The sequence below is a fragment of the Theropithecus gelada genome, chromosome 1 (genome assembly GCF_003255815.1).
Source record: "Theropithecus gelada isolate Dixy chromosome 1, Tgel_1.0, whole genome shotgun sequence".
NCBI classification, from domain to species: Eukaryota; Metazoa; Chordata; class Mammalia; order Primates; family Cercopithecidae; genus Theropithecus; species Theropithecus gelada.
The window spans coordinates 33,246,620-33,534,977 of record NC_037668.1 but is presented as its reverse complement, the minus strand read 5'-3'; the positions used below and the strand labels follow the sequence as shown (position 1 = coordinate 33,534,977).

General features: G+C 49.7%; 1 protein-coding gene across 1 annotated transcript; it reads right to left on the bottom strand.

The window, feature by feature from the left end:
• Positions 1-50,583: 50,583 nt before the first annotated feature.
• Positions 50,584-178,838, bottom strand: AJAP1 (adherens junctions associated protein 1). The gene is made up of 6 exons (XM_025354496.1): positions 178,645-178,838; positions 121,567-122,363; positions 63,637-63,724; positions 61,072-61,317; positions 59,066-59,197; positions 50,584-51,169 (listed from the first exon to the last, which is right to left on the bottom strand). Exons 1-5 carry the CDS (start codon positions 178,671-178,673, stop codon positions 59,125-59,127), a joined length of 1,233 nt encoding a protein of 410 aa, XP_025210281.1. The 5' UTR covers positions 178,674-178,838; the 3' UTR covers positions 50,584-51,169; positions 59,066-59,124.
• Positions 178,839-288,358: the final 109,520 nt, after the last annotated feature.

Sequence of the window (288,358 nt, the reverse complement as noted above, 5' to 3'; positions counted from 1 at the left end):
AGACTCCGTCTCAAAAAATAAAATAAAATAAAAGCCCCAAAGAGTACCCTCACGCCTTCCGCCATGTGAGGACACTGTGACAGGACAGCCGTCTGTGAACCCAGAAATGGGCCCTCACCAGACACTGAATCTGCTGGTTTTCTAATCTTGGACTTTCCAGTCTCAGAACTGTGAGGAATAATTATCTGTTATTTATAAGCCACCAGTCCATGGTCTTCTGTTGTAGCAGCCCACATGGCCTGAGATGCAACTTTGGGACTGGGGAGATATCACTGAAATGTTTCTTTGTTCTTTAAGATTCCAGGAAAAAAATATACTCAGCTTACATGCAGTGTGTGTATGTTGCAAGGGTATATTATAGGACATATGTTGGTGTGGGGACAAAGGGCTGCATCATCACTCAGTGCCAATGCCTCTTAGGCTGGGCCACAGGGCAGCCTCGTGGAAAACTAAAGAACATCTCTGCATCTCTCCAGGCATCCAGCTGGAGTCAACGTCTTTCTTGGTTCACCTACTCACAACATTCAAATACACATTTATTGATAACCTACCAGGCACTGTTCTAGGTGCTGAGGAAATATTAAAATATTTCCCCATTAAAAGTAATGACAAAAACCACACTTACTTCTGCACCAACCTAGTAGCAGTGAACACAACAGACATACATTCCTGTCCTCATGAGCTTAAGAAAGAGTGAGATGCGGGGTATGTTCCAGAGTACCTGGCTGTGTCCTGCAGATTCTAGTGATTTGAGGGAAGGTGTGGATTCACTTTGAGTAGAAGGTTAGCAACTCCACCAACACCAGCACCCTCACTTTCCAGGAGCACCCCTGGCAGACATTAACAGACAATTGCAGCATGGCAGACATTAGCAGATGATTGCAACAATCTCTCGACTTCATGACTGCTGACATGGGAACAACTCAGGCAGCCCTCCCTTCCATTTGCTTTTCACCCTACAGCCACCCTAGAGTTACGGCCGTTATAGAGCAGAGCCATCACTCCGGATGCAAGGATTGCTAATATGCCAGGCAGAGCTCTGAAAGCGTTCCTTTGCCAACCCATCCAATCCTCTCTACAGCTCCATGAGGCATAATTTTCTCTGTTTTCCAGGTGGGGGAACTGAGGCCACCAGAGTCGCCAACTCAGTAGCAAGAAGGGATGTGCAGCCTGGATCTAGAGACTGTGCTCCTAACAACCAAGGCAGATCCAGGCCCTGGGGCTTGGCTGGATGACTGAGTGCTGGCCACTCTTCCTCCATAGCACAGCTTGGAGTTCTGCAAAAAATCCGACTCCCAATGTCTTAGGAGAGCAAGGATTTAGAGACACGTCCCCTGGGAAGCCTCTCAATTTTCCAAGCCCTCACATTTCCTTATCTATAAACTATGGATAAAAATACTTACCCCTTGGGATTCTTAAGAGAGTAAGAAGAAAATCAAGCCTAGAGAGGCTTGCCATGAGCAGGACGGGTGACACATGACAAGCACACCGTTTTCCCTGGTGATGACTTCACAGACATGCGACCCGAACATGGTCTCAGGACCCTGTGCTTAGAAAGGCTCATGCTAGGTTTAATATCTTACTATCATCGTTTTGAAATTCTTAATAATTTATGCATAGGGAGAACCGATGTTTTCCTTTTGCTTTGGACCCTGAAAATTGCGAACTCAGCCCTGTTTCCCCACCAGAAAATGGGCTTCTTCCCGGGAAGGAATGTCTTGGTGTGGTTGTCCTTGTCATCATCGCTGTTGTTTTCCATTTCTTTTCCTATGCAAGGCGAGCTGTGGGGATGGGAGGAAGGAAACACCCACGCACCCAGAGGATGCCCTGACCACGTGGGCCACCCGCTGGGAAAGGGAAAGGCGTGCTGACTTGGAGTAAGGGAGGCTGCTGGCCATGCAGCCGGAGAAGGGGGTGCTCTGTTTTCTTGCTGTTGCAGGAGAGCTTGTGCCCACCGCTGGCCGGGCTGCTGTCCATGCCTGGCTTTGCTTCGGGAGCTTTCTCTTCCGACCTCATTTACTCCTCAGGACAGCCCTGCGGGTTGGTGTTACACTCCCCAAGTTATAAACGAAGAAACTGAAACCCAGCAATTACTCCCCCACCCCCAAGGTCGAGCAGCTGGCAGCTGGATTGCAGCAACCTCCTGTTTTCTCAGGGCCAAGATGCCAATTTTCCTGAGACCTTAGCGAGCTGGTAAATAAGGCATTCATGAGAAAGAGGCCCAGCTCCACACCATGTGGAACAGAGCTGCTCTTAGAAGTCACTTAGCAGCATATTTTCAAGTAAATAAAATAAAGGAAAAAAATAGGAGAAGGAATGGGAGATTCAGGAGTTTTGCACGCTAAAAAAAGGGGACTCGAGAACCAATCCTGCTGGGCATTTGTACTTGCTTGTTTCCCCTCAACGAGATTTCCAAAAAGAGATGTTTAGACACAGTGGGGCCTGTCTGTCTGGACTCATAAAATGTTTGATAGCATCTTGTGGAATTTTTATTGGCAGAATTACTTAAATTGGCTGGGATCAGAACATTGTCACAAGAATGGAAGGCTGGATCATTGCTTGTAAATACAAGGTCACCATGAACAGCAAGGGGAGAGCACTGGAAGACTCTGGATCTGTGGAAGTCCCATATTTCAATTAACTTCCTTGTCAATAATTAAAATAAGTAAATGTGGTTATCTGGGAAAGGCGGGTGTCGTGGATGTACTTGGAAACACAGATACTGTCTAAACATGAACAGCAATGACAATGGTGATAATATTAACCAGTAAACCACCATAACAACCTCATAATGATGTCACCCACAGGAGTCCTGGTCAGCAAATCAGGAAGGAGCTGCTCAGACGTAGCCATGACTGTGGCATGTTATGTCTTTGAATCTGGCTCCAAAAGAATGGACTCCAGGCCATGACTGGTAAGCAGTGAAGAAGGTCTGGTTCAATGTAGTCCCACCTACTTCTGTGTTTACTTCCAAGACTAAAATACAAGTGTTAGGAAAACAGGGACCCGCCTCTCACCTCTATGACTCTGGAATCTGGCATTGAGCAGGCTGGAGACCTGCTTCTGAGTCCATGAACAATACAAAAATAACGAGGGAGTTTGACAATGGAAAAACCCCAACAGCTGACCCCTTGATGTCAAGGTCGTCCTCAGGGTTGATCTGTATTAACTGGAATGGGCTCTGCAAAGGCTGATCTCCACCTTTCTCCCCAAAGATGCCAGTATCAGCGACAGCTCAGTTTCCTAGAATATGGCATAATTCCCAGCTCGGTTCCCTAGAACATGGCATAATTCACCTTCGGCAATGTTCTGCGGTCTGATCTTCATGACAGCCAGAAAAGGTACACAGAGCTGACGTTCTTACTGCCTTGTTTTACTTGCCAGGAAACAGAGACAAAAGGAAGGAACTGACTTATCTGGGACTTGTGAGTGGGGACGACGTGGGACCCCAGCCAAAATCACACTGACTCCTCATACCGCCTCTGAGAGTCCGTGTCACCAGGACGTCAAGCCCCAAACCATCTTGACTGCTTCTCCAATATTTTCTAACCCTTCTAATATTCCTTCACTTAAATAATCACGAGTTCTATGATGATTGCATTGCAGTATGTTTTCATAACATCCACAGAGGATATTGTAACCGCAAGTGTTAAGCCACATCTTTTTCCAGTCCAAAGTAACGATCCTGAAGAATCTTTGTCCCCCAGATGAATGCATTTATCCAGTTCTGGTTCTGCTCTGGGGGAGGTGGGAGGAGCTCGCTGTTCACAGTCCGTGGCCTCTCGCTTCCCCCTCTTAGGGGTACCCCACTTTGTGTATCTGAGGGAGGTGTCGCAGCATGCCCTTCTTAAGAGCTAAAGTTTCGGGGAGACAGGGCTTTACTTCCAGACTCTTCACAGTCTAAGAATTTGCAGGTGAAGGTTGTATTCTACTTGTCAAATGAGTTCTCCCGAACTCTCACAGGTTTCCATTTTGTTTCAGGCCCACAGAATCATAAGCACAGGCCTCATTTTCACATGAGGCTTAAGCCTGAATCTCCTCTTTCATGTTTGGGCCTCTGTGCTGGGCTCATCCCCTCTTCGGAATGACAGCTTCTTTGAGACCTTCAGAAACCGTAGACATTGGTGGGGAGTTACAAGGCCCTCAATCTGCCCTTTTTCCTTTATCCTGGCGTTACAGTTGGACCAGGAAGTATTAATAGCGGATGCTTGCTCAAGGCCAAAGTGCCTGCTTTCTATCCCATTGTGTGTGGGTCACAAGGTGACACTCTCAAGCCAAGGCCTAGATTTCTGAACGCTCAGTCCACCCGGCAGGTGAGTAGCAGCAGAGAGGCCTTCCCTGAGCAGAGCTCTCCTTCGCTGTCTCTCCCGGCAGAGCAGTTGGCTCTTGTCTCTTGGACTTTGCTAAAATCAACAGGAAGCTGCCTACCCATTTTCTGACTCTTTCCACCCAATTCTTCCCCAGCCTGTGGCTGACTGTCGCTGGCGTTCCGGGAATCCTAAGACTGTATGGGGGATGCTCTGAAGCACCCCAGCCTCCAGCTTGCGAGGCCCGGGTCCTCACTGCCTGCTGCCTGACAGACAAGCCCTGCAACCTTTTGTTTCATGTATGGCAGTTCCATTTCTGGTACCCATTGCTGTACTAACTAGAGAAAAATCTGCACAGGGCCCAGACTAACCACAGTAGAACTTTCTCTCCCATGGTCTAGCTCAGATGTGTGCAGCCATGGCCCAAAGGGCAGCTGTGACTGCTCAGCTCACAACATCCTCCTGGGGTCACTGGGAAGCACCAGCCCTTGGTGTCACCCAGCCTGAGGAGGACAAAGGACCAGGGAGGGCACAGCTGCACCCTAAAGGGAAGACCCCTGGAACCAGCACACATCATTTTCATCTGCACCCCATGGCCTGGACTGAGCTCACATGACCTCAACACACAGGAGGACACATAGGAAACGCAGGCTTCATATGGGCAGCCACAGTCATCCGCCCAGCTGGCAAGGAAGATGCCAGGACTGAAAGAAGAGAAGACAGGACCAGCAGTCTTCCCCAAGTGACCCAGGGCAAGCTCTGTCACCAGAGCCCCAGCAAGGAAAATAGCATCCCTGCTAGTGTTGCCATGCAGAGTGAAAGGAGACCATCCACACGGAAGACGCAGTACGGTGCCTGTCACACTGACAGCACTCACAAATGACCACTGTCTTCACCACCAGCGCCATTTGCTGGTGACATTGGTTTGGGGAAAACGCTGATGAGGGCTGTTAGCACCTGAATCCCAGGACCAGAGCTAAGAGGAGGACAGCTCGCTCTCACAGACACCTGGCTGTCATCCTGGAAGCATGAAGTCCCAGAGAAGGTAGACGACGGAGGTTGCCTTTGCCTCCTGGTGGACTTTTCCCTGTGGGGTGGTAGAGCTTTGCTTTCCTGCATGTCTCAGAGTGTGCAAGGGTGTGTGTGTCTCTGTGTGTGTGTGTTTAGTTAAGACGTATTGTTCCCTCTCTCTGTTAGAACATGAAGCTTCCCAAGAGGTCAGGGAAGCTGGTCTGTAAGTGAAGGCATCCACACTGCCCAGCCCTTTGATCCTGCTTCGAGTCCCGCTTCTGGCTGGAAGAGGCTCCTACCCTCTCTGGCTGGGAATGACTTCAAGTTTAAGAAGGAACCTCTGGGTGGAAATGAAGAGACACCCTCAACCCTACATATCCACACCATTAATGACGGAGACACAGACATTCCACGGCCCCATGAACACCCTCGCCCAGGTGAACACCAACCCTCACGGGGCCACCCCTACATATCCACACCATTAGTGATGGAGACAGACATCCCACAGCCCCATGAACACCCTCGCCCAGGTAAACACCAACCCTCACAGGGCCACCCCTACATATCCACACCATTAGTGATGGAGACAGACATTCCGTGGCCCCAGTAACATGCTCACCAACACATGTCACCGACGGAAGTCCCGGCCACACTCCCCACATGTAGATCCGCACACACTCTCCCACTTCCATGACAGCGGCACAGGGACAGACGTACCCGCCCTGTGTACGCGGCTCACCCACGCACAGCCAGCACAAACGCTGGGCGCACCCTCTCAGCTCGGGGTCTGGGGATCAGTTTGGGGTCGGGGGGATACCCTTTTGCAACATCCCTTTGGTTTCGCTTGGAAATCACACTCCAAACCACAACTTCATCATCCTCAATCAATAGGAAGCAATCTCAGCCATCAACCTGTCTATGCATTGACATTTATTGCCAGTAGGTGTCAGGCAGATATTATCTGCTCCTGCCTGGCAAGCAGCCCCTTTGGAGTTGAGTCCCCTATAGGGGAAAGATGTATAAGGGAAGAAACAGAAACAGGAGGGAAAAGGCGAGGGCCTTAGGGCTCTTAGCTCAGAGGTGGAGCCAGGGCCTGTGTGGATCTGGGCATTTCAGGCCCTTGAGTTAATATGGAGCACGCCTGTGGGCAGGTGGCAGGGGCTACGCATGGGTGGGATGGGGAGTTGTGTGTTACCAGAAGTGCCCAGTAAGTGTGATGGATGTGGTGGGGGGAGGGCATCCCCGTGAACCTGCAAGGCCCTGTTGAGTGTGTCTGTGTCACAGAGCAAACCCCACAACTGGGGTTCAGCCTGGGAGGCCATGTGGGTTCTTGCTTTCCTACAAGAAGGAATTCAAGGGCCAGCCAACAGAGTAAAGTGAAAGCAAGTTTCTCAAGAAAGTAAAGGAATAAAAGGGTGCCAGAACAGCCCCGAGGGCTGCAGGGATTTTTATGGTTATTTCTTGATTGTAGGCTAAATAAAGGATGGATTATTCATGAGTTTTCTGGGACAGGGGTGGGGAATTCTCAGAACTGCAGGCTTCTCTCTTCTTTAGACCACGTAGGGTAGTTTCCCGATATTGCCTGACATTTGTAAACTGTCATGACCCAAGTAGGTGTGTCTTTTAACATGCTAATATATTATAATTAGCATATTATAATCAGCAAGGATGACCAGAGGTTGCTTTTGCAGCCGTCTTGGTTTTGGTGAGTTTTGGCAGTTTCTGGCTGGCTTCTTCACTGCATCAGGTTTTATCAGCAGGGTCTTTGTGACCTGTGCCTTGCAAACCAGGCCTGCGGATTTCTATCTCACCTGTTCTAGACAGAGTCACTCTGGTGCAAAGGCCTCTGACATCCATGTGTGCGTGGGCGTGGGTAATTTTATGACCACTTCCAGAGTGCGGGTGTGCAGACCCTTGTGGCCCCAGAGGTCAGATCATGTGGCAAGCAGCCTGCAGGTGGGCTGGGGTGAGGGTAAGGAGGGGGCTCTGTGTGAGCCTCTAGCTCACTCAGGCATGGCTTTGGGGCCTCAGCACACAGCTTGGTTTGGTGTTGTGCTTGCCACACAGAAGGGACTTGCATCTGGTCTGGGTCTGAATCAAGGGAAGTGGAGGCCCCAGAGCGGGGGCTGGAGGGCTGTTTACGAAAGATTTTGCTGTGTCTTGCTGGGGGCTGCGACTTGAGGCTTCTGAATTCTACTTTCCATTTCTCAAGATGATATGTTGGCTGCCGCTTAAAATAGCCCAGACATTCCTCCCTGCTTTAATAACAATCATTAGACTCAGATAATGGCTATTGATGAGGGTGTTTTGTTATTGTTTGTGGTTTCTTGCTTTTTACCTGGCTTTTACAGTAAACCAGGTTTCCTATAGCCCCCATGAATTGTGGCAAGGCCCCTTCCTGGTGGAAACCAAACAAAATTCCAAGCCCCCAACCAACTGAACACACACCCCCTCTTGGCCAAGAGGATCCCACAGAAACCTGAAAAAGTAGCTCAGGCTATGATAGGAAGGGAGTAGGGCATACTTCCTTATATCCCCTCCCTTTGGAGTTTAGGCACAACTGGCCAGAACTAATGTTAAAGTAGAGATCACAAGATGGACAAAACAGACTCTTGGTGACAATAAAATTCCAAATTCCAACCTGACTCTGGTATAGAATCACCTGATGGAGAGCAGACCCTGAAGGAAATCAAAGTATTCTACTCTAAAATATATTTCTTTGACATATTTTGAAATAGCCCTGCAAAGCTGTCTCTTGTGGGGAACATTTACATTCAATACAGAATTTCTTCCTTTTCTAGGTCTTTTCCTGATCTAGGAGAGATTTAACTACAGCCTAACACCTTTTAAGTTCCCCAAGGAGACATTTACCCTCCATTCTCTCTGAAACCTGCTACTTAGAGGCTTCATCTACGTAACAAGAACCTTGGCTTCCACAGCCCCCTTTATCTTAACTCAAGCATTTCTTTCTGCTGACTTCAGCTCTTAAGGCAAAGCTTAATTCTTTCAACCAATTGGCCATCAGAAAATCTTTGAAACCATCATGACCTATAAGCCTTCCCCACCCCCTACCCCTGCCCCACTTCAAGATGCCCCACCTTTCTAGGCTGAACAAATGTATACCTTACACATATTGATTTACGTCTTTGCCTGTAACTTCTGTATCCTTGAAATGTATTGGCTGGATGTGGTGGCTCATGCCTGTAATCCCAGCACTTTGGGAGGCCAAGGCAGGTGGATCACTTGAGGTCAGGAGTTTGAAACCAGCCTAACTGACGTGGCAAAACCCCATCTCTACTAAAAGTACAAAAATTATCTGGGCGTGGTGGCAGGCACCTATAATGCCAGCTACTGGGGAGGCTGAGCAGAGAGAATTGCTTGAGACTAGGAGGGGGAGGTTGCAGTAAGCCGAGATTGCATCACTGCACTCCAGCCTGGGCAACAAGAGTGAAACTCCATCTCAACAACAACAACAACAACAACAAAACAAAGAAAAATTATCCAGGTGTGGTGGTGCATGCCTGTAATCCAGCTACTCAGAGGCTGAGACAGGAGAATAGCTTGAACCTGGGAGGCGGAAGTTGCAGTGACTGATGATCACACCATTGTACTCCAGCCTGGGTGATAAGAGGGAACTCCATATCTCTCTCTCTCTCTCTCTCTCTCTCTTTCTCTCTCTCTCTGTGTGTGTGTGTGTGTGTGTGTGTGTGTATACATATATATGTATATGTAAGCTATAACCTGACCCCCTCAGGTACATGTACTCAGGACCTCTTGGGACTGTGCCCAGGCCATGGTCACTCATATTGGACTCAGAATAAACCTCTTTAAACATTGTTAATAGAAAAACATTAGACAAATTAAATTTAACAGAGTTTAATTGAACAAGGAAAAAAAGAGCAATTCTTGAATCGGGTAGCCTCCAGAATCACAGCAGATTCAGAGAGGCTCCAGGGATGCCTCTTGGTCAGAGTAAATTTATAGACAAAAAAGGAAAGTGATGGACAGACAATGGAAGTGAGATTCAGAAGCAGCCAGATTGGTTACAACTGGGCATTTGCTTTATTTGAACACAGTTTGAACAGTCAGCAGCCTATGAATGGTGAAAGTCTGGCTGCTGAGATTGGCCGAGACTCAGCTGTTGCCACCAAGGCAGCCTCCTAAATCAGGTTTCTAGTCTCGTGTGCTTACTAAGTTAGGTTACGATTCATCCACAAAGACTCAAGTATGGAAGTATGGAGGCTTTCTCAGGCAGTATTTAGTTCTATTTAACAATATTTTACAGAGTTTGGCCTTTCTCATCAACACTGGCCTGAGGACTGTGGGCACGTTATTGCCACAGTCTCTGCTCAGGGGAGCCCTCAGAGGCTTCTAACTGCAAACACCGAGTTGTGAGTCTTTTCCTGCAATGTACTTCAAGTAATACCCAGCTCCTAGTGAGCACCAAGGAAAGGTCAGCTGTTACTTGGTATTCTTGTTCAGCAGTGGCAAATCCACATGGGGGCTGGGAAGAGAGAAAGAGAAGGAGAGATTGAGAGAAAGATTCTCTCCTGTAATTCATTAATTCATTTATAATTCTCTCCTGCAATTCATTAATTCATTAATAATAATGTTACAGAAGGTAGCTGGTCAGACATGCACAGGGCAGGAGAGGCCCCACCCAACACCAACCAGAAATATCAGGCAATGATCACGTGATGGTTCAACCTGGGCGACAAGAGGGAAACTCCATCTCTGTCTCTGGGAGGAGAGATGTGTCACCTCTCCTCATGCTAAGGGGCATGAGGCAGAGGGAGACAGTGAGGCAAGTTTTAGAGCAGGAGTGAAAGTTTATTAAAAAGTTTTAGAGCAAGAATGAAAGGAAGCAAAGTACACTTGGAAGAGGGTCAAGCAGGTGAGAGCTTCAATGGCACAGTTCAAACTTTGACGTAGAGTTTTATATGTTGGCATACTTCCGGGGCCTTGTGTCCCTTCTCTCCTGATTCTTCCCTTGGGGTGGGCTGTCTGCATGCACAGTGGCTGCGAGCACTTGCAGGGAGAGGGGGCACCACATGTGCAGTGTGTTTACTGGAGTTGTGTACATACACACTTAAGGCATTCTTCTCTTACCAAATATCCCTAGGAAGGGTCATAGACCAGTTAAACTCCACCATTTTGCCTCTTAGTGTGCATGTTTGAACCCACTTGTCCAGCTCCTGAGATGTTATCAGGAAGCTGCTGATCACAAGTTCCAGATGTTTCTATCTATTGTGAAACTGCCTTTCCCTGGCACTGGCTGCAACCAATTATTATTTTAGAGAAACAGTTTAACCACTGTTTGACCGTCACATGATCATTCCCTGATATTTCTGGTTGGTGTTGGGTGGGGCCTCTCCTGCCCTGTGCATGTTTGACCAACTACTTTTTGTAACATTATTATTAATGAATTACAGAAGAGAATCTTTCTCTCAATCTCTCCTTCTCTTTCTCTCTTCCCAACCCCCATCAAATGATAAGGTGCCTTGTCACCACTGCACACAGTCATCAAGGCTAAAGCTGGGGTGGTGGGGAGGGGGGAAGAGTGGCTTCCCTCATGGTATTAGTCTGGGCCTCAGATGGGTTGGTAGGGTGGAGGAGGTCTGTGGTAAATCCCCTCAAAGAGTTCACAGTTTTGGGCTCACGTTACCTTCTCTGGGGAGGGAATCCATGACTTTTCTTAAATAAGCAAAAAGTACAAAAGTCTCCAAGAGTGGCCAATTCCTGCTCCACTGGCCCTCCCTGGGGCTTGAGTTTCCCCCATTAAGGCACTGAAGTTCCTATTATTATGCAAATATGTTAATAGAATAACATTTCTACCCATCAGGAATCATTAACATGAGTTAATCTACAAATTTAGAATAAGAAATGAAGAGGACAGGGATCCTAAGGGAACAGCCTGACTTTAATGTGAGAAGAACCTTGAAGGGCTTCCTTCAAGCCTGGGCATTAACTCTCTCTTGACCAAGAGGAGGCCACATGTGTCTCTGGGACTCCAGTTTTTACATCCACAAAAGAAGAGGGCTAGTACAGAAGACCGTCCTGTGGTTACATCTTCATTTTAGTGTCTTTTTTATGACAAAGCCTCTCATGTCCATTGTAAACCCTTTGCTGTCTCCCTGGGAGGGGCCCTGGAGCACTGACTACCTGTGGCTTTGATTGCAGCTGCATCTGGGAGTGTCCCGTGGGAAATCCAGGAGGTATGCTTGGGAGAGCTATGGGACCTGGCCAGGGACCACAGGGAGGAATGGTCGTTCTCTGGGAGCTACTTTTCAGGGTCTCTTGTGGGCTCTGCACTTCCCTGGTTGGCTGCCTGCCTTTGGAATCGTTGATGTCCATGGAAGTGATACCATTGGCATTGTGCACTGTGTGCCCCATGCCACTGTGCCCTGATGACCCTGTGTGTTTAAAACTTTCGATGACCACCCCTATTTTGCTGACATTGTTGAAATGTTAAAGTCATGAAATATAATATGTGTAGTGGAGCAAAAAATGACTTTACCCTTCTGCGTTCCCTGGCTGGGCTACAAATTAAATTGGCATAAGACAGATTAGCAGGAGAAAAATTATATTTAGTGGTGTATATACACACAGGAATCACAAAACATTAGACTTCAAGAAGGGTCAGATGATTAAAACTTATACAGCATACTGAGCTATGAAAAGAAAAAAAACAGGAGCTTGGAGTTCTGGGGGGTGATGGGGGACCACAGGTTATGGCAGGGCAAGAGGAGAAAATGTATGGTGAAGAAAGGCGGTCTTGTGCAGATAAAAGGTCGCTCAGGTAGTAATAGTCTGGGCATGGTGTCAACTTCCAGTTTTCTCCCCTGTGATCAGAGTTAATCTTCCCTGGTTGATAAAATTTCTGGGGAAATGATTCATTACAAGGGAGCTCCTTTTGGATAATCCAGTCTTTAGGCAGATCAAGGAAACAGAGAAAGCCGCTCCCTGCATTTGCTGCTTCCCAAGTGCCTTCAGTTTGAAGTAGTCAGCACACAAAGCGGCATGTTTGGGGTAATGTTTTCTGAATACTTTCATTTGCATAAAGAACAGTGCATGAAACATCACTGATCAAATTAATACATAGTTCTGAAGTACATGACCATGTAACCATCATTTGAACCAAGACATGGAATATTACTAGCACCTCAGAAGGACCTTAGGATTCCATCAATAGGGGTGGCCAATGTAAGAGAAAATAAAATTTCAGGACTCCTTAAATTGATTATGCCAAGGGGGAAGGTAAGCCCTGGAGACTGAGTCAGTAGCATATTTCCAATTCTGCTTCTTAGATTATAGCATGACTGTCTTCCTCATTGCTCTTGTTCTGTAAATGACCAGGAGAGACAGAGACCAGATCTCCCCTCTTTCAATCACTGATCTTTATTACAGATTAAGTGCCTCTTTGTTGTTCCGTACCTAACTCTGACCAGATGGTCACCAAGTCCCCATGACTCTTACGTCTTCGGTGTGGAAGGTTAATATACCTTCCCCGTAAGAAAAAGACCACCTTGACTAATAAGGTCGTTGTAACTATCCATTAAGGCTTACATAGAAAGATGCTGACATTCTGTTAAGCTTCCCCAAAATTTGTGTATATACACAGTCCCAAGGTTCAACACTTCACAAGACTGAATGGAAGTCAGTGGAAGACTGGCTTCCACTCTTTGGCATCTGTGCTTTCCTGAGCAGCCTGCCTTCAAACTTTGGGCTTGAATAAACCCTCTTTAAACTAGATTCTAACTCTTTTGATAATTTTAAGTTGACACCATCATCTTGACTTTCATTGTGACAGTTTTCTTGCTTTTGTTGTTGTTGCAATAGTTATGCTGCCTAGGTGTGTATCCCTAAATACCAGACATCAGCTTTGCCTGTTGTGGAACTTAACAGAATGTGTCTTAGTTGCACCTCACTTCTTTCATTCAAAATTACATTTGTGAGACTCATCCATGCGTGTAGATGTACTTCGTTCATTTTACTGCTGCTTAAGTATTTTTTCATAAGCATATACACAATTGATGTATCTATTCTACCAGTGATGGAAATCTGGCTTGTTTCAGTGTGGGCTGTGAAAGTAAATAATTCAAACATAAAGCTGTTGAAACTTTAAATTATTTTGAGCCTTGAGAGGAAAGTGGCTATGTGGCCTGAGTCACATAGCATGCAGCTACAACTTCTGCTTTTTCCTGTAAATGAATAGGAAAGGCCTTGTGGCACTAGAGATAAGACCCTCAGATCATCGCCCCTCTTCATGTAGTGCTAAAGTGATCTTCCATGGAATATAGTGAGGTGTAACCAACCAAATCACTATAACTATAACCAACTAAATCACTATAACATACATACTGAACTTGTATGGAAAATATTGCAACCCTGTCAACAGCCTGTATAAAGGAAACCTTAACCTCCCCACTTTGGAATGCTGAGCTATTCTTTTGGAGTCTGTATTTTCAGGCAGGCTGTTCTCAAGCTTTGTGCTCAAATAAATTCTTGGCTTCATCATATTTCCCAAAATTCGTTATTTAAGGCTAACAGGGCTATTACAATAAATGTTACTATGGACAATTTTTTATATATATATATACAGGTGCATTTTGGCACCAGGGTATATACCTGGGAGTGAAATCAATATGTCATAGGAAATGTGTATATTCAATTTTGGTAGATAACACTCCACTGTGTTGCAAAACAGTTGTAACAATCAACACGTGTTTCTGTTGCTCTGCATTCTCAACCAACATTTGATGATGTCAGACTATAACTTTTGCCAATCACACAGTACAAAGTGACATATTCTAGTGGATTTCATTTGCATTCCTCTGATCACTTTTTTAATGTGTTTATTGGCCATAGGTTGATACTAAGAAAGATTCTTTGCTTGATCAAACTTTAGTCAGGTTCCTGAACCTTCTCCTTGGCCCATCTGTGCACTTCCTTGCAAAATTATATTTTACCAAAAAACCCTGCAAAGCAGTTTAGCCAGAACACACCATGCTGGTCACACTCAGTGATATCTGATCAGTTTCCTCATCCTCCACCCTCCCCGAGGTGAGGTCTGATCACGTTGGCCTGCCTTCAGCAAGGATCCTATTAAGTGATGTTGTTAGCAGAATGCTCCTCACTTCCGGTGTTTCTTTTCTCTTAGTCATTTTCCATGCACTGACTTCTCCCTGTTACCTGGCTATAAATGCCCACTTCCTGTGTGTTTGGAGCTGAGCCCAATCTCTCTCTTCTACCACAAGACCCCTTTGCAGCGGTCCCTATGCCCATCACAATGGTCCTGAATAGAGACTTCCTTCCTGTGCTTAACAAATGTCATTGAATAATTTTTCTTTAATAAGACTCCTTCTGAGGTGTCCGCTCAACATGTTTGGCTCTTTTTAATGGGGCTATCTCACCTTAATTTCTTTTATTTGTACATTTGCTTGTTTAATGGTGTATTAGCCAGGATTCTCTGGAGGGACAGGACTAAAAGGATAAATGTATACATGAAAGGTAGTTTATTAAAGACAATTAACTCACACAATCACAAGGTGAAGTCCCATAATAGGCAGTCTGCAAGCTGAGGAGCAAGGAAGCCAGTCTGAGTCCCAAAACCTCCAAAGTAGGGAAGCTGACAGTGCAGCCTTCAGTCTGTGGCCAAAGGCCCCAGAACCCCTGGCAAACCACTGGTGTAAATCCAAGATTCCACAAGCTGAAGAACTTGGAGTCCAGTGTTCCAGAGCAGGAAGCATCCAGCATGGGAGAAAGATGGAGGCCAGAAGACTCAGCCAGCCTATTTCTTCCAGGATCTTCTATTTCTTCCAGGCTTTATTCTAGCTGCGCTGGCAGCTGATTAGACGGTGTCCACCCAGATTGAGGGTGGGTCTGCCTCTCACAGTCCACTGACTCAAATATAATCTCCTTTGGCAACACCCTCACAGACACACCCAGGAATAATTCTTTGCATCCTTCAATCAAGCGGACACTCAGTATTAACAATCACAAATGGCTTGTCTGCCCCTTACCCCTTGAGCAAATCAACCTCCAAATCCTTTCACTTTTTATCTCTAAATGCTTTTCCTCAGCTGTCCTCATTTTCCTCTGCTTTCTACGTATCTAACTTCATCCCTAAGTCTCCTGTCTGACCTTTTGCAACTGCCTAAGAGGTTCACCTTGCCCACTACCTAGACATAGACCATTCATCAAGACAGGGGAATTGCAAATAAGAAAGAGTAATTCATGCACAGCCGGCTGTGCAGGAGACCAGAGTTGTATTATTACTCAAATCAGCCTCCCTCAAGCATTCGGGAAGCAGAATTTTTAAGGACAACTTGGTGGGTGGGGGGAAGCCAGTGAGCCAGGCGTGCTGATTGGTCAGGAATGAAGTCATAGGGAGTCAAAGTGCTCCTCTTGTGCTGAGTCAGTTCCTGGGTGGGGCCACAAGATCAGATGAGGCAGTTAATAGATCTGGGTGGTGCCAGCTGATCTGTCAAGTGCAGGGTCTGCAAAATATCTCAAGCACCGATCTTAGGAGCAGTTCAGGGAGGGTCAGAATCTTGTAGCCTCCAGTTGCACGACTCCTAAACCATCATTTCTAATCTTGTGGCTAATGTTAGTCCTACAAAAGCAGTCTAGTCCCCAGGCAAGAAGGGGGTCTGCTTTGGGAAAGGGTTGTTATTGCCTTTTTAAACTATGAACTGTAGGCTAAGTTTCTCCCAAAGTCAGTTCATGAATGAACAAGGGCAGCTTGGAGGTTAGAAGCAGGATGGAGTTGATTAAGTTAGATCTCTTTCACTGTCTCGGTCATAATTTTGCAAAGGTGGTTTTAATCTTACAGCTTATTATCCACACGAGTGCCAGATGTGAGTATGGGAAACAAATCTCGATACCTTAGTTCCTGATTGAAACCCTTCATTAGTCAACATTCCCGAGATGCATCTAATTCTTAGTCGACCACGTGAGGGCCATAGGTGGAGACCTTGCTCCCCTGTCGGTGGGTTCTGCTGGGTCTTCCTTTTCATATTGTAGACTAATGCTAGACGGATTGCAGTTGCCCCTGCAGGTTTCTGTTATTCCATCTAGTTCTTCATGCTTGCCCCTGGAATACCGTTTGTACTTTAAAATGTCAGCTTTAGGCAGGGTATGGTGGCTCACATCTCTAATGCCAGCACTTTGGGAGGCCAAGGCGGGAGGATGGATCACTTAAGCCCAGCAGTTCGAGACCAGTCTGGGCAACATAGCAAGACCCTGCTCTAAAACAAAACAAAAAAAATTAGCCAAGAGTGGTGGCACAGGCCTGTAGTCCCAGCTACCCAGGTGGCTCAGGTGAGAGGATTGCTTGAGCCCAAGAACTCAAGGCTGCAGGGAGTTGTGATCGCACCATTGCACTCAGCCTGGGTGACAGAGCAAGACTCTGTTCCAAAAAAAATAAAATTAACTTTACAGATGTGTACATTAAAAGCCATAAAACTTATTCATTTTAAGTGTAGACTTTTGATGAGTTTTGGCAAATGTGTAGCCATCACTGACAAATATAAAATATTTTTACCACCCCCAAAAGTTGCCTTATGTTACTCAATGATCAACCTCCTCACCCCCAACCCTTGACCCCAGGCAAACTCTGATGTGCTTTGTGCCATCAAAGGCTAGTTTTGTCTATTTCAGAATTTCATATAAGTAACATCATACAGTGTGTGCTTCTGTTTTTGTTTGCCTTGCTTTACTCCTCCGTACCATCATATCTATCCGTATTCTGATCTCTTGTGTTGCTGACTAGTATTTCTGCGTGTGGATCTATCTTCTCTTTATTATTTCACCTGAGGATGAACATCTGGCTCTTTCTCAGTTTCTGCGAATAAAGTGGCATTGAGCACCTGTGAGCACATCTCTGTGGACATGCATTTTCATTTCTCTTAGGTAAACGTCTGGCAGTGCATTGCTGGATTGCATGGTAAGTGTATGTTTAACTGACAAGAAGTTATCAACACCATTTTCCATAGTGGTTGCTCATGACCAGCAAGGCATGCAGATTCCAGGTGATGCATCTCCTTGGAACACTTGGGATTCTCACTTCAATTTTAGCCATTTTAGAGGTACAAAGGGATATCTCTCTTTACACACTTTAATTTGTATGTTCTGATGACTGAGGATGCTGAGTGCCTTTTCTTTTTTTTTTTTTGAGATGGAGTCTCGCTCTGTCACCCAGGCTGGAGTGCAGTGGCACGATCTCGGCTCACTGCAAGCTCCGCCTCCTGGATTCACACCATTCTCCTGCCTCAGCTTCCCGAGTAGCTGGGACTATAGGCGCCCACTACCGCGCCCGGCTAATATTTTTTGTATTTTTAGTACAGACGGGGTTTCACTGTGTTAGCCAGGATGGTCTCGATCTCCTGACCTTGTGATCCACTCGCCTCAGCCTCCCAAAGTGCTGGGATTACAGGCTTGAGCCGCCACACCCAGTGCTGAGTGCCTTTTCATGTGTTTATTGGTACTCATCTTTGTGATGCATCCAATTGTTCTGCACATTTTAAAAATTGAGTTGTTCGTCTAATTTTATTGGGTTCTTTAAATAGTCTGGATACATGTTCTTTGTCAGGAATGTATATTGTGGATATTTTCTCCTAGTCAATGACTTGGCCTTATTTTCTTTTTCTTTTTATTTTTATTTTTGTGAGCAACATGGCTGTTTATTTCACCTGGGTGCAGGTGGACTGAGTCCAAAAAAGGAGTCAGCAAAGGGTGGTGGATTATCGTTAGTTCTTACAGGTTTTGGGATAGGTGGTGGAGTTCAGAGCAATGTTTTGGGGGTAGGGGGTGGATCTCACAAAGTACATTCTCAAGGGTGTGGAGAATTATAAAGAACCTTCTTGAGGGTGTGGGAGATTACAAAGTACATTGATCAGTTAGGGTGGGGCAGAAACAAATCACAATGGTGGAATGTCATCAGTTAAGGCTATTTTCACTTCTGTGGATCTTCAGTGGCTTCAGGCCATCTGGATGTACACATGCAGGTCACTGGGGATATGATGGCTTAGCTTGGTCTTATTTTCTTATTGATATGTTTTTTATTTTTTGAAAAGTCAAAGTTTTTAATGTTGAATGAAGTCCAATTCATAATTTTTTATTTTGTGCTTTGTTCTTTTTGTATCTCATAAAATCTTTGCTTCCCTCAAGGTCATGAAGATGTCTTCTATATTTTATTCCAAAAGTTTATAGTTTTAGCTTTTACATTTAAATCTAAGATCTATTTCAAGTTAATTTTTACATATGGTGTAAGATAAAAATGAAAGTTCTTTTTTTTTTTTTTGTATATGGGTGTTCACTGCCTCTGGACCATTTTTGGAAAGACTATCATTTCCCCATTAAATTACCTTGACACCTTTATTGAGCATTAATTGACCATTGAAATGTGAACTTACTTCTTAGATCTCTGTGCTGTTCCATTGACTTATACGTCTATCCTTATGCCCATACTACACTGTCGTGATTACTGTGGCTTTATAATTCATGTTGAAATCAAGAAGCAGTAAGTCTCTTTTGTTGCTATTCTATTTTCAAAAAATTATTTTGTCCATTCTAGGTTTTCTTTGCATTTCCAGTAAATTTTAGAATCAGTTTGTTATTTTTTTTTTTTTAATGTGCTGGGTTTTTAAGTGGGGTTATGTTGAATTTTTGGTCAATTTGGGATGAATTAACATCTTAATATTGAGTCTTTTAATCTTTGAACAAGATATTTCTCTCCATGTATGTAGATCTTTAATTTCTTTTAGCAATGTTCAGTAATTTTTTAGTGTATGCTTAATATACATATGTATGTAAACATATATCCCCAAATATTTACATATTTTATATATCTGATATAGCATGTTATACATTATATAATTATACAACTACATTGAATAGATATCCTTAAATATTTCACTTTTTTGATGTTATTGTAAATGATGCTGTTTTATGTCTCATTTTTCATTCTTTGCTGCCATTATATGGAGATAAATTTGATTTTTATATTTTGATTTTGTTTACAGAGAACTTGTTGAATTTAGATATTTATTCTAGTAATGTTTTTAGACATTCCTTAGCATTTTCTACATTCATGGTAGAAAATCTGTGAATAAAGACAATGTTACTGCTTCCTGTTCAATTTGTATGCCTTTCATATATTTTCTTTGTATTGTTACACTGGCTAGGATCTCCAATAACATAGCAAATAGAAATAATGAGAATAGGCATCTCCTTGTTATGTTTCTATAAACGATCAGGTTTTCATCATTCAGTGTGATTTTAGCAATACGCTTTTGTTCATGCTTTGAATGCCCTTAATCAATTCATAATGTTTTGTCTGACTTCTACCTTGATAAGAGTTTTCAACATTATAGGTGTTGAATTTTGCCAAATGCTTCTGAAATGATCTTATGGGCTTTTTTCTATTAATATGATGAAATATATTAATTGATTGAAATATTAGACCTACCTCATCCCTGAATAAACCCAGTTGGTATACCCTTTTTATGTATACCTGAATTTGGTATAGTAAGTTTGTATTAAAGATTTTTGCATCTATGTTAATAAGGGATATTGGTCTACAGGGTGTGTGTGTGTGTGTGTGTGTGTGTGTGTGTGTGTGTTTTCCTTGGTAAAGTCTCATTTGGCCCCAACACATAAATGAGGGGGGAAGTATATATTATTTTATTTCATGAAAAAGGTATGGAATTCGTATTAGTTCTTCAGAACTGGCATTATTATTATTTACCAGTGTGAAACCATCTGGACCTGGCCTTTTCACTGTAGAAGGTTTTTAGTTGTAAATTGACTTAATAGTTATAGAGTTATCCAAATTTTTTCTTATCGTATCAATTTTGGTCACTTGTATCTGTTAAGGAATTTGTCATTTCATCTACATTGTTCATCTTATTAGCCTAAAGTTGTCCCTAATACCCCCTTATTGCCTTTTTCATGTTTGGAGTATCTGTGTCCCATCTTTATTCTGATATGTTATTTTATCTGTTTTTATTCATGATTTGTTTAGCTAGAGTTGATGGTTTCTATAAATATTTTCAAAGAATTCATTTTTGTTTCATTGATTTGCATTGTTTATTAATATTTTTTCTTGATTTTCACTCTTGTTTTTATTATTTTTATATTACTTTTGGGTTAATTTTTTTTTCTAAATTCTTAAAGTGAAAAGTTAGATCATTGTTCTTAGAACTTGATTATTTTATAATATAAATATTCAAAGTTATAACTTTTCCTCTAAGCACTATTTTAGCTGCATCACTCAAATTTTCATATGCTGTATTTTTATCCTCATTCAGTTCCAAATGTGTTCTAATTCTCCTTTGTGATTCCTCTTTGTGTTTTCATTGTGGTCTGCTTAAAATATTTTCTAATGTCTCTTCTAATTTTTGAGAGTGTTAATTTCTAAATGTTTAGATACAATGCAAACATGTTATGGTTTTTCATTTTGAATAAAATCAAAATCAGAGTACATACTCTGTATGATTTAAAATATTTTAAATTTATTGAAACTTGTTTTATGGCCCAATACATGGTTTATATTGGTGAATGTTGCATGTGCACTTGATAAGTATACATATTATTTTGTTGTTTGATGTAATTTTTGAAAAATGTCAAAAAGGTCAAAGCTATTGAGAGTGTTGTTCAAATCTTCTGTATCCTCCCTGATTCCCTGTCAAATTGTCCTATCAATACTAAGGAGTGTTGAAACTATAATTTCAAGTATATCTATCTTTCAGTTCTGTCAGTTTTTCTTTAATGTCTTTTGAAGTTCTATCATTAGTTGCATAAATATTTAGAACCATAATGTCTTCTGGGTAAGTAGATCCCTTTATTAGCATAAAATACCCTTTTTATCAAAATTTTCTATGTCAGAAATTAATGTAACCACTCAAATTTTCTTATGCTTCTTAGTAACATTGTACATCTTTTACCATTTTTTACAGTTGCAACTTATCAGTGTCTTTATATTTATGGTGTATTTCTTGTAAACAGTATATAGATGGGTTTTTAACAGTGATGTGCTGGGGCCAGCACATACTGACTCACAAGAGCTAATTGTTACATCTTCAGGAATTTTGCAAGATGGTAGATGTCACCTTGTACCTTGACATTGATCATAGTAGAAGTCCCCAAAACCCACAATTGATACAAATTAGGACATTTATTCCTCTGGGGAGCTGGTTGTTGAACATTTAGCAGCAGACCACTAGTTTTTTCTTTTTTTTTTTTCTGTTCTATGATCTCTGCCTTTAAATAGAATATCACAACTATTTACATTTAATGTAATTACCAGCATGGTTAAGTTTAAGTGTATTATCCTTCGGTTTGTTTTCCATATGTGTCATTCTTTCTGTTTTAAAGAAACAGACCTTTTTTTTGGAGCACTTTTAGGTTTACAGAAAAACTGAGCAGAAAGTACAGAGATTTCCCAAATAGCCCCTGCCCCCACACATGCATAGCCTCCCCCATTATCAATATCATCCACCAGAATGGTACGTTTGTTAGAACGGATGAACCTACATTGAAACATCATTATCACACAATGTCCATAGTTTACATGGGGTTGATTTTTGGTAGGGTACATTATATGAATTTGGATACACTTATAATGATAGGTATCTACCATCGCAATATATACAGAATAGTTTCACTGCCCCCTAAATCCTTTGCCTATCTCTCTCTTTCTCCCCTCAACCCCTAGAAACCACTGATAATGGTACTGTCTCCATAGTTTTGCCTTTTGGAATGTCGCGTAGTTGGAATTATATAATATGTATGTAGCCTTTTGGTATTGGCTTCTTTCCCTTAGTAATATGTATTTAAAATTCATCTATGTCTTTTTGTGGCTTGATAGCTCATTTCTTTCTAGTGCTAATAATATTCCATTGTCTGAATGTACTACAGAGTATTTACACATTAGCCTACTAGAAGATTATCTTGCTTGCTTCCAAGTTATGGCAATTATGAATACAGCTGCTATAAATGTCTGTTTCCAGGTTTTTGTGTGAACATAAGCTTTCAACTTCTTTGGGTCAATACCAAGGAGCACAATTACTGACTCTGTTAAGAATGCGTTCAGCATGAAACCATGAAACTGTCTTTCAATGTTACTGTGCTATTTTACATTGTCACAACAGTCAATGGGAGTATCTGTTGCTTCACATCCTCATCAGCATCTGCTGTTGTCAGTGTTCTGGATTTCGGACATTCTAATAGATGTGTAATGGTATCTCACTGTTTTAGTTTACATTCCCTAATGACTTACAATGTGGAGAATATGTTCGTATTCTATTTGCCATCTGTATATCTTCATTGGTGAGGTGTTTGCTAAAGCCTTTGGCCCATTTTTAAATTGAGTTGTTTATTTTCTTATTGTTGAGTTTCAAGAGTTCTTTGTATATTTTGAATCACAGTCCTTTATCAGATGTGTCTTTTGCAAATATTTTCACCCAGTTTGCGGCTTATCTTTTTATTCTCTTGACAGTGTCTTTCACAGAGCAGAAATTTTTAATTTTGGTGGAGATCCAGGTTATGAGTTCTTTCATTTATGTATCATGCCTGTGGTATTATATCTAAAAAATCATTACCAAACTCTAGGTCATATAGATTTTCTTCTATGTTGTTTTCTAGGAATTTAGTTTTGCATCCTACATTTTGAGTTAATCTTTGTAAATGTGTAAAGTCTGTGTCTAGATTTATATCTTTGCCTATGAATGTCCAGTTGTTCCAGCATCATTTGTTAAAAAGGTTATCTTTTCTCCACTGTATTTTCTTTTGTGCCTCTGATAAAGATCAACCGACTATATTTATCTGAGTGTACTTCTGTGCTCTCTGGGTGTTCCATTGATCTTTTTGTCAATTCTTTCACCAATACCACATTGTCTTGATTATTGCAGTTTTATAGTAAGTCTTGAAGTTGGGTGATGTCATTCTCTCAATTTTGTTCTTCTTCAGTAATGTGGAGGCCCTTTGTGGCCTTTTGCCTTTCCATATAGACTTTAGAATCAGTTTGTCAATATCCTCAAAATAACTTCCTGGAATTTTGATCAGAATTGCATTGAATCTATAGATCAAGTTGGGAAGAACTGACATCTTGATGATATTGAGTCTTTCTATCCATGAACATGGACTAGTTCTCCATTATTTAGGTTATTAAATTTATTTTTTCAGAGTTCTGTCATTTTCTTCATATAGATTTTGTACATAATTTGTTAGGTTTCTATCTAAGTATTTATTTTGGGGGGTGCCAATGCAATTTATTTTACTTTTAATTTCAAATTGCAGGTGTTCATTGCTGGTATATAGGAAAATGATTAAATTTTGTATGTTAATCTTACATTCTATAACCCGGCTATAATCACTTATTATTTCCAACAGTGTTTGTGTGTGTGTGTGTGTGTGTGTCAATTCTTTTGGATTTCCTATGTGGATAAACACGTTATCTGTGAACAAAGATAGTTTTATTTACTCCTTCCCTTCCCAATCCGTGTACTTTTCTTTTCTTGCCTTATTGCCTTAGCTAAGACCTTCTTTACAGGAGCTGAAATTCAAAAAGTTTGGGGTCCCCAGTGAAAACCTTAGATTTTTTTTTTAAAATCTTTCATACTTGTCTACCATGAGGTCTCAGTGGTTAATCAGTTATTCTACCTTGGCCCTACTTTCTGCAGAGGTTTGTGCTCTCATGTGTTGTGATTTTCTGTATCTACATCTGTCTCTCCAATTTTGAGGGCAATGGTTTGCTTGTGATGTTACTTCTTTTATGGATCTAAGAAGAGTTGCTTATCTTTTCCATCTATTCAGCTTTTTACTTTTGTTAGGCTGAACTAGAAACTGTGTTTTAAATTTTTATTTTCCATCTTTTTCTGCCATACTTTGGATTAACTGAGTATCTTTTAGTATTCCATTTTATTTCCATCTCAGCTATACCTCTATTTTAATTTTTTAGTTATTTATGTAGGGCTTACCATACACGTTTCAACTAACTCTTGTCTGAATTCATCCTAATATCATACCATTTCATGTGTAACATGAAAATTTTACAAAAATGAACTTTTATTTCTCCCTAACATTCTTTGTGTTAATATTGTCATATATTTTACTTCAATATTTGTTTAGTCTCTGCAGAAAACTATGTTTTTTGCTTTAAACAGTAAGTTATCTTTTAAAAAGTCACAATAAAAATATTTTATACTTACTCACTGTATTACTCACTGTTCTCACACTGCTGTAAAGAAATACCTGAGACTGAGTAATTTACAAAGAAAATAGGTTTAAATTGGCTCACAGTTCTGCAGGCTGTACAGGAAGCACGATTCTTGGCTCCTGGGGTGGCCTCAGGAAACTTACGATTATGGCAGAAAGCAAAGGGGAAGCAGACTCATTTTACATGGGTAGAGCAGGAGTGAGGGGAGCGGGGGCGGAGGCACGGGGGGAGGCGCCATACACCTTTAAACAACCAGATCTTGTGAGAACTCACGCACCATACAGTACCAAGTGGGGATGGTGCTAAGCCATTCATGAGAACCCTGCCCGCAATCCAATCACTTCCCACTAGGCCTTACCTCCAACATTGGGGATTACAATTGAACACGATATTTGGGTGGGGACACAGATCAAAATCATATCACCCCCATATTTACCGTTTATGTTTTTCATTGTTTTGAGAAAATATGAGTTTCCTTTCAGTGTCATTTTCTTTCAACCACAAAAGTTCCAGTATTTCTTTGTGCAGGTCTGCAGATCATGAATTTTTTCAGCTTCTGTTGTCTCTAAAAGTTTTTATTGCTCCTTTATTTTGAAGAATATTTTTTCTGAGTATAGAATTTCAGGTTTAACGTTTTTCTTTTATTTAAATTCAGAATTTCAGAGATTTAATTTCCTTGACTTCTGTCTTGAATTGTTTTCAATGAGCTGTCTATAATAAGTATTATCTTTTTGCCCTATATGAAAGGTGTCTTCTTACCCTGAATATTTTAAAGATTTTCACTTTATCACTATTTTTTTTTTTAGCAATTTGGTGATAATGTGTCTTTGTGTGGTTTTCTTTATGTTAATCCTGATGAATTAGGCTCCTGATGGATCTATTTGACTTCTTAGATCTTTGGGTTATATTTTCATCAAACTGAAAAAGTTTTCAACCATTATTCATTCAAATATTTCTCTGATCCCTTTCCATCCTCTCTTTCTGGGCTTCCAATTACACATATGTGACACTGCTTGATTTCTCGATTTTGCCCTACAGATCACTAAGGCTTTGTCCGTTTTATTTTTTATTTTTTATTTTTTAGTCTTTTTCTATGTCTCAAATGGGTAATTTATACTTATGTATCTTCAAATTCAGCAATCTTTTCTTTTTACTGATTGAATCTGCTGTTAAGTTGATCTAGGGAATTTTTCATTTCAGACACTTTATATTTTAAGGTCTAGAAATTCCACTGGGTGCTTTTTAATATCTTCTATTTTTCTCGTTATTTTGGTATTTTTCTTTAAATACTTGAGCATGTCTATAGTTACTGTTTTAAAGACCATGTCAATTAATTCTATCATCTTTGTGGTTTCTGGGTCTGCTTCTGTTTAATAAGTTTTTTTTTTTGCGTAGTTGGTCAAATTATCTTTCTTCCTCTCATGTCTACTAATTTTTGATTTAATGGTAGGCATTTTGATTATTACATTTTTAAGTGTCTACATTTTTTTATCCTTCAGAGTACATTGAGTTTTGCTCTGGCCAAAGTTAGGTTACTTGTGGATCCTTTTGACATCTCGGGTTTTTTTTGTTTCATTTTGTTTTCCTTTTTGAGACAGTGTCTTGCTCTGTTGCACATGTTGGAGTGCAGTGGCATGAATACAGCTTAGAGCAGCCTCAACCTCCTGGGCTCAAGTGATTCTTCCACTTCAGCCTCCCAAGTAGCTGAGACTATAGGCTCATGCTATCACATTGAGCTAATTTTTGTATTTTTTGTAAAGACAAGGCCCCACTATGTTGCCCAGGCTGGACTCGAACTCCTGAGCTCAAGTGATCAACCCACCTTGGCCTCCCAAAGTGCTGGGATTATAGGTGTGAGCCACTGTGCACAGTCTCTGAGATCTACTTTTAACACCTTTTAATACAAGTCTATAGTAGCCTTTAATCTATAGCCCTATTAATAAGGCATAACTCTGTGGTCTCCCTTGAGTGGCACAAGTGTTAAACAAAGTGTCTCTATTCTGGTTGATCAGAACTCAGGATTCCAGGAATTATTCATTCTCAAGTTCCTTGGTAGTTCTTTCAAAGTCCTGTAGAGCTGTACACTATGTGTTTCTTGCTCAGCATTTGGCAGTTGACTCCTGAGAATCTCTATGCAGATTTCTGAAGCTCTTTATGTCAACATGATTCTCTTTTCTTCAGCATCTAATCCTAGAACTTCCAGTCTCATTTTTCCCAAACTCCTGACTCTGTCTCTTCACCTCATTGAGGCTGCTGTTGTCTACTTAGGTTCCCCTTCTGTATGCCACAGTATGAAAAATATGGCCAGGGAGAAAGGATTTGCCTTACTTGTTTCCCTTTTCTTAGGGACAACAGTCTTATCCTGCCAGTTGTCCAGTGTTTCATAGTTTTTAAAATCCAGCTTTCTAGTTGTTTATGATGGGAGTACAAATCTGATTCTATCTGGCATGATGGAAACATAGCTCTATCTTCCTACCCACTCTTGAGTCAGTAAATCAGACCAGTCTGTCACTCAGTGTCTGGCTTCTCATCTGTAATTACCTAGAGGACATTTCCTGCCCTGCCATTATCTCTGAGTCACCATTTTCTAAAGTGAATTCCTTATCTTTCATTTCTCATCAGCTCTTCTTTCCAGCTCCCCTGTGTCTGTCAAGCTGAAAATCTTGGTCATCTTTAAATATTCACTTAATTGCTCATCTCCTATTTTTAATCAATTCCCGTTTCAAGGCATGCCAATTTTTCCTTGAAGATCTTTTAAATCTACTCCCTTCTCTCCATTTCCATTGCAGGCTTACTAGGACAAGCCTCATCAATGCAATAATAACTTTCTAAATGGAAACTGTAGGGGGAAGCTGGATGAAAGCATGTATATCAAATGCACAAGAATACCTCTGAATAATCAACAGGGTGCTTCAGAGATGCCTTGCCCACTTCATATCCTGTGCCCTGAGCACATAAAGAACAATATTTATCCCCTCCACCATGCTTTTTCCCATCTCTGAATCATCCCATGTAGTATTCCCTCTTCTAGACTCACTCTTCTTTCCAACCTCTCGTCCCCACTCCCAACCACAGTTGGGAGGATAAGTTCTACTTATCCTTCAGTTCTCAAATTAAATACTATTGACCCTTGAACAACATAAGAGGTAGGGGCGACCCACCAGACACACAGTTGAAAATCTGCATAACTTTTGACTCCCCAAGAACTTAACTGCTAGTAACCTACTCTTGACCAGAAGTCTTACTGATAACGTAAGCAATCAATTAACACTATTTTGCATGTTATATGTATTACAAACTGTTTTTACAATAACATAAGCTAGAAAAAGGAAAATGTTATTCAGACAATCATATAGAAGAAAAAATATATTTACTATTCATTAGGTGAAAGCAGATCATCTTAACAGTCTTCATCCTTGTCATCTTCACATTGAGTAGGCTATGGAGGTGGAAGAGAAGAGGTTAGTCTTGCTATCTCAGAGGTGACAGTAGTGGAAGAAAATTTATGTATAAATGCACCTGCACAGTTCAAACCCAAGTTATTTAAGGATCAATTGTCTACCTTCTTTTAGAAATACTTCCCTTTCCTCCTTTTCACGGTTGGGGTTGGGAGGTCCCTGGGTTTCTTTCCCAGTGGACCATTTCTCTCATTGCGCAGTTTTGAAATTGTATCCTCCACCAGATTTTAGGATGAGGTTCCTGTAGCTTATATATTCATGGTGCTGCTACAATTACTACCCTACCAACAGTGCCTAACACAGGACCTGGCACAAGACGAATTATCACAAGATGATCAAGAAATATTTTTTGGGCTGGGTGCAGTGGCTCATACCTGTAATCCCAGCATTTTGGGAGGCTGAGGCAGGCGGATCATGAGGTCAAGAGATCGAGACCATCCTGGCTAACACGGTGAAACCCCGTCTCTACTAAAAAATACAAAAAAATTAGCCAGGCATGGTGGCGAATGCCTGTAGTCCCAGCTACTCAGGAGGCTGAGGCAGGAGAATGGCATCAACCCGGGAGGCAGAGCTTACAGTGAGTCGAGCTCGCATGACTGCACTCCAGCCTGGGCAACAGAGCAAGACTCCGTCTCAAAAAAAAAAAAAAGAAATATTTTTTGAATAAATGAATACCTGGATGAAGAAATAGAGTGATGTATACACTGTATGTTCTTGGTTCCATCAATACAATCAAACAGATTCAGAGATTTATAGGAAGTCAGAGTTAGAAAAGACCTACAGGTAACTTGGGCTAATCCTCCATTTAGAGTGGACACCCCCTTTGCCACTCCCTAAGCAATAGTCAGCCAGACTGTGTTGAATCCACTCAATAACTGGGAACTTATTTCGGGTCATGGCATCCTGTTCCATCTCGGAGCTATTTTATTGTTAGAGATTGCACCAGAATCTTCTTCCATATAACTTCTATCCACTGGTCTCAGTCCTCTCTGAAGGAGTGTAGACAAGTGTTGTTCTTTATGCCCATGATAGTTCTTAAGTATCTGAAGATTTTCTGCATCATCCAAGTCTTCCAGATAATGATAACAGCTGTCATTGTATCAGCTGATATTTTCAAGTGTTTACCTGCTCGCTTGAATTTTACAACAATCCCCCGAGATACTTCATATTTTCATTACTGTTTTAGAGATGAGAAAACTTAAGCTCACAAGAGGACCATGGAGAGATAGAGAGAGATGCCTAAGGAGCCCCAGCTCCTTGAGTCTCCCCAGCCCAGGCGCCACACATGAGTGTGGGAGTGGTCAGAGGATTCCAGCCTCAGCCACCATCCACTGCAACCATAGGAGAGACCTTGAGGGAGAACCAGCTAGCTGAAGCCAGTCAACTCTCAGAAAAGCTGGCCATAAAAAATAAAATGACTGTTTTTATTTTAAACGACAAAGTTGTGAGTGGCTTATCCCACACCAGACCACTCACATCTTGCACTGTCCGTTTAGGCGGACATTAGGACAGACTGTACATTAGGTGTGTGCAGGGTAAATGCTCAGTAGATGGTACTGTTGTTGCTGCTCCACTATCACCAATACTGCTGTTACAGCAATGGGCGCTGTGCGACGGGCATAGCCAAATATTGTGGGAGGATTGGGCAGGGATTGAGTAAACCCAAGTGATAGATAGGAGTGTTCTGGAAGAAGGAAAAGTGTCAGATGAATTGTATCCTGGAGAGTATGAAATACCTTTCCTGGGAGGATAATGTATGCTGTGCAAACAACTCAAGCATGGGCCCTGAAGAATAAGTTATATTGGGGACAATTGCTTTAGTCCCTGAATTAAAGGGTAAGATGGATGAGGAAGGAGGCTAAAAAGGCTAGAAAGGTGGGGAGGAGCCCATCTAATCTGATGTCTTTTGAGAAAAGGAAGCAACTTCTCATAGGCAGAAAAATAGGCAGGCTCTATAGTCTTAATGTTTTGGCTCTTCTCTGATGTCCCAGCCTGTGTGGGTTATCTTACTTGGGGTTCGAAAGCAAGAGTAATGGCCCTCCCACTTTATCTCAGGAGTGAACAGAGTGAACAGAGGATTTATCAGATGCTAACAGAAGGGCTACATCCATAAAAGATATGATCCTGATTTGGCCATTTCCCCACCATAGTTTTGGAAGTTGAGATTGTAAAGTTGAGATGGTGGCAAGTGCCTGTAGTCCCAGCTACTCAGGAGGCTGAGGCAGGAGAATGGCGTCAACCTGGGAGGCGGAGCTTACAGTGAGTCGAGCTCGCACGACTGCACTCCAGCCTGAGCAACAAAGCAAGACTCCATATCAAAAAAAAAAAAAAAAAAAAAAAAAAAAGAAATATTTTTTGAATAAATGAATACCTGGATGAAGAAATAGAGTGATGTATACACTGTATATTCTTGGTTCCATCAATGCAATCAAACAGAGTGCCTAGGCACTCTCCTTCTAGCTCCTTGTGTGCTCAGCCCAGCATCCCCAGCTGCAGGCAGGATACTGTGGAATGCTTGCCTACGCTTCCAGAACACAGTGGGAAAGGGCAGAGCAGAAGACAGATAGGCTGCCCCTCACGGGTGTCCAGCAAAGGGCCTCAAAATGCCTCCATGGGCTAGTGTGTGTGCTTTCTGTGATGTTTGATATTCTTATACCTGTCACCAGCCAGAGCCAAACTTTAATAAAAGGGAAATAAAGAAACCCCCTTCTGGTGGTGGGTTTCACCTTGGTCAGTTCCCAAAACTATGTACAGATGAGAGAAGACACCCAGAGAATAGCTTTGGGAGAAAACTGCTGCCTGACCATAACTAAAGTAGACCTAGAAAGCCTGGATAAGACAGAAGTGAGAATCCCCCATGAAGGAGAAAATGGAAATACTCTTAAAATAATTGGCTTTATCCTTGATAGAATAAAATACCCTCCCATCCCCAACAGTTGTCAGTTTCCAGGGGACTGCTCTTTTTTTGGCAAAAAAGTGATTTCAATGGCATCTATTTCCTGGGTGAGTGGATGAAATGAACCCCAGCCTTTCCTCGGGGCTGTCACAAAGACAGAAGATGAATGAGTTTAGAGTTCTGTTAAGGCATTTAGACCAATAGGGAGCCACTGGAAGTTTGTGCAGAGAATATTAAAGGTCATATTTGTGATGGCAGTGGGAAGAAGAGGAGAGAATCCCAATAAGGACGTGGTGTAGACAGACTGGGTGCAGGTTACTGAGACTTCATCAGAACAGCATGTGTGTTAGTCCATTTGTGTTGCTACAACAAAATACCATAGGCTAGGTAATTTATAAAAAACAGAAAATTTATTTCTCACAGTTCTGGAGGCAGGGAAGTCCAAGATCAAGGCACCAGCATCTGGTACTTGGTGAAGGTCTTCTTGCTGTGTCCCCTCATGGTCAGTGGGAGGGAAAGTGGGGATGAGTATTGTGCCCTCACATAGCAGAAGAGCAAGAAGAGTGAATTCCCCACCCACTCTGTAAGCCCTTTTTAGAGCAGCATTAATCCATTCACGAGGGAAGATTCCCCATGGCCCAAACCCTCCCAAAAGGCCATATCTCCCAACAGTGTTGCATTGGGGATTCAGTTTCAGCATAACTTTTTGGAGAGGACAATAGCATTCAAACCATAGCAATGTGGGAGAGACAGAGACAGGGGAGGGTTCAGAGCCATTTCTGATGGGGGATCCCTGACACGTGTGGAGAGCTGGCCTCCCCAGTGATGGCATCTTCATGCTTGGGTAGTCCTCGTTGGCTTCTTCGGGACTTGGAAGCTCCCACGTTCTGCTCTTGCTCCTCTGTCCTCACTCAGTAGCACATGCGTCTTCCTCCCATCTAGCTACCTTCCTGCCGGCTTGAGACAGAAACAACTGTTGTATCGAGTCCAGTGGGTAGTGGGCAAGAGGGCACCCTGGAGGAGAGTTTGGGGTAATGGGACTCTCATGACCTGGCCAGGATCCAGGTGTCCGTTTCCTCCCCAGATCACACCAAAAGACCTTCTGCCCCTGCCCAGCCCCATTGTCTTTGTTACTTGTACACATCACTGCCAGGCCCTGGCTTGGGTTCGGAGCAGCTGTGTGTGGACATTTTCCAGCACAGACATCTGGCTTCCTGGCGAGTACCCCAGTTGGCCATGGAAACAGCTCTGTGTTTTGCCCCTCCTGCAGGCCTGCCCCCTCGGCCACGGGTCTTCCTCAAGTGGCCCGTTGGTCTGGCTGCCTGTTCTCAAGGCTCCTCTCTGGACTGCTGGCTCTAGTTTAGCTTCCCACTCAACCCCCTGCCTGTATCTCTTTTTTCAAATTCAGTCCTGTTCACAGCACTTCTTTGCTCAAAAGCACAAAGGGCTCCTCTACTCCTGAAGATGTGATTCTGCCCAAGTGGGGCACATCTGAGCCACCTGGGACACCCTCTAACATGAGACCCATTTAATCCGAAAGTGAGCCTCTTGTCCAGGTGACCCAGTGTGTTCCCCACTGGTCTACAGAATGAAGTCAAAGTGTCTGAGCTCAGCATCAAAGCCTTCCATTCACAGCCTTGACCCACCCCAACAACCTGCTAGAAATTGTACCTGGACAAGCTTCTGTGGCAGACTGGTCTCCTTCATTTCCCAACTTTGCTACCATCTACAATTTCCCTGGATACCTTCCCATCCTAGCCTGAATATGAGGCCCTGCAGGACTTACGTGTTAATGCTTTATTGCAGGGAGTGTAATTCTGGGAGTGAAACTGTTTGGAGGAAAGGAAGAGAGTAGGGGTGGAGGAAAACAAATGCAAGGTGGTGCTGAGTTATTGTGCTGGCCACAGCCTCCCAATGACCTTTACTTCGTCAGGCTGGAATTCTCCAGAGAAACCATCTAGCAATGCCCTCTTTGGAGCAATCCATTAGGGAAAGGAAAGAGAAGAATTTATCCACACAGCTCCTTCTTTCTTTCCTTCTCTCAAAGTGTGTCACTCAGTTTAAATGACCTGGCATAGTGTGGCAGTCTCTGGGGAAGCTAAGCCCTGTGTTTTACAGAGGGAGCTTCCAGGAACAATGTGCAGGGTGAACCACAGGCATGGGCCATGCACTGTCTGCCCACAGCCTGCAGCTGCATCTCACAGCCTGACCTTGCAGACAGGCACGTGTGTAAGGGCCAAACAGGTCTTGGGGCATCTCACACAGCTAAGGCGACAAGGAGGGTGGAAGATGGGAGGTGGGGGAATCAGATGAAGCCTTGTCTGGATGCAAGGGGCAGACACAGTGGCTTGAGAAGCCCAGTGAGCAGCTTGTTCAGGGGCCCAACCTCCACCATGGAGGCTGTGCCTCTTCTCTGGACTTCATGGACAAGTCTGGTGCCTGAGGACCGTCCTGGAGCGGCATCAACTGCACCAGTAGAATGCCTGCACTGTGTGTCCTAGGGAGGCAAACATAATAGGGAAGGTGCAGCATCCTCCTCTCCCATGGGGCCCCTGGTCACTTGGCCTGTAGGCTCCATCCCCTCTCAGGGCTCCCAGGCCCTCTCCTCTGTAACTTTTACACGTACGAATCACATGCTGTCTTTCATTGTTTATGTATGTGACTCTGTTTCCCTCCCTCTCCCGATGATACTTCTTCCCAGAACTTGCAAGTTCTCAAAGAATGCTGCTGGGAGAAGACCTTCTTCTAGAGGGCTAGGCCAGAAGCCACTCAGCCCCCATCAGCGTCTGTCATTTAGTGTGGTCTTTGACTGGTAGTTTAGCAGGGAGGGGAAGCATGTGGGCACTGAGGTTCGACTATTTTGGCCGAAGTCAGGCTGTGTGATCCAGGGCAGGTTCCTCAACCTCTCTCTGACTCAGGTTCTTCATTCGTAGAGCTGGATGACACTAATGCCTGCTTCATAGCATGGTCATGAGGAATAAATAAGGCAATGCAAGCTGTGTGCTTGGTGCTAGGTCTGCAGTCTGGAAGGGCTCGAACCCTCCTGTGATGCTGCCATGGAGCAGGAGGATAAAACTCATGTCTCCCTGCAAAGCTGCAGGATCTCTGGCTTCAAGGCGTTCACTCTCCCCCTCCTCACCTCCAGCAGCTCCTCCAACAGGGTAGTTTTTGTTTTCTTAGCAAAGCCCGGAAGGGAAGGAGAAAGGTTCCACTCAAGGGGGTGTTGAAGCTCTCCTCCTTAAGCTCTAAAAGGCAGGCCCCATTCAAACCAGAGAAGCTGACATTCGGTAGGTGGGGGAGAGGGAGAAGGGAGGAGAGAAAGTAGAAAAAGGGTGGTATGTGGGAAGAGGGTGAGGAAAAGAGGAGACACACCATCCCCCGGGTTTTGGATACAAATGGTCCATGGAGGAGACCAGCCCTCATCTTCCTCCTGCCCCTCCCAATGGCCCTGCACGGGTAAAAGACCTGTGTTGCGTGTCTTAGGAAGGCACAGGTATTCTGAGCCTTCCAGCAGAAGAGGAGCCGCACTACCAGTTTTCATCACATGTGAGTTCAACCCAGTTATGTTGCTAATCAGTATTTATGTCCAGGCAAGTTGAATATGATCTTGGTAATTGGGTTGGAGGAAGTATCTCTCAGCCACTTCTCCAAAGATTCTGTGTGGAAGGCGCCAGGGTGGGCTCAGGGCTTAGAGACTATGCAAGATGAGTGATCAATGGTTGGTGCATGAATGTCTCTCAGCCCAGTCCTTAAAGGTGATAAAATTTTGCAGAGAACTACTGGAAGATGTTGTCACTACGGGAGCAATGCCCTTGAAGATGTTGCCAGAAACTTGACCGTACCAGTCAGAAAGAGCCCGCAATAGATAGGACGGTGTGTTAGTCTGTCTCACACTACTAATGAAGACATACTGGAGACTGGGTAATTTTTAAGGAAAAAGAGGTTTAATGGACTCACAGTTCCACACGGCTGGGGAGGCCTCACAATCATGTCGGAAGGTGAAAGGCACATCTTACATGGCAGCAGGCAAGAGAGAGTGTGTGCATGGGAACTTCCCTCTATAAAACCATCAGATCTCGATAGACTTATTCACTATCACGAGAACAGCATGGGCAAAACCAGCCCCTATGATTCAATTACTTCCCACTGGGTCCCTCTCATAACACATGTGGATTATAATTCAAGGTGAGATTTGGGTGGGGACCCAGAGCCAAACCATATCAAACTGAAACAACATCATCTTTTACCTCCTTTTTAGTAGAACTAGTGGAAGATTCTGATTTGTACAGTGGAGGTTCTGCCACCTGGGATTGGACAGGCAGTAAGAGAAGGGAAAGAGGTGATCAACATTGAGTATGGCCTGGGACCCACTTGGGGAAGGCCAGGGATTGAGTTGGCTAGTGTCTCCCACATTTCTCTGGGTGTCTCACCCTTGCTCCTCAGTCTCTGGCCACATTTCCGCCACACACTGACCACAGGAGACAAGTCTAATGCCCATTAACACTCAGAAGAAAAGCCCTAGGTTTCACTCTCACCCCACCAAGACCTGAGGGCCTCCCTCCTCCACATGTCCCTCCAGCCTGCCTTGAACTGGGGCTTAAATATAGAAGACATCATACAGAACCCAGCATCGCTTCCTGTCTCTCCCAGTACTAGATCCTCCAAAGACAGTTTCCTGTGTCATTGATTCCAGAATGAGATGTTCATTTGCTTTTGAAAATAACATTCAGAATCATTCAAATAACCCTCTTCGATTCCAATAAATCACAGACGATGGAATGGGAGCTCAGGATTGTATTTCATTTACAGGAGCCTTGCTCTCCTGGAGAGCACCCAGCATTTCCCAGTTGAAATACAGCTTCCTCCTTAATTTCATTCTACAAGCCCCCTGCCCACTGTCAGTTTGATTTAGGTGGTAACCCAATCCCAAAGTCAGCAACATCTTTGAATGGTTCTCATTATTTTCCTGCATAATGTTATCATATATGAGGTCTTGGACTGAGACACTCACTCCCCAACCATTACTCAGCCACGGGCCACAGTGTCCAAGCCAGCAAGGTTCTGGTTCAGGAAATTAGAAGGAAATAGTTCAGGAAATCTGCCTCATCTTTGGGGCGATTATGGTATGGCTTCCTTTCTCAAAGGAAGAACAAAGCTCAGCCAGATGCCTAAAATACGGCTTCATTATTGTTTTTCCTCCATGATCCAAAGCAATCCAGCATAACGGGAGGTCCCTTGCTGAATTGGAGAGGATATGAGATAATCCAGGTCTCAGGCGGAACTGTCTCGATGTGCAGCTTTAACAAAATCAAGGCCAAGTATTCTCAAGCCTGGGGAGGCTCTCCTCACTCAGCTGCCTTTGGTGACGACAGGCCCCACGAGGCCTGCTGGTGTTAATGGGATCCTTCAATAGGAGGTGGTATGTGGTCCCAGGAAGGTCTGGTCTGTGTCCACAGCTCATTCAGTGTCATTAGCAAAAGCTCATTATTTTGTAGCTTTGCAGAAGCAATGGTTTGCATAGAGTTGCTCTCAACAGCCACACTGTGGGTGATTGTCTATAAAACTATCAGCAGGAGGTCTACACGTTCCAAAGAGTTCCAAAGAGAACAAGTGAACTGAGCCAGCCATCTCCAGCAGCAAGGACACTCTGGGGACCTACAGCCTTCTGGACCCGTCTGTGGGCGGAGCTGCAGGCACCAGAGCAGGACAGCCACAGACTCTGACCCGCTGCTAAGGCCGACTCCTCTCCATCCCACCCTGCCTCCTGCTTTAGTGCCTACAGCCTCACTCCTAGGAAGGCTGCCAGTCTGGAGAACTACAGCCTCGGGGGGTCGAGATTTTGCTGCATCACTTCTGCCAAGTTCAAGGCTGAAGAGTTAGAAAACATGGGGAGGGCTTTGGAGAAGAGAGCACATAGAGAACAGAGTCTAGACAGATAACAGGATTCCTTTGCAAACCCAGACCATTTTGCTAAAGGTGAGCGGGAGAAGAAATGCTGGAAAGAGCCCACTGGGTCACAGGCAAGTGGCCAAATGTCTCTCCAGCAATGGAGGCCTCCTTCCCTCCTGCAGTGCAGCAGATCCTAACTGGGGGGCACTCTCCATGTGCCAAATGAAGTGTGCCAGAGCCAGAGAGGAAGCTCGGAAATTCAGGGAAGAAGTGAAACAGAAATAAGAAATCGCAGACGCAAATAAAGAAGGAAAAAAAAAGAGGCAAAGCTCTGCATTTGCAGCTGTTCTCTGTGCAAGGAGTTACGTATTCCGTATTCCGCTTCCCTCGCTCTCCTTTTTTTCTAAGTTTTATGACAGCATATGACCGTGGCAGCTGCTTCACCTTTATCTGGCAACCTGAAACCAAAACAAAAACACTATTCTGGGGACAGTCACTTTAAGAGGAAGCTGCTTCTCCTTTTGAAGCCCAGCTGAACCTCCAACTAGAAACCCAGCTGCCTTGGTTTTAAAAGGTGAGGCCACCACCATCCCCATTGTTTCCTGGATGAGCCCCACTAGCTTCAGTTGGGGGAGGAGAAGGAACTTGCACCTCCTTTCTGGGCATCCCCTACCCCTCGCTGCCTGAGGCCCTTCATGTTTTCTCAGGATAGATACAGAACAAAGGAAAGTGGGGCAGGTTCCGATACAAACGATGGCATCTCTGATTCCCCAGTGTCATGGGTTGAATTGTGTCAACCCCCCTGACCAAACGTATGTGCTGCAGTCCTAAGCCCCGGCAGCTCAGAACGTGATTATATCTGGAAATAGGCCCATTGCAGATGCAATTCATTAAGATGAGGTCCTACTGGAGAAAGGTGGGCCGCAATCCCACATGACTGGTATCCTTATTAAAAGGAAAACTGTAGACACAGACACACACACACAGGAAAGATGCCATGTGAAGGATGGAGGGAGGCTGCCACATGCCAAGTAACCACCAGAAGCAGGACAGAGGCCTGGAACAGACCTTTCCCTGGTGCCTTCAGAGGGTGCCTGGCTCTGTCCCTCTGGATCTCAACCTTCTGGCTTACAGAACTGTGATGCAGTACACTCCATGGTTTTAAGCCATCCAGTTTGTGCTATTTTGTTATAGGAGCCATAGCAAACCAAAACACCCAGGCTTTAAAAAAACCTGGGAAAGGAGAGCTCACCCTTTGCTTCCTGAGATAACCCTGATGTTCCCTAAGGAAGCTGCTGGCTTCGGGAAGACCCGACGAGCAGTGCCGATTCTTGATGACCCTCTGCATAAAGCAGGTCGACTTCAGCATTTCCCGGAACACTGCTGTCAATGTCAGCACTATTGACATTTGGGCCCAGATTGTTTTTGTCGTGGGGCTGTCCTGTGCATAGCAGGGTGTTTGATGGCATCCCTGGCTTCTAAATTCTAGATGTCAGTGCCTGCTGTACTACTTAGTTATGACAACCCAAACTGTCACCAGCCGGTGCTAAATCTCTCCGGGAAGAAAGTCATCCCCTGAGAACTGCTGTCCTAAAGGAACCTATCCTCACACCTTAGAACTTCATTTCTCAGCTCTGAAGTTAATGCCCATTAATAAAGCAGAGGAGATGCATCGATTTGAACAAGCACTTATTACGAGTCACAACAAACGCAGAGAGCATCTGCAGACTAACAGGATCCAGAGTCCTACAGTCTCTCCCAACTTGGCACCAGCCTGGGTTGTTGGTTCCAGCTGGTTTTTGGAGAAGACCGAATGTGTACCTTTGACTCTTAGCTCATCGAATGGTCTTCACTTGAGGGATGTGGGGAGCCCCTAGCTTCCCAAAACCATATTTCCTGCCTCCTGTGGCCCCATACATTTGGTAAGGACAGTTTCTAGGGAGAACCTGTAGTTGCACCAGCCCCTCCCGATGCCCAACCCGCCTTCGCTGCGCTGGAGGGAGTACCCACAATCTTGTTCAGTGCACAAGGTTTCTGTTGTGCTTGCGTGTTCAAAAGCCCATCACAGGCAACTCTGCCAAACTTAGTCAACCATATTGGGACCCCGTATTTATTGTCTTGGCTTCAGTTCAAAGGCAAGAGCTCTATGCACTAGCAAATGGATACTAGAATTCCAATTTCCCCCTCTCACTGGTGAGCAAATTGAGTTTACTTTAATGGTATCCAGGCTGTTGATTTGTCTAAATCAGTTAAATGACCAAAGTGGTATTGTTTTTTTTCTGCTTGTTAAAGACAGTTATGTATCCCATTCATCAGTGTGTCTGAGGACATTAGGCCCCTCATTGACTCAGACTCCGGAGAGGGTGTCCTGGGGAGCCAGTGGTCACCTCGGCCATCTGCCAGCCCCTGGCCTCACAGACAAACGGAAGCTCCCGGGGTAGGGATAAGGAGGAAGACAAAGGCACCGCGGGATGCTGAGGAGGCTGGAATGGAAGTGCTTTTGTCACGAGTGCCCTGCGCCCGGTGCTGGATGAGGCACTGGGTAAACTGTCCATTGATTCTGTGCCAGGTGAGGGATGGGGACTGGGGAGGAGCACCACCTGCTCTTCAGAGCTAATTAGGGGAAAATGCTGCTTTTACCAGGCTTGTAAAGAAGGCTTTTCACTCTGTGTTCAGGCCTCAGCACTCCTATGTCTTGGATATGCCTAAGGCTGAGCATCTCTAGCTTTGCAGGCCTTTGGTGTGCATCCTTTTCCTACGTGCAGATCAGATCAGCTCTTGGTGTTGACTGAAACTGCAACCGTGCCTCTGACTCACCTCTCCCCCTCATCTTTCTGTGACTGATCCTTGCCCTTGACAATGGCTTTGATTAAGAAAGAAGGGCCAGACCAGACGTGGTGGCTCATGCCAGTAATCCAGTGTTTTGGGAGGCCAAGGCAGGAGGACTGCTTCAGGCCAGGAGTTCAAGACTAGCCTGCGTAACAGAATGAGATCATGTTCCTACAAAAAATATTAAAAATTAGATGGGCATGGTGCGTACGCCTGTATTCCCAGCCACTCAGGAGGCTGAGGAAGGAGGAGCACTGGAGCCCAGGAGTTTGAGGCTGTAGTGAGCTATGACTGTGCCACTGCACTCCAGTCTGGGTGACAGAGCAAGACCCTGTCTGGAAAGAAAGAGAGGAAGGCAGGCCAGAAAACGTAGCAGCAGGATAACCATGCTCTGGAGATGTGTCTGGAGGTGAGAGAGGCTGTGGCTGGAGCCGAGGTGGGTTAGATGAGGTCTGGGTCCACTGGGACCCCCCCTCCTGGCCTAGGGACCCCTTACCAGCCATGCTCCTGTGCCGCTTGCTTGGTCTGCCCCATTTGGCAAATGGGGCAAAGTCATACGTGAGTGATGCATACGACCTTGGTGATATGTTCTGGTAATTTCAAACATGTGAAAAGACATTGACAGGTTAAAAGGTGCTTAGCAGGTGTAGAGCACACCTGGGGCTGAGCTGCAGGGTTCACTAGAACACAAGGTCGCCCCGCCAGCCTTGCTTTCTTACCCTGAGGCTTAGCTCCAGCTGGCCCAGGGACTTTTGACGTTGATGTGAGGGCTTCACCTTTAAGTCCACACCAGGGCGAAAAATCACCCCTGCCTCCCACGGGGAGCGAAGCTAAGTGCAGCATCCTACCCAGGTCTAACAGGGAGTTTCTCAACCTCAGCCTCCGGGGCTGGACCACTGTGTAGGGCGGCTGTTCTGTGCTGTGTGGGGTGCTTACCAGCCTGCTAGACTCTGCACACTAGATGCCGGTAGCACCCCATCCCCGTAGTAACAACCAGAAATGTCTCCAGACATTGTCAGATATTGTGGGGGTGAGGATCACCCCACATTGAGAACTGCTGGCCTAGAGGCAGGGGCCTTGCTCCCATATACTCTGCCTGATCCCAGCATGTCTGGAAGTGGGCAGAGCTCTTTTGCACCCCGCAAATACTGTGAGTGTGCGAGGTACCTCCTGGCTCTGATACTGGAGGCCCTTTGCAATGTTTTGCCTTGGCACCAGCACACAATTATAAGCCTTGGGCCGACCTTTTCCCCAGGGTACGGTTTCCTCTGCAGGGATCTTTGCAAGACATTCGCTGGCCTGCGACTGCCCATAAAGGAGCCACTGGAACCCCCCAACCCTGAGCTTGTGGGCATTTGTGGTCTCAGGTACAATGTGGTAGAACCTGACTGGTTCACTCAGACTCAGTTAATAACCAACCCCAGGGCCCAGACACTGCGACTTGAAAGTGTTTTCAGAGATGTTTAACTGAGCAAAGCATTGGTTTGGAGATAATGAAGATTCAGGGAGGAAATCTTAGACTTTGTGAACCACAGGCATAGAAACAGCGCCTATGTTCTTAGAGGAGGTCTCAGATAATATTGTTAAAAAATAAACAAAGAAGTAACATTAAAAAAAAAAAAGTCCTTATGAGGTCATGGCCTGAACTCATGGTAATTCTTTTTTCTCTTCTTTTTTTTTCATATTATGTTTTTTTTTTTTTAATAGCAACATCAGAGTACTAAATATACACAGGAAAGTTAATATAGGTGTTTCATTTACAATGTTTTCCAAATACATAGCTTTGAAATACAGAAACAACTTAAAAAAATCTGGAATAAAAGTTCACCTGTACGGAAATCACACCCAGCCACCTGCCCCCCGCCCCCACCCACATATATTGTGTCATTTTTGTTTATTAACATGATTATGATATGCATTTAAAGAAAAAAACACAACATTAAACTACAGGAGGTTAACTCTCTCGAGAAGATGATATATAAATATGTCTAGAGAGACAGCTGTGGTATAGATATACGGAGAACATGAAAACAGAGAGGCTTTTGTTTTCCTTTTGAAAAATAACAAGTGCTCCTTGTAAAAGTATAAATAAACAGTTAACAGTTTATTGTATCAGAAAATAATTTAGGAAAATGAAAATAAAACCAGTTTTGGTATACACGAGTAAGGGGGTGGGGGATTAAGTTCTAAAACATTCAATGCAAAACCTGTGAAAAAATAGGCCATGTGGCCGTTGCTGTTTAATTTCTTGTCCTGTGGTTCAGCTTCAGGTTTGTGAATTTCTAGTTCCATGGGTGAGCTGAGGAGGAGGAGGGGACAAAGGGCTCCATCTTTAAATAAATGCAGTGAGACCTGGTGAATTCAAGAGTTATTTGAACACACTAGGAGCATCAACATGGACCTGGCTCCTTCTATTTCTCAGATCTGTGACCCTGAGAGAGATGCCCCATAGGAAAAATTCAGTCAGTAATTTGGATGTTTCTCTGAGTATCCTGTTTATTCCATACCAATGCCCAGATGTGCCCAATGGCCAATGCTTGATGTTGTCAAAATCAAACATCCAAATGGTTGACTGTCTTTTCCACTTAATCGTAGACACTCTAATGATCAATGGGAAGTTCAGTGCATGACAAGTTCAGCTGGCAAAGATGCATTTGAAAGCTAATCAGACTTCATAAAACATACGTTGGAGCCAGACTTGTCCCTGGTGCTAACTCTGTGACTCGTCCCCACTCATTCAGCCTTCAGTGAACAGTTTCCACAGAATTAAACAATTGAAAGTTTTCAAACATTTCCCTTCTGTTTGGTTATTGGTATTTTCTAAATGGTTTGCAGTAAACATGTGTTCCTTTTGAAAAAATAATGTAAAAGACTCTAAAAATGTTATCAATGCATGGCCTCAAGCTTCCTTCAATGTCCAGTTCAATACTTTCTGGGTCTAACTCACATTTCCGGGGCTCCTGCTCTGCAAATGTGTGGAGCAAACTGATCCTGATCCTGGCTTTTAGTCCCACTCACCTCTCATCAATCCAGGTACCAGTGGTAAGTTAGTAAGGGTCATTGATAAGGTCATTTAAGTTCATGTGAGGCTTTGCTGTCATTCTCCTTTCCATTTAAATCATTTCAGCTGGAGAGTGACCCCACTCTGGGCTCCAGCACCTGCCATCCTGTTTCTCCAGGAAAGAAAGAGAAGAAATGATCCAAATGGGGCTGCCAGAAGAGGAAATTAAACAAAAACAAAAACAAAACAAAACAAAAACACCTCTAAGAAGACCGGTATTTGATGCTGCAAACTGGGCACATGTTTCTGCCAAATCTCAATGTTTTATATCAACACACTGTTTGAAGGAGCAGAAACTGATGTGGACTCTGTTCTTTCATCTTCACACCAAGCAACATGACATGTGACAGATCCTGAGACGTATGCTGAACCTCTGTGTGTCACCTCAGGCTGGGAATTCATCTTTAAGGATCACAGTTATCATCAGTTGACTGATAACTCACTTTGCCAGGACCTTTCATCCTCTGGCTTCAGAGGAAGCAACGCAAACACAACTGAAAACAAACTGGAAATAGAACAAAACACATCTGCGGATAGATTGTGGCAGTTAGATTCAAGGAGGGTGTGGCCAAACACCCCCTCTGGCATGCCAGCGGGCTTTTCAAAACCAGTTGCCCCGCTTGTCTTCCAGTCCCTTAACTGGGAGAATTGTGCTTGTATGTGGAAGTGACACCGGATCTAAGAGCACCTTAGAGAATCCTGCTCCCCACAGTTGCTAGGGTCCTGTTCATGCCGACTTGCTGCACACTCGAGAAAAAAACTCCCATGTTGTTTTGTAGGCCTTAGGTGATAGGCAGTCACATAACTCAATATTAGAAATCCACATGTATGTGAGAGAAATAATAGAGAATGGCGTTTCCACCCCAGAATAGACTGCGGAGGCACCAGAAGAGGATTCCCCTGGGAGCAGCAGTTGCCGCCCTATAGAAAACCTTGTCAAGAGCCATGCCATTGGCTTGCTGCTACGCCCGTACGTGGTTCTCGGCAGCCTGAGACTTCAGCAAAGCCCTTTCTCCCTCCTGCCCCAGGTGAGTCCTCCAAAGGTTGGAAATTAGGGTTGGGGTGTCACAGTGGGTTTTGAATTTTCCCTTTTGGCTTGGGATGACTGAAGAGTGAACAAGAACGGGATGATTCTGTTAGGAAATGAGACGTTGGCCCGGGCATTGGTACAACGGTATTCACCCCTGCAGTTCCCTGTACAATGATTTCAAACAATGATGCTGGGGCTCCTCAAAGTGTCCCCTATGCTATATTAGCAGAGGCTGTAAGTCTTCACGGTACATAATGGTGCCAAAAACAAAACAAAACAAAAAACAGAGCTTAGGACTGCATAGTGTTCTTGCTCCTTCCATGGCCAAAGCTATCCCCAGTTTTCTGGGGGCAAGAACTCGCCCAACCCAGTAAGACTAGAGTGAACTGCCAATTTGCCAACCCAGAAGCTATCAACATCAACACCAAGAAATTTTGTTGCAGAAATGGCGAAATCTGACAAAAGCTAACCAGTGTGAGCTGCTTATGCCCATGCAAGACCGACGTCTCTAAGGAGTTGTTATTTAATGTTGCAAATATTTGGATGTTGAATTACAACATGAAAACCCGGGTCTCCAGGGGATTCTGTTTTAAGAGTGGGCCACCAGAGACAAAACTAATTAACTTGTATAAAGGAGAATTTCCTACAGTCCAACGCTCCCTGCATCCTTTCCCACCACATGTTACTTAACAGATGTTTTACTATGGAATCCAAGACATCAACAAGAGTTAATCCAGTCCCATGTGCATGTCTTAAGAACTCTCTTGGCTTAGCACATTAACCCATTTAATTGACGGTTATCTATGGCATACGTAGGTTCTGATTCCAGCCTACATGAGAAGACAAGTAGGTCATTTATATGGCCATTTATACAGTCACTGTTCCCTTCCCCTGCTACTCACTAGTGTTTAATCTCTATAAACGTGTGTGTCCCAGATTGGCAAGCTTGGCCCAATTCATATTATGCCTCTTATATATGACTTAGATTTATGGCTCATTCAAAAATGCTCTCTCGATTCTATGCACAGTAACTCTTAGAACATTTAGCAGGGAATCCTTCAAGAGGAAAAGGCAATGGAGCTACAGGGAGGATTCATTTTATGCTTTTAGCTCCAAAACAGGCCCCTCACCATCGGGTTGACCATTCTCTTCAGTCACCTTTACAATGGGGCATAGGCTGTGCGTTTACAGGTGTGGAGTGTGGACTTGTGGCTGATATGTTTGGGAATCGATGGTGAGAAACTTCCTCCCCACGCCCTACTGCCTTAGGGACCCCAAGACTAGCATCGCTTGGGTCACTGGATATTCTGGGGACCATTGTGCACACCGCTGTCTTAGTCTGCTGTGGCCTATGTATTTAACTCCCTGCAACCAAAGTGAAATAAGACGGAAGATGGGATGTTCAAGTGCTTCTGCCCCAGGCGGGCAGTTCCAAAAGGAGCTGCTTTCTGTTTCAGGCAGAGAGCAGGGTGGGGCCACTCCTCCGACAAAGGGCAACTGCTCCCATGTTCCCATGGGCCCTTCGGAATAAAGGGAGGTTTTGCAAAGAGTTAAGTTTCCTAGCTAGGGATGGCTTGGTCACATGGAGGCCCGTATAAACTCTGGGGATTGCCTACTTTTGTGCTCACTAGCTGAGACCTTTCTAGAATGATCTGAGATCAGAAGAAGCTCATTCTTTCTGTTCCACCGAGGGCTGGGGTGGTTTAAAAGACAGCGGATCTCAGCCTAGACCTGTTTTTAGTCACTCCTTACATCCAAATACAAGCTGTAAACCCAGACACACAAAACCACACAGAGCCATGCTTCACGCTCTCTGGAAGGAAGGGATGGTAGCATGTTTCAAAACCCCAAACAATCATTTAAGACCTCCCTGGGACCCCCGGATAAGGCTGAGTGTAACTAACAGAGAGATCTGGGCTCACAGTGAGCAAAGAGGGAGTTTATCTTCCTAGCAGGCGGCACATCAATGTACAATAAGTGGGGAAGAATAATCAAAGATCCTCAGATGATGAGTTTGGCTCATTTATGTGGGCTGTGCTATTTACACTGGAAAACAAACAAACAATCAAAAAACAGTATGGCAGAGCAAATTGACAAACTGCACCAAAGTAACCACTCAAAAATTACATGAATCACGGCATGTTTTGGAATAGCTGCTTACTTAAAAGCAGATGCTGTTTAAGAAGGATGCCACTAAGTACGCTCAGTGCTGGGGGAGCTTCTGGAGAGGCAGCTGTCTTTTGGCACCAAGAGGAATGGCACCCCCATGGTGCCCGTGCCCTCTGGGCCAAGTCACTGACGTTGAACCCCCTTTTCCTCCTTGAGACCTGGTTGACCTGAGACCTGGTTGGCCTGGCAACCCGACAGGTGGGACCAACATGGGGAGGGGATGGGGCAGAGCCAGTGCCGAGGGATGGGGCAAGCTCATCACCAGGGCAGCAACCCTCATCCTGCCCCTGCCCCTCTGCTTCCACTCTTGCTGGAATGGCTGAGGAATTTGGTGAAGAACCAGGCATCGTAACAACTGCGATGTCTTATCTTCAGCTCTGCACTGAGTTTTTATCCAAGAGCTAAGACCAAGGCCTTCTTGCTCCATCCAACACCAGACCAACCCTCAAGCAGCAAGTGATAATTTCCCAGTAGGCGATGGGTGGCAGGAGGAGATGCAGACAACCCCTTTCTCTCTTTCTTCCCCCTCAATCCCTGCCATTCTCTCCCCCTTCCCCTCTCTCCTTCTCTGCACCCTGGCCCCATCACTCTGCTCTGTTCTCTTCCTGCCACTTCTCTCTCTGGAAATTATTTTGGTTTTCTTTCACATTAACCATCTACCTCCTTCTACTATAGAATATAAGACCCACAAGGGCATAACTGTGCTCATCTTGCCTCCGACTGTATGGCCAGTGTGGTAGAAGTGGAACAAGTATTTGTTGAAGAAGAGGATGAATGACTGATCAGCTCATTACGGTGATCCAGAATGGGTTGTTTCTCTCCAGTGGCATATGTGAGTAGTGTCTTAAAGAACTCACGTGCTGAAACAAGAATGGTCCAATAAATCAGGCATCTTGGTATCTTTTCCCACTGTGACTTGGGAAATGGCTTTGTGGAAGGGGGCAGGGGTAGGGGAGAAGACAGTCGAGTGGAGCATCACATCTCACGTACGCCCTGATGAAAGAGATCACCTTGATGAAAGAGGGTGATGGTATCAACAGGTGGTCAAAAGAAGGTGTGTCCTGGTGCCATCTTGAAATAAGTATGGGAAGACCAAGCCTGACCATGAAAAGGCTGAGTGAGAGTCCCACTGAGTGAGAATCCCAGCCTCACTCCTGGTTCCTGGTCTTGTCTTTCAAGATACAGGGTCAGTCCAGCTTCCTGAGCTACAGACAATCCTAGACCACCTGGGCAAAGAAGCAAATGGGTAAAATACCTCTCCATGGGCAACAGGGTCAAAACAGAGACCATCCAAGGTGACAGGGTCGATCCTTTGGTGTGTTCACCTTTTAACACAGTCTACACCTTAGGCATCGCACACAAAATGTTGACGACCAACCCCTGTAAGCATGGCTTTTCCTGAAGCTAAAATATGGCTGTGAAAGAGTCATGTATTTTCGAAAGAAAGGATTGATTTAAGATGGTAAGATCACATTCGTAGAAATGGGTTTCCTGGTGTCCCGATTCAAAGACTGGGTGGGGTTTGCTGATGAGTCCAGGTTTCTAATTTCACAATGTTCCAGGAAGGACTGGAGTGAATTTCTGGGAGCTGAGTGTAATAAGAGAAGTCCACTCAAATTCAAGATTGGGAAGGACTAGAAGTACTTTGGAGAAGACAAGTTCCCCTAAGTGGCCTCTCCCTTCTGTGTGCAAGGAGGGCAGTACATAGGAACAACAGCAGCCACCTCCACACACCCCAGGGTGTCACTACGCTTCCACGTTGCGTGAGAAGGCTTGGCTTTGTCTCGGTCATGGTTGGAATCTGAGCCCAATGAAAAATGGTGAGGAAGCTCCCCAACTATGCCTGGAGAACCCCACCTTTCTCACACCAAACTCGGAAACAAGAGCAATGACACGCATATTCCAATCAGAAAAAAGCGACACCAAGCACGGGAAGATTGGCAGCGACTTCGTCTGGAAATGGACTGGACTGTACAACAAAGAGTGCATCCCCAGCTGTTTGTAAAGCTTTAAGGGCAAATGCAGGTGCCAGGAGGCTGCCAGGGGGTTTGCGATTGCGGGATCTCCGAGGAATAAGATGGAAGTGGACAAAAACTGGGGAACCCTAACAAACCACATCACACTTCCTTGGAGTTCTTTTCTTGAGGAATGAAAGCTCAAGCAAAGGTAAGGACCAGGCCTCGGGTGGGGGAAGGGAGGTGTCTACTGTTAGACTCTGAATTCCAGGGGCCAAGCAGGAGAAAGAGGACAATAACTAGCTTGAGACACTACCCCAAGGTGCAGAAGGACTGATCAGGCCAACGCAGCAGCCACCGACACACAAAGTGCATGGGCATTACATATACCTAAGGCCCGAAGCAGGACAATACCGTGCCCTGGTGCAGACTTCACTGTGGGTGGGGCTGCGTCTCCAAGGCCCAGGCACTTTCACTCACTATCTCCTCTTACCTAGACGATGATCCCCGTTGAGGGGTCTGGGAGAGCAGGTAACCATTTAAAAAAGTAAAATAATACGTCTTTCCATACACTGCCTCAATCATCCAGAAATAGCGGCCTTCACCTGTGTGGATTTACCTTGACGGATGTCATGTCGGTACAGAAGCAGACTTTCAGGTGCGGAATGGGCACGCATTGGCTTGTCTGGTGGTTGTGCCTGTGTGGGTCTCACAGCCCTACCTTGAACCTGTAGCTCTGACAGGGGACAAGAGGGTTGTTGCTTTACGCTTCCTTCCAAGGCTCTATGTCTCATGGACCCAGAAAAGAGTTCAGGGCATCCAGGGTGCCACCCATGGTCGGAGAAGGGGGCTGAGCAGCTGGGAGATGACAGAGCAGATACCAGGAGTCCCTCGGGAATCCTGGGTTCTCATGGTCAGTGAACCAACGGGGCCCCCCTGCTGTCACCTCCTCCTCGGTTGGGCTCACTCTGGAGCTCAGAACATCAGAGACCAAAGCAGCAACCCCACTGCCTGCTGGACGCTGCCAGCCCTCACCACGCACTCGCACCACGCTGTGCTCACCTGGAGTCAGGAGGCCCACCTCAGCGGAAGGGAGTGATTGAAGGAGAATGGGATGGACGAGGCCGGATGGCGCACGGAGAGAGCTGCAGGCTGGAGCGCCGTGCAGGTGAGTGCCAGGAACCTGGAGATGGCCAAATGCCAGTGGCGGATGTTTGCATTGTCTCTGGATGTGCCAAAGCTTGGGGGTGGAAAACGACAGAACAAAAACTAAAGAACAACTTTTCCTAATTTGTGAGCAATACCATGGATACAGATCTCAACACTGCTGTGTCACAGAAATAGCCCTTTCCCCTCCAGAGGCATGACTCTAGGTTCACGTGTTTCAGGAGATACAAAAGTGAACTTTTGAAGCATATCTCAAGGTGTTTCAGAGGGAGACTGAACCCGAGGGAAGAATCAGGTCATCAGCCTGGCCAGTGAGGGCAGTAAGGTCAGCTGTCTGCCTCATCTTTAACCTTTTCGCCTGGCCTGTGACACTTCACTGAATTGCCTCATGCACTCTACTGCTGAAATTAAAGTTCCACCTGGGCCATGTGTGAGAAATAGAGTCTTTGGAGACAGGGACCCACCCACACCACATTAGGCATCTCCCATAGACAGGAAACACCCTCCAAGGAGGCACAGCGTGGGCCACGAGATGCATCCCTAGATCCCGACAGCACTCCCTGTTGACAGCAAGTCTGGGCCACCAGTGAGCCCGTCTCAGGTGAGGCTTGTGAGGAAGGCCCAGCGGCATGGCAGTATTTTTCATAAAGTGTGTGTGGTTGGGATTCTCTGTACTGAGGCTCGGGTCTGGGGCCCGTTTCCACCGGGTAGTTCTACAGTAGGATTCTCGATGACAAAACAGAAACATCCATTGGCCAGTGGAAGCTGACAGGAGAACGGCATCTCTGCCGAGGCTTCCCCCAAGATTCCAAGACACCGTTGGGGCCCTAGAAAAAGCGGGCAACACCTGCCCACCTGCGCAAGGGAAGGCAATGCAGCACAGGCCGGGCTGTGGGGCAGCCTGCGTGGTTCGCACACAGAATGACGATTTTTCGTTTTCAAACCAACTGGGGCCCTTCACGTATGTCTAAGTTCTGCCCTGACATTACACACACACATCGTAAGGATATATTCCTTTAATATTTGGAACTGGAAAACTTCTTAATCCAGTCTATGCTTGTATGACACACACGTCCAAGAATCCACCACCCACCCAACCCAGGGCTCAGGCCCGTTTGTAAGCAACCAGCTACATAAATGTGAGTGTGGCTGTTAGGCAGCATCTTCCAACATTTAAATGAAAAAAAACACATATGTATGCATGTGTGTGTGTGTATATATATATATATACAAAAACATATATATATACACACACATATATAAAACCACGGCTTTCTTAGTTCTGGCCCAAGATAGTAAGTCACACATTTGATGCCACTCACCAAACATCTAGCAAATGCAGGCTGTCATTTAAGGGCCTCCTTGTCTGGGTCGAGGCTGTCCCCTGGGGTAAACGGTGATGGAATACCAGGTCACCAGAAAGAACATGCTCACCTGTGGAACTGCATTTCCAATAGATGCGTCTATATGCATGTATGTGTATTGTGTGTGTATGCGCACATGTGTGTAATATGTGTGTGACGTGAGTTGCCAAAGTAGAAAACACTGGTTTATTCTGTTCATACTAAGCATGTTAAATAAATCAGATTTTGTAACCTATAACACAATTCTTTTTTTAAAAAGGAACAGTTAAGATCTTCAAAAATTGCTACAGTACAAAAAAAGTGTGTGCGTGTGTGTGTTTGTATTTATATATTTATATATGTATATTAACCAGAAATAGCGACTCTATCGGAAGAGATTCCCACCCCTGTTTTCTGTAAGATTTCTCCGCGTGATTCGCTGGGCCCCGGCTTTGCGGCCGAGCCTTTCGGGTCAGTACATGGCACATAATGGTATTATTGGCACAGGTTCAGAATCGTAGGACGAATCCTAGGTTTCGGATGCTTCCTCCCGTCCCTTTCGTTGGGTATCCTCGTCTCTCTGCCTCCGGTTTCTTTCTTTCGTTTCTTCTTTCTGTTCTCCAAAGAAAACTCGGGGAGAAGGCAGAGTCACCCATAGGCGTGAGCATTTTTACAAAAATAGATTTTGGCCTAGAGCGTCCTGCTCTGTGAGTTTCCCACCGGCAAACAGAAGTGGTAGGTGCGGGGACCCTCCCCCTTAGATAGCTTAGTTTTAGGTTTTGTCTTTTTTGTTTTGTTTTGTTTGTTTTGTTTTTACAGGTTCACCAACGGAATCCTGTGTGGAAAGAAAACAAGAAGAGATTAAATGGCAGCAGGCCGAGGGCGCGACAAGTCCGTGGGGCTCTCGGGCGACCAGGACCCCCCGACACAGGACCCCTGTGTGCAGAGCCCGGTCGCTCTCTTTATCGGTTCACTGACATGGAGGGGTCCTTGGAACGTGGACAAGACCTCACTAGAACTGGTCAGCAGGAACTGGAAGAAACACTGGGAATCCCAGGGGTGTGAAGTGGGGGCCTGAATCTTGTGTGAATTCTGGTCATCTACAGAGCTCTGAGCTTGCTACCAGGGGCTGGGACCACCTCGTCCACTAACTCATGGTGGGGGCGCCGGGGCATCTGGTCCGAGGCGTGCACGTCAGAGGGCCTGAGTGTGGCAGCCCTGCTCGCTCCCTGTCCAGACTCCTCCTGTGGGGGGTGGCATGGGGCCTGTTCCACTCCTTTGCTGCAGGAGGAAAGGGAGTCTGTGTCCGTCCACTGCTCAGCTGCAGGCTCCCCGAGGCCAGGACTCAGGAGAGAGAAATGGACTGCATCAGGAAATCCTCCTCCCGTATCTCCCCAGAGGTGATCTTGCTGGAGAGAGATCCCACCTGGCGAGTCCCACCTGGGCGCAGGTCGGGTGATCTGACTGCGATTGCCACCTTCAGCAGGCAGGCTGAGAAGGGCAGCTGCCACCCAGCCAGCCCGAGCCTCAGAAAACGGAAAATGCAGTCTCCCGGGCTGAGTGAGAACCCCCAGTAGGTCAGCATCCCTCAGAGAGTCACCCCGGGCACGGCCACGTGAGCTGGAACACATCACGGTCCCCCCCAGGGGACCTTCTGCCCAAAGCTGCGTCTCCGTCACAGGGATGGGGTGCTGTCTGGGTCCCTCTGCGGTCACTCAGAGCTCCTCTCAACTACAGGCAATGAGGACCCTCAATAATAGAAACAAAAGGCTACCGCATCCTCATCTGTGCAGATGACACGTATCAGAAAGTGGTAGGATGGGGCGGGTGTACCCGCTGATCCCAAAGTGAAGTCGGAAAAGCACTCAGTGGGAGCTCTAGAAGTTTTCCAGCAGCTGCAGGCACAGCATGCGGCCAGACCGGCTCCATCATCACCATCGTGGGAGCGCTGCAGAAATACAGATTCTCAGGCCCACCTCTGCAGACCTGGAATCAGGTTCTCAGGGTGGTGCCTGTGAACATGGGTTTTCAGAGTTCCCCAGGTGAGTTCAGTGACTGCCAGTCCTGGGTCCATTCCCTGGTCCTTCCCAAAGACAAGAGTGTGGCTTTCTCTCCCCTGAATCAACTGAGCCCACCGCAGTGATTCTAGTTGGGACTGGGGAGGAAGAGCCCCAGGTGAGACAGGCCTGCCTTCTGCAGGACACATCCTAGGAGTGGACAGGGAGGTTGGCAGGCCCCAGGACAGCTCCTCCTGCTCAGCACTGTGTCCCTGATCGTCAGCACGGTGTCCCTGTCATCTCCAGGAGCCTCAGTGTGCCAGAGTCTACTCATTTGAAGGTGAAGCTGAGAGGCTGGGTCTTTCCCTGGACCCCTCTGCGTCTGGACAAGAGGCTGGGCCCTGGGCGTCACCTTCCTGCTTGCTGCCTCCAAATGACACCCGTGTGGACAACTCCATGAGGCTATAGTAGAGTGTCTGCTCAGCTACTGTGGGAGGACCAGCTGCTGTGGGCACAGGGGTCACTGCATGTAAAGAAAGGAGACGTCCTGGCCAACATGGTGAAGCTCCATCTCTAGTGAAAATACAAAAATTAGACAGGCATGGGGGCGCGCACCTGTTATCCCAGCTACCTGGAAGGCTGAGGCATGAGAATCACTTGAACCTGGGAGGCAGAGGTTGCACTGAGCTGAGATAGCGCCACTACATTCCAGCCTGGGCAACAGAGTGAGGCTGTGTCACACACACACACAAACACACACACACACACACACACACACACACACACACACACGGGGGGCGGGGGACGTGCCTTTGGGTCAGTGCCGGATCACTCTTGGTAGCCTTACTCTAGCTGTGCCCCACCCCCGCCCACCTCTTCCACATTCCCTGGATCTGGGGAAGAGGGGCTTGAAAAATGAAGTAATTATTACAATACAGAGAGAAATATCCCTCTTATATCTTGGTAATTTTTTTGAAAGTTAAAAAATGTGGAGACAAATGCTGTATGATTCTACTTATAGAAAGTACCAGAGCCACCAAATTCACAGAGACAAAGAGTAGAATAGGGGGCCAGGGGATGGGGGGAGACGGGGAGTGAGTATTGAGTGGGTGCAGAGTTTTAATACAGGGTGATGGAGAGAGGTGAAGAGCTGGCTTGTGAAGATGCCTGCACAGCATGGTAAAGGCACTCACGCCATTGAACTAGACATGCATAAAGGGTTAAAATGATATATATATATATATATATATATATTTTGAGACAGATTCTTGCTCTGTCACCCAGGCTGGAGTGCAGTGGCACGATCTCAGCTCACTGCAACCTCTGCCTCCCGGGTTCAAGCGATTCTCCTGCCTCAGCCTCCTGAATAGCTGGGATTATAGGCACTCACCACAAGCCTGGCTAATTTTTATATTTTTAGTAGAGACGGGGTTTCACCATATTGGTCAGACTGGTCTCAAACTTCTGACTTCAGGTGGTCCACCTGCCTCAGCCTTCCAAAGTGCTGGGATTACAGGTGTTAGCCACCATGCCTGGCCTAAAATGATAAATTTTATGTTACATATATTTACTACAATTACAAGTTTTCTTAAAAGGGAGATAAAAATCCTGGGGCTTGGAGACCCTACATTGGGTCCTGGTGTCCCAGGACAGTCACCGGTTGTGAGCTGCTGTCCCTGTGTTCCCTGATCATTGATGATTCACAAGGCCAACCTTTCTCTCTGGAATGTGTTCAGGGTTGGACCATAAGTCATATGGCTGCCACCTTAATAAGAATGATTTCCTAAATGAACCTTGGCCCTGGTTGCTTTCCAGTCCTTGATCCTGACCTTAAACAGGAGAATAAAGCCTGGAGGAGCAGCTTCCAATCCTTACGTCTGTCTGGCCAGGCTCTGGAGGTGCTCCCAGGTAGACTTCATCCTCCCACTTTCCCACGTGAAAGTCTCCCGTGTGAATGCGGACGTGGAGGTTGCAGTGAGCCGAGATCGAGTGGCTGCACTCCAGCCTGGGCGACAGAGTGAAACTCTGTCTCAAAAAAAAGAAAAAAAAAAAGCCTCCTGTACTTCCCATGCTGGCTAATCAGATCCTTCTGCCCTGGGTCCTGGCCACCTTTCCACCTCGCGCTTCCTCTTCTTCTTCCTCTCAACGTTCCAGGTTCCTTGATTTCACGTTGCAAATCTCAAGCCTCCAATCCTTCAGGGTTTGGCTGGAAAGATCACCTCCCTGGGGAGGCCTTCTTGGATGCCTCCATTCCTTCCTACACACATCCCCTATTTTCCTTCTGTCTCCTGGAGCACTTGCTTGGTGACATCTCGGGCATGGGACCATCTGCATCCAGCTTATTTGGACAGATGTGCAAGGCATCCTCTGCTGGCACGACAGCACCCTGAGAACAGGGGTCTCCTGCCTGTTCACCACTGGTTCATGCAGGTTCCAGCTCTGTGCCTGGCCTGGAGCAGGGAATCAACACTGGATGAGGCTCAGAGACGCGGCAGGGGTGTGAAGCAGTTTTGTCCTCAGTCCCTGAGACCCATCCTTAATGGCAGGAAACCACCTCCGGGGACTGACTACAGGTAGATGCTGATGCCAGAAGCCACAGACACGACGTGGAAGATCAGTGAGTGGGTGGCAGCCTGTGCCCCGAGCGCCAGACATCCCCGGCTACGCAGGGAAGGGAGCCTCTTCCAAGACTACAGGCATCTCGCTCTGCTCTGTGTCTCAGGATGGAAAAGAGAAAGAGAGGTAGAGAGGGGGACAGAGAGAGAGAGATGGTGCCAATCCTGCACCTTGAACGACCATTTCCAGAGCCATGCTGGCTTTGCAGAGGGTGGAGAGGTTTCCTGCAAGACCAAGGTGTGGTCACAGCCTCTGGCCCAGGAGGAGGGTCTCACGCTGTCCATGTTCTGCCAAAACTCTGCTGCTCAAACTTCAGCTTCTTGGGTTTTTCTGTGCCACACTAGCACGTGAGCCTCTCATCTTGGCACTAAGCCCAGAGAAGGACTGAGGATCCTGGGCCAGCTGGGAAAGACAGATAAGGTGGGGCCTGGACCCCATGGCTGGAAAATAACGTGGCTGAAGGTGAACATCCACCCGAGGTTCCCTGGCCAAAAAGGGAAGCTGTGTGTATCTTGCAAAGCCATCTTCCAGATCGGGATCTGGGATAAATTCTGCCCTCTGCTGCCTGGAAGGAGATCCTCGGCTGGCCTGGCCCCGCTGGGCTGTATGCTTCACAGTGGGTCACTGGGTGTAATGACCAATGTCTGCTTTTGCGGGAAAAAAAAACAAAAGCAAACAGGCTACTGCCAGGTATCCCTGGGGCACAGCAGAATTTCTTGACAATCTGAAGTGGCCACTTTCTCCCAAAGTTTTCGTGGTACCGTTCTCAGCTCAGCAAGCACAGCTTCCAGAAACGTATGGATGTTGCTTTGAAAAATAGGCTCCTTTGAATAACAAAAGTTTGATATTCTATTAATGTACATTTCGGAAGAACAAAGTGGGAAGGCACAGGTGCACTTCTCATTTTTTATTAGTTATGTCTTCAATGTGTTTTTGAAAATAATAATAATGCATGATTTATTTCTCACTTGCTTTGGATTCAACAGCTTTTATGACTTTGCAGGCTCCGTTCAGAATGAAGCGGCCTTGGCAAAGGGAAAGAGATCAACATTAACGAGGTTTGCTGAAATTTACCTGCTGCATGAAAGATGACCGTGAATTAGTCCAAGAGCTAATGCAGGCCTGCTCTCGAGGTCCCCTTCCTTGGAGCATAAAGGCCAGCTTCACTTTGTCCAGAGCAATCTGGCCCCACCACGAAGGTGGTCTGAGGCAAGAATGTGTTGGAAGCTATCAAATCTAGGGTCCACATCTGCCCAGGAGCCACTGGCATTCCAGACAACCACTTACAGGAAAATGAACTTGGCTGCCTTTGGGTCCCAAACATGCACATGGATTAGACTTAGACGACAATGGTGTGGTAACAAATGACCGCATCATCATTAAAAATGCATTTGGAGAGGCTTCCCAGCCATACGAGAGAGAAGTAGCTCCACTGGCTCTTAAGCCTTAATTAAATGTTTTAGTATTAATTGCTATTTATTTAGGCACAATAAGTACCCCAGCAAATCTGAGAGATGTTTCTGGCTATTCTGCACCCGATGCTCATGTCCAGGCATTAATTGCAAGATTCAGGGGATACTTAGAATCCCAACGCTTTCATCCTAGTGAGTGATAAACGGTCTGTCCCGCAAGCGGCAACGGAATCTTATAAGCATTTATCAAGGACTAACGAGGCTGTGTGCGTAGCCCTCCTGGTACGCAGCTACTGAGGAAGCCACCAGGAGTGGGCTGTGGCTTCGTGTCGGCAGATTCCAAGGCTGAGTGCAGCTGCCTTCGGTAAGTCTCACAGGGTCTTCTGAACTCTGCGGACGACCTACCTGACCTGAGAGCCACAGGGAGGGGTCAGCTCTTTAGACGCAGAGATGTTTCCTTGTGTAAATGCCGGTGGTCCCGAAACAGCTCCTCAGGCACAGCTGGGAAGCGGGGTCCACCTGGGGCCCATCTGGGAGCACCCGTATCTCTTGCCTTTGCCTGGGGCTGCAGCACAGGGACAGCCCCCACCAACAGCGTTTCTAGGGGGTCTTCAGTGCCCCATGCTGCTGGAAGGGGAGGACCAGGCTGATGAGACACGAAGGTTTTCTGGGACAGATGAGTAAATAAAACACCTTTTTTCTGCCCTATTTTATCTTTTTTTTTTTTTTGAAAAGTCAGCGCTGCAGCTTCCTGTTCTAATGGAAAAGAAGGATCCCTGGGCTCAGGCCTTTGGAGTGGGCGGGGAAGTCCCGGAGCCAGGCAGCCAGCGGGTGATCCAGCCCCACCACTCACAACCTGACTGACCTCGGCCAAGTCATTTAACCGCCCACTGCCTCAGTTTCCCCACTTGTAAAAGGAATTGCTGGGAGGACTGGGTAAGTAAAATGTGTTCCACGAGCTGTCGTGCAAACATTAGAAAGCCGTCCCCTCTCCCCTAGGGAGCTGACCTCGGCCAAGTCATTTAACCGCCCCCTGCCTCAGTTTCCCCACTTGTAAACGAGATTGCTGGGAGGACTGAGCAAGTAAAAAGTGTTCCACGAGCTGCCGTGCAAGTATCTACATTAGGGAGCTGTCCGCTCGAGTTGACCTCTCCAGTTCTGTGGGCCTGTGGCTCTTGGCGAAAGGGACTGAGGGTCTTTGACCCTAAGGCCCTGCATCTCCCAGGTCAATGAATTACACATTAACAAATTTTAAAAATCATAACAGAGATGCTGGCAACCACCAGGACCCAGTCCCTACAGAGGCCTTACCAGGTGGGTCAAGGACTACACGGCTAGCAAGCTGGCTTGCTGTGGCTAGCCTGGTTGGCACTCCAAAGGGGGTTCCCTTCATGAGGGGAGCTGCGGTGAGGCAGACAAACGCACTGGCTTCTGACGGATGCTCTAGGCTGCACATCCCCCCATTGAATGGTGGGGACAACCTGCCTCTTACCTGCCGCAGCAGAGGCCCTTGCAGGGCAGCTCGGTTCCCATTCTAATCTAATTACATTTCTTTGCCAGTTGGCAGATCATGTTGGCTTCAGGATAAGGAGTGAGGGCCGGAGATTTGATTTGGAGCAAACACGCGGTCCATTAGTGCCAGGATGAGGAACTGACCGAGTCACTCCCCTCTCTGACTACAGCCGGTTCCCCGGCCACAGCTAGGTGCGGCCGGCTGAGTCCTCCAGACCTTCCCTGTCCCCGGGCCCCTGAGGACGTTGTCCATTCAGTCCTCCATATCAGAAGGTGGGCAAAAAGTAAGAAAAAGCTATTTTCAAATATTGGTGTTTCATCCTAGAAACAGGATGGGATCATGGAAGGGATCAGAGGTCACCTTTGGAAGGAAGCAAGATGAGGATGCAGAGAAAGCCCAGCATCGAAAAGAACCATGAAAACCACACGAAAACCTCAGGTCGCACCCATGGGCCGTGCTTATAGAATGCATGGGATGTGGGGCCATGAGAGCGAAATGCTGTCGCCCCTCAGCAGCGCGAGTGCTCCGAAGACTCAGCACAGAAGGAGGCAATTTAACGTTAGCATTGAAGTTAATATCACTGAAAGCAAACCAAATGTTCCCATCCAGCAGAGCGTGGAAAATTCATCCTGTTTTGGTGCCGGTTCCTGGCTTCAAATTAGTAGATGTCTCAACTCTTCCCTTTCTTTCTTTATCATTTTCTTTCTTATCTTTTATTTTTATATTTCAAAATTGTATTTTAATTCTGCCTTGCGCCCTCCCCCGATGTAAAGACATGTGACGGGGGCGCGATTCCTGCCTCCCTAGCCGCTGCCCTAATCTCTTCCTGTTGCGGGAAAAGAGAGCTATAATTGTCGCTTGTTTCGGGGAATGACTTTCCCTGCCATGTAGGCCACGCGCGTCGTGGCCTTCCTGAGGGAAGGAGTGGCACTGGTAAGAATAGTGAGGACGTGGAATCAGGGTGTGTGAGCGTCTGTTACTCTCCTCCCCCGGGATGGGGAAGGCACTTCTACCAAATCCAACATCAAGATCAAAAGGCCAGGTCCCCGGCTCATGTTCAGAGAAGTGATGCCATTGGAAATCCACCCACCATGTCTAAAATGGTTCCCAATTATCCCAAAGAGTACAGGGGAGGGCAGTGGGGAGGGGAGGAAAGGGAATGAAAACAGGAATGTCCAAAGAGAGGTACCTACCATGAAATAGACACATGGCGTCTGCCCTGCCCCCAGGAGGTAAAAAAGACTTCGGCCAGTCAGCAGGAGATTTCAAACCATTTCTCAGACACGAAGGCCACAGGAATGAGATGCCGATCAGAAGAGGAGGGTCTGCGGTGAACAGAAAAATGGGCTTTGGTACTTGACACATGACAGGCAAGCCGGGGCAGGCCTGCGGTGGAGACTGACTGGCTTCTTGAGAAAGGAAGCACTAATGTGGACTCCTGGCCTTGCCAGGAAGGGACCCCCGCCATTCCCTGTGGCTGGGAGAAGTCCTCACACACGAATGCTCTCTACCCTGGGAGGCTTTGGAGGACACAGACCGAGGGATCTGGGCACACGAGCACTTTGCTGTGCAGGCTGTGCCATCTCCAGATTTTCGTTTTTGAATTTGCAGGATTAGCCCAGAGCCTGGAGTCTCTGCCTCTGATGGCAGATTTGACCCACTTTATTGCACATGACAGAAAGGATGGAACCTGGCTCCCAAAATGTCTCCCTCATATTTTGTCACCTTTGAGACTAAGCTATTATTTCCCAAGGCCCGTGAAACTCAACAGAGCATGACCTTGGGCCAAAAGGCAAGAACTCGTTCCATCCGATGCTTCCGTGCCAGGGCCTGAGAGCACCAGTTATGCCAACTCCGCTCTTGGACATCCCCCCACCCCACCTCCCTGCACAACACAAGCACAGAAGGTGGGAAAAGTGAAGCACCAGAGGCCAGCCCACGGCCCTCTGCCCTCTACCCACACAGCCCAAGCAGTCGCTGGCCCAGATTCATATCCAAGCCAACATCCACATATTCAGTGAAATGGTTTGGAAATCTGTTAGCCAGTTATTTGTGAACTCAGCCTTCTGGAAGGCTGGAATGGCACCCATGAGCTCCCCAAATGTCTGAGTGTAAAACCACTGAGGTTTAGAACAACAGTTCTGAGGTTCTGAGTGCCACCATCCTCCCCTGCAAGGAAAGGGAACGTCTAAGACAGAGAATATCACAGATGGCAGAATGCAACGTGGACATGCAAGAAGAGGCGTGGCCAGAAGGTATTTCAGGAACATCTGCTCATTCTAGCCAACAGGACAAAGACACATTAACCATGGATGTGACAGCCCCAGCAGCCCTCGCTCTCCAAAGGCCCCTGAACAAATCAGCAAATAGAACGAAAGGGAGCATGCAGCCAGCCCCTTCTAAAACAACTCGAGTCCAGTCACCTCGCCCTGGGCTCCAGGGGAGCCCTTTCTGGGGGCCTGGGGCAGTGTTACCCTAGGTGCTAATTCTGTTGCTCATGCTGAACCCTTCGAGGCAGCCTCCCAGCCTCCTCCTTTCTTCAAGTTGTTGGAGATTGTTTTATTTTAATTTACAAAATGATGCATAAATGTATGCTCACTTAAAGGAAAGCTTATTGATATTTTAATTTAATTCTGGACAAACCTTTGAAAGCTGACTCAAGGGTTTCTTAAACATTCTCACGGGTGGTTGTGGGGTATATTTTCTTTGAGGGATTACACATGAATAATAAAAAAGGAGAAGCATTTAGTAACACACGTCCGGTCCGGCAGTCTGGTCGGTATCTGATAGTTTTGCTAAATTTGCCTCTGACGTTTTATTGACAGGGCTCAGAGACACTGACTCTGGTAGGAGGCTGTTGTCATCTGTTGATATTTAGGAGGCCGATCACCACCACGGGGCTGGCCTTTGAGCTCTGGGGCATGAAGAGTGACAGCTCAGAGCGAGAGCTGGGAGACTACACATTTCCCGCCACTGCCCACGGCCAGGGGTCTAGAAGGAAATTCCAGCCACTGTGTTCTCTGGGAGCAGCTGAACGCCTGTTTGCTGTCAACCCTGCCTCTCTCGTTTTGCCAAATTAGCAGTCCGCCTTGGCTCGGGCCCTCAAAACCACCTCAGGGAAGACCTAAACCAACCAACAGCTCTCAGCTCAGCCACCAAGAGCTTCTCGGCTGCAGGGTCTAGCAGAGCCCAAGCTTACCGGTTTCCATTAAAGGTGGATTTGTACTCCCCCGTCGTCGAGTGCAGCGTCTCGTCGGTGTACACGGGCACAGACGCCCTGACGCACTCGTGTGAACACTGCAGGGTCTCGTTATAGGCCGTGAATATGTCCAGGCTGCTGGGCACCCGGGCCGAGGTGAAGTCCGTCAGGTTCTGGCAGCTCTCTTCCTGCTGGTTGGTCTTCCGCTGGTGGCTGTTCCGACGAGTGTTCCCGCTTTGGGCACAGCTGGAAGAGAAAGAGGTTGGGGTGGGGGGACCGGCAGAGGCCAGAAACCCACAAGCACAACTGCAGACTTCCATTGTGGGTCTTTTGCTTGCAGGCATGAGCTACGCATCATTTCATATTAAACGGTAATTCCCAGCCTCTTCAGAAAGATCAACCACAATCAAGCAATCAACTCTTTTTTTTAAAAAAAAAATGAAATTTGAATTTTAAATATGGCTATTACAGCAGGGAAGATGAGGGGTAAGTGGTGAGCCATGTGATCGCAGAGCTAGGGACCTGCTTAACTAAAGAGCATCAGCCAGACCATGGTGCTGACTCATTGTCCCCATGAACGACTCAACGGGATTAAAGCCGTGGTGGGTCCTTCCTGCCAGAGGGGCCTAGAGCGTGTGGGAACCTTTGGGCACAGGTTGGGGTGGTCCATTCCTTCATCTCAGAATGGACAGTGGACCCGTCTTTGGGGAAAGCTGGTGCATGAGAAAGCCCCTTTCCTCAACCCCACCCAGGGGCACGTACACAAGCTGGAAATGACGAGCTGGCTTGTCCTCATCCCTGATGAAGTCTGCGGAGGGAAGTGTCCTGCACGCCCTGCCTGTTATGGTCTAGTTCCTGTGAACCACAGGGGCTCCCAGAGGCCACTTAGAGTGACCATGGGACTTCCACCCCTGACTCTCCAGCGATTTGAGAAAGCAAGAATCGGGGCCGCTGGATCCGCTTCTATGATGAGAGCACAGGACGGACAAGGGGGCTGGCTGGGAGGCCCCTCCCCTGCTGGATGGGGAGCCCACATTGGGGGCCATTTCCCCTGCCCACCCCTTCCCCTTCATGCTCAGGGCCTGTGCACAGGGAGGGGCTACGCGAAGGCAAGGGGCAGGGGGGATGGGCCTGTCTCCTAAGTCTTGGTTATTTCCTGCGTTGGTTTTCCCAATGAAAGGAATCCTGATTCAAGGAGTAGAAGCCCCCTACCCCATAAACCAAGGTCATAAGGTGAATGCCAAACCCAGGGGCAGCCCCCCCAGAAAAGTCTTCCTCAGAGGGAGGTCAGGTTCACCGAACTTGCTCATCCAGCCTCCCGGGCTGTTCTCCCAAAGGGCTCTTTGAAGGTCTGCTACAAGCTCGAGTGTGGGAAAAGCAAGATGAAGGCTTGTCATCAACCTGTCACAGAACAGGCTACAAAGTCCCCTGTCTCTGGGGAGATGAAGCCCTTCACTGAGATGGCCAGTGGGATTTGTCCTTCCATACGCCCACACAGTCCAGGGGTCCAAAGCCCCTCCTCTGGCCAGCCCCTGCCTAAGAAGCCCCGCTGTGAGCTCCGTGTTGTTCTCTCATCGCCTGTCTCCAGAAAATGCCCGGGGTCCCAGTTTGCTACCTATCAGGAGGTGGCTTTGAGCCCTCGCTAGCCGAGTGGGAGGTCTGTTGTGGGCTGTGCTACCTCCCACCCTCCTGTGGCCTGCCAAGGGGTCCCACCTCCTCTGATCCCAGAGCCTGGCTTTTTCTCTCTCACTTTCTTGTGTTCCCCTGTGATTCTGAGGCTCTGATGCAGTTTCCACCATCAGCCCTGTCTGATTCATATGGCTGTATGCAGGCAGCAAGGGGGCCATTTGGGTCTGTTCTTCTATGAGGGAGTTTTAAGCCTGGATGCCGAAAGGAGACACAGTTGCTGGAGGAGTGGCTGCAGGCAGGTGAGGTCCCCAAGGCGCTTTTGAGCAGCAGGGTCTCCCAGCAGTCCCCTGATTTCTCAGGGGCTTATCAGGTGTGTACACCCAGCAAGGCCAGCCTCAAAGTAGGCCAATTTCCAGGAGGAAATAGGCAAAGGCAGGCTGCCTGGAGCAAAGCGGTAACCTAGTTCAGCACACAGAGTGGCTTTGAGAGGAACGAAGAATACAAACAGGGCTGGTTCAGCAACCGGCCGCCAAGCTTGAGTGAGGGATGTGGGATCCCGCTGGGTGCTGGCAGAAGGGCCCCATCCCTACCTTTCCAGGGAAGGGGCAGAGGAGACAAGAAATAGGGACTGTGTGCTGGGTGGACAACATCCCAACGGACACTGGCATCGAGAAAAAGAATCTGGAACCCGGGACCACACACACCCTGAGAAGCTTTGTCATGAAGGCTGGGCTCGCTGGCCTTCTGCAGGGAAACCAGGATAGGGGCCGGGCCAAAGGGCAGCGCTGGACGGCGAGCAGCCTGTGGCAGCTAAACTGCCCGGGCAGAAGCCAGTAGAACAGGTTAGCTTTGAAAAGCGGGGGCCTTTCTGTGTTCACCACCCGGGGACCCCTGCAGTCCCCCATTTCTGGGCCAGAAGGGCCCAAGGAGCCTTACCAATTTTTTAAGACAAGAGTTGTGATGAGAGCAGCTATGACCATGATGAGGGAGACGGTGATGGTGATGATCTGATGGACAGCCAGACCTGGAAAGAAGGAAAGAGGGAAGAGGGCACCCGTGAAACCAGGTTCAGGAGGCGAGGGAGGGCCGGGAAAGGTGAAGGCACATCCCCCCAACCCAGCTGGGGATGCCAGGTCCCATCCACAGCGGGGAACTCGGGGCAGCATGACAGGTGCTCAGTTCTCTCCTCCTGGACTGCAGGTTCTGGGCATGAGGCTGCTCTCACCTGGGGTCCAGGAAGGGGGAGCTCCAGCTCTGGGCTCTCTCCTTCCACCACCCTCTCAGTCTCCAAGCCGTGACTTGGATCATGGGCAGCTGTGTTCTTTCCTGAACCTGCCAAACCCTTCACCTACCTCGTCTACCCGGCGGCAGGTCAGTTCTGGGTGAGATATTCCCCGTGACCCCTTTCTCCCCTCACGCCCTGGGCCAGTTCTGCTCTTCTATTCTGGAACTGTGAGCCCCAGGGCTGCTGGCCTATGAGTGGGAGCGGGGTTTGCCTGACCCAGGGGGAGCCAGGATGGGCCAGCACATATTGGGGAGGTAAAAAGAAGAGCACATGGGGTGACACCCTCACAGACATGGGTCACTGGGTGGCATCTTCCTCTTTCCAGAGTCCTCGCTAAGAAGTTCACTACTTCATGAGGTTCCAGGAATGAAAGTATCAGGCCAAGGGTGGATGCTTCCCACAGCCCCAAAGGAGAATCTATGGTCTAGCCTTGTTGCCCTGGCCCCAATCCCTGAATGGGGAGGTGAGAGGCACTGGAATCGGCAGGACAGGGACCAGCCACTTCAGAAGTGGGGCAGGTAGAGCTCTGGCCAAGAGCTGTTTACTGACACCCACAGGCAGGATGGCAGAAAGCAGGGATTCTCTCCCGTCCCCCACCTCTGTCCCAAAACCTTCTGCAACATTTGCCACTAACCACAGACCCAGGACTGGGGAGACGGGAAGGCAACAGCTCCTGCCTCTGGTCCCTACCCCAGACCACCTTCTTTTCTGACTGCACATCTGTCACATACTTCCTGGGACATACAGGACGCTGGGGACATTACTGGCCAGCCAGGGCTACCCCGAAGGTCCACTTCAGCACCTGAGAAGCTGGAAGATCAAGGCAGTGAGGGAGTCCGCCAAGCCCCCAGGTGGCAGCACCTCCTCCAACTCATCTCCCCGTGTCCTTCCGCCTGAGATCCAAGCAACGGTCCTGTCTCCACCTGGGGTTCCGTCTTGCTTTGCAGAGACCTGCCCCTCACACCTGACCAACCTCTTGGGCTGCTGGGGTGAGAACACTGCATGTGCGTGTTTCAGCATGGTGGGTTTCAGTGTCAAGATTTTTCTGGCGGCCTCCCAAGGACAGTCTCTTAAACAGATGTTACCTCTCTGCTGGATATGATCCTCATGGGGGAAATTATTCATAAATGATTACACGCTGGTGCAGCCAGAAAACACGCTTTGTCTTCCTGTTTCCCCCTCTCTCGAGGTAATTGTTGTTTTTCACGAGGGATTCCCCTCCAGGACCCACAGAATAACAACACCTGGTAAACAGTGGAGCAGACACATGAGTGTGGCGGGTCTCTCCCAAGCCCTCTTCTATCCATTGATTCAGGAACTGTTTGTTTTGCACCTATTGTGCCGCACTAGTAACGCTCACCCATAGGCAACAGCTGCTCTGATGCCCCCTGAATAAAGGTGCTGCAGTCACTGCTGTTCTGGCCAATGACCTCCCATAAACCTGTGCCCCAGCTGTGGCACCTGCTTTAAACCTCCAGGCAAGTCCTTTCTCTGGGACTGTCAAGTTGGTTTGCTAATGAGTTGAAAGCTAAGTTATGCCACAGGGACCACCCCTAATCCCACCAACAGTGGAGTGTCTACTAGCTCTGGTAATCCCTATGTGCCAAGTTTCATGAGACCCAACTCAGACCTCGTGTGCAGAGGAAGGACTGAAAAAGATGGACAGCTGCGGAGGGTAGGTTGCCTGTGCAGTCTCCTCTTGCTCTCTACCCACACACTCCCTCTGGCCCAGTCAAGAGAAAGCCATGATGTCACGAAGCGTATGTGCTCATCCTGTGTCTGTGCTTCTTGTGATGAGAAGGAGGTTGCTGCTGCTGCTGCTGCTGGCGATGGTGATGGTGGTGATGATGGTAATGATAATCATGGTGATGGTGATGATGATGGTGATAATGATGGTGATGATAATAGTGATGGTGATGGTGCTGTGGTGATGATGGTAATGATAATGATAGTGATGGTGATAATGGTGATGGTGGTGGTGATGGTGATGATGGTAATAATGATGGGAATGGTGATGATGGTGATGATAATGATGGTGATGATGATAACAGTGATGGCAATGAAGATGGTGGTGATAGTGATAATGATAGTGATGGTAATGATGATGGTGGTGATGTGATGATGGTAATAATGGTGATGGTGATAATGATGATAGTGATGGTAATGATGATGATGGTAATAATGACAGTGATAGTGATAGTGATGTGATGATGGTAATGATAATGATGGTGATGCTGCTGACAATGATAGTGATATGATAATGGTGATGGTGATGATGGTGAAGGTGACGCTGATGATAATGTGATCTTAGCTTCATGATGTATCATTAAACTTGTAACTAAGAGGTAAAAAATCAGAAACCAAGTTAACAGAAAGAAGGATAATGATCTACTTCTGATATTGGCCTCGCCCTGGAGGCCCTTCTCCTGCCTTTTGTGTAAATTTTCTTCATAGATTTCCCACATTAAAACATGAAGGGTGCATTTTGGGCTAATCACCAGCTAAGAGGGTCTGGGCAGACACACACCCGCAATACAACAGCTATGCTTTCTACAGGACCCCTAGATGCACCTAGCTAAGCCTTCACACCTGGTATCGATTTAACCCATCTCCACCCTGCATTTTTTTGTACCTGTCTGACAAACTGGGTGCCTGATGCTAAAGAAGAAAAATGACTTTCCCTGGTCAGCAAGCAGAGCCTGGACAAAGGTAATTCTCTGCTGTAGCGTCCCCAAGAAAACCAAACATCTAAATCAAAATCCCACACACCTGTGGCCACATTCTGTTGTTAAATAAGTTCAAGATCAACAGTTTACCGCCCCTGCACAGACTTTCCTTGCAAAGTAAACAGCCGTGTGCTTCAAAACCTGGAGCGTGGGTTTTAATGGGTTCCCAGGCTCCTGCTTAGGAAGTTACAACTATGAGAATAAACTACAGACCCTCATGATGGTTGGACAAAGACTGGGACTTCTGACATGTGGTCCCAATAATATTTCTAGGAAGCAGGCTGAAATACGGAAAATTCAGAAGGGCTCTTTATTATTTCCTCTCTTTGGAAGGCTGCTCACTTAGAAGAAAGCAAAATAACACAAGAGAAGTCATGCATGTGGTGTTTATAGCATGTGCCCCATTATTTAGTCTCCCCAAGAGCTAGGAGTAGTTTCCTCCATGTGGAAATCTTCATGTGGATCCCAGGTAGACAAACCTTTTCTTAAAGGACCAGACAGTAAATATTTTAGGCTTTACAGACAGTATGGCCTCAGTCACAACTACTCAACTCTGTCATTGTAGCAAAAACAAAAGCAGCCACAGGCAATGGGCAAAGAAGCAAATGGTGCTGTTTTCCAATAAAACCTGATTTACAAAAACAGGCAGTGGCCATGTTTGGCCCATGGACCACAGTTTACAGATACATGATTTAAGTGAGTAGCTCAAGGTGGCTCTGCTTATAGATTAAATACAAGCATATTCCTATTTTGGATGATTGGTTAATGCTTGGAATCAAACTGCAATTTTTTAGTTTGAAGGACTAGAACAATCCCCCTCCACCATCAAAGCTTTGCTGTGTGCCGGTCTCTTCACTGGTCACTGTTCAGCTGGTTTCAGAGAGACCCACAGCCTCTAGTTTATGGCTGGCTCTTAACACCCAGCAGCAGTGGCTGCACCCTGCTAGGTTTGTCCATACGAAGCCACTTGATGATAAATCACTTTGCATGAGGGTTTCCCTTGAGAAGTCAATTACACAGGATTTTTGATTTTGGGAAATCAAAACTCAGAAATTTACCAATTGATTCCTTCAATGGCTCTTAGAAATATTTCAGCCACGTCTATCTCAATATTCTCCATGTCAAAAAGAAATAGCATCTTGCCAAACACAAGAAAGTTCAGATTATGGAATCATTGTGTGGAGAGGGACCATCTCTTATTGGTCTGTGGAAAGGACTTTTCCCACACTATGCAAATGGCACCATTCTCAGGAGGCTTCGACTTTTCTCCGTCTTCACTCATGTCTCTCCTTCTTCACTCATGTCTCGCTCAATACTCTCACCTTAAATAACATTCCCTCTGGTCAAGTTTCTGGTGGCTATTAGCTACCTCGGGCAGGAACACCTGTCCCATAAACCCTGCTGCCCCTGAGCAATCCTGGAAAGGTTTCCATGTCAGTTGTCCAGGGGCTATGACTGGATTGACAATGATGTCATCTAAAGGGAGCACACACTCTATGCCCTCAAGGAAGGAACACACAAGCAAACTTTTCCCTCTCCACTTCCAAGGTCAACACTGAATCCCATCTTCAAACTCCTTGCAATTCAGACCTGGTCCCAGAGCTCAGAAGCATGCTGTGTAGGAATTCTTGCTTCCCCTTCCTGACAGGTGTTATTGTTCCTGCTAATGTGGGGGCTTTTTCTGCTTCTGGTAATTGCCACTGTATACTAATGCGTGAGCAATCAGCTGCCACCCAGATAATGAAAAATTATCTCCAGAATAATGGATGGGGACAGATGGATTACCAAGCTCTGCATCAATCAATAGGGCTTTTATGGTTATTTTTGTGGTGGTTTGTAATACGATCAGGCCCTGAAGATTGATGTGGAAGTTTGTAATCCATCTCTGGTCTGAACAAGGTCTTATTAAATGAAGCTGAATCAAATACAGGCCATTGTCCATGGCAAAAACAAACCCACCAAGGGCTTTCTTTCTAGGACGGGAGGCACGTTTGGCTGGTACACTTGGATGAGGGCAGGAGTGATGGTCCTGGAATTGGCCAAGGCAAACAGATTGCTGTGCGTATCATAGCTGATTTCACAACACAGGAGTCTGCAGCGTCTGAATTATGCAAACAAAGAGCCATGGCCACGGGACACAAAAATGTCTGTCATGCAACAAGGGTAAGTATGACGGGTGACAGGTGATATTGGGACCTAAAGTGCCAATTCCATCCCCAAAAAGCCATTCCTTTTCCACAGAGACCTGCAAAATGTCCATTTCACTGCAGTCTTTGAAAAAGAGTCTCTGAGAACACGTTGGCCTGACTAGGGAGAAGCTCACAGTACCCAATGGTGGACAGATGAGAGGCAGCTTGACTTGCTAGAGCTGGAGGAACCTCAGCCATTAGGCTTAGTCTGAGTCAGTTGCTCACCTCCTGGGAACAGGCCACTAAGAAAAAAATGCATCTTCTAAAACTGGGATGCTCACAGCAGAACAAGGCCACCAGCTTTTATGGCAGGGACACAAAGGAGTGTGCTGTTTTCTGAGTGACCCCGCAGAGTCTTCCAAGGGGTGAACGTATCCGTCAGGGTTCTCCAGAGAAACAAAACCAATAAAATATAGAGAGATCTATAAGAAGAGGTTTATCATGGGATTGGCTCATGTGATTATGAAGGCTAAGAAATCCCATGATCTTCTGTCTGCCAGCTGGAGAACCAGGAAAATTGGTGGTGTCACTCAGTCCAAGGCCAAAGGCAGGAGAGGATGGATGACCCAGCTCCATCTACACCACAGGGGGTTTGGGTCAGTGGGCAGGGACACTGGTGGAAGTACCAGAGTCTAAAGGCCCAAGAACCAGGAACTCTGATGTCCAAGTCCAAGGGCAGGAGAAGACAGATGTCCCAGCTCAGATCTCTCTCTCTCTCTCTCTCTATATATATATATATATATATATATATACACACACACACACACATATATATATATAGCTATGAGAATAAACTGCAGACCCTATGGTCATGACAGTTAGACAAGGACTGTGTGTTTTGACATGTAGTCCCAACAATATTTGTAGGAAACAGGCTGAAATATGGAAAATCCACAAGGGGTCCTCATTATTCCCTCTCTTTGGAAGGCGTGGGGGGAGGGAGAGAAGGAGAGGGAGAAAGCGGGGGAGAAAGAGGGAGGGAGGGGGAGGCGGGAGGAGAGGGAGAGAAGGGGGAGAGAGAGAGGGAGGGGGAGAGGGAGAAAGGCGGCGAGAGAGATGAGGGAGAGAGGGAGGAAGAGAGAGACAGAAGGAGAGGGAGAAAGAGGGGTAGAGAAGGAGGGACAGGAGAGAGGGAGAGGGAGAGAAGAGAATTTGCCCTTTCTTCGTCTTTTTGGTTCTATCTGGGCCCTCAACAGATGGGATCTGCCCACCCACGTGGCTGAATGGGGGTCTTCCATACTCAGTCCACTAATTCACGTGCCAATCTCTTCCACAAACACCTTCACAGACACCCCCGGAAACCATGCTTTATCAGCGCCCTGGGCATTCCTCAGCTCAGTCAGGTTGATGCATAAAATTCACCATCACAGCGGGTGATGGCCTGGCTCAGGGAAGTGCTTCAAGACGACACTATGTGGAGATAAAGTCTCTCCTCACCGGAAGTCCTTCCAGCTTGGGACAGGATCACACGCTACAGAAACAGAACTCCCGTAAGGAAATACCTTGCTGACATCTCACAGGCCTCGGCTTGGACACAACAACACAGTGAAGGGCAGCCCCCAGGGAATCGCCCCAAAGGGCCTAGGCAGGTGGAGCAGTGGTCCTTAGCCAGGGACATCTGGAATGTCTGGAGATACTTTGGGTTGTCATAGCTGTGGGTGGGGAGTGGTTCTACATCTAATGGGTAAGGGCCAAAGATGATGGTAGATGTCCTCCGAGGCACAAGACAAGCCCACAGGACAGATATCACTGCAGCTGAATCCTTGGGTTGGAGGGTTACTGACCCTCAGTGTGCCTCATAGGGTGAGGTGTGAGTCCATCCCCGGTTGTTTCCTCTTAACACCCCTTCTCCCTCCAATGCTTTCCTTATCAATAACAAAGCCAGGCAGGGAGAGAGGTCGTAGGGCTGACATCTTGGAGCCACCGTAGAGCCACCCCAAGTTTCTTGGTAGAAGGTGCTAAGCCTTGTGCCAAATAGTGCGTTCGCAGCTCACTACAGCACCGTGAGGTGAGTACAAATATGTTCCCCAAGTCCAGAAGGAGGGTAAGGGATTTTCCCAAGGTTGCACGGTGCCATTTGGGGTCCCCACAATCACCCTCAGGCTTAATAATTCAGTGGGAGACTCACAGAACTCAGAAAGCCATTATATTTTTGGTTATAGTTTATCACAGCAGAAGGAAGAGCACCAGGAAGAGAAGCATAGGACAGAGTCCAAGGGAGACCAGGCACGAGCTTCTGGATGTCACCTTGCAGTGGAGAAATGTGGACAGCACTGTCTCATCCCAGCAATGATGTGTGACAACACTCATGAAATATCAGAGAAGCTCCCTTGGGCCTTGATGCCCAGTGTTTGTGCTGGGCTCTGCCACAGGTGACCCTTGGCACGGGTGACCCCAGTCTCCAGCCCCTCTGAAGCTAATACCACAACACCCCACGACCCCAGTTCCCACCATAAGTTGTACCGTTGTATTATCTGGCCAGGCCCAAGGCCCCCAGGCAAAAAAGACACGCTTCTCAGGCAGGACATTCCAAGGGCTTAGGAACTGGGGGCGAGGACATTTGGGCAAAATTAACCCTGTGCTGCACACACAGCTAAGACACGGCAGACATGGAATTCAACAGGCTTGCTCCAGGCTTCAGCCCCTCACTGCTGTCCGGCACAGCCTTTTGGAGGGTTGTAGGAAGCATAGTTGCATTATGTTAGGCATAACTATGACCTTGTTATTGTCTTTATTTGAAGATTATGTATAATTTCAGGAGATGTGTATGGGTTCAAGTTGACAAGGGGTGGACTTGTGATGGTTAATATTGAGTGTCAACTTGATTTGATTGAAGGATGCAAAGTATTGTTTCTGATGGGTCTGTGAGGGTGTCACCAAAAGAGATTAACATTTGAGTCAGTGGACTGGGAGAGGCCGACCCATCCTCAATCTGGGTGGGCACAATCGAATCAGCTGCCAGCACGGCCAGAATAAAAGCAGGCAGAAGAATGTGAGAAGACCAGACGGGTTTAATCTTCTGGCCTCCAGCTTTCTCCCATGTTGGATGCTTCCTGCCCTCAAACATCGGACTCCAAGTTCTTCAGCTTTGGGACGCAGACTGGCTTCCCTGCTCCTCAGCTTGCAGATGGCCTATTGTGGGAATTGTGGGACCTCATCTTGTGAACGTGTGAGTCAATTCTCCTTAATAAACTCCCTTCATATATACATCAATCCTATTAGTTCTGTCCCTCTACAGAACCCTGACCAATGCAGATTTTCGTTGTTCTCTGCACAGGGATGGTCAATGGCCATGGCATCATGGTCTAGAGAGACTTGGAGATCTTCCTAAGTATCTGTCTGGCTGTGGGCTCCAGAAGGGACCTGAAGTTGTACTCATGTCCCTTGACCCTAGGACCAGCTACCAATGTCACCCATGGGTTTCTTTGTGTTTGAAGACTGCTCTGAGCTTAAGAACACAGAGTGCTACAGGGGGGACTCAGAGAGCCCAGGGGACAAGTCTTGGCTAGAAAGGCCCCATGCCACCCAGTTGCAAGCCTAAACCAAGGCATCAACCCACCTTCCCTTCTCAGGACCATTTTCTTGGCCAAAAATCAGCACTGCCCCTTTCAAACCTGGGATTTTCAGCAGGAACACTGGGAATGGGGTGAGGACGAGGTGGGTGGAGAGCTTGGGAAATGAATTCACTGGCAGTGAGGTTTACCCTCTGAGTTAAAAGGCTTTCCAAAGGCTCGGGCACCCTGGGGGCTCAGTTAGGGTCAAGGGGGCACAGAGCCCTCACCTCTTGCTTGCAAGATCATGAACCACCCAACAGCAGCCTTTGGAGCCATGATCTCCATGCACATTTCACATGGAGACTGCACAACCTGTAAACCTCAAATACGTACAACTGGTCCTTTAGGAAAAGTTTGTGACTCCTGGCCTACAGGATCTCAAGAATCCCAGAGTGGGCACTTTGTGTGTGGCATGACTGGGGGGGGCACAGATGGGCAGTCTCTGCTCACGCGCCCCCTCCATGGTGTGGCCACACGCCTTGGCGAAGGCCAAGCCTGCATATTCGCCCTTTATGGCAAACAGAAATGCTTAGACACACTGCTGAATTGAATATAATGACTGAAATGGGTTACAGGCAGAAGGAAGCCAGGCCCTGTCCATCTGCTCCTTCTGACCTGCATTCAGAGAACACGGCCCAGCAGATGGGAGGGGATCAGAAGGCTGCATCGTGGCCGGGAAACGTGGCTCCCCAGCCGTGGACCCTGGACCATCCCAGGGGAGTCAGATCTGCTCCGTGACAGGCAGCAGCATCTTCTCCAGAGCAGAAAGTCCAGTGCTGGGGGAACTGGAAACCCCCTCAGAGACAGCATTCAGTGCCTCCAGGGCAGCTTCCAAAGCATGCGCACACACATGCATGAGCACACTCACATATACACACACGTACATTCTCACACACACACAGACTCACACACGTTCACACACACATGTACACACACACGCGCTCACACACATGCCCCCCCCCACACACACCTACACAGACACACATGCTCAAACACACACTCTCACACACATGCTCACACACACTCACATATTCACACACACAGGCTCCCTCACACACAGAGACTCACACACATGGCCTGAATTTTTGGCTTGTGTAAGAACAGAAGCCACTGATACTCAACTTAGAGCTCAGTGGCCAACAGGGAAATGACCCGTTTCTTTCACTGAACTTCCACTGTCATTTGAGAAGTTCCATAAAGGATGGTGGCTCTGGAGGTCGGTGCTGGGGAAAAGGAAGTCAGCCTCGCTGCATGCTAAGGAGAGGTTCAGGGTTTGGGGAAGAGACACCCTATGACCAGGGAGGCTTTGAACCAGCCGAGGGGCCTTCTGCTGCCGAGATGCTCCATCCATAGCCAGAGCCTGGCGGGAGGGGCCAGGACCTTCGTGTTAGCTGCGGAGTCCCTTCTGACAACTCCCAGCGCCACTGCATCCATTGTCCTCAGAGCCTATGATTAGCTTATAAAATAGTCAGTGCATCAAATCTCTAAGCAAATGGCGAGGCTCCCCCTCCACAAAGCCCGCTTGCACCTCGCTCTCGGAAGCAGGGTGCTGTGACCTCGCAGTTTCCATTCAGCAGACATGTACCTCGTGTAGGTGGGAGAAGCCTTCCATGGCTTCTTCAGGGGCCCCCACACAGAAGGTCCTCAAAGAACAGTGGCCTCACCCTGGTTATGGTCACTGCAGAGTCTATGCAGAGGCTTGAGTCAGCTCCCTGGAGCAGAAGAGATGGGGCTGGGCACATCCAATGCAGTCAGTGGTCCAGGGCAAACATTCTGCAAACTGGGACTAACATCAGCCCATCCAGCTTCCGGCAGCCCCAGAGGCCAGATTCTTCCAATATTTTTATTTTGAACTGTCTTTCAAAATATGCTCCCTGTCTCCCAGACACCTAATGAAATTTAACCGACTATAAGACATTTGCCTCCCTGTGTTTCAAGCTCTCACCATGGCCTTATTTTCACTGATGTTTCAACACTGACCCTGGTTCAGGACTGATGTGCCATCTAGCAGCCCCATCTAAGAGGAGCAGGTCCATGCACACCTTTTAGAGTCAACACACGAGAAGGAGGAGCAAGGGATTCTCAGACACCAGCCGAGTACCACAGGGTGTGCCAAGCAGGCCAGAAAGAAGGCTCCTTACCTGCAGTGGCTGCAGACAGAAACAGTCACGGGGCCGTGAACAATATAATGAACTTGACCAAGTATGGAGCTGGTTCAACCTGCATCCTGACCTGAGCTCTGGTGCTGACCCTCTTCAGAAGTACTCTGGAGTTTGCAGAGTGCACAGAAAGCCTGTAACCCAGCATCCAGCTCTGGGCAGGTGAGTGATCTGCTCTGTCCTAGGATCTTGGGTCGAGGGAAGAGCAGTGCCTGGGACTCAGCCCTGAGAAGCTGTCTTCAACTCCTCTGCACTCCGGCTGTCCTGGGAGCCATGCTGTTAATCAAGCAGCAGCCTGACACGTGCACCACGCTCTCCAGCACAGGGTGGGGTGAGATCGTGGCTCCATGGTGTGCCCATAGGACCTCCTGAGATGGTTGCGTTTTGTGTCCCCACCCAAATCTCATCTTGAATTGTAAGCCCGATAATCCCCACTTGTCAAGGGAAAGAACAAGTGGAGGTAATTGAATAATGGGGGTGGTTTCCCCCATGCTGTTCTCATGATAGTGAGTTCTCACGAGATCTTACGGTTTTATAAGGGGCTCTTCCCCTGCTTCACTCAGCACTTCTTCCTGCCACCCTGTGAAGAAGGTGCCTTGCTTCCTCTTCACTTTCTGCCATGATTGTAAGTTTCCTGAGGCCACCCCAGCCATGCAGAACTGTGAGTTGATGAAACCTCTTTTCTTTATAAATTACCCAGTCTCGGGTATTTCTTTATAGCAGTGTGACAATGGACTAATGCACTTCCTATGCCAGCCCCTGATGTTTCTTTCTCATGCCCGTACAGGGTCTGACAGTCTCCCAAGGAGACATGATTGGGGAGTGACACACTATATTAGTCTGTTCTCACATTGCTAATAAAGACATACCTGAGACTGGGTAATTTATAAGGGAAACATGTCTAATTGACTCACAGTTACACATGGCTGGGGAGGCCTCAGGAAACTTACAATCAGGAAGGGGGGGCAAACATGTCCTTCTTCACATGGTGGCAGGAGAGACAAGTGCAGAGCAAAAGGGAGAAAACCTCTTAAAACCATCAGATCTCATGAGAATGAGAACTCACTCATTACCACAGAAACAGCATGAGGGTGATCACCTCCATGATTAAATTCTGCCTCCCACGGGTCCCTCCCACAACACGTAGGGATTACGGGAACTACAATTCAAGAGGAGATTTGGGTGGGGACACAGCCAAAGCATATCACACACCTTGCCTCGATGTATTATAGAAAAGCACTCTTCACTCATTCAACAGCTGCTTATTCAAGACCTACTGTGGGCAGGCACTGGGCTAGACCCAAAGGCAGTAGGGGAACAAAAGCAAGCAGTGTCCCCATCCGGAACAGACTACAATCCGGGGTAATGAGGACACCAAACAACCAATCACAAATACATATGCCAGTGCACCTGTGACAAGAGCTTCCACTACCGGAGGTACCATGAGTGCCTGTAACAGACCCACTCCCCAGGTACCTGTGAAGTGTTTCCACGGTGGTCCCAAATCTTCACCCCCTCTGGCCATGCTCATGCCAGGACGCTTTGCGGTTGCCTCTGGGCTGGGCCAGTGTTGGGAGCAAGGCAGTGCATGAGACTGGCCATTTTGTCTGTTTGCCATCATGGTGAGAACATGCCCAGCCCAGTCCACAGGAGGCTGAGAGACCCATGGGCCACAGCTGACAGCCCTAGCCCCCAGCTGAAGCCAGCCCAGATCAGCCAACAGCTGGCCACCCCGGGGCATGTGAGTGAACCCCAGCAATACACTGGTAGCACTGCATGCCCCTGGGCCTGGCACTGTTTGTGGCATTTCAAGGCATAGCTCACTGACAGGGGAGGTGGAAAGGGGAGGGATCTGTGCTGAAGGCAAAGGAAAGGATCTGCTGAGAGAAGGACCAGAAGTGGGGTGGCCCCCACTGACACAGAGAATCAGATGTCTCCAGGAACCACATGAAATCCTCCCAGCCTCGCTCGGGCTCCCTTATCACCTCCCCAAACAATGACTCATGTGTAAGCCTCTGTGTCAGGCTCTCATCTAACTCCAGCGAACCCCAGGCTCTGCCACAGGCATGGGGGAAAAGGGCTGGGGAACAGGCAGGTGTGGCTTTGTGACAGAAATGAGGCTAGGGAGGGCTGGGGGCAGCCTGAGGTTCCACACTTGGAGTGGGCATTGCGGGCTCCCTACCCTCCCCAAAGACCCTTCTCAGCGTTCTGAGAAAACCCACAAGGGTTCTCTGCTCAAATCAGGGTGGGAATTCTGTGTAGGAAGCTTAGTTCCCTCCTGGAGATTCACGAAACTCAGGTTTGAGAGGCCTCCAAAAAACAAACCTTTTCAGGTTTGCTTAACCCAGCATCTCACAAGTTTGGCATCTGCACCCTTGTTGCACACAGCCTAAGCATCTGAACCCCAGCAAAACAAATCCTCCATGAACTCAGCAGGACGTAGGCTCAGAGAGAGGAGCGAGCCTCCCTGCCTTGGGTTCCACTCACAGCAGGCCCTCCAAATCCAGCCATCTCTGTTCTGCCCTAGACCCTCCGTAAACATTTGTGAGACGGAAAGAAAGAGCTCAGCTCAGGAGACATTGACCCAGGAGAGCATTACTTGTTGCTGAATCTTGATCCAGACAAGCCCCTGCTGAGGAGTTTGGGTCAGAAAAGGGCAGGCCACGCCATGAGACCACCACACACCTGGCCCAGGCATCCTGAGCACTGGTCCTGGGCTCCCAGCCAGGGACTCCACGGTGCAGACACAGTCATTTCACTCCTTGAGCTGCTTTCGGCGGGGCCGAGCCCCTTACCTCCGTGGGCTTCTTCTGTTTTGGGGCCCGTGATGTGAAAAGGGACTACACTTCTATTTCTGTGCTGAGAGGTGCTTGCTCACTGATGCAGCTGCCAAACCCCACCAAACTCAGTGACAAAGATCCTCTGCCTGGCGAAACTCTCATCAGGCTCCTGCACCTTTTCCTAGGCTCATCTGGGCACTTCCTTCTAAAGTCTATGCTTAGCAAAGAATCTGCTAAGTGAGTTTAGCCAAAACCCCCACCCTCCATATCTGATCACCCTCCATTTCTGATCTGAGTGTCATCCTTCACCCTTCCCCAGGTGACGTCTGATCACCCTGGCCTGCCTTCAGCAAGAACCCTGTTAGGTGGGTTTAGCCAGAATCCCCCTTACCCCTGATGTTTCCTCCTAGTCATTTTTAATCCACCAACCACCCCGCCCTGCCCCTTGGCTGCAAATTCCCATTTGCCCAGGCTTTGTTCAAAGTTGAGTCCAATCTCTCTCCCCCATCACAAAATCCCATTGTGTGGTCCCTGTACTTGCTGTGATGGCCCCAAGTAAAGTTTTCCTTACTGCGCTCTAACAAGTGTCATTGAATAATTTTTCCTTTAACATCCAAGACATGCCTTCCAGCAAGGTCTGAGTCAAACCCCCAGCGTTAGACTGAGTCCATGGGCAGGCGCCACGGGTCGGGCGGCGGGGGTGGCGGGGGCAGCTTAATCTCCCTGGAGCAAGGTCGGAAGCTAGCAAACAGAGGCCCGTGGCCAGACAGGGTGCTCTGCCTACAAAACCCACTGGCAGTGTCAACAGAGCCAGCAGGAGGGAGATGGTTATCCCCTTGTTTCATTAAAACCTCTATGCAGCCAGCGAGTGGGGAAATTGCAACGCAATTTGAAGTGTGGGGGTGGTGTGAGAGAGCAGGGGGACATGTGAGAATCTCCTGCACCCACTTCCCACAGGGGTTCTCTGAGTGCTTTTTAAGGCTTCCTGCTGCAGAATATTGTTAAATTCAATGACAGCTGCTGCCTTTATGACACCAACAGCCATTTTATTAAAAACAATAAACAGATATACAGAGGCACTTGAAAGGCCCCCCAGTTACCCCCATACCTTCCCTGTTGCCTTGGACAGTCACCTGGTGCCCCTTCTCCCACCAGGACAGGAGTGGGCAGTGCCATCCAACCACGGCTCCATGCACTGCAGCGAGGGCACATGGTGAGAATCCCTGTGCTCGTACCACCTGGTTCCAAGGCAGAGACAGCTGGTGGGTCAGGAGGTTCCTGCCCAGGCATGGCTGGTCTCCCTGCATCTTGCCCACTGGGGCTGTTGCAAGTCAGGAGGTGAAAGGCCCAGGCAGTGTTGGCTGTGGGCACTGTCCCTACAAATGCCCCAGGTTGAGATGAGGGGACAGCAGGAAGGAAGGCACAAGAGGGGAAGCACAAGGCAGGGTCACTCGCTTGCAAGAAGGAAGCCTCAGGAAAACAGCCACTCCCTGCTTTGTTCTGGGGTCCCAGTCACATCTTAATCCATGTTTCCAAGAAGGCCTTTCAAAGCACAAGACTGAGGCCCCGTCACCAAAAACACACAGAAACAACAAATAGACAAATGTTCAGTTTCAGTCTGGAAAATCAGAAACTGGGAATTCCCTGTGAGTTTAGAAGATGCAAGATGTTGTCGTCTCATCCCCAAAGTGGCAGCTGCTTAAAGCCAGGAAGCCATTCATGGGCTGGGAAGCTTGGAATGGAGGTTGGAACTGTCAAGGAGGATGGGCTATCTGAGAGGCTGGAAACTCACTTTCTTTCCACATAGTCGCAACCTAGTGGCTAGCCAGAAGGGAAGGGCAGTCCTTGCTACAGGAGAAATTGCCTTGAGAGCAAGAACTGGCAAACTTTTCCTGCAAAGGGCCAGAGAGTCAATAATTTAGGTTTTACTGACCATACAGTTTTGGTAGTAACCACACACTCCTGCCTGTGTAGCTCAGAAGTAGCCACAGACAAATGTAAACAAATGAGTGTGCTATGTGCCAGGAAGACTTTAATTATGGACACTAGAATTAGAATTTCAAATAACTTTCGTGTGTTGCAAACTGTTATCCTTTTAATTTTTTTCAACCTTCTAAACATGACAAAACCATTCTTAGCTCCCAGGCTGTACAAATACAGCAACCAGGCAGGACTGGTCCATGGACTGTAGTTGGTCAATGTCTGATTTAGAGCCATGAGTCATCTCTATAACTTTTCATGCACAATGTCTAGCATTCAACACAAGATTACCAGGCATACCAGGGGACAGAACCAAGTGAACAAAAACCAAAGAGAAAAAATAAAAGACAAAAGACATAGTCTCATAGAATAAGTAAGTATTGGAGTTATCAGACACCAACCTTAAAACAGCAATTAGGCCAGGTGCAGTGGCCCATGCCTGTAATCCCAGCACTTTGGAGGGCAGAGGTGGGCAGATCACCTGAGGTCGGGAGTTTGAGACCAGCCTGACCAACATGGAGAAACCCTGTCTCTACTTAAACTACAAAATTAGCTGGGCATGGTGGTGCATGCCTGTAATCCCAGCTACTTTGGAGGCTGAGGCAGGAGAATCGCTTGAACCTAGCAAGTGGAGGTTGCGGTGAGCCGAGATCATGCCATTGCACTCCAGCCTGGGCAAAAGAACAGAACTCCATCTCAAAACAAAAACAAAAACAAAAACAAAAACCAAACAGCGATTAGTATATTAAAGAAAATAGATTACAAGATGGAGAATTTCAAGAGAGAACTGGGACACATATAAATACTACTACCTTATATATAAATAATATATATGAATAATTTACATACCTATATATGAATAATTCATAAGAATATTTTTTAAGAAAATGGAGTAAATTCCTGCTAATTCGTGTGCAATCAGCCTTGGGACATTTTCACTTCCTTTTTGGGTGTGAGTTTTCCCATCTGTGTAACAGGAAATTGGGCCTAGATCAGTAAGCCTCAAGGTGTTCTCTTGGGCCTTAATGTAGCTTCCAGGGGCTGGAGAAGAATCAGAGGAAGCTCCAGGGCACCCTCTCTCTCTATATACACTGCTCTCTCCCCTCAACCTATTTTCCATGTTGGAGATGAAAGATTTAGCTGAAAGAACTGTGGAAATCTCGGGACTGATTAGTGCACAGGGCTCTTCCAGCAGCAATGATATAAAACGCTGTAAAAGAAGAAGATTCGTGGTAGGCTCTCCGGCTGGCATCTTTAGAAGCAGGGATGGTACAGATGGAGAGAAGATCATAGAAGGGGACCCAATGGACAGTCCACAACAAAGGCATGTGGCCAAGGAGCACCCCAGGAAAGGCTGGCAGGAAGTCTGAAGAGAACATGAGGAGGTGTGAGCAAAACAGGTTGTGTCTTCGGGGGCACTGCAAGGCCTCCTTTTCCCTAGAGGACCCAGTCTTTGTCTCATGCCTTGAATGCTTCCGCTTGGATCCTGGTTCTATAGTTGTCTTTCAAGAAGCAAACTCTCCTTAGAAGAATAAATTATTCAAATGATAGTGCAACTGGAGCATGGGGGTGGGCTTGAGAGTCCATGATTGTTTCTTTGTGGCAGAAGAGATGCAGGAGAGCAAGACAGTCCCGGTCCCTGAAGCAAACAGTGGCATCAAAGTGAGGGAAGGAAGGAGGCCAACCCTCATCAGAGCTGCATGCTGGAAGCTGTGCTGGGCTCCCTCCTGCTGATTTAATTTAAACTCCATAATATGACACTACTACTTGTTCGGAGCCCGCTATGAGCCAGGTGGACCACTCGGTCCCCATAGCTCATAAGATGGGGAATGGGGCTCACAGAGAAGGTATGGGCATTCTTCCTGGGCAATCCCATCAGCCCTGGGCACTGCCATTATCATCTCTAGAGCAATTACTGGTCATGACGTCCTCTCTTGCCCCGATCCCTCACCTTTTGCATTCTCTTGTCTACTGGACATCTTTCCTGGGGAAATTCCCAGCTCCTCAACCACACAAACAACTGTTTATTTCCTTGTTCCTTCATCTCAGTGAAGCAAAGCCACCAGTGTCTTCTCATCCCCCTTTCCCTCCTCCTCTTCCTCTTCCATCTCTTCCACCTCCTCCTCCTTTTCTCCCTCCTCCCTCCTCCTCCTCCCCTCCCTCTGTTCCTCCTTTAATGACATGCTGTGACCTTACTGCTTCCCTTTCTCATGTGTCTGAGATGGCACTTCCTCCACCCACCTGAGTCCTATACTTTGCAGTCACTTGCCCAGCTCACTCACTCCTGTGGGCACCACTGTTACCATCTAGCCAGATGCCAGGTACCTGGCATAAGGAGGTCTGGTTGCATTAGGCTGTGGGGTGTGGGCAGGGACTCAGTGCCCCCTGTGTGACTCCTCAGCTGCTGCGTCCAGAGTCACCTGTGAACTCAGCTTCTGCTCCGGCCCTGCCTTGGCTGCTTCTGCGCCCGCGACTCAATCTTACTGTACACAAAGTAGAAACGCACCTTGCAGAGCCTGCGAGTGCTTCCTCCCTTGGCTTGTGTTTCAACTGCACTCTACTCCTGGACAAAATGCCATAATCGGTGTGGCCACCAGGCCTCTCCGCTCTTTGGATGCGCTGGCTGGGTTCTGGGTAAAGTTGTGAACAAGATGACTCCCAGACAGAACGTGCGCAGCCAGGAGGACGAGCTGCCAGACCGTGGGCTCCAGGCAGAGGCAGGTGTCTCTCTTGTTCATGACTGCGTCTCCAGAGCAGCAGCCACATCATAAATACTTGGCAAATGAATGACTGATTGAATGAGTGAGTGAAGACGGCATCTGACTCGGTTCCAGGTGCCTCCCTTTCTTTTCAGCCGTCTCCTTGCTGGGGCACACCTGGCTGTGGGCCGGGACCTCTCTGCTAGCTCCTATGCCCTGCTGAGTCAGGAAGCATCAGCTAATAGGTTCATTGCATCAGCTATGTTCTGGAACTGAGTGGAACTGGAATGTTTGTCAGTGGCCACCTCCACCAGGGAAGAGGCTGTGCTGGATGAAGGTGTCCAGCAACCAAGGCTGGATCCTTCCCAGGTCACCAAAGGCTCTGCCGGGTCCAGGCATGGTGCCATCATCTCCAGACAAAACAAAGGGGGAGAAATGGGTGGTCTGGAGGAGAAGCACCTGTCCAGGTAGGTTCCCAAGGCAGCCATGGGAGTGAGAAGCACTGGGGATTGTGCAGGAGGCTGCCTTGGGGTCACCCAGGTGGATCCCATCATGGCCTGGTCACTATCGGGTGGTGACCTGCTAAAAGGGATCATCTGACCACTCAGTCTTGGATTCTACACTGGGGATTGGGAGAGGCTGACCTTTCCACTGGCCCTCCCAGCCCAGGTCAGGGGATTGGAGGTCTTTTCCCTGCTTCCTGGCACTTCCATCTAGTACGCCACCGGCTCCCTGGGACAACAAACAGTGTTGCTGGAGATGAGAATAACCACCTCACTCCTCCTTCTCTGAAGGTCAGATCCCTTCTTCTCTGGTCCAATCAGACCAACTTGGACCCCTGGTCTTCTTCCAAGGTGACAGCAGCATCCTCTAACAGTGATGGAGGAGGAGGGTGTGTCACTGGAGATTTCTGAGGCTCACTGTGCCCATCCAGCACACCTCACCTCCAGCCCTGCTCCTAGAGAACCCACTAATCCCAGCCTGTCAGAGGGGACTGCTCTGTCGGCAACCGTGTCCATCCCAGCACACCTCACCTCCGGCTCTGCCCCTAGGGAACCCTCTCATCCCAGCCTGGCAGAGGGCACAGCTCTGTCTGCAAAGGCTGTGGCTGCTACATGCACTTTTCACTTCAGGCTCACAAGCCATTTTCAAAACAGTTATGAGGATGACAAGGTGGTCCAGCAGGGCTCTGTGTCACCTCTCGACTCATTCTATTTTTAGCACACAGGTCTCCAGGGCAGTGAACAGCCAGGCTCTTCCAGCATTGGCAGCGAGAAGTGTGTTCACACCTCCATTACCCGCTTAGGTGCATGTGTGTGTGTACACACACTGTCCTGCACATGCACACACAAATGCATAAACACACACAAATGCATACACACACACACACACAAACATGGGCATGCACACAGAGACACACATACACACAAACACATGGCCGGGGACAAATGCACATGCCCACACACACACATGCACACACAAACACATATGCACTAGCATATACTGACCCAAATACAACCACACACACTGGCATATATAGATGCAAACACACACACAAATACATGCACACACAGACACACAAACACATGGATATGAACACACACACATATGCTTACTAACACACAAACATACACACATGAACGGACACATGTGTACACAAAAACGCTAGCATACATGAGCACAAAACCCAACACACACACATTTGCAAACAGGGACACAAAAGCACAAATGCACGGGCACGAACGAACACACAGGCACGCATGCATGCACACACACACAAGAACTGCATGCATGCATGAACGAACACACAGGCATGCACAGGTGCACACACACAAGAACTGCATGCGTGCAAACACAGGCACACTCTTAAAGGCACAAGCACTGCCACACACACACCCACATACCCTTCATGGAACACCTGCCTGGATGCAAATCCTCTGGCACACAGAGCCACTGCCTCTAAGGAGCTGGCATCACTGTGTCCCTCCGTGCATAGCTCCCGGTGATGACAGAGATGCACCAAATACACTGGTTTGTTTTTTCCTGGTCCTCCCCACTCTCGCCTCCCCCCGGCCTCCACAGCGTGCCTCCCCACGTCCGTGGAGGGCTGGGTTGCCCACCCTCCGGAAGCCGGCAGTGGAGAAGACAGAGGCATATAAGTGCATGACAGGAGCTGCACTCATGCAGGGATCCCACACATCTGGGACCATAGCGTCTCGTGTCTCGCTTTTTACAGAAACCCCATGGGAGTCAGTGGAAGGAACGCTGTCTTCATTTTGCTGGTGTAAAGGCTGAGGCTCCAGGGACAAGCTGGCTTCTGCAAGGGGAGGTATTTGGCTTCGAGCAGAGCAAGACTTGGAGGCAGTGCCTGACTCCGTGTCTGTGGAAGGTGTGTCCACCTGACATGGTTTTGTCCTGAGAGCATCTGCAGGTCCCAAGGGACTTGAGTGGGTCACACCCTGCCTACTGTGTGAGCTCACGGAAGGCCCTTCACAACCCAGCAGAGAATATGACGTTGATGAGACTGGAAGGAGCTGGGCACTGTGAGCTGGACTGCAGGGCTCTGGCAGGCTGGGGGACAGTGTTGCTGGTTGAACTGTGTCCACCAGAAATGAGAGGCTGGAGTCCTGGCTCAGTCCACTCCTGCGGTTCTCACACCTTACCTTGGGTGACTTATAAACACAGACTTTTTTCTCACAGTTCTAGAGACTGGAAGGTCTGAGATGAAGGTGCCGGCAGGTTCGGGATCTGGCGAGGGCTGCTCTCCGCTTCTAAGATGGCGTCTTTTGCTGCATCCTCATGTGGCGGAAGGGCAAAAAGACTCCAGGGTGCCCTGTCATCCTCTTTGGTAAGAGCCCTGGTTCCATTTTTTTTTTTTTTTGAGACAGAGTCTCACTCTGTCACCCAGGCTGGGGTGCAGTGGCATGATCTCGGCTCACTGCAACCTCCGCCTCCCCAGTTCAAGCAATTCTCCTGCCTCAGCCTCCTGAGTCGCTGGGATTACAGGCACCCGCCACCACACCCGGCTAATTTTTGCATTTTTAGTAGAGACGGGGTTTCACCATATTGGCCAGGCTGGTCTCGAACTCCTGATCTCAGGTGATCTGGCCGCCTCAGCCTCCCAAAGTGCTGGGATTACAGAAAAGCATGAGCCACCATGCCCAGCTAATTTTTGTATTTTTAGTAGAGATGGGGTTTCACCATGTTGGCCAGGCTGCTCTCGTACTCCCGACCTCAGGTTATCTGCCCGCCTCAGCCTCCCAAAGTGCTGGGATTACAGGCATGAGCCACCACACCCGGCCAGAACACTGTTCCATTCTTGAGGACCACAACGCTGCGACTACCAGTCATTCCTATGCAGTGCCTGCCCCTTGCAGGTGCTGGCCAGAGATACACACAACAACTCAGCTCATGATGGCATCATGAGTAATAAGAGATCATGCATGTAACACACCCAGCACAGCACGGTGATCATGCACGTGAGGCACCCCACACAGCAGAAGCACTGAGATGGGACAGAGGCCACGGGAGGGTCTTCTAGGGTTAGAGTCAATGGGAGGGAGTGGCTGATGGATGGGGAGGGGAGGATGCAGGGGTGAAGATGAGGCCAGAGGCAGTGGCTGTGAAGGCCAGGTGAGGGGATGGCCAGGTTGGTACTGTGTAGGGCTGCACCCGGCAGCAAAATCTGGGTGCTGGGACACAGTGGGTGGGGTTTGGGTTGGAGAGTAAGGAAAGGAGTATTTTTTTGTTTTTTTTTTTTTTGAGACAGAGTCTGGCTCTGTCACCCAGGCTGGAGTGCAGTGGCATGATCTTGGCTCACTGAAACCTTGGCCTCCCGGGCTCAAGAGATTCTCGTGTCTCAGCCTCCCAAGTAGCTGGGATTACAGGTGTGCGCCACCACGCCCGGTGAATTTTTGTATTTTTAGTAGAGACAAGGTTTCGCCATGTTGACCAGGCTGGTCTCAAACTCTTGACCTCAGGTGATCTGCCTGCCCCAGCCTCCCAAAGTGCTGGGATTACAGGTGTGAGCCATCATGCCCAGCCCAGGAAGGAAGCTTCCATCTGAGGTCGGCGATAGTGGACTTAGACTCAGCCTGACTGTGAGCTATCTACTCCTTCCACGCATATGTGTGGATGGCAGGCAGCTGCTCTCACTCAAGGTGGAGGTTTTGCACGTCAGGTAGAATGGGGCCCAAGAGGGACAAGCGGGAGGATGGTTCAGTGCCTAGGAGGGGAGGGGGTGTCACACCCAGACCTCACATGGGCTGGAGGACGGGGGTTTTGAAAGAAGCCAAAAGGCCTGAAAGCCCAAGGAAGAGGAGGAGGCCCTGGCCAACCCTGTCTGCAAGATAGCAGTTAAGAGACAGAAGCTACATGAGGGCTCCCAGGAGAGGCAACGGAGGCCGGGCAAGGTGGAGAGGGGGACGGCATTTGGAGGAGTAGAGGCCAGCTCGGGAGCAGCTATGGGTGTGTCAGGGTATGGGCAAGTGGAGAGGGCCAGACTACAGGCCAAAGCAGGACATGCACAGAGCCATCCTGGAGGAAGTGAGGCTGACGACGGCACAGCAAATGCCTGCAAGGACAGACAGACCCCTCAGACCCCTCTGTGGGACATCTTCCTCTCCTTTTCTCCCCTTGATGCCACATCTGTCTCCTTTGGCTCTGGCTAACGTCTGGTTTTGTGTCAACACGGAGGCTGGGACAGTGGCGTTCTCCCCCAGGTGACCTCACATGAACACAGTCTTGTCCTGCCTGGACTACAGAGTGAATGAATCTCTTCTCTGCAGACTAATCAGGTGCTTTCACCTTGGTGTTCCTGTCAAGACCCACAGTCCCTGCAGCATGGGGTCACAAGGCTGGTGGTGAACACCTAGGAAATGTCGTACCACCAGCTGCCTTGTCAACGAAAGTCCCAATGGTGGGGAAGCAATTTCCCAGGCTGGGGAGCACACAGGCCAATCTATGACACCCAAATGCGCGGGCAAACCACGAAGCCTGGGGTTCACTCTGTGCCCCTCTGTCACCCCAGAGGCTGCCTGCTGAGCTGCAAGGAATAGAATTCAATAGCAGTCGTTTGTACTAAGTAGGACAATTTTTCATTGTAAGCCCTAAATCGTATTTTCAATCATGGTACAAAATTAGCCTTAGAAGGCACCTGGAGTGGTCGATTGTTGGAAGGTTGTGGTCCCCGGACAGATGCTTATAAGGGGTTACCGTGTGTTGCAGGCCTTGCTCTATGCCAGGTGCTCTGTTGGACCCGTCCCACGCGTTATTGCTCATGTTTACAGTAACCATCTCACAAGGTGGGCGATGTGGGTTGAACGGTGCTCCCTCCCCCAAAAGATATGGCCACATCCTGGCTCGGATACGGGTGCATGGGACTTTATTTGGAGATAGGGTTGTGCAGATGTGATTAGCTAAGGATCTCAATCGCCCTGGACTCAGGGTAGACCCTAAATCCAGTGACAGATGTCCTTATAAGGAAAGGAGATGGAGATTTGAGACATAGAGATACAGAGGAGGCAGCAACGTGATGATGGAGGCAGAGATTGGGGTGATGCAGCCACAGTCCAGGGAATGCCTGGAGTCCCCAGAAGCTGGAAGCAGCAAGGAAGGCTCCTCCCTGGGAGTCTCCAGAGGGAGCATGGTCCTAGGACACCTTCCTTTAGACTTCTGGCCCCCAGAATTATGGAAGAATAAACTGCTGTTGTTTTAAACCACCCATTTGCGAAACTTGGTTGCAGCAGCCACGGGAAACCAATACAATCGGCTTCACTGTTTTCATTTTGCCAAGAGGAAAGGGAGGCTGGGAGAGGCTGAGACACCAGTCCAGTTTACCTGAAGTCTGGTCAGTGGCAGAGCCTGATTCCAGAACCCACGCTACCGCCACATGTCCCCAAGTCCTAGCCAAGCACTGAAAGCCGTCAACTCACCCCAACAACAGAGGGACGTCAGGACGCTGGCCTTGGAGAGGAAGCGCTGCCCAGGACCCAGCAGCCTCCTTTGCTCAGACTCCACCCACCGTCCCCACGTGACCTGCTGACTCTGACTCAAAGCCAAATGCACAAGGTATGTTTCACACCTCTTGGAGGAGGCCTTTCATCTCCTATCCTCTGTGCTCTGGGAGCCCCAAGATGTGCATAATTCATTCCTAAGCACCAGCCAGTGTGAGAAGGGCACTGTGAACCGCAGAGCAGGGTAAGGCAGTCTGGATGGAAGGAGGAGAGGACATGGAGGCTGCCTCAAAACCCCAGGCCCCCTCCTTATGTGGGGCGGAGCTTGATCCTTTCCTCTCCAGAGCCTGGCAGAGCCCTGCCTGCCGTCCAGGATGGAGGACAGGGCACCATTCCCCACAAAGGTGTGGCCAGAAGCCAGGGCTGGTAACGGGGGAAAAAGGCAGAGCCCTGGAGACCCGTCCCCTCCCTCAGAGGATGGAACCCAGCGCACCTCGACACACACGCCCACAACAGCCTTCTCCGCGCTGGCAGAGGTGGGAGGGCCCGAAAACAACTCATTTAGGAAATTGTCGCCCTAGACTCTCCAGCAAACTGGGCCTTTGAGGGTGTCTCTGACGTCCATTTGTTATCATTGCACATTGTTATTTAGTATGATTGCATGTGATTATTTTGATTATTTCAATTCTAGCTGCGGAGGGGAAGAGCAGCTGGAGGTTCGGCTAGGATGGGCTCACTCAATCTTTCCAAGGACGCTCTGTTTGAGGGCTTCCTTCCTCGGTGTGGTGGCCTAACCACTGGCCCCAGGACAGGGAGGTACAGGAGGGGTCTGGACCCTGTGGCCCCTCAGGAGTCTCCCAGCCCCAAATCCGGGCCCTATTAGGTCTGCCTCTCTCCTGAAGCCCCGAGACCCAAGTGGGTATGTGTCCTCTGCTTGTCTGTCACACTTAACAGTGACACCAGCAGGGGTAAATCATGTCTGGCCTGGTATTTGTCTTTGTGTGTGCATGGTATGTGTGCCCGCACCTGTGTGCATGCAAGTGTGGGCCTGTGTTTTGTGTCTGCATGTGGGCATGTGTGCCAGGGTATATATGACTGTGTGTTATGTGCACATGGCCAGACGTGAGGGTGGGCGTGCTTAGGCATGCACGTGTGTGTATGTGCGTGTGTGTGTGCATATGCATGTGGGCATGTGTGCATGTGCATGGGTGCCCCTTCATGTTGTGTGCACACAGCTGGGAGTGACGGTGTGCATGCATGGGTGCACCGCTGTGTGTGTGCGTGAGCAGGTCTGCATCTGGATCCTGCCCTGTCTTTCTGGCTGGGCCCAGCCAGGCCCACATCCTCCCCCGAGGCCTCTCCCCACGGCACTCAGCAACACGCGCTCTAATACAGTTTAATAATTGCTCTGCTGATTGATTCATTGACCTTGGACAAATCACTTACGTTCTCAGCCCACTCATCTACCAGAGGAAAAAATACGTGAGAGTCCTTTAAAAATCACAGATCACAGAGCATTATACAAACGGAGGGTTCTGTGTGAGGCTTACGAACAGCAGGAACGGCCACACGTCAGACAAGACGCGCCTGCCATCAACACTCGGTGGCCAAGGCTCCTTCTGGGTCAACCCGCACACGCGTGGCTGCACCAGCTCAGGCCTGGCTTTGCTGCCCTTGACAAAATGACTCAGGCCCTCAAAGGCCCATTTGATCTACACACTTGGATGTCCCTGGAGGTCACGTCCCCGTCTCTTCCTATGACCCCTTTAACTATCCCCTCCAGCCCTGTTCATAGAGATCCCAGCTCTCTCCCAGATAAAAAAAAACCCCGCATCACTTCACCTCCCCATCCCAACCTGACGTCCGAGCCTGGAGAGCTCTCACCGTGATGATCCCGGGCGCCGTGGCCCCACCTTCTCCCATAATTATATCATCAAGACTGAATCAGCACACAAGCATCATTGAAGTCAGGAGGCCAATTATTCCCCAATCGATTCTGACCAGGTAAGTCAGGGATTGTTCTCGGCGAGACCTCCCATAGATGAGGTTGATCCAGTTTGACCTTCATTTTGCAAATCTGTCCCAGATGCACAGAGCACTTAAGGGTTCAGGTCAGAATGTAAAAGATAAATGCGTTGAAGGGTGCAGAGGGAAGAAATTAGAAAATCATTCTGGCCAACTGATTGCAAGCTCCTGGCAATGTCTCAGCATTTGTTTGCTGGCCCGCCATCAGACGGACGGATGGATGGATGAATGGATGGATGGATGGATGGATGGATGAATGAACGTGGATACACACGCATTAACACATGTCTGGATGAATGAGTATGCAGGGAGCAGGCGTGGGTGGCAGCTGCACTTCCTCTAAAGTGTGAGTTCTGTGTTTCTCCGTCCATCCTCAGCCCCTTCCCTTTTAGCTTTCCATAACCAGGTGCACTGTCTCGAGCCCCTTTTCTGCCCTCCTTCCCTGGCCCTGCCCTCCCGAACACACGCTGATCTCCAGCTAAGATGTGTACTCTTGTGCTCAGGTCTTTGCTTTTGTGACCTCTGTCTCTTGTTCTGTTTCCTCCTTGGGACCTGATGAAATTCCTATAACGTTGACAAGAAACAGCCAAAATGATTCTGCAGGGCCCCAGCAGACAACACATGTCCATTTCAACAAGAACCTTTCAGGGTAGCAGTTGGGAGGTGGATGTCACTGCAGCCACCAAGGGGCAATCTGCGGGTGCAGGACAAGTTCCAGGATCCCCAAGTCATTCCCCAGGGAGCTGTGGAATCTGTACAGGATCTGATGGGGACAGGGGACCTGAGGGGTATTTTCCAGAACATGCTAGCACACTTGCGTCTCTTGTCAGGCAACTTGACGTTAAAATCTGACCCAGTGGGTTGGTCAGTCGTCAACATCACCATCATGCCCACATTTTCCCCACCAGGAGGGGTCACCCAAAGAAAACAGCACGAAGACCATTCATGGTGCAGCAACCTCTGAATCAGTATCAGGGCTTCTGGGGAAAAGTAAAAGTACGACCCCTAAACTATTTTCTAAATGGGCTGGGGTGGGGAAAGGGTTGTGCTTCATGAAGCCAACGCACATTTTTCTTCCTGTATAGGTGTCTGACATTGCAGAGAGCGACTTAAGAGAGGAATTGAAAAGGCCGTCAGCTTTTATATTGCATCATTTGATTTACTTTACACTGTAGTTTAAAAAAATTCTAACTTACAGGAAAAACAGGACAAAGACACCCTCGGACCTTCCCCAGAGCCCCCCGACCCTGACACCCCAGGGGCCCCAAGCATGAAAGAGATCCAGTTGAGGCTCCCAACTCGTCTTTCAATTGCGATCCATTTCCCAGCCCTTCCTAGACTTTCACGACCTTGGCATTTTTGAAGATTACAGGCCAGTCATTTTGTAGAATGTCCCTCAATTTTGATTTGTCTGACATTTCCTCATGAACAGATCAGGTGATGAATTTGGGGAAAGAAAATCACGAAGCTGTACCGCGTTCTCAGTGACTCCGGTCAGGCAGCGCAGGGGCCAGTCTGTCCTTTTACTGGAGAGTGGGGTGACTCGGCTCACTAGGGGCAGAGGTGCCCGCAAAGGATCTTCAGGGTAAAGTCACTCCCTGGCTTTGCGTAGCCAGCATTTCGTGGGAGATAATTGGAGATGAATGTCCCATTCGCCATCCAACGTTCACCCACTCTTTAAAACCCACTGATGTCTCCTGCCTGAATTAATCATCGCTATGATGGTTTCGATGGTTCTCATTCCGTCATTCCTTCCACGTGCATCACCTGGCATTCTACCGTAAAGAATTTTCCTTTTCTGTGTCGTATTCACTCATGGATTCCACTTTATTCTGTGAGTCAGACCACCATCTTTGTATTTTCTACCAGAAATTGGCTCTGATTCGGCCAGTGGGAGCCTCTTTGGGCTGGCCTCTGGGTCTTTTAGACAGGTGCCCATCATTCTGTGAATATTTCCCTACTTTCTGGAACGAGATATTCCAGACTTAACTTGTGCGCTCCCTGCCCCAGTCCTGGAATCAGCCATTGACCCAATAAGCCCTGGTTCCAGGAAATTCTGCAGACTGAGTCCTGGGTGCTGGGTATGACCATATCTGCTGGAGCATCACTGCCTAATGCCTCTTAATCGGAGAGCCAGGAAATGTATGTATGAACACTCACATTTGAAATCCTGAGTTTATACTGACACACCTCTGTGTTGGAATGAAAAATGTGTCCCCAGGTTCATGTCTACCCAGAACCTCAGAATGTGACGTTTTTTGGAATAGGGACTACAAGAATGAATGAAGATGAGGTCCCACATGACTGGTATACTTGTAAGACAGAGAGGACCCACAGACATGCGCAGGGCCATAGGGAAAGAGAGGCAGAGATTGGAGCGGTGTGGCCACAAGTCAAGGGACACCACCAGCTTCCAGAAGCTAGAAGAGGCCGGGAAGGGTCCTCCCCTGGAGCCTCCAGAGGGAGCAAGACCCTACACACACTCTGACTTGGGCTTCCTGCTCCAGACCCGTGAGAGGCTGCCATTTTCTACTGGGTTAGGTCACCCGGTCTGTGGTCCTTCCTTACGGCAGCGCCAGAACACTCAGACGACCTCCAAATCTAGCCAAGACCATGGGCTCATTCTCATCCCTTCTCCCAGGGAGAAACCTGGCTCCCGTTTTGTGTTTGTTCATCCACCTGACCCCAGCGTGAGGCAGACCTCCCAGCCCTGCCAGCTACTCCCTGTTCTCACGTCCTCCTTGAGTGCCCGTGGCCCCCACGCTTTCAATGAGACTTCGCAGTTGCACAGTCGGACAGTAACTCTGCTGTGGAACCTCCAGGAAGCGTTCTTGGCCCCAAGTCTTCCTGAGGATGAAGGTGGGTGCCGAACGCAAGACACCCGGACCCCACCCTGCAGGAAGCTCTCTCTGGCAGATCCTTTTTTTTTTTTTAATTTTTAAATTGTGATAAAATGCACATAAGATAAAATTGACCATCTTAGCCAGTTTTTTTTTTTTTTTGGAGATGGAGCTCGCTCTGTCACCCAGGCTGGAGTGCAGTGGCGGGATCTCGGCTCACTGCAAGCTCTACCTCCCAGGTTCACGCCATTCTCCTGCCTCAGCCTCCCGAGTAGCTGGGAATGCAGGCACCCGCCACCTTGCCTGGCTAATTTTTTGTATTTTTTAGTAGAGACAGGGTTTCACCATGTTAGCCAGGATGGTCTCGATCTTCTGACCTTGTGATCCACCCGCCTTGGCCTTCCAAAGTGCTGGGATTACAGGCGTGAGCCACCGCACCAGGCCGGCCACTTTTTAAGTGTACAGTTCAGCAGCATTAAAGCACATTTACATTGTTGGGAAATCACCACCACCCTCCAACTACAAAACTTTTTCATTTTCCCAAAACTGAAACTCTGTCCCCATCACTCACTCACTCCCTATTCCCCTCCCCGACTCTGTCCCCATCAACACTCACTCCCCATTCCCTTCCCTCACTCTCTCCCCATTGACACTCACTCCCCATCCCCCTCCCCTACTCTGTCCCCATCACTCACTCCCCATCCCCCTCCCCCACTCGCTCCCTATTGACTCTCACTCCTCACCCCCTCCCCTACTCTGTGCCCATCACTCACTCACTCCCCATTCCTCTCCCCCAGGCCCTGGCACCTGCCATTTGACTTTCTATCTCTATGCATTTGGTGACTCTAGGGACCTTATATGAGTAGAATCTCACAGGGTTTGTCCTTTTGTGGCCGGTTTATTTCGCTTAGCAGAATGTCCTCAAGGTTCAGCCACACTGTATCATATGCTGGAATTTCCTTTGGTTTTAAGGCCGAAGGATATTTCACTGTGTGGATGGACCACATTTTGTTTATCTGCTCATCCACAGATGGACCCCTGGGAGGCGTGACTTTGAATATGGTGAATAACGCTGCCATGAACACGGGTATGCACACATCTCTCTGAGACTCCGCTTTAAATTCTTTTAGATATGCCCCCTGTCAGGTCCTTGCCCCTTCCAAGATGAGAGCTGGACGGGGAGTAGCCACCATGGTGGGGAGCCATCCCAGAAGCCCTCTCAGGAGATGATGGGTGAGGCCTGGGGTGGGCTCTGCCCCTTATCAGACACTCTGATGCCAGAGGCACAAGAAGGAACCTCAGACTTCAGGAGGGACGCAGAAGAACAAAACACAATTCAACGTCGAGGTGAGGGCTGCCACAACCATGCTGTGCTGTGAAGAACAGAAATCACAAGTACAAAAGAAAACAGAAGAAAAAAAAAAAAAAAACAACCAAAAACAGAACCTGCTGCCTCCTCCCCCTCTTCAGATGGTTTTTTTCTCCTTTTAAAAATACGCTCCAAGGGTCATTTCTGTGCAGCGAGAGAACACGAAAAATACCAACAGCTCGTGTGAAATACCAGCCAAGATGACTAAGTAAGAAAAGATGAAATGCAAATTGATCTCTGCCTCTTGGGAACTGATTTAAGAATCTGTTCAAAATTAAATTAACTTTTTGACTTATTTCCCCAGAAAGCTCAGAAGGTGGCAAGGAGACCTGGAGTCAACACGAGGGCAGGGGGCGGACTGCATTCCAAATGCATTGCCAACAATGGGCTTCCCGGGCCTGTTGCGTGGCTGTTGCTGCCGACAGACGGGAGATGTCTGTGCTTGGATGAACCCACTTTCCGAGGCTGGCAGACCCCAAAGCCTGCGGATACTTGCATTGGGCAAAGTGGGAATTATTACACGTTTGCAGCATTGCAAGCAAAGTGGGATGCAGTGTGTGAGATCGTCCCTTCCCTGCCGGCAGTTTACAGTGGGGTTGCGGAAGGACACCCCTGGGACGGGAAGGCTCTCCCGCATGTGTTTGAGTGGGACCTCCACCAGTTTTCTGTGTCATTTAGCTGCAGGTACCAGGAGTCACCAAGAATTCCGGTGCCCGTGGAAAATGCAATCTCCCGGGAGAGAGGAGAGGCAGTGGCCCTGCCTCCCCGACATCTCAACTCCCAACATGAACATGGTGTCCAAACTCCCAGATGTGCCCCCATGCCTTTCCCACCTCCTTCTCCACCCAAGTGGTCACCTTGCCCTGCTGCCAGGGTCCTAGGTCTTCCAGCGGTTCTCTCTTCTCTTCTTCTCCTGCTCCTACGGGGCCTCCCTTCATGGAAGAGCCAAGTCAAGTGATGGCCTCCACCCACATTTTGTCCATGCATGTCCTAGGCACTTTCACTTCCCCCTGGAGCGGGATCCCTAGCAGGGCTCCCTACTTGCCACAGCCTCTCCTAAATCCAACAGCACGGGGAACCCTCCCAGAACAGAGCTCAGATCTTGCTGCTTCCCGGCTCAAACCCTCCAGCAGCTTCTCTCAGTCTCTGCATAGCCCTGCAGTGCTGCCATGGCCTGGGGGGCCTGCTCTGGCCCCCATCCCCTCTCCTTTCTCTTCCCTTCTGCTCTGTGCTAATCCTGCCCACCACATCTGCCTGCCAGCAGCTCTCACCAACACCTGCACTCCTGCCCTAGGGCTGGCTTCCCTCTCACCTAGAGTGCTCTCTCTTAGCTCCAGACCAGCTACCCCCTAATCACCCTCCCCTTCTTCAGAGAGAGCACCCTCATGCACGCAAACTCCCCAGCCAATCCACACTCTTCTTGCAGAAACTCTTACGCTATCCTGTGTACTGACCCAGTTTGCTCTACATGGTTGACAATTATGCATTTATTTGAGTGAAATTCCAGACAATCACCCTTGCGGGCCTGCTAGCCCCAGGAGAGCAGGGTCCCCATTGTGTTGACCATGCCTGATCATGCATGCCATGGCCTGCCATGTGGCTGGGGGCTGCATGCTTGAAGGACGCCTGGGCTTTGGGTCCCATTACTCTTCTGATATATTAGCAAGAGAAGAAGTCGAACATTTGGAATGAGTACAATTTGTACTCAGTACCAGGTAAAATCAAGCCTGGGAAGCTGTCTCCCCCAGGCAGGTGCTCTGCACACCTTTGGAGTTTAACCCGCTCTTGTGAAACTGAGTTCTGGGCTTCTTCAAAATCCACATGGAACCATGGGTGCAAAAGGCAGCTGGTTTTGGTTTTGGTTTTGGTTTTTTTGAAACAGGGTCTCGCTCTGTCCCCCAGGCTGGAGTGCAGTAGTGCAATCATGGTTCACTGCAGCCTCAATCTTCTGGGCTCAAGCGATCCATCTGCCTCAGCCTCCCCAGTAACTGGGACCACAGGCGCATGCACCACTACATCCAGCTAATATTTTAAATAATTATTTTTGTAGAAAACGGAGTCTCACTCTGTTGCTTACGCTATTCTTGAATTCCTGGGCTAAAGTGATTCTCCCACCTAGGCCTCCTAAAGTGCTGGGTTTACAGCTGTGAACCACTGCACTTGACCCAAAATTTCTTTAAAACCCACAACAAGGGACTCAGGAGTCTGGGACCTGGGCACCCTGGCCCTGCCTATGCACAGGCCTAAGGAAAGGATGACCTCGCAGATCCTGGGGGGCTTCCGTCTCGGGGGGGGTCTTCCGTCTCTGCTTGCACTTGCCCTGCGTCCTGTTGCTGCACCATGAAATCCAACGTGAGCCCCAGAAAAAAGAAAAAAATTCCCACCCCACACGTCCCCATTCCTGCCGGGTAATCAGTGCTATGGCATTTCCCTGAGAGAGGTGAGGGGCCTAGGGGTGGGTGGTGACGGCAGCTTGTCCAGGGACTCGGCAGAGCCCAGGGGCAGGCTCAGACTCAGCCTTCGGGGCCTCGCTTTTCCCCGACCCTCTGCTCTGCTCCAAACTCCTCCCAGCCTGGCTTTGGTGAGAGCCTTCCCCTCCCAGGGGTGCCCATCCACAGCCCCACAGTGAACTGCAGTCAGGGAAAGGCCGTTCTCACACAGCATCCCACTTTGCTCGCGATGCTGCAAACAGGCATAATTCCCACTTTGCCCAATGCAAGTGTGCCAACTCTGGTACGTTCAGCGAGTTGCTCTAGTTCATTCAACCCTTTTGCTCTAGAGAACGGCTGGATTAAGCAGGGCCCTTGCTTGACCAGGACATGAAAATAAGCCCTCGCAGGGAAGAATTCTCAGGCCTCAATCCGCACCTGGTAGCCTGGAGACCCATATCTGAGTCCTAGGGCTGCAGGTCCATGTAGAAGCCCTCTTTCCAACCAGCCCATCCAAGCTGTGCACTCCAAGTTTACCAGTGGCCCCCGCACGGTCTCCCCAGATACCCTGGGATAACTAGGGGTTTGAGCTACAAGGCTTTTTCTTCATTCTTTAATTGTCATTTGCTTATTCAATAAATACCGATTGAACTCCCTACGTGTGCAAATTGTTCTGCCGTGTGCTATACAGAGGATAAAAAGAATCAAAGAGCACATCAAGGCTCTGGCCTGAAGGAGCTTGCAGGTTCATTGGGGAGTCAGGGCCTCACTTTTAATCCTATTTTGCAGTTATTTATACATATAAATACAACCAGGAAGGCAGCATGAACATCTGAGGAAGGAAGAGATTACTTCTGGAAGAGGATTAGAGGAAGATTGTGGGAGGGGAAGTACTTGTGGCTGGTGTTTTTGGAGCAGAGTGAGCTGGGAGGGGGTAAGATGTGACCAGCAGAGCCAAGACCGTGGGAAAGGAGGGCTGCCCACAGAGCAGCAGGCAAGAGGAGGCCAAGGCAGAAGGCGATCACAGCCTGGAAACCAGGTGAGAGAGCCTGAACTTTCTCGGGGTAGGCAGTGGGGAGCTATTGACAGGTCTTGAGCAGGCGAGGGGGAACATCAGAGTTGTGATTTAGAAGAATTGATGTAGCAACCGTGTGAAAACTATTCTTGTAAACTGTCTCAGGGACACCTTTGTAGCTCTTACCATGTGCCAGGGCACATTCCGAGCCCTTTACAAACATTAACTCTTCTTCTCCTGACAACCTTGGAAGGTTAGCGTTTTTCTTACCCCTGTTTTCCAAATGGCGAAAGTAAGGCGCAGGTAAGGCAGCCTGACACTGCAGCAAGTACGGAGCTGATCTGGGGCCTTAAGGAACCCGAGCGCCAACCCTCTTCCTCTAAGCTCTGCTCCCCTCAATCTGACTGGCAATGGCAAAGGCTGAAGATCACTGTGGGCACCCTCAGGAGGCAGGCCCCAGGGCTGAGCTGCGGTGACACAGGGAAGGGGAGCCAGCTCCGAGGCCAGAGGCAAAGGCAACAGGGGCTGTGCCCCATTCTCAGGAAGATGGGACCCCGGAGGAGGAGGCAGCTTCGGGAGGGGCTTACTGAGTCTCGGGTGCTGCATTGCGTGAGTCAAGCCGGGGCAGGGCTTCAGGGAGCAGAGGAATAGCGAGGAGCTCACACATCACACAGCAGGCAGAGGTGCCCACTGTGCGGCAGGCAGCGTGGGAGGAGAGACCCAAGCGTGCAGCCTCCCGAATGTGCCTGGTTATTCAGTGGGCTGTCTTATCTTTTTAAACCTTTCTGAGCTCTTAGGCCAGTGTTCCAGGCAGAATAAAGCTGCCTGCCCAGTGCAGTGGGTGCTGAGACTGCATACCAGGCTCCTTTCCTGCAAGATTGGATGGGCCACAGATTCAACCAGGAGAGTCCCAAACCTGGGGCCCAAGTTGGTCCCCTCTCCCAACAGGCGTTCTCACCCCCACTGACGCACATTGCACCCTCCCTCCCACACGCTCCAGGCTGGAATTCCAGGGATGACTTCTCTCCCCATCTCCCCTACATGAGTGTCACAGAAGAAAAGACCTGCCGTGACCAGCTTTTGAAGTGACTTGAGCCCAGAATGCTTTTCCTGTCTTCTTCTAGCAGCCAGGAGGCCTGGTTCCACCACGTTTTGCGTGCTGTGGCAGGCTTTTGTAAGGGTGTGCTCCTGATGCTGGTGCGGAGCTCACCTAGGTGTAGAAGAGAAGCCCCTGTACCTGCCCCGCCGTCACTCCCAAGGGTCGCCAAGTACACAGAGCTCCATACACGTAAGCAAAGCAGGACAGCTCCCAGGGAAGCTGAGGTGAAGACAGTTGCTGCAGGCTGAGCTCCATCACGCGGCTCAGCTTGCAGGCGATGGACGGAGGAGTCGAGAAACAACACTGCCATCTGTGCCGGTGGACAGAAAGCCAGATGGAGGCTGAGTGCTCGGGGAAGAGGAAACGCCACTGTCTCGGGCCTTGGAAGCAGAAGATGCTTCCCGGGCCTTAGAAGCCCTGTCTAGGGGAAGGTGAGAGCCTTGGCCCTGCCACCATCACCGACCCCTCTTAAGTGCTGCCCTTCTCCTTCCTTCCAAGACCACCCCAAAGACAGATCGTGCATCACATTCAGCATCGCCCACAGGTGCCACTCCAGCCCCATCCAGTGCAGTCCGAGCTCCTGCTGGGATGAGGACTGACATTCATTCATGGGCAGACCCGGACAGACTCCTTAATCCCTGTCTCCACTTCCTGCTTTGTAAAATACCATACACCCAAGGGATGGTGGAGAAGACTGAAGGAGATATAGTCAGATGAGTGCAGGGCGTCAAAACACCTTCCCTGGAGCCTAGGTTTGAATCCTGACTCCACCCCCGTTAGGCTGTGTAACCTCAGGCAAGTCACTTAACCTCTCAGGGCCTTTCCTTCTGCCTCTGCTGATTTAAGATCAGAGGAATGCCTTCTTCCCAGGACGTGGGTCCTGTGGGCCTTATGAGATTTAATTCGGGTTAGCTGTCAGAACCTGGCTCCCGATAGGGACACAGTGCTTGTTAATAGTGAGGCAGGAGGCGCAGCAGGGCGGGCCCTTCCCATTCCTGGGCTCAGCTGATGCACTCCCTTCATCTAAGAAGGAGCATCTGAGCGGGTGCCTCTCTTCCTCCACACAGAACAAGTGCCTGGGTTCAGGGCCCTTGCAGGTCTGTATTTGGATTTTAATTGTCATGATTGAAGGGGCCTTTTGCAAATCGCTCTCACTTTTCCTGGGCTGAGCCAAGTCAATACTCGGTACGTGATCGCTTACAAAAGCCGCTAATTGGAGCTCCGGCAAGGGCCCTGCTCGCGACGCACACACCTCGCGTGAACCGCTCCATTCAGTTCCCCCCGCCCCCACCTCCTTTGATCCACATCTCATAAGGGCATCTTGCCCTAGAATTATGAGCACAGAAATCAGAACAAGAATCTTCTGCGTTCTATTTCTGGCTCTGACACAGACGACGGCGTGTGGGCAGATCACAATGCCAGAATTTTCTCTGGTCTCTGGGAAATAGCACAAGTCACAGTGGCCTTCTCCAATCCCTGCCCACAAGGAGAACGAGGGGAGGGGTGGCCCGTCCTGGACCAGGTCAGAGAGGGGTCAGGACGAACCGAATCTTCCCAAGGCGGGCCCGCTGGGATTTCCCGTGCTCGGAGCAGGATCTGTGTTCCACATCCCATTCTTCCGGAACAAGGAGGGCGGGTCTCTGAGGACAGGAAGACAGCTGTGCAACTGGACTTGCTCCCCACTGGACTGCATGCTGTGTGAGGACAGGGGCTGAGTCTATGTGGCAGCCTGTGAAGGGTAGCCCTGGGCACGCGAGATACTTTGGTCAGCTGAATGAATGAATGAATGAATGAATGGTTGAACAGGTGAACAAGCGAATGAGGTTCTGTTGGGCAGCTTCTCGCTGTCCTGTGACCTGCATCTGTTGGGTTCTAAACCCAGGCTTTGGAACTGATGACTCCTGGGGCCATCCAGCCTCGGGGAAGCACAGACCCGCGGCTCCGCTGGGATGCTGACGTCCTGGGTGGGCAGATCTGAAGGCAGCATTGCATTTAAAAAATCACGCGAAAAACCTAAGCCAAGTCCTGGGGGTTCTGCTACCTTCCCAGCCCCAATTCTAAGAGTAGAAGGGGGTCTGCGGTGGGGGCTTCCCACTTCATTGGACGGGGGCATGAAATCCCGCAAAAGTTTCTTGAGGCAAAAATAAGCATTTTAACAGCTTCTTAATTTTTGTCAATGCAAACAGATTCTGAAATGTCCTGCTGGGCACAGAAGAGTCCAGAAATCCTACTTTCATTCATCTGTGGGGAATTTGGACCCCAAGAGGCCATAGCTAGAAGTCCAGGCTGAGATGTCTATCTGGGGACGCAGTTCCTCCAAGGATCTCCCGAGAACGTCAGGGGAAAGGGAGGAAACAGCTTCAATTTTCAAAGCAGACTTTAACTTACTAACCCTTCTCTCATTTCCCTGGTCTGGAGAACTGAGCAGGGCCTGGTGTGGAAGATCATCTCCATTGTATCAAGGAGCTCACTGAGGCTCCGGACTCTGTGACTCACCCCAGGTCTCGCAGAAGGGCCAGGGTTTCACCCTCACTCCCTCACTCCTGCGTTCCTGTGAAGCTGCTCTCACCTGTCTGCACAGGCACAGTGGGGCCTGGGACAAGGGACACTCTTGTTGACAGTAAGTTACAGCACTGAGAAGCTGTCTGTAGGCAGAGTGCAATTCTGGGGGGCCCTGTAGGAGCCCAGGTTGGGCCTCTGGGGCTCAGAGAACTGAGGGACAGCTGGCAGGCCATGTGAGGGAGAGGGCCTAAGGTGGGAGGGCAAAGCCACAGGGCAGGGCAGCTTGGAGGTCCACCCTCCAGCAGCCACGTACAATTTCTCCCTTTCCCTTTCCTATAGGCATGGCCTTGCCCAGGTGGGCCCATGTGACACCCTACCCATGCCAGGTCTTAGGAGGATGGCGGCAGGCATTAGGGCCTCGGGAACCTGCCTGGCCTCATCAGTACAGTAGACTGGAGGGAGGGTCCTAGCACCAGCCGCTCCCTTCTCAGTCTCTTCTGGGGAAGGGAGAGAAGGTGGCCATGCCCTATCCCCACATCATGGGGGCCTTGGGGCAAGAGGGGCTGGCTGGAAGGTGTTCCCTGTACGAACGTTCAGAGACCTAAGGAAACGTGTCCCCTGAACCTCTCTGTGCAGCCTCTCCCCAAGATCATATCCTGCTGGCCCTCAGAAAAGGGGCTCATGAGTGTGGGGCACAAGCTCCTGCCTCCCCACTCTGTCCCTAAGGCTGCTGCCTTTATCAGGAAGGGAGGCCTCCTGGCCACCCAGGGGGTGTCGGAGGGAAGGGCAGCATGGAGAAGAGGGCTGCAGGTGACGCCCGGCCCCGCTCCATGAGTGTGGTGAGGGCTCCCAGCCTCCCAGGACCCACCTGAGCTGAAGGACTAGGGTCAATTCTTCCAGGAGCTGAGTTTGGCTTGAACTTTTCTCCAAAAACAGCCAGAAAACAGCGGCGGCCTGTGAGCTTCTCTAGCCTTCGTCTCAGGCAGGCTGGAGCCCAGGTCCCGGGCCTTTCTGGACCTCTGTGTAGAGCATCCTGCTGTGGAATGAGCCAGCTCTGTTGGGGACCCTGTATGTTACCAGCTAAGCTTTTGGGTCACAGGCCCTAAACCACCTGCTTCTTCCTCCTTCTCAAGCTGTCCCCGTAACTCCTGCAAGCTGAGGAAGTCCCAAAGCCCCTGGCTTTCTTACCTGTCACACACACCTTTCTGAAGTCTCCGGGGGCCACTAGAAAGGCAAAGAGCTGAGGATCTGCCTGGATCTGCCCGGCAGCGACAACATCTTGAAGGAGTCTGAGCAAATGTCAGCTCTTCAGTTACTTCAAAAAACACAATCAGGCCCGGCGCGGTGGCTCACACCTGTAATCCCAGCACTTTGGGAGGCTGAGACAGGTGGATCACCTGAGGTCAAGAGTTCAAGACCAGCCTGGCCAACATGGTGAAACTCTGTCTCTACTAAAAATACAAAAATTAGCCGGGCATGGTGGTGCATGCCTGTAATCCCAGCTATTCAGGAGGCTGAGGTAGGAGAATAGCTTGAACCCGGGAGGTGGAGGTTGCAGTGAGCTGAGATCATGCCATTGCACTGTAGCCTGAGCGACAGAGAAAGACTCTGTCTCAAAAAACAAAACAAAACAAACAAAAGAACAAAAAATAAACAAACAAAAATTCCGCAAAACCTAAAATAAATAAAATTTTAAAAAATCAAAACATAAAACAAATGTTCTCATGGTGAAACATCTGCAATCTCCTTTTAAGTCAAGGAGTTGAGTTTATGAGTGAGACTAAGAGGACATACTCAAAAGGGGCAGGAACATACTTTGTGATCAGGGGAAAGAAGGGCTGCAGGCAGAGTTCGATCCAGCCAAGCAGGGGATAAGAACACTGGAGCACCAAGTGCAGGAAGGGCCAGGTCTGAGCATTGCTTGAGATGTCTGTTCTGAGTCCCTCCGGGTATCCAACTCCAGGCTGCACTCACAGGAGCTCAAGAAATGCTGGCCCAGGCATGGCCTAGGTGTGGCTCAACGCGGAAGGTCAGATATGGCTGGTGTTTTCCTCCTGGGGACATGGGTCCTTTCCCCAGGCTTCTGGCTTCTGAAAGGTGGCCTGGGGGTGGACAATGCCTTTGCTAGGTGCAGAGGGGCAGCCCCGCAGAGGTTCCTGATATCTGGGTTAACAGCAGACACTGTGTGCCTTCCAGGAATCAATCACCACGCAACAGCTTCAGCAGAGGCAGCGGCTTGTGTTGTTGCTTTTCTTGAAAATTTGTAAAAATGAGAAGGATCAAGAGGAAGGTAGGCGCTCTCCCAACACCCGCTTCTCTGGGCTCCAGGCTGGGTGAGCTGCGGATTCAGCCTGGCTCTGGAACAGCTGTGCCGAGCGGTTTCGGTGTCTGTGTGCTATTTTTCTCCCCAGGAGCCAAAGGTAACAATAAAATCTGAGTTTACAACACACCTTGGCTACAAACGCAGCAGCAAGCTTGTTTGCTCCCTGTCTCCTCCTCTAATAGGATGTTAAATAAATCACTAGCAGCCATGGAAATCTTCTGGAAACTTCCATTCTTGCAGGTGTGGAATCTGCCAGGTGCACAGGCGGTGCGGACATATCCCACAGAGTCCCCTGCCCTCTGCGGACCCTGCGGACCTCTTACTGAACGCCTGTTTCTTTAAGGCTTCCCTCTTCTGGGGTTGCGTGGGGGCCACTGCCCTAAGAACTATGTTTTGCTCACACGATGGGGAGGAGAAGGAAGGGAGGGTACTTTTGGGGCTGAACGTTTTTCCTCCCAAAGACGCTAACGTCCGAACGCACAGTGCCTTGAATGACACCTTATTTGGAAGAGGAGCTTTGCCGATGTGACTAAGGAGCTCATCCTGGGTGATGAGGGCGGCCCCTACATCCAAGGACAAGTGCTATGGGTTCAATTATGCACCCCCCAAATGAATATGCTGAAGTCCTAACCTCCACTACCCGTGAACTGTGACCTTATTTGGAGATAGGGCCCTGAAAGAGGGACTCAAGTTAAAATGAGGCAATCGGGGTGGGCCCTCATCCAATAGGACTGCTGTCCTTATCAAAAGGGGAGCTTTGGACACAGACACACACAGAGGAAAGACAACGGGAAGCTCCGCTGGAGATGGCATCTCGGGGCACCAGAGCCGGGAGAGAGGACAGATTCTCACAGACCCAGGAGCCAGTCCTGCTGCTCCTTCTGGCCTCCGATGCCTTCCTCTAGACTGGAAGACCCCACACTTCGATGATCAACTGTCAGCAGAATCCCACCCCGTGCAGCTCGAGGTCACCCTGTAGGCACAGCTCAGAGCCCAGGAGCCGAAAACCTAGCTCACCAGGAAGGGCCAGGGCACAGCTCCAAGTCTCACAGGGCAGCTCCACACCGGCCAGCTGGACCCCAGGCCCCAGGTCTGCACTTGTAGGAGGAGCGACGCCCTCGAGTCTCGGGCCCTGCCCAGTGCTTCCCTCACTCCAACCTGCACCCTTCTCATAAGAAAGGGAGACTCATTCGAATCCTGGGCTGCGAGGCTAGGCCCGCTTATCCATTCACCGTGGATGCTGTGTAGACTGTGGGAAGTTGAGATGGCTGAGTTTATTAATTAATGATCCGTCTCTTGGTGTTGATGTATAATTCATTTCAATGATTTTTTTTTTCCTCAGGATGTATCAGAAGACTCGACCCCGAGCTCACCAGGGCTGGAGTTGAGCAGCAAGGCAGTGGGCAGCATCCTTGGGGTCTGTGGGCCCCACAGAGCCTCAGGGGCTAATGGAAACATGGATGTGCAGTCTGGCGGCTGGGCCCAGGGCCGGTGGAGCCCTGGAGAGCTCACATGTCCCAGGTGACAGGACGCTGGTTTCAATAGGGAGGAATGACAGAGAGCCCATTGGCAGGGGAGCCAGACTGAGCGAGCCCCGGGCCCAGGGTGGAGGGAAAACCTGACCATCCAAAAAAGTCAGTGCAGTGTCCTCTGAGGAGCTGGGGTCCAGCTATCAGCAGCAAAAGACAGAAGTTTCCAGCACGTTGCAAAATGACCTTTTGCTGCAGAGGGACCCCTGGGCTCTGCAGTCGCGCCTGAGGGTCTATCCTGCTCTTTCTGCCTTTCCACAGAGCACAGGGCTATTCAGGAGCTGGTCCCATGGACACAGCCCACGCTGGAGCAGGTCAGGCCCCACGGTGACCGCAAGAGCAGGCTGTGACGGCCGTACACACCCCTACACATCATCGAGGCAGCCACTGGGAGCGGGAGTCACTCAGATGCAAACCTCAACCCCAGGACCGGGTGGGAACACGCAGGTGCATTTGGCTGTGGCAGTGTGAGCACATTCCTCATGCTTGGACTAAAAGGCAACCATGGGCCACGCAATGACTCCAGGGGAAAAAAGGGAGTTTGGAATAACCCTCCAGCATGCCATCGGAAGGGCCCCGTGCTCAGCCAGGGTCCGCGGGGGCCCAGGGCTCCTCTCCAAGCTGCCAAAGGCCATGCCTCATCGGCTTCCACACTCGGACCCCCTGCCCATGACCCTCATTTCCCTGCGCATTCACCCAGCACCCACAGACCCTCGCCTGGCTCCAGGCTCTACGAGTTGTCTTTGCCAAGTAGCAAATGACCACAAACGTAGCGGCTCGACCACCTGTTGGTGATCTCTGGTTCGGTGGGCAGGAGTCTGGCGACGGCTTTGTTGGGTCCTCTGCTCAAGGTCCCTCAGGGAACGCTGGGGCCAGGGCCCTGCTGTTCAGAGGCTCTGTGTACCACCCGGGGCTGGGCTGTGCTGTCACCTGCAAGCTCATCTAGAGAAGTTTCCACTTTCAAGCTTATTCCAGGCATTGGCAGGACCGGCCGAAGGACCGAGCGCTAGGCCTCCTGATGGCTGTGGATGGGGGCCGCCTTCACTTCCTGGACACCTGCGAGCCCCTGCCATTTGGGCCCCTCCAGGCCAACAGCAGGGAGCCTTCAATTACTAAGCAGGGGAGAGTCCCATCACTGCTGCTGTAGCCGTGGGTTAGGGGCAGGCCATGGCCCCATCCACACTGCAGGGGAAGCAATTCCACAGAGGTGCAAATGCCAGCAGGTGGGCACCCAGGTCCACCTCAGGGTCTTCCGGGCACCTGGGTCCTGTGTCAGGGACGTGGCCCCAGCAGCATGCCTCTCTGCTGCCCAGGGGTGAGAATATGGTTGTAGAGGCAGACACGCAGGTGGAGGACATCAGTGACCAAGCGCTGCAGATGCAGACGGGGTCAGGGCAGCATAACCAGAGAGGCCCTGGTCCATGTGGCTGTGCAGTCAACGCCATTTAAGGGAGACATTAGCTTTCTGCGCACCGTCCCCCACAGGAGAGGGCTGGAGGCAAATGCAATGGGCTGGGACCCCTGAAACACAGGGAGGGTGGGGCTGGGAGCGCTCCACACTCCCTGGGCTCCAAAGGGGACAGAGAGGGCCAGAGGCCACACTGTTCTGAGGCTGTGAGGGTCCTCCTGGCCTCTCCTGCTGCCCGCTGGGCTGCAAAGATGCAGCCTTCATCTGCTGCTCACCCGCCCGAGCCTGGGAACGGCCGCCTGGCACAGTGAGAGCTGTGTGCGCCCCAGCTCCGAGCCGATGACTCACGGCGGAACAGATGTAACCCAAACTGCGAAGCAACGGCAGCCTGCTGCCACAGGTGGCTCGCTGTGGCGGGTGGCCCACGCTGGGGGACTGGGCTCCCGGGGGCTCTCACACAGGGATCTGCATCCCCCAGAAGCCACAGTGAGGACACAGAGGGGACAAGCCTGGCCCTCAGCTTCCCTCTGGGCCAAGCCTCCGCCTCTTGGAAGCTCTTCCGTGCCTGTTTTCACCAGACACGAAGGCAGCCCCATCCCCCAGGGACCCTGAAGGAGACCAGGCCCGAGCTCAGCAGCTGGCCGTGCAGTGCAGGCCCCCGGCTCTCGGCTGCTGTTTCTCTGCCTCCCAGACCCACCTACTGAAGACAGGGCTTCTGAAGGCAGCTTCCTGGGCCCCTCCTGCCTGAATCAGGATTTCTGGAGAGTGGGGACCAGAAATGTGCATTGAAAACCAATTCCCCAGGTGACTCCCACCTTAACTAGAGCCACACAGTGGGCGCTGAGGGTTCAAAACTCACCTTCTTTGGGTGTTCAGAACCTGACCTCTTCCTCTGGCCCAGACACCCCCACCGGATCTCCTCTAGGCTCTCATACTTGCTGCCATCCCAGGAGCACCCACGCCCACCCCTCTCCGAGAAGCCTCCCGCTCCCGACAACTCCTGGAAGCAGACTCTGCTCACCCCACTGGGCTCTTGGGGTCCACTTCCCTGAATCACACCATTATTCAAGTGCTCTCCCCTAAACACAGGATGATGCTGGAATACCGCATGCACACAAACCCCGGCCGCTGTGAGTTTCCAGTACGGCCCCCCAGGGTGGTGCTCTCCACCACACCCTGGCACAAGCACTGCAGCCTTCGAGGATTCAGGGCCTGCCCCTGTGCCCAGCTCTCTGCAGGATTCAGGGCCTACCCCTGTGCCCAGCTCTCTCCATCTCTAGGCGGGGTTGCTGATGGAGCTCCATTTCCTCCTCCACCCCGCAAGGACTCTAGGTCTCCTGGGACCCTCTGCTTCCTCCCAGCGGAGGCACTCTTCCAGGGGGTCGTGATCCCTGGAGGTGGGAGGTGTTATGGGTTGAGGTGTGTTCTCTAAAAATTTGCATGTTGACGCTCCACCCCTTCATGTGACTGTATTTGGAGATAGAGCCTTTAAAGAAGTAATTAAAATTAAACGAGGTCATTAGGGTGGACTCTAATCCATGCTGACCGGTGTCCTCATAGAGGAGGAGATGAGGACACAGACACACAGAGGGATGACACAGGGGGAAGGACACGGGGAGGAGACGGTGTCTACAAGCCAAGGAGAGATGCCTCGGGAGGAGCCAGCCCTGACGACACCCTGACCTCAGACTTCTGGCCTCCAGGACGGTGGAGAACATATTTTGATTGTGCTGCTCAGGCTGGACTGCTTTGCTGCAGCTGCCCAGGACACCGGCACAGGAGGCCCCCGGTTCCGTTGACTGGGCAGGTCCCGCCACCAAGGAAGGAGCTGGTGGCCTCTAGGGTGACATCCTGGACATTCTGAGTTCTCTCCTAGCCTCAAGCCACCTTTGAAGGGAAGGCGGGTGTGAACAGGGGGTCTACCTATTCATTAAACGTGTACTCTGAGCATCGGTCTCAAGCAAGCCCTGGCCAGGCACGAGGAAGACCATGACCACAGACCTGCCCGTGAGCTCCACAGGGCATCCATGGGGCAGGAGAGGACAAGGGATTCTACACCAAGTATCCCAGATGGCCCACCCCACTCACATTCCTCCCCCACACACAGGAAGTGAGTGCCCACTGGAGCAACCACTTAACCTAATGCACATCTGCCTCTTCCAGGAAACTTGAAACCCTCTTTCTTGCCTGCTAAGGGCCAGAGATCCCTTTACTACTCCTCTGCCTGGGTTAGAGGTTCCTGCTGCAGGCCGCTGTCTGCACCCACTGCCCAGGGACCAGCAAGCCTTGGCTGAACTGACGCCCCAGGTGCTCCCAGCTCTCTGGACCCTGAGGGCTGACAGGCAGTTTCATTGCTTGCTCTGGGCACAAGCGTGGGCAGTCCAGAGCCGGGGAGAGAGTGCACCGGGGCAGGTTAGCCCTGGGTCGAACCAGCATATGCAGCTTTGCTTTGTGTCTGGAGTAGGAGGGGAGGGTGCTCATGGAGAACAGCATCCCCCTCCAGTGTTGGCATCAGTGACTTTTAAAAGCACGGCACATTATCACCCTGGGTTTTCATTTCCTCTTTCTCTTTCACCTAAAGATCGCAAGATCTGCCTGGCTTTCAGCACTTAGGAACCCGCTCCCTGCAGCTGTCTCTAAGCCCAGAAGTTGCATTTTAAAAAACGGTTCAGACAATGGCTATGGAGTTGGCTGTGAGCCAGGAAGGGTGCTGGGAGCCAGGGGCACAGCAGGTGCAGGATCTGGGGGCAGGAGGCTTGTTGTTGCCCCTCAAGGAGTCTTGGGCTAGGTGACAGCCTGTGGAAAGCACCGTGCAGGCAGATGACACTGGCGATTCTTGATATTGGCGAGGGGCTGGGGAGGGACGGGCAGGCCCACTTCTGGGCAAGTGCAGGTGGCCATAATGAGACAGACATCGTGGTAAATGCCAGTCAATGGAGACAAACCACCGGTGGGCGGGGGCATCTTCAGAGACAGGGGGGGGGGGGGGGGGAATGCAGGGTGGTGACCCCTTCTGTGACCAGATGAGGATGTCCAGCTCCTGACCAGGTGAGGGGCCACAGGTGGGATCAGGCATGCCGCCAAGGCCAGAGGAGACAGAAATCCTTCCCTGGCTAACTCCTCTTCTCCAGTCAGACCTTGCTCAGGTGCCCCCTCTCCATGAGCCTTCCTCAACCCAGCTGCCATCACCACTACCGCCTGTGGTTCTGCCTGTCCTCTGCAGGTGCCCGTGGCCACCACACGTGACCTCTGTGTGCACCTGCTCCTTGTCCACCCCAGCCTGGGGAGGCTGCCCAGCAACGGCGGGGGCCATGTCAGTGCAATTCCCATGGAATTTCATTCCTCCAACTACCACGGACTCTCACAAGGAAAAAGGTAAAAAGGTCGGCCCTCGGGGAGAAACACAGAATTCGGAAACCAGGCTTCTCTTGAACACCTCTTGAGGTCTCTACAGCAAGCTCAGCTCGTCACCACCACCTGTGCACGGGCGTCAGCCTCTCAACAACACACATCAGGCTTGTTCTCATCCCTTAAGGACTTGGCTTCTGTGTTGTCCCCGTTCCTCTGTCCCTGCCACATTGTCCATTTCCATTCTCTACTGGGTCATTTGCATTGGCAGACAGACGTGCCCGAATACTCCCACAATTAAAAAAAAAAAATCAAAATGAAACAGAAAACCAAAGCCCTCGTCCACCTCTATAGTCCTCCAATTACAGCTTCCCTTTCCTCAAACCCCTGCAGAGCAAAGCTCCTCAAAATACCCAGCTCCACCCACTGCATCTGCGGCTCACCTCCCACCTCCCTTCCATCGCCCTCGGACTCTTCCCTCACCCAGTGGCCTCCACCTCACAAAAGTGGCCTCTCTCGCGTCTCTGGGAGCTCTGCTACAAGGACCTCTCCATGCTCTGGGAACAGCTTTCTCCTGCGGCCTCCTGGCCTCATCCTCCCAGTCGGCTCTTCATCATCACTCCCGACTGCTCCTTCATTCTCCCCTCTTGCAGTCCTCACTCTGTCCAAGTGGTCCCCACCATCTCCATGGCCTTCCAGACCCTCCACACACCTGAGGCTCCTCTGAGCTTCTACTCCAAGCTGCACCAGCCCCCAAGTGGCAGACTCAGGAATCCAAGGAGTACCCACAGGTGCTCCCCCGGACGGCAGCCAGGGCGGCTGGATTTCACGTGAGTGAAGGTCCGGCCCCAAGGGCTCCTTTCAATCTGCTGCTCCCCAGCTTTTGCCTCTCAATTAAATGCACCCCTTTCAGCTGAAGAAAGGGTTGCTCAGACTAAAACCTCAGGGACCCTCTAGATGGTTCTCTCCCTTACTCCCCAGCCGATGCTCTCTTGGGGCCCGCGTCCCACCTCTCCACAAGTCATCATGTCCCATCTGGAATCATTGCCTCCTGTCTTCCCCCTGGGATGCACTTAGAGAGCAGCCAGTAATTCCAGCTCAGATCACACCTCTCTTCAGTGTATCCTGTGACCCCCAGCATACTCAGAATAAACCCCAAATCCTCATGACAGCCTCCAAGCCTCCTGGAACCTTATCCCAGCCCAATGCCCTGACCTGTCCCAACCCAACTCACTATGACCTGCCTTTCCCAGCACACTGGGCCTGGATGTGACCATTCTGGGCCATCCAGGTGGGCCCTAAATCCAATGACAAGTGTCCTTAGAAGACACGCAGGGAGACAGCCAGGTGGAGATACAGCCAGAGACCAGAGTGATGCCACCACAAGCCAAGAAGCACCTGGAGCCACCAGGAGCTGGAAGACGCTGGGAAGGGTCCTCACCCAGGGCCTCCAGAGGGACCACAGCCCTGCTCGTATCATGACTTCAGACTCCGGCCTCCAGAACAGCTGGAGAATAGGTTTCTGTTGTTTAAGCCACACAGACTGTGGCAATGCATTACAGTAGCCCCAGGACTCACACACAGACGAAGGCTGGGCCTCCCGTGCACAAGATGTGTGTGAACACAGAGGATGAGGCTCGTGCTGGGTGAACGTCTGCCTTCAGAATGTCTAGGACTACAGCAGGGATTCATAACAGAATGAGGCAGGGATGGATGCCACAGGCCCTGCCGTGCACAGGACAGGTGTGCAGACCACGGATCGCCTCTGTGCTGTGAACTTCCACCCTTCCCGCTGCTCAGTCCTGCTAACCAACACACTTGGAACCCACAGGGCCTCCTCTGTGCCACATATGAACCCGGGGGATTCTCCAGTGCATGGCTGGAACACGCTGAAGTTCCCTCGCATGCAACCACCGAGTAAATCAAAAGAAGACTGTGCATTTTTGTCCCAAACATCTCTGAGAGTCATTCATCATTTTGGAAAGTCATCTGCCCTCAATGTGATGCAACTGTCCCAGCTGTGGCAGACGTGTTCCCAGTGACCCTATGCAGAGGCCAGCCTTTGACCGCCTCAGCACACATACAGATAAAATGCTGTATATATGCACGTAAGTACCAGACCCCTCCAGTGAAGATGGGCTGGGGCACTTAAATGCACATATACAGTGTTTTACCCTGAATTACTCTCCTTTGCATGTTCTCCTCAGCACAGTTAGGACACTACATCAGGATTTTAAAACACAGATTATATTTTCTATGCAAGGTGCATTGGTAGTGTGTAAAGGGAGTGTTACAAAATCCATCACAAACTCGGGCACTGGCTCTTCAAGGGTTAGGATAGTCTGGCCTTTCTTTCTCCTCCCTTTAGCCATCTTTGCCCAACCCAAGATTCCCCAGCAGCCCCTATCCACACAGCCTCTCTTCTTCCTCCCTGCCATAGACAGCACCGACTTTCTCCTTGCAGAGGTGAGAATAAGTGACAAGGACCCAAGGGGGGTCTCAGCAGCTTGGCCTTGGTCTCAGGACACATCCATGAAGTCCTGGCCAGGGACGCACCAGAGGGTGTCTCTGAAACCACATGGTGGGGGACATCTGACTCTTCCATCTGCCTGTCATGGCTTTGTTGACATGATGGACAGGACCCCCCGGAGCTTCCAGAAGGGTCACGAAGACAGGAATCTTCTTTGATCGTGGCCTTTGGCTTTGCTGATGGGCAGGACCTCCTGGAGCTTCAGAAGAGTCAAAAAGACCAGGAATCTTCTTTGATCAGTGGCCTTTACACACAGACCAAGAACTTCCACTTGGATCTAGACCCCACACTCAGGGCATCCTGATGCTTCAGGCAGAAGAGGTATGCGGTGGGAGGGTCCCCAAGCCCCAAAGAGCACCCCTAGAATCACGGAAAGTGCCATGGTCCTGCAGTCAGGAGAGCTGGGTTCTGCCCCAGTCCCCACTCACAAATGCCTGGGCTTCTCTCAGCTGCAGACCCCCCTCCTTCCCCCTTTCCAGGGTGGTTTGGAGAACAACACATCCGCTGGGCAAACTGTGAAGTGCTATTCCAGGTACATAAAGGGAGGAGCTATGTAAAGGGGAGAGTCGGGCCCCTTGCCAAGGAAATGGTGCTGGCTCCAGCCCCCATCTCTGTCCCCCATCCTCTCCATGGGGCTCACACAAACTACGCCTCAGGTGTGTCGACCTGGCACATTAAGGGAGCCAGACTGAGGGCTTCCTAAGGTAGGTCTGACCACCACAGTGAGAACTGAGGCCTTCCAGGCAGGGAAAGATCATGATATGGACAGAACAGCACTGAGCAGGCAGCCATACCACCTAACTGACCTCAGAAGAGGATACTGAAGGTCACAGAAAGCAAATGGCATTTTCCCACCACAAACACCATTCGATTACCCCGGCACAGCCACCAGTGAGGTGGGCTTCGTGCATCTTTTAAGACCTGACTCAACTACGCATGCTCCCTACGGCACTCAGCTTCCCACATGAGCTGGCACGGTCCCGTCTCAGAACAACCTTGTCAGAGAGAATCTGCTTCCCCATTTTGCAGGCAAAGATTCAGAGGACCATGGGGTCACATGGTGGAGCCAAGGACACCTGCAGCCATGGCCTGGGTCCATCTCGGCCAAGGTGGGCGCTTTCTCTGCTGGCACCAGCTTTGTCCCTGACATGTCCCACCCATCGGTCACCTCTGGGGAGAGATTTTCAGTCTCTGTTCCTCCAACAAACTTGGTTTCCCCAGTGCTGAAAGAAACTTCTGGAAAGGGAAGCTTTTTCCCTTTATTTTGCATCATCGCACCCTTACAACAGACTGCAAGGCAGACAGTTGTGAGATTCACTGAACCATGTTGAACAACATTGAAAGTGGGGACCCGAAGCCTGTCTTCACGTCTAACCACGTGGCACATGGGTCCATGGGCAGGCGTTCGTCTGCCTCTGAATTTGGCTGAGTCTCTGGGACTGAGTGTCAGTGACCACCTGGGGAGCCCTCAAGCATCACTTGCAACTTATCTGCTGCAAAGATGAGGGTGATGCTTCTTCTACCAGCAGGGTTCACATGGCAGCCTTTCAAGCTAGACATCCACACACAGTCCACTCCTGGGCAGAGGTTGGGCAGAGGGTTGGACCAGGAGAAAGAGTGACTCGCCATCACAAAATAGAAGCTTAAAATTGAGCCCACAGCCATCGGTCCCACCTGGCCCCCAGCTTGCCTGTGTGCATAGACCACGGAGCTCACTGCTGGGTCCCCAAGGCAGCCGACTGTGGACGCTGGCAGGAGGGAAGGGGTGCACCTCTCCAGCATTCTTTCACTGATGTCAAGTCAAGGAAGGGGGTCCTCCAAAACCATCCTTCCTGCTCCTTGCAGAGGGAACACCAGGACTCACCCATTCTTAGGGCAATTCGGAGCTAGAGGAGGGACCTTGGAGTCGTCTCATTCAGCATCTGTTCCAGAGGCCAAGAAACTGAGCTGCAGGGAGGTGGAGGCCTGGCCGGGCTCCCTCCACAATCCAGGCCTGCAGGAGCTCTGCCTACTCTATCTCAGCCCCCTACACCCCTCCAAGATGGGCTCTTGTGCCTCCCCTACCCACCCCAGGGCTCGGCTCCAAGAAACCTGCAACGGCTTCTGTCTCCTTCCAATCTGTATTGCCAGAATAACAATTGGGCGATTGATGAAGCTGTGGCTTGGTGACATTTCCTCTACCGTCCTTACCTGTCATTTCTCTCCTGTGCAAGGATATGTCTTTATCCATCTTGCTTTCCCAACTGGATTTTTTTAACTCCTTGAAAAGAGGAGGAAGGGGCCACATTTTGCATCTCCTCACCCGCTCCGACCCCAAGTAAGTGTGGCATTTACTATCAACTAAGTACAGAGTTGATGGTTCATTGAATAATTGATTAAGAAGTCAGACATTCTAAAACTGGTCTTTGTAACACAGTAAAACAAAAAGTCTAAAAACGCTATTCTAACATTTAATCTCAACACTCAGAATCATTCCCCTGTGAGCGGATGGAAATCATGAATTCAATTCACTATATATCAAACAGATTTGTTATCAGTTCAGGGTTTTGTGACGTTCATGAGGTAAGGAAAGGCATATCCTACAAGGGTGTGTTTTGTGCAGCTGCCGGCTACCTGAGTAGTCAGTGACCCCCCCCCCTCCCCATTCCCTTAAAGGAGACTGGTTTCCAGGTAGAGGGGGGTGTGCATTAAGGCCTTCCTCTTCTTGCTGGAAACTCCTGAACAGGTCAACAAGTAAAGGCACCTCTCCGGGGCCTGGTGAAGGAAGATAGAGTTGAACCCAGCAGCTCTCCCACAGAAAGTGCCTTAGGAGGCCGGGAGTGGTGGCTCATGCCTGTAATCCCAGCACTTTGGGAGGCTGATGCGGACGGATCACGAGGTCAAGAAATCGAGACCATCCTGGCCAATGTAGTGAAACCCTGTCTCTACTAAAAACACAAAAATTAGCTGAGCTTGGTGGCACGTGCCTGCAGTCCCAGCTACTTGGGAGGCTGAGGCAGGAGAACTGCTTGAACCCGGGAGATGGAGGTTGCAGTGAGCCAAGATCATACCACTGCACTCCAGCCTGGTGACAAAATGAAACTCCATCTAAAAAAAAAAAAGGAAAGAAAGAAAGTACCTTAGGTGGGCATCTCAGTTCTTAAGGATTAAAGACCTTTCACATCCCTAGCATGCCCTTGGAAGGAGAACGAGGGCCTGAGGCAATGAAGAAGCTTAAGAAGGACTACATGCAATAAGTTGAAGCCGGGAACATTTGAAAGGGAAATGCAAGAAGACTTGCAACACAGTCGTGTCCACAAGAATCAGAGGCTGGACTTTCATGAGTTGGAGCACACTTATCCATTTGGTATGAACACAAGTTTGCTCAGCAAAAACACAGGGAGTGCTCTAAGAGGCTGACTGGATCCAGTGAGATGTCGGCCAACATAAAACCTCGACCACAGGCCACCACCAGAACCACGGCACTCAGGATTTGCCACGTTGCATCCATTCAGAAGATCCCAGTTAAGACCCTAAAGACCAGCCTCGCTGTCTACAAAGTTTAGGATCTTTTGTAGCGCTCCAAGCACTCATTTGTCCTTTGATTCTCTTATCCCAATTAAGCCACTCAAAACTTTTGAAGTTCATGAGTCATTTGCTTCATATATCTTTAAATTAAGGACAGATTCACTTCCCTGGTAGCAAACACCCAGCAGTTAATTAAAAGGGGCTCAGCATTAAAATGGCCATCGCAGCTTTAAACCAAAGGGGAAGAGGACGTCTCTCCCTGTGACATCTGCTTCTCATTTTCTTCCACTCCAATTCTAGTGTTTAGAAAATATTTCACCATCATGAGGCTTGCTCCTAAGGTTGGCTGTCTTACATTGATGCTTAGCTCAGCTGACCACTGGGGTGCAGAGAAAATGACACCAGCTTGTCACCTGTGCTTACAGAGGGACATACCTAAAGGACATGGAAGGCCCCCCCACCCGCTTCCACTCGGTGACAAGGACAAAGCAAACTTGGAAATCATCCTTAGAAATGCATGAGTGAATTCCAATGTAAAAATTTCCAGGCCAGACTTGGATGACATCTGAGCCATCTCATCCTTGAGCTGCTGGATGTCACGAGTACGTGACTGACTGAACAGAGGCAAACCCTGAATGACGATGGGAACCTAGAGGATTTCGGGGCCCCTCCTGGGTGGCGAGTTTTCTGAGAGACAGAACATGAGCTTGGGAAAGCGGCAGATTGGCCTGAGCAGGCGCGAAAGTCTTGGGGCCAGGTGCCAGCATGCAGGGTTTAGGAAACCTACATTGAGCACTAACTGTAGACCAAGTACTCCTTCCCCAGGCATTCCCACAGTGGGCATATTCAGAAACCCAAATCAGTTGGCTTGAATTCTCCACAAGTTTCCTTTACATGTTTTGAGATAAAAGCTCAGAAAATGACTTTCTGTTTTTCTCCCAGGAGACTCTGTGATTACAGATTCGAAAACTGATCAGCAAGAGAGCTGTCATAGAAGGCTGGGGCTGCACTGTGGGGAGCCTCCTCCCTGACCTCAAGCTAGCTTCTGACCCATCTGACGGTCACACTGTGCCAGTGCTCACATGAGGCTGGAGCTCAATGCCTTCGTGAACCTGCGCCAGGTGATTTTCCATCCCAAGAGGTTCCTGGCTAGTGCCATCTATACCTCTGCACAGAGCGCCAAGGTCAGGGACGTGGCTGCAGGAACTCATCAAATGACCCCTCAATAGAGCAGTAAAGGTAGTGGCAGCAAATTAGCACAATGATAACCATCATCATCATCACCACAATTATCATCATCATCATCACTATCATCAGCATCATCACTATCATCACCATCTCAATTATCATCATCTCCATCATCACCACCATCATCATCTGTCGTCACCATCATCATCACCATTTCCACCATTACCATCATTATCATCACCATCGTCATCAACACCATCATCATCACCATTTCCACCATTACCATCATTATCATCACCATCATCACATCACCATCATCACCACCATTTCCACCATTACCATCATCATCACCATCATCAACACCACCATCATCACCATTTCCACCATTACCATCATTATCATCACCATCGTCATCAACACCATCATCACCATTTCCACCATTACCATCATTATCATCACCATCATCAACACCACCATCATCACCATTTCCACCATTACCATCATTATCATCACCATCATCAACACCATCATCATCACCACCATTTCCACCATTACCATCATTATCATCACCATCATCACATCACCATCATCATCACCATTTCCACCATTACCATCATTATCATCACCATCATCATCAACACCATCATCATCGCCATTTCCACCATTACCATCATTATCATCACCATCATCATCAACACCATCATCATCGCCATTTCCACCATTACCATCATTATCATCACCATCATTATCATCACCATCATCACCACCATTTCCACCATTACCATCATCATCACCATCATCATCAACACCACCATTTCCACCATTACCATCATTATCATCACCATCATCTCCATCATTATCATCCTCATCATCACCATCATCATCACCATCACCATCCTTATATTAACAGCAGCAGGTACATACTGAGAACTGTTATGTGGCAGGCACTGAGTACTTGGCATGCTCTGTCTCACTGAATCTTTACAACAACATTATGAGATGGTTAACTTTATCATCCCCACTGGCACAGAGAGGACAAGCAAGTTGCCCAAATTTACACAGCGATCATGAGCTGAAGCCAGGAATTTGAAGACAGGCAGTGGGACTCTTAACCATTAACCTGAAACACAAAAAGATTTCCCAATTACTTCATAGGTAGGGTGAATCCTGACAGGGAACCCTTTAGTCATTCCAGCAGCTATCCCAAGTAATGTTACTTCCTGAGAAATTTCAGAGTGCCCCAAGTCACCAGCCACGTTTCCTCTCTGCTCCCAGCTATCCCAAGTAATGTCACTTCCTGAGAAATTTCAGAGTGCCCTCAAGTCACCAGCCACGTCTCCTCTCTGCGCCCAGCAGTACCTGTGCTATAGACAGACAGAAAAATATGATGTGTCCCTTCTAAATATTTCTCTGCAGAAACAAAAATAAAATTTATAAATCCCCAAATGTGATACCAAAGATCTCTTTTTGGACAGGTGAAATTCACTTAATGGATGTTTCATCCACCTCCTAAAACTCCAATTCCAAATTCTGGGGTGCCCCACAGTGAGTGGCAAAGCTTGCTGTGTCTGAGATGATAAGACTCCCAAGTCCCTGGTAGCCTGTTCTGCCTCTGACACTGGCAACTCTGTCCTCCTCAGGCCACTCTTGCTGGGTATAAAAACAACTGATGAGTATGGAGAATTGTTTGGTGCCAGGTGCCTTATTTTATGCTCCGTGTTCATCCATGAAACTCTCACAGCAACCGTTTAGGAAAAATATTTCTAAGCCTCAGTTTTGCAGGTGAAGAAAAGGAAATCAGGAGAGAAGAGACCTTTTCCAGGGTCACGTGGTGACATGCGACAGAGCCCAGATTCTCGCCCAGATCTTCAGCCTTGAGGCAGCTGCTAACTAACCTCAGCAATGCCTTGCCTCCCAGATTGCAGCTCTGGAATCCCCAAGACCACTCCTGCTGCCTTAGATGTCTGAGAAGTGTGAGTCGTGTTCACGTTCCACCAAATGCTGGGGGCCCAGATCTACATCTGATGACTGCCAAGCAAGGGGGTTCGAGGGAGTTCAGCCCTCTGTCCCACCACTCCTTCCATCCGGGGAAGCTTTAACCGTTGTTTTCCTCCCCCCTCCGCCATCCTCCTCTACTTGGGAGCTCCAGATAAGGAGAGTATGCAGCCTGTTCTCAGTAGCCTAAGCAAAGATCTCACCTCCTACATCACCAACCAGTACTTCCCAGTGTCTAACCTAAATTGTTCTTGCTCTGGTCTAATTCATTTACATGGTACCCGCTGGGCTACGAGGAATCCCGTTAGGGGAACCATCCCCGCATTTCCTCTCTTCCCTTTGCCTTGGCCGGGAAGCTCAGGACGGTGGCCCAGCCCTGATGAGCGCTGCTGTAAACCACCTGTTCCCTTCCCTGTGGCCCAGCGTCGCGTTCCAGAATTAAGATTTCTCTGCATTAGAAACAAACACACATATTTTCCTCTTTTTAGATTTGTTTTGCTAAACAAATTAATCTAGCACCAGATTATATTATGAAGAACCATAAATCGCTTCCAAGATAAGCATCTGTCGAGATGGATTAGCAACATCCAATGCACTGTGAATTAATTTGCTAAGCCTACAACGCTGTCCCGGGTGTTTAACTTTAGTAATAACAAATGTAATTTGGAAGAAATGGGAACTTGTTTCCTCATCCATGTCTATACAGTAAGTGACGTATACAGAGGAGGTGACAGTAAGGGAGAGGAGCACGAAATCCTATTATGAGGATGGCTGCTGAGTTTACTGAGGTGAAAACGAACGCTCTGTAAACTGCTAGCAGGCGCCTGACAGTGCAGGATGAACTGCAGACCCCGCGTGTCCGTGGATTCCCAAAAGAGGCTGCCTGGGAGGTAGCCGACGCAGGACCTCCAGAGTCTCTTCCTCCGGAGCCTCTTGCTCCAGAGCCTCTCCAGGCACGGCCCCCAGCATCCGCAGGGAGCCCAGGCTGTGCTTCCATAGAAACGCTGCTCTCTAGGGAACAGGAGCTCAGAATAAAAACCGCAGGTTCTCTTGTCCAGGTGAAGGAAGAAAGTAGGTCAGCGGCTGAAGGACAAAAGCCACCCACCCCACGAAAACCTGTCCAACGACTGCCCGGTGCCTGCCTGCCCAAGATGAGGAGGAACCAGGGCCAGGATGCAGTCTAGCGAGGATGCAGAGGGCCTGGATGCCGCGCCGGCCGCCTGCAGATGAGCTCTGGAGAGCAGTTGTCTTCCCTCCCCTTGATTCTGCAGAGGCCTGGAGGGAGCCTACCGAGCCCACAAGCTGGAGGTTGTGGAAAGCAAGCTGTGAGGAGGCCACAGGGCGCCCCCCGCCCATTTTGCACTGATGCCCTGAAATCTGCATCCGATTTTAAAGTTAGCAAATGTTGCTGCTTGTCTAGAATGTGCACACACAGATCTAGGTTGTGAACTTCTAAGCCAACCTGGCACATCGGGCTGTGCCTGTTAACAGAGGCAGAGAAAACTGGAGGGAGGTGAGGGTGTGCCCGGGGCTCTGCGCTCTCCCCCGCAGGCCTGCCGTGAAGCCTGGTGACATCACTGCTGGCTACCAGTTCAGGGACAAGCCCTGGCTTGGGGGATTTCCAAGGGCTACTCCCTTCAAAGCAAATGGAGGACAACGTATAGGAGGAAAATAAAAAACAACAAAACTGCGCGGAAGGAGATATTCCAAAGCCAGTGAACTGTGTGTGTCCACAGGCAGCTAGGATGACAGCAGCAGAAGAGCCAAAGCCCTTTGTTCTGATCTCCGTCCTCCAAACGCCCTCCTGACACATCCCCAGGGAGCCGAACGCTGCCACCTGAATCGCTGTCTGCGAAGCTTCTGTTAACACTGCTGGGAAGTTCTTCCTTTTAGCTGGCCTCGGCCTTTCTTGCTATTTAAGGCCATTCCTAATCCTTGACCAAAGTCAAGTTGGCAGGCACCTTGCCCCCGCCCATGGGTCCCACACCCTTGAAGACTTTGGAAGACTCCGGGGCAGGGGGATCCTTAACTGTATCACGAGACGAGCAAGCATCTTACTCAAGGGCCGGCCCCAGAGACAAAATTCTACGAATCTGGAATATGTGGCTGTGTGTGGTGGATTCCACCAGTCTGTAATAGGGGTGCAGCACCTGGTGGATTCAGCTGATAACTAACAGCGGCACAAGGGGTGCAGCGCCCACTTCTAGGTACATGCTAAAAAGGGAAACTCTCCCTTCTCACGCCCCCTTCCTCTAAGGCACAGCCTGTATTTGCCAGTCTACACGCATGTGCAAGCTCATGGACACATCACGCCTGCATCTCTTGGAGCCTCCACACGTAGCTTCACCCCAGGGACATCTAAGCTTCTCTCCCGAGTCACGCCCCCAGCCCTCAACCCCAAGCAAACCCAAACCAGAAGAGAGATGGCCGTACCTGAGGCCTCCCCCAGAATCCTTGGGGGCTGGGTGACTTCCCCATTGTTGCTGGGACTGGTGGAAGGCTCTGTTGTGCTAACCCCACCTGGGATCCTTCTCCGGGGATCCAGGGACTCGGTGAACCCCTTAGTCTGCAGCATCATGGGGGTGGCCGTGGTGGTGGTGGTGGTGGCGGCCACAGTTGTCTTCCGTGTTTGTAGGATGGAGACCGTGGTGGGGCCGTAAACGCCCGGAAATGTGTTGGACTCCAGGGCCTCCTCGTCCCCTGTGGGCCCCCAGGCGATGAACTCAGTCTCTGTGGTGGGTCGGCTGCCTCTGGAGTCGAAGCTGCTGAGACCGTCCCCCTGCAGGTGCCTCTTGCCCCTCCTCAGGAGGGTCTGCTGCTCGGGGGCCCCACCGGCCACCGCAGAGGACGAGGACGAGGATGAGGAGGCGAGAGAAGGGTTGGATTTGGCAGCAGCTGGGGGCTTGGCCAGTCCTGCCCTGGGCACGAGGGCGGCCGCCTGGTCCCGGGGCCTGTGAGCCCGTCTGGCTCGGGGCATCTGCATTTGCCCGTGGATCCGCTCCACGCGGGGCGGCCGGGGACTCCACACGGGGGCCGGGACCCGCGCTGGCTGTCCACTCCTAAAACTCCACAGCCGGGGCGGCCGGGGCGGCGACCGCGGCAGGAGCCAGAACTCGGGCCCCGGGCCCAGGGCCTCGCAGGCGGGCAGGTCCACGGCGAGCTGAAACATGGCTATCAGTATCCAGGCATGGCTTCCGAGGGGGCGGCCCGGCCAGCGGATGGACATGGAGCTGTGCGGAGGGGAGGAGAGAAGAGCGGTCAGTGGAAGCCTAGCGGGGGGCACGGGGCCCCGGGGCCCTCTCTCTCCACCCCCTACGGTGACAAGGACACTCTCTTCTTCTCGAAAGAGCTCCTCCTAACTTCAAAAGGGAAGCCGAACCCCTTCCTTCCTTCACTTCAAAGGCTGACTCACGTGCGGTTTATTCATCAGATCTGAAAAGAACAGTGCGGGCTGCAAGGGTGCGGGGAGCTGCTTCCCAGCACCGCGGGGCTGAGGCGCCTGCCAGGCACACAGCTGGCTGGGGGCCGAATCGTCCATTTCACCGGAGGGAAAACCGAGCCTCAGAAACCCCCAGCCTTCAGGTCAGTCTTGACAAGATGACCTGAAAAGACCTGAGTCCCTCCTTCCTTTGGCCCATCACACGACGAGAGGACGTAAGTGAGAGGATGGCAGAACAGGACACCGGCCTCCACCTGGGACCCCAGGGCCAGGCGCTTTCCTCTACACAGCCCAGGCCACCCCCTGCCCACTGGGGAAGCGCCTCTCCAGGTCTAGGAGGAGCAGAGGTTTCAAGCTCCTAGTGTGATCGCAGGCGCTTCCTAGCACTTTGCAAACACCACCCGCTCCCCCTGCCCCTCACCCAGAGCCCGGCATGCATATCATAAACAGGCATCGCTTTAAATGCTGTACATGGGAAGGCTTCTTACTTCTGGCCTCCTCTGGATCGTACTCAGGGAAATGAGATCTGCTCTGGATAAACTGAAAGTTTATTGACGCGAAGTGTTTGTTCTGTTGACATTTCTGCTCCCCCTGTTTATCTGCAGTGCCGGTGCCCTTTGAAACCCTGTTATCCACCTCCTCAGCTCCCCGGAGGGCTGCAGAAAGGGCAAACCCTGTGCAGCCTTGAGGAGGGAGGGGCTGCCTCCACACGCAGCGGGGCTGCAGGGGAGAAGTCAGGGCCGGCGGAGCCGCCCCTCCCCAGTTCACATGGAGCGGTTTTGTCACCAGGTCTGGGGTCGCCTCTGGACCAGTGGACTCTCCGGTGTCACGTGAAAACCAGGGCGCGGCAGAGAGCCACGTGGAAGGACTCAGAGGAGACAGGCCCACGCTCCCTCTTCCGCCGGCACAGATAATTGAGGACTGATTATAGGTGTCATTCAAAGTCATTTCTCGTCACCAGCCTCACATCTGAAAGTTAAAATGAATCCAAAAACCGTAATGACTGCAGCGGGTGGGGTGCGGGTGGGGGGGTCTGAGGGTGTTCAGGTGCCAAGCACCAGCCTGATGCCGCCCAAAGCCAGGCCTGGAAAGCAAGTTGGGTAGAGTTTTTCTTTATAAGGCAGTGAGTGACTTCACAAAGGAAGGAAGCTGTGTGTGTCATTGTAATGCGTGCACAGAAGTGTGTGTGTACGTGTGCATGACTGGGTGTGAGTGTGTGCGTGTGGGTCAAGCTGTGTCAGTGTGCCAGTGTGAGAGTGAACCAGCATACGAGAGTGTAAAGACGCATCTGGGGGTGTGTCCACGAGTGTGAAAGACTGTACGTGAGTGACGGCCAGGGCGTCCGTATTTGGCGCGTGTGAGTGTGAGAGTATACTGTTGTATGACTGTGTCCATGTGTGTCAGCACAGAAGTGTGTGAGTGCATCTATGCTCATACGTGTGTCAGCGTGTATGAGTGTATCTGTGTGTCCCTGAGTGTGCGAGTCTGTGTCTGAGAGTATTTGTGTGAGTGTGTGTGCAACTGTGTGAGTATGCGAGTGTGTCTGTGAGTGTCCGTGCGAGAGACTCTATGTGTGAGTGTGTCTGTGTGGGAGGGTGCAGCTGTAGCTGTGTGTGAACCTGTCCCTGTGGGCACGCCCTCTGTTCAGTACTGAAACCCTTGTGTCCAGGGCTGACTCTCCCTGATATCTGGGGAACAGATGGCCCCCCGGTCATCAGGATGGTGCTCATTACCAAAAAGGACTAATCCCCAAACAATAAGGCTTCAGTTTTTTAATCAGAATAGAAGTGCTTTGCTGCAGAAATGAAGACCTCCTCATTATGCTCATCTTTAGCACCGTGTTTCTGCTGGTGTGCAATTTCTCTGCACTAGCAGCCAAGCTCGGGCCAGGGACCAGGACCACTGTCACCACAAGGAAGAATTTAGGTTAGGGTAAAATTCCCCCGTATACACACTAAGCTAGCTCCTCTGTGGCTGCAGGTGACCCAGCAAGGATGGGAGCTGGTTTAGAATCTCTAGTTCTCCCATGACCTGCCGAGCTGGGTGGGAGTCTAGGCCCCAGGAAGATGAGCTGCTGCTCTGAGCAGGTGCAGGGCCTCACCAGGCCCTGCCAAGTCCCTTCAGGCTCCATCAGGCCTCACCAGACACCACCAGGCCTCACCAGACACCACCAGGCCTCACCAGACCCCACCACACTCCACCAAGCTCCACCAGGTCTTACCAGACTGCACCAGACTCCAACAGGCCCCACCATGCTCCACCAGGCCCCACTAGGGCTCACTAGACCCCACCAGGCCTCACCAAGCCCCACTCCACTCCACCAGGCCCCACCGGCCCCCACCAGACAGGCTGAATCAAAAGCCATGACAAGCAAACCTGCCTGTCATCAGCACTTAGAGAAATATTGCCCCAGGAAATTAAAACCACAGCACCTAAGCCTGTGCCTGCCTCCCTGGCATAACTTCACACACAGGATATTTCTGTGATTTTTCACCAATCATGGCCGTAATTGGTTACTATAGAAACCCCCTCATTTCCAAGACACCCAGCTGTTATGCAGAAAAACCAACCAATTGCAACAGTGGCAGGGAGAGGTCGATTTATTTTTCCTCTTCAAGTCTGGTTTCTTCCTTTTTAAAGTGATTGATTTGTTCAAAGAGGAGAAAAAAGAGGGCAGGTGGGCAACCAGGACGGAGGCCCCAGCCCACCCCCAGCAGCCAAGAAATGTGGCGGGCAGAGGGAGAGCCCCTCCCACAGGAAGATGTGTAGGGGCCACCGCTCCTTTCTGTGCAAGGCCAAGGGCCCCAGGCTCTGTGTTGCCACCAAGTCGGCTGAGCTTCGTGTGCTGCCTGGACCTGGTCCTGAGACTCTCAGGGACTCCTCAGTGAGAGGCTGCATCACTGCAGGAGGAGGATTTGGCTCTATCTCCAAGGAATGCTGAGCAGCACAAACAAGCTCTGCCCTCATCCCTTGGGGGGCTCTGAGATGAGGCAGAGTCTGGGAACGCTCTTCTCACTGATCCTGCTCAGCCTGGGGCTGGACCCTGAGCAGCTCTCATTTCATGATGAACAGGTTCTGAGAGGGCCTCTCCCCACAAGGCATCCATGGCACCGTCAGACATGCACCAAGATGGCAGGCGACCCCACACCTCCTTGGGAGGCAGGCCCTGCAGCATGGCTGCCAACCACAGTGCCAACCGTCAGGAGGCGAGGTTGTGGGGCAGGCAGAGGTGGCACCGGCTCCCCCAAAACTCAAGCATCCACAGGCCCCTTAAGAACATACCGCCCGGCCAGGCACCATGGCTCACGCCTGTAATCCCAGCACTTTGGGAGGCTGAGGTGGGAGGATCACGAGGTCAAGGGTTCGAGACCATCCTGCACAACATGATGAAACCCCATCTCTACTAAACATACAAAAATTAGCTGGGTGTGGTAGCACATGCCTGTAGTCCCAGCTGCTGGGGAGGCAGAGGCAGGAGAATCGCTTGAACCCAGGAGGCGGAGGATGCAGTGAGCCAAGATCGTGCCACTGCACTCCAGGCTGGAGATGGAGCAAGACTGCACCTCGAAAACAAAAACACAACAAAAAACATACCACCCGTGTCACACCCACAGAGAGAGCTACAAGCAGAAAGACTGAGAACATGAAGTGTTGGCGAAGACACGAGGAGACAAGAGACCTAGTATGCTGTTGGTGGGAATGAAAACCAGAATGCCTCTGAGCAAAACAGTTTGGCAATTCCTTGGAACCCTAAAGACAGCAGTGACCCTGCTGCCCCTCTCTTAGGCACAGACATCTGTCCACATGAAAACTTGCACAGGGAGGCCCAGGACCACACTCACAACTCACAATAGCCAAAGCTGACTCAGCCCACATGCCCATCAGCTGAGGAATGGATAAACGGGATCTGGCATTACGTTACAATGGAGTATCATTCAGCCTTTAAAAGGATGGAAGGATTACTTGATCTATGCTACGATGTGGATGCACCTTGAAAACCCTGAGAAATGAAAGAAGCAAGGCACTCAAGGCTACACGGTGCCGGGTTCCATTTATAGGAAATGCACACAGTGACCAAATCCATACAGACAGAAAGATGAGCAACTGCCCAAGGCTTGGGGAAGGGTTATGGGGTAGGGGGTTTCTTTTTGGGGTGACAAAATGTTCTGGAATTGTGTGTGGGGGTAGCTACACAACTCTATGCCTATATGAAACCCACTAAACTGTACATTGTAATAGGTGAGTTTTGTGCCATGTAATTATATCCCAATACAAATCAAAAGGAACATGCTAGAGAATGGGGTGTGTGCAAGGGTTCGGGGGGAAATGTGGAGTGTGTGGCATGGCATCCTGATCCTGGCCCTGGTGGATGGGTGGAAGGCAGAGCGGCCCCTGGAGCTGCAGGCACGTGGGCAGGAGGAAGCCATGCAGACTGAGTTCATCCACCCAGTCCTCGCTGGGACACCCTGAACGTGAGACAAGGTCCCTGCCTGAGCACCTGAGGACCACATCCACACCCTTTGAGAACAGGCGGGGGCACCTCCCTCTCAGCAGCCTCCAGCCTATGATTTTCAAAGAAAGAACAAACTCCTTAGCCACCCCCACCCAGCTGCTTCCAAATGGGGAACTACCGCTTCTAGTTTGTAGCTTTCTTGCTTCTCTTCCTTTTAAATTTTTATTGAAATCGTTTTTCCCCAAGAACAGTTTAATAAGACTTGGTGAATTGAGATTCAATTCAGTACCTTCTGTATATTTTCTTCACAGAAGAAAATCATTGTCAATTAAGGGGACAAAGACATCCCTTCCACTTAAAGTTGCACCTTTCCCCGAGCCAGGAGTGTGCAGGGTGAGCCTCCTGGGAGAAGCTAGTGTCTGCCTTGTGGGAGCACCGGCGCAGACAGAAGCAGGCCAGGCCCTGGAATTGTTCCACCAGGGAACAGCCCAGAATCTTCAGGGTGGGACAGGACGTGGGAGCTGTGCCCATGACCAGTCCACCCCAGTCCTTCCATGAAGACACCCACTTCCTGTGACTCCTCCAAGTCCTGTCGTTCACTGGCTCTGTGGCCTGGGAGAAGGATGCTGCATTTGATGGAGAAGTTAGCTTGGCATGGGCTTGTCGCTTCCCGCTCTGCAAGCCTCATTTTTTCACACCAGTGAGTTGGGGCAGGTGGGCTCTGAGGTCTCCTCCTCCCTGTTGAAGAAGACCTGTGCTTCTACGGTCAATAATTCACACGGCACCGTTAGAAATGATCTCCAGGAAGCAGAAGGAATAGACACAGACATATTTGTTGTATGACACAGCGGTCCCGTTGGCTTTTTGTGAGTTCCTGCTCTTTCGTGGAAGGCCCCACCCCAGAAGTGGACCTCCTTTCCCTGAGGGCCCAGGGTCTACCCCTCGGTCCCCAATGACCCGTGACCAGATGCTTCTTGACTCCCACCTTACTTCTATTGGTTTGCTTCAAAAAAGCTTTTTATTTTAAAATAGTTTAAGATATTCCAAAAAATTCCAAAAGAGCCCAGAGTGGTGCTGGGAACTCATCTCCAGTTACCCCTGAAGGGACACCTCAGATCACGATGCCACAGCATCAAGGTGCGTAACCAGGAACTACACACGTGGCTTGGACTTCTCCAGTTTTCACTTAGCGTCCTTTTTCAGTCCCAGGAACCCACCCAGAATCCCACGTGGCATCAAGTGGTCGCATCTCCTTGGGCTCCTCTTGGCTGTGATGGTTTCTCAGGCTCTCTCTGTGGCTGATGACCTTGACGGGTCTACGGAGGACTGGTCAGGGATTGCATACGATGCTCCTCTTCATTGGTTGATTGGTCTGAAGCGTGTCCTGTGATGAGACCGGCCTTCTGTGTTTTGGGGGATGCCCACAGAGGGGAAGTATCCTCCTCACACAGGCTACCCAGGGCACCTGCTCTCAACAAGACCCCTCCCTGCTGAAGCTGACCTTGAATAGTATTTGCCGGGATGTCTGCCTGGTGCTGTCACTGGGAAGGCAGTCCTGCTCCTTTCCGGAATCTTTGGAAGCAGGTCAATAAGCACAATACGCATTCTTGGAGGGGGAGGGGTTCTCATTAAAAAAAAAAAAAAAAACTCTTCAAAACTTCCCCGTTTGGCAGCTGGAGCAGGCAGGAGGGAGCAGGACTGGCTAGTGTACGCGGGTAATTCTCCACAATACAGTGGATGGGGAACAGGGCACTATTTTTCCTTTCCTTAACACCTACCTTCAATGTTCCAAACGTTTCTGGGCTTTGGAAACATACAGGGCGCTGTGGGGAGAAGCAGGGTGAAGGGCCCTAAGCTGCCCAGGCTCCATCTAGAGGGCAGAGAGCCTGTACGGCCAGGGATTCCCAGCCCAGGGAGCTCGGGAAGGCAGGAGCGGAGCCTTCTTGGAGATTTGTTCTCAGGGACATTCAGATGCATCTTCTCCTGAATATGGCAGCATATTCTGTTCTTTGCAAAGACAAGAGATCAAGGGGCCTGGGTTCGGGGTCCCCCGGAGCTGGTGTCAAGCCCTCTGTGACTGGGGTTCTGTGCTGACCCAACTCCTGACCTTTGGGTAGGATAAAACCTCCTACCTTGGGAAGGAAGTACTTTGGGCCTCTTTCTCACCATCCTAACCTCCCGCTCACTGATAAGATATGAGTTCCACCAGGAAGAGAAAAATGATGTTAGGTGGGATGCAAGATTTCACTTCAGATGTGAAAATGGCCTCGTTATCCCTAAATTCTCCTCTAATTCCAGGTTCCCTGGTGGTTCTGCCCTTGAGAGAAAGGGGAAGTGTCTCCCAAAGCAGATAGACTTCCATCCCTTTCCCCTTCACACAAGAACCTCTGACTCCCCCAACTCAAGAGCAGGCTCTCTCTGTGTCCCCCTGAGTCACCACCAGGATGGTGCAGATGGCTTCCCGCTGAATTTCAGAGCAGAAACCAACCCCCTCTACTCAGGGGACATGGCCGTCCCCCAGTCTCAGTCCCCAGCCCTGGCGCAGGAAGGAACACCCACTTTCTTCTGCAGTCCCTGGTTCAATTTCCCTAATGAAAACACATTAAGCCATGATTCACTTTCACGGCTTTCCCAGCCTGATGTCATTGTAATGTCCCGTCAGAGCCACTCTGCGCTCTACCTCTTGATTTAATATGATTAAAAACATCCCTCCTTTTTGGAAGGGAGCTCCAGGTTGCCTAGAGGCTTTCATCATCAGAGGCCCATTGGCATCCAGCGCGCACGCGATACTTGACTCATGGAGAAGCAGTAGCGTAGCGATGACTCACTTGGTTTGGACAGAAACCTCCAGAACCACAAGAAGGCTTTCTGAATCCCATCACGGAATCTCTGGCTACTGTCTTTCCCCAGAGCTTGGAAATCAGCCCTGGTTGTCTGGGGTCCTCCCAATGCCCCATCCCCAGGACAGCAGGTCTAACTCCTGCTCTGAGATCAAGGCCCACAAAGCTTCCCCAGACAGCTCTGGGAGGTGGCCCAGAACCTGGGGTGGTCCCAGGACAGTGTAGAGGAGAGCACCCAGTGGAGGCTCCTCTCAGGAGCCAAAATCGCCCCCTCCCTGCCCCGGCACAGCCAGGGGTCACACTTACAAGGGGGGGGGCACTCCCTGCAACTCACCCGCTGGCCTCATCGGGAGCCCCAGGACGCCCCAGCTGGAAGGGACCATGACGGTAGTCTGGCCCAGCAGTGAGCTAAGTAAGTGAAGCCAAACTCTAACTGACCTCCTTTCCACAGAACATCTTGGGAACCGGTGGATCGTTATTTTGCAGGCCATACATGACAAAGCACTAATCTTAATCCAAACCTGGTTAATGCCAGTGTGAGACCCCAAAATGGAGTGGCCTGACTCAGGTCACAGTGAGCTGGCCTCCAATATGGACTCAGAGTCTAGGCCTCGGGGAACCTGAGATCTCTGCTCAGGAATGAAGTCCCGACAACCCTGCAGCTGTAGGAGCAGGGACATGTTAGAACCCCGGGGACGTGTCAGAACCCCGGGCACACGTTAGAACCCCGGGGACGCGTTAGAACACTGAGGACATACTAGAAAACTAGGGCCAAATCAGTAACTCCTGTGACCTGTAACTTTGAGGACTACTTCCTGGGCAATCTATGAATGCCTGTGCACGGCGGGGTGCTGGGGGAGGAAGGGGAAGGGAGGTGAAGGTGGCTGTGCCCTGTGGGGAGGGACATGGGGCATGCCTTGTGCCTGGTAGGTGCCAACCTGCATCTACCCAGCATCACAGCCCAGCGGCACAGCGGGCCTCAGTGAACCGCATGGCCCCTTGCAGAAGATGGTAAAAACGGCATCCTGTGGTACCGCAGACCATTTAGACACATCACCAGTTCTTATCTAAGGGTGATTTTACCCCTCAGGGGACATTTGGCAATATCTGGAGACATATTTGGTTGTCACTATTCAGGTTTGCTACTGGCATTTAGTGATAGAAACCAGGGATGCTTCCACATATCCTGCAGTGTAGACAGACCCTGCCACAAAGATCAGAGGGCCGAGGCTGGGACACCTGATGGCACGGGCACCACTTGCTCCTCCCAGGCCCAGTAAGGGAGGAATGATGGTCTCATCTCCAAGAGGAAAGAGGCTTGCAGGCCCTGCAGCTCTCCATGGCTGACCTACAGCTGCTCCCAAAACAGCATGGCGTGGGGGTGACACGAGACGGCTTTGGCGCTTGGCACTGCAACCCGCCAGCTGCGTAAGCATGACTAATCTGTGTAACCACCCTGTGCTTCGGTTTTCCCACCTGTACACCTGCCACCGAGTGGCAGGGGTGTGCGGGAGACTAGACGGTGCATATTTTAAGTCTGGTTCTTTGTGAGTGCTCATGGGAGCACCCAGCATTCCTCCACTCCCATCCTCTTTCCCCAGGAGCTCTGGAGCACAGAGTCTGCAGCAACTTTGGGGCACGGGGGATGCAGCTCAACAGCCTTCGCAGGTGCTGGGAGGAGACTGAAGGATAGCAACGGCGCTGGCGTTCTGGTTGCCTGGGCAACATGCCCGCAAGCATTCCGGAGGAGTGAAGTGGTGACAAGCAGTGGGTGGGCAGGATGGTGGGTGGCAGTGTTCTCAGTCCCTGGGAGGGGAAACCTGGCTCTGTGTCTTAGCTGAGCCCCTGCTGCTGGGCCCCGGTCCCCTGTCCCTACTGCAGGGCAATTCCACAGGAGGACAGAGGGGCGGCCATTCCAGACCAGCTGCCTCATGAAGGGCCCCACAGATCCCCTTGGTTCAGCCTGCTCCTCTCTCACCCCACATCACATCTGTGCTCTCTGGGCAGCACTCAGGATGTGAGCAGTGCAGCCTCAGCTGCTGGGCAGCCTTGCCAAGTGCCCCAGGCCACCTCCTGTGCTTCCCCTGCATGTGTGGACAAAGTTCCCAGACTAGGCCCCCACACGAAATATCCCATCCCAGCGTCAAGCACTAGCTCTTCTCCATCTCCCCCTGAGCAAAGGGACAGACTGGCAAAAGACATGAATGGGGCAGGAACAGAACTCACTGGCTGGGAACCTCATCCCCTGGGGGTCAGCTCAAAGCGAGGCAGCTCAGAAGAGCTCTGGGAGGGCAAGGTCTATTGTGCAAAGCCAAGGAGAGGTTCTCAGCCTGGGCTTCACATGAGGATCCTCTGGGATCGGGGAGGAGGGAGTTCAGAAAATGCTGAGGCCCAGGCCTCAGGCAGATCCACTCACGGGCGCCTGCGGGGGCGAGGCCTAGCACTGGTATGTTATGGAAGCCCCCAGAGTACATCCCGGGTTAAGAGCTGAGGAGTGCCCCCAGGGCCTCCCTCAAACCTGGTTCCATCCTACTTTATGTCTATTTCAACAGGAGATACAGGATGTGGGCAGTGGGCAAGAAGGGTGCCACAGGCCAGCCCGGTGATGAGGATCCTTCAATATGAAAGAAGGAGGTGGATCAGGAGCACACAGCTGCCCTGGCACCACGTGACACGGCCCCTTCCGCAGCTCAGGGCCCCTCAGCCAGAGCTGCCAGGCCAGGAAGACGCTCAGGGGAGAGCTCTACGCAATCGTGCAAAGACACAAGCGCCATCACACAGATGCATATTTAACTAGAGAAAACTAAACTGAAGAGGATGGCGCGCAGAGAGAAAAGACGGCGTAGGATACTAAAATAATACCCCACAGGGATCCAGCCACAGCGACACGCCAGGCACTGAGCTAAGCATCTTACAGGAATTGTCTCATGCTGTTCTCACAGTAACCCTAGGGGAAGAGTTGGCATTGACTCTCTCTTGCAGAAGAAGGAAAAACACAGAAATAGTAGCTGTGTCTTTCTCTGGAATGAAGTCTCTTAAAAATACAACTGAAAGAAGGTGGGGCTCAGGGAGGGAAGCATTCGGCTGCAGGGAGATGCCGGTTCTAGGAAGGATGTGTCCCTCCAAAGGCTTCAGATTTTCAGGACGGCTCCATCATCTCTCCTACATTGGGCAAATGCATCCCTCACAGAGAGCATTCCGCAGATCGCCGTTTCCCAGTGACAGCGCTATAGCTCATTCTTGACGGTCTTGTCCCTGAAAAGGGAACTGAGAGGAATAAATGTCAGGTTATCGCCAGCTTCCAAAACACTCACTGCAGCCCCTCTGTCTTCATAGGAAATATCTATTTTGGTTTCGTTGCAATTGTTATGTTGGTATTTACGAAACTCGGTATGCATGCCAGGAGCTTTTGAAGCCAACCAAGAAGGATGGGAGGAGAACGGCAAAGGCTCTGCCTCCGGAAACAAGTGCGTGGCTGTTCCGTGGGTTTCTAGAATTTGAAGACAGGAAAAGAATGGCATTGGTGGAGGTGGGCAGGGTGCAGCGTGGGGCCAGGAGAGCAAGATGGTCAAGAAGCAGCTTGAGGTTAGGTGGGTTTGGGCAGAGCATCAGCTTCTCAGTGGGCTCACTCACCACGCACCCTGGGGTGAGCCCCTTCACCTCACCGGGCCCCAGGGTGGGTGTGACGATGATCACATGCTACCCTTGTTAGGAGTGAGAAGGAGGTTCTGGACTCTGGTCACAGGAGGCCATGCCCCCAGGGCAGCAGTGTGCCCTGTTACGGAGGGGGCACACAGCCGCAGGTGCACCGGGGAGCCAGGAGCAAGGCAGAGGCCGGGGTCTGGGACCCCTTAGCTGTCCGCAACCCTCCCAAGCCACTCCTCTGACCTGCAGAAACACCCTCGGACCATCCTTAGTACAAGCTGCAGCCAAGGGCTTCCGTTCCAGGGCACCACTGAGAGGGGCTCAGTGTGGCTAAGGCACCTTGGGTTCTGGCACATCAGAGGGCACACAGTGAGGAGGACAGAATCGGGAGTTTCAGAACTCAGAGCCATGGCCAGGGGTAGGCCTTATACAAGAGCTGAAATTACAGAAGGATCTAGAGCAGCTCAGAGTTTCCTGGGAGGCACCCACATGTGTGACCGTCATGCAGAGGAAGGATGACCACTCCTCAGGTGGCCAGGGGAGGAGGCCCTGTGGTTGACTGAGGGTGAGAGAGGGCCAGTGACATTGAAGGTTCCTCTGAGTCTGTGATCACTGGATTTCGGGGAAGGGGGAAGGCCGGCCTGGCCTCACACAACTGAAGGTGTACAGCAGCCCACCTAAGGTGTTGTGGAGACCTCAGAAGTCCTCAAACGGCCTTCTCCATATCCTGCTGTGAACACCACCATCCCCAGTCCCTTATACCTCAGTGCGAATGACGCCTTTGCAGGGGACCAAGGTCTATGACATGAAGGTTCATTTGGTGGCCTCCAGGGAACATGTGGCTCCTGAGAATAAGCACAGCCCCAGAGGCTCTCAGGGGGCAGGGACGTGGCAGCAACATGTCCTCCAGCTTCAGGCCCCTTGGCGGCCCATCTAGTATCCCACATCCATGGTGACGAGCAAAGAACGTAGTGATGGGGAAATATGCTGGCCTAGCCAGAGGACGTGAGATCATCTGCACAAATCACTCAATGGAGGCTGTGGTTCTGTCTCATCTTCAGCTACAGAAAGTTTCCATTTTCTCATCAGGAGAGGAAATGAAAAGAAGCGAGGCTCTGCTGCCTCAAAGGAGATGCCACGATGACTGCACAGCGGAATCTCCTCCCGGCTGCCCGCCACCACCCCACGCTGGTGCAGAGTGAAGCCGGCTGGAGGAAAAGAGCACGGAACGCGGACTCAACGGTCCCCTTGGCTCTTACTTCTCCTCCAGCCACTGGAACGCTGCCCTGAGGACAGGCCCAGGACCAGGCAGGTCCAGATCCAGCCCATCAGTGGCCACTGCGAGTCTTGGCCCTGCCTTTGCTGAGGTGGGTGCGCTCCATGGCTCAGCTCCTGTCCAGGTCTTCCTGGGACCATCCTGTTAGATGTGTGCACACCCTCAGGAACAGACACGCTACTCTCCCCATGTTACCCCTGAGGGGCTGGCGTTTTGGAGATGGTGGCACACGTGCCCAAGGTCACTAGCACAACACGGACCTGGCACCAGCCTGTGGGACTCGGGTGCCCATCTTGAAGCTGCACAGAGGAAGGGGAGCAAGTCCAGCCATGGTCACTCAGAAGTAGAAGAGGCCTGGAAAGAGTTGTCCTCAGGTGATGTCACTACAGTAACAGCCACCATCAGCATTTTCCCAGCCTCTGTTTGAACACAAACCATGACAGGGAACTCATTACCTACAGGGACCACTGAGCGAATGCTGGCCAGGGCCTCTGTTGGAAAAGCATTCTTTGTGTGAAGCCACAGATGGCTTCCTTTGATTTCTCCTGCATTCCCATTGCCAGCCCTGTGCCGTGGGCACCCAGGACTCGCATATACAGGTCACATGTGCATAATGCACACACACAGACACACATGCACAAATGCAGACATGCACAGAACATAGACGCACACATACAGCCACATACAAACTAATACAGTCAGGCACACACACACACACAGAATACAGGCACACATCTGTACATGCAACCTGAGCGATACATGCATATTCAGAAAACACAGGCACATAGACACACATGCACGCACAAACTAACATACACACACAGACACAGGTGCACACACAACACAGCACGTGTGCATACAGAGAAAGCATGCACACATACACACACGCACATGTGCACATGCAGAGACACACGTGCACACAGAATATGCATGCATGCACACACAGTCACATTCACACACAGAACGCAGGTGCATGCACACACAAACACACCATGCATGCACAGCCAGTACACAGATGCACATGCACACCCAACAGTCACTGGCTGCAGTTTCCAAGTCCTTGCAAGGTTCCCTCTGCAGCCTGGCTGTGAAATCCCACCACCCTGGCCACCCCCTGGGCATGAGCTTTCTCCCTGGGTTCCCAAGTGGAATGTCTAGAGCAGACACAGCCTGGCATACAGCTGCCCTGGCGGCTGCCCGTCAGCGTGGGGATGAAGCACTGTGGGTTGGGTAATTCTTTCCCAAAGGGACACAGCAGAGTCAGGGCAGCCAGGCAGTCCAGGGACAGGGCTCCCCTGGGGCTGGAACTTCCAACTCCCCCTAATGAGATCATCCCATCCGGAAGCTGTTCCTGAGAAGGTGTCAGGAGGACACTTGCTAAAATATCTGGGATGCGTAGCAGCCTTTCCAGGAAGCCCTGGCGTTTCGGAGCAGTGGCTATGACTTGAAGGGGGCAAAAAACACTGTTTCCTGGGAAAGTCTATGTTTCTGAATGACCAGGAGCCAGCACTGCCTGGGCCAGGAGCCTCCCTGCCCCCACCCTCATCCCAAAACCCCTGTGTCTCACGTTCTGGTTGGCTTTTGATAGGAGCCACTCCCTGACCACCTGCTGGCTGCTTCCAAGGAGAGATGGGTCTCAGACACACAGAATTCTCCACTCAAGATATGGCTTACTGTGATTATCTAGAAAGTTCTCCCCCCAGACACAAATGGCCATGGAGTTACTGATGAACCCCCCAGTACGAGAGGACTGAGAATGGGTGCAGCAATGTCATCCCACAGGATCGTGCTCCCATCTCCCTGAGGCTCTGCTAGGGGATGACTTGGGTCTCCTCAAGTTCATATGTGGGAGCTCTAGACCCCGGTGTGACTGCATTTGGAGACAGGGTCTTTACAGAGGTAATTAAGTGAATACAAGGGTATTAGGGTGGGCCCTAATCCAATATGGTCTTAAAAGAAGAGATGAGAACAGACACACAGAGCCCAGACCACGTAAAGGTACGGGGGAAAGACGGCATCTGCAAGCCCAGGAGAGGCTTCAGCACGAACCAGCCCTGCAGACACCTTGATTCTGGACTTCCACCTTCGAAACTACGAGGAAACACATTTCTCTTCTTTAAACCACCCAGTCTGTGGTACTTTCTCACAGTAGCCAGGCCAGCCTGAACCAGGCTCCTTCCTCCTCCCCGGTTCCCACTCTCCATCTCCACTCTCCCATGCAGCCTCATGGCTCGAGGTACTGTGTTTGCAGGGGACACGCACAAGCATGGGCCCACCTTGGTCTCACCTTACCTGGCCAGCTGCAGCCTCCTGACCCTCATGGGCAGCTCACAGCGGAAACTCAGCATGGGCCCCACAAAACCTTTACCCACTTCTACACAGTGTGCTCACCACGGTGCCCAAATGTCACCACGGCTCACCATGGAGTGCAGCAGGAAGCCCCCAGACATCAGAGCCCACCCTTTCCTCATGGTCCCAAAATACTTGCTCATAGGCTCTGCTCATCCTTCCTCCTGCAGGGGTCTTAGTCCCCACATGGCCACCCCCTGCAGGGAGGGTAGCATCCCTGCCTCCACCCACACAATGCCCACAGCACCCTCCCCCAGGTTGTGACAACCAAAAATGTTCCAGACATGGCCACAGGTCCCCCGGCGGCCAAAGTACCCCCAGTGTAGAGCCTTGGGTCCATGCACTCCTCTGGTCCCATCTGACTCCCAGCCATCTCCAACCCTCCTCTGGCTTCCATCCTGGCTCCCCACAATCCAGTGTCCACTCTGCTGCCAAAGCAATACGGAGGCTAACTCGACCATGACCTTCCCTCCTGCACAGCCTCCTCTGTTCGCTTCCACTGTGCTCACAACCTAAAGCTCCCAGGGCAGCCCCTACCCATGCTCGGCTCCCCGGGTACCTGCTGGCTGTGGGTCTCGCCTCCAGCTGCACTCCTGCTCCCTGCAGCCACGTGGGGCACTGGCACTTCTCCTCCTTCACCCTAGCTGAGCGTCGTCTCCCCACCTCCACCTGCCCACCTAGGGGAGACTCCTTGCGTGGCCCACGAGCTCATCTCCTTGTCGGTCTGGTCATTCCGTTTCTGACAGTTTAGTTTCTGATGTTCCATCTGCTGTGGGCCTGGACCACTCGGGAGTTTACGCTCCGGGAGAACAAGGATGGTGTCTGTCCCCATGACCAGGGCATCCCAAGGAGCAGAACAGGCCCAGGGGAGAGGAGACTCCCAAAGATGTTTGTTGAGAGACTGAATGAATGAATGGTGAGGTGACATGGCCACACCAAGCCTCATTTTCCTTCATGTGTCAGACTGAAAATAATACCTGCTGTGCAGGACTCAGGAGCCAAGAGCCAGGCCTCGGAAGCACCCACTCTGCTCAGTTACAAGTTTGTAGGTGGGGGCTGGGATTATGACAGCATCTGATCGTTTAGGGGCCATCCCCACCCTGGCAGAGGAGCTGAGGGCATGAAGCAGGTGCAGACTGGTACCATTGTGAACTTGTCACAATGGATTACGGGAGGCTCACCCCATCCCTCCCAGCTCTACAGGGCCCAGTGGCCACCAGGAGCAGCCCTGGGAGTGCACTGGGCAGGTGGAGGGGCAGCCCCAATGCAGGTCTACCCTCCTTCGCTTGTCCCACCCCGCCTGCCTTGTGAACGAGGTCGCACTTTTCCCGGCACTGCAGTGGGCTGGAGTGTCCCCGGACGCCTCTGTGGAAACGTAATCCCCGTGCCGCAGCACCGAGGTGGGACCTGGAAGAGGTGAGGGGCCCTGAAGGCTCTGTCCCCTTGAATGGCTGAATGCCATTATCTCCCCCGAGTGGGTTCCTGATCAAAGGACACGTTTGGCCCCTTCCTCCCCTCCATGTGTTCTCTTGCCCTCCCGCCTTCCACCACGGGACTACACAGCAGGAAGCCCCAGCGAGACCTTGGGTGCCCCAGCCTCCAGAACTGTGAGAAATAAATCTCTGCTTTTTATAAAATACCCAGTTTCACATATACTGTTAGAGCCGCATAAAACAGGCTAAGACAGGCACTAATCAAATCTGACATGAGCTGGCAACTCTTCCTCCCTCCCGCTCCCAGTTCCCTGATGCCCAACGCACAGGCTGCCAGCCCCGCATGGGGAGGAAGGGACATTCTGCAGCCACTGGGTTTGGGCTCTGGTGCCTCCAGGGAACGCTTGGAGGCTCAGTCTTAGCCCAGAAAACCTACCTGCTCCTGCTTGGGCCTCCTCCAATCCCTCTCCCCCACTCACTGCCTCCAGGAAGCCTCCAGGACTCCCAGTCCCCTATGGGGTTTTCCCCTCTGAAGCCCAGAGTCCCTCTCCATCAGCACATGCCCCTGACGTCCCTGACCACGGGCTGCCTCTCCCCTCAGTCGAGTGGCCTGGTGTCTGAAGTTCTCACAGGTGCCTCCCCACACAGGTAGGCCTTTGGATCCTGGGCAGCATGGGGCCTTCATGGGGGCTTCTCCAAGGTTTCCTCAGTTTTTCCCCATAAACTGGGAGAAAATCCGGCCCTGTCAACCTCCCTGGGCCATGGTGAGGGAAGGATGGCTTCCAGAAAACTGTAAAGCACAGCTGAGGTGGGCATTTAGGAAGCTTAATTCTTATTTAGTATTAATTACACCGTAATCAAAATATTAACTTTCCTTATTTTTTTTTATTATTATACTTTAAGTTCTAGGGTACATGTGCACAACGTGCAGGTTTGTTACATATGTATACATGTGCCATGTTGGTGTGCGGCACCCATTAACTCGTCATTTACATTAGGTATATCTCCTAATGCTAACCCTCCCCCCTACCCCCTCCCCACAATAGGACCTGGTGTGTGATGTTCCCTTTCCTGCAGCTGGAAACCATCACGCTCAGCAAACTATCGCAAGAACAGAAAACCAAATACCGCATGTTCTCACTCATAGGTGGGAATTGAACAATGAGATCACTTGGACACAGGAAGGGGAAACTTCCCTTATTTTTATATGGTTATTGGATAGCCACCTAAGGAAGCAGATGCAATCATGAGCGCTGGGTATTAGAATGGGGCACACCTCGTCCCTTCCCTGTCTAGTCCCAGCACAGAGCACAGGGCTGGGCTTGGAAAAATGTGCGCTTAATGCCCATTTGTGGGCCAACAGACGGAGGGACCCAGATGGGGAGTTCACAGTCCACTGGGGGAACAGGCATCTCAGCTGACGAGATCTGGAGGGAGGACAGCAGAGTGCCAGGGTGGCTTCACCTCTGCTTGGCTGAGCCTGGAAGGCTGCCTGGAGGAAGTGATGGGTCTCCAATGCCGGGTAGGAGTTGACCCGAGAGAGGAGGCAGGGAGAGAAGAAATGGTGAGGCTTGATTTGTGGGGTCCACTAGGGAAGGCCCTGTCATGGTCAGGAGGCCTGCGGAGGCCAGGCTGGGGTTGAGCTATTTTTCTCTTTTTCCAGGAAGCTCCTCCCAGCCCCCTGGGGTGGGGGATTTGGGGGCAGGTGCTTCCTTGGGATCCGGCCAGCAAACCAATTACAAGTCCTCCTAACGACGAGTCCCGCAGAGTCTACGTCCCTCTGCTGCACCCTCAGACCTGCCCCTCACCCTCTCCTGCAGGCTGAGAGGCCAGAAGGGAAAGGGCTGCATGAGGGGCCCAGAGACGGAGAGAGGAGAGCTGCCCAGGGCGCGGGGTGAGGAGCCAGAGAACCCTTGACAGCCCTGTCCTGGTGGTGGGAGGCAGCAGCAGGAGCCTGCCTGGCACAGTGAGTGTCTCTGTGCCTAAGTTTCCTCACCTACAAAGCCAGGCTGACTCCTAAGCCTTGAGAAGGCGGCGACGATGCAGAGATACCACATCCACGCAGGGCCGGCGCCACACTGCCTGCCAGTCCTGGGAGGAGCACGGGGCTGAGCGGAAGAGAAGCCCCAGGGCCACGGCCAGCCTCAGGGACACCCGGCCTGGGGCAAAGGCTGTTCTTGGCTCCCTCCAATCCCGCCCCCACCCCACGTCCCACCCACACCTTCTTCTGAGCCCTGGAGAGCCTTGTCCCTCCGCAGGTCCCCAACACTCCTGAGTCAGGAATAGGATGGAACGGATTTTCCTGCAGGCTCAGGACGGGAGGAGGCAGGACTCCCTGCCAGGTGGTCCTGGGTCTGCAGGTCATGGGCCCCCTCTGAGCGCTTGTCCCCCGCACGTTTTCACCACCGACCTCAAAGCCCTTGCTCTGTACCTTTCTCTCTGCCACTTGCGCCTGCCCTTCTCCTCCCTTTGGGTCCTGTCCCTCCTTCCCAAGCACCCCCTGACTCCTGGAGCCAGCTGATGGGTCACTTTTGCTATCCAATGGCAAGTGCCAGTGTCTGTCTGGGCGTCCCGTGAGCTGGGAGTTAGCTCCGACTCTCCTCCAGCACCAGGGATTTTGGTCAAGAGGCACACAGGACCCGGCGGACCAAGTTCCTCTCTGGAGCCACTCCCGGGCCTAGCACCATTCCTGAGCCCCACTGTGCACCAGCCCAAAGGGCCAGCCGGCGGCAGAGACACCTGTCACCTAAAGCACTGGCCCTGCTGACAACAGAAGCACAGGGCACCTTGTCCACAGACTCTATGGCCTGGAGAGGACAAAGGGGGGCAGTCAGTGTGCCCCGCCTGACCCTGGCTGCCCAGCTCCAGCCAACCTGGGAGAAGGTGGCCTGGTCCCAGGAAGGCCAGGAGGGAGGGAGGACACCCGAGGGTGGCGGGACATCCCAGCCCCAGAGGCTCTTTCCCAAGCAGGGGCAGAGTCTGTTTCGGGAGCCTGATGGGGACTCTGGGCTCCGGGCTTCTGGTCCCAGCTTAGTTGCCACCATAAGCACAATGAGCTCACGGCCATGAGTCACCCACAGTGCATCAGCCTGTGTTTCTGAACCTGGGGTTGGAATCTCGCTCGGTGGCCCTCCTCACCCCAGGCCTCAGCTTGGCACCCCTGGCTTCAGGCTTATCCGGTGACCAGGCAGACACGGCCTGCCCTTCTGTGAGGCCGAGTCCAGCACAGGGGATGGGAGTCAGACCCAGGCCAATGACCCAGCACACACTTGACCCCCAAGGTCCCTGCTCCCGGAATAAGAAGTCAGGTGGACTGAGGCAAAGACACCCCTTGCTCAGGCCCCCGTGGCCGCGTGGAGGTTTCCCTCCTGCCAGAAATGGTCCCAGGACCTGAGTGTGGACAGAACTCAGGGAAGTTCTCTCTCTGTGCACCGTGTGGCCTGAGACAGCTGTTTATGCTTCGTGTCCCCATCTGTAAAATGGACACTAAGATGCCTGTCTCCAGATGTGTGGAGGGGATCAGATGAAATAATGTCTGTCTGGATCCAGGACTCAGGCACAGTGACACCCAATAAAAGTGGGGGATGCCGTGTTTCTCCCAGACAGGGGCAGTGCTCTGCAACCACCAGCCAAGAGGCGCAGAAAGCAGCCACGATGTCCCCCTGTCCCATGCTGCAGCCACCTCCACGCGCCCCTGGTGACAGCTCCTGGTTGTGGCTCCATGACAAGGAGAGGGTGTAGCTGCAGTGGCCACTCCACAGGCTCCCATCCTTGAAACAAGAGGTCACACAAGTAGCTGAAGGTGGGGAAAGGCTGGATTTTGCAGACCCAGCTCAGCATCTAGGACCTCTCGGTGGCAGGAGGGTGGGCAGCGGCCCTGCCTCGGAAACAGGCCCTGGTGGCAGTGAAGGAGCCAGTGGGGCTGACTTCAGAGCCCACAAACCTCCTGGAGGGTCTGGATGTGCACAGCCCCTCCTCGGGCCTCCTGGTGGGTAAGGGGCATTTCCTGGCCCTGGGCAGTGGTGTCGCCCCATGCTCCACACTACCCCTCCAGGGCAGGCACTGAGTCTTGTCTTTGTCAGCGAGTGGGAAATGCATCCTTCACTGGCTAGGTATATACCAAGTTCCTACAGGGCCAGGAGGTAGGGGGACTGGGGGGTCTCAACTGGGGGCAGTGATGAAATGTGGATGCTGCCCCAGGTCAGGCAGCCTGGCCGAGGGACAGTCACCCCTTTTCTTGTTGGAAGGAAAGCCAGAGAACCAGCCTCTCCCCAGACCTGTCCCCTCCAGGCTCTTGTCCCCTCCGCTGCTGTGCACCCACGAGAGGGGGTGGCCTTGGTGGGGCTGTTTCCCAGCGGCCAGGATTTCTCTGCCTCTCCTGAATGTTTTCCCAGGCTCAGCTGTGCTGGGAGCTTGACAGCTTGAAAGTGGTTCATGCTCGTGCTCATGCCGGATGCTCATGACTCCTGGGAGCAACAGTCAATCCCGAAAGCTGTGTTTCAAGGTGGAGGAAACGGACGCTCCAAGTGCAGTATCTTTTCCTGGTGCTTCTCACCCAGGGAGCTGAAACCAAGCCCAGGCCTTCCAGGCGCCCCCATCCTGCACCTTGTCCGGCCTTCACCTGCCACCACTTCCAGCCAGGGCCCCCGGGGCCATCGGCTTAGAGGCTTCTGGCCCCTCTGCCATGTGCACGATCCTGCCAGGAATGCCCCCCCCTCCACCTTCCTGGGCCTTGTGTTTCTGCCCTCTGCCTGCCCATGGGTGGGCTGTGCGAGGCTCCACTCTCCTTGCCAATAAATCAGAAAATAGGTATTTTAGGTGCAACAAATTGCTTGTTCAGTTGTTAATCGGGCAACCCTTCGGCAAGGGAAAAACAATTGAACCACGTTAATCAGCTGAATTCATACCAGGCGCGTCGCTCTGATTTATCAGTAATTGTCTCTGAAACCTCTTTTGGGGCGAGGATGTCAGTGTGTTTCTCTCTCTCCCTACAGTCTGTCAGGGACCGTTCTGGACACCCACCGAAGCCGCAGGCCATGGTTCCCTAGGAACCCTCACCCTCCACAGGCGAGTGAGGGGGGCAGGTGGGGGTCTCAGACTCGCCCTGAGCACGTATGTGAGAGGCTTTCTTCCCACCGGTGGGTACTGGAGGGGCACCCGCTCTGAGTGAGCAGGGCTGGGTGGTTCACCAGATGCCTCCCTGCCTCAGTTTCCCCACCTGTAGAAGGGAGATAATGGGCTCGGCGTCCTCCTGTGAACTTCCCAAGTTAATACAATTTGAGTATGGGGTCATCGCCATGGCAAGGAAAATAAGAAGGGCATCAGGATCCTTTCTTTCTTTCTTTTTTTCTTTTTTGAGATGGAGTCTCACTCCGTCACCTAGGCTGGAGTGCAGTGGCACGATCTCAGCTCACTGCAACCTCTGCCTCCCGGGTTCAAGCAATTCTCCTGTCTCAACCTCCTGAGTAGCTGGGATTGCAAGTGCACGCCACCACGCTCAGCTAATTTTTTTAATTTTTAATAGAGATGGGGTTTCACCATATTGGCCAGGCTGGTCTCAAACTCCTGACCTTAGGTGATCTGCCTGCCTCGGCCTCCCAAAGTGCCAGGATTACAGGCATGAGCCACCGCGCCCGGCCCCATCAGGATCCTTTCTTTTCCAGAAGTCTATTTTCAAGTTAATCACTTGTTTGTTTTTAAGTGAGAAGCTACACCTTGAATGTTTTCACTACATAAGACCGTGTTTGAATGTCAACCAGAATAGTTACGTTTCTCACAGGTTGCATTTCATTCCTGAGGACTTCAGTCTCTCTCTCCCTCTCTCGCTGTCTCTCTTGGATGGCACCTGCCCCGCGTGTGGTCACAGTGAGTACATGTTCCCGCTCCCCACGCACACCAATGCCTTGGGCAACGTGCCACCAACCTCCTAAGTGTCACTTCCCTCCCAAGACTACCAGGCGCTCCAAGGGACCCCCACCTCACTGGGGCCACCTCTCCGGCCTAGTCCAGCACAGCCCAGCCTCAGCTGCCCCCTTCCCCATCCTGGCTCCCCACTGCTGCGTCCTCCAGCCTCAGCAGAAACGCCTCCTGCCCTGGAAGCCTTCCAGCTCACTGGGACAGGCTGGACCCCAGGGAAAGGTTCTGTGGGCCCTGCTCTTCACCAGTGGCCACTCAGAGCTGCAGCCCCTTCCTCAGCTGTGCAGAGTTTGTTCATCATTGGCCTCGTGTGTGGCCTGGTGTCTCAGTTCACCTCTGTGTCCCCAGCATCCCCACACAGAGGCCTGGTGGATGAAGGGGGCTGAATGAATGAATGAGTGAATGGATGGATGGATGAATGAATGGATGGAGCTGGTGCCCCTGCCCTTCCTTGACACCTCCCTGGGCTGGGCGTTCTGCCTGGGCTGACGCCCTAGCACAGAGCTCTCGTTCTTCTCAGAGTGACAGGGACGTTCACTCTATGATTCAGTTCAGCACTGAACAGCTGTGGCTCGAGTCATCACAATCCAGGTGCCAATGTCCTATTTTCCTAAAGCAGCCGTAACTACCAGAGGGCAGAACCTTCCACTGTCCTCCCCTGAAACTCCTTGTTCCTTCTCTGTCTTATCTGGTCACATTTGACCTTTGCCCTCCCCATTGGACAGCAGGGGTCGTGGCCCCAGCCCAGAGGCTGCCCTCAGGCTGCCCAGACCAAGGCTTGACCTCACGCTGGGCACGACCTGAATCAGTACTTTGAGGCTGATGGAGGGCGTGCCAGCATTTCTACACATTTTTATGCTCGGCTTCAGGGAAAGTTATCTCCAAATAACAGCTGAGGCACCAGTCATGGGAGATTGTGGAAACCCATCCACAGCTTCCCAGAATAAACTCTCCCAGGGTCTCACCACAGAGCGAGTGCCCATGGTGGCTTTCGAGAGGCGTTCAGGTCCTCAAGCCTGCATTCTGGCCGTGATCATGATTTCTAAAACTAAATTATTGTCCATGTCTATGGAATGGATTCTGTAAAGAGGAGGAAAGGAAAGAGAGAGGCAAAGGCAAAAATCTCCATAGAGGAAAAGGCCTACACAGAGGTTGGAAGCAGGGATGGGGCTCCAGGTTCCCATCTCCATCCACGGTGTTGAGGACATGGCCGTGCGGGGGTTGGTTGTGCTCTGCAGCTGGCAGAGGCAGCCCTGGTCAACTTGGGCAGGAAGTGGGCAGCCCAACCTCAGGGGCACTCCATCAGCTCTGACCCTTCTGCAGAAGTGGAGATTCCCTTTGCTTGGAGGTTGACATCCTAGAAGCAGGGCTCATAAAAGTGACTGCATCAGAGAACAGAGGCCACACTGAGAGACTGGAGGGCACGCAGCTTTTGCAGGCTAAAGGGGACACAGGGTCAACGGGGCTCAACTTGCCCCAGAGCCAAAGGCCAGGGCCACACTGGCCTCCTGACCTCAGCCGGGAAGAGCAAGCCTTTCTAGAAGAAGAGCTCCATGCACATGAGCATCTAAGTGACTCTTCCTTTTTATTTCATGGCATCAAGATCGGAACAGTAACAGTGAGAAATGAATTCCCATTGAAGGCCTCCTGCTCGGCAAAGCTCTGCGGAAGGCTGGCGTGGGTTTATGCACTCCCGCAGAATTGCTGTTACCCACAAAGACTCTGGAGTTTATAACTGTATTTACCTATTGAAGCCGAATAACTATGTATGGGGTGCTCCTTTTGGAGATGGGGTTATTCTGGGAGCCCAAAGAAACTGATGGACTTACCCACGCACTCAGGGAAGAAAGAGAACTTGAACCCAGCCGCAGCCAGGCAGAGGAAGGCAGGGCAGTCAAGGGTAGGAACGTGAACCTCGAACCCAGCTCATCCCACCATGACTTTGGACTTCTGGCTGCCAGACCGAGACAACAAATGTCTGCTGCTATAATCCACCCAATTCGTGGAATTTTTGTTTGTTTGTTTGTTTGTTTTGAGCTGGAGTCTCCCTCTGTCGCCCAGGCTGGAGTGCAGTGGCGTGATCTCAGCTCACTGCAAGTTCCACCTCCTGGGTTCACGCCATTCTCCTGCCTCAGCCTCCCGAGTAACTGGGACTACAGGTGCCCGCCACCATGCCCGATAATTTTTTATATTTTTAGTGGAGATGGGGTTTCACCGTGTTTGCCAGGATGGTCTGGATCTCCTGACTTCGTGATCCACCCGCCTCAGCCTCCCAAAGTGCTGGGATAACAGGAGTGAGCCACTGCGCCCGGCCCAATTCATAGTAATTTGTGATGACCACACCAGGAACCTAACACAGTTGTGATTATTTGCTAAGGAGTTGCTTAGTGGAGAAGACGCTACTGGCTTCAAGGAGGAAGTGAGGATGAGGCCACATCATTTTGTCAGCAACACAGAGGTTGGAAGGAGGGATAGGGCTCCAGGTTCCCATCTCCATCCACGGTGTTGAGGACATGGCCATGCGGGGGTTGGTTGTGCTCTGCAGCTGGCAGAGGCAGCCCTGGTCAACTTGGGCAGGCAGCTGTCTCGTGCCTGGCATGTGCCAGATACCTGGGCAAAACCTCCAAGGAAAAGAAACCTCTCTGCCCTCAAGCCTGCAGTTTGGATTTACCTGCAGAAAACAGGAGGTGATCCCTAAAGGAAGGGGTCCTTTCAAATTTGGGGTGCATTTGATGGCCACCCAGGTCCCTCTGTCCTCTGACACTTCCTGCCATCCCCAATCCTGATAATGGGCTACAATGACCTTGCAGAGCCCAGCCCCGCAGCCTCTGGATGACCAGATGGCACCTGACCCCACCAAGGAGGCAGAGGGGAGGCCCCCACGGTGCACCCTAACATGGCGCCAAGGAGCCTTTTCTGTGGAGCTTGCCTCTCCTTCGCCTGGGGTGGGGTCTTGGTCTCGGGCCCCGGCAATGAGCTCCTCCAGCAGCAGCTGGAAAACAAGATACTGTGCTGGGCGATCTGTCGATGCCATTGGATGGGGTTATGGCTGCCGCCAGGCTCCAACAAATTGTGAAATACAGATTGTTAGCAGCTTGCAGACCATTTGCAAATAAACCGTCACAGTCCGGCATTAAAAGACCCCCTAAATAAGCATCCTCGGGAAGGTAGTGACATGGGAGCTTGTTTATATCCTTTCTATTTGACACTTGTTCCATCAAAGGGAGGCTGTGCTCAGCGCCGTGGAGAGGCTATGCAGGCGGCATTTAAAATGCAAAGATCTGCTGATTTTTCATACGGAATTATACAAATGGAACCGCTCTTCCATTTTATGAGTGAATTAGGTAATGTATTGATGGTGCAGAAAGAACCAAGGTTATGTCCTTGTTTTCCATGATTTATGGACTTGGAGCATTTCACAGCTCCTGGTTCTGGACACAGCCATGCACCATCACTGTGTTTCTGGTGCCGAGAGAGCTGGCTTTCACACAGACGCTGGACGCTGGACAGATCAGAGGGGGTTCGGGGCCATGACTGCATCCTCCAGAGAAGCCCTGCTGGGAGAGGAAACTCCAGCATCAGCAGAGTGCCTTTGTTGTTGGGCTTTTTTCCCTCCTGCCGTAATGACTTATGACAAAAGGCAGAAGACAATGGCTTGGGATCAGGTCTGACTCCATCCTCTGAGGCTGCCAATGGGCCTGGCTTCTCAAGAAGGAGATCTGCTGGCTCGTTGTGGCACCTTTGACAGTTCTGGTGGAGGAGGCTGGCACAGCCAAGGGCCTGGGGGGGGTGAGGCGAGTTCAATGGAATCAACGGCGTTCCCATTGCATGGAGATGGAGGGTTTTAGATCTGCTCTGCATTTACCAGCAGCCCCTAGACAGTGATACCTTTGTGCCTCAGGGTTCCCACCTGTGAAATGGATAGATGTCTGTCTGTCTTGAATGATTAAGATGTAGGTCCATTTGGAGGCACGTGAGAAGCTGGAAGTGCTTGCAAAACCCTTCTCAACCCAGGATTCTACCCAGAAAAGGCCATGGCTTGAGAATGTCTAAGAAGTGGTGAGAAATAGCTCCTGGAAAGAAGGTCCCCCTGGGAATGTGCTCAAGGTACTCCCTTCCCCTCCCCCAGGTGGCCAGGCTGGCCATGAGGCCGCCCTAGACCTTGCTCCCTGGTCCTGCAGTCCATGACGGTGATGACTCAGAAAGCAGGCACTCAGAACACTCATAAAGGCGGATGTGCAGCTTCCTAGACCCAGGCGGGAGGTGAGCCTCATGGCCTCCTCCTCCCACCTGCCCCGTGAACTCTTAAACCTGGAGATGTGCTGAGCCAGGAGCGGATGGAATGAACATGGTTTCCACCGAGTAAAATTATCAGCGTGTTAACAGCTGCCCCCCAAGCAGCTGGGGATGCATTCCCAGCCCTGCACATGCAGACAGCAGCAACATTAGCTCAGCCTGGGGGCTTCAGAGACAGGCATGACACTAAATCTTCCCAAATCCATTGAGGTGAGTCCAGATGCACCAACTCAGAGGATCTAAAGGCTCGGCCTTTTCCAGACCATTCCTGGGGCCCTCCGCTCACTCCCCTCCTTCCTCCATCTCCTTCCTCCCCATTCTTCATGCCTCCCTCTCACCCTGCCCTGTGTGTCTGTGTCTCATGAATGCCTGTGCATCTGATACTCCCTGGAAAGCCCCTTACCATGCATACTCCTCCTCAGTACCCCCTGTCCTATGCATCAGGCTTTCCTGACCTTCTCACGCTGCATCTGTGCAAGTCCCACCCTGGCCTCTCTGGGGATAGTGATGTTCTTTCCTTGCCCCCTGAGCCCCATCCCCACTCGGGAGCTGGCACACAGGGAGTGCCCTCAAATGGCTGTGGGACAGGTGAGAGGAAGGTGGTGTGACAGCTTGTTTTCAGCCAGGTGAGTCCCATGGAGATTTGAGTCAAGTATATTTGCAAGAGTCCCCAGGGGGAAATGCTATGGGTACCCAGTGCAGGATGAAACATTTTCCTAAAACCCGTAGAAATTCCTTCCTACATTTCTTTGCTTTCCTGGATGTCTGAAGTCACATTTGCCTTTCCCATAGATTAATGTCCCAGTGGACCCACTGAAATGGATGGACAGGTTCAAGGGTCCTCAAGAGTTGGGTCCCCAGGCCAGTGGCACCAGTGGCACCTGGAACTGGTAAGAAATGCTTACACTCAGACCCAGCCCAGACCACTGAATTGGAAATACCGAGGTCAGGCCGAGGAAGCTGTATTTTAACAAGGCTTCCAAGGATGCTGATTCTGAGCTCGGCGGGTTAAGTGAGACTATCAGCTGATCTTCTCTGGGCACTCTGGGCAGGCCCAGTGCCAGGCACATTATCCCATGAATCATTTTACTCTTCCCGTGCCCCTGAAGGAGAGATGCTGCTATTAACCCCATTCTACAGATGAGAGAGTGAGGCACAGAGAAAGGGAGTACTACAGCCAAGATTACACAGCAGGTAAGAGTCCAAATTTGAACCCCCACCATCTGACTCTTGCCATTAAGAGTGCTGGATCTCCAGCAAACAGGGCACTTGGAGCCTACACAGTATGTGGCTGGACTCCAAGGGGCCAAGGGCCAACTGGGGCCTGAACTGACACAGCTGGAAAACGATGCAGCCTTGCTCCTTTTGGAATAATCACAATCATTCTCATTATCATCACGATCACCATCATCGCCATCTCCAACATCATCACCATTACCATCATCATCATCGCCATCTCCAACATCATCACCATCACCACCACCATCATTACCATCACCACCATCACCATCACTATCATCGCCATCACCAACATCATCACCATCACCACCACCATCATTACCATCACCACCATCACCATCACCATCATCACCATCTCCAACATCATCACCATCACCACCACCATCATTACCATCACTACCATCACCATCATCACCATCACCAACATCATCACCATCACCATCGCCATCATTACCATCACCACCATCATCGCCATCACCAACATCATCACCATCACCATCACCATCATTATCATCACCAACATCACCATCATCACCATCGCCATCATTACCATCACCACCATCACCATCATTGCCATCACCAACATCATTGCCATCACCATCACCATCATTACCATCACCAACATCATCACCATCGCCATCGCCATCATTACCATCACCACCATCACCATCATCGCCATCACCATCATCACCATCACCATCGCCATCATTACCATCACCACCATCACCATCATCGTCATCACCAGCATCATCACCATCATCACCACCATCACCATCACCATCATCACCATCACCACCATCACCATCACCACCATCATCACCACTATCATCATTATCATTACCACTGTCCTCATCACCAACATCATCATCACCATCATCACACTCATGTCTGAAACCCTACAAAGGGCTCAGCATAGCTCTGGTTGGCTTTAGGGGTTGGAGGGAGGATACAGGAACCACACAATGCAGTGTTGGGTAGAGATCACCACTCATGAAAGAGCACAAACCAGGCAGACTCCATGCAGAAGCCACAGAGCACAGATGGGGCCATGAAAACTCAGGGCTGGTGGAGACTTCAGCTGCCAGAAAGGGCTGATAGGGCCTCATGGCTGGGCTCAGAGAAAAGGCATTCCAGGCATAGTCTTGGGTGGAAGTGGGGCCCAAGCATGGTTGTGGGGAGGGAGATGCATGGGGAAAGGTGGTCAAGCTCCACTTGGGAATGAACAAAGCATCTCTGAGACTTGAGAACGGGAAGCTACTATTTTAGCAACTACAACAGCAATGATCAGGCACCATATGAAGACCATCGATGAGCAGCGCAGCCTGCCACGTCCACACCTCCATATTTCATGGGTTCTAACATGCATGCAGCCTGCATGTTTACCAGCTCTGAAGTTGGGAAATTGGATGTGTGGCCAATTCAAGGCCTGTCGGCATCATCAATGGACCATAGTATCGTTGGTGGAGTCTGCATCAGACTCCCTGGAGCGATCCCAGCCCTGGCACTTCCTGGATATGTGGCCTTACTATGTTCCTCGCCCTCTCTGTGCTTCAGTTTCCTCATCTGTAAAGTGAAGATCATTACAGGATTGCTATGAGGATTGACCAGACCTCAGAGCAGCATCTGGAACTGATTGGCAGGCTCCAGAGAAGCTTTTCCGGTGGCTGCTGTCATCCCCTTCATTTTGCAGGTGGGGAGACAGAGGCAGAGATCATGAGTGAATCATCCAAGTTCATACAGCTCACCACTGTGCCCCATCAGGTGTGTCTGACCCCAAACGTGCGGCCTTCCTGCACGTGGTCTGCCTCTCCTTTAGAGCAGAGCGGGACAAATCCAGGGTGCACTATTCTGGAAAGACCTTGATTTGTCCAGTGCCTCTGATGGGAGTGAGGCTTGGTCAGAATGAGAAGGCAAAATATTCTGCCCCAGGCAAGGCCTCTGTCTCAGCCTGTGCTCTCTGCCCCAGCTGTACCTGTCTGAACAAGGTAAGCAGAAATGTCCAGAATATGGCCACAACCTGGCCCTTCTGCAGGCCAGAAGACAGAGCCCGAGGCACAAAAATTACTCCCTATGGGCCCTTTCCTAGAACCCTGGCTGCCTCATGGGTCTTCCCAGAGGCCTGCGCCCGGGGTGGGTGTGGCTGGCGGCCCCTGCCTCGCTCTGGCAGGCACCCAGCCTCCTTTCCTTGGCCTGGGGCTGGCAGAGGGGGACGCCAACAGTGTGGCCCAGTTGACACTCCTCTCCCTTGCAGTCTGTGGCAATTTTGCACACTGTCCGTGCTGCTGAAAACATGGGCTTCCAAAGGGCTTTACCAAACACTGCGGGCATTTAGCGGGCTGCGGGTTAACAGTGGGGCATTTCATCAAACTGTCTGAAATAACACTTGATGTTTGTCCAGTCTAGACAAAGGGATTTTGTATGAGTTTGGCTGTTTAATCTAAAAACTGCACCTGTCTCTTTGATTTATTTAACTCTTCCCCCCAGGATTTTAAACCAATAACGGGTGCTAGAGAACACTCCATTTCAAACAGAACTTGCTCAGAAGTTTATCTTTGCTATATTTCCAAATCCACCTGAATTCGAATGCCAAAGCCCTATTATTTAGCTCATATATTGTACAGGTTATAAGACACTAAAATGTAATCTTGCACAGAAATAGTCCATTTCTACTCTACTTCAGCCAAAAGTCCATATAAAAAACACCACTAGAAAGATGTTTGGGATGGAATCAAAGATCATAAGTAGCAATGCTACACTGAACTTCACCATTCTTACTGGAATGGAAACAAATTTTATACATTTATATATAAAAACTCCAGTGCACCTGAAAACACAGCTTTAATTCCCTTTTTCTGGGAAGTCATTTATGCCCAGCATATGTGCCAGACTCAAGGGTGGCTTTACATGAGAGATAAGTGGACATCAGTGGCCTGGATGGTGGCCAGCTTTGTAATGGTCATTCATTCAGAAACATCTGTGGGGCAAGGCTCTGGGCACTATAGGATAGAAAAGAAAGAAAGCCGGCTGACCCACAACCCAACTCCTACCCAGCCTCTGTTTCCCATAGGAAGGTGTAACTGGGTAGAATAGTGCCTCCTGTCCACTTTGAACCTCAGATTGTGACCTTAGTTTGAAATAGGGACTTTGAAGATTTAAGATGAGGTCATATTGGATCACCATGGACCCTAAATCCAATGATAAGAGGGTTAATTTTACTTGTCAACTTGACTGGGCTACAGGGTGCCCAGATGTGTGGTCAAAGATTACTCTGGGTGTGTGGGTGAGGGTGTTGCTGGATAAAATTAACATTTGAATCAGTGGACTGAGTAAAGCTGATTGCTCTTTGTAATGTGGGTGGGTGTCATCCAATCAGATGAAGGCCTGGATAGAAAAGACTGACAAAGAGGGTACTCTCTCTGTCTGACTGCTTTGAGCTGGGACATTGGTCTTTTCCTGCCTTCAGACTCAAACTGAAACATCAGCTCTTCTTGAGTCTCAAGCGTGCCAGCTTCTGAACTGGAACTACAACATTAGCTCTTCTGGTTCTCAGTTCTACAGTCTCAAATGAGAACTTACACCATCAGCTCTCCTGGGTCTCCAGCTGGCTGGCTGCAGATCTTGGGGCTTCTCAGACTCCCTGATCATGTGAGCCAACTCCTTGTAAGTCTCTCTCTACACCTACACACACACACACAAACACACACACACACACACACCCTATTGGTTCTGTTTCTCAGCAGAACCCTGATAAATACAACTGATGCCTTTATAAGAAGAGGCAAGGACACACGTGGATGGAGGAAGGCCATGTGAAGTGGAGGCAAAGATTTGAGTGATGCATCTATAAGCCAAGAAACACCAAGGACTGCCAGCAACCACCAGAAGCTGGAAGAGGCAAGGAAGGATTCTATCCTACAGATTTCAGAGGGAGTATGGCCCTGCCAACACCTTGATTTTGGACATCTAATCTTCAGAACTACAAGAAAATATATTTCTCTCATTTTAAGCCACCCAGTTGGTAGTACTTTATGGCAGCCACATGAATCATAATGCAGACAGCCTGAAGTCCTCATGTCACTTATGATCTGAGGCCCCTAATAAAGATTCCACAATATAAATAACATTCATTCATTCATTCATTCATTCATTCATTCCTCAGATATTTCTTGTGTGCCTGCTATTTGTGCGTCTTTGCTCTAGTAGCTGGGGACATGGGACAAAACTCACTGCCCTCCTGGAGTTCAGGTCCCAGGAGAGGAGACAAGCAGGAGAGAAGCCAATGTGTAAAGTGTACAGTGGACCCCATGGTGATGAGTACTGTAGAGAGAAATTACTACAGCAGGTTGCCAAGTGTTAGGCTGCTGTTTGAAATCGGATGGTTCTCTTCCAAACCTGAGGAAGTTGGCAAATGCACGGCCCTGAGCTGTCTCCCAGAGTCCAGGTCTTGGTCAGCAGCTTGCCCTTGGCCTTCCAGGATGAAGCAGTTAAGGGCATGTGCACCTGACTGTGCAGTTCGAATGCATGCTGTGTAGCCTTGTGCAAGTTACTGAACCTCTCTATGAACTGGCTTTCTGAGCTGTGCAATGGGGTTTAGGATAGGAGCATACCTACTGGATTGTTATGAGGATTACATAAGATGGTTCAAATGAGATGCATCTGGCTCACGGTCCTGTTGAGTCAATAAATCTTAGTGATTATTTGGAACTGCCCGAATAGAGCAACTGACCGCAGCGGTGAACATGCTCTAAGGAGGCAAGCAGGGTCCCTACCTCCTGGTGTTCAGTCTTAGATGGCGCATTCCCTCGAGTGTGGGTGGGAGGACCTATGACTCACTTCTAGCCAACAGGATACAGCAAAGGTGATGATGTTACTCCTGTGATAATGGTACATGAGATTGTAACACCCATCTCGCTAGGGGACTCTCTCCCTTGCTGGCTTGTTGTGAGTTATCATTTGGAGAGGGCTGTAGGATGAGGCACTGACAGCCAGCGGAAAACAGAGGCCCTCTGTCAGGCAGCCTTCAAGGAAATGCATGCTGCTAACAACCACAAGAGCTTGGCAGTAAATCCTTCCCCAGTTGAGCCTCTGATGAGATCACAGACCCAGCCAACATCTTGGTTTCAGCCTTGCACAGGGCCCAGCTAAGCTGTGCCCAGACTCCTGACCCAGGGAACATGTGAGATAATATGTATGAGTTGTGGTCATTTGTGAATGAGCAGTAGGTAACCAATAGATAGCAGTGCACACTCCTGGACCAGATTCACTCATATTTGCGATACAATTGCAAGTGCTCATTTCTACCCAACACCATTCTAACTGCTTCACAAGGATTCATTCTTCTTCAACTGCACCCAAAGGAATGCTGTGAATTTCAGGCCACAGGAAATATTCATAAGGGAGATGGTAATTCAACATAGCCCCTAGCACTGGCGAAAGGGACACCCTGCTCCAGTCTTGTGGACGTGGCTTTCTCTGCTGTGTGTGGGAAATGCATCAACCCACCCCACTGGGAACTGCTGTACCCACCATCTGAGAGCACCAGGGCTATCGACATGCTTCACAAGCCACCAGGAAATGTGCTACTCATGAACATAACAAGTACTCCTCCTCACCTGATATTTATGTTTTACGAAAATGAGTGAGTTGGCATTCCAACTGGAAGCAATAGTTGGCTCCAGCACTATGGACAGAGAAACGAACCGTGTCATTTTCATCACTTATGAGATATATTTAGCTACTGGTTTCTAATGACCTCAACACACAAGCACACGAGTTTTTGTTTTTGTTTTTGTTTTTTTTTTGAATGCCATGTCATTTTCATTCAGAGCATTACCTGGAATATCTTCTGCCCCGTATGAATACCCGCTGGCTGACTTTTTAAAAGAGTTTCTCCTGCACACCCTGGCTTTATGCCCACTGAATGGCAAGCCTTGGTTTCAGATGTTAAATTTTTTTTAATCCTTCCTTCCTTCCTTAATCCCTTCTCTGTCATCTGCTTGGCGTCACAGAGTGGGCCGAGAGAGGTGGAATCCCCTCAGGAAAGAGAAGAGAAAAGCCGCTGACCAGCTCCTGTGGAAGCCTTCCTGCATTTGAAGAGTTTATTTACTACAAATAAAAGCAATTAATCAGCCGGACAGCTGTACATACAGGGCAGCCTCTCGACTCATGGCATCAGGGACGTGTGAGGTCAGAATCCTCAACCTTTAGGAGCCCTACAAAGCGAGAACCTGCAGACAACTGCAGCTTACCCTGACCGTCTGCTGGCAGGTCTCCTCAGCAGCATCCCAGCCACATGTCACTCACTCAGACTCACCAACCTCTGCTCATGTGAAATTCATAGCATCACATTAGAGACATTTTGGTTAATTGCTTTTCTTTTATTTTTTTGAGATAGACTCTCACTTTTGTCGCCCAGGCTGAAGTGCAGTGGCACGATCTCAGCTCACTGCAACCTCTGCCTCCCAGGTTCAAGCGATTCTCCTGCCTCAGCCTCCCGAGTACCTGAGATTATAGGCACCCACCACCACACCCAGCTAACTTTTGTAATTTTAGTAGAGACAGGGTTTCACCATGTTGACCAGGCTGGTCTCGAACTCCAGACCTCAGGTAATCCATCCGCCTTGGCCCCCTCAAAGTGCTGGGATTACAGGCGTGAGCCACCACGCCCGGCCATTTTATTTTCTTTTTGAAACTCTGTAGCCAACAGCATTGCACATGTTCTTCCCACTCTTGGCAAATTTGAGAATGCAATACCCCTTTTGGCATCTACAGGCTAAAAACTTCAAGTGGCTAACTGTGTGCTGCCTGTCCCCCTTGGTGCAAATACTGAGAGCAAAGATTTGTTTGAGAGTATGTTGTCCCCAAAGGCCGGATGACAGATGAGCTGGGCACCCGACAATCCTGTCTTCCTCACTCCCATCCCCCCATCATCTCCTGATTACTTTGTGGACTGGATTTCCCAAGGAACGGCCCTTCTCTCAGTCTCACATGATTTCGAAGCTGACTTCCCAGAGTCCCTGAGGCAGCACTGGTTTCACTGTTTCTGAGAAGGGGTGGTGCAGGCGGCTTCAGACCCCCAGGAAGGCGAGAGCTAGGGTCAGGGTCTAACCAAGCCAGCTGGACCGGAAGCTTCATGTTCTGGGATGCAACCAGATGCATTTCAGAAGCGGGTGGCCTCTTCTGGATTTCTTTGCCAAAGTTTGGATTCTACTGATTTGTCGTAAATAAACTCAATTTTCACTCCCTTCACACAAATCATCTTTTTTTGGAACTGGTTAAAAAAAAAAATAAAGAATGCGCAAGTGCATGGAAGATGAGGAAATCGGAGGAGCGTGACTAAGACACTAGCCCCAAAAATGACACGAGGCGGCAAGGCCGGTGCACACTGGCCTCTGCAGCAGTGGGCATCATGAACTCGCCAGGGAACCTCACCCAAACGCACAGAGCGTCCAGGAACCAGGAAAGAGGAGGAGATGCACAAAACGAGCAGCGCGCAACCTAGAGGGAGGCGGTCCCTGCACGCGGACACAGAGCTGGGAGCAGCCCACAAGATGGGCTTCCTCCTAAACGTGGGCGTCCCAGCCCCTGCAGGAAGGCGAGCAGACTCCACGCGGCTTCTTTGCAGCAACTCCACCATACCCTCCAGAATGTCTTCCTTAGGGGGAGAGAAACCACTCACCATCTTCTCTCCTAAAATGTCCACCCACACCATCTTCGGGGCAGGTTTAACTGGCCTGGGCTACACCATTATCAACTGTAGAATAATGTGAGGCACTTGGTCGCTGGTGTAAACCAGATTGTTTAGTAAAGAACTTTGCCCGGCCGGGCGCGGTGGCTCAAGCCTGTAATCCCAGCACTTTGGGAGGCCGAGACGGGCGGATCACGAGGTCAGGAGATCGAGACCATCCTGGCTAACACGGTGAAACCCCGTCTCTATTAAGAAATACAAAAAACTAGCCGGGCGAGGTGGCGGGCGCCTGTAGTCCCAGCTACTCGGGAGGCTGAGGCCGGAGAATGGCGTGAACCCGGGAGGCGGAGCTTGCAGTGAGCTGAGATCCGGCCACTGCAGTCCAGCCTGGGTGACAGAGCGAGACTCCGTCTCAAAAAATAAAAAATAAAAAAATAAAAAAAATAAATAAAAAAAAAATAAAAGAACTTTGCCCAAGAGAGGTCAGACCTTTGCCCTGGGCTCCTGGAAGGCATCTCTAGGCCCCTGGCATGTCCTGCCTGATAAGAATTTCTGTCTTTGCCTGGGGGCCTTGGCCACCAGATGGTGGAGCAATGTGATTTAGGCTAGAGGCTTTGGGTCAGATGGTATCTGCTCCACCTCCCAAGGGGCAGGACACTGAGGTGGGCCGTGTGGTCATTCAACCAGGTCTATGTTAAGAGGCCCCAATAATAAACGCTCGGGACACCAAGGCCAGGCGCTTCCCTGGCTGGCAATGCTCCCTGGGCACTGTCACTCACTGTTGCCCAGAAAGCAATGTATCCTGACCTCAACGGGAGAGGATGGCCGGAAGCTCCACGTGTGGGTCCCTCCTGGCCTCTGCCCTACGCGTGTCTTCCCTCGGCTGGCTCTCATCTGTCTTTTCCTTTTAATAAACCATTACTGTGAGTATGACAGCTTTCAGAGAGTTCTTCAAGTCCTTCTAGTGAAATATTGCAGCTGAAGGTGGCCCTGGGGACCCCCAAACACTGCAGTTGGTGTCAAAAGTGGGAGTTGTCCTGGGACCCCCAAATGCTATAGCTGGCCTCAGACATGGGGGTGGTCCTGAGGACTACTCCCTCTATCCTCACACAGGTTCACTCCCGTTGCTGGCCTGAGGACGAGAGGAGGGCACGGGTTTTGCTCTGTTTCTCCCTGACCGCCCTCCAGCCCTGATGGCTCTGACCGCTGCCCTCCTGGGATCCACGGCAGAGGGACAGCAGCATTCTCAAGCCTGCAGGACGACGGTTCAGCCAGCGCCTGAGACGACTCCTCCACGGCCACATGGCAACGTGACTCACGCCCTGTGCAGAATCTCTGTTTGAAAACGCTGAATGTCAAAAAGGAAGAGCAGAGGCAGGCAACAAGACAGAAATAGGCGCGTGCAGATGAAGCAAGGCTTTCGTTTGCATGGAACTTTCTGCCAGAGATCCAAAACACGAGACAAGGAGGCAGAGCAGAACGCTGCCTGCTCACTCTACCCTGGGCCCTGATCGATCCGTCAGAGAACTGGAGCTCTGAGAGCTTCCCACTGAACCAGAGCCCAGCAGAGGGAGGCCCCAAGACCAGCAGCTGAGAGCCGCTGCACCAGCCACTCCTGAAGGCCTGGCCAGCCCCCTGGTGCCTACCCAGCTGCTGGGGCTCAGGGGCCTCCTCATATGAAAGTCCCTCATATCTGCCTTTATATTTCACTCCACCCTCTGTCCTTCTGCTTCTGCACTGACCTCTGAACCCAAAGCAGGGGTCATTGACCTTTGTCTGAAAAGGCCCAGACAGAAAATGTTATAGGTTTTGCAGGCCATTTTCTGTCACAACCACTCAACTCTGTCCTTATGAAAATCAATGGGCATGCCCCGGTGCCAATAAAACTTTATTTGCGAAGTCAGGAAGCCAAGGGCCATGGCGCCAATAAAACTTTGTTTACAAAGTCAGGCAGCCATAGGCCATGGTGCCAGTAAAACTTTACAAAGTCAGGCAGCCATGGGCTGTGATGCCAATAAAACTTTATTTACAAAGCCAGGCAGCCACAGACCACGATGTGCCAACCCCTGACCTAGAGAACAGCTACTAAAGCTTAACTAGAGCTCAGCGAGGCCTCCTCTCCAGGGCCCTCTTCTGCCCACTGCCCTGCCCTCTTGGCCGATTTGCAGTCTCTGGAAATCGGGTGACTAGATTTAACCAAAATACAGAATGCCCAGTAACATTTGTATTTGAAAGAAACAATCCTTTTTGTTCTTTTTTTTTTTTTTTTTTTTGGGTGGGGGGATAAGCCTATCTCATGCAAAACCTGGAACATACTTAACTAAAATACATTTGTTTGTCTGAAATTGAAACAGAACCAAGCATCCTGTTTTCTTTTATGTGGCAGCCCTATTTAGGAGTAATGAAGTTCAATTCATTTCATGGAGACCCTGACTTCTCGCTCCTGGCTCAGGAGTAAGACCTCTCCAGAGCCCATGATTCGTATAAAGCCTCGATCAGAGGACAAGAAGAGTCACATCTAAAATGCTGATAATGAATTCATTTATTCATTGACCAAGCCAGAGCCAGAGCCAGGACTCGCCCTCATCTGGCCAATTCCAGAGACACAAAGCCAGGACATGCCCTGGGAAGGCTGCCTGGCGGCATCTGTGTCCACAGCCCCAGCACACAAGCAGCCTCATGATCCCTGCCCCTCCACACCTCCAAATACAAAGTGCAGGAAGGAGTGAGTGAGTGGAGGCTCCCGAGCTGGAGCAGAGCTGCAGGGGGCACCACACCGGGTCAGGTGTCCCCAGAGTTTCAGTGGGACTGGGTTGAAGGCCTGTCCACACCTCACCAGTTTACAATTGTCCCGCCACTAATTTTGGAAACAGGCACGAGCTCTTGTTAGAAGACAGACAGAAAGAGAACAGAGAAAGAGGGATGAAGGGCAGGGGAGGGGACGGGAAGGAGAGAGGAAATGAGAAAGCATGAGAAGACTGGGCCGTCAGGGGCACCTCACTCATGCATCCTGTATACTTAGGTAGTTATCTATTGAATTAGTTAGCTATTGCTGGGTAACAAACTACCCCAAACACAGTGGTGTAAACACCCCCTACCCCCAGCAACCCCACCTATGAGCTCGCAGTTCCATTGATGCGAAGACTGGCTAGATTCTCCGCTCAGGGTCATCTCGCTGGGCTGACATCAAGGCATTGGTGGGGCTGTGTCTCCTTCTGGAGATCCTGGGGAAGAATCTGTCTCCAAGCTCATTCAGGTTGTCAGCAGAATCCAGTTCCTTGTGGCTGTAGGACAGAAGTCCCACCTCCTTGACTGGAAGCCCTCCTTCAACTTCAAGCCAGCCACAATACTGTGTCGATCCTTTTTAAGTTTCAGATCTCTCAGGCCACCACCCTCACCCTCCTGACCATGTCTCTATCTCCTCTTCCACCTCTGTACCCAAGGACGCCTGTGATGATACTGGACCCACTGGGAATAACAGGACGATCTCCCTATCGAAGGGTCAATGGATTAGAAATCTTTCCTACCTCTGCCAAGTCCCCTTTGCTGTCTGGGGTTATGTACTAAGGGGTGTGGTTTCACATCCCACTCACAGCTCTGGGGACAGGGGTGGAATCTGCCTGGGATCCCACCTTCTCACTCACACAGCCTGGATGCACACACTGGAAGGGCAGTGGAGCACCAGGCGAACCCAGCCCCATTCCCTGGAAGTGACTTTGCAGACAGCTCAGGTGAGCAATGGAAGGGCCTCTACCCCGGGTTCTGGTCCACAGGAAACAGCTGCCTGGGAGCCTCCTGAGGACGTTATGCCAGATAGTGTGGTCCTGGGATCCCCAGGCTGATAATTTTCCCATCTATCTAGAAGCAAAACACAGGGTCTTGAAAAGAAATAGGAAATATTCCCACGTTGTGTGGGGAAAGCAGATGCAAAACCAGTCTTCCATCACTGTAATGCACCCAGGATGAAAGTACCTGGCTGTGTCTGGCTCCGTATTCTTGACTGTGGCCCTTCAGGGCTCCTGGCGGAATGATTGTTTCATTGTTGTCTGATACGCTTGGCGCTCCTGCATGGTGCAGTGATTTGGGACCCAGTAAGTTCAGTGACATTTGGTGGCAATAAAGTCCAGCTCTACAGGGCCCAAGTGACCCCCAACCACTCCCTCCTCCTAGTCCAACATTGAGCACTTCACAACAATCCCAGATAATAACACACACCCCGGGGAGATGCCAGGCTCCTTACTTTACAAGTGTGTGTGTTACAACATGATTCTCAAGCAGCTCTGCCAGTCTCAAGCATGACTGCGCCCAGGCTGATAGGAGCCCCGGGATGGTGGGTGAGGGTCTGTCTGCAGGGCCCTGAGAGATGAGGAGAACAGCGTGCCTCACAGCTCTCCTTTTTGAAAGTCTACTCCTACGGCAGCACCTGAGAGCAGTGGGGACGCCTGCACACCAGGTCCCTGGCTAAACCATGACAATAAAAGCAGGCTCTGACCAGCTTCCTCGTGAAGCGCCTTGTTTCCATTAACTACACTTTCTGGTTACCCAGGGATTCCATTTTGCTCAGTCTCTGGATTTACAAAAGCAGGAAAAATAATGGGCTTATACCTTTCAGATTAAAGGCAGGGCTAACAAGGTTTCCAGGTCAATATGTTCACATTGTTTGATGAATGGGGATACGGCAGTCACAGTACTGGAAGAGGTGTGAGGGGAAGAATTGCCAGAGCTGGTGGGTGCATTTGCTCCTGGTGGTGCATTTCCTCCTGGTGGTACTCAGGAAAACAGAGCTGCCTGTGGCCTGTAGCTCCATACCTTTGAGATGGAAAGATCACAGTGCCCTGGGCTCCAAGTGGGCTGGGGATGAAGGGAGATAACGGATGCAGTACACATGCCACAGCATCACGTCCTCCTGACAACGTGACAGTCAGCTGCCATTCTTTTATTATTATTATTATTTTATTTTATTTACTTTTTTGAGACAGAGTCTTGCTTTGTTGCCCAGGCTGGAGTGCAGTGGCGTGATCTCAGTTCACTGTAACCTCTGCCTCCCAGGTTTAAGCGATTCTCCTGCCTCGGCCTCCCTAGTAGCTGGGTTTACAGGCAAGCACCACCACACCCAGCTAATTTTTGTATTTTTATTAGAGACGAGGTTTCTCCATGTTGGTCAGGCTGGTTTCAAACTCCTGACCTCAGGTGATCCACCCACCTCGGCCTCCCAAAGTACTGGGATTACAGGCGTGAGCCACTGCACCCAGCTTGCCATTCTTACTGTTACAAAGAATGGCAGCTGACTGTCACGTTGGGTCAGTATTATGACCATATTTACACTTTTGCTGTACTTTAGATATCAGTTTCTTCTATAAAATAAACAAAATCATCCAACACGATCCAATGTTATAAAGGACAATGGAAACAAATGCAGCCAAAAGTGTGATGTGGACTTATTTTTTTTTATTTTTTTTTTTGAGACGGAGTCTCGCTCTGTTGCCCAAGCTGGAGTGCAGTGGCGCAATCTCAGTTCATTGCAACTTCCGCCTCCTGGGTCCAAACAATTCTCCTGCCTCAGCCTCCCTGGTAGCTCGGATTGCAGGCGCCTGCCACCATGCCCGGCTATTGTTTGCATTTTTAGTAGAGACGGGGTTTTACCATGTTAGCCAAGCTGGTCTCGAACTTCTGACCTCAAGTGATCTTCCCACCTCAGCCTCCCAAAGAACTGAGACTACAGGCATGAGCTACCGCACCTGGCCTGTGATGCAGACTCTAAAAGACCAACACGTGTGCCTATTACCATCACCTCTGTGGAGAAATGATGAGATGACACAGGATCTCAGCTCAAATGACTTGCATGACAGCACATCCCTTAGAAGGGCCTTGAAGGGCCACAGTCATGAATATGGAGCCGTTACAGTCATCTTGGGTCCGTTACAGTGATGGAAGACTTTGTTTTTGCATGCTTTCCAAAAACAGAAATGTATGTTGTCATTTGCTCTGTTCCCTCTCCTCCGGAAGGGAAAGGGAAGAACATTCTGGAACACTCTGGAAAACTGTGTTGCAGTTAATTTGCTTACTTTCACACATTTTCCTGAGTAGGCTGCCCAGTGGGCTCTTGGGATAGGAAACTGGAGACCAATGAGGCTGGGCGATGAGACCTGCACTTGTCACGGCTTGACAACCCAACCTGGGCACTGGAGTGGGGCAACAAGGCAGTTTCCAGGGAGCCAGCAGCAGCCTAGGCAGCATGCTTCCATGCCAGCAAGAATGCTGCTTCCAATGAAAAGTGACAGGCTCACAAGCCAGGTCACCGCCAGGGAAGCTCCCAGTTCACTGTACATGGGTGGGTCACAAGTTCCTTGTCACTGTGGGTCGGGGCTGGTGTCATACTAAAAGGATCAATGTCAGCCTGGGTATTTTTCAGTAGATCACACGGCTCAGCTCTGAGGTCCAGGAAGAGGGGAAAGGAAAAGGCACCAAGAATAAGATTCAGCCCAGGGCAATTGCTTTAATCCACTCCCAAAATGGTTCATAATCCCTCTTTAGCACAGAGCTGATAAAAAGTGCTGCTTCTCACTGAGCCTCCTCCCTGGGGATGTGTGAGGAGTAAAGACAGACCGGCTGCCTCAGGCCCAGTGCTGTGGACAAGGTGCACAGGCATAGCGAGGCCTGTCTGCAATCTAGGATGAGGTGGGGAAGGAGCCTGCATTGGCTCTGTTGCTGGGCAGCCACCCGTAAATTTGCAAGGGGTCACCATCCTTCCAGCCCTGTGCAGGGCTGAGTGACATCCCCGTCCTTCAGATGAGAAAACTGAGGCTCAGAAAAATCATGGGAACTTCCAAAGATCACACAAGTGCTGCAGCAGTGCCCTAACCAGGCAACTGTGGATAAAGTCCAAGTCCAAGAAGGATACCTAGGATGCCTAGGTATGTCCCTCAAAGGATCAAAAACAGGGACCAAAACAGACACCTGTACATGTATGTTTACAGCAGCCAAAAGGTGGAAACAGCCCAAATGTCCATCAGTGGACGAACAGGCAAACAGCATGTAGCCTATTCATAGTGTGGCACAGAATTCATCACAAAAAGGAGTGAAGTACTGATGCACGCTACAATGTGGGTGAACTAACAAACATCATGCTAAGTGAAAGAAGCCAAGCACAAAAGGTTACATACTGTATGATGTGGTTTGGCTGTGCCCCCACCCAAATCTCACCCTGAATTGCAATAATCCCCACAATCAAGGGCGGGACCAGGTGGAAGTGATTGGATCATGGGAGCGGTTTCCCCCATGCTGTTATTGTGATAGTGAGTTCTCATGAGATCTGATGGTTTTATAAGGGTCTGGAATTTCCCCTGCTTGCACTCACTTCATCCTGCCACCCTGTGAAGAAGGTGCCTGCTTTTCCTTTGCCTTCAGCCACGATTGTAAGTTTGCTGAGGCCTCCCCAGCCATGCAGAACAGAGAGCCAATTAAACCTCTTTCCTTTATAAATTACCCAGCCTCAGGCATTTCTTCAAAGCAGTATAAGAATGTATTAATTGTATGATCTCATTTATTTAAAATGTCCAAAACAGGCCAAACTGAAGACACAGGAAGTAGGTAAATGGTTTCCAGGGGATGGGGAGTGACTGCTAAAAGATATGGAATTTCCTTTTAGGGTGATGAAAAGGTCTTGGAACTAAAGAATGGTGATGGCTGCACAACATTGTGAATACACTAAATGTCACTAAAGTTTACACTTTAAAATAGCTAATTTTATGTTATGTGAATTTCACTTCAATTTTAAAAGCAAGCTAAAAAAATGTTGGCTGAGTCTGAGTCCCTCCTGCTGGCTGAGTCTAGGTCCCTCTCATCGACTTACTCTGACTACCTCCTATAAAATTCAAATATGTCCTGTGGCAACTGACATAAATCCTACCTACTTGTGACTCACTGGGAACACCAGAATTCCTACATAAGAAATTGTCATGGAATTCAGTCTCTCACTGAAAATAAGGGAGGGAAAATAAAAGGCAGGCAGAGCACAGCAAGAAAGCCTGGCCTGTGAAGGCTCCACCCTGTGGACATTAACCCTGGATGTGCCCCGTCTCCCAGGCAGGGGACCCCGGCTCCAGGACATGCATAACCTGCGAAACTAGAGATGGATGAGCCTCCACACTCCCCAGGAATCCCCATCCCAGGACTGAGCCACCAGAGCCTGAGTTAGGGGCACGCTCCTCTTGGAGTCCTCAGGTACCACTCTGCTGACTTTGTATGACCTTAGGAAAGTTGCTTACTCCTCTTTTGCCTCAGTTTACCCAACTGTGAAATAAGGCTAATAATATTTCCTGATCTTGAAGGTCTGCTGAGAGATTTTGTTAATTACATTTTTAAACAGCTTTTCAGTTGATGAAGGAAAAGTGCAGACATGTATTACTTGGGCATTTTAAAGTCAACTAATGCCTCACCCCTATACCCTCACAACACACAGACACACACACACGCATGCACACACAGCACTGCTCTCTAAGCTACTTTAAGAAGAGGGCTTTTAGCTTTCAAATACACAGGATTGGCCCCACACAAGGAGGAAGAAAACTGCCACCCTAATGGCATTCTATTTTTTTTTTTTTTTGAAATAGAGTCTCACTCTATCACCCAGGTTGGAGTGCAGTGGTGCGATCTCAGCTCACTGCAACCTCCGCCTCCCGGGTTCAAGTAATTCTCCCGCCTCAACCTCCGACTAGCTGGGACTAAGGCACCTGCCACCATGTCTGGCTAATTTTTGTATTTTTAGTAGAGATGGGGTTTCACCATGTTGGCCAGGCTGATCTTGAACTCCTGACCTCACGTGATACTCCTGCCTCCAACTCCCAAAGTGATAGGATTACAGGCATGAGCCACTGCACCTGGACTCACCCTAAGGGCATTCTTTAGGGAGGAATCCAACTCCCCCGAACGTCTTCCCCTTCCCACTTGAAACCTCCACGTTCACTCAGTGCTGTGGGCTCATCGCCTTGTGTCTCAGGGGTTCTTCACAAAATTCAGACCCACAGCTTGGGTGGGATGACGACTCCACCCCAAGCAGCACCTGAGTGGGGGTCCAGTTCTCTAAGGAAGGGGTCCCCAACCCTGGGTCATGGACCAGTACCAGCATCTGTTAGGAACTGACCTCACAGCAGGAGGTGAGCAGTGGGTGAGCCAGCATTGCCATCTGAGTTCCGCCTCCTGTCAGATCAGCAGTGGAATTAGATTCTTCAAGGAGCACTAACCCTACTGTGAACTGAGTATGTGAGGGATCTAGGTTGTGCACTCCTTATGAGAATCTAATGCCTGATGATCTGTGGTGGAACAGTTTTATCTAGAAACCATCCACCCTGTCTTCCATGAAACTGGTCCCTGGTGCCAAAAAGGTTGGGGACTGCTGTTGTAAGGTGAGGAGGTCCCCACAGAGTGGGCAGGGGCAGGCGGCAGGTTGGGGCTGGAAGGGTGGAGATAGGGGCCCCTCTCCGCACCCTCCCGTGATTCACAGGTCCCTCTCCACACCCTCCCGTGATTCACGGGTCCTCTCTCCGCACCCTCCCGGGATTCACAGGTCCCTCTCCGCACCCTCCCGTGATTCACAGGTCCCTCTCCGCACCCTCTCGTGATTCACAGGTCCCTCTCCGCACCCTCCCGGGATTCACAGGCCTCTCTCCGCACCCTCCCATGATTCACAGGTCCCTCTCCACAACCCTCCCGTGATTCACGGGTCCTCTCTCCACACCCTCCCGTGATTCACGGGCCTCTCTCCGCACCCTCCCATGATACAAGGGCCCCTCTCTGCACCCTCCTGGGATTCATGGGCCCCTCTCCAGACCCTCCCGTGATTCACAGGCCCCTCTCCGCACCCTCCCATGATTCAGGGGCCCCTCTCTGCACCCCTCCTGTGATTCACGGCCCCTCTTTGTGCCCTCCTATGATTCATGGACCCCTCTCCACAACCCTCCGTGATTCACAGGCCCCTCTCTGCACCCCTCCTGTGAGTCGCGGGCCCCTCTCTGCATCCCTCACTCCCCCAGGGTCTGTCATTCCCTTTCCACTTGAACGCACACGGGCAGAGAGCATGACACTTTCCCTGGGACGCTGGATGGCTCCCAGCCCCCAGGACAGAAGCGGGAGTCCTGGGGCCCACTGGTCGTTCCAGTCTCCTCCAAGCATCACCCCCCTAAACATGCGTCTTCCTCTCCAGCTTCACGGAGCCAACTCCTAAGGGCTGACCCAAATACACCTGCCCCACCTTCCCCTGGGTGGGCCGGAGGAGCCTCAGTGGGCTATTTCACCGTGGTGTGCCTCCACATCCCCATCTGTGCAGCACACCCACCACCAGTGCTCAGCAAATGGCAGCCACCCCATTCCCTCTCCCTGGCTGTCCCTTCCTCCTCGGGCCCAATGGGCTTCCTTCCTCTCATCCTCTGAGAAAGGGGTCAAATGCTGCTACCTCCAGGAAATCTTCCCCATCTCCTTTTTCCTCTTGGCTCCTGCAATTCCATTTGCTCCTCTGTCCTCTCCTCCTTGGAGTTCCTGTAGGACCAGGAGAAGGGTCTTTTCATCCCTGTGCCCAGCACAGCACCCAGCATGCGGTGGCCACTCATCCGTGTCTGCTGCATGAAAGTGTCTGGATGTCAGGCCCATAGGCAGCCTGTGCCAGGACAAACCTCAGTGGCTGTCATACCTGTCACGCTGCCCGGCTCTCACCCAGGGCCAGCAGACCCTCGGGGGACCACTTGCATGGCTGGTGCCACAAAACCCCAGTCCCGCACTCCCCAGGGACCATCGGGGTGACAGCCTGAGAAACAGACGGCGTTGGAGTGAGTGCAGCGGCTCAGGTCTTCCCAGAGCATCAGGCTTCTGTGCAGAGAATCAAATTAGCCCGAAAAATGCTGAAGGAAGAAGGAACCTGGAGCTGTGGGTGCTCAAAGAGACCGTCCAGGGTAGTAATGGCCAGTAAATTAGCCCAGTACCAGGCCTTAATCAAGAGTCCCCAAAATGCCCCTGGAAGCCTGCGCAGTGTAATGCCACAGCATCCAGGAGACCCGGACGCCTAATGGGGCCATTCCGTCAACATTTTCTGGGATTTTGAAATGCAGTGTCATAAAAATAAACATGCTTACTCTTGTCTCGCATAATTGGCTCCCTAAAGAATCCTTGCCTTCTGAAAGCCACCGTGTCCCTCAGCAGGAAGCACAGCTTTTTTCAGCATCTGGGTACGGTCTTGAATTTTCTCTTGACAAAAAAGAGGGGGGTGGGGGCGTCAACTGAAAACCGACTCTCGTGGGGCTTTTTTTTTCACATTTTACCACATTCCTTTCCAAGCCAGAGAGCACGGTCCTCAGCCGGTCCTGGGGCGGAGGCTTCTGCCGCAAAGGCTGGCATCGTGGTTCAGAGAGGTTCCTTGCTAACACACAAAATACAATGATCCTGCCTAGTAACTGAATCTTTTCAAAAAAAATATATACATACACACACACACACACACACACACACACACACACATCGTAGCTGCATGCCTAGGAAGTCTACCGGCACCATCCGTGGGTGATTTCTTCACCCTTGCCTAAGATGGCTCTTTGCAACCATTCGGGAAATTGAATCCACAGCGGGATGCTGACTTCTCTCTGATCAGGGCTGTAGTCAGCCTGGGAGGGTGGTTACACGACTCTGTCATCGAGTCATTCAGATGCTCTGAGTAGAGGCGCTGAGTTATTCAGATGCTCCAAGTAGAGGCAAATCAGAGCCAGGCAGATGCCACCAAAGGGCAGCCCAGGAAATGAGCAAAATCGCCAGCTCTCTCCTGGGGCCATTTTTTCTTCACCTGGGTAAAGATGACACTCTGGATGCACCCCCAGCAGAAGGGCATGACCTGGGCCCCCCAGCTGATGGTGGGGATCAGCTGGTGGGAGGCAGTCCCTGCTGCAGCCTAAGCAGGGCTGACTCTTGGGCCCAACTGCATGGACAGGCTGCTGCTGTCACCTGGGAACTGCACCACCATTGTCCCTTCTACCAGGCTCAGAACCCATGAAGTTCCAGGCATGTCCTTTTCACCTCTGTACCATGGACATCCATGTGTGTTCTGTGTGGTGCCAGGCAGCAAGGAAATTGGCCCTGGATGCTGGGCTCAAATCCCATACTTGGCTGCCTGCCCCAGCCTGGTGGATGCTGTATTCCTTAAATACATCCAATCCAATGTGTTCTTCTAGACTAGGAAGAACAGGATGTAACGGTTCAGAGGCCAGATGCTGGAGCTGAGTGCCTGGGTTTGAGTGCGGGCTCTGCTATTTACTTGCTGTGTCGCCTGGGGAAATTCATTCAGGTTCTCTGTGCCTTCTCTACAAACAGGAGATCCTCAAAGTGCTCCTACCATAGCAATGTAGGAAACAGTTAAGATACGGCACGGGCATAGAACAGCACCTGCTACACAGTGAGTGTCATGCAACTGTTCACGGATATTTTGTCCACACAGGCCTCAGTGAAGGTGTTTATGAACAGGAACCTGTGGCTATGAGCAAGCCCCGCACTCAGGCCTCCCAAAAACGGCAGTTCTACAGCACTAGAGCCACCCTTCTTCCATCCCATGTCCCACGCAGACAAGGCCAACAGTCTATAGGCACTTTTCTCCCTCCAAATCCCCAGAAGGACTCAGAATCCTTCTCTACACGGAGCTCGAAGAAGCAACTACCAAAGAGGCCACACCGGTTGCCAGAGTTCAGATCTTTTCCCCACCCCTAGGTCTGGGGAGTCTCTGCCCCCGACACCAGCTAACAACTTAGCAGCTGACTACAAAGACCCTCTGGGGCCAGTTGGGCCGAGACCCTCATCCACACTCACGGGGCTAGCACAAGAGGGATACCAGGAGCTCCTCCAGGGGCCACCCTCCTCCCACCTGCAGCCTGAATTTGAGCTGCCTGGACGCCATGGGTTTGTTGTCATTTACCCCAGGATGGGAAATGTTCCCTTCACTTCTCCCTCTTCTGCATTCGGGTTCTTCCAAGTCTGTGGCTGGTGCCGAACAATCCCCATCATGGGATTCCTGGAATCCATGGCCTGCTTGAGGGCTGCCCCTTCTGTGAGTGGCAGCATCCAGCACCCAAGACCCGTGCTTTCTGGGGTGCTTCCCACAGCTCTGTCCTGTGCCTACGACCCCTGGCACTGCCTTGTCCATCAAAAATGATGCCTGGCTGGATGCAGAGGCTCATGCCTGGAATCCCAGCACTCTGGGAGGCTGAGGCGGGATGATCACTTGAGCTCAGGCATTCGAGACCAGCCTGGGTAACATAGCAAGACCCAATCTATTTAAAGCATAAAAAAATAAATAAAATAAAAACAAAATGATGCCCTTCAGCCCTCACTCCATGAGGATGGTTTCCCCAAACTGGCCCCACTGCCCCCCTGGGAAGGAGGAAGCACAGCTGCCTCCCTTACATTCCCTGGAAGGCCCCTGAAGCCCACACTTTCCACGTGCAGGGGAGTAGGCACGGTCTGGGTCCTTTGAGAGACCACTGACCCTCTTCCCTCCACCTCCAGGCATCTGGCCAGAGAGGAGTCCTTCTAATGAGTCAAAATGTTCCCCCTTATACCAGGGCAGAGTGGAAAAACCTGTTCTCCTCTATCGAACCAAAACACATCCCCGTGGCAGAATGCACTCGACGCTCAATAAATGCTTGTTGAATGAGAAATGTTCGAATCAACAATGGCTTATGTGTAGGGAGTTCTCTTTAGAACAAAAGGAAGGAGGCAATCCCACCCCAGAGCTGGACTGCGGGCGCCTAGCCCAGCACCCATCTAACAACACATAAGGGGTTTCTCGTGGCCCCACTGAGCACTGACGTTTGTGGTTATAAAGTGGAGGCAAGAGAAATGAAAACAACATCCACCAAGACACGTGCACACGAAGTTCATGGCAGCGCTGTTCCCCCAGCCCCAAGATGCCAGCAACGCAACCCTGCATCAACAGATGAATGGGCAAGCAAACGGTGGGATGTCCAAACATCGGGATACCATTCAGGAACAAAAAGGGAACGAAGTGGCAAGCTACGGCATAGACACACCTCGGAACATGACACTAAAGAAGTCAGACAAAAATGACCACACGCCGGATGATTCCATTTACAGGAATAGCAATGATGGGCAAATCCATCAGAGCCCAGAGGAGTGGTCATCAAAGGCTGGAGGCAGGAACAGGGATTGCTACAAACAGCAAAAGGGATCTCATCAGGGGCGAGGCCACTGTGCTGAAACTGGACCACGGCAATAGTTGTGCAACTCAGCCAATATCCTAAAAATCAATGAACCAGACACTTTAAATGGGTAAATTTCATTGCATGTGAATTGTACTTCCAAAAAAATGCACGCACACACACACGTGCACGCACACACACACACAAATATATACATAAAGGGTAATTCCTTTTACCCAGGCTTCTTAAGCTAAACCCAACTTTCTCAATGTGATCATTCATTGATTTCCACAGCTTTTAATTTCAAGAAAGCTCTCAATAGAGGTCTCCAACGATTTGGTGACATATTTATTTTTAATTATTAAACAGATTGAAGAGCAGGATCTGTGTCACAGATAGGTTTTCATCTCCCCATGGCGTTTCATTAATTCTTTGCTGCAAAATAATTTGTTATTTGACCATAAACCTTTTACTTAAAATCATGGGTGCCAGAAAGACTTGTGATTTCAGAGTCAGCTGAACACACGGCTAAATCCATAAAGTGCTGACTTGGCATCGCAGCAGCTGGGTCCTTCTTGCTTTATTTTTTATTGTTGTTGTTTTAAAATTTTGTTTTGTGTTTCCCAAAAGGGCAATCTGTAACTTAATAAAGGGAGTAAGAAGTAGATTTTGTATAAGACAAGAAAGCCACAGAGGTCAGCATAAGGAGCATGAATGGACTTTCGAGTCCTGGAAACCTGGGTTCAAATCCCACCTCTCCCATGAGCTAGCTGTGTGACCTTGAGCAAATTACCTAACCTCTCTGTGCTCCAGTTTTCTCCTGTGTGAATGGGAGCAATAATACCTGCCTTGCAGGGCCACCATGAGGATTATGAGGGTGGAGTGGGACAATGCAGAATGGCTGGACAGTTTAGCACAGTTGGATCACTTAGCACAAAGTCTGGGTTAGGAAAAGGGCTAGCAGTATTATAGTATTAGTTCCAGCACCTCCCATCTTGATGTGAAAGGAGAGAGAAAGAGTATCGGGTGTAGGTCGTGAGATCTCAGAAGTTCACAGCCAAATCTGAGACAGAGCTTCCCATTGTATCTCCCAGTTTCATTCAATAAGCCCTGAGAGAGCACCCCCCACACCCCAGTTCTTTTATCATAAAGCCCCAAATGAGGTGATAACAGCAAAGCCACAAACCAATGTCTGCCTTCTCAAACTTGAGGCTCATGTTTCCCTGATCTAGAAACAGGAAACCAGTTGTTTTTGTGTTTGACTTAAAACCCTCAGAGTATGGTCTTGAAGCCTATAAGCCAGGGTAGAAAAGTGAGGCTGACCCCCAAAAGCTGCTCTGTTTTCAGAGCTGACCTAATTGATGTAAAGATGTGGACAGATCTTCTTATCCAATAATTATGCACGAAGTCATTTATTACTGTCACCGATGATGGATCTCATAACATTAGCAACACCATACGTTCATATGCTGCTGAATTTTTTGTTCTAAAATGTGTGGCAGAGACACGACCGAGCAAGTTTTGTAAAGCAATCTTTTTCACCCATTTCCCCATTTCCACATCACCTTTGACTGCTGTTAAATAGAAATATATGACCCCTAAAAAAGCGAAATACTCACATACACACACGTGTGCGCACGCTCACCAGTCGGATCAGTTAGGCACTAATCTCTGACAGATTAGTAGAGAATATTAGTTTGTTTCTTTTAATTAAACCTTTTATTTTAACTGTGGAATTACGGCATTGTAAGACACAATACAGAGAGATCCTGTGTACCCCTCACCAAGATTCCCCCAGTGGTAACATTTGCAAAATGACAGTACAGTAATATAACAGGATTATGACATGGCTATCGTCAAGATAGACAACGTTTCCATCACAACAAGGAGGCCTGATGTTACCCGTTTGTAACCACACCCTCTTCGCTTCTGTTCCCCACCCCTTCTTTGACCCCTGACAACTACCACGAGTATTGTACCATGTCTATAATTTTGTCATTTTGATGCAGGGCAGGCATGCCCCAAAGTGGGGCTTAGACCATGAGGGTTTTTGGCTTTGCCTAGAAAAGAATTCAAGAGCAAGCCAGTGATAGAAGAAAAACAGCTTTACTGAGGAGGTGTTCCAGCTCTGGTGGTGTTACCAGGCCGGCAATGTGACAGCTCGGGGACTGCCCCTGCAGAGCAAGGCTGCCCCATAGGCAGTGTGCTGAGAGTGGCAGCTCAGGGCAGCTTTGCAGTTGTATTTATACCTACTTTTAATTCCATGGAGATTAAGGGGCGGCTTATGTCGAAATTTCTAGGGAATGGGTAGTGATTTTGGGTCATCAGGTCATCGCCATGGAAAGGGCAGTAACTCCTGGGTGTTGCACTGGCAGTGGTAAACTGACATGGCACACTGATGGGCATGTCTTACGGAATGGTGCTTCCATCCTGTCCCTGCTTTAGTTAGTCCTCAATTTGGTCCACAGTCTGAGTCCCACCTCCAGAGTCGAGTCCCACCTCCCACCTCAATTTCAATGCTATGAAATCATCATATAGTAAGTAACCTTTTGGGATGGACCCAGGAGTAGCCAGTCCCCCTCTCTCCTCCTGGTGCCTGATCTTATCCCAGCTCCGAGGTGGATGTACTTGGGGACACCCCCTAAGGGCTACCGGAGATCTGACGTGGACACCCTCCAGCCTGACTCTCTATTCAAGGCAGATTAACTAAGAGTTAATCTGAGTTATGTAACCAGCACCACTCCCTACTCCAAGGCCTCATGACTCACCAGCCCCTTTCAATTCCTGGAAGGGGTCTCAGAGGAAGAAAGAACGGAGTCGACCGTCCACGTTTGCCTGTTCTAGCCCCAGAAAGCCCCTGCCCTGTGTCCTCCTTGTGTCTGATTGGCACCAGGCAGGAGAAACCCTCTCAAGCCAGACTTCAAACATAAAATCTAGATCAAGGATATATTTGGCTTTCCAAGTTAATCTTTACATCAATTTGGTCTCTACTGACTTGTAACCCTTTGAAGAAAACTTGGCAACTACGTATTTAAAACAGATGACTCTTACATAACCCCAGAGAGGAGCCCCTGGGCTCTTGAAGGCTCAGCTGTTTGCATTCCAGTCAGGGTTTTATGTTTACCTACTTCATTGTAACCCAGGGTCACGCTCCAGGCACCCTGTGGCTTTCCCACAAAAAGCTCAGGGAAATGCAGAACCTAGGAACGCACAGGGCCCCACCTGCCAGACACCCTGTTTGTGTGCGGGTCAGAGGGACTGGGGCTGTGGAAGTGGAGACACGGTTGGGGTCCAGAAGCACCTCCAGCAACCCCCCTCCCCCCGACCCCCACCGCTAGAAAGACACAGATGCATGCCTTGGGGAAGCTGGCGCTGCTCTGCCTCCAGGGACCCAGAGACAGCTGTCTCCGGCAGGCATGGGGCTGTCTCCATTCCTGAGCTGTGTTGCCCTGCTCCCCTCTCCAATGCATGGAAGGAAAGGAAGCAGGTGATCAAAGTAAATAAACAACAGGGACAGACTGGGAGGAGTCTGCCATCAGCTCCTCCACTTGGACAGTGGATCCCCAAGTTAGGGGTGAGCGTGAAAGGGGGGTATGTACCAATGTTGCCCAAAGATTTGAGCTGCCTGCTAAATTTGCAATTTAGTCAAACATGATCGTCCCCGAGGAGTAGCACAGCCACTGACACTAGATGGATTCCAGTTGCAATCAATTCAGTAGCAGCAGCTGGAAATCGGCGCGAGCCAGGATTCACCGGGAGCGCAATGTTTGTGGACGGCACATTTGACTTCATCCGCCAAAGCTGGGCTGCACAGTCCCAGCTGCCGAGGGACTCTACAGCGAGGACGGTGACAGCCAAGCCAATGGATCCCTGCCATGAGGCCCAGACATGGTACAGCGCGCACTGAGAGGGCTTGGGGAACTGTGAATTATGTCATCACACACACCCAGGGCCTCCCAAACAAAAGGGGCCCCAGAACCTTAGGGCGGGGGAACAGATGGGATGGCCGCAGGGACATGAGCTGGGAATGAGCTCGTGGCACTCTGCTACGGATCACAGTCCTCAGCACAACCCAGCAAACGTATTCGGTGAACGCTCAGAGCTCCTGAGGAAGCCACAGCATCTGAGGTCTGCAGCCTGGGAAGCGACTCACAACCAGGAAGCCAACTCTAAACTCTGGGCTGCTTGCTGAGTACGCACCCCCTTCACCGGTGAGCTCTGGCAGGGCTTGTCAAGCCACTGGGTCTCCTTCCATGGCTCCCTCTCTCTGAGCTGATGGAAAGTATCTTTGGAGCTTTGCTACAACTACTAAACACCACTGCAAAAGACACAAAAGCAGTTCAATAAGTCTCAATCTGCTTCTCCCTCTTGGGGGGGGGGGGGAAGAGCTCCACATACAGCTCAGTTCCAACGCAGAAGTAAATAACCAAGCCCAGACTTCGCCTCAGGGGCCAGAGCTAAGAAAGCCCACCCAACCCCCACCCCCCGCCCAGCAAGTTAGACTGCATCTCTCCCATGGTGCAGGCCAGGCCTTCTGCCACCCCAGCTGGAGGCTCAGTGTATACCTGTCCTAACCAGGCTCCAAGCTTGGCAGCAAGACACCCAGTGCTCACCTGGGGAGCCATGGAGTGGCTTGCAAGCAAAGATGAAGGGCTGTCTTGAAAGAAAAAGTCCATTTCCAGACCTTGAACTTGCAACCCTTTGGCTCTGAGTCCCCAGGTGCCCATTGTGATGCGAAACCACCCAGACCCTCTGGGCACAGGCCTCCTTCTCTGGCCAGGAGACAGCAGTAACAAGACAGCTCTCCCATCAGGATCCCAAATAGGTGACAGCTCATCCTTAAAGGCACACTTACAGAAAATCTCCTGTGCTAACATCGAGGGGGGAAAAACAAAAGGTCAAACTTCAAAAGAACCAACAGAACTGTTTCCTAAAGCAAAATCCCAAGATCCGGCTGGAGGATGCTTGATAGGAACTGTTTTAGTAAATTTCAAACCAAAAGAGAGGTTTCTTTCCAAGATATTTACTCTCCTCTCCCTTTATCAAAATGTACTCATCTTTTAATCTAGCAACTTAGCAATAAAAAAAAAAAAATGTCTGTTCAAATAAGTTGCCATCAGGAATCAAGTGGCAGATGGCAGCTCAGGAAGCAGGTCAGAGCTGAAGACCAGCCACTGGCCAGGGTGGGGACCCGTCTGGTCATTCACAAGGCCTCGGAGGTCTTGCTGAGACCTGGGACAGTCCGGGGCAGAGCAGGGGATGGCAGGCCTGCAGGGCACCTGGATCAGGGTCATTCCTGCAAAGCTGTCCTCGCTCCATTTTGCCGACATCCCAAAACAAACAGTCCAAGCCTAAACCTTATCTAGCCCAAGCACACTTATCGATTCAGGCCAGGCCAATATCCAACACCCAACACAATCGGTTCCATGATTAACCTTTGAAGCCCACAGCAAGATCGGCCACTGCGAGAAGGGAAGCTAATAATAACATCTAACAATGTTCACTAGATGTGTTACACAGGATTCACCTCTGGGTGCAGAATCGGCTCATAAATCAAGGGTCGCTAGAAAACACTTGTCGTCCCCGTCCCCTTCCGATTTCTCAAAATCAGGACACGCACTAGATCCTCCCTCCCTTCGCCTCACTCCCCGCGCAGCTTTATCCAGGAGTGGGGGCGGCTCAAGCAGCCGGCTAACAACTACTGGCCTTTTCGTCCCCAACGCGGGAGCGCAGTGCATCCCAGTGGACAAACTCGAGAACCGCACGTTGCTCTCCGCCTCCACCTCTGTCCTCCCCGCTCGCGGTTCCAACCCGGGACCCAAAGACACGAGCTCCGTGAATGCCCGGCAGGAGGGCGAGGGCTCAGAGGCAGCCTGCCCAGCAAAAAGGACAGCTGTGCTCTGGTGGGCCCTGGGCCACCCCAGGCTGAAGCCGGAGAAGCCCAAGAACCCCGGCGGGCTGGCAAAGTTTGCCGAGAAGGGTCTTTCTGGACACCCCCACCGCGGGCTCTAGGCTCGAACCCCCTGTTCCACCTGGCCCTGGAGTCCCAGACACAGACAAGCCCCGGGAGCGCCGGCGGGCGTGTGTGCGTGTGTGTTTACAGGGGGGTGGCCGCCGGCGCTCCCCAAGAGCCCCAGCTCTCCCGCCCCAGCTGCCAGCCAGCTGTGGGCGTCCGTCGGGCCCGGAGGTCACCCGCAAACAGCTGGGTCGGCAGCTGGAAGCCTAAGAGGCCCCTGCTCAGCCCCGGGGCCCCGAGAAAGAAGGGCGGGCGGAGTGGCTGTTCGCCTCTGGTTTCCTCCAACTCCGCCTGCGAAGCTCTCGCTGGGAGCCCGGAGCTTTAGCTTTCCCCAGCAGCCCCGGCCCCCGCGCCCGCCGCGCCCAGCAGCCCGCGCCTCGCCCCGGGCCCCGGGGAGGAGGCGCGCCGGGGCAGCCGGCCAGGACACTGCGCTGCTGGCGCCTGGAGCTGCGGGCGCGCCCGGCCGGCCCCACTGCCAGGGTTGCTGGGGCGGGCGCCGCTGCCGGGACCCCGGACGCGCGGAGCCCTGGAGACCCGGCCGCTCCCCGCCGGGGCCGCGGCGCTCCAGGCTCCGGGATCAGGGCGGGCGCCCCTATCCGGTTCCCGGTGCACCCCGTTGCCCGCTTGCGGGAAGCAAAGAGGGGTCCCTTGATTTGCAACGGAGAGGAAAGCGCCGCTTCCGCCCAGCCCGGCACCCACGCGCCCAAACGCACCCGGCGCCGGCCGGGTCGCTCACCTGAGTCCTAAAAGCTGTTGAATCCACATGGTCACGTTTCGGGGAGCGGGGCCTCAGACCTGGCTCGCCCGGGCCATCTGCGCGGCGCCCGCGCCCGCTCGCTTCCGTCCCGCGGCGCCGGTCTCCGGCTCTCGGTCCGCCGCCTCCCGCCGCCCGCCGGCCGCGGGGCGCACAGCGAGTCAGAGCGCGGCCGCGCGGGACTCCATGCCGGCCGGCGCGCCGCCGCCGTTGGGGCGCATGGCTCAGGCGGGGCGGCCCGCGGGGGCGCACATCCTTCGGCCGGGGCGCGGGGCTCGCGGCCCCCTCCGCGGGCGGCACAGCGAAGGCGGCGGAGAGGCGGGGCGTGTTCCGGCGCTGTCGCCGCGCAGTCAGGGGGCTGGGGAGCTGCGGCTTCGCCCTCCGGGGCGGTGAAGAGGGAGGCCGGCGGCGCTGCCGCTCACGGTGCGTGTCTCCCGGCGCGCGGCTCTTGCCTCCAGTCGGAGCTCCACGCCGATGGGGCGGCGCTGATTAGGGTTTGGGGCGACGCGACGCGGGCGGACGCGGGTCCCCCCCGCGTTGCCGGGTCGGGGGGCTCTGCCAGAGGCTCCGCCGCCGATCGGCGCCACTCAAGTTGCCCGGGGGCTCCGTCTGAGCGCTCGCTCTGCAGACGGTCGCGGCCCGGAGGCTGGCAGGAGGCGGGCACGGGAGGCGCGCGGGGCGAGGGCGCCGTGGAGCGCGGGGCGTGGGGACGCGCGGCGGCGGCGCCGCGCGGAGGAGGCGCGCGGGGATCCCGGGGCCCCGCCGCCCGCGCCCACCGCGCCCGCCGCAGAGCCGCCCGCGCTGCTCGGCCGCCTCGCTCTTCGCGTCTGCCTCTCAGCGCGCTCGCCCCCGCCTCCCGGAGCCGGTCCCAACTCCGCCCGCCCGGCCCGGCTCACGTCACCCGCCTTCCCCGCCCCTCGAACGGGAGCTCGAGTCCCCGACCCGGCCCCGGCTCCTGCTCGCCGTCCCACCTTGCGGGGGCCGGGGTCGCCGCGGGGTGGGGGGGTCGGAGGGCTGTGCCCAGCGAGGGCGACAGCGCAGGCGGGGGCTTCTTCAGCCCCCTTCCCCATTCCCGGTCGCGTCCCGGTCCCCACCTTGCGAAAGGCTCGAGAGAGGCCGCAGGCTCCGATTGGACCGCCGGGCGCCGCCGGATGGTGTTGCCAGGGTAACCGGATGGCATGCGAAGCCGTTCGAGGTTCCGACCCGGTTACGGGGACGCCCAGTGGACCCGGAGAGCTACTTTGGGGAGGGGGCGGCCCCGAGGAAGAACTGGGTGGGGGCGCATGGAGCAGGGGCTGTGCGAAAAGTTTCCTGGGGCGGAGCTGCGCCACGCGGGCCGCGCAGGAGCGTCTGTCCGAGGGTCCCCTGCGAGGGACTCCTCTGCTCGGCTGCGCGGGCTTCTGCGTTGATGAAGTCACCGCGTTCCGGGTCGGAGCTTCAGCGCTTCTCTCCGGAACCCAGCGAAGCCCAGTCCTATGCCCCTTATTACCCAACGGTCTCTCATCGCCCAGCGCAGCTGCTGCCTGGCCAGGCCCTTGCTCCGGAGGAGTCACTGGAAAGTTCCAGGGAATCTGGGCCTCCCAGACTCCCCACCGGCGTTTCACTGCTCCTTCCCCATGCCAGGACTCCTCTGTGCCTACCTGGTTAGTCTGTATTTGCAAAAAAACAAAAACAAAAACAAATACACACACACACACAAAAGGGGGGGCACTTAAAGGAGGACAGACACTGGGTGGGGACCTTTCCCTGAGAGAAGTGACATGGGGCGGAATCCTCCACAGACCCTCTGACGCTTTGAGAAACCACGACAAAGCCCTGCTTTTAATCCTCCATAGGCTGAGGGCAGTGCGGAATCCGGACCTTGGAAAGGACGCTGGTGCCACCCTTCATCTGGGAAAGGTGCAAGGGGCGGGGGATACCAAACCGAGTCTTCGCTCTGCGCTCTGTGCAGGTGCTTGACCCAGGCCAGCTCTGGAATCGCTCCAGGCCATGCGAGAGCCGTGGGAGGGAGATGGGGGGCGGGGGCGGGAAGCACTTCACAGGTGAGGCCTACCTGGGAGGGGCAACCAGTGAGGGGCTGGAGGGGCAGAGCCTGGAGGACCATGGCTTGGGGCTCAGTCTCCCAGGAGGACCATGACTTGGGGCTTAGTCTCCCAGGAGAACCACAGCTTGGGGCTTAAGTCCCCCAAGCAGCCCTTTCACCCCCAGGCCTCCAGGATCTTTGCCAAGGGTCTTGAGGAGCCAGGCACAGGCAGGAGGACGAAGACAGTGACTTCCCCACAAAGACTCCCAGGAGAGGGCCAGAGGCAGGGAGGTGTGGTGGCAGGAGTGCCAGCCTTGCGGTGGGTAGAGCAGGGGCCAGCGCTTGCTGAGTCGCGGTCCTGGCCGAGTTGTCTGGCCTCTCGGACCCTCGGTCTCCTCTTCTGTAAGATGTGGGGCCCACAGCCCTTGCCCGGGGAGGTGTTGGCAGGGCCCCATGAGGCCTCACGCACGGTGTGGCTGCGGTCATCTGTGAGCCGGCCAGAGGATCAGAGAGGCAGCAGGGTGACTCAGCAGTTTCCCTGCCGGGCCGCCCCTGGGTCATCGTCCCCTAGAACCTCTCCCTGAGGGGTGTGAGGGAGCGGATCCCATTACGAGTCGGAGGAGACAGGGAGGTCCTGGAACCAGCGGGGCCCATGGCGGCGGGCGGGGAAGGAGGCGCCCGCAGTGCTGCCACCTAGCGGGATGAGGTGGCGGTGCTGCACCAGGGAGGCCCTTCCTGCAACCCGACTGGACCGGGAGGAGGCCGGCTTCGTAGACGAGGAGCCAGGAGGGCAGGGAGGGACTCCGGACCGGACCGTGTCGGCTCCAGGAACCCCTTGGGCAGCCTTGTGGACACCTGCTAACCTCTCTCAGAATGCCTTCTAAATGCATAGTTGAAAAAGCCCAGGATTATTAGGAAACCAATTATATGCAAATGCATTATCAAAAGACTAATAAAAACAAATTTCTGACATAGCCGTACATATTTTTTATTAATACACTTAGTAAGCAATTGACTGATCTTAAATTACCTTCCTTTTGAAGTCCAGATATGCAGCAATAATATTCTGAGGTATCTGCAGCCACGGCAATGTGATATGAAAATGCCTGTGGTTTCTATGTTTGACGGTCACAGGCACCGTGCTCTGCCACCTCCATTTATAATGAAAGGAAATGCCAGGTTTCAGTTAGGGTTAAATAAAGATGCCAATTTTCCCCATCTGAGTTGAAAGACCCTTTGAATTCTATCCAAGTACCCTGGGAATCTCTGGGCAAAGAGAATAATAGAAGGAAGTGTTTCCTGAAAACCGAGATGGGAACAAGCCCTGCAGAAGTCTCCAGGTGAAGTCAGAACCTAAAGACCACAGCTGCTGCCCCCAGTGAGTGAGGGCCTCTTCAGTCTATGGGGAGGGAGGATGCCCTCTGCCCCCACCCAGGCTCAAAATCATGATTTGGGACCAGGGTACACTGATTTCCTTTTTCTCTAGCATAACTCAGGTAACTCAGGTCCACCTCTCTCCAAAAAGAGCAATCCGCCTATTATTCTTATTTATTATTATTATTTTATTTTATTTTTTTTTTTGAGATGGAGTCTCGCTCTGTCACCTGGGCTGGAGTGCAATGACGTGATCTCAGCTCACTGTAACCTCTGCCTCCCAGGTTCAAGCGATTCTCCTGTCTCAGCCTCCTGAGTAGCTGGGATTACAGGCATGCACCACCACGCCCGGCTAATTTTTGCATTTTTAATAGAAACGGGGTTTCACCATGTTGGTCAGCCAGGTCTCAAACTCCTGACCTCAGGTGATCCACCCACCTTGGCCTCCCAAAGTGCTGGGATTATAGGACTGAGCCACCGCGACTGGCCTATTATTATTCCGATGACAACATCATTGTCTTTTTTACAGACTGTAAAACAAAAAAACCTTAACTTGTATTTCAGCATTTCTAGAACTGGTTTTCTATACTTTGATGGCTCTCATATTTCTGACTGGTTCAGTTTTCTTCCCTTGGGGTTTGGGAAGCTGTGTGTATGTCACTCCCACTCAACACACACACACACAGACACACACACACACACACACACACACACACACACGCCTCCCAGCTTCGGCAGATACAAAAGGGAACTGTTCAGATGTCCATGCTGTTGAAAGTTCTTCTGGTCACCCTGCTAATTCTGGCCCCTTCTCCTTGCTGGGGGAAGTCCACAGCCTGGAACCGTGGGGAACCCCTGCGGTCTCCTCACCTAGTCCCCTCCCCTATTTTCCCAACAAAGGAGCCAGCAGGCCCCCGCAGGAGGTCCTCTTTGAAGCTCTCTGAGGCCATTTATCTAATGGCCTTCACAGACATGACTATTTTTAAAACCCATCCAAAGCCAAATTGAGCTGCCATTGTTCATTTTTCTCCCAAGGAGGTAAATGTGTCTTAACCATGACATTTGATTAAGTAGCTAAGTTTGTGATTTTAAATGGAAGGGAAAATGCTGATTAAAATTATTATAAGTTTCTTGAAAGCATTCACAGGAGTATCTTCCCTGACTCTCCTATCTTCCTTGCTACCGTCTCCCAATAAAACTTGCAGGAAGCTCATGGTTGTCGGGGCAGGGGGAATGACGCAAAGTTGCTTTTCCTTCTCAGGGAGGTTATATGCTGAAGATTTGGGGTTTCCTCCCCCTGGCACCTGAGTTGTTTCCTGGGTGAGGCTGCACACAGCTGCACTACATGTACCAGCTGAGTGCAAGGCAGAGACCAAGCCTTGGGGCAGAGGTGGGAGCCAAGGAGTTGTACTCCCACCAACAAAACGACTCACAGGACAATCATCCTGCAGCCCAGCAGCGGCCGGGCAAGAGAGAATGCCAGACCTGAACTGTCTGTTAAAGTGTACTGTGCATCAGAGAGAGGAAGAGGGGATTCCTGGGCTTGCTCTGAGCAAGTGATAGCCTCCTGGTGCAGAAGGAAAGAAGGCCATCTAAGAATTTGATCTGGCCCAGGATGGAGAAAAACTCTCTTCTCAAGGCTTTTATGGATCTTCTGTGTCGACAGGTTTGCCTCTTCTCTTTAGATGGAAAGGGATGAAGAGAAAGAAGGTTAATCTAAATTGCAAAGTAAAGTGACAGGATTTGAAAGCAGTTCCCTGGCATTGCTGGGATTGGAAGGTCTGGAGTGGCAAATTAGAGAGAAGAGGGGAGTCCAAGAGTGGGGTCCACACCAGGGAAGCCCCAAAGGGGAGGGCCAGGGGGCTAAGGTGACCAGTGAAGCCCTTATGCTTTCTCATAACTGTGACTGGGACAAGAATCTCAGGTTTCAATGTTGCAGCTCTGTCTCCTTTCAGAAAACCTCCACGGAGCTCAGGCTTGTGCTGCAGGTGTATGGAGGAGTGATGGAAGGGGTGTCTCTACTGTGGGGCAGCCAGAGGGGGAGGCCATAGTGGCCAGAGGAGCAAGAGGAAGAACTGGGACCCTCTGACTAACTTAGAAAGAGACTTAGGAAATAGGACCTTCCTTCCTCATATTATAGAGGATTCTGGGCCTTGCATGGGGGACAAGAGGAGTAAATGCAGAAATTCACACAGTCCTCAGGATGGGACTTGAGATAGATAGTTTGGATTTAAGGGAAGGGGGAATTGGGGACATGAGAGAGTCAGGCACTTGGTTTCACGTAACATTGAGAGATAACATCGCTGGCCCTGAAGGTCTGGTTCCACTAGTAGGAGAGGTGTGTGTACGCACTCATCTCGTTGACTGAGCCTTGAGTAAAGGAGATGGGAGTATGTACTCATCTTGTTGACTGAGTCCTGAGGAGAGGAGGTGAGAGTGTGTACTCGTCTTGTCGACTGAGCCCTGAGTATCGGAGGTGAGAGCTGCACTCATCTTGTTGACTGAGCCCTGAGTAGAGGAGGTGACAGTATGTACTCACCTTGTTGACTGAGCCCTGAGTAAAGGGGGTGAGAGCTGCACTCATCTTGTTGACTGAGCCCTGAGTATGGGAGGTGAGAGCTGCACTCATCTTGTTGACTGAGCCCTGAGTAGAGGAGGTGGGAGTATGTACTCATCTTGTTGACTGAGTCCTGAGTAGAGGGGGTGAGAGTATGTACTCATCTTGTTGACTGAGTCTTAAGTAGGGGAAGTGAGAGTATATACTCATCTTGCTGACTGAGCCCTGAGTACAGGAGGTAAGAACATGCACTCATCGTGTTGACTGAGCCTTAAGAGGGTAAAGAAAGTGCTAGTGAGTGAGGGTCATTGGGAACAATCAGGGCCTGGGAAGAGGAGCTCCCAAAATGGATGATATGCAAGCAGGTAGAGCTGGAGGTCTGACCTGGGAGCAGCCGACCAGGATCTGGAGACCATCAGCTCCACGCAGAAGTGGCAAAGCTGGACACCAGCTTTGAGCCTGGGCTACTGATGCCTCTTCCAAGTCAATTCATAAGCCACATCAGCCAGCTCACACTAGATTATATTGCAACAACAAACAACCCCAAGAGTTGGCTTAACTCAACAAAGGTTGATTTCTTGTTCATGCTCACAAATTCCAACAGCTGGCATTTGCCCTGCTCCATACTGTCTTCATCCTGTGACCCAACCTGAAGGAGCTGCTCTTACCAGGGACATCCCAGTCACATAGCACAGGGCAAGGAATCATGGCAGATTCATGCCATAGCCCTTGCGGCTTCTCCTGGGAAGGGGCATATGTCACCTCCACTCACATTTCATTGGCAAAGCAAGTCACAGGGCCAGGCTGATGTCAGGTGGGGAGTAAGGAAGCATAGACCTCACACAAGGAGGACAGGGGACACTGCACATACAAGTCATACAATCTTCTACACTCATGGGCACCAACAACTCAAGAAGATAATTTGTATCTTGTTTTTCTCAGGCCCCTAAACTTGATAATGTCAGAATTTGTGAGAAAGAAAAATGCATGTTTCCCATGAAGGATGCTGAGTTTGCATCCCTTTCTCTGCCTCCAAAGCTCTGATCCATGAGGTAGACACCAGAGGCGGGGGCTTGTAAATCACACTGGGCTGTGGGAGTGATGGGTTCACCTCTAATTCTAAGATGGCTAGATAACGCATCTTTCAGGGTTGTGCTTCTGTCTAGAGGGGAGAACTGTGATCATTCCATAAAAGTCCTCAAGAGATTGGTTAATAGACATGTTTAATAGTAGAATAGGGTGACTATAATCAACAATAATTTACTGTACATTTTTAAATAGCTAAAAGAAAAGCACTGGAAAGTTTCCAACATGAAGAAAAGATAAATGGTCAAGCAAATGGATATTCCAATTACCCTGATTTGATCATTATGCATTATATACATGAATCAAAATATCACACATACCTTCAAAATATGTACAAATATTATGTGCCAATAAAAAGTCATCGCCATCATTACCATCACCATCATCATTATCTCCATTATCATCACCCTCCTCATCACCACCATCATCACCATCACTACCAGCATCACCACCACCATCACCACCATGATCAACACCACCGCCATCATCACCACCACCATCACCACCACCACCACCACAATCACCATCACCACCATCATCACCACCACCACCATTATCATTGTCACCACCACCATGACCATCACCATCACAACCTCATCACCATCACAACCACCATTATCATCACTATCACTATCACCACCATCACCATCATTATGACCACCATCACTACAACCATGACCATCACCACCATCACCACCACCATCGCTACCATCACCACCACCACCATCATCACCACCACCACCATTATCATTGTCACCACCACCACCATCATTATCACCACCACCATGACCATCACCATCACAACCTCCTCACCATCACAACCACCAGCATCATCACTATCACTGTCACCACCATCACCATCATTACGACCACCATTACTACAACCATGACCACCACCACCATCACAACCATCACCATGAGAGCCACCATCGTCACCACCACCACCATCACCATCACACCATCAGCATTATTATTTTTTTAGAGTTTTGTTGGAATTCAGTATCTGCCAAGATACCCATTCTTAAAACATGAAAAAGCAGCTGACCCTCCTGTGGCCCCCTTTTTGGCCAGTCATTGCAGGACTTCATCTTCCCCAAGCAGCAGATCTGGTGGCATACAGGCCACTCACCACCAACGTTGAGGGTTACTGAGCAGAAAAGTCACTTCCTCTAGCAGTGCCCTGTCTGAGCTGCTGTCCTTGGACTGGAAGAAGCTTCTGGAACATGCTGGGAAAGGAGGAAAACATTTCACTTATTGAGTGGCCTGATGCAGAACAGATACACACCTGGTTCACTCTAGTTCAGCCTAAAACTCACCCTCGTCTATAAGCATCAGCCTCGGCAGGATGCATTTCACATTTGTGATCTCATTTAACCTCCACAAAGACCCAGAAGGGTTGGTAACATTAGCATACCCGGGCCTACTATTTTAAAAATTTAACACCCATGCAGCCCAGGCACTGAAGTGGAGGCCGGCCACAGACAGAGCCAGGCAATCACTGGCTTTTCCTTAGACAGAGAGATGGTTCCTAGGAGAGGAAGCTCCAGGCTGGGGTCCAGGCTATGACCCAACCGGTGTTCAGGTATTCAGTTTTGCAACATCCACCATGGCTACCTGATCAAGTGAGCATATGTCAGAGGAGCCTTCAGCTGGGAAGGGCTGACAAGTGACCCAGACTTGACTTGCCCAATGCCGAGGCTTCCTTTAGTACCTCCCATGGAGGACACTTGAGACAAAGTCACGGCTCAGTCCATTTATTTCCCACACTCTGACTATGCCGTGCAGGGGAGCCCCTGGCAGGCAGCACGTGTTCAAGGCAGTGGTAGCCAAATGCTACAAATTGCTGTCCTGATGGTTATTTTCCTACATACAGTAGAGCTGATCCCTGCACAATGCTGGTCCTGAGTTTCACCTTTGATATTGCGCTGATGTGCAAATGTCCACTTTTGTTTTATTTGATGGAACATGGCTAATTGCTAAGAATGTGACATGCTGCTGCTGACCATCCAATGTTCATTCTCCTCTTCTTCCTTACTGACAAAACTGCGGTGGTGGTGGTGAGGGGTGGGAGAGGGTATAACAAATGTGCCAACTCAAGAGTTTATGTTTGCAAACCTCTCTTATACCTAGGGTGGATCGTAACACGGTTGTGGCCAATGATGTGTAAGCAGAAGTTGTTTGATGTGACTTCTGGCAAAGCTCTTAAGGAGAGGACTGACCCGTTACCACGTATCTTTTGCCTTCCTTGTCCTTAGTCCTGGCTGGGACGCAGATGAGATGCAAAAGGTGGAGAAGCTGTGTTGTCATCATGTAGTAACAGATTTGAGGGTAGAAGCTGCACTCTGATAATACCAGGGAAAAATAATACCAGTAGTCCAGGGCCCTGAGACATCACAGATGTCCATTTGAACCCCAAATTACCTGTCTCCAGATTCGCTATCAGGCAATAAAAGGAAATCTTTCATTAGTTTAAGCTGTAGTTTGCTCCAGTTTTCTATAACTTTTGGCCAGCTATAATCCTAAATTGACAGAGGGAGCAAGTGCTTATCTGCAAAGCAGTTAAAAGCCAAACACAGGCCTTCATTTCTTCAGGGTTCTAATTTTTCTAGGGAACAATCTTACCTACTACTACTAAAAGTTATAATCGGCCAGGGACGGTGACTCACGCCTGTAATCTCAGCACTTTGGAAGGTCCAGGCAGGTGGGTCACCTGAGGTCAGGGGTTCAAGACCAGCCTGGCCAACGTGGTGAAACCCCATCTCTATTAAAAATACAAAAATTAGCCAGGCATGATGGTGCATGCCTGCAGTCCCAGCTACTCGGGAGGCTGAGGCAGGAGAATAGCTTGATCCAGGAGGCAGAGGTTGCAGTAAGCCAAGATTGCACCACTCCACTCCAGCTTGGGCGACAGAGTGAAAAAAAAAAAAAAAAAAAAAAAAAAAAAAAAAGTCGTAATCAAAGAGGAAGACTAAGATAAATGTAGAATCAAAGGGCTACATAGAAACATAAATATAACATGTGAGTTTTAAGCTAAACCTTCACATTATCCCTTATACATTTTTATCTACACCTATTTCACCAAAGCTCAAAGTCATATTATTGGCTGAGATTTGCATTGGGATGGGGTGGTGAAGCTAAGAAATTCGTCATCCCTTTGTTCCAGTGCTGCTGGACTTTTCACTGAGTGAAGAAGTAAATGCTGAGTCTCCCAGGAGGCTGACTCCTCCTGGCTCTGGGTGTGCATTCTGATGAAGATTCTTAATTGTAGGCACCAACAGAAGGCTCGTGAGAGGGCAACATGGATCTCCGTGTCTGAGCAGATGTTTAGATGCTGAATCAGGCCCAAGGCTTCCCAAATGAATTCAAGGAGTTTCTTTTTCCCAAGCTACAGAAAGTGGCAATAGCAATCCAGGGTCTGCACTGGGGAGGAGCACTGCCAGGACACGTCCCTCCCTGCCATTCCCCCTACCCCCAGGACACGTCCCTCCCTGCCATCCCATCCCCCTTCCCAGGACACATCCCTCCCTGACATCCCATCCCCCCCAACAAGTCTCTCCCTGCCACTCCCCCACCCCCATCAGGACACGTCCCTCCCTGCCATCCCACCTCACTCCCCCAGGACACGTCCCTCCCTGCCATCCCACCCCCTTCCCAGGACACATCCCTCCCTGACATCCCGCCTCCTTCCCAGGACACACAGTTCCATGAAATCAGCATAGACACTTGTATCAAGCAAGAGGAAGCATGTTACTCAGAAGAACACAATTTTTTGCTTTGTTTTTGTTTCTGGGTTTTGTTTTTGTTTTAGGAATTAAACAAATAATTTCAAGTTCTACCTCCACCTCCTACCAGCTGCATGATCTTAGACCAGTGACATCACCTCCCTGGCCGTGATTTTCACATCCAGAGAATGCGGGGGGAAAAGGACCATGCCTCAGGGACCAGGCTGAGGATGAACTATGAAAACCTGTCCTATTGGGCACTCTCAAACAGTCACCATTGTTGGTATGAGGCCCACTATCAGTGAAACTGATTGAAATTGATGTACACCTGAGGACAGCCATCAAGTGTCTATTAACTTAAGTTTTATGCAGCAAGCATTTATTGCACATGCTCCTGAGTCCCAGGTATGCTTTGGTAAATTAAACACCCTTCGTCCCTGCCCTCACAGGGTTTTCACAATATAGACAGACACGTAAGATATAAATGCACAATTGTTCATTGAAAATCTCTGAAGGCACTGGCTGACTGTTTTCTGTGGTTCTCAGCGCCATCACCACTCTTCCAAATTCTCTCCTGTTCTCAGGGGTTAGAAACCTGCAAACTACATTCCCTAGACTTCCTTGCCTGTAAGAGCAAAAAGATCCCATGTATGCTTGTGAAATGATAGTGTCTGGATCCCAGAAGACAGTTAGTAGAATCAGAATGCAGGAAAGCCTGTGCCACAGCCACACATGTTCATAAGAATCATAACTTATTCAGTAGGAATTTAGTGAAGACTGACTGTACACAAGGTATTGCTAAATGCTGTGCAGGATACAGAGATGCCTGCGCCTCTAAGAAACTTGGTAGAAAAATAATGGCCCACACCCATTTGGGTTAACTTCTCTTTGAATAAAGCAGTCGGCAGTTTAGACCCACTCATTCTTCAATTCATTTATTCATTCATTTATCCAAAATTGATTGTGTGATGGCTGAATCCAACAAATGAGGTATCTACTCTCACATTATTTTCTATTGTGTTCCAGTGAATTTCAGCAAACATAGACCAGACTAACATCCCTTTGAAACCTGAACTTGGGGTGAGGGTCTGCTGAGATTGGGTTTTCTCCATGCCCAGATGCCTCTGATCAAATATCAAGTCCCAAAGATGCAGGTGAGAAAGTTATTAAGTGTTCTGGGACTGGGATACTGGAGATATTCATTAACCCTGGCTTGACATGGGAAGAGGGGGCAGGTAGGTTTCTTTGCATAGTGTTTAGGAAGGCGATTGTCAATCTAGGAGAAGTGAGTTCCCCAGAGGGAAGGGGGCTCTTGGTCAGCAGGTTGACCCATATGTGTGGTCTGCCTGGAGCTGTGGTCCTTGGGTTCTTGGTAGCCTCCTTGCACTCAAAGCACTCTAGCTTGAACAATAAATTCTACAGTCCATTCTGCAGTGAGGATTTTCGTTTCCTAGGGCTGCTGTAAGAGAAGATCACAGACTGGAGGTGTTACATGACAGAAACTCATCTTATCCCAGTTCCGGAGCCTGAAAATCCAAATCAAGGTGCTGGCAGGGTTGGATTCTCCTTGGGCTTCTCTCCTTGACTTGCAGGTGGTTGTCTTCTGGCTGTGTCCTCATGTGTCCCCAACTTCCCCGTGTGTGTGTAGCATCCCTTATGTCTCTTCCTCTGCTCGTAAGAAACTAGCCCTATAGGACTAGGGCCACACTCCTATTACCTCATTTAACCTTAATTACCTCCTTCAGGGCCCTGTCTCCAAATATATTCAGTGGAGGTTTGGGGCTTCAGCACAGTAGTCTTTGGAGGCCACAGTTCTGTCCAGAACACACTGACTCTATCCACCAGGTACCGCCACACCGATGGCTTTCAGCATTAGCCAGAGCCCCTCCCTGGGGATGTAAACCCACCTGGGGTGTTAAGAATGAGGAATGAAAGTCCACACATGTACACACATGTTAATAGCAGCATTATTTACAACAGTCAAACAGTGGACACACCCAAATGCCCGTCAGTGGATGATGGATCCATGCAAGCTGATTTTATCCAGACAGTGGCATCATGTTCTGTGGCCGGAAACAGGAGGGGAACGCTGGCATTTGCCACAACACGGAAGACCTTTGAAAACATATTGCAACAGATTGAATGAAAAAACAGAAGAATTCAGCCACTTCATATAATTTCTTTTTAACTTGGAAATGTTATTTTTAATCAAAATGTTATTTACATGGCGCTGAGTGTACGGACAACCTTTGAAAACATGGCGCTGAGTGTAAGAACCAAACAGAAAAGGCCACGTGTTGTTCATTTATAGGAAATGTCCAGACTAGGACGTTCTAAAGAGACTGAGAATGGATCAGTGGCTGCTTAAGGCGGGAGTGGTAGAAGGAGGATAGAAGAGTGATAGCTAAAGGGCACGGTTTCTTTTTGGGGTAGCGGAATGTTCCAAAATTGACTTTGGTGATGGTTGCACATGCTGCAGATACACCAAAATTCACCAAGTTAAATTGAAATGCACACTTTACACTATTGAATTATACACTTTAAATGGCTGAATTGTATAGCATATGAATTACATCTCAATAAAGCTGTTTAAAGAAATCACACATGGGTAAAATGTCCACACAAAGTAAGATAAACCAGTGGATTGTAATGTAATAGAGCCCAAAAAACATGGGTACGGAATTCCCCTTACAACCCATCATTAATCAACCACCACTTATCAAAAAACGCCCACTTGTCAAATTTCAGGGTGATGTCAAACAAGATCCCCAGTGTTACCTGAGAAGGCTGGTAAGACACTCATCTCTTTTCTAACTAATTGGAAGTTTGAGGCCAGGTTCTTTTCCTATTCTTCAACCAAAACAACATATTGCAACAGATTGAATGAAAAAACAGATAGAAGAATCCAGCTGCCCCACGTAATTTCTTTTTAATTTGGAAATGTTATTTTTAATCAAAATGCTATTTACATTAGCAATAAGAATTAAAAAAAAAAATGAGGCTTGAGACGGAGACTCAGTGACTGAGTCTACTGGCCTCAGTTGTAAAACAAGCACTGTTATTCCCAAGCCAGCCTAGCTGCTCATTCAATCATTCAAAAAGAATCTTTGAACGCCCACTCTGTGCTGAGATGATGATGATGAGGATGAGGATGATGGTATCAGTACTAGCTAACATGATAAACTAGCTGCTATGTGCCAAATGCTTTCCCAATCTGAGCCATTTAACCCCACAGCAGTCCTGGAAAGTAAGAATCATTAGCTCCAGGAGGCAGCCGCAGGGATAGGTCTGTGGTGTGTGTTCCAGAGTCGGAGTCCTGGCCAAGGTCTGCTCTGGCCTTTTGCTCACTGGGTGACCCACACAAGGGGCAGGAGGCTAGCTGTCTACTGCTACATCTAACACACAGGCTCTCCTCTTGGAGCTTGGGGAGGTAGATAAGTTACTGTTCCTAACATTCTTAGCCTGACTGAAGTGCTGGCCACTCAGTCACTCATTTGTCCCTCCCTTCCTTCCTTCCTTCCTTCCTTCCTTCCTTCCTTCCTTCCTTCCTTCCTTCCTTCCTTCCTTCCATCCTTCCTTCCTTCCTTCCTTCCTTCGGTGATATATATCAAGTGTCCACCATGAACCAGAGTGAGACGCTTTCCTGAGGTCCCAAGATTTCTTAAACAAAATACACAAAGCACTTACGTAAAAGATGGATACACTGACTACATTTAAATTAAGAACTTCTGTTTATTAAAAATTCCTTCAAGAAAATGAAGACAAGCTACAAACTAGGAGAAGATATTTCTGACATATATAATGAAAAAGCGTTAGTATTAATTATATATATATGTGTATGTATATAATGTGTGTATATGTGTATTGTGTGTGTATATATATTTAAAACCAGACATTATTAATGCAAAGATAAACGCACCAATGAGAAAGTGAACAAAAATATAGAAACAGACATTTCACAAAAGAGAAAATAGAGCTGACCAATAAACATTTGAAGAAAAATCCAACTTAATTAGTAATTGGGTTGAGTGAAAAAAAGCAGGTACCGAAACACTACATATAGCATGATATTCTTTATCAAAATAAAGGCCAGAAAATCAGATAAAATAAATAATCTGCTCTTAGGCATCCACGTAGATATGACACAGCTATTTTCAGAGAAGAAGTGGTCAGCACTAATCCTGAGAAGTCTATAGGCACATGCAAGTCATTTGCTAGTTATTTTGCTAGTTCCTAGGTGGCATGGTAGATTCATGGGAGTGCCTTGTGTTGTTAAAAATAAAGAAACTAGGCCTGGTTTGGTGGCTCATGCCTGTAATACCAACATTTTGGGAGGCTGAGGCAGGAGGATTGCTTGAGCCCAGCAGTTCAAGACCAGCCTGGACAACATGGTGAAACCTTCCTCGACAAAAATACGAAAATTAGCTGGGTGTGGTGGTGCATACCTGTGGTCCCAGCTACTTGGGAGGCTGAGCGGGGAGGAACACTTGAGCCCAGGAGGTCAAAGCTGCAATGAGCCGAGATGACACCACTGTACTACAGTCTGGGTGATAGAGTGAGACCCTGTCTCAAAAAATAAATAAATAAAATAAAGAAACTAAAAATAATAACAATGATGATGATAATAATAATAATAGAGTAGGCACAGTGGATCACGCCTGTAATCCCAGCACTTTGGGAGGCCAAGGCAGGAGGATCACTTGAGGTTGAGGGTTCAAGATCAGCCTGGCCAACATGGTGAAACCTTGTCTCTACTAAAAATACAAAATTAGGCCGGGTGCGGTGGCTCACACCTGCAATCCCTGTACTTTGGGAGGCCGAGGCAGGTAGATCCCCTGAGGTCAGGAGTTCGAGACCAGCCTGGCCAATGTGATGAAACCCTGTCTCTAATAAAAAAAAAGATAAAAAACATTAGCCAGACATGGTGGCAGGTGCCACCAAGTAATCCCAGCTACTTGGGAGGCTGAAGCAGGAGAATCGCTTAACCCTGGGAGGCAGAGGTTGCAGTGAGCTGAGAGCTGAGATCACACCACTGCACTCCAGCCTGGGTGAAACTCCATCTCAAAATAAATAAATAAATAAATAAATAAATAAATAAATAAGCCAGGAATGGTGGCAGACTCCTGTAATCCCAGCTACTTAGGAGGCTGAGGCAGGATAATCACTTGAACCCGGGAGGCAGAAGCTGCAGTGTGCCGACAGAGTGCTACTGCACTCCAGCCTGGGCGACAGAGCTAGACTCTGTCTCAAAAAGTAACAATAATACTAGCGAAAGTGGGCCAGGCATGGCTGGCGAGTCATGAAACCAGGCATGGCATTCATCAAATTACGTGCACCTAAAGTCTGCAAAGGGAAACAAACAAGAATTGAAAAAGCAAAGCATCCCGGCGGTTCTCCGTCCTTCCTTCCCTGCACTCTGTCTGTGTCCTGAACAGCAACAGTGCTGACCCCATGAGCCTTGCCCAGCAGGTAAGGGTCACCTTCTCTTCCCTGCACTGAGGTTCCCAATGGAGACCAGGAGGCCAGGTGTTTCTTAAGCGTTTCCTGTGAGGTTGTGAACCAAGATGGAATCATTGCCTCATCCTCTGTTTACCAGAAAATTCTCTAAGCCAAACCCTCCCATAGCCTCTGGTCACTTCACTCACCCGAGGGCTCCTTTGTATTTAGAGGGCAAAGTGGGCTCTGTTTCCTCTGTGTCCTCTCACTGGGGTGGAGAAGTCGGAAAACTCACCTTCCCCCGTTTGCCCCTGACAGTACCCTGTTAACAAGAGTTGCCCAACTTCCTTAAATCATCCTGTCACTTCCTCCTCATTTCGACACCTCTGATGCTTGAACGCCTGGGAAACCCCGAGTCGTTTGCTGTAGGGCCTGCAGGAGGACTGTCCCCACCCCGACACTGCACGGGACAGGGGAAGGGAGAACACCCGGGGAACTGAATCTTGAAACGCACGAAGGGGACACCGTCCTGCCATCTTTTCAAGGCCATTTCCCACAGAGAGCCTGCAAAAATAAGTGTCGTGGCTGGAGAGCACATTCCAGCTCCAAAGGCTCTGTTCCTTTCACTTTCTCCCGCGATTTCTCTTATTTTTCTGCAGCTCAACAAGGCCGGTCCGCTGATGTGAGCATCTTGTGATCTCTCCCCCAGCGCAGTCTGCCTGGCAGCTTCCTGTGCTCCCAGCAAGAAGTGGAGGATGACCTTCAGCCAGACGAGGGAGCGCAGCGCGGATTAGAAGGACGTGGCGCGGGGACTGGCCTGCTTGTTGGGGCGGGGACAGAAATCCATTTCCCTCATTTTCCTCCACTCCAGTGTGGGCCACTTCCTGAGTCTCCGCACACACCACTGTCTGAGGCGCTCACTGACCTGCTCCAAGGTGAGGGATTCCCTGTATTTGGGGCAGAACAGACATTCCCACCCCGCAAGGCTGCAGTGCGGGACAGACACGTGGCCTGGCCCCGAGATGCTGCGGAATGTTTGTCCTGGATTTTAACACGTTTTCGTCCCCGGTGGTCCCAGCGGCTGCTGCCAGGGACTAAAACACCTTTGTCAGATTTTCAAAAGTCCCAGGGAAGGGAGGGGAGAGCCCAAGGTGAGCGCACTGCTTTACCCGAGGCCCTATTTCTGCACCAGAAACTTTTCTCAGCCTGATCGCATCCCTGCTTCTAGGAAGGGCCTGTTCAGGCTTTCAGCCAGAAGCCAGAGAGCACAAATGAGCCCTCCCCTGAGTTCAAAAATAAAATCCTGGTACAGTATGATGATCATGATTATTGTTACCATTATTACCAGCACTGCAATCATTTGTGCTCTGGCCCTTTCATCCCAGAATTTCAAAGCAGAATGCTTTATAAGGAGATGGCTATTCATTTGTTCAGTGAGAGGCACCCTTTGAAAATGGAGCTTTCAGACTCTTGACGAAAAAAAAAAAAAAAGAAAAAACCCTCTGATTTCTACTCAGCATGATTAACCAGACGAGGGCTTTCCTGAGAATGAATGTGTCTGTTGAGTGGGGTCCAGACACTGAGGTCAGAGGCGAGGTCCCGAAACACTCCAGGAAGCAGCACCTCGGGTGTCCAAGCTTCTGAGACTCTCTGCAGCCCCCTCCCATGGTCACCCTCTTCTCAAGAGCTGCAGGATCAAAGGTCACAGGCACACTGGCTGCTCTGTGCTGCCGCAGGGCAAAATGGCTAAGCCACAGGTTCTGCCCGGTGGCTTGGGCTCAAACCCGAGCTGTATCCGAAATTCCAGCTGCACGTCCTCAGGCAAGTTACTTAACTGCTCTGTGCTTCAATTTCCGCTTCCATAAAATGGGTTTAATGGTAATTTCCACCTCTCATGGTTCTGTTAGCTGAGTCGTCACAGGCCCTGCCCTGGAAGCAGCATCGGGCACAGAACAAGTTTTCAGTAAGTGACAGTGACGGTGGTTCCCGCCGTGGGGATGCCACTCCCTGGCTTGAAATACAGCAAGGGCTCCCTGTTGCTCTGATAGGACACAGATCCTCCGCACAGCACTGGAGGCTCTCCAGGGCCTGGCCCCTCTTTCCTCTGTGCGTGCTCCTTGGTACTCACCATTGCTCTGCCCACTCCTCCCTCAGCCCTGCCATTGCCTCGTGTGCTCGTCCCCGCAGCCCTCTGTCCACCTCACTCACCAGTAGGCCCCTGCATCGGCCAGTGCTTCGTCTTGGAGAGCTCCTCCTTGCACTCATGTCCCTTGGTCAATCTGCCCTAGTCCTTTAGGACTCCTGTGAGTGTCACCTCTCCTGAGAAGTTTCCCAACTTCCCTGTTTCGATCAGCTGGATCCCCCTCCAGTGCCACAGCCCGTGGCAGGGTCTCCTCCTCCCCCTCCGCCGTCATCCTTCTTTTTCTCCTCCTCTTTCTTTTTCTGTTTCTCCCACTGGACCCTCGTTCCGGCAGGGCAGGCCTTGCCTCTGGCCATCTCAGTGCCTGGTCCTTGCAGACGCCCAGGGGCTGCCTGGGAAGCCTCTCCCACCTCCACGAGGGGTGCTGCAGCCTCAGCATATACTTCGGTGTTTGAGAACAAGGCAATGTCCACACTCGTCAAGGAAGCTCTTTCCCTTCTATTGGGTGTTTCTGGGGTCAGAGCAGAGATGACAGGGGAGTCACACGCTGCCTGGCTCACCAAAGGTGCTGAGTCCTTAGTATGGAGCAGATGGACGGGTGTGTGAGAAGGTGAATGGATGGGTGCATGCACAGGTGGGCTGCACAGTTCATTCCAGCTGAGGCTGAAGTCCCTCTTTGTCCTTCAGGTGAGGCTCCCAGTTCACCTGGTAAACTCATTCATCTGTGTCATCATAAAACCCTCTGACAAATTAATGGAAAACGTAGAGTGACTTCTAGGGAGACCCCCAATGAGTAGACAGCTTTTTTCATTGTAGTTAAATATCGTAAGTGGCAAGTTCATTCTGGATACATATTACATACAAGAATTGTATAGTGGTTCACGCCTGTAATCCCAGCACTTTGGGAGGCTGAAGCCAGTGGATCACTTGAGGTCAGGAATTCGAGACCAGCCTGGCCAACATGTCTCTGCTAAAAATACAAAATTTAGCGGAGCATGGTGGTGCTCACCTGTAGTCCTAGCTACTCGGGAGGCTGAGGCAGGAGAATCAATTGAACCTGGGAGGTGGAGGGTGCAGTGAGCCAAGATCGAGACACTGCACTCCAGCCTGGGCAACAGAGTGAGACTCTGTCTCCAAAAAAGAAAAAAAAAAGAAAGAAAAAGAAAAGAAAAGAAAGGAATTTTACTCAAGAGCAGGCCCTTGACTGCGTTTGAGGTTACCTGGCTGAGAACAAGAAGGTGGTTAAACCAAGGGAAGATGTTGGATAAGGACTGTGCACGGGTGTCACCTTCAAACGTCAAGAAGCAGCAGGTGTCTTTGTTCTTCACATTATTTATTTATTAGCTGACATATTAATTCATTTATTTCATAAAAACTGTTGAGCCTCAGCTCTGCTGTGGGGTCACCCAGTCATATGAAAACATGAACTACGTAAGAGGAAAGATGTAGACATACTGAAAAGACATACGTAAAAGAATCACGGTTTGCGATTACACATGTCCTCTGGAGACTGCCTGGTCCCACTGCTGTTTTCAGTTAGTGAATACTAGGTTGAGGCATGAGGGCACAGAGAAGCCTAGACACTAGCCTGAGGTCACACAGCATCCGCACGTGATCACTGTGCTGTGCTGCAACCCAGTCCTGCAAACTCATTTCCCCAGTGAGCAAACCTAAGGCACTCGCCAGGCTGGGAAGACAGCCTGCAATATGCCAACTGTCAGGTCACTGGCCCTCCTGGCATCCAGTCTTGTGCAAATGACCAGTTAACCCCTATAAAGTCTGTCTAACTCCACCCAGTGCAGAAGCCCCAGTGTGCTGTTCAGTATTTGTGAGCAAGAGGACGCATTCCGCTTCTTGGGAAAGGGCTTCCTTTCGTCTTGAACGTTGGGGATTGACAGCAGTGGCTCTGTTGCGGGTCCGAACACGGAGGAGTGGCCCAGGCTTGCAGACAGGATCTCACGAGGTTTAGCCTTTCTGAAGTCAGTACTGTAGAGATAGGCAGGTTCCCATAAATTGCCTTTATGTGCCTGAAGAAGATTATGCTATTTTGGGCTCTGGAGACTTTTAAAAACAAATTAAAGGCAAAACACAATAGCTCAGGATGTCTGACTCACTCAGAAGCAAAGCAGGCCCACCTTCCACGCAAGAAGAGATCAAGGATGCAGAGAGACGGGGTTTCCCGGTGGGAGGACTCGGCCACAGGAAGCAGACGGCAACAGTTGTTTATTTTGAGCTAACACGAGCTCATCCACTGATGTCCACGGTTCCTCCCAGCACAGGTCATGTGGGTGAGTGATGAGCAATGAAGCCACACCTTCTGGAACTGAAGGGAGGCTGGTGGGATTGGAGGGGGTGGCACCCCCAAACCTCCAATGCTGCCTGAATGTAGCAGCACTCAAGTCCTGCTGTGAGGAAGCAGCCAGGGGCTGGGTGTCCCCAAGGCCTGAGCATCTCCCAGGGTCCTGGGTACCCGTGGCTGGCATCGGAAGTTGCTGGTGGTTGTTCTTTGTGGTTCACAGGATCTTGGCTGGGACAGCATCCATGTTGGAGGAGAGCTAGGGAGAAGACAGAGCTCTGCGGGGACAGAGGTGGGGAACCAGCTCCATGGCTGCGCTGCTGGCTTCCTACAGCCTCCCACTCCGAACAGGACTTCGACATGACAGAGATTCCTCACTTGTGCAAACTTGAGGCAGGCTCCTGACTCCCGCCTCCAGCAAGGCCCATGCCCGCACGCACTTCTCTATAAAATCCAGTTTTACCAAGAGCCCTGCTAAGTCATTTTGGCCTGAAACCCCCACCTCCAATATCTAATTAGGTTCCTCATACCCCACCATCCCCCAGGGAAGTCTGACCACCCCAGCCTACCTTCATCAAGAATTCTGTTAGGTGGCTCAAGCCTGAACCCCCCGGCCCCCGATGTTTCCTCCTGGTCACTTTCCATCAGTGGACCCCGCCCTGCTCCTTGGCTGCGAATCCTCACTGCCCGTGGTGTGTTTGGAGTTGATCCTGGTTCTATACCCAGGTCTCTTTCTATTGTAATCGTTCCTGAATAACATCTGTTCTTATCGCTTCAGCTACCATCCACCACGGGTTTCTTTGACAGATGGGACTCCTTGGCCTGCACTGCTCAGCACTGAGGTTGGCGGGTCCAGCCTCCGACAAGCGAAGTGCTGGCCCCCAACGTGGGCTCCTATGTGGATGCTTCTGTACCCGCTGCTGCACTGGGCACCCGGGGCCTGAGCCCACCTGCCCTCTGAACCATTCTCCAGGTCAGGCAGGCAGCACGCACCCTGTGAACTCCCTCTGCTGAATTAATCCACTACTTCACTGCATGCATCAGGATGAACCCCCTGCTGTGTGCTGTGTGCTGTGTGCTGTGTGCTGTGGGCTGTGGGCTCTGGGCTGTGGGCCATGTGCTGTGGGCCGTGGGCCGTGTGCTGTGGGCCGTGGGCCGTGGGCTGCATGCCGGGCACTTAGGAACCAAGGCACAGCATGAGCGAGTCCCTGCCTTCAGGAAACGTCTGGTCTGGTGTGAGAACAGGCATGTAGACACTCAGTTGTAGTGCAGGCACTGTAGGGTTTGGCATAGCTACGGATCATACAGAGATCATCTCCTCCTGTGGCAGCATAAAAATGTCCCCCAAAGATGTCCTCGTCCTCATCCCAGAACCTCACAGGGGGCCTTTTTGGGTGGGATTAGTGTAAGGATTTTGAGGTGGGAATTTATCCTGGAGTAGTCAGCATTGTGGGGAGTGGTGCCATCACAGAGGTCTTTGTAAGAGGCAGACGGGAGGGCCAGAGTCAGAGGGGGAGATGGAAGGAGGAAGCAGAGGTAAGAGAGAGATGGAAAGATGCTGTGCTGTTGGCTTTGAAGACGGAGGAGGCGGCCACAGGCCAAGGATTGCAGGCGGCCTCCGGCAGCTGGGAAAGGTAAAGAGAAGGAGGCTGCCCTGGAGCCTCCAGGAGCTAGTGCTGCCGACACCCTGATTCTGGGACTTCTGGCCTCTAAAAATGTAAGATAATACATTTGTGTCACGTTGAGTCTCTAAGTTTATGGAGACACCAATTTGGCACAGCAGTCATCGGACACAAATACTTCATCCCCTGACCGCCCCCCCCCCAATAAATCTGTGGATGAAAGAAAACAGGGTCATGAGCTGGAGAGCAAGCAGAAGAGGAGGGTGCATATGGACACTTTAAAATCTTTACTGGGTTGGAGGGGGTGACCTCTGAGCAGAGGCTTGATGGGTGAGGAGGGGCCAGCCCAGGGCCGTGGACGTCTGAAAAGTCAGCGAGAGCCAAGGCCAGTGTGCAGTCAGCAGCACAGTCTGAGGCTATGCCCAGCGCAACTGGCTCCACCTCCTGTCCTGGTTCAGGAGTTTTTGTTCTTCTCGTGGTCCAGCACCGGTTGTGAGCCCAGAGCCCCACCCCAACCGCACAAAGCTCTTTCTTGGATTGCCCCAACCGCCTCCTAGCCTGGGTGGTGAGAGACAGCTCCAAAGATATGGTCTGGCCTTGGGAGTGGGGGGTCCAGTGGAGCACCCCGTGTAGTAAAGAATGTGGCCTGGCCTGCAGAGAGGTCTGCCCTTGTCGTCGGCTTCTGGGAGGAGCTTTGTTGAGACTGTGACTGTGCCGGATCTTCAGGTGGGGTTGACCATGCCAGAAAGACTAACCCTGTGGCTCAATCAATCAATTGTGCACAGGGAATGGAGCCCCGACAAAGCCCCGGACACTGGGGCTCAGGGGAGCTCACCGGCTTGGCGGTGCACCGTGCCTCTTGTCACGCCTCGATGCCAAGAACGTGACACATCCTGACTCCACAGGGAGAAGACACCAGCAGCCTCAGGTCTGGAGTCCCCGGCCCCGGCTCCTCCTTGGGTTGACTGGATCTGTGTCCTTTCCTGTGATAAACCATGGCTATGAGTAGAACAGCTTTCAGTGGACACCGAGTCTTTCTAGCAAGTTAGGAAACCTCAGGAGTTTGGGGAAATCCCCCCAAGCTTGCAGTCCGTGTCAGAAGTGCAGGTAATGGTCACCTGCATGAGACCAGGTCCCCTAAACTTTGCCGTTTGCCTAGCTCTGAGTAGACCCTTCCATCCTGGAGGGGTAACCCTGGGGTCCTGCAGGCCCAGCATCCACTGCAGACCCCAAGTGCTGACCTGCTTGGCTGGGTCTGACTGTGCTGGCTGTCCTCCACTCTCCCACCCCAAGAAGGGCTCGAGAACCGAGGGTAGCTGAGCAACCGCTTTCATGTTCCGGGTCCTTTGCTGTTAATTGTTATGGCTTTGAGTTTCCTATCAAATGTGAGTTAGAAAGTCAGCCTCACTGGTTGACCACCTCAAAAATGCAAATCGGTGTAATTTCAGTCAATACATGCGCACTGAGCATTAAAAATGCAAATTTTCTGCTGTGCAGAGAGCAAGAAAGAGCAGCACCTTGTTTAGGAGCAAAACTCAGGACGGCAGGAGAACTTTTCCACTTCCCCAGATGGACACTGGGTCCTTCTCTGGGACAGAGGATGAGGGTGTGGCCACAGCTCTAGGTAAGGGACCTCAGAGGCATCTCATGGCCCCAGCTCAGTCTGCAGTGTTGTTAAAAAACAACCAAACACCCTGGCACTGCGGCCAGCCAAGCAAGCCAGCCCTGTAGCCCCTTTAAATCAGAAGGAAAGATAATCGCTTCCACACCCTAATTTGCTTTCTTGATTCTCTTCCACTTTCCTTTCCTTTCTCATCTGAGCCCACAGTGAGAAGAACCACCGTACTGGGTGGGGCCTCCAACTCCCACATGGGAGCAGAAGTGAGAGAAGACCTTTGGGAAGGCTCTGGAAGCCACACCACCAAGGGTGCACCTGGTCCAGGCTGGGGGAGAGCTTGGAAGTCCGGGCCCAGGCCTGGCCACACCTGGGTTGTGCTGAGGGCAGGTGCACGTCTGTGCCTGCCAAGCCACACACCAAACCTAGGTCCTGAGTTTGATCTGTGTGGGTTACAAAGCTTACGAGGACCCAGAGGTAACACTGATGTTTCGGAACCAGTTTGTGTTTCCAGAAAGGTGCCCTCCACTTTCCTGGCCCGGTCTAAACCCCGCCCCCAACACCACCACCAAGTGATCTCCCTGCACCAAAAGCTCAGTTTGGCAGCATAGTCCGGCTGACGCATGTCAACACGTGAATGTCTGACCTTGTCCACCTGCGTCTCAGCTCCTGTGGGCAGGTGCCAACCCTGCTTTTGCTTCAACATATGCCTTGCAGAAAATGTGTTGCAATGAATGAATGAATGATACCCATCTCCTAATCTGTTCAGAAACTCAGAATACTGAGTTATAGATTCCAAGGTCTATTCTGACCTTTTACCTAGACAGGATGTCCCTGCACAGCACACCCGTGGGATGGGCCCCCCGAGCTCCTGCAGGGACAGGGCACTGGGTGTCTGAGCCAGCTGTCTGTGGTGTGAAGGAAATCACTACAGATTTAGAGGCTTAAGCCACACCATTCATTATCTGTCAGTTGCTGGGGGTCAGGAGCCAGGCTGGGTCCTTCGAGTGAGTCTCACAGAGTCCATCAAGGTGTCAGCAGGGGCTGAGGTCTCATCTGAGCTCAGGGTCCTCTTCCAAGCTCCAAGGGTTGCTGGCAGAATCAAGTTCCTTGCAGCTGTGGAGCTCATGGTGGCTCCCTTCCTCAAGGCCAGCAGAAGAGAGAGTCTGGGACTCTGGCTCAGAAGGGTCCTCACCTGATTAGAGCAGGCCCACCCAGGGGAACAGCCTTTTGGAGGACCTCAACATCGGCTGATTAGGGACTTTAATGATGTTTACAAAAGTCCTGCACCTTTGCCATAGGCTATTGGCTTGGAGCAAATCACAGATCCAACCTTATGTGAGGGTGGACACGCCCACAGGGCCATCTGAGAACTCTGCCAGCTGCAGCATCCACAAGGCAGCCCATCCCCAGCCTCCTGTGACTCGAGGATGACTCCTTCCCATGGGCTGAACCCCACATCATTCTTGGCCAGGCAGCCTGGCCTGGCCCCTCCTCCACCCTTAACACTAGCTGCCCCGGGACTCCCCGACACAGTTCTCTGCATTCAGCTCTGTGCAGCTCCCCAACGGCACCCACTCAACCCAGGCTGCCTTTCTGCCTGGAAGGCCCCTCCTCCTCCCCCAGGCCCTTGCTTTCCTCATTTCCTCCCCACTCCACATCCCAAAGCAAATCCATCCCAAATGTAGCTCCCTTCCTCCACTTCCATCCTGGCCATGAGCAGCTTTTTCTTCTCCAGACTCAGACTTTAGACTGTTCCTTGACCCCTTTCTTTCAGAACCTGTATTTTTGCTGCATGGCTCACATCTAGCCCTTCTCCTTCTTCCCAAAGCAGCGTCCTGGTCAGCCTGCCCCATGGCCTGAGCAAACAGACACCACCCATCGCTATCCTGCACCTGGCCCTGGGCAGCGCTGTCTGGCAGGACTTTCTGGTTGGTTCCTGTGTATCTGGGGAGGCCGGGAAGGACAAGCAACCCTAGCTCACCTCAAAAGGAGGAAGGTCTGTGCTGGGCCGTGTGCTCGTGTTGCTTATCCAGAATCATCTTGCCTCCCAGAGTGGATATTGTTCCTCATTTTAAGGATGAGCAAACTCAGGCTGTGAGAAGTTAAGACCTGCCTGGGGTCTCAGTGCTGCAAGATGAAATACAGGATGCCCCGTGTCATTTAAATTTCAGATGAATGGTACCCGTCTCCTAATCTGTCCAGAAACTCAGAATAATGGGTTCTAGATTCCAAGGTCTAGTCTGCCCTTTTTACCTAGACAGGAAGTCTAGAACCTATCTAGTACCCATCATTCCAGCCTGGGGTAAGTGAGTGACCTGGAGGAGCTGCATGGATCTGAGAGCAGAGGACTGTGGCGGGGGAGTCCTGGAGAGCAAGTGTCAGGGGTGGCAGAGGGGAATAAATATAAACTTAAGCTTAAGTGTACCTCAAATATAGCAAGGGCTATACTTACACTAACACATGCTCATTGATCTGCGATTCAGATGGAACTGGGTATCTGTCTCTTTATCTGCTAAATCCAGCCACTCTACCTGGGTCACACAGCTAGTAACTAACACAGGAAAAGGAAGCAGAGTCTACATCTGATGCCGGACATCAGGCTCCCATCCTCTGGTTTGCTATCTGCCTGGGGATAGGGACTTGTCACCACCTCTCATTCTGCCTCGCTCCACTGGTGAGCAGGGCCTCCAGCAGCAGCCCTGGGCAGCCTGGTGGCAAACTCCGAATGCCCATGCATGAGTCGGAGGAGACAGCGGGTCCTTGCTGTTACAGGGATGTTGTCCACACTGGCTCTCACTCTGTAGTGCAGGCTCAGCTCCCTGCAGAGGCTGCCGCCACTGGTCCCTTTTGGAAGGCCTCACCCCCACGCCTGCGGCCCTTGTTCTCTGCCTTTGCTATTTATCAATGCAGAGCAGGCCTGGTACATGAAACCCTCAAATTAAAAGTTATGCGGGGTAGTGATTCCAGTGATCCGTCTGCGCTGGAAGTGGGGCGACTTTTCCTCCTTTGCACGTCACCGCCCGTATTAAAGTGTCATATGTAAATGATTAAGCCGATGAACAGTTGTATTTCCTCCGGCAGCTGACAGTTCCACAAGATGGAGAGATTTTAATTCAAAGGGGCACAATAAAGAAAACCCTTCCGGATGCTGGGAATCTCAGGAAGGAGGCTCTGAGGGATCCCCGGGAGCCTGTTGCTCAGAAGATGAGGAAGCCTCTGCCCTTGGCTGGGGACTGATTCTGGCCATGAGTAACTTGTTTCTGTAGCGTTCATGCCAAGAGTCTCCTGGCTTGGGACAGCCGGCCAGTCCCCTGCACTGGAACATCTCAAACTCTGTGCTTAGAGGTTGGAGACAAAGAGCTGCTCTGTTTATCTGTTTTTTCGGTCAGTTTTGGACTGTTTTTACGTCTTTGTGGATGGTGAGAAGGTCTGGGCTTTACATTTGTAGTTGAGACACCTGTCAGAGCTCAGCTGTCCCCCCAGCACAGCCCTGGGCTCCTCCGTGGGCTCCCTCGCCCTCTGTTCCCACAGAGGAAGCCACAGATGGAGCTGCTCCCGGCAGCATCCTGGCCAAATGGGCTGCTGCTGCACCCCCAGCAGCCTGCAGTTTGGCTGTACCTGGGTCCCTGCAGCCCTGCACCTGGGGCTGCTGGCAAAGGTGAGGTGGAGGCTGCTGCTCCCCCAGGAGCTGTCCAGGCCAGCCTTTCCATGTCCTGTGCCCTGTTCATCCCCTGCCCTCACCCTGAGACTTGTTGAGCAAACTGTGTCTGGCTGCTGCACTCCACACCTGGCCTGCCCTTCCTTGTCTTGTGCACTGCAAGCTTACTCACAGAAAAGAAAAAATTCTGATAGAGAGTCTCTGCCAATCTTCATGGTGTAAATGCTCCCAGCTGGGCCAATTTAAGCCACTATCTGTGTAACAACCTGTTCACAAAATTCCTGAACACCCAACAATCAGCTCTAGTGTGCCTGCCCACACTGGCTCCTGACCACAACGGCACGTACCACAAGTTGCCCACATCAAGGAGCTGGGTTGCTGTGCTTATGTCTGTTTTGTCTCTTCTGGACACTTCCTTCCATAGGGCAGGGCAGGACCCACATGCTGCATCGTCCTTGCATCTACAGGACCGGGGTCTTCACACTCAGCAAACATTGCCCACCTTGGTGATGCATGCTGGGACTGCCATCCCCAGGCCCCAGGGCTCACCTCACCCACCTGCCCCCTTCCACCTTCCACCTCCTCCTCTGTGCCCCAGCAGCATAGAACCTGTAGCTTCCACTTGCCTGCACCCAGCCCTCCGCCTGGCCCCAGCTCCCAGCTGCCTCAGCACAGGTGTGCCGTCTCTTCCTCCAGGAATCTCTCCCTGGTCAGTCACCTCTTGGCCAGGTTAAGGAACCCCCAAGCCCTGCACAGGTCTCAGCATGTTCTCTGCACTTCATGTAATAATTATCTGTCGTGTTCCCTCTGCATGAGTGGCAAGTCTGAGGTCTCATTTAGACTTCAAGACATTCACCAAGAAGCACAGTGCCTAGAATACAAGGGTCGAGGGAACCTTGACCGAATGAAAGAATGGAATCTGCCCAGGCTGCAAACACGGCTTCAGGGCAGCAGGGGCCCATTGGTGGAAAACCCCAGAAGCTGCTTGATCCCAGCTCCTTGGGGTCAGGTCCTGTCCTTCTGTTCCCTCTTGGATCCACCTGGGCAGGCCCAGGAGACACTGACCGCGTGCTCAGCCCCATAGGCCACAGTAGGTGCTCCATGAAAGTATAATTGGGGAATAGATACAGGTGGCTCTCGAAAGACAGTGTCATTCATTAGCTCATTACAGACCCAATCACCGTTGAGCGGAGGGAGACGCAGGTTTGCTCCGGGTTTGCAGCTCCTCCTGTCAGAGAACCTTTGGAATTAAGGCATCGGCATTAATTGCGATAGATCCTCTGAAAAGCCTTCCTGTTTATAATTTGGACAAATTGCCCCGCATCCTCTTGCCGCGTGTCTGTGTGTGATGTGCCTCAGGGAGGTATTGATTTATTTTTGGTTGTAAGTGAGAGTTAATACCGCGTTGGCGGCTGCTCCCTGTAGATGTGGGGACATGGCCTTCCCTGGAGGCCACAGAGATATTTCAAGCACAGAGCCTTCCTCTCCAGGGGGACTGGGTGCTCTGCGAGAGCAGGAGAGAGCCTGGATGGAGCTGCCCAGACTTGTCTATCACTCCTTGGGAGGCATGAGACAGGCTGTGGAGATGCCACTCACTGCAGAGGACCAAGGGCTGTAAAGCTTTAAAGATACCCCAGTCCCCAGTCTCTGCTGCCCAGTGCAGGCCTGGAGCCACCTCAGAGTGAGCCACGTGAAGGCAAATGCAGGTGGCACCCGATGTTCACCCGGACGTGGGTTCTGGAGTCAGACACATCCAGGTTCCAGCCTCTACTCTGAACACAGCAGCTGAGCGGCCTGGGCTGTTAGTGATGGGTTTCAATTTGCAAGAAACGGCGTGGGAGTCGGGGGTTAGGAGTGGGGGGATGTTACCTGCCCGGGTAAGCATGGTGTTTGTACAGCGTCCCTCCCTGCGAGAGCCATGGCCTCCCACTCTGTGGGTTCCTGCGAGTGTCCATTAGCTGCCCCATTTCACCCTGGCAGCTGCAGGCTGGCTCACAGGGAAGCCTCTCCAATTTCTCACTTGTAGTTCTCTCCTGTAGAATGTGCCAGAAAGTAACACCCTGAATTAGGGAGGAACTGGCCAGAATAGCCCAGGCTCTATTCCAGCCCCACCGCCCCACAGAAACAGATGTCCTTTAGCTCAGTGGGGCCTGTGGCCCCAAGGTATGAAACCCAGGACGGGCTACTTTCCAGGGTCCTTCAGCTGAGGTGCAGGTGGGGCCAGAGCAGCAAGGCTCCTGCCAGGCTGGGCAGCTTTCCTGAGCCTTGGGGAACCAGCTTGCCATGAACTCTCAGCTCTGCTGCCTCTTGCTGCCCATATATGAGGCGTTGAGCTGCTTCATGTAGTCTGTGCGAATGTCTGTCTCACCACACTCAGACAGGTCGGTAACCGGTGCACAGGGAATCTCCTTCACAGCCGCCCCTCCCCTGCAGCAGGGAGGAGGTGTCACCAAAGCAGGGCCTGTCGGAGTCCCTCTCTGGCTGTGATACCGACCTTGGGGATGAGAACTGTGGGGGATGCTTCTAAGGGTGCGGTGACCCTCGTCCCATTCCTCCTGATTTCCTGCTCCCCCTTCCCATAAGCCGTGGCCATGCATCTGCCGGCGGCTGGACACTGGGCAGAAGCAATGGATTCCACCTCCAGGCCTGGCCAACCAAACCCTCTCAGAGGATGCCCCCATGGGCTTTCCTGTTTCGGTGGCAGGGATGGAGATGGCCCTCTGGGTGACCTTGGGAAGAGCCACACATGGAAAGAGTGTGGGCCCAAGGATCAATGTCTTGGAAAACCCTGGAACAGTAACTCCTAGACAGGACCAGACACAAGCAGAAAACAAACTCTGTTCTGTCGAGTCCCTGTGATTTGGGGTTAAACGGAGGAAAGCTGGCACAGGGAGCAGATGGCAATCCTGGCCCGCCTATGTCAATCTCGCCAGCCCACGCAGCGGATGAGAAGAGGGAAGATCCCACAGAGAGAAGGCAAGTGAGAGGGAGAGCCGCGGCTGTGGGGTTTGGGTTCAAGGAGGTTTGGCCCCTATCAGGGACTGGCTGCACCCCAGACCACCAGGCACTCTGGCAGGTGGATTTTCTCTGTCTTTTTTTTTTTTTTTTTAAAGGGAGATTGGCTTGGTTTTCTGCCTTGTGGGTGCACCTTGTCGCAGGGATGTGGTGAGAATTTGCTGTGATGCTGGACATGAAACTCGCAGCACTCTGAGTAATTGGTTCTCATGGACATTCACTCCCTTTCCCTGTCTTTTCCCACCACCCAGCATTCATGCAAGTGAGAGTGACAGAAGGATGCTCACTCATGGCGTCCAGCCCGGCTCCCTGGGCAAAGGCACCGCGGGAGGGCATCTCTGCCAGGACCAGGCTGAAAGGCTCTCCTGCAGGATGCATGGGCCAGGGCCACTCACAGAATCTGGAGGAGCCATTACAGCTATGGTCTCTGTAGAAATAGGGGGTGTGGGGGCAAAGCTGGGGAGAGGGGGTGGGGAGGAAAGCAAACCAGGTGACCACATATGTGTGTCCCTTGGAACAGGGCCGGTGGAAGCAGAGTCCGCTTTGGAGTCAGGAAACACTGGTTTGCTGCTCACCTGCCTGGGACTCACCTGGAAATCTTGTTGGAATGCATACTGATGAGTTCCTGCCACGACAGATTCTAACTCAGTGGGTCTGGTAAGGGTTCAGACGTGTCTGTTGAGGCCCAGGCTGAAGATCGCTTGTAAGAGCAGTTGTGGCAGCCCCCAGGTGGTGCTGGGTCAGCTACGCCACCTGGAGCAGCTGGATGAAGTGGGGGTGTCAGCTCTTTGTTCCTGGGGCTCATGGAAGTTGGGACACCCCCGGGCAGTGTTAGTCAGTCATCCCTGTAGGGTGACCATCATCTGGTGATGTGTTGCTCCGGCACCTGGTCAGTTTGGCATGTGTGTCAGATTTTTCATTTTCTAAACAAGTTTATTTTGTGAATACTCATATTAATTTAAGCAGGACATGGTCTGGTAGACTCCACCTTGATCCCCGGCTTCGGCAATGATCTTGCCCACTAGTGAGTGAGACATGTACAGCGAGCGGTTTTTAATTTAACCTGTGGTTCGAGACCACTGGCAAGGACCAGTTAAGCTTGTTTTCAGCTCTTTCCAGACCCAACAGCCACCCCTCCCTATCCAGTACTATACCTGGGCACCACAGAGGAAGCTGCTCAGGCATCAATCCCGGGGGAACTACCTCCTTCTGGCCCCAAGCAAGAGGGCAGAAATGTCCCACGTTACTGCTCCCGCCCACCGTGGCCAACATTTGGTGGACAACTGTGCTGTGGCCCATGCCACACCCGAAAGATGTCAAAGCCACCAGATGCCAGTCGTGGGATCCGTGGGACATTACAGGGCAAACGTGTGAAATGCAATGAAGAAATAGAGGCTGGGTGACCCTAAACACAGACAGGGAGCTGCCACGCACTCTGGCTACAGGTGATCATCGCTGTTTTGTGGGATGAACATACAGTAAATTATTTATTTTCTCGCTTGCTAATGCCTTTACAATTTTGTAATAAACCCGTTTAATAGCAATGAGCTAAAATAATGGAAGTACATGTTTAATGAAAAAGCACAGAATTTCCATTGGCCATTCATATTGATGATGAAGCTGCAGCTTACACAAAATACGTATTGGCATTGTTCTGACCTCGGAAAAGCCAAAGGATCATCATCTGCTAAAGAAATGGCCGCATCTACTTCCAAAGACGGTGGTCGAAGGCTTTGTTGAAGACAAGGGCATGCAACCTGTGGCACCAGAAGGTCAGAGCATGGGTTTTCATTGAGATCAAACGCTGCTCTTCTACACTCAGCTCACACTTGGCAGCCAAGTTTCCCTGTGCAGGTCTGTAAAGTCAAGCAGTTAACTGTTCATGTGCCAGCACCACCAGCAGAAGAAAAACTCAGCAAACGGTCACTGAAGCCAGTTTCAAATGACACCATCTGATACTTCATGTAGGAAGTCACTGAATTCCAGCAATAGGCCCATGCTTTTCAATCCCATTTGTGAACTAAAAAAGCAACTTTCAGAATTTCATTCTGGCCTGCAATTCCAGCATTTTGGGAGGCTGAGGAAGGCAGATCACCCGAGGAAGCAGATCACCCCAGGTCAGGAGTTCAAGACCAGCCTGGCCAACATGGTGAAACCCCGTCTCTACTAAAAATGCAAACGTTAGCTGGGTGTGGTGGTGCACGCCTGTAGTCCCAGCTACTTGGGAGGCTGAGGCACGAGAATTACTTGAACCTGGGAGGCAGAGTTTGCAGTGAGCTGAGATTAGGCCATTGCACTCCAGGCTGGGCAATAGAGTGAGAATCTGTCTCAAAAAAAAAAAAAAAAAAAAAGAATTTCATTCTAAGGGGAGACATTTGAGACTCTAATGAGGACTATTGCAAATTCAGTGAAAAGGTTCCACACTGAGGCCAGGAGAAGTGGCTCATGCCTGTAATCCCAGCACTTTGGGAGGCTGAGGCAGGCAGAATCACCTGAAGTCAGGAATTTGAGACCAGCCTGACCAACATGGTGAAACCCCGTCTCTACTGAAAATACAAAAATTAGCTGGGCATGGTGGTGGGCACCTGTAATCCCAGCTACTCGGGAGGCTGAGGCAGGAGAATTGCTTGGATGTGGGAGGCGGAGGTTGCAGTGAGCCAAGATCACGCCATTGCACTCCAGCCTGGGTGACAAGAGCAAAACTCCATCTCAAACAAACAACAAAAGGCTCCACACTGAATACAAAATTCCTTGTTTCATTGTGGTGGTCACATGTGGACATACTGGATAACAGTTTCTGGGTAGAAGTGATATTCTTATCATATGAAGATACCTATGGAGCAAATAGGAACCACGAATGGATTGCAGGACACCTTCATTCAAACCTGTGTCCAACCAGTTGAGATAATCTAACAATCAAACAATATAAGTTGTAGTTGCACAAACTTACAAATATTTATATGCATACAGTTGGAGTAGCTGAATTACAATACTTTGTGACAAAGCTGATTTTGTCTTTTTTTTTTTTTTTTTTTGAAACAGAGTTTTACTCTTGTCCCCTAGGCTGGAGTGCAGTGGCGCAATCTCATCTCACTGCAACCTCCGCCTCCTGGGTTCAAGTGATTCTCCTGTGTCAGCTTCCCAAGTAGCTGGGATTACAGGCGTGCACTACACCTGGCTAATTTTTGTATTTTTAGTAGAGACAGAGTTTCACCATGTTGGCCAGGCTGGTGTCGAACTCCTGACCTCAGGGGATCTGCCCGCCTTGGCCTCCCAAAGTGCTGGGATTATAGGTGTGAACCGCCGCACCTGGCCACAAAGTTGATTTTTAATTTTAAAAAGATCTCAGTGTGCGGCTATGCCCTCTCCCTGTGCCCATGATGAGGGAGATTGTACAAACCAAGCCCGTAGAAAGCTGCCTTGTAAGTTAGGGTCCTACACTGCAGTGAGGCTTTTCGTAAACGAATCCTCTAAATTTTGGTTGCACCAAATAGTTTAATGAATTCAATGATAGAGCAATGACAACAATAAACTTCAGTTTCTTTCTTTTTTTTTTTTTTTTTAGACAGGGTCTTTTTCTGCCACTCAGGGTGGAGTGCAGTGGCACAGTCACGGTTCGCTGCAGCCTCAACCTCCTGGGTCCAATCAAACCTTCCACTTCAGCCTCCTACGTAGCTGGAACTACAGGTATGTTCCAATTAATTTTTGTATTTTTTGTAGAGACAGAGTCGTAGTCTGTTGCCCAGGCTGATCTCAAACTCCTGGGCTCAAATGATCCTCCTGCTTTGCCTCCCAAAGTGCTAGGAGTACAGGCATGAGCCATCTTGCCTGGCCTCAAACTTCAGTTTTTAAAGCTTCTAGAAAATAGCAATTGTTGAAGACAAAGCTTGCAAACAGGAAGACATTAAATATACCCCTTACAAGTGAGGGAGGGATGAGATAAATTAAACAATGAGTGTCCTGACAGCATATAAGATTAAATTTTGAAATTATGTAATTTTGCTTCAGAATATCTCAACGTGTGGAAGGCATCTTTTAATGAAGCCCTAGTTTTAATTAAACTCATTTATAAACTGTACCAAAATGAGACAAAATTAAAAGATATACAAGTTTGCTGTAATCTAAAATTTGAGAAATATTGAAGAGAAACTTACAGAGAAACAACTCCAAAACAGACAACTTATTTAATGAATTTTCTCTTGTAAAGGTATCTGAATGGAGCCAAAAAGCCAACATCTGGAAATACATTTGAGTGAAATATTTTCACTTTTCAGTGTGAGGAAAAAAAAAAAAAAAACAGTGAGCGGAATTTACTTTGAGCTCACCAGGTACCTCTGCACCTGCAGAGAGAAAATTGTCTTAATTAAAATGGTTACGGTCTAACAGAGAGGAGTCAGTTTAAGGTGTCAACAATTTCTAGTGTACCAACCAAAAAAAAAGAAAATAAAAAGCAACTTTGAAGAAGGGCATAGAAATTTTAAGAAAATATTTTTAAAATGTTAGAACTCTATTGAAAAGAAACTCCTTTAGAAAAATTTCAATTGGGGCCGGGTGCGGTGGCTCAAGCCTGTAATCCCAGCACTTTGGGAGGCCGAGATGGGCGGATCACGAGGTCAGGAGATCGAGACCATCCTGGCGAACACAGTGAAACCCCGTCTCTACTAAGAAATACAAAAAATAGCCGGGCGAGATGGCAGGCACCTGTAGTCCCAGCTACTCGGGAGGCTGAGGCAGGAGAATGGCGTGAACCCGGGAGGCGGAGCTTGCAGTGAGCTGAGATCTGGCCACTGCACTCCAGCCTGGGCTACAGAGCGAGACTCCGTCTCAAAAAAAAAAAAAAAAAAAAAATTTCAATTGGATTCACCAATACATTGAAACGAATTTACCAGTCTCTCTCTATATTTATATATAATATATGTTATATGTTATATATGAATTAAATATATATCTAATTAAATAATAAATTAATTAAATATATAAAATAGTTTTATTTATTAAATATAATAAATAAATATATATCTAATTGAATAATAAATATATTACATTTGTACAAGAGTAATTATGGCAGGCCAGGCATGGTAACTCATGCTTGTAATCCCAACACTTTGGGAGGCCAAGGCAGGTGGATCACCTAAGGTCAGGAGTTCAAGACCAGCCTGGCCAAAATGGTGAAAACCCATCTCCACTAAAAATATAAAAAATTAGCTGGATGGGGTGGCAAGAGCCTGTAATCCCAGCTACTTGGGAGGCTGAGGCAGGAGAATCACTTCAACACAGGAGATGGAGGTTGCAGTGAGCTGAGATTGCACCATCACACTCCAGCCTGGGCAACAAGAGTGACTCTCCACCTAAAAACAAAGCAAACAAACAAAAAATAGAGTAATAATGGCAAAACCATGATTACTTTTGTACCAATTTAATATATATTTTTATAAATTTATACAATAGTATATATTCTGTTTATATTATATAATACATATATGTTACATATTTAATTATAGTATATATAAAATATGCATTTTATATATAAATAAATATATATAATATATATTTATTATATAATATATAATATGTATATTATATATAATACGTATTTTATATATAAATAAATATATATTCATTTATTTTCAGTAGCTCCTTCCCTCTATAAAGTGTCCTCATTTGGACAACACTTGGACACAGGGTGGGGAACATCACACACTGGGGCCTGTTGTGGGGTGGGGGGAAGGGGGAGGGATAGTGTTAGGAGAAATATCTAATATGATAATAAAAAAATAAAAATATCATAAAAATAAAAAAAAATAAAGTGTCCTCATTTAGATGGCAGATTGAATAACTATCCTATGGATTATCTAAGTGTGTCTAGAACAGAGGTTTTCAAATTTTAGGTTTTCCAGGATGGTTTATTTCATTCTGACGCATGTGGTTTGAGACCTTTTTTAAAAACCGAGGTATAATTGAGAACACAGTAAGTGTACCCTCCAGTAAGTTCTGATCTATGTATACATCCAGGTGACCAGCACCCACTCAAGATAAGGAAAGTTCCCATCACTACTCTAAAAAGTGGTTTTGCGCCCCTTTTGCAGCTAGCCCTGCCTCCAGAGGTCACCACCTTTCTGATTTCTGTGGCCGTAGACTATGTTTGCCCGTTGAGAGCTACACTCTGAGAAGTTCGGGTCTCTGGTCTTTGCAGGCCCTGGGGTAGAAAGTACATGTTGTCTTGGACAGGCCCTGATTCTGCCCTATTTATTGCAGGGTTCTGTGGGTATAGCGGAGTCTGGGGGCCCCTTAACAGAGACCCCAGAGGCCTGGAGGGCCACCTTTGGATAGCACAGCAGAAAGCGTGCTACTCCAGAGTGAGGAGATCACAGGCAGGGGCGTCACAGGGGCTGGCCTCCCAGGGACTCAGCCTCCCTGGCCTGACACTGACCTGAGACCCAGCCCTGCCCCTGCCCCTGCCCTTCCCAAGTCAGACCTCAGCACCCCCAGCCCCTCCACCCGAGGCTGACCTGGCTGTTCTTGCTCCTCAAGACTCTGTGTGACTCATTCCACCTCACAGGTATGGCTTCTGCTGTGGGCACGTGGCAAGACTTGGCGGGATGAGGAAAGATGCTCAGTGTTGGTCCTTCCCTTTAGAGACTGAGAAGTCTGAGGGTCCTTTCAAGAGAGGAAGGTTTGGGTATCAGAGCACCGAAGGTGCCCAAGTCTCCACCCTGGGCCAGGGAGGACCAGGTAGCACTTTGGCCAGACCGGCAGAGCCCAGCCCCTGCCCAGCCCCTGCGAGAATGCATTAGTGTCCACCTTCCTACCCCACAGGCTCGGTTCCCGCAAGGTAGAGGTTGAGATCCAGGTAAGGACAGCAGCACCGATGCTCAAGCTGGTACAGACCAAGGCTGGGGCGAGAACAACACACACTGAGCTGTGATGGGAGTACCAGGAAAGAAATCAGGCCTTGTGGGGGGCCTTCTAGCCTCAGCAGGGCCTGTCACAAGTTCAAGGGCAGCAGTCAGTGTGTCTGCAATGGGGGGGGGGCCTCTAGCCTCAGTGGGGCCTGTCACGAGTTCAAGGGCAGCGGTCAGTGTGCCTGCAATGAGGGGGGCCTCTAGCCTCAGTGGGGCCTGTCACGAGTTCAAGGGTGGTTGGCGCGTCCACTGTGAGTGCTAACCATGAGCAGGACCCCAGTCAGGGCAAGCGCCAACTCTGGGGGAGCAGCAAGTTGGAGGCGAGGGAAGGGATCATGAACCCACCAGATACTAAGGTGTGGAGGAAACAGCTGCAGGTGACACCCCACAGTGGGAACTCAGGAGGATGTGGGTCCGAGCCGTGACTCACCACAGACGAGCTGTGAGCATCCTCTGGGCAAGCCGCTCACACTCTCTGAATGACAGCCCAGCCCAGGGCCACCGAAAGACACCAGGAGTGGATAAGGTGGTTGGCACAGGGTTGAGGATACAGTGAGCACTCAGTCAACGAGAGTGAGGGTGGAAATGATAAAGAATAGGGTCCCACTAGTGTGGGATTCTGTCTCCATGGAGGAACCGAGATGATGCGACCTCATAGTCTGATCTGACAAGGCGTCCTTCTCTCCCCTTCCAGTCTACCAGGTAACCTACCTGCCTATCAGGTGCCCTAGCTGTATCAGAGGTATCCCACCTGCCTACCAGGTGCCTTAGCTGTATCAGAGGTATCCCACCTGCCTACCAGGTGCCTTAGCTGTATAAAAGATTTCCTACATGTCTACTAGGTGTCCTAGCTGTACTTGTCTACCAGGTGTCCCACCTGTCTGCTCAAGCTCCCTGCAATCTTCCTTCTTTAGACTGTGTGCACCCCATTGTCTGGAATTCTGTCTTCTCCCTGAAAACTCTTCTCCCTTCCTACTCCAGGAGGGCTCCATGCATTCCCCAAAGACATGCCACACGTGTCCCACCCATCTGGAGCCCTCAGCTCAGGTCTACCCGCTCGATGACACACCAGCGTCCCTATTGTGTGCAGCGGTCTTAACACCCAACACAACCCAAAACCTGCACAGGAGGCGAGCCTCAGAGCCTGGCAGCTGACAGCTATGTGAGTCGGCAGCTCTCCTTCACCGTAATTAGTTACTAATGACAGGACGATTACAAGTGCCTGGGAAACGTCGTTTCACACACGGAATGTTAGACACCCTGCGTGGTAAGCCTCACTCTACCCACTGGATAGGTGATATAGCTGAGGCTTGGATAAGTTAGGCCACTTGTACCTGTAAGAAAGCGCTGGGTCCTGACTCCGAGGCTGGCTGCCCCGTTGCTCCACCCTGCCTCCCCGCTGGAGGGGTGGGTGTGCCCAACCTGCCTGTGCCCCCTCCTTGACTAGACCTCAAGGCCACCTGTGCCCACTTCCAGAGGCCCCTATGCAGCAGGCCTGGCCTATTAGGAAGTTCCCAAGAGGCTCTGACACGAGGCCTACAGGGCCCCCCAGACAGTGGGGCCAGTGTTCTCTACAGCCTCTGCACCCTCAGGGTGCACCCCCAGGGTTGACACTCTGTTACCCTGAGGGGGACAGGAGGCCTCTGAGACCCTCCTCTGGACCTGGCAGCGCCACTCCTACCCCTGCCCCTGCGCATAGAGAGAGATAAGGAGCCCAGTGTGTCTTGCCAGAAATCAGCCTGGCTTGCATCTGCGCTCCACACTGCCAGCACTGCGGGGATTATTTTTACCTGCGATCGCTTGTTGAACGTGTCTGATAATGTATTTATAACGGCCCGAGTAACTCAGCTAATAGCAACCGCCCTGAGTGACAAGGAAAATGGTTAGAAATTGTTCCCTGTAAAAATAATGAGCTCCGCTGAAATGAGCCAATCAAAACAGCCTCTGAGTGGCTCCCGCACAGCCAGGTGTGGGGTGTGGAGGGGGCGGGTGCCAGCTGGCAGAGCCGCCTGGTCTGCTCTTGGTACGATTTATGGGGCAGGATCTGGGTGGCCAGGGGGTCCCTGTCCGTTCCTCGGGCCCTGCCAGCAGTCTGTCCCCAGGCACCGCACTGGGGAAGCCCAGCTATGATGGGGTGGCCCAGAGGATGATGCAAGCAGTTTGCACCGTCCCCTGAGGAATGACCCAAGCCCGTGTCTACACAGCTGCAGGAGCCTGAGTCCCAAGGCCAGCCCACGTGAGGGTCCCCCAGCCACCTGCCCACAGGCCCAGAGCTCTCAGTTCCTTCCAACCCACGCAGTGTGACCTGTCCCCTTCAGCCCTCATCCACCACTCTGGAATGTCCCCCTCCTGCCCTCCCCATTGCTCCCTCTGCCAGGAACCTTCCAGCATCTCCCTCTCCCAGCTCACCTTGTCTCTTCCCCCAGACTCCTTTCAAACAGCACCCGCCTCCACAGGGACCCTCACTGCCCGGCTAGGAACAGGCCTTTGCTCTGAGTCCTGCAGAGCCACAGGAGGCTGCCGCCTGAACTCTGGGCTGGTCTGGGTCTCTGGACACCCGTCTGCTTGTCTGTTTGCTCTGCTGGAATGGGACCTCCTGGGGCCTGAGGCCGCTCCTTCCTTTCCCAGGTAACTGAATTGCGTGAGGTTGAGAACAGAAGCCTGAACCTGAGCATCAGAGGAATCAACAGCAGAAGAGCGGGAGTTTGCACAATTGCCTAATAGAATCTAGGGACACTTCGTTCCAAATCACAGATGGCCTGTTCTCCAGCACAGATCCTTATCTGCCTCATCCTGTCTCCTCCTCACCCTGGTTCTCGGTGGCCAGCTCTGCAGATTTGCCCTCTAACTTTATCTTCGTGTCTTCCTCGTCCCCACGTCCACCTCCTTGATGAGCTCAGGGCTCATCAGCTCTTGCATTGGCCCAGTCTGTGGGTGGCCAACTGGTCTCCCTGCCTCTCTTCAAAGCTTTCTTCCTTGGGGTCCAGTCTGACTGTGCTGCTGCTCTATATCTCACTCCTCCATGGCTCCCTAATGCCTGGACAGTGGAGGCTGAGCTCAGTCCCCGTGGTCAGGCTGCTTCTCTCCTGTAGCCTACGAAGTCCTCAGTCCCAGCTGCAGACCTGACACACTCCTACAACGAGTCACTCAGTTTCTCACTCAGGAGGCTTCGCTCACATTGTCCCTTTCCCCCCATGCCTGCCCTCCCCAGCCGCCCTCAGGGCCCTCCGTCCTGCCTAAAGCCTGGTCACTCCTGGAGACCCTGCCCCTCTGCCACACCCGAGCCAGGCAGACACTCTTGTCTGCATGCCTGGAGGGGCGTGCGTTTTAAACGCAGGAATGCATGTCGCTGTCTTTGCACCTCCTGTGTCGCACCTGGATCCTCTCTTCATGGGGCTTGCCTGTGAGCTTATGGAGTGGGGCAGAGGACCATGTTCCCTCTCTTCTGAACCCACACTTACAGGGGCCCTGCATTCCACAGGCCAGGGCTGAGCTCACACTGGAAGTAAAAATTGGTCCTGCAGAGTCAAAGTCAGAATGGCAAGGGCTTGTTTAAGCCTTGTTAAGTGATTGCGGGCACCTGCCCCCCATGTGCACATGGCCTGACCTCATCCCCAGGATGGCTTTGTGGGGTTTGGTGGTTACTCTCATTCTGCAGACAGGGAGCATGGTGGGGACAGTGTCAGGCTCAGGTGCAACCAGGCACAAATATTTCCAGGCCCCACCGTGCCTCTGCCACACCCAAAAGCCCCCGCGAGAGTCCCATGGTGGAACTGTTGCAGAAGGGAACTGAGGCAGATGGTCTAGAAACAGAGCCCCTGTTGAAAACTAGGAAGGATGTGGTGTTGCAAAACCTGCCAATAAAATGTCTGGGGGCTTTTCTCCTGGGTCCAGGTAATTTGGTGTCTCTGTCAGGGCCCAACCAGTGTAAAGGAAACACATGGTATATGAACAAGGAAAGACTAATTCAAAGCAAGGCTCATGATAACAGGGGACGGGACCAAGCAGGGCTCAGCCTGAGGACAGAGTCCCTGAGCAGAGAGGTCTTCTGAGGCTACAGACTCTGCCCCAGAAGAAGATCAGATGGGCCCAGTGCCAAGGGCTGGATGTGAATTCTGAGAGTCCCAGGCTGACTTCAGAATCTAACTATCCTACTGTTTAAGTGGATCCCAAACTTAGTGGAATAAAAGCCTTTTCTCTGCTGCTGCCAAATGGTGAGTGTAAAAGTGACGGTGTCTGTGTCAGCACTCGGTTCAAACCGAGTCGCGGATGAGGCAAATTGGATCGTTATTCATTTTATCGGTTACTTATTTTTAGAGCAATTTAACAATTACATGTAAAGTGCAAAGCACAGACCCGATTTACAGCGAAACTGTGAATTTACTGCCTCCACTTAGGCACCTGACTATTTATGTGCTTCCGTTTAGCATCTTTTTCCCTTCCCTTGGGTGCCTGGGTTTAACATCATCTTCCTATCAATTTATAGGAGAATCCTTCAGGAGGACGAAGGTGTAAAGAAGTTGGAATGAAAGCCACTAACACGTGGGCTAGTCCATGTTCTAGAGTCCTGTGGATAACCAGGGCCTGTGTGGATGCCACGGAGCCCCACAGTCCTTTGTGGGGCAAGTGGGGCAGGAGGCAGAGGGAGAGACCCTCCTAAGAGAGACCCCAACCTCATCCCTGGACTCTGCAGGCTTCTCATGGTGATGGTGTGTCTAGGGGATGGGATCATCGTACAAATGCTTTGAACCCTCAGAAAAGAAAGAGACATCAGTCCAGTAACCCTTGCATCCTCAGGGGAAGCCTTCCTGGTGTGGACTTCGGGACGGGGGTGTGCTCCTGACTGTTTCTGCAAAGCATACCCACCCTGGCAGCCCAGGAACACCCAGGAATGCCAGGCTCTGCTGAGAGAAGATTCTGACCTTGGTTGTCAAGGCGGCTGTCATGGTGTACCGATCCTACAGAGAGATTAACAGAGAAGGGGAGAGGAGGCGGGATGGCAAGGAGGGGAGGGAGAGGAGGCAGGAGAGGCACGGGGAGGGGCAGCCTCCTACCTGAACTCAGGCCGCAGGCCGCCTGGACTCCATGTCTGTCTTATCATGGACCCCATCGGGTCTGTGCCTGGGTGACCCTGGGGACTGTCTCTGTGTCCTTGCTGGAGGGCCACTGTGGCTGGCTGCAGGGAGCCAGGACACATTTGTGTGGAGGAGCGGCAGGGAGACTGCCCACCTCCCACCACCACCACTTTCCCTGCTAATTGAATGCCGGGGAGATGACAGGTCATTGCCTCCAGTTTTATTTGTTGGGAAAACGCAGGAAAGTGCTACAGATCGTGATCGGGAACAAAGCCGAGGAGATAACAGGAGACCCATCTTGGGCCTGTAGAAAGACAAAACCCTGTCCCTGATTAGACACTGCGGGCAAAGCTGGGAGGGGGCTGTGGGTGGGATGTGGAGTGTCATTTGATTGTCTCTGCCGGCAGCACTCCCCGGAATTGCCATTTAAATTAATCAGCGTGTTTAAGCACCATTGAACTTGGGGTATTGTCAGCTGCAGCAGGGAGGCCGAGTGTGGGGCCGCCTCAGCCCTGGCAGCTGGATGACGCATATTCTCCTATCACGGTATTTCTAATGGTGACTCTCTCCCTCTCTGTAGCGGGCACCATCCTCACTCCTCCTTTAGGAAAAGGGCACCCACATCTCCTTTGGGGACCCCCACTTCATTCTGTCTCAAGGAGCCTGGGGGCCTTCCTGGTTTCAACTGATCAGCAATTCCCATGGCCCTGGCCCCAGGGATCCATGCACAGGTGGGCACGTGGCTTATGTTGGCCCCACTCAAGGGACCTCCCACCACCTTCTGGGAGGGGTGAGACAGACCAGAGCTCAGGCTCTCCCACAGGATGGGCAGGGGAAGAGAACAGCCCTGGCCCAAGGGGTTGATAGTCATTAGCACTGGTGAAAGGAGAGTCAGCCTCAGAATGAGACCTGAAAGCAGGAAGAGGCAATCAAGCGCAATCAGGTGGAGTGGGGCATGGGTCAAACTGTGGGGCCCAAAATCCATGCCTACCTGGAACCTAGAATGTGAGGTCTTTGCAGAGGTCATTAGTTAAGACAAGGTCAGCCAGGGGCAGTGGCTCACACCTGTAATCACAGCACTTTGGGAGGCCAAGGCAAAATAATTGCTTGAGCTCAGGAGATTGAGACCAGCTTGGGCAACATAGTGAGACCTCATCTCTACAAACAATAATAATTTAAAAAAATAGCTATGGTGGCACACACCTGTAGTCCTAGTTACATGGGAGGCTGAGGTGGGAGGATTGCTTGAGCTTAGGGGGTTGAAGCTGCAGTGAACCAAGACCTTGCCACTGCACTACGGCCTGGGTAACACAGTAAGACCCTGTCTCCAAAAAAAAAAAATGAGGTCATACTGGAATAGGGTGGCTGGGTGGCTATACAGGCAATATGACTGGAGTCCTTATGAGAAGAAAAGGAACCTCACAGAGACTCATTGTAAAGATGGCTGTGTGAAGAATGAGGCAGAGATGGGAGCAATACAACCACAAGCCAAGGAACAAGAAGGATTGCCAGGAGCCACAAGAAGCTATGAGAGAGACTCAGATGGAGCCATCCCCAGGGCTTTTGGAAGAGGGATGGGCCTGCCCACAATTTGACTTCACATCTCAGGCTTCCAGAACAGTGAGACAACACCTGTTGTTTCAAGCCAACCAATTGAGTTATGTTGTTACTGTATTTAGGGAACTCATCAAGAAGTACAACTGGGCTTTGGGTGTTGAGGCTTTCCCACCCCTGGACAAGACAGTGGGGTTAGCTGGGCTTCCAAATGCCCTGCCTTGCTTCAGCCAGTTTGAAGTGGGTCATGGTGATTTGTGACCAGTGGATTCCTAATGAACACAGCCTCTGCAACAAGCAAGGGAACACATCTGGCTGGGCAGGAGTAGGAAATGTGCATGTCAGTGCAGAAAAATCTGTACCTTAACCACTCAGTGAACACATTCCAGACCCCTCCCCAGGCTCCCTCACAGCCCAAATAATCAAATACTTAGCCCACTTTTGAAGAGCTCACTGTGCTGCTGGAAAAAGAGAGATGCAAGCTACTTAACTACAATGCAGCTTACTACAGAAAAGTCACCACAGGAATTCACAGATGGCTTGATCCTGCCTTGCCATTTTGATCATCAAAGGCTGCATTTAGTGGGCAACATTTAAAATTAGACATTTCAAAAGTAGGCATTTAAAATTAGACATCTTAATGGATTGGGGAACATAAATTATTTCTGAGTAACATTTTAATGTACTACATATCCCTTTAATCCAAATTACCAAAGTTTATAAACACTGAGTTCCTACTGATGAAGAAGGAAATATTTAGCTCCTTACTGCTATGACCATGAGATCACTTTTCAAAGGGTGGAGCTGAACTTGACCTACTTTACTCACTTCTGTTGTTTAGTTCTTGGTCCCAGTCAGGAAAGGAGGAGAGAGAGCACTGTTTTTGAGTGCTTATGTGCCAGGGTTTGGACTATGCATTTTCAGGTGTCTTTTCCAAATTTTCATAACAACCCAATGAGGAACATAGTATCTGTCTATTTCAGCTCAGGAACTAGGTTTAGAGTAGTTAAAAAAGCTTTCCCAAGATCACACAACTGAGTAGTGTTTCAATGTGATTCTGTCTGATTCTAAAACTCATGCTTTTTTCATTTCTACCAAACCATGCTTCATCTCTACAGGTTTAAAAGGAAAACAGGCCCAAAGTGGTTACAGCCTAGCCTAAGGTCACAAAGAGGGTCAGGGGCAGAACTGAAGATGGAGTTAAGACTCGCCTGGTTGGTTCTCAGCTCACCCTCTGTGCATCCCTTGCTCTTCCCTGTGTGTGCTAAAATGTTACATAAGCCTCTTAATACGCAGAAGTAATCCTCAGAAAACTCATTTGCATTTTGTTTTCCTAACAAGGAAAATGGAGCAAGCTTCACTTTGTCTGTCCTTCAGGGGAGCAAATATTCCAGAAGGAAGTAGTTTTGGATTGTTGAAATCTGGTCCTTCTTACCCCTGGGTGGGGTAAACTGACTCCTTTTAAAATGTCTCTAATCTGGGCTTTTTTTTCCTATGGGCAGCCCATGCACATGCCAACTGGACCAGAAAGGAGGATGGGAGGAGGGAAAGTGGTACTCTGGGCCCTGAGATTTGGCTACCTGAGCCTCATTCTGACAACATGTGCCCAGGGACAGCAGAGGGAGCAGCGAGAGGGCTGGCTCAGGGAGGCCCAAGGCAGGGGCAGCTGTCACCTGTGTCTTCCCCTAGGCACCCACAGGTTAATTATGAGCTCAGTAAGGAACTGGAGAGCATGTGCATGTGTGCTGGTGAGGTGCAACAGGCAGGTCGGTTCACCCCACTCTGGAGATAGGGAGAAGAGGACCCCGTTTGGTTTCTCTCTGGGGTTTCACCTCTCCTGGTTTCTATTCAAAGGCTGGGCCCCCAAAGTCCTCTCCTTCATGCTCTGCTTTTTTTTTTTTTTTTTTTTTTTTGTGGATCCTGATCTCACCCTCATCTGGGGAAGTCTCACCACCCAGAAGCAGAGCCTCTGTAGTACAACCACTACCTCCCCTCCTCAAGCACAGAGGGCCGCTCTGTGCCACTCCTGCTCTGAAAGACAGAAGCATTATTTTCCCCACCTACGTCAAGGTCTTATCTTTTCATATTGAGAATATTCCTGCAACAAGCCGAAAAGCCACCTCAAATGTCATGCTGCTATTATGGGTGGTTCTGCCCAGCCTGTGAGACAGGCAGAGGCTCTTCCCTTGATCTACACAGGAGATGGCACCTGTTTATTTAAGAAACTCATAAAACAGTGTGGTGGGCTGACAGGTGGCCCCAGAGAGAGAGGTTGCATCCTAATCCCCAGAACACGGGAATGCCACCTTATGTGACAGAAGAGAGAATGTTCCCTTTTATGGCAAAAAATGTGATTAGGCTAAGGATCTTGAAAAGAAGAGCTTATCCTAGATTATCTGGGCAGGCCCCAAATGCAATCATGTGTATCTTTATAAGAGAGAGGCAGAGGGAGTTTGGGGACAAACACATACAGAGGACAAGGCAATGTGAAGACAGAGGCAGAGATTGGAGCGACGTGGCCATCCGTGAGGAACATCAGGAGTCCCTAGAACTTGGATGAAGTGGGGAAGGACCCTTTCCCAGAACCTTCAGAGGGAGTATGGCCCTGCTGATGCCTTGACTCTGGACTTCCTACCTCCAGAACTGTGGGAGAATAAATTTCTGCTATTTAACGCTATCAAGTAGGTGGTATTTTGAGACAGCAGACAAAGGAGACTCATTCACAGAGTAAACTTCTGCACTGAACTGGCCGGAGAGGATGCAGACAGCACAATTCCATTTTTGGATCTGCTCCCTCTGGGGCTCCAGGGACCCAGTGCCTCTAGGTCCTAATCCAGTTCTCTGGGTTCTGGACACTCTCAGGGTCTTCTCGCCCTCCTGGCTTTCTGAGGCAGCAGCCCGCTTTCCGTGTCCTGGACTAGGAGCCACCAGGGCTGGGCAGGTGGCCTTGTAAGAGTCTCACTCACGTCTGTTCTGCACAGAGGGTGGCCAGGGATTTTTCTGCTCTGGCCCACAGCTTGAGAAGCAGCAATGCCCACTCCTATAGGCAGGGGCAGAGCGGGAGAAAGTGATGAGCTTTGGGTTTAGAATGACCCACATCTGGGCATCTCAGCGACGTCTGGCCCCTGAGCCCTCCCCATCTTTTCCATGGGACTAATCATAACCAGAGCAGTTCCTCCTGCTGTTCATCCTCTCCACTGAACCCTCCTCTCCTCTGGAGCTTTCCCAAGTATTTGTAGAAGATGTCATCACAGCCTCCATGGTATGGACGATGAGGACTTGGCAGTGAACAAGCAGAAAAGCCTCATAAAATGTCTATCCCAGCTGGACATAGTGGCTTATGCCTGTAATCCCAGCACTTTGGGAGGCTGAGGTGGGTGGATCACCTGAGGTCAGGAGTTTGAGACCAGCCAGCGTGACCAACATGGGGAAACCCCATCTCTATTAAAAATACAAAATTTTTAGCTGGGCATGGTGGCACATGCCTGTAATCCCAGCTACTTGGGAGGCTGAGGCAGGAGAATCACTTGAACCTCCAAGGCGGAGGTTGCAGTGAGCTGAGATCATGCCATTGCGCTCCAGCCTGGGCAACAAGAGAGAAACTCTGTCTCAAAACAAACAAACAAATAAACAAACAAAATATCCATCCTAGGAGAAAACCAACAAAAAAGGTGAAAAAATAAAAAGAGAGGGAGGTCATTCCAAAACATAGTGACTACTCGAGAGAAAGAAGCAGAGAGATGAGATGTGGAGGGTCAGGACAATGTGGTCTGGGCTGTGTCCCTCCAAATGTACCTGTTGGTGTCCTTGCCCCCAGGAGCTCAGAAAGTGGCATATTTGCAGACAGGGTCTGTAAAGAAGCCATTAAGTTAAAATGAGGTCGTTAGAGTAGGTCCTGATCCAATCTGACTGGTGTCGTTATAAAAAGAGGACATGAGGACACAGACACAGAGGGATGGCCATGTGAGGACACGGAAAGGTGACGGCATCTAAAAGCCAAGGAGAGAAGTCTCGGGAGAAACCAGCCCTGCCAACCTTGGTCTCAGGTTCCAGCCTCCAGGGCAGTGGGAAAATAAGTTCTGTCGTTGAAGCCCTTTGGCCTAAGGTGCTTTGTTATTGCATCCTAAGGAAACGAATGAGCAGGCGCAGGTGCAAAACATGACTTTAGAGAGGTGGGCGGAAGGGGTGCCTGGGGGCTGGTTGGTGAGACATTATGTGCTAAGGGAGGGGAAGAACCTGCCAGCTAGAGGAGATGAAAATGAAAATGCCCCAGCAGAGACCCGTCCACATGACGTCTTGTGGACCGTACTAAGGGGCTTAGGTTTTGCTCTAAGGACTCAGAAAATTATGGAAAGATTTTAAGCAATGGATTTGGTTTACATTAAAAACAAAGAAGCCAAAGAGAAGCCACTCTGGCTGCTTGTGGAGAGCAGGCTCTGAGGCATGAAAAGCCGTGGGAAGATGGGTGGGAGCTACTGCAGGAATCCAGGACACTGATGGGCCCACGATGGGGGCAGTGCAGCAGATACAGCAGGTACAGGGATCTTGAGCCTTGCAATGACCCAGCCAGACAGCCGCAGAGCCGAGTGAGGATTTGAGTGTGGGAGGAGGAGAAAGCACAATATCTGGAACGCCTTTCGAGTTTTGGGGCGGTCAGATTCATTGAAAGGCGGAAGACCAGTGAGGGACAATGCCAGGGCAGGCAGGAGACCAGGCTGCCCCTGGGACATGTTGAGCTTGAGACGCATGGTGCATTTTCAAGTGGAGAAGTCAAGCAAGCAGCTGGATGTGTGAGAAGACCAGAGCCATGGGGAGGAGACCGATGTTTGTGAATCATCAGCCCACAGGGTGATTTAAAGCCATGGGATTGGATGATGAAGTTAGAATCAGTGGAGATAGAGATGAGAAGGGGTCAGGAGGGAGACAGGGTGCTCCGATCTCTAAAGATTGAGCCAAGGAACAGGAGACAGCAAAGTAGTTTGGGGACGAGCTGCCAGGGAGGTAGAAAGTGACCCAGGGAGGGGTGACATGAGAGAAGGAGGACCTGCTGTGCTAAATACTGCAGAAAGGTTGAGCATGATGAGCACAGACACGTTCCTTAGATTCAGCCACGTGGAAGTCCTTGGCGACCTTGAAGAGGTTGGGTTTTAGTGATGAGGATGGAATTGACCACGTGCCAGGCAGGTTGCTGCTGCTGAGAATCAGAAACAATTCCTGGAATCCACTTAACCCACTGCTTGGTATAGCATCAGTCATTTCAGCCCCCATTTCTAAGAGTATGTTATTATCAGGTCATGCTTGAGATTCTTCCAGCCGTGAGGTCTGTTGTAAGCACCGATATGGGCAATGTGCAGAAGAACCTTGTTTTCCAAGGGCACGTGCCCTCAATTTTCCCAGGCAGTTGTTGGGTACTCACACAGTAAATTCTCTGGGTAGCATGTGAGCTACATAATTAACATTCCTGTTTTCTCCTTTTCAGTGGTCTGGTCAGCCTCTGGGACCAGGGCAAAGGCTCCTGAAGAAATGTAATAACCAGAGGGGTCACGTTCCCAATCATGGAGCCTCACCTCATCATTAAGATAGCCTAAACATGTTGGAATGGCTGGAGTCACCCCGTATGACCCCAATAGCCATGTTATAGACTAGAGAGGATGTCTGGAGGCTGCAGCCCAGAAGCAGGAGTCCGGAGTTCCAAAGTCCCCTTGCAATGCTCCCGAGGGTTACCACATTAAGGTTAAAAGGTATACCAGCAGGCTCAAAGGCTTCTCCGCCCTTTGCATCAACATACATATTAAATATTATATTTTTGTATCATGTTACTATGATTATATATGTATAAATACAGAGATGCCAAATTATGTTCCTGTGCATTTGTTAACTTCAAAACCAAAGCTGCCTTTTGTTCTCCTATGTGACTCCTCTAAACCTGAAAATCTTTGCAAACACCTGTTAGGGAGATACTCCCAAAATACAGCTGGACTTGGACAATGAATTCTACCATTTTTCTGTCTACAGAAGACGATAGAACTTTGAAAAACATGAAAGCAAACCCCTCCAGGGGCAGAATTGACTCGACCCTGAATGGGTACTAGGAATGTGGGGAGTTGTCCCTGCCAGGGGAGCCCCGAATGGTACCTGTCTGCAGTCAACTCTAAAGTTCCCTGGAATGTCCCAGCTCCCAAGGCTGCATCTGAGACCAAGCAAGACTGGGATTTGTTCCCAGACAAGAACCTTCATTGTACCTTTAGAAGTCCACCCGCCCAACCTCTATCCAGAAAATAGATTCCTATAACCTTGTTAATAGGGTCAAGGCCAAACACGTCACATGAGACCCTCCAGGCTGTGAGCCATGCCCACCTCACGTGGCACTTCCAATCCTCTTCCTTGCTAGCACTATAGGCATAGAGAATCCAGTAAGGAGGTGTGATTGGAGGTCATGGCCAAAGCCTTCCGCTGGAGGCAGGTCTGACTCTGATGCCAGAAGTACTGCTGACTCTTTATGTTTTGCCTTTTCCTGGTTGAAAATGTTTTGCAAGCCACCAGCCAAGTTGGGAGTTTCACTGTCAGGGCAGTTGGCAATCCTGCCCTAATGGAAAATGAAGGGGAGCTAAACGTGGTGTTCACAGTGCGCCTTTCACAGGAAACTTCTATTACCTGGTGGATGGCCTAATGCCCGGCTGTCAGACCCATGACCAGGCGTCCCTCATGGGGAACTTGGTCCTTCTGGTAGATGCCCAGCTGACTTTTGTCTGAGCTGCGTCCAGTTTATGCCTGCCTGACTGTTGCTCTGGTGTTGGAAGCCCGGCATTGCATTCTCCCTGGCATCTCAAAGCCTGGGGTAACACCTAGATCCTCCGACGGAAGGCACGAGTTCTGTGCACGCCACAGTAGGAAACGAGTTTGAAGACTTTTTACTTACAGATCCTGGGCAAGGAGGGAGCAGTGAGTTGGGGAGGGCAGCCCTCCGTCCTCCCAGGCAGAGACATAGTCAGGCAGAGAGAGAGAGCGTGTGGCAACTGGCAGTATATATAAGAAACAGGGTGTGAGTCACTTTAGGATCACGGGCAAATGCCTGAATCGTCCGCTTAAGGGAAGCAGCAGGAAAGCGCTGGGCAGAAGAGATGTCTCTGGGTTCTTATTTCTGGGCACCGGCTTGAGCCATTTTGATGTAGGGGAGAACTGGAAACTGTTCAGGGTGACTGAGCCCTGCTCCAAGCTACACCTGTATTCAACATTCTTACAAATTGACGTAAGGATTGACTACAGAAGAATGCTAGACCCCTCCCAGGCCATGCCTGCAGTCCAGCTGCGCTTCTTGAAGGCAGGGCTAGCAACATCCACCCTGGGTTGCCCAGGGCTTTGTATAGAAACTCCCATGCAAGAGGCACTTGGTAAATCATCCTTAGATGACTCAATTACTTAAAATAAAATTTGCAAAACGAACTGATCTGGCCTGCTCAGTGCTCAGCCATTTGTCAGAACACAGATGCCATCGAAAACAAAGTGTTCTTTTTAAAGGTTTTCATGGGAGGTGTTTCCTTCCCCTGAGTTTTAGTATCGGTTTCTCTGCCAAGGCCACCAGAAGGGCAGCTTCCACCAACCTTCATTCTCCTGTGCCCACGTTCACGAAAGCTATTTCACTCCGTGAATCTCCCTCTTGCTATCTCGGTCTACGTGCTTGTGTCTGTTAAGGTTCTGCCATGAGCCATCTAGAAAATCATTCTCAGGTTTCAGAAGGAATTGCGTTTTGCCAGCCGATACATGGGTTTGTATGACACTGTTGGGTGCAGCTCCTTTTCTTTCAAACAGAAGACTGCTAAAAACAATTGGAAACCTACCAGGTTGACAAGTGTGAAAACACATAAAGCAGAGAGACGAGCCAGCCTCAGGATACAGTGTCCATCAAGAACACGCTGGGGCGGTGCCTCCACAGACTCAAAGCACCTGCCTGGCCTGGCCTTAGGTGCCACTCCTTGACTCCTGTCAGGGCCTCGACTCAGAAGTCCACCTAAGTTCATCCTTTAGTCATCAGGAGAGTTCTTTCACAGAGGCCTGGACTTATCCAGGATGAATCCTAGTTACAGCAGAAAGGCTGGGGGGCGGGGTGCAGGGCACTGTCTGGCACTTAGTTTGTTTTTGCTGTGAAAGGGTTGTGGTGAGGTGGGGACCATGAACTGGCAGCAGACGCTGTCCCTTTGTGGCCAATTTCTATAGCGTCTTTGTCCTACAGAAATTCTACTATTTGTGGAATTAAGATACAGATGGAAATGCATGCCTGTTTCGGGGGTGATTGTTTGGTTACCTGGGAGCCCTTGTTTTCAGAAGGGGAGTGAGACAGCTCTGGGGATTCTAAAACTCACTAAGGGAGAATAGTGTGTGTCCGTCAGGCTCCTGGGAGCTTAGAGTACACCTGCCTCAAGGTGAGACCAGGTCAGGCTGCCATGCAGTGGCCCCCGCTCTCATTCAGGCATGGGTACATTACTGGGCCTGTCAGGACAAAGCAGCCCCAGATGGGAAGATATTCTGACTGCAAATGACCCAGGGAGAGGATGTCACAGCCTCACACACACTCAGCCCCGGGGCTGAACAGCTTTTGCCGAGACCCTTGAATCACCAGGCTGGGTGGGAGTAGGGAGTGCCGCTCCTTTCTGTTGCTCCAGGTCACATCCTAGAAAGAGCCGACCCCTGATTCTCAGCTTCTTGGTGTTGTGTGTTGACAGTCACATCCACTGCATGTTTCCATCAGCAGCCAGCGAACCTGACAGGAATAGGATTGACGGGAACTGAATAGAAATCACTCTGTTAGTGCCAGAGAATTTGGTTCATCAGAAAGCAGCAGGGTGTGATTTTGTCCATTTGTTTAAAGTCAAAAAGGAGAAGGCAGGGAAGGGGGTGAGCTGATTTTCCAGGGCAACTGAGTCCAAAAGAAGATAGTACTGGGCTCCAGTGGCGTTAGTTTTCATTAACTGCAGGGACGGGAAGAAGACAGAGGGTGTCCTTCAACAACTGCAGGGCTGGCGGTGCTGGGGCTTGAATCCAGAGGGACACTTGCTCGGGGAGGACACAATCTCACCACTCATATGCCTGCATTCTCTTTGCATCTGTCCCCTCCCTTTTCGTATTTCCAAGTGACTTGAGGACCCCACAGGCATCTTGATGCATGAAAATTACGATTTGGGCAACAGCAAGGGTGGACTGATGTCTGTTTGCTTTTCTTCGCCTTTTCTTAACTTGGTTGGATCAGCAGAGGTGTGCCCCACTCTCAGGTCTGAGCGTGTTCTGAGAAAGGTTGTGAAAGATCACTGACCAAGCCCTTAAGTAGCCACGGACTCATCCACCCAGGATGACCAGCACCCAGCAGCCAGGGAAGATCACCAACCCGGTGACCAAGTAACCATGGCCTCTCCCACCCGGGACAGTGAGCATCCAGCAGCATGTGATTGACTTGCAGGCTGGAAACAGGCTCCACTCCCAGTGTGGAGGGCGGAAGGGAAGAGAAGACAGATGTGCAGCCTGGAAGAAGACAGAACTGAAGAGGGGCCGAGAGCCACGCTGCTGGTGCCAGAGAAAGCTTTCCCTGGGCCAGAGGGGCTGGGAGGGACAGAGCTCCCACCCATTCATCCTGAGCAGAGCCTGGGGGTGGGGAGCAGACTCAGTGGGCCCTAGAACCAGCAGGACCTGGGTTGGATATGCCTGCTGTGCCACCCTGGGCACATTTCTTACCGCTCTGAGCCCCAGTTTCCTTGTGGGCTTTCGTGAGGGTTGATAGAGTTAATGCACATACAGGAGCTGGTGAGTTTCTGTACCAGGTATCACCACAGCAAACACCCTCATGTGCTTTGCAGGCCCTATGCAGGGCTCCAGGCCGAGGCTGGGGCTCCGGGGCGGTGTCTGTGCCTCGGGCACTGGAGAACCGCCCTGCACATGGGAAGATCCCAGGAGGAGTGGCTGTACCTCCTCTACCCAAGCCTGGCCTCAAAGGGAAGAAGGAGATGTGTTCTTCCCTCCGTGAGAGTTTATCTTATGAGACGTCTTACTCATACCTAAGCAAGAGCCACACAATCCTAGAAATCCCCAGTGAAATGCTCCACACACTGGCAAGCCCAGAGGCAGCGCATCTTCCGAGCCAGGCCCCGTGACGGGTCCTGGAATCCTGGGAGGGAGCTTCACCGGGGCTGAACCCCAGAGCTGCCACCAGCCGAGTTGCCACCAGCCAAGCGACTCAGGCCGGGCCCCTGACCCTCGGTGGATCCGTGGATCTTGGCTTCATCATCTGCCATTCTGAAGCTGGTCCCAGGACAACAGAAGCCCCTTCCAGGTGGGGGCATTAGGACTGGGCTCTGTGCAGGCACAGGGCTGGGTCTGTGCCAGGGATTTTGTCAGATAGGAGGTCTGGGATGAGGCTGACACCTCACATTGTTAAGGAGCTCGCAGGTGTTGGTGCTGCTTTTCGGGCAGTGAGACTGCACCCAGGCCTTCAGGCAGTGGGATCCGCCTCCAGCCTTCTCCAGGCTGGTCCTGTGGCTGGTAAGGGGCAGGCGGGCCAACCCTTCAGAGACAGAAGCTGCCATGTCACCCTCATCAGCACCAAGCCTGCACCCACAGGCTGCGAGGGAGTCGCAGACGCCGCTGAGAAGGCATCATTAACAATCACATGCATCGTGCACACGTCTCGCTTCAGGCAAGTCCCAGAGGCTAAAACCCAAACCCGCCCCACAGATGCACTCAGCAGACCCCAGCTAAAGCCCGCATCAAAAGTGACCTCTGCCGGGCGCGGTGGCTCAAGCTTGTAATCCCAGCACTTTGGGAGGCCGAGACAGGCGGATCACAAGGTCAGGAGATCGAGACCATCCTGGCTAACACGGTGAAACCCTGTCTCTACTAAAAATACAAAAAACTAGCCGGGTGAGGTGGCGGGCGCCTGTAGTCCCAGCTACTCGGGAGGCTGAGGCAAGAGAATGGCGTAAACCCGGGAGGCGGAGCTTGCAGTGAGCCGAGATCTGGCCACCGCACTCCAGCCTGGGTGACAGAGCGAGACTCGGTCTCAAAAAAAAAAAAAAAAAAAGTGGCCTCTGTCTTCTCGTCCCACTCCTGTTCCCACCCTCGGGACGGTGCTGAGCTGGGCGGGAAAGAGGTGGGAGCGTTCCAGGACAAACACCCTGTGAGCATCTCCCTCCTGACACGTCCTGTGCAAAAAGTCACAGATCACTCTGTACGTCACACAACTCGTGGATGGCACAGGGATTAGAGAATCTGCCTGGTTCTCTTCACAGGGCGCTGGTGAGAATAAAACGAGACGGTGGCAACTGAACTTCATAAACGCTGAAGTGCATGTAAAACACAAGTCACCATAGACTCATCTCTCTATGCACAGTCCCCTGCCCAAGAGAGCCCTTTCTAAACTATCTACCTCCAGAGCCTTTCATAATAGGGAATGGGGCCACGGGTTCAAACTTTCTCTGTCCCTCTGCAGTTCTCCTTGTTGGGTGGGCTCAGAGGTGAAGCCATTGGTCCAGGATGTGCAGCTGCACAACCCCTGTCTCTCTGGCTCCAGAGCCTCCCCTGCTTGCCCTGTCCCAGCCAAACTCAGCCAAATCCACCTCCAGCCCCCTGCCCTGGAGCTCAGGTGGCAGTTCTCTCACCCAGGCCTTTCCAACAGCGCCTTCAGCAAAAGACAGATGTTCCCTCAGTCCCCAAGGCCTTGCTCCAGCTCACGGTCAGTCTTTCATCTCCCTGCTTTCGTGGCCCCTGCAGCCAGGTCACATAGCCTCTCTCCTCCGGGACACACTAGGCCCTCCTTTGGAGCTCCTGATCATGTCTCTCTTCTGTCCCAAATCAGTCCGTGGCAGCCCCTACTTTCTGCAACGTGACCTCTGCCTCCTCAGTGCTCAGCATAGCAGACCCGTGGCAGATAGGAGTAAAAAACCCACAGGCGACTGACAGGTTCCTGCAATCACTGGAATTTTGTTAGGGCTTGGGTTTTAGTTATGGACAACAAGGTGGGCTTGGGAAAGTGGATTAGTCAGCGGAGGAGGGGGCCAACTGCACCGCCAAGCACCCACATGTTTACAGCTTCTCCCATATCGCCTGGAGCCTGCAACTTACTAGGTGATGTGTAATTTACTAGGGAATAGGGAAGTAAATACCTACTAGGCACTAGGCATTCAAATACCTAGGATTTCTTTTTTTTAATTTATTTTTTTAAATCTTACTTTAATTTTACATGTGCTAATTTTACTTGTCATAATAAATTACTTGATAATTTACAAGTAAAATTTTAAAAATCTTACTTTAATTTTACATGTGCAGAACGTGCAGGTTTGTTACATAAGCATGCATGGTCCATGGTGGTTTGCCACACCTATCAACCCATCATCTAGGTTTTAAGCCCCGCATGCATGAGGCATTTCTCCTAATGCTCTCCCTCCCCTTTGCCACCACCCTCCAACAGGCCGCAGTGTGCGATATTCCCTTCCCTGTGTCCAAGTGTTCTCATAGTTCAACTCTCACTTATAAGTGAGAACACGCAGTGTTTGGTTTTCTGTTTCTGTATTACTTTGCTGAGAATGACGGTTTCCAGCTTCATCCATGTCCCTGCAAAACATGTGAACTCATCCTTTTTCATGGCTGCATAGTATTCCACGGTGTATATGTGCTACATTTTCTTTATCCAGTCTATCACTGATGGGCATTAGCATTGGTTCCAAATCTTTGTTATTGGAAATAGTGCTGCAATAAATGTAAGTGTGCATGTGTCTTTATGGTAGAATGATTTGTAATCCTTTGGGTATATATCCAGTAATGGGATGGCTGGCTCAAATGTTATTTCTGGTTCTAGATCCTTGAGGAATCTCCACAATGTCTTCCACAATGGTTAAACTAATTTACACTCACATCAACAGTGTAGAAGCGTTCCTATTTCTCCGCATCCTCGCCAGTATCTGTTGTTTCCAGACTTTTTAATGATCGCCATTCTAATTGGTGTGACATGGTCAAATACCTAGTATTTCGTAAGTTTAAATTAAACACCTAGTATTTAATAGCTAAGTTTAAATATGAGGTATGGATAGTATTGAAATAAATAGGTATTCAACTACCTAAGATTTGATAAGCAAGTTTAAATACCCAGTGTTTAATAAGTAAGTTTAAATATGAGGTACAGGTAGTATTTAGATAGTTGGTATTCAAATACCTACTATTTGATAAGTAAATATGTAGTGATTTACAAGGTCTTGCCTAGAAAATCTGATGACATAATTGTGAAATGGTGACTGTGAAAAAGGACTCCGGAAGGAAATCCACACCCGTGCCCTGGTAGATGGGAAGGGGGAAGACGTGTCTCTCCCAAATACCAATCCCTGGGGACGGGTTGTGCATGGGACCTGTCCCTTCCCTCCGGCTGGTCCAGGAACACTCCGAAGGCAGGATGCTTGGTGATCCCTGTGTTCTGGTGCCAGTCCCAGAGGTGGAGACATTTAAGTCATTTCTAAATCAGTAAAACCCACCTGCAACATTTCCTTAAATCATACATCCCCTGGGGCAACTAAAGTATGATTTTATTAACAAACATTCTGATTTGATTAAGCAGTCCAAGATCTTTCCTAGCTTGAGCGAGGTTCTCTGTGGTCGGCACGCAGCTGGGTTTCCTCCAAGGAGCCCGCGTTGAGAAGGCCGTGTGGGAACCTGATGGGAGGGGCCCGGCCGTGTCGGTGCTGGGGCTCAGTCTCCAGGAGGCTCCCCTGTCTTCTGATGTTCCGCAAGCCACAGGCCGCCTCTGCACCAGAGCTGAATTGTCTGGAGAGGAGTCTGCACAGACGGCTGACCCCACCAGGCTCTGATACCCCTAAAGAAGAAGGGAATCCTCGGAGTGCCCAGGACACAGCACCGCAGTCAGCGAACAAGCAATGCCAGGGCTGGCCGAGGGGGCTCCAGAGGGGACGGCCTGCTCGTCACTGTGTAAAAGGCAGATTCTAAAGACCAAGGCCCCAGGCCCAGTGACATGGGACATGCGATGATGCAAGCCGGGCTCCAGCCCTGTTCTCGGAGGAGGCGCTGCTCAGAGTGCCAGCCTTGTGTGTCATGGACTCTCTAGGACCCCACTCACAGCGTGCTTGCGACACTGACAGCTTTTACTAACTGTAGTTAGTCAGGGGCTTTTGAGGGATTTTCCTGGTGTATCAATGTGGGCTGCTTCAAGGCATTTTTGTGCTGACATCCCATGGACCCTTCCTAAGCCATGTCCCCTGAGCCTGGGAGTGCCCCCTGGCACAGCTCGGCCCGTAGTGGGTGGCTGGGACATCACAGTTGCAGGGTGCCTTGCTGGCCACACCTAGCTCTTACATGCCTTGAGATGGGAGGAAGTCCAAGACCCCCACTCCAGATGGGGAGGGCGCTGAGGAATAAATGATGCATTGATCCTGCCCAGGACTCCACGCCCAGCCACGGCAGCCCCCGGGGAACTGATGTTCACAAAGCCCCAGCAAAGGCCTCCAGCACCCCAGCCGTGTGGGGCCCAACAAGCCTCACAGAGAGGACAGCCGGCCTCCATGCTCCCATGGCACTTACTCTGTCCTCAGCCGGCTCCTCTGGGCAGAGGCCCTGCCCAGATAGAACAGGCCCTGCCTGTTCACCACTGTATAAACAGTAGATTCTCAAGATCAGGACCCCAGCCAGGCCAGTGTCATGGGAAGTGCAGTGGTGCAGGTTGGCTCCAGCCCTGTTCTCAGAGGGCCCGCTGTTCACAGCACCAGCTTCGAACTTCAAGAAACATGTCCACACTATCCCCAGCATAACCACTGGCCTCACCCACAGGAACGGCAGTCCCACTGGAACGCAAGCCCCTCTGGGTGGCTAAGTCAGTATGCTCTGTCCCCGGCCCCTAGAAGGAGGCCTGGTTTACAGCAGGTCCTCCCTAAATACCTGTGGAATGAATATTCCACGCGCTCCAGAGAAGCCTGCAGCGCACAGGTGGCTGGGGTTTATGGAAACGCTGGAATCCCTGTCTGGGGAGTCACCATCGCACACACCTGAAGGCACCAATGGAGCAAATGCGGCCGCTGGTGCTAGGATGTGGCACTGTTCACTTGGTGCCGTAAACTAGAATCTTGTTAGTTGGCATCCAGAATTTCTTAAACATCTGGTAACGCCTTTTGCAAACACAAGCATGTTCGTGAGTGTAAACTCCATTTTGCAGAAGGAAAATCGGAGGCCCAGAGATCAATGGGAAGAGGTGGGGTGGCCAACAAACGCTGAAGAACCCCAAGGTTAGATTCCACATGATGTTTATGGAGGACCTGCTGTAAGTCAGGCCTCCTCCTAGGAGCTGGGGACAGAGCACACTGCCTCAGCCACCCGGAGGGGCTTGCGTTCCAGTGGGACTGCCGTTCCTTTGGGTGAGGTTTATGGTGACGTTGAGGATGATGTGGGACATGTTCCTGGAAGTTCGATTTTGGAAAACCGCCTGTTATTCTCTGAATTGCAGAATATGCAGGTGACTGCATGTGCACCAGCTTGTTGAGTTTTAATTTAATTTTTAATTTTATTTTATTCTGAATGGACATCTTGCCACCCAGGGAGACTGTGTCCCCAAGGGTCGTCAGGCCTGCAACAGGGTCAAAACCAAGAGAGAGCCTGGGCCCGGCCACACTGTGTTTCTGGTGTGCTCAAGTCCCTACTCCATGCAAGGAGGGCATCACCCGGGGCTGGGACCCATCGGGGCGTGGGTGCCCAGGGTGGGTTCTGGCATTTGGAAGGGACGGCGAGATGCCAGGGCTCTGTCTGCACAGGGTTTGGAAACAGTTGTTGGGCTCACTCCTCCCCACCGAGTCTGGGCGTGCAGGCAGAACCCAGGCGTGGGGGTGGCCTGGAGGCGCAGGCTGTGCAGACAACGGCAGGAGGGACCAGGTGCCTGCAGAGGCCTGACGGCTGATGGCCGCAGTATCCACTAGAGGGCTCAGGCTTGCGCAGGCAACCCTGGCTCCCCAGGAGGGCAAGGCCACCTGGCTGGCACAGCTCTGCTGCCTGTTGTCGGCTGAGCTGAGCTGAGCCAGGGTCCCGTCTGAGGGCTGCCTCAGAAGCCTGCAATGACTAAGCCTGTTTGCAAAGAGACAGGGCCACCTAAGAGTTCTCCCTTCAGTGCTCAGTGGATGCATCCAAATTGGGCTCCTTTTCATACTTATCTGCCCTTTTTCTCCCTCTTCAAATACCGGAGGTTTCCTGTAACCCCCAGAGCAGTCTGGAACTCACTGCCTCAGTGGGAACGGCAGAGGAGAGTGAGCTATAGAGCAAGATGTGCGAAACTCACCCCTTCCAGCTGGGGAGGACCGGAGGCTGGTCCTGCTGCGTGTTCAGCCTCAGACCAGGCCCCCACACCTATGACACACCAGCACCAGGACGGGCCCTCAGATGCTGCCCCCAAGATGCTCACAAACTCGCCAGTGGAGGGTGAGGAGATGAGCTGTTCATGGTTTCTGACATCATAAAACCCTTTATCAGAATGGATGGGGGATCAATAGTGGGTCCCTCAGTGGCTGTAGTCAGCTGAACAGAGGCATCCGCGTCCTAATCCTCAGAACCTGGGACCATGTCACCTTCTATAGGAAGAGGGTCCTCACAGATGTGATTAAAGGCTTGGGCTGGGGAGATGATCCTGGACCTTCTGGATGGGCCATGCATGCATCATACGTGTCCTCCTTCTCAGAATTCCGCTTACTTCTTGGAAGGCCCACCCTGGAATTCCCATCCCGGAATGCCCCATTCTCTTTCCCCCTCTTTGCCCAGAGGCCTAGTTGAGACCAGGGGAGTTGACATCTGAGAGAGACATTCCCCCAGCCTGCACTCCTAGGGGAAAGAAGTGATGGGAGAATTCGCTTGGAATTCATTCTTGGAAGTGTGTGTCCACCTGCTTCCCAGCAGTGCAGGGCTTCCAGGAGGGGGCAAGAACTCTTAACTGGCCTCAAAGTGGCAGTCACCTCTAGTCCCCAGGATTAGAGGAAACGGCTCGGACCTGTTAACTGGGTGGTTTTTCTACAACGGCCGAATTAGTGAAGGAATGGCCAGGCTCTGCCAAATTCCCCACAAAGCCTCCAACAGAGGAGTTGGGCAGAGGCTGGACGTGTCAGTCTGAGTCGGCCTGCCCCACCCTGCAGGTGTGCATGGATTCTGGGCCCTGGGGTGAGTGTGGGAGAAACACTGAACCTGTTTGCAAAGGACGGGGCCATCTAAGGGTCCTCGCCTTCAGTGCTCAGTGGCTGCATCCAAACGAGGCTCCTTTTCATACCTCTCTGTCCTTTTTCTCCATTCTTCAAATACCAGAGGTTGCTTGTAACTTCTGGGCCTTCTGTGACCCAGAGGTGGCCACCGAAAGCAGAAATCTGTTCACTCCATCATCAGGCATTGACTGAGCAGCAGGCGCTGTTCTGGGCACAGGAGAAACAGCAAGAACAAGAGTGACTCACACTCTACCCTCATGGAACTCACTTTCCAGGGGAAGCCCGAGGAGAGACCAGCAAGCAAAACTCAAGTCAACACAAAGCATGGACGACAGGATAACAGGTGCTGAGCGGAAAAAGAAATCACGGAGTAGGGGCATTGGGGTGTGGACGATGCGGTGGCACTGAGGGAAGCTGCCGTTTAAATAGGGCCACGGGGAGGTTTCACTGGAGCAGAGACCAGAGGCAGCATCTCCAGGTGGGAGTTACAGAGAAGTTTGGGTGGCAGCATCCAGGCAGAGGAAGCAGCCGGTGTGAAGGCTGGCTCACCCTGCGGTGAGGGACTACTCCTGGAACGCCCACCCTGGAATACCCATCCTGGATTGCCCCGTTCTCTTCCCCCCTCTTTCCCTGGAGACCTGGTTTTACCCTTCTTTCATCGCCCTGTGGTGAGAGATCCCTCAGCAACAAGGACAGGGCACCTGGAGTCAAGTGGAGATAAAATGCTTCCTCGGTAACACGAAGCTTGGGGCTCTGAAACTGCCCTTGTCAGAGTGAAACTGGAGGGTTGGAGACACCAGCTTTTGCTGCAAGCAGGTGAAGGCTGGCTCTGCTTTCAGGACCTAACAGGCAGAGGGAGGGGTCAGCGCAGCTTTCAGAGAGCAGCCCCTCTGCAGGGCCTTGCAGCACTCAGGACCCACCAGCCCGCATGAGCCTCAGCGGCTTCCCAGTGCCGCTGAGGAGCCGGGCGGCGTCAGCGGAATCCCAAACCCACGCGAAAGCTTCCCAAGGACAGGTGCCAATTTCAGGCCCATCATCACGGGCTGGCCCCACCCCCACTGCTCCCCTTTTTCCGAGGATTTCCTCGAAGCTGCTTGGTGCCTGTCGATGGCAGACACACTGATCTTGGTCAACCAAGACAACATGAGTGTTTCTAGTGCCGCACCTCCAAGATCCCTTGTTCAGAGATGGCCAGGCCTGGTTCTGGGGAAAGAGGCCCCTTTGGTTCAGTGGAAAACCTGACACGGAGATGCTGTTGGGAACGGGGTGCCTCCTGCATGCTTGTTTTGTCCTAGGTGCAAGCATGGATCACCTTGCTGGGGTGACCGTGGAGGAAAAATTAAATATTAAATTTGAACTCAATTGAACATGGACACAAACAAGGATCACCAAGTCCCCGAACAGGTTGTGTGAGCCCCTTGAGGGGTTCATCAGTGCCGTTTCAGAGAAATCTCTATTTCGATCTATTCCTATACATTAGTTATTAAAAAAACAATAGACAATCGCCGAGACAAGTTGACATTTTGTGTTCCCTGAGCCCAGTCTCGAAGGGCCCTCGTGACTGGGCCTCATCCCAAACAACTGGTTACAAAAAGAGCTCGGGTCCCAGACCGCGCCGAAGCTTCACGAGACCTCTCCTGGTCTGTGCACGGAGGAGTGGTGGACTCTGGAGCCCAGGCCGCTGCTTCCCAGTCTGGTGGTGAATCCTCCATAGTCTGGTGAGTGTAAATATCTCTTCCCTTCTCCCCTTCCCATTGCAATTTGCTTATTAGATCAATCTGCTCATTATTATATCATTTGCTTATTATAGCTCCATTGCCATTTACGTGAGATAAAGCTTGTTTACCCTGAAAGGTATTGTGTGTGCGTGTCTTTTCTTCTCCCCTCAGCGTTTCCCACACAGAACATTTCCGGCATCACGAACAGGATCCGAAAGCGAAAGCATGCCGTTTTCCGGTGGCAAAGACCGGCTGGGAGCTCAGGGCCTTCCCATATGCTGGGATGGGAACTCCCCAGTTCTCCCTCTTGGCCATTGAGCAGTCCAAGGGAACCGACCTTTGTGAAAACTGGGGATATAAATTAGTGCATTTTGAACCGTTGGCTGTGCGTGAGGTGCTGCAGGGAATACCAGTTGGTAAAGGGGACACTGAGGGAATTTCCTGGCATGGATGATGCTTGCTTACTGCTTATAAGTTGATGTGTCAAGATAGGAACTGGTTGCTTCAAGAGAAATGTAAGCTGGAAAAGGAAAATGCGAATCTGATTTCCAGACTGGCCCTGGCCTGATGCCAGGCCTCTGTCTTGACTGACCAGCTCAAAGCTCTCAGCCTATTGCTGAAGACAGCAGCTGTCTGAGTAGCCCAGTCAGGGTAGAACTGAAGAACTAGTCAGCTGAGGCTTGGAGCAGGTAAAACCCCAGCTCCAATCTCAAGGATAAGAAATAAACCCTAGTAAAATTCGAGGACCTGCACAAACTATAAAGTTCCTTGGCATCCTGTGGAATGCAGGGAAATAGTTTATTTTACCAAAGGCTAAGGCTAAAATACTACAATTTGCAAGCCCTACCACTAAAAAGGAGGTCCAAACCTTTGTTGGCTTATTTGGATTCTGGAGACATCGTATTCCCCACTTGGGTAACATATTACAACCTCTGCAGGCTGTCACTAGAAAACGCTATGACTTTCACTGGGGAGAGAAAGAGAGCATGGCTTTTAACAAGCTTAACAAGCTAAACAAGCGGTACAACTGGCCCTGGATCTATGGCATTTACGGGATGGGCCAGTAGAACTGCAAGTAACTGTCGTAGAACAACATGCTAATAGGAGCCTTAGGCAGAAACAAGATGGGAAGAGGGTATCTTTGGAGTTTTGGACCCAGAAGCTGTCAGAGGCTGGCAAAGCTTATAACCCTTTCAAAATTCAGCTGTTAGCTTGCTATTGGGCCTTGCTGGAAACAGAGCACCTCGCTTCGACCATGATGTCTTTATGACTATGACTCGAGTCATGAGTTCCCCCAGAACTCACCGCTTCTGATGAAGGAAGCGGTGGGAGCACCAGCAGGCTGAATTGGTAGCCGTCCTCCAAGCTATTTAGGAGGAGGCCAGAGGGATTTGTCACTTGCATACCAATTCTTGGTGAGTAGCAGATGGTCTTACTACCTGGATGCCCCAATGGCAACAAAACAAATGGTTAATTGGGAATAAAGAGGTTTGGGGAAAATAATACTGGGAAGATATCTGGATCCTGGTGCACACCACCATTATCACTGTTTTCCATGCTGATGCTCATGTGTCTCTGCTTTCTCTTAACAGACTGTTTAATCAGCAGGCAGATCAACAGGCCAACATTTCCACCATATCTGCAAACTTGAATGTGGATGAATGGTTGACAACACGTTCAAGCCTTACAATGAGAAGCATTACAGTGTATGGTGATATAATTGATCACGATTGCCGGGGAGAGTTAAAACTCATTGTGTACAATACCACTCCAAATTCTTTTGCTATAAAACCACAGATGTGGGTTGCTCAATTATCAGTGGTACCTTGTCAACAATTAACCCCTGAGGAAATTTCTGCCTCAATAGAAACAACACATAGAACCGGAGAATTTGGGTCAGTCAGAGTGGGTAACTTAAAACCTGGAACCAAAATATGGGTACAGCGTCCATCAGGTCCCACCCCTAAGGCTGGTCACCTTGTAGTCATGGGAGCAAAAAATGAAGGCAAAATACAATTTCCTAAAGATGAAAAACAATGCCATGTTCCCCTCCGGTTTTGTTATTACGAATAATCTGTCTGCTAGAAATCAGGTCGTCATGTCTGAGGCTGAGAACGAGTTCATCAACTGGGTAGCCACTGCCGCAACAGAAGCCAACTGCAGTCAGTGCTGCCTGTTCATCGAGCTGCCGGAGGCCGCCAGGAATGGGCTACCTTGGAGAGTCGTCCCTGCTAACATTTCTGAATGGATATGCCGATGCCAATGGGGATGGGATAATATCATTTGTAATCCAACCTGGACTTCTTTTAAACAAAAAACTGTCTATTTTTGCCCAAGCTCAAATGAGACACAGCACCTTTGTTACTTAAATTACACATTATAGCAATACAATTATAGCAGAGCTCTTCCTATTCTGGGGGGCCCTCTGGGTATGTGGATCCTATAGGTGGCGATACCTGCCCCCACACTGGTCGGGGAGATGCACTAGGGGGTGGCCATTAATTCCATTCACGATCTGAGGTAATATTCCCCTCCCCAGTCGTCTAGATGCTTACAAACACCTCTGGTTGCGAATGCACCGGACTCCCTGGTGGTGGTACCCTATCACAGTATTCTCCCCTGCCGCCGGTACAATCCTGTTTCAGCAACAAATTTAAATACTACGTTTTCATGTAGGAAAGCTCGAAATGATAGTAGCCCTGGACTTCTGTTGTTATCAGATGAATTTGCTCAGCTGCATACTGTTGCGTTGCAACATCAAATGGCATTAGATATGCTTCCCGCAGCCCAAAGAGGGGTCTGCACCTTACCGCACACTGAATGTTGTATGTATGTCCCTGGCAGTTCTCACAACGGGACTCTCCTTGCAAAGCCATGCTGGGTGTGGTTTTTATTAATCATGTTTTTAATTCTCCTGTGCTTACTCTGTCTCTGTAATCTGTATCCACTATGCCTTCCCCATGTAACTGTAAGAGTATTTTCTTACAATTGAGTATTAAATGGAGGCCGAATGTGAAGGAAAAGTTAAATATTAAATCTGAACTCAATTGAACGTGGACACAAACAATGGTCACCAAGTCCCAGAACAGGTCGTGTGAGCCCCTTGAGGCATTCATCCAGTGCTGTTTCAGAAAAAATCTCCATTTCAATCTATTCCTATATGGTAGTTATCGAAAAACAGAAGACAATCGCAAAAATAAGTTGACCTTTTCGTCTTCTTTGAGCCCAGTTGTGAAGGGCCCTCGTGAATGGGCCTCATGCCGAACAACTTGTTACAAAAAGAGCTACAGTCTTAGACTGCACCAAAGCTTCACTAGACCTCTCCTCGTCTGTCCCAGATGAGTGGCCGACTCCAGAGTCCAGGCTGTTGCTTCCCAGTCTGATGGTGAATCCTCCACAGTCTGGCGAGTGTAAATAAATATATATATATATATATCTTTTCCCTTCTCCCCTTCCCATTGCAATTTGCTTATTATATCATTTGCTTATTACATCCATTTGCTTATTTTAATTTGCCTATTACATTAATTTTCTTATTGTATCTGCCTTGCCATTTACGTGGGATAAAGCTTGTTTACTCTTAAAGGTATTGTGTGTGTGCCTTTTCTTCTCCCCTCACACGTCTCCTGCACAGAACAGTGATGCACCAGCAGAGCTTCAGGGCTTAAAGGGAAATGCATCTATTCCGGTCCTTAAAGCACTTCTGGCTCCTGCAGCTTCATTCTGGCCCCGTTAGCTTAAGTCTGAAATTTGACAAATGACACTCTTCTGGGCTCAGCCAAGGTGCGAAGTTTGGGTGGATGGGGATGACACCCAGCACCGACCCTGCCATTTGGAAGTTTTCAACAAAGTGAGTCAGAACTCACTCTGAAGCCACATCATTTCCACTGAGCCCATCTGGCTGCCTTTGTTGGATGCTGGGGGATAAAGGAAGGAAGGAAAAGGAAAGGATATCCTGTTATGAAGCATCAGTCAGCACTTTTTAAACTGTAGGATCAAGAACTCACCTCTTGGATGGCACCATTCTGGTGGGTGTGGCCACTGCCCTCGTGGGTGGAGTTGGGGCCTGAGACTGTGCCACACACACCCGTTCATCCCCCAAAGTGTCAGTCACACACTGGGGACAAAGTGGACACTTCTTGCCTGGATGTCGATGTCCCGAGCTGGCTGAGAGAGGAGAGGTGCTAATAGTCAAGATCGCCCTGAAAAGCCTAAAACATTCACACAACCTGGATTGGTCTATCGATGTGGTTTGGTGTCTAGATAAAGCAGTTGGCATGTGTTCAAGGGACTGTGCTGTAAGAACAGCAGGAGCGTTTGGACAAGAAGTTTCTCCCAATCCAGCTAGGTGCAAAATGTGAGCGTGGTGGCCTGGCTGGGGGCAGCAGATCCAAGCCCCTCTCTGGCAGGGAATGGGGTGGGGCAGGGGCCACCTCGCCACTGAGGCTACGTTTTTCTCTCGGGAGGACGAGCCCGCCGCCTTTCTTAGTCTCCCTACTCTTCACTGAGCTCATACGGCTTGAGTTCCTCTAAGGAAAATGTAGGTCTGCTGGGCTTTACTGTATTAACGATGAATTCATAAGTGAGTGAATAAATGAGCAACATTGGTTGTGCCCTTCTGAGGACCTCTGGATGCTGAGGGTGATCTCTGCTCCAGGCTTCTCACGGTCTAGCGCTGGGAAGTCAGGAACCCGCACGTGGACCCTCTGTTCCCAGGCCAGGACCTGTTACTCAGCTCTCTTCTCTGCCTTGCTGGACAGAAGTTGAACCCAGTGTTCCAAATGACTGCATCATGGGAGTGGGTCTCTACCTTCACTCTGCTGTCTAAACGTCTTTGTCTGCCTTTGAAGAGTATTCACATTCTGCCTCCAAATTACATTTCCATCTCACCTCTTATGATCCCTTTCACCCTCCTGAATCAGTAGCATCCAATGCAGTGTCTTTCTTCCGTCCTCTGAGTCTTTACAGGGAGTTCCTGATCCTGTTAGACTCCTTCGACCCTCATTCCTGAAGCTCCTTCTCCTGTAAGCCTTCCTCAGTACCCTCCCACAAGCCTGGTCAGTCCTCCTCTGCTTCCTCCAGCATATTTTTCATTTCCCTTTTGCTTTACAAATGACAATACAACATGCATCTATTTTCCTTGCAAAATCGTGTTCTCTTTGAAAAGAGGGTCATTATTTATCCTCATGTGGCTGGTACCTACAACACGCCTAATTCATGGCAGGTGCCTAAGGCCCCTGTGGGTTTAATGGAATAGTCAGGCTTCCTGGACAGATATCCCCAGGGAGGAGCAGCGTGGAAGGAAGCCCTTCTCCTGATTCCAGAGAGGGGATGGAGCAAGGATGTGGGTGCGGCTGTGCATGTGGCAGCTGCCTCCTCTTCTAGAATCAGGTCATGTTGGATGACTTTGGTGCCAAGGGGCAACAATCCCCTCTATATCATCATTATGTACATTTAATTTTTGATTTTAAAAAAAGTGATGTGACATTTTTGCAATCATGGGAAAACCTGTCTCGTTTTTTTCCCCCCCAGAAAAAGGATTTTAATAATCTCACCTCTTTAAGCAGCTCACGGTAGGAACCCTTGCCTTGGTCTCAGTGGGGACCAGCTGTACTGTCCCCGTCACCATCCCTGATCCGGCCAAGACCTTCCTTGGGAAAGTCCTTTGGAAAGTCCTTCCTTTGGAAATTTCCCAGAAGAATCTGAAACTGCATCGGGAGGAGATGGTGCCTCTGGCCTTTGTGGTAAGGCAAAGGCAGTTCCGGGGCTGCCACGGAGTCCCCACCCCCTCTCCCACCGCAAGGGAAGAAAAGCAGACGCAGTACCGAGCTATGCCACCAGGGGCAGGAGACCAGGCACTTTACGCAGACCCCAATTTGAAGCTCAGCGCAGCCTTCCAGACTCTCACTGCCTGTGGGGTAGACCCTTTAGGCATATCCACCCACACCCCAACATGCACTTGTCAGAGCTTGCCTGCCTTCCTCCCCCCTGACTATGCCTCCTTCCCTCCTGGCTGACTCCACACACCCACATGGGAAGGAGACAATGCCTTCTCCTCCAAGAGCTCCCCCAAGAGTCCCAGAGAACCCCCTTCTTCTCCCTAAAATGAACAGATGCATCTGCAACTTTTATTTCTTGAAAAGTGCCAAATTACGTTTTAAAGCCACTTCCATCATCTGATCTCCACGTTGCTTTTCACAGATGTGTTTGGAGGGTGGGGAAGGTGCAGAGGAGACATTTGTTTCCTGTTTCAGCCCAGATTGGAGAATGGGTGAAAGTAAAATATTTATGTTCTTTGTACCCAGCTTGTTTTTCCTGTTTTCCTTCAAAACAAGAGGTCAGAGCCCTTATGAATGAACAGATTGTTGACTTCGATGTCTGAAAACACCCAAAATATCTCCTATTAAGGCCCCCGTTCCACTTCCTTTGTTCTGCCTGGGCGGATGAAGCTGTCTGTGTTCCAGAAACAGAATTTCAAATTAGATTATTTGAATGAAATCAGCAGCTGTTGATTCAGAAGAAATGAAGAGCTGGTGTCATCAGATCCTTGAGCAAGAAGAGACCTCAGGAAAACATCTGGCCCAAGCTCCTGCACAAGCCAGTGGGTGCCCTGGCTAGATGCAATAGAACAGATGGTTTGCATTCTCTTACTGAAGGTCCCCAGGGACAAAATGCCACATCTCCCAGGCCGCCCATTGCTGACTGGCCATTTATAGAAACATTTGTTTGAGTTGAGCTCCTGCTTGCAGGAAGTAATAGCTTTCAGGGAATATTGTTTGGGTGGGGAGAGAGAGAGGGAGAGAGAGAGAGTTTCTACTCAATTCCTGGAAACGGCTTGAGAGCCACAGAAAAGCGTTAGCACAAAGGGCCCTAGAAGTGAGTCAAGGAACCTGCTGGTACCTCTCTGAAGTGTTCCCATCTAGGATTTCAGATGCAGCCCTTGTGAAGGTTAACTTTATGTGTCAACTTAGTTGGGCTGAGATATTAGCCAAATATTATTCTGAATGTATCTGCAATGTGTTTTTTGATGAGATTAGCATTCAAATTTGTAGATTCGAGTAAAGCAGATGAGCTCCATAATGCAGGTGGGCCTTATCCAATTAGGTGAAGGCTTAAATAGAACAAAAGATTTAGCGCCTCTGAGCAGGAGGGAACTCTACCAGCAGAGGGTCTTTGGACTTGAACTACAACATCAGCTCTTCCTGGCTCACTGAAAGCCTGCCTTTTGACTCAAAGTGCAACTCTTTTCGGAGTCTCCCGCCCACCAGACTCCTTCATCAGATTTTGGACTTGCCAAATCTTCACCATTGCATGAGCCAATTCCTTAAATACACATACACACACACACACACACACACACAGAGACACACACACACATCCTATCGATTCTGTTTCTCTGGAGAATCCTGACTAAAACTCCAAGAAGTGGCCCCCAAAAGAGCACAGGGTGAGATGGTTCCGAAATAACAGACTATAGAATTCTACATGCTCTAGAAAGAAATCTTTTGAAAGATGTTTTATTTTCCTATTTCAGTCTCAGCATGTTCCTGCTTTTCCTATATTTAAGGATACATCATGCCTGCAGAATTACACACTCCATTCTACCTTCAAGACATCCTGCCAGCATCTGCACTCAGCCACCAAGTAGGAGCCCCAGTGCCCATCTCCTGCCAGAACGGCTGCTTTGGGTGGTCTTCTCATTTGCTTCTGTACGTGGTAGCCAAAGTTTCTTTCTAAAATGCAAATCTAATCACACCTGAGCTAGAACAGACCACTGGAGTCTGGTTTGAGGATGGAAAGGCCCTGACTTGGACTCTTTTTGGTTGCTTTTACTCTAGTTTACTCCAAGGCCGCTAAGAGACCACAAAAAGACCATGTGCTCCTCATCACTTCCCTGGTTTTATCTCAGAGATCTAGAACCCAACCTCCCAGCTCCATAACATATCTCTGTCTACTTGGTTCACTGTGTTATACTCAGCTAGTTTTTCCCAGAACTTACTGAGTCTCTTCCTACCTTAGGGATGCAGATATGTTCTGTCATCTGTGCAGACCATTGCTCATCTTTCTCCATACCTACCCACAAGCCCTTCCAGGAGCTGATGATTATTTACTGAGAGTTGGCAGAGAGAGAGAGAGAGAGAGAGAGAGAGAGAGGTGGTGAGCTCAAGACAAATTTAGATTTCTATTCTAGAGTCTTGTAACAACACATACTTTTTCTTCCTTGTTCTTATGATATTTTCAATTGTATGTCTCTTTGTACCACTTATTTGTTCTATGCCTTTCCCCATAGAGACTAATCTCCTGGAAGCCTGTGACTATTTCTGGGTTAATTTTTCCTGGATTCCTGGGCTCAGCAGGATACATGTCATATAATTAATTTTCAGTTAATAAGGATTTGGATGGATGAAAGATCACCCAGTCTCTGGGTCTCTCTGGGCCTTGTCATCATCATGACCAAATACATCAGGATCTTTCTATGAAATTTTAATTTTTGCTTTTTTAAAATTAAAATCTAAAAATTATTTTCATCAGCAAGAGAAGAAAACACAGTCTCAATTTTGCTGGGAAGTGGTAGACATTTGCCATTCTTTCTGGCTGCCTTGCTTTGACTTTCCTACACTTGGAAAATTTTCTACCTTTGTGAGTCTTAATAGCAAGCAAAGTTACTTCCCATTAGAAAAGCTGAGAACTTCAGATATTTGTATCACCTTGGCTCTGTCAATCAGATGTTCTCAACGTTTTTATAATTGAGAGCTAGTGATGTACAAAAAGGATGAAGTGAGTATTCTCTGAAGCCAGGGTGACCATGGTAAACTTGAGTTCCTGGGGCAGTGAGATGGCTGCTATTAGTGACAGGCATCCAGGAGTAGTTATTTGATGGTGCCAACTGCAGCATCTAATTCTCAGCAATAACATCCTCACTGGAGCCAATAACTGGAAAGGAGATATATGGGAGGAAGCTGCTGAATTAGAGGACCCTTGGCCACTGAATCCCCATGAACTTCCCTGACAGCCGAAAGCCCACATTCCCTTTCTCATGGTGTGGGCTCCTACCTTCTTGAAGATACTGTAATTGTCTTGACCAACAACCACTGTGAGAGGCAGCCAGGCCTGAGTATGCCCTCCTTTTCTCCAGACCTTTCACTAGACTCAAAACCTAATTTGTCCACAGTGGAAACAATTATAAGCTAACACACTGAAAGAACTGCAAGATTACATTTATTCATATCAGAAAAATAATATATCACAACTCTAATCTTGGCTATTTAAACCAGGACCCAGAGAGAGACATAAAACATAGAAACACCTACGCGTCAGTTTAAAAGCATACAAATATTCCATATATTGCCGGTAATTTTAAAACATGGTAAATGCCTAAAGAATAGTAAGCAATTGATAGTCACAAAATTAAGGGTAGAGATAATGTCTAGGGATAAGAAAAGGGGAAGGGTGCTACATCCTGAGGTTCTAGTACAAGCTGGGGAGAACACAATACTGAACAGGCTGATTTATTTTCCCAGTATGAGTGCTGGTACCCAATATTTTGATTTCAATGTGCTAGGAGGTCAAACCTCTGAAAATTGTTGTGATTGTCTGATGAGTTGGTTGAATAGACCCTGACCCAATAATTCACCAGAGGCCCAGTCCTCTTCTGACTACTATAGAAGAAATCTAAGACAAAGAAGATTAAAATCCTGGAGTGGATTTCCCATCCACTCACTCATTCCCAAATTATTTTCTACAAGAGGGCAAGAGGGCTCAGAACACTCCTTTTGCCAAAGCATTAAGAGATTCTTTGGGCCAGGCATGGTGGCTCATGCCTGTAATCCCAGCACTTTGGGAGGCTGAGGCGGGCAGATCATGAGGTCAGGAGATCAAGACCATCCTGGCCAACATGGTGAAACCCTGTCTCTACAAAAAATACAAAAATTAGCTGGATGTGGTGGCACGTGTCTGTAATCCCAGCCACTGGGGACGCTGAGACACGAAAATTGCTTGAACCCAGGAGGCGGAGGTTGCAGTGAGGCAAGAACACGCATTCCAGCCTGGCAACAGAGCGAGACTCTGTCTAAAAAAAAGAAGGAAATTCTTTGTTGAAGGAAGCACCTGAATCTTTAAAAAGAATGGTGACAACAGTTGTCTTTAGGCTGAAGATGCAGAAGGTGCTGCCATTAAATTATCCAATTTAAATAGGAATTCTAGCATCCTGGAAGGCAGAGGACCTGAATACTTTACCGTCCAGGCAGAGTGAATGGGCAAAGTAGATGTACTTACAGCCTAGGCACCAAAAATATAACCAAATGCTCTGATTTAAGTAAATCATTGGGGGGCAGATAATTGATGTTGGGACCTCTAAGAACAAAATAGGCAGTGGTTACAGATTGGCAAATTGAATAAGGAGTCCAGACCCATCAGTGTGCTGTATTCAGGAGATCCATCCCACATGCAAAGACACACACAGGTTCAAAATGAAAGGATGGAGGAAAACTTAAAAAGCAAATGGAAAGAAAAAAAAGCAGGGGTTGCAATCCTAGTCTGTGACAAAACAGACTTTAAACCAACAAAGATAAAAAAGACAAAGAAGGTCATTACATGATGGTAAAAGCAACTATTCAATAAGAAGAACTAACTATTCCAAATATATATGCATCTAATACAGGAGCACCTAGATTCATAAAACAAGTTCTTAGAGGCCTACAAAGAGACTTAGACTCCCAAACAATAATAGAGGGAGACTTTAACACCCCACTGTCAGTATTAGACAGATCAACAAGACAGAAATTAACAAGGATATTCAGGACTTGAACTCAACTTTGGATCAAGCAGACCTAATAGACATCTACAGAACTCTCCACCCCAAATCAACAGAATATATATTATTCTCTGTGCCACATGTACTTATTCTAAAATTGACCACATAATCGGAAGTAAAACATGCCTCGGCAAATGCAAAAGAACTTAAAACATAACAGTCTCTCAGATCACAGTGCAATCAAATTAGAACTCAGGATTAAGAAACTCACTCAAAACCACACGATTACATGGAAATTGAACAACCTGCTCCTGAGTGACTACTAGGTAAATAATGAAATTAAGGCAGAAATCAAGAAGTTATTTGAAGCCAATGAGAACAAAGAAACAACATACCAAAATCTCTGGGACACAGCTAAAGCAGTGTTAAGAAGGAAATTTATAGCACTAAATGCCCATATCAGAAAGTTAGAAAGATCTTGAATCAACACCCTAACATCACAATTAAAAGAGCTGAAGACACAGGAGCAAACTAATCCAAAAGCTAGCAAAAGACAATAAGTAACTAAGATCAGAGCAGACTTGAAGGAGGTAGAGACACTAAAAACCCTCCAAAAAATCAATGAATCCAGGAGCTTGTTTTTTGAAAAAAGTAACAAAATAGATAGACTGCTAGCTAGACTAATAAAGAAGAAAAGAGAGAAGACTCAAATAGACACAATAAAAATGATAAAGGGGATATCACCCCTTACCCCATAGAAATACAAACTACCATCAGAGAATACTATAAACACGTCTACACAAATAAACTAGAAAATCTAGAAGAAATGGATAAATTCCTGGACACATACACCCTCCCAAGACTAAACCAGGAAGAAGTCAAATCCCTGAATAGACCAATAACAAGTTCTGAAATTGAGGCAGTAATTAATAGCCTACCAACCAAAAAGAGCCCAGGACCAGATGGATTCACAGCCGAATTCTACCAGAGGTACAAAGAGAAACTGGTACCATTTCTTCTGAAACTATTCCAAACAACTGAAAAGGGGGGACTGATCCCTAACTCATTTTATGTGGCCAGCATCACCCTGATTGCAAATCTGGCAGAGACACAACAAAAAAAGAAAACTTCAGGCCAATATCCCCTATGAACATTATGCAAAAATCTTCAATAAAATACTGACAAACTGAATCCAGCTGCACATCAAAAAACAGCCACTAAAATCAAGTCAGCTTCATCCCTGGAATGCAAGGCTGGTTCAACAGAGGCAAATTAATAAACGTAATCCATCACATAAACAGAACCCAAGACAAAAACCACATGATTATCTCAACTGATGCAGAAAAGGCCTTTTATAAAATTCAACATCCCTTCATATTAAAAACTCTCAATAAACTAGGTATTGATGGAACATATCTCAAAATAATAAGAGCTATCTATGACAAACCCACAGCCAATATCATATCATAGGTATTTTACTCTCTTTGTAGCAATTGTAAATGGGCAATGTCATATTGAATGGGCAAAAGCTAGAAGCATTCTCTTTGAAAACCAGTACAAGATAAGGATGCCCCCTCTCACCCCTCCTATTCAACATAGTATTGGAAGTTCTGGCCAGGACAATCAGGCAAGAGAAAGAAATAAAATTATTCAAATAGGAGAGAGGAAGTCAAATTGTCTCTGTTTGCAGACAACATGATTTTATATTTAGAAAACCCTATCATCTCAGCCCCAAAACTCCTTAAGCTGATAAGCAACTTCAGCAAAGTCTCAGGATACAAAATCAGTGTGCAAAATTCACAAGCATTCCTTTACACCAACAATAGACAAGCAGACAGCCAAATCATAAATGAACTCCCATTCACAACTGCTACAAAGAGAATCAAATACCTAGTAATTCAGCTATCAAGGGATGTGAAAAACCTTTTCAAGGAGAACTACAAACCACTGCTCAAGGAAATAAGAGAGGACACAAACAAATGGAAAAACATTCCATCCTCATGGATAGGAAGAATCAATATCGTGAAAATGACCATACTGCCCAAAGTAATTTATAGATTCAATGCTATTCCCGTAAAACTATCATTCACATTCTTCACATAATTAGAAGAAACTACTTTAAATTTCATATGGAATCAAAGAAGATCCTGTATGGCCAAGACAATTATAAGCAAAAAGAACAAAGGTGGAGGCATCAAGTTACCTGACTTTGAACTATACTACAAAACTACACTAACCAAAACAGCATGGTACTGGTACCAAAACAGACATATAGACCAATGGAACAGAACAGAGACCTCAGAAATAACACCACACGTCTACAATTATCTAATGTTCAACAAACCTGACACAAACAGGTAATGTGGAAAGGATCTCCTATTCAATAAATAGTGCTGGGAAAACTGGCTAGTCATATGCAGAAAACTGAAACTGGACCCCTTCCTTACACCTTATAGAAAAATTAACTCAAGTTGGATTAAAAACTTAAATGTAAAACCCAAAACCAAAAAAACCCTAGAAGAAAACCTAGGCAATACCATTCAGGACATAGGCACAGACAAAGACTTAATGACAAAAATGCCCCAAACAATTGCAACAAAAGCCAAAACTGACAAATGAGAGCTAATTGAACTAAAGAGCTTCTGAACAGCAAAAGAAACTATCATCAGAGTGAACAGGCAACCTACAGAATGGGAGAAATTTTTCTATAATCTACCCATCTGACAAAAGTCTAATATCTAGAATTTACAAGGAACTTAAACAAACTTACAAGGAAAAAAACAAACAACCCCATCAAAAAGTGGACAAAGGATATGAACAGACACTTCTCAAAAAGACGTTTAAGTGGCCAGAAACATATATGAAAAAAAGCTCAACATTACTGATCTTTAGAGAAATGCAACTTAAAACCACAATGAGATACCATCTCACATCAGTCAGAATGGTGATTATTAAAAAGTCAAGAAACTATAGATGCTGTCAAGGCTGTGAAGAAATAGGAATGCTTTTACACTGTTGGTGGGAGTGTAAATGAGTTCAATCATTGTGGAAGACAGTATGGCGATTCCTCAAGGATCTAGAACCAGAAATACCATTTTACCCAGCAATCTAATTAATGGGTATATACCCAAAGGAATATAAATCATTCTACTATAAAGACACATGAATATGTATGTTTATTGCAACACTATTTACAATAGCAAAGTCATGGAATCAACCCAAATGCCCATCAGTGATAGGCATAAAGAAAATGTGGCACATATACACCATAGAATATTGTGCAGCCATAAAAAGGAATGGGATCATGTCCTTTGCAGTGACATGGATGAAGCTGGAAGCCATCATCCTCAGCAAACTAACACAGGAACAGAAAACCAAACACCAAATGTTCTAATTCATAAGTGGGAGTTGAACAATGAGAACACATGGACACAGGAGGGGAACACATGGACACAGGGCCTATTGTAGGGGTGGGGAGCAAGGGGAGGGAATTTAGAGGATGGGTCAATAGGTACAGTAAACCACCATGCCACACATATACTTATGTAACAAACATGCATGTTCTGCACATGTATCCCTGAACTTAAAGTATTAAAAAAAAAAAAAAAAAAAACGGAAAAAAAGAGAAAAAATAATAGATTTGCTTACTCAAAATATGGTTATGATAAAAATGTGGCCTCATAAAAATGCTCCAAAAAAGCCTGTTCAATTTGTACAGCTCTGATGAACAGAGCTTGAAATGAGCCATAATGATGCGGCCGTTCACCAAATTCTCTGAACTAAGTCAGTCCACAGAGCCAGGATCTCTTGAATTAGGAGCTAGCTACACATCCTGGAGACTCGATCTGGGGATAACCTCACAAATGTGTATCATCCTCCTAGCTCTCTCCAAAAAGAACCAGCAACATTTTAGCAAGTCGTCTATGCATTGGGCAAAGGAAAATGGTCAGACTCAGACTCAGGGATTGTTGGACATGGGCCAAGCTCACAGTAATTCTGGGTTCATGTTAGACTGGGGGATCATGAATGTCATATGACACATGGAATTTTGCACTAATCCCTGTTCCGAAGATAGGTCCAGGAGCACCTCGAACCAACCTAATTTCTGAGTGCATTTCTAGCTGGAAGAAATACAGCAAAATCCCCACAGTGTCTTTCTGATCCATGAAATAAGATCTATAGTTGTAGAAAGGGCCAAGTAGAAATAAGTAACCATTCATGAAGACATTTTGTGTTCCTTAAGCTACCAGAAAAAAACTATGACGTTGACTCAAGTGATGGATCTTGACCATCAAACGGAAACAGTGATAAACAGTGGAGGGAAGGAGGAGTATGGAATTTAGGGGATCCCCTGGTGCCTACTAGTACTACTAAGCCCAATCGTAATAAAGAAACTAGAGCTGTTGTTTATGGGCAGTCCCACCAAGGCCTCAGATCCCTCAGGAATGAGGGGTTGAAATATGACCCCAAGTAAAGATATGCCCAGCCGAAGTGTTGGTGGAAGGCAGAGGGAACGCGGGGAGTGGAAGAGGGCAATCGTAGACAGGAGCATTTGTTCTCACTGGTGATTCCACTGAGCTACTCTTGTTAAAGTCACCAATCACCTCCCAATTGCAAAGACAATGGTGGCTGCTATGGTTTGATCTTGTTTGAATTTCAGCATAGTTGACTCACTTGGTGTTACTTCCTCCTTGGAACACATCTCCTCTTGACTCCTGTGATCCTGCACCCTTCCAGGTTTTTCCTGTCTCACTGGGAGCTGCGGCTGAATCTCCTCTGTCAGCGCCTCACTCTTTGATTGACCTGTAAGTGTTGGAGGGTCCCACATTCTCCCTATTTGATGCCACCTTTTGTGAAAATAGATTTCTCTTTCTTCATTGGTGGTTTTCTTCCCTTGGCTTCCAACACAGCACATACTTTTGGTCTCTCTCCTGCTTCAGTGTCTGCTCCTTCTCACCTCCTTTGAGGTTTCTCTTTATCTACATGGCTTCTTTTTTTAACATTTTATTTTATTGTATAATGTTAAATAACTGAGCAAGATACAGAATTATATACTTTTATATGCAGCTTTTTAAAGCCAGAGAGCCAGAGAGCTCAGACCTTGGTACTCTTCTCAAGCGTATCCACTCTCTGTGCAGTCAGTTGGACGGTTTAAAAATAACATCTACGTACCAATGAGTCCATATTTACGTCTTTGGGCAAGACCCTCTCAGAAAGTCCAGATTCCAGCCCCAGTACAGGCTCAATGTGTGCACATTTGCAAATTCCACCAGGATCCTTCACCCAAACTCCGGATTTAATATCCAAATGCTCGGTCCACAGCTCTGCAGGGAGAGCTGACATCTCAAATTCAACATGTCCAAAATTTAGCTCTGAATCCTGCTCCAACTTTCCTCGAGGAATGGACACTCCATCCTTCCAGTTTCTCAGGTCACGAACCTGGGCCATCCTTGACTCCCTGCTTTCTCTCAGCCCCACACACGCTCTCTTAGGTTGTCTTGTTGGCTCTCCTTTCAACGTAGCCCCACACTTCCTCATCTGGAGATAACAGACAAGCTTCTTTAGGACATACCATGCAGAACAACTTTAGTATAGAGAATTTTGTATAGAAAATGTCTTTTTATAAGAAATTCAGAAAAAAAAAAAAAAAACGTTTTCCAACCCAAAACATCTGTTTGAAGGCATCTGATAGCAACTGAGATAGCAGGGATGTGTGTGACCATGATCCCAGAGACAGGCCCACCCCAGAAGGCAACCGGGGCTGTGGCCTGACTTTTCCACTTGAAGCATTTGCTGATTTGGCAAAAGGAGGCAGAGAGGCAGGGTGCGGTGGCTCATGCCTGTAATCCCAGCACTTTGAGAGGCTGAGGCGGGCAGATCACGGGGAGTTCGAGACCAGCCTGGCCAACATGGTGAAACCCTGTCTCTACTAAAAATACAAAAATTAGCCAGGCGTGGTGGTGCGTGCCTGTAATCCCAGCTACTCGGGAGGCTGAGGCAGGAGAATCGCTTGAAACTGGAAGGCGGAGGTTGCAGTGAGCTGAGATTTCGCCACTGCACTCCAGCCTGGGTGACAGAGCAAAACTGTCCCCCCCCCACCCAAAAAAAAATAAAAATAAAAAATAAAGGGAGGCAGAGAGATTAAGAAGGTGAGCAGAGCTGTTTGCAGCTCCTGGGGCAGGGGGTGGGGGTGAAAGACGCCCTGGCTGTCCAGGAGGAGGAGGTGTGGCAGCGAGCATGCCGGGTGTCAACTTCAGACCCGGAAGGGCTGCGGCCTGGGCGTAAGAGCCACCATCAGTAGACTGGCCTCCCTCAGACCTCAAAAAAGGAATGAAGGGAGAAGGAGGAACAACAGCAACAACAACAGAACCATAAATCCTAACTTGCAAGGGCTTGATTACAGCCTGATTAGGTCATCTCCCTCCCCACCTCCAGCAAGAAGAAAAACATAAAGGAGCCCCATTTAGTGCTGTGTTCTCTGTGCAGGCAGCTCCTGATTTATTAGCAGAAGTCTGGAAGTTGAAAAACGGAAAGAAAATGGTGTTTAGGAAGCTGAGAGGCTAGCAGAGCTCTTGGTAATCTCACAGTGTTAGGGAAACAAAATTCAAATTCAGGACCTTTCTATCACAGGAAGCCCTGTTAAACACCTCCTATTTTCAATGCCCCATGGCATTCAACAAAATGCAAGAATTAAATAAAAACCAAGAGAAAAACAGACAGTAGAAACAAGCCCACAGTGATTCACAGATGTTGAGATTTCAGATACAGACTTTAAAGTAACTGTGATTAATATGTTCAGGAAATTTAAGAACAAGATATAGAATGTTGGCAGAGAAATGGAAACTGTGAAAATAAATCAAGATGAAATTCTAGAACTCAAAAAAAAAAATAAACATCTACATATTAAGCACCTATAAAGACAAATGCAATGAAAAATGGGCCAAAGGTTTAAACGGGCACTTCACAAATGAGGATATTCAAATTGGTCCATTAAACACGAGAGGATGCTCAACCTCATTAATCATCCAGGGAATGAAAATTAAAATCATGAGAGGATACCACTATAAGCTGACCAGAATAGCTAAAATTAAAAAGCCACAATACCAAGTGGGGAGAAACTGAAAACTTCTTAGCCTGTTGGTGGGAACGTAAAACAGTGCAACCACTTTGGAAAAGTGTTGGATGGCATCTTCTGAAGTTGAAATATGCATATCCTGTGGCCCAGAAATTCCACTCCTAGGTGTACACGAAACGAGTATATACTTTAATGGTCTTACTCACAGTGGCCAAAATAAGAATCAACCCAAATCTCCAATGCAAAGTGCACCATGGTATATTTGAACAACGCAAATCTATACAGCAACAAAAATGAGTAAATTCTTGCTACAATTGACAACTGGATGAATCACTCATCATGTTGAACAAAAGAAGCCACATGTGGGAAAATACATATTGTAATATTCCATTATATAAACTCTAAAAGAGTATACCCTACTCTATGGCTGGTTACCCTTGGAATCGAGATGGTGGGTTGGGGCTGGGACGGTGTGCTGGAGAGCGGGGTCGGGGACACGTGGACATGTTCAATTCCTGATAATACCTCCAGCTGTATGCCTATGGTTTGTGCACTATTCTGAATGAACAAACATCTAAATAGAAAATGTGTATTTGAAACAACACCACATCTCTAGAACATGCACACTCATCACCTCATTACTGCCGCTGTCTCAAGCCCCTGTCACCTCCCGCCTGGACTTCTGCAGCAACCTCTGGCTGGTCTCTCTGCTTCCACCTTGCCCACCTGCTGTGATACTCATAACAGAGCAACCACAGGGATCCTGCTCAAACCCACATCAAATCCTGCAGGACTGGGGCTTTCCTGCCTCTCTGACCCCGCCTCCTGCCACTCTTCCCCTCCCCTGCTCTACACCTGCTGCTCACTCTCTTTCTTGAAGACATCATGCTCACTCTTGCTGCAGCTCATCTGCAGGAGTTTCTCCTGCTACCTGGAACGTTCTTTGCCTTGGTTGCCCCTTGGTGGCATCTCGGTCCCAGAGTCCTCAGCTAAAATTTCTTGGGAGTCCTGCCTTGACCTGCCAGCTGAGGTGGCCACCCCTTATCTCAAGTCATTTTGATTCTCTGCACTGCCCTTTCCCTTCCTAATGTATTTTCTTCCTTCCTCCCTCCTGCTCTTCTCCCTCCCTCCTTTCCTATCTGCTCACTAGGATGAAACCTACAAGAGAGCAGACCTTGTCTGTCTGATTCCTGCAGCATCCTGAGCATCTCAAACAGTGTTTTGCATATATATGAACATAATAATTATGTGTGAAATGAATAAAATAAGTTTGGAAAATGCTGCCCACTATTTATCTCTCTTGGAGAGCCTTAATTTACATTAGCATATTAATGATTCTGAGAAGTCCTACAGTAAAAAAAAAAAAAAAAAAGAAAAAGAAAAAGAAACCTACTTAACTTTCACTCAGTATTTCCCAACCTTTTTTGAACACAAGACACTATTTTTGCATTACATCTATTAATGCCCACTTTTGGCAATGCCACCTCCAGGGGTTTGCAGCTATCGGTGTTGAGGCCTCCCTTGTGGCAGACACCCACACCTGGATGAGCATTATACCCACATTATCTCCATCGCCATGACAACCAGAAAAGCCAGGCATTATTATCCTCATTTTAAATGTAAGGAAACTGAGGTGTGCTACACTGAAGTGGCTCCTTGTGCGATGTGGGCAACACACATATGAAGCTGGGGTGTGGCTCCACTTCTGCCTCACTCCAAAACCATGCTCTTGACCTCTTGGTTGGGTAAACACGATGGCAAAGCTCATCACCGTGCGGAGCGTGATGTCCCACAGCAGTCTCCACCTGCCTGGAAGCAGCGGGGTGAACGCACACCCATGAGTGGGTTGATGGCTCAGCTTCTTGGAGAGGGTGACACCCCCCCACTTCATTTTGTATTTCTGCACCCTCATGAAATGCTCCAAGTCATCACCATGGGACACATTCTCAAGCACGTTTTCATAGCCACTAAATTACATTTCATGAAATTCTGGGGCCAAACAGACAGAAAAAGATGGCAAAACTTAACAAATTTCCAATCAACACAAGGGGATAATGTATTCAGCCTTGGCTTCATGCCAGGAATGCCAGGAATGAGGAGCCATTTCAGACCCTCCTTTCTCTAGGGCTCTAACCCTTGCATTGCATCAGCTTTTGTTCATCTTCTGGTACCCTCGGGGTTTGTCCAGAACAGAGCAGCTCTGAAAAATGCCTACCACTTTTAGGTACCATTGCCCAGGGGAAGCCTGCCTGGTGGTACAAATGAGGTTGCTCAATGGACATGGGAGTTCACTGGCAGCAAAGGAGGTCCCTTCCCTTCCCCCTTTAGGCTTGCTCATCTGTAAGAATGTGGTCATGAGTAAGCTTTCCTCTTCATTGTCTTATGAAACCCCTGGAGTCTGAGACGATGGACAGACAGCAGGAATGTCAAAATACTTCAAGAGCCAAAATCCTTGAAAACCACAGAAATTCTAACCAGAGACCCACACACCCCAAGCTCCCTTGTCCAGGTGAACTGGAAGAAGGCCCCCTAGTCAGGGTTTCACAAGCTTAGCATCATTGACATTGAGGCCAGATGATACCTTGCCAGGGGGAGATTGTCATGTCTAGTGTAGAATGTTCAGTAGCATCCCCGGTCCCTACCCACTACGCTAGGAGCTCCCCCATTCCTTTAATTTGTAACAACAAGAAATGTCTCCAGATATTGCCAAGTGTCTCCTGCGGGGGCAAGATTACTCCTACTGAGAACAACTAATCTAGATTAGTGAAAAGTCTAAAATAGAGCATGTTTTAAAATAGAGATTAATTTGTCAAATAGCATACTGGATCACCAAAACTAAGTGTTTCCCCTGGGGCGCTTATTTTAGTAAAAAATATTCATTTTTTCAATCAGCAAATATCTTTGAGCATTAAGCACCAGGCTGGTCCCAACCTACGTAAGGTCCCCGCCTTTCAATCTAGCAGAAAAGCAGATAAGACAGATTGGTAATTGGCAAATCAATTATAGATCATATAAATGGGGTCCTCCGGTCCTTGGAAATCAGCTGCTAACTACAAGGAGTTCAGCCTCCCTCCTGCAATCTTGTTTGCATTATAAATTTGTTTAGCTAAACCTTCCATTCACTGTGTCTCTGAATTATCATAAATTTCAGATTAGTGGCATGCATACGAATGAGTGTTTGCCAGTTTCCGAGCAAAATGAGCTGAGAGAAGGCCTTTGAGGGCTTATCTGACATCCATGGTGGCCTTCCTAAGGACCCTCTTCTGGCAGGTGCAGGGAGGGAAATCAGAACAGTTCTTGCGTGGTCTGAAGTTTAAAATCAAAATGGTTGAGGGGCTTGGCATTTCAAGCCAGTGTCAACATTTCTGCTCTCCCCATGGTTTATTAACAAGGCACTGTGTCCTGCTTTTTATATCGATTTCGAAAGAAGTTCACCAGCTTTTAAGTTCAAGGGCATTTAAGGAAATGGGGGTAGTTGTACTTTTCCAAAAAAATCTGTTTCAGAGGGGGAAAAAAGGTAATTTAGTTGTGTGGGCTAGGAAAAAAAAAGAAAAGAAAGAAAACCAAGCCAAACATGTTTGAAAAGTAGTTTCAAATACCCTCTCCAAACGGAACTCGGGTCATCCGTTAGAAAAGAGGTCTCTCAGTCTCTCCCATCACCACAACAATTTTGGTTTAGAGGCATCAGCCCTGGTAAGCGAGTAGCTCCAGCCTCCCTCTCTCACCAATCACTCTCCTAGCCGACTTGCTTTCATTGTAGGACCCACCTCATGGTCTTCACTGCAACTTTCTCCAGCACCAGGTCAGACCTAAAAGCATCAAATAACAGCACAGACAAAACTCAATGTTGTTGGTCAAACAGCAAAAAATGTCACAGTGTCAGAAGGCGTGTGCATCAATGTACATGCAATGTGTCCTCTTTTGCTACCTTGCCATCCATCATGAAATGCCCTGAGGTGCTCGTACCAAAAAGAACTGACATCCAAATATAAGAGATTACAAAGCGTGGAAGAAGATAACATTCTAGCATGCTTGCATACCTGCCTTTCCAGTGGGTCCTTCCTATGATCTCATCCTGCAGAAGGCTCTGTGAGCTCTTGTCGCCACTGGCTGGCATGAAGGTCATGTTCCTGAAAAGTACCCTGGTGAGTGGCAAAAACTGAAACTGACATCAAGAGCCCAAGGAAAACAGGGAATGAGAGGAAAACACAAAAGTGCTGTCCTTCCTACTGAGTTTTCTGCTGTAAAACTTGTTGAGCAGGCTGGGGTGGGGCATATCAAAATCCCCGACAGGTGATTGGTGAGGGACAAGGAAACACTCCCTTTGAAGTCCTCCTACCCAAAGTTCTATGCTGGCCTGGCATGGAGGCTCATGCTCTTGTTTACCTGCACAAGAGCCACTGCCGTCATAAGGATGATGGTTACTGTTCAACGTGGATCCTGCTTATGGTTAGAGGATGAGAACCGCTGTCAGATTCTTGCATTGCCTAAAAATATCCCATGGAGGCTCCAACAGTGCAGCTGCAATTCTGACACGCGCTTTTATTTTATCCTCCAATGACAGATCTTCTTTGTCTTTGCTTGTTCACTTGCAGCCATTTTTGAGCATTAGTAGGACATACAGAGAATAAAATATATGTTTTTATGCACCCAAATGATTTCGAAGCACTGCATTAGAAGAATAACTAATTCCTATTGCCTGTATGCACCAAGCATTGACAAAGTGTTTCTTAGACATTATGAATGAAAGAGCATGCAGTTAATCTCATTAACTCCCAAGTTTCCCAAACGGCACCATAGTAATCTGTGGATCAAGCAAGGCCAAGTTCATTGCTCAGTGCAGTGGGGAGAACTCCACCTTGACAGAGGTCACAGGGAGGTGAAAGGGAAACACGTATAGATTTTGGGGTGTCTGGGTTTGGGTAGTTCGAGATGGGTTTTTCAATACACAGATCTGATTGGGATGTTTGCCATATAATGGTTGAGGATTGGTGGACATAGCCAGGCAAGAGTTTTGGACAAAATTTTGATGAGTAAACAATCATCTGATAAATAATTGGGTTTTCCCCATGTATTAGTCTGTTTTCACACTGCTGATAAAGACATATCTGAGACTGGGTAACTTATAAAGAAAAAGAGATTTAATGGACTCACGGCTCCACACAGCTGGGGAGCCCTCACAATTATGGTGGAAGGCAAAACGTGCATCTCACATGGTGGCAGACAAGAGAGAAAATAAGAACCAAGCAAAAGGGGTTTCCCTTTACAAAACCATCAGGTCTCATGAGACTTATTCACTACCACACGAACATTTTGGGGGAAACCGCCCCCATGAGTTAATTATCTCCCACCAGGTCCCTCCCACAACATGTGGGAATTATGGGAGCTACAATTCAAGATGAGATTTGGGTGGGGATATAGCAAAACCATATCACCCAGTTAGTGATCTATTGTCCTGAGAATGGGGTTGCTTGCCCAGATGAGCCAACTATGGTGCTGCCAAACAGATTTTGGGGGTGTTGCTGAGGGTGATAATTCTGTGATTTACTCATTTACAGCCTTATCTTCCTGGCAAGAATTTCTCAGCACGAATAGTAAAGTTAAGTCGGGGCGAGTGCCTTCATTTCAGTCCTGAGAAGTAAGATACCCGGATGTAAGCATCGCAGTTCTGGACCCACCTCAGCAATCTTCGGTGAGAGAAACTAGTATCATCTTCCATTAAAAAAAAAAAAAGTAAGGCACAGAGAGGTTGAGTAACTTGCCCAAAGCCACACAGCTAGTAAGTGGCAGAGTCAGGATTTGAACCTGGGCTTTCTGGCTCCCAAATCCATGCCCTACATGACACTGCCATTTGCAAAAACAAGTCCCAAAAAAGTACAGAAAAAGCAGAAGCCAGAGAAATCTGCAGAGAAAGTCCATTAAGCCATCCACAAAGCCTGCAGTTTAATTAGAAATGCCAGGGTGTCACTCAGCGAGTCAAGTGACAGGGGCTCTCTCCTCTTCATGCCAGCGCAAGCCTCTCTCACCCACCCCAAGGATCACAGGAGAGAAAGAACAGTAAGAGAACTGAATCGAATCTCATAGAGGTAAAAAGAAAGCTGCAGATTGAGATATTTTGAACATTCAGATAAATAAACAATGCCTTTATTTCAAAGCCATGATTGGTAAGGTAGAATGCCATGTTGTGGCCTGAAAAAAAAATTATCTCTTGTTCAAGTCCAACAAGATTGAACTTGTTAGAGCCATTTCTTCACTCTCCTCTATCTTCTGCAACTTCAGAGCTGAATCTTATTTAGATTCATATGCATGCAAGAAGATTTACCACTTTCCAAAGGGCTCAGTAGCTGGGGAGAGCTTAGTGGAGAAGGTGAGCTCTCAAGGGTGGTGGGGGAGTGTGGGTGGTGAGCAGCTGGTCTGTTCAGACAAGGAAGTTGCTGCTTGCAGCAGGATAGGGTAATAGGGTACGAGGCGAGGGGCAACAACTTGAGTCTGATCCAAGAGGCAGTGGGGAGCCACTGAAGGTTCTTGAGCAAGGGAGATACATGGCAAGGCAGGCTGAGACTCACAACACAGAAAAACAATGAAGTCGGTGAGTTTAGAGATAACCATCGGAGCTGATTTATACGACTTGCAAAACTGTGTTTCATTGAGAGGCAGCGGATCTTTGGTAAATGATTAGGAAAATAAAATTTTAACTCAGACCCATTGGGACAATAGTTAAACATTATCTCTGCTATGTTCTCACCTCCATATGGGAGCACGTCCATCTATGATCTCCCTGGGAGGAGGAATTTACTGAGCTAGAGGCCTTGTCATCAAATACAACCTCATGCTGGCGTGTTCAAGGAATGTTATCTCTCCCATATATAAGATCGATTCTACTCTATATTCAAAAGCCCTTAAACGTGAGAGGAGCAATCTGTCTTCGTTTATGGCTGCAGGAGGTGGAAAGGAAATCTGCCATATTAAATAACCCAGTGGAGAGGCAGCAAAGGTCATAATCGGGAGGGACATCCCCTTCCTGAACCCAGTCAGCAGCAGCTACCAGAGCCTCAGGAAGGGCGGAGATGAGGAGCCCCCCGCAGGCCTGGCCCTGGACACTTGCAGCCGCTGTGTCAGGTGTCAATGCCAGGCAGGATGCTGGGGCTAGCCTGAGGGGTGTGATGGACTGCCCTGTGTCCCCAAAATTCCTATATTGAAGTCCTACCCCATAGTACATCAGAACATGAGTGTATGTGGAGATGGGGTCTTTACAGAGGTCATCAAGTAAAGGCGAGGTCACTAGGGTGGGCCCTAACCCAATCAGTGGACATCCTTATTAAACAGACACACAGAGGGGCGACCCTGTGAGGACCCAGAGAGAAGATGGCGTTTACAAGCCAAGGGGAGAGGCCTTGGGAGGAACCAGCCCTGTTGACCGACACCTTGATCTTGGACTTCCAGAGTTCAGAACTGTGAGACTGTCCATTTCGGCTATTTAAGCTGCCCAGTCTGCAGTACTTTGATATAGCAGCAAACTAATACAGATGGTTTATGCAAAAATCCACATTCCATGTCTATGCAGCTGAGGCCAGTGGAAGGTTGTACAGCTGGTTACAAATTAGCTGCTCACAGCATGGATAATCAAAATTAATACAATCTAGTATGTTCAAAATCTAATTCTTTAAAAAGGGGTAAGAGGCTCCATGAGACTTTGTATAAATCAGAGACTTTCTCAAAGACTGACATTGATTTTCAAAAAATGTTAGAATGTTGCCCTTTCCCCTGATTCCACCAAATCCCTGGAGGCGATTCAAATGGAGGCCTGGTTTGATCAATCGAGAGAATGAAAGCAAATGACAAACTCCTAGGTAGGAGGAAAACCTTACATAAGGGACAATTCCTCCGATCAGTTTTCTATTCTTTCTAATAAATCAACTGGTCATCGTTGAGCTGGCAATCCAGGCGTGGGTGGAGAACTGAGTAATTTTGTTCAGGTAAACTGGCTCTCTGAAACCCTGCTCCAATCTGAAAAGTGAGCTGGGGAGTTAGGATGATCTGGCCAGTCATGCATTAACTGATCCCAGCACGCCACTCTTTCTCTGCCTTCCTGCTACTAAAAAATTACATGTTTCCTGCAACTGAGTTCATCTGTCTTTTCCATGTGCTTGGATCTCAGGTCAGGTCTTCACCCTCTTTTTTTTTTTTTGAGACAGAATTGCGCTTTGTTGCCTAAACTGGAGTGCAACAGCACGATCTCGGCTCTCTGCAACCTCTGCCTCCAGGGTTCAAGAGACTCTCCTGCCTCAGCCTCCAGAGTAGCTGGGATTACAGGTGCCTGCAACCAGGACTGGCTAATTTTTTGTATTTTCAGTAGAGACAAGGTTATTTTCGGTAGAAACAAGGTTTCACCATGTTAGAACTCCTGACCTCGGGTGATCCGCCTGCCTCGGCCTCCCAAAGTGCTGGGATTACGGGCGTGAACCACTGTGCCCGGCCAGTCTTCACCCTCTTAGGCAGCTGTGGTGAGCAGGAAGGGGGTTCCCTGGGTGGAGGGGAAGCTGCAGAGATTAGCATACACTCTCCTTGCCTGGGTGCACAAAGGGTTAACTGGCTGATGGATGGCTCACTGCTTATGAAGGGGGCGGGCGCTAATTCATCCTGGAGGCACCAGCTTCAGAAACAGAAACCTTGGCTGTAAGAGAGAGCAACGGCACATAACCCCAATTACACAGAGTAATAAGGCTCAGCAGACACGTCCAAGGTATGGGGAGTATTTGCACCTGCTCAGCAGTTTCCTCTTAAAAGCCAACTATTTATATCCATCGTCGCCCTCGGACTCGATGGGAACCAAATGTACTTGGTGTTCTCTCTAGTAGGGGGTCTCATGTAACCATTTTATTTTTATGAATGGGTTGTTAAATCTTTAGAAAAGGAAAGTTCATTCCTCACTCACCGGAGGAGGTGGTTGGAGGGGGGGAGATTCACCTTGGCATGACCTTGTCCATGCCCTCCAGCTGCTCTTGAGTACCAGGGAGCCCAGGGCTGTGGCACCCCCTGGTGTAAGAAGTGGCCTGGTTGGGACTCTGCTTGTGGGTAACTCACATTCTCTCTGTGCCACCATCACTACTGACCTCCTAGGTCCTCTCCCTGCCACACACTGGCACATGAACATGGTACCCTAGAACCTCAGTGTTCAACCCTCAATTGCCAGCATTGAAGTGACCTGGGAAAGAAAGCTTAGAAACATAAGAGAGCCTCATGTCAAACAACTATGTGAGAAGCCCTAGGGTTAGGGCAAAAATTGACAGGGTTTAAAAGCTTCCCATTTTAGCCAGGCCCTGTGGCTCACTTCTGTAATCCCAGCACTTTGAGAGGCCGAGGCAGGAAGATTGCTTGAGTCCAGGAGTTCAAGACACGTCTGGGCAACATAGGGAGGCCCCACACCTCTACAAAAAATAAAAATTTAGCCAGGCTTGGTGGTGCATGCCTGTAGCCCCAGCTACTTGGGAGGCTGAGGAGGGAGGATCTCTTGAGCCCAGGAGTTGAAGGCTTCAGTGAGCTATGACTGCACCATTGCACTCCAGCCTGGGTTACAGAGAGAGACCCTGTCTCTAAAAAAATAGGCTGGGCACAGTGGCTCACATCTGTAATCCCAGCACTTTGGGAGACCAAGGCAGGTGGGTTACTTGAGATCAGGAGTTTGAGACCAGCCTAGCCAACATGGTGAAACCCCATCTCCACTAAAAATACAAAAAAAAAAAAAAAAAAATTGCCAGACATGGTGGCGTGTAGTCCCAGCTACTTGGGAGACTGAGGCATGAGAATCACTTGAACCCGGGGGGCGGAGTTTGCAGTGAGCTGAGATCATGCCACTGCTCCACCCTGGGCGACGCTTGAGACTCCATCTCAAAAATAAAAAGTAAAAATCAAAATGAAATAAAATAAATAAAACAAGTCTCCCATGGGTTTCTATCTTGCAGATGGGGTTGAGAAAAACCATCTCAACCTGAAATTTTGATGGCCTGACTTTCCCATCCCTTAGGGAAGGGAGGGCCAGCCAGGTCTCTTGGCTCTGCTGCTGCTAAGAGCATCACGGTTGCAAGTGGCCTAGGGAAGGACAAAGGGCCGAAGGAGAAGGAATTGGGTATTTACTGAACACCTGTATGTGTCAGGCACTCAGCAAGATGCTCTACAAATTTTCCTTCATTTAGTTCACTCAGCAGCATTTGGGGGAAAATACCATTTTCTCAGTGCAGAGGATTAAAGATGTCCATAAAAATTCTTTGCCACTCTTCCCACAGAAAGGCGAACTCCTTGCCCCTCCACTTGAATCTGGGCGGGCTCTGTGACCGTTTGTCCAGTGGACAATGGCCGGGGTGATTCAGTGCTGCCTTCCGGGCCGGGACTTTCAGAGATGGCAGCTTCCATTCCCATCAGTTTAGAATGCTCACTCTTTGGGAAGACATTTGCAGCGTAAGAAATCAACTATTCTGGCCAGGCACGGTGGCTGATGCCTGTAATCTCAGCACCTTTGGAGGCCGAGGTGGGTGGATCACTTGAGGTCAAGAGTGTGAGACCAGCTTGACCAGCATGGTGAAACCCCGTCTCTACTAAAAAGGCAAAAATTAGCTGGGTGTGGTGGAGGGCACCTGTAATCCCAGCTACTCAGGAGGCGGAGGCAGGAGAATCACTTGAACCTGGAGGTGGAGGTTGCAGTGAGCCAAGATCGTGCCACTGAACTCCAGCCTGGGAGACACAGTGAGACTCTGTTTCAAAAAAAAAAAAAAAAGAAAGAAAGGAAATCAACTACTCTGAGATGGCCGTGTTGCAAGGAAGCCCACGCCAGCCCCATGGAAAGGCCACGGGGAGAGCAGGCCGCCCCACCTGCCCCAGCCTTCCTGCCAGCCCAGCTTTGGTGCCTAAGACGTAAGTGAAGAAGTCAGTTTGCCCTTCCAGCCCTACCAAACCTTTGATGACTCAAGATGCAGCCCCCTTCTGGATGTGACCAGAGAGATTCCAGATGAAAAGTCACTCCGCTGAGCACAGTCCATCCAGAAACATTAAGAGATAACTTACAATTGCTGTTATAATGAACCACGAAGTGTCAGGGTGGTTTGCTCCACAGGAAACCACAGGAAGGGATCATGAGAAGTCCCATGTGTCTTGGTTGTCCTAAGAAAAGAAAATGGGTCTCAAAATGATTGACTTCTCTGAGACCACGAGATGACTCAGCTTTAAACCATCTCCTAAACAGTGCTGTCACCATTGTCTAACTCCCATCACACCCACCAAGCCCCCTCGCCTTTTCATCTGCACACCTGTGCACGCACCTGCCTCCACCCCTCTGTCGGAGAGCAGCACCGTCAGCCCCTTTCACAACCCAGAACCGTGATGGAGTGTAGCCGCTGCCTGCCTGCCTGCCGCGCATCCGCCAGAAACCCCTTGACGCGGAGTATCCATCAGGCTGCTGCCGCATGAGCTTCCTGCCTGCTGCTTGCAGCAACGTCTACTCTCAGAAATGCCATTACACTCTAATGAGCCACTCGGAAGCATCAGCTTTGCAGCCTGCCCAGCTGCTGCGAGGGCCTTTATGGCTTCACTGCAAAGATAAAAACACCCAGAACATTCCTGAAACTGATCTTAAACTAGGCTTTACTAGAAGGCAATCTGGCTGTCTGCTATCAGCTGATGAAATGCTGAAGGTCATTTTCACAAGGAGAGCAGAGTGGCAAGGGCTGGGTGACCACAGGGCCCAGCTCCTTCCTTCTTTTGACTGGAATTGACGGGCAGTGCTGACTGCGGTCAGGAATCCAGGCATCTATAGACACACACACACAGTTTTTGCCTTCACTACCCATCTCCAGGGCCATAACAATGTCCTGACTTCTCAGAATGGGTTGGTTGGTTCATTCTCTTCTCTGCTGTCAGGAGTCCCAGAGCCCAGGACACCCGGGATGTCACTGGGTAAGAAACAGCTAGGTTTAAAAAAGACAGGAGCCCATGCTGCAGAATGGTGCTGGACTCTGACTTCACAGGGTCAGAGTGGAGATGGCTCAGCCAGTTTGTTTTGTTTTGGCCCCAGAACATATATCAGGTTCAGGGGACCAAATGCACATTCAGCATGGGGATGCCCCCGTGCAGGCTCTAATGATGACAGTGACAATGACAATGATGATCATAATGACTATGACAATAATCATCAGCATAATATATCTGCAGGAACAATGTTTGCTACAGGCACTTCCAGGAAGGCCTCCATTGAGCCCTCACTCCACTTTGAGAGGGAGGTATGAAAGCTTAGTTGGGGTGAGTAACCTCCCTGAAGCCACCCAGCGAGGACGGCGGGCTCTGATTCCAGCACCAGTTTATTCCTCAGCACAGGCTCTCAACGTGCTTCCCTCGTGGAAGCCGCTGAGTCTTTCTGTGTTCTCCTTGCCTCACTCAAACTCTTCTTCCAAGGTTTGCGGGAGCTCTGAGGGACGTGGAGAAGGATCTCTAGCTTGATGAAAGTGACCTCTTTAAAACACATTTTGTTTTTCTTGAGATTGACAGAACTATCTTCCAATTTTCAAGGGTTGCTCTGTATCAGAAAAACCACACACCAACGAGAAGCCCTTCCTTGGTTCACGGACAGCTAATGATCTTGGAAACAGTCGCACTCCTAAACTTATTAACAATTCTACCCATTTTTATTAAGCATCTAGTGGGCAAGGCCACCATGTTGTCTGTGGATGTGAGAACATGGGAGCCCAATGTCACCAAATGGGTCCAACTTTAAAAACATTTCCTCACGAATATAGCATGACACATTATTAACATGCTGTTAAATACACTTGTGTGATTGTAGAAAAATGAGGTCTAGCCACAGTAAAATTATTTTATTATTATGTGCATATATTAGAAGATTAAGTAGTCAAATAACCAACTACAGCAATAATAACTTGCTATGCTTTTTCACATAATTTTGCTTACGATATGTTGATTAAACTCAAGTTCATTATTCCAGACAATATTGACCTACTTTGCTCCATTTAATATCATCCAAACAGCACTTTCGTATATTCTCATAACCGTCAAAACTGTCCTGTCCTTGGTAGATGGGTTGCTCGCATGAAACGGTAACTTTCAGGCCCACTGCTGATGGAGCCAGGAGTGGGCATGCCAGTTTGCCAGAATGGAAGTCAGATCTCAGTCTGTGACCGCATTATGTCTAGCTCAGCTCTTTTTTCTAATTTTGGGGGGTCAGAATGAGATGGGTTGGAAGATGTTTTGCACTGGGGGATGTTGGCCAGGAAAACCTATGGAGGTGGGAGGAGGTTAGTTCACCCCTCCCTATGGGTCTCTCACATGGTGCGTCATGTCAGAGATGAGACAAATGGCAGCAGAGGTGCTCAGGTGACTGCTCGGCTGGACAGGGAGCCCAATACTCCATCCAGTGTCCTCAAACATGGTGAGATGTCATTTCCTCTTGGCCTTACCAGAGCAGCCCCTTCCTCCCAGATTTCTCGTCCCCTTCCCACCCCACAGACCTCCTCCCAGCTCCCCTGGACCTGTCCTTCAGGTCTCTGGTCAGTGACTCGTCCTGTGGACAGCCTTTCCTACACCAGGTTGGCTGCTCCTCCTCTGTGGCCCTTTACTTCCTCATCCCACTGGATTAGACTGCCATTGCTTGTCCGATTGTCCCAGCAAGATCCTGAGCTCTGAGTGTGGGGGTCTGCAGCACAGAGTCTGGTGCTCTGTAGACATCCAATAAATATTGTTGAACAAAATGAGTTCAGGACACAAAACCCTGGAACTTATGACCTGAAAGAGCCTTTCGTTGATCCTAATTTCCCATGATTTCAATCAGTGAAAATCTAACTCCCTGAAGTCAATCTACCCGTTCTGTAAGTTTTGACAATTGATGACACTGCAGAGCATGCCATCTACCATGATGGGAGGACATCTCTTAGATAGGCCAGAAGTCATTTTGACATTCATTAAGAGGGCCAGATATTTTGATGATGCTATCCCATCCCGTTTAAGTGAAAAACAGATCCTAACCTATTGTAAAGTTATTTATACATTCACTCAATGAACAGGCACTAAAGATTCATGCCAGATGTTGTAAAACAAAGATTATTAGAGACATAATTAAAGTAACTCCCAGGCCATGGGGAGAGAACATAGGATGAAGTCACTAAATTGGATGCGAGATCAATGAGCTACAACAGAAGGTTGACCAAGCAGAAGACATAGCCTGTGAGTGCAGAGAATCTGCCTTGCAGGGACCAAGCCCTGACCCTCCCTCCAGGTGGCACACACCTTGTGGGCCCCAGGAAGCTTCTTGTGCAGGCTTGGAGCCCAAAGGCCCTCTGAGAACTCCCCACTTCCCTTGCATTCATAGGCACCACACTAAACAGCAGTAGGCGGAGACCAGAGGTTGGATGCTTCACTCCTACGAGGTGTTTGTTCTCCAGTAAAATGACAGTCTTGGACCAAGCCAGTATTCAAGGTTCCTTCCAGCTCCATCTTCCACACAGAAAAAAAAAAAAAAAAAAAAATGGCAACAAGTTTGGCCGCATGCAAGAGACTGGTTTTGCTTTGCCTGAGCCGCCTGAATCTCGTCACCAGTCCCATCATCACTTCTCAAGCTACCCAAGAAGGAAAAGGAGTGGCTGTTGACGTAAAGTGGTCTCGCGTGGTCGTGACGTGGCCCAGGTCCAACCATGACCAACTGAGGCTCCTCTGTAGCTCATGGGTCATATGGCTTCTCCAAAGGGGCTGGTCATCACCACAAGCGATACAGTTGAGGGCTTGATTTGTTCAGGTCAAAGTGAACAGAGTAAATTCTGAGCCCTGAATATCCACTTACAATGTTAAAGGTGGAGAAAGCACAAAGTAAACTTTCCAAGTGTGTGCTTCCATTCTAAACTGGGATATTCCTGGTTTAGGGTTGTATCTTCACAGAGCTCAGAAGTGATTTTTTAGAGAAAAAAAGAAAAACTTGATGTTTGTTAAGATTTTCCTGAGCACTTATGAGATACACAGGCTGCACAAAATCCCAGGAACTTAAACAAATCAACAAGCAAAAACCAAATAACCCCACTAAAAAGTGGGCAAAGGACATGAACAGACACTTCTCAAAGGAAAACATATAAGAGGTCCAAAAAACATGAAAAAAATGCTCATTATCACTAATCGTCAGAGAAATGCAAATCAAAATGACCATGAAATACTATCTCGTACCAGTCAGAATGGCTTTGTTAAAAAGTTAAAAAATAACAAATGTTGGCAAGGCTGAAGAGAAAAGGACACTTGTACACTGTTGGTGGGAATGTAAATTAGTTCAGCCACTGGGGAGAGCAATTTGGAGACTTCTCAAAGAACTGAGAGTTGAACTGCCATTCGGCCGAGCAATCCCATTACTGAGTATATACCCAAAGGAAAATATCTCCTTCAACCAAAAGGATACATGCTATGTACATCACAGCGCTATTCACAATAGCAAAGACATGGAATCAATCCAAGTGTCTATCAGTGATGTATTAAATAAAGAGAATGTGGTAACGTATACACCATGGAATACTATGCAGCTATAGCAAGTGAAATTATGGTCTTTGCAGCAACATGGATGCCGCTGGAGGCCATTATCCTAAGCAAATTAAGGCAGAAATGGAAAACCAAATACCCTGTGTTCTTACTTATAAGTGGAATCTAAACATAGGGTACACATGGACATAAATAAGGGAATAATAGACACTGAGGTTTACTAGTGGGGGTGAAGGGCAGGGACAAGGGCTGAAAAAGTACCTACTGGGTAGTATGTTTACCTGGGTGACAGGTTCACTCTTACTCCAAGCCTCAGCATCATGTACATGTACTGCCTGATTCTAAAATAAAAGTTGAAAAGGAATAAAAAAAGAAGTCCCAGGTTTGTCTCTCTGCCTTCTTGAAATTCACACTTCAAAATTTCCTTTTGGTTGGCTGGTGACTAAACTTATCTCTTGGAGGCCTGAGGAAAAGTGAATGCCCAAGGAGGCCATAGGTTTTATCCAGGGATTTACGCCCGTGGGTCTCAAAGTTTTTGGTCTCTGGGCCTCTATAAGTTCTTTAAAAAATTGAGGATCCAGAGTTTTTATTTATGTCTATTCTAATTTAACATATTAGAAATTAAAACTGAGGATTAAAAATATATTTATTATTTTATTAAAAATATAAGCTTTTTACATAGTAATATAAATATTTTTACTAAAACAACTGTATTTTATGGAACAAAAAAATTGATGAGTGGTGTTATATCAAAATTAAGTGTGGTGTTATATTAAAAACTTTGCAAATCTGTTGAATCCCTGGTTTAACAGGAGACAGATGAATCCATAGCTGCTTCTCCAGTGAATCACAATTGGTTCATTGTGACAGTCTATGTCATGTAGTTTCTGGGAAGCTCTCATCTCCACCCCAGAGAGAATGAGAGTGAAGAGGACAAGTAATATCTTCATCATCTTAGTATCTGGAAGAAAATAGTTTTGGCCTTGAAGACTCCCACCCACCACCAGGTCTAGGGACCTCCCAGGAGCACTCGTGCCACATTTTGAGAATCACAGCTCTGTACAATCTTCAGGTAGAAACATTCAAGATCCAGAAAATCTCAAGGTTTTAAATCCCTGAGTTCAAGCCCCATCCCATCACTTCCAAGCTGTGTGACCTTGGGTGAGTCACCTAACTTTCTGACCATGTCAGTCTCTTCTTCTCTAAAACAGAATCAATCACACCTACGTCTAGGCCATGGTGAAATGAGAAGTAACGGAGTCCCAGCAGTAACGTGGAGCTTGGCTGGCCCCTGGCTTCAGTAGACACTCTTTTCCCAGAACGCTTCCTTCCAAGTGCAAAGGGATCTTCCATCCGTAACTCCTGACCCCTCTCTGCCCCATGCCCTCTTCTCTTCCCCAGGAAGATGCGTGACCTGTCTTATTGGTAAATTTGGGAAGATAAACTGAGGCTGTCTCTGGAGAGCACATGCGCTCTGCTCCTCCATGGTTGAACACAGGAGTCCTGAGCTGGGTGGGCAAATCTACGTGGTGCGGTTGGCTTTGAGGCTATTGGAACTGGAGCTGCATCTTCTAAACTAACCTCTGCCAGTGACGTGCTCACATTTCATCTTCCAATGGCTTGTTTTTCTTTGTGTTTGTTATTTATCTATTTGTGCAAAACTCCAGGGGATTGGGGAGGGGGGTGGGATAGGAAGAATCATACCGGTGTGCCCAGAGGTCCCAATAGCTACCATTATTACCATTATCAGCATCATCATCTCATCCTTCATTCTGTCACTCATGCCATTTCATGCTGTAAAAATAGTTATTGTAGCCACTGAGACACAGTTACATACACACCCCACTCTCTCCAATATCTTCCAACAGATTTCTAAGTCTATTTCAAATTATATAAGAATGAGATACCTCAAAATACTCCCATAATCTAAGCATCATCAATTGGACTCAAGAGTAAGGGATTAAGAATAAATTGAAATTTTGGATTTGAGGAATTAGTTTCAGGATGGAAAAATGAATGTCAGTTAGTTATTTCACCAAACAACATAGTCAACCATAAAAAAAATTCTCTCCTGTGAATGAGAAATGTGAGAACAGTTGTTTAATTCTTGGTAAGTCTCTTACTCACTTAGTATAAGCATTTATTCATTTACAGGCTGATAGGTGGTTCTTGAATAAAATTAATGAAGAGAAAATAGTCTTTAGGGCATGGCTCTGTGTCCCGCCCAAGAGCATGGCCAACCTTACAAATTCCCAGGAGCCTCGGTTCTAGGTCAAATCCCCAAGATCGTCACCAGATGCTGACCGCCGGCCCTTTCTAGGCCCTATCTTCAGCCACGGCCCTTTGCCTCTCCCTTTTGCTGAGAACGCCCTGCGCCGGTTTACGCTATTGGATACAGTTCCAAACCCATTTCTAATTCAGCTGGGAGGTATGTGAACGCCTTCATCCAGGCAATTGCTCCCAAGGCCGCAATTCTGTTGAATCTTTTTTCCTCCCTGGCCTGAGCATCCCCCCAGGGCCTCTTAGTTATTGCTTCCAAGCTGCATCAATTCATGCAGGCCACTAAGGTGCCATCAGGGTCCCCGAGGCCGGAGACAAGGAAGAGCACCCTCATTAGTAACTATCACCAGAACCTTCACTGGGGCTAAAATAATTAGAGCCACTTAATGAAACGGAGCCAATTAACTTCCAGTTTATGACCAAGAAATAATTTCACCATGTGGTACAGACTCAGAGACAGAGGGAGATGAACAAATCCCCAATCAGGGAAACGTTACCTTGCTTTATGCATGAGCTACCTTTCACATGACCTTTTCAATATCCCAAACCTAAACCAGCCTGGGACTACCTGATGACTCCATCCCCAGAGAACATCCATCATCCTGGAACATATTTTTCCAGAAAGCATTTCCAGGTAGGACCTTCCTCGAGTTCCCCTTGCAGAAGAGGAGCCATTGACATGACCCCTAGTTGGCTGTAGCTCACAATGGATGATAAAGGAAACCAGTGGCTCTATCCTCTTGGACCTGAAGACCTTAGAGGCAGGGAAGGCAGCCCCAGTGTGGACCATGATGTTGCCTTCATGGCTTCAGAACTCCTGACTGCAGCCTCTTTTGCAGTGTAGTGCCCGTTCTACCCCAGATTCACCTGTCTGAGGACTGGTTTCCTAGAGTCTTACTCTTGCTTGGTCAGTCCAAGCCACAGTTAAATGCATTAGCCCTGGGGGCTTTTGCAGGTCACCACATGACCCCTGTGACAGCAAACCCAGTTGTGCTTCAGGGTAATCTTTATGGCATTAAGATGGGCTGGAGAGATTTGGGCTCTGAGCCCCCAGCCTTACATTCTTCCAATCTCAACCAACAGGGCTGGGGGTCACAGCCAGATGCAATACAGCAGCTGGACCACCCCAGAATGCCAGCTCTCTCCTCAGTCTCTCTTCAGAACAGTGAGGCAGCTGGGGCAGGTGTCTCCTCTCCTCAACAGAGCCTCCTGACCCTGGTCTTAGCCTAGTGTTGCCTGCTGCTCACATAACAGTCATGGGCCAGGGATTGTCGTAGGTGAGGGGAGCACAGACATGAAAACGGCACAATCTTCCTCAAGAAAATAATAGGCGGGTCAAACAGGTGCCCAAATAATTCTTATATAAGAAGGCCAAAAACATGTGTCAAGAGAGGAGGAAGAGATGATAGATTCATAGAGAGGGAAGATTACAGGGAGTGTAGATTCAAGGAAGGCTTCATGGAGGAGGTGCCATTCTCGAAGGCTGTTGAATGACTTAGGGTGGGATAGATAAGAAAAGATGGAGGAATAAGAAAAAGCATAGGCAGAAAGAACAAGCATATCTATCAAGGAATAAGAATGAAAGAAATGAAATGCGAGAGGCCTAGGGGGTAAAGTTGGCATCTTTGCGATGGATTGGAGATGCAAGAAGAGTAAGTGGAAAGAGACTTGGGTGACGCCCATGCCTTTAGTTTGAGTGCAGGGCAAATGGTGGCGGCATGTTCATAAATGACTAAGCCAAGTTTGGGCATGTTTAGTTTGAGAAGTAGGTGGGGGCATGCAAGTGGAGATGTCTATTCAAAAGTGTTAGAAACACATCTGGAGTTTGAGAGGATGGGTAGACCAGAGACACAGATGTGGGAGTCATGGGCATAGAATTGAGAGTGAAATGAAATGACAGTGCTCAGAGAGGAAGACCACAGACCACCTCAATCACGTGCTCAGAGTAAAAATTGTGGAGGACCCTGCACATAAACATCAACAGCGTGGGAGGACAAGAGATGGCGGACTCTGAGAAGGCTGCCAAGGGGCAGGCAGAGACAGCAGAGATGAGTGCGCTGCTGGATTCACATCTCTTCTCCTCCAGGGTTTCCTCTGTGGCATCCAGAAGCACGCCAGCCTTCGCTTAGTTCTCTATCCCCACTGCCCATCAGAGTCCTTGGGACACAGAAGTTACTCAAGTGTTGAGAGCTAGCAACAGGAGGGAGAAGCAGTGTGGGGTAGTGGTGGCGGTCACATGGTTGGGCTGTGTCCCCACCCAAATCTCATCTTGACTTGTATCTCCCAGAATTCCCACGTGTTATGGGAGGGATCCAGAGGGAGGTAATTGAATCATGGGGGCTGGTCTTTTTCATGCTATTCTCGTGATAGTGAATAAGTCTTGAGAGATGCGATGGGTTTATCAGGGGTTTCTGCTTTTGCTTCTTCCTCATGCTCTCTTGCCACCACCATGTAAGAAGTGCCTTTTGCATCCCACCATGATTCTGAGGCCTCCCCAACCATGTGGAGCTGTAAGTCCAATTAAAACTCTTTTTCTTCCCAGTCCCAGGTATGTCTTTATCAGCAGCGTGAAAACGAACTAATACAGGGGGCAACTCTGGGAGCTGGGAAGAAACCAGAAGGTAAGTGGCTTGGAGCAAACTGGGTCTTCGTGGCTTACTGGAAAACCCTCCCTAGGCTTGGTATTTCCCTTCTCGTGAAATTGTCAATGGGAACATTCTGTTGACACTAGAGGATGAATTCTGCTTCAAGGAGTGAGAAAGTACAGAGGGTTCCGTCATCACCCCTCTCAGATGCTTGCCCGTGCTGTGAACCACTGTGGGAAGAAGGAGGAAAGCTGTGGGTCCAGCCCATAGGGAGCTCAGCTGGTGCCCACAGCAGTCCGTAGAGCTCTTCTCAGCTCATGATCAAGCCTAATATTCCAATGGCCCACATTTTCTTCCTTATATTCTCAGATATAATTTCCTATTAAAAATATAAATCCCCACAAAAGTTCACTTTTTAAAAATGTCTCATTCATTACTTATAACTAAATGTGAGCATAGAGTCAAAGGGAAAGAAACAAGATTAAAGAGAGACCTAGGTGGGTACTGCATTTCTTACAGAGGGAAGCAAGGTCCACCAGGTCAGAAAAAAACAAACTACATGCAAGCTAGAGCGTAGAGGCAGAAATCTCCAACTTACAAGTTTTGCATGAGGATTTTGGCAGAAAAAAAAATCTGTTTCTAGCTTAAAGATGTTAGCTCTGTAGTGTTTTCGATGTTTGGTGTCTCACCATCAAGGCTGGACTCCAAGGTGACCATGCTGAATGCTGTGATAGGGGCTGCCCAATGTAGTTTAGGATCCTGTTTGGATTTTTCTGAACTCTAAACAATAATTGATTCCCTAGATACTTAGCAGAATCTGACCACACACAGTGAAATTATTTCTTGTTCATAAACTGAAAAGTTAATTGACTTCATTTCTTTAAATAGATTCAATTATTTGAGCAATAATGAATCTTCCAGAGGTACTTACAAGTCAGGGATGCCTACAGGAGATGAAGGTTTAAAGATGCTACCCAAAGGCCCTTGCAAACAGCCGCCAAGGATCTTGCAGATTGGGAAGGGATTTATTTGTGCTTATAAAATATACAAACTGCCCTCAGTGGCATGATTAGGTTGGATGCAACTAGCTTATTAAAAATTAACACAGCCAAGAAATGATGCTTGTATCTAAGATAGAGTTGAGTATTGTTGAGAACAGGAGGAATTTTTAGTGGGGGGATTTTATGTGGAAACCCTCCATGTTCTCAGCCTCTCAGAGAAAGCAGCCAAGCCACACACCCAAAGCTATTTTGGCCTCCACTCACAGCGCCGTGACATTCTTTCCCTTCAACAGGACTCACTCTTGAGCTCTCAATGAAAAGGTTAATTCTTAAAGCTCACAGAGGAAAATTAGAGTCATGGCTGGATCCGTCCCGCATAAGGCTTCCTTCTATGCAATAGACATCTGAGGGTTTAGTTCAAACACCTCTTCCTACCATGTTCTTTCTCCCCTGCAGCTTTGACTGACTCTGAATGTTAATCAGTCCCAGAATAAAGTGTGTAATTAGCTGAGAATGTGACCTGACCTCCAGCCCTCTTCCCTAATAAAAGTTGTTTCAAATTGCCCTGACCCTGTGTCCCAGGCATGTTATGTCCTCATACCCATCCTCTCATATGCATGAATTACCTTCTGAAAGAACATGCTTAGAAGCAGAGTTCAATCATTAACCTTAACCTAGAATTTCACTAAAGCAAAGATATTAAAAACTGCAGGGTTAGATGGGTTAATTAGGAGCCAATATCCATCTTTTTCTTAAAACAAATGAAGACAAGAGAAGGGATCTTCATGTGCTATCATGGAATTCCTCTCCCCAAATGATGTCGAGATGACATTGTCATTTCACCATTTATGCAGCATGTCTATTCGCTGTTTGACTTTTGAAAAAAATCATTTGAAGTTAAAAGTGCAAAAACTAGTGTAAATATGGAATTAATTAAATCTATCTATGCTTAAGTCTTTTCAGAATTAACTTATGAAATGTTTGTCAGTTAAATTATTAACATGTTACTGTGAAGATAATGAGTCAGTTTAAGGTTATTTAATTGCTGGCAGAATTACAGTATTTACACTAAAATCTTTTCTGTAGCTCTATTCTCATGTGTGATAAGTTGCTGAAAGATTTTCAAGTCTAGCTCCTTCTGGCATTTTGTCTGGATGATTATTTTCACTTGAAATGATACGAATTTGTTTAATCAATAGGGTTTTCAGCTACTGGTTAGATGGATGTCTCTAGAAACCATGTCTGTATTGACAGTTAATAATGAGGCTAATTGATCACCCTCCTTCTATGGAGTGTAGTTGGGTATAGGATTGAGTCTTGAAAACCCAGACCCTGGCTCCCTTCCTGTGTAAGATAACTTGGGTTGGGGCTCAATTAGTGCCAACTCCCAGTTCTTTATTGAAAAATTATGGTTCTATTGGGAGCTGGACATTCATAGCACACAGTCCTACTGCTCTTTGAGTCCTTACTGGATAGTACAGAGATGTCCAGTTGAATGACCTTTGTGGTATTTTATTCATTCACTACTGGTGTGGGTTGAGATTTCAACCTAACTTGCAGGCCACTGCTGAGCAGCAAATGCCCATCCAATGTTCTCCCAAATAAGTTCTACTTTCCTGCAGAAAATCAGGACAGACTTTAGAGCAGAGTGCCTGAAGCAAAGGCCTTCATGTTGTGATCGATCAAAGAGACTGCATACATCAAACATGGCAGCTCCATCCACTGGCCTCTTTGATAATGCTTCTTCTCTAGCCAGATTGTCAATAGCTGACCTTTATCTAACGATAGAGCAAGACAGAGAACCACTATCAGTGGCAGGGATGACATGGAGGGGAGGCAAAGGCTCTAAGGGTATCTTTTAGCAAGGAGCTGGGGCTGCTCTCTTCTTAAATGGAACAACTATAGGAGGCAGAGCTGAGCTGGTCTAAAGAGAGCTAAATGTCACAGATTTAAATAACTGTTGAGGGCCACCGTTAAGCCCTGTGATATGTCCAGCTAGAGAATACAATGAGGGCAAAACTAAGTGGTCTATTCTCAAGGATTCAGGATTCAGAGAACGCCATCTTCCACCGATGCTCCCATTTTATAGTGAAAGATAAAGCACTCTCAAGGCTTATGGGAGGGAATCTGTCCAGTAGCAGAAGACTCCCCAAGTAGGGGAAGCCTGGCATATTGGAGAAGAAGTCCTATTGGGAGTTCAGTGTCTCTGGTTCCAGTTCTAGGAAATCCTGTGGGCAGCAGAGATGTTCTCAAGCATGACGTGGTCATTCTCAGGCTGCTGGGCTGACCTTTCTCAGAACCTCTGTAGCAATCCAGCCACCCGCATGAGGTTGTGCAATGACTATTCCCCTCTGGGGCAAGCTTTTGTTCTGTCAGGAGAGCAGGGTACACAGCTTTAGGGAGAAGTCCTCAGCACCACATAGCTGAATGGTGGGTGAGAATGGCTGTCATGGAAGGGGAGTGACTTCCTGGCCCCTCAGTGTACAGGTGCAGAAGATGGCAGAGCCCTCAGAACACCTGGATATGCTTTAAAAGGGTGGGCAAAATCTCTTTTTTGTCTCCTGTCTTGGCTAGGGCTAATGTTGGATCTCACAAAGAGATATGTGGTTCCTCCAATCTCCACCTGCTTGGAGATGGGACCGGAGCAGCCATCAGGCCATCAACCCTATCCAGCCCAGGTCTCTGCCTGGTGGAAGGATCCATTCACCTCTGGGGTCACTCTGTCTCCATTCCCACCAGCCTTCCTAGGATGCTCCAAGCTCTCCAAGACAAAGAGAACGAGGAGAAAAACTATTAAATGGGAAGACTGTAAATGATAATTTTTTAAAGGACAAATAAAGCTTTACGCCCTGAGCCTGAGAGATGGGCTGTGGGGCTCTTGAATCTCAACACAAAATGCTGAGATGTGACATGCAGTTAATTTTTCCCAGGGAGGCCTATAGCTCTTCATGCCCAGAAACAAGGAAGTCAATTTCATGCCTCAGGGACATGTGGATGGTCTGCGGGATCAGGAAGGGACCCCTTCACTTGGGTGGGCACTACCGCTACATAGGGGATGTACATGAAAAGTTGTAAACTCAGAATCTCCAGAAACCTACAGAGTGGCCAAAACCAGACACTGGGATCATAAGGACAACTGAGAAATGCCATGATTAAAACAGAATCCAGTGGAGCATGTGGGAGGGGGAAATGAATTGTTTTAATACTGCCACCCTCCCTTTCATTTTTAATAACAGTGTTGTCTTTGCAATATTAGCTCCGTTAATTCTCACCCCCCATTCAATTCGCCTTTGTTTTCACACGCTTGTGCTGTAATTTTCAATTTAATTAGTTGCAGTTCTGTTCAATGGCAACAGGTCCTGGTTTATCTTCCCAGCTAATACTGCTAATTGTTTATCCAGACTTCAGTAATATCTCATTAACTTTATAGGCTATCGTTTCCACATCATCTACAGAATTAATTTTCTGCAAATCTAGAGATGTTGGTGCTTGTGAACATTTTCCTTCAGAAACAAAACAAAACCAAACAGAAAAGAAAAAAAAAAAAAAAAAAAACACCTGGCAAAGTTGGAGAAGCCAGTTGTCATTTTCTGTTGCATGTCCTCAAGAAAATAATGTCTAAAAATTATCTTTCCTTTATTTTTTAAAAAAGAACCCACCTAGGCAATTCTTCATTTTTATAACAGCCATTATCCCTAAGGCATTTGTGGATGCACAGATGAAAGACAGAATGTATACACACAAGGCTGGGAGGCAACACAGCGCGGGCCCTTCAATTATTTGATTTAATAGAATGAAGTTGTATCCAGATGATTTTTATGGCATCTGTCTCAATTATCAGGGCGTTTAATAACCATCCCCTACTTCGTACTTTGGAGGATGGGAAATTCAGAAGACAACGGGGCAGGATTCAGCTGTCATCCACCATGATCCCGTCTGAGAGTTGACACCCAGTTCCGCCCCCTCCCTCACCTCTTTGCTCCTCACCTTTGAACACAGGCGCAAAATGTTGGCTTTTCACATGCCCCAGAACAGGCCTCTTTGTGCCCATGTGGTTCCTCATGCTTAAGACAAAAAGATTTATTCTATTTCGCCTTCCCTCTACCCTCACCTCGCCCAACACATACACACCCTTGGACCATATGGATTGACTCTTTTCTGAGTTGCAGAGAGCAAAAAGTGACCTCCATTCTTGGTCACAAGCACAACAGAGTTTTGTTAGTAGAGTGTCCCTACAGACTGTATCCAAGGCTGCAGCAGCCGTGGCCTCCTCTGAGGCCTCTGTTGTCCTCTAGGCACCTTCCTTTAATATTTTGTGACACAACGGTCATGATTCTGCAGGTGTCTGTCCTCATGTGGCTAGAGGTCAGCCTCTTTTGTTTGGGGGAATGTGTGGGCCTTCTCCACAGCCTGACTGCCCAACAGGGGCATGTTTCTCAACGGCCAAGTTGTAGTCCCTGCAAAACTGGGAGCTGCTACTCATCACCTATGGAATTTGCTGAGCCCCAGGGGTGTGATCTCCAGTCAGTGGAAAGTTGGAGAACCTGGATGAACTGGATTGAAGACAGTAGGAGGTCTGGGTCTGGCAGCTGGTACCTGTGGCCATGGCAGAGATGAGGGTGGCAATACAAGAGGCATCCAAGAATCAACACGTGGTGGTCCCACTTTGAGAGGAAAAATCCAGATGGCAGGGGGTTCCTGAGAGAGATTCCATGGCAGCCCAGGACAGCGAGTGGGCACAGACTTCCCTTGATTGGCCATTACCCATTCAATGTGGGCAGAAGACAGGGGTCCCTGCCCTGGTGAGCATCCAGGAAGGATTCAGGTAATGGAGGCACATCTTGGGGTCCTGCTTCAGCAGCCCTGCTCACTGTTTCCCACACAGAACTTTCTCCGCAAACCCCACCCACCCAGACACGCTCTGCCTACTCTTTGTCCTGCCTTTGGCTGAGTTGCTACCCCATTAGTGATCCGAGGAAAGGGGTAAGCAAGAGTACATCTACTCCTAAGCAATTCCTGCTGTTCAGATTCCGGAAGGGACTTGTGAGATCAAAAGCAACCACAGTAGCCCTATTCTACACGTGCAAGAAAAAAAGGCCCAGAGAAGTGGCAAAAGTCTTCCAGGCACTCTGGAGACAACGATATGATGAGACATTCATCGTGTAGCATTCAGTGACCTGTGGTACCAGGAAAATCGCTTGATAAATAAGCACTTGGTTCTTCACATTTATAAGTCTTTGGAAATAGTGAGCACAATTCATTTTCACAAATACCTTCATATACTGACTGTGGCCCAACAAAAGCTACATACTGGGTGGTTTCAGATAGAAGTGGAAGAAACCCCACTCAAAACAGTTTAAGCAAAAATGAAATTATTCTGGCTTCTGTATTTGAGAAGTCCAAGGGCGGAGCCAACCCAAAGATTCCCTCACTGTGGGCAGCTTTTCCGGTTTCCCATTCCCCAAGGTTTGCCCTGTCTCTCCGTGTCTGTCTCTCTCTGTCTCTCTCTGTGTATCTCTGGCTCTATCTTTTTCTGTCTCTATTTCTGTCCTTCTGTGTGTCTCTATTTCTCTGTATCTCTTTCTCTTTGTTTCTGTTTTATCTCCATCTTTCTTTGTGTCTTTGTCTCTCTGTCATCTCTTTGTCTTCTCTATCTCTGTCTGTATCTGTCTTTCTCTGTGTCTCTGTCTCTCTTTGTCTCTCTCTGTCTCTGTCTTCTCTGTCTCTGTTTTCTCTCTTTCTGCCTCTGTCTCTCTCTCTCTGTCTCTCTGTGTCTGTCTCTCTCCACCTCTCTCTGTCTCATTGTCTTCTTTGTCTCTGTTTTGTCTGTCTTTCTCCATGTCTCTGTCTCTTTTTTTCTTTGTCTCTGTCTTCTCTGTCTCTTTGTCTCTGTCTCTCCGTATCTCTGTCTCTGTCTGTCTCTGTCTCTTCACCTGTCTCTCTCACACTGTCCATTGTTGTCTCTTCTTCTGCAAAAGCACTTCCTCCTGAGGGGAAGAAAGAGTGGGAAGGGGGTGGAGGAAGTGCAGCCTGATGGCCCTCAACTCTCGTCCTGAGAGCTCACTGTTCAGAATAAAGGGGCTGTGTGTCTTCTCTTCTTGGAGACTAAGTGAAGGGGTCTTGAGTCTAGGTCTAACAGGATTGCTCTGGCTTCTGTTTGAATGATAGACTAGGTGGAAGTGGGAAAATGGTGAATAGTGGTGAAGGTGGCCAAACTGCATGTGTTTCTAAGGTACAGATGGCAGGATGTCCCTCCAGGACAGATGTGGGACATAGAAGAAAGAGGAGAGTTAGAAAGGGTGACAGACTCTTTTGGCCCAACAAAGTAGAAACAAGACCTATCAACTTTAAGTGAACTGTTAACTCTACATGAATTCCATTTGTATAGTATAACTCACTCTGCCACTGCCTTTCATCACTCAGCAACTTGTGTTGGAGATTGATAGATTAATAGATAGATAAATAGACAGATAGGGAAATAGGTGACAGATATACAGATAAATTAGATAGATGATAGACAGATAGAGAGATTATAGATAGATATATACATAGACCAATAGATAGATAGATAGATAGATATAGATAGATAGATACAGAGATACATAGACCACTAGATAGATAGATAGATAGATAGATAGATAGATAGACAGATAGATGATAGAGATAGGTAGATAGACACAAAGGCAGAGAGAGAGATAGATGACAGATAGGTAGATGATAGATAGATAGATAGATAGATAGATAGATAGATAGATAGATGATAGATAGGGATACAACAGACTAATGGAAATACAGGTGTAGGTATAAATACAGGCACAGGTGCAGGTAGGTGGACAGGTAGAGGGATAGATGTAGGCAGACATAGATGTAGATAGAGATGATATAATATAGTAAATTCTGTGGCTAAGTCTGCCATAAAAAATTACCACACACTGGGTGGCTTAACAACAGGAATTTGTTTTCTCACAGCTATGGCTGCCTGTGATAGTCTCAGGTCCAGGTGTTGGCAGGGCTGGTTCCTTCTGAGCCTCTGATTGCCCTGGTCTCTGATGCCTGGGGATGCCCTCTAAGCAGCAGGCCACCAGACACAAGGCAAGAAAACGTGGCTCTGTCACCACCTGCTTCGCCATGTGCACTCGCACACCAGCAAGGCAGAGAAAGCAAAAGATCAGCAAAGCCTGGGCATCTTCTCAAGGAGAGTCTCAAGAAAAACCCTAATCCTGCCACACATCATTCTTCCTATGGCCCAAGTGCCCCTCCATTTCCTCCTGGACTCTCCTGCCCCCCTGAAGCCCACCCCTGCAGGACAGTAGAACCACATCATGGATGGCCTTGCCTTTAATCATAGGTCACGTGATTACATGTTCTTTTCTCGTGATGATGTCACCACCATAAGGTGGGGGTCCAACAACCAGGACACGGGGAGGTCTCTGCTCATCAGATGCCCCCTGCACTCAAGTGAGATTAAGAAAAGGTGAGGATT

Excerpts from the sequence above, each read along its gene's own strand:
- AJAP1 (XM_025354496.1), bottom strand. The coding sequence starts at position 178,673 with ATGTGGATTCAACAGCTTTTAGGACTCAG. Across the intron at positions 63,725-121,566 it reads GATTCTGGGGGAGGCCTCAG|GTCTGGCTGTCCATCAGATC; the intron begins GTACGGCCATCT and ends CCTTCTTTCCAG. Across the intron at positions 59,198-61,071 it reads TCCACCTTTAATGGAAACCG|ACCCTCCTCTTCTGATCGGC; the intron begins GTAAGCTTGGGC and ends TGTTCACCGCAG.